This window comes from Homo sapiens, chromosome 8, assembly GCF_000001405.40.
Source record: "Homo sapiens chromosome 8, GRCh38.p14 Primary Assembly".
Classification (NCBI taxonomy): Eukaryota; Metazoa; Chordata; class Mammalia; order Primates; family Hominidae; genus Homo; species Homo sapiens.
In genome coordinates, this window is record NC_000008.11 from 74,330,535 (window position 1) to 74,543,478 (window position 212,944).

Consider the following 212,944-nt stretch of genomic DNA (forward strand, 5'->3'; position numbering starts at 1 on the left):
ATCCACTTAGGTGCTTCCTGGGACTCTATGGATCCCTTGTATCCATGGATGCAGTCATGTGGCAACCCTGGTCTGAGAAAGGTATGACTTACAAGGGGTTCAGACCTTCCAGAAATGAAGGATTAGGTTATACCACTAGGTAAGCCACTAGAACCTACTTATGTGATAGCTGATGGTGAGGAGAATGAAGTAAAGAAAAGGGAGAAGATGAGAACCATTTTTAGCCACAAGGCTAACTTCAGAAACAGGGACTGCTATTTGTCCCATTAACTTCCCTTATCAGAGCTTCCCTTCAGGAAGAAAGGCCCCCAGGAACTGCCCCCAGATACATGTGAAGACAATCTCTGCAGTGCAAGGGGAGATTGTGGTGGTCATAGATGTGCACCACTCAGATCTTCCTTCAGGAGAACTTGCTGTGAGAGAAGAGGTTGGTGAACATCCTGTAGCTGCTGCACCTTTGAATTCCAATAGCATTCATGCTGAGGCCACACTGTCTAAGCTGTTTCTAGCCAATAACCAAGCACAGTGGGATTCCAGGAACTGGGTCATTCCTTCTCAACACAGACCTCCTCTGATGGGTGAGATTTCCTGTGCTCCCCACTGACCTGGCTAAAACCTTTTAAGGGCTACACTGCAGTCTGAGCCTTTTCTACACAATTCTTCCTTCCCTGCTTTCCTTTCATGGGTTTCCCGCCTACTCCTGCTTCCTGTGGTCTTTATCCTGCATGTGTGTCTGATTCTATCCTGGAATCTGCTTCTTGGAGACCTTGAACTGTTACACACGGTGGTCTTTAAAGAACACACAGCTAACACACACATGCACACATACACACTTACATTTACAGGTGGTTCTTGGTCAGAGAGAGATGGAAAGTCTAAATCACAACTTACTAAACTGAGTTTAAAATCAGATTTCCTGGTTCTTAAAAAAGAATGGGGAAGCTTTCTATGTACTGATATGGAAAATCCCCAAGATCTATTAGATAGAAAAGAAAGCAAGATATTGAACAATGTATGTAGTATGCTATAGTTTGCTGTATTTGTACATATGTAAAAACCTGTAAAGATACAAATAAAAATCAAGGGGGTGAGAGTAGGAAAGCTTTGCTGAAGAGCAATTTGAAACTTGAAATTATAGTACTTATTAATAATTAAATTGAAATGTCAGTCTTCAGCATCTTAGCATTTTATTATTTTAGTTATTTGAAAATTCCATTCTGTATATGTAACTGAATAGAACCGCCGTTAGGCAGATGATGCAATAGCCTGTGTAAAGCAATAAATGGACTTGATAAATTTTAGGACCCTCCAAAACTTACCATCTGAAATGGGAAAAGACTGCCTGGGTAATACAGATGGTATGAGTGATTTCCGACTCACCAACTGATTGAATAATTCATAGACTGTCTCCCTGTCTGTGACAGAAGTGGACATTTAGAAACCTCCAGCTGTGTCAGCCCTGCCATATTGGTTGTTCTGAAAGTTTTGCTATTTCTAGAAAGAAGTATGCACCATCATTTCCTTCGATGTAACAGCCTATGCTAAATCATGCCTTGTTTCCACACCTCAGATCCATACTAAATGTTCCTTTAGGACTGATAACTTCATCAAAGCAAAGGTGAGAATCCTTTGGTGAGCATTTTCAAAAGATGCTTGTGTAGGTTCTGCTCTCCTCTAGCAAAATGACAGAGTGGCCCCATCTTATATATTCTGAGAGCTTTCCTAACAATCCTAATGTACTTATCTGATGGAGAATCATTATCATAGGGCGATTTCCAAAACTCCCCTGCTGACAGTCACCGAGGGGAACTTATTAAATACAGATGCTCTTTGACATACTATGGGATTGTGTCCTGATAAACCCATCATAAATTGAAAATATTGTAAGGCAAAAGTGTACTTAATACACCTAACCTACTGAATATCATAACTGAGCCTTGCCTGCTTAAAAGGTCTCAGAACACTTACATTAGCTTACAGTTGGACAAAATCATCTAACACAAAGCCTATTTTATAATAAAGTATTGAATATCTCATGTAATTTATTGAATACTGTATTGAAAGTGAAAACCAGAATGACTGTGTTGGTACTTGAAGTATGGTTTCTATTGAATGCATATTGCTTTCACACCATCATAAAGTCAAAAAAATCCTGAGTAGGGGACTGTCTGTATACACATGCCCAGGTCACCAATGCCAAGCCCACGGAATCAGATGAATTCTGATTCCGTGGGCTTGGCATTGAGGTTCAGGAATCTGTGTTTTCAGGAAATACACTGAGTGCTCTTCAGGGAAACATTGTTATAGGGTAATCCTCTCCTGTGGACTACCTTAGATTCTTTAAGCTAGTCAAATAAGTTCAAAGTTGTCTAACACTAGTGATCCCAACATGACTTTATTTTTTTTCACATGAATTAGCTCTCAAAGTGCTTTCATAGTTATAAAGAATATCCTTCTCCTTGTCAATTTAAAACCAAAATTCAAAGGTACTATATAATAGCATGTCTTCTAAGGATAAGTGTACAATGGATAGTTGACATTTACAAAACAAAACCAGCCATTATGAGGTGGCCTTGAAACCAAGACCTTAACAAAACCCTGATAACTAGGCCAAACCAGTGGGTGGACTTGTAAGTTGTCTTCTCTTGCCCAACATCTGGAGACTGAACTCAGGAGGTGCTGTCTAGGGACCACTGGTCTTGGGAAGTCTGTCTCTTTCATCCACCTAGGAGAAGTAGTGGGGCTCAGTATCTGGGATAAGTAAGCCCCAAAGAGCTCTGCTTTTAGGTGATGACACAGTAAAGTACTCCCTGCCCTAGCCCTTTGTGGTTTCCAGCCACTTTAGAATGGCTGGAACCCTTGATTGAGCTGACGAGTTTCATATGGCCCTGGACTAGCTGGACATTGTGGCAACTGGGCACATTGGCCTGTCCCTGTTTGTGAGTATCAGCATCTGGATTAGCTGGATTTCCTGTCTACCACTCCTGGGGGTTAAGAGCAATGTTGAGACAGGAGGGGTATAGGGTTGAACACACAGGAAGAGAGTATGTTCAAGTGATCCTGGGACCACCTACTTCAGATTTTTTTTCAAGATGCTCTTTATTGTTGGATGAAAAAAACCAAATTTTTCTTTTCTACTACTATAAGCGTGTGGTGACTGCTGAATCATATATATCCCAAGAACTACTCTGTCCAAGCAGTAGTGGAATTTTGCCTACAAAATACAGCTTCTGAGGTCATTTTCATACTGACTATGGTGTATATTTTGTCTCTGATTAATGTCTGAGGAGGATCATCTTCAAATGCTGTTTCAGTTTATGATTCTTCCTGTCAAAGGCCACAGGTTACTTATTCTCAAAATGTATTGTTCTTTTAGATTGTTCCATGTTAACATAATTCATTAATTAAAATATTTAAAAATGTTAGAAAAGGTCTTTTCCACTCCTTACAGCTATTTCAGTGATGTGAATATCATCTTCAAGATTTCCTTTTTTCATTTACTGAATATATATGTAGCAAGTACCTTCTAAATAGAGTGCTTTGTAATGGGTATAAGGTCGTTAACTCCCTGCCCTCAGGGAATTTACAGTCCACTGAAAGGATAGATATTAAATCAATATATCATTGCCAATTGTTGTGCTACAGAAGAAACAGTAGTGCTATAAAAAAGAATAGCAAGGGATACTTTGAGTTAGATTGCAAGATCAGGGAAGGCCTCCCCATCCATCCCTGCACCCACCTACCCATCCATCCATTCATTTGTCCATTCATCCACCATTTATTCATCTATCTGCCTGCCTGCCCATGCATCCATCCATCCAACCATCCATCTACAGTCTATTTGTCCATTCACCCACCCATCCGTCTGTCTATCCATTTATCCACTATCCACCCACCCGTTCATCCATACATCATCCATCCATCCATCCATCCACCTACCCACTCACCCATCCATCCATCACTCATCCATCCATCCACCCACCCATTCATCCATCCATCATCCACCCACCCACTCACCCATTCATCCACCCACCATCTATCCACTCATTCATCCATCCATCCATGCATCTACCATCTATTCATTCACCCATTTATCTACCCACCTTTTCATCCTTCATCCATCATCCACCCATCATCTATCCATCCACTATCCACCCATCTACACACCCATCCCTCTATGTGGTCGCCTTCCGCCCATCCACCCATCCATCCATCCATCCACCCATCCACCCATCCATTCTTCCAATAGATATTGCTCAGATGCTTCTCTAAGAAAGTGACATTTAAGCCGAGCTCTGGAGGATGAGTAGGAGACAGCCAGAAAAGTAAGTAGTTCAACTGGAGAAGAGGAAATAATTATGAAAAGAGTGTGGCACAATGAGTGTGGCACATTGAAGGGACTGAGAAGGCTCATTGAGCAAAGGAGAGGATCTTGGTGAGAGATGATGGTGGGGAGGAAGGCAGGGACCAGGGCCTGTTTGTGATCTTACTCTAAGAGTTCAGTAAGAAGCAATGACTGTTTAGTCACTCCTCCCATAGCTGAGGTTGGGCAGAGAAAGCAAAATAGGCAGAAGTGTAGTATTAGAAAATACAAAAAGGTTGTTAAATTCTAGCCCTCCCTATTGGTTCTGATACGTATCCTGAAGCAAGATGTGACCCCTCTACTATAGAACAGTGTTTATTTTTAAACTTGAGAAATCCAGGAATAACTTTTGAAAGAAAACAAAAATGTGTTCAGACCTTTCTCCCATGGTGGATTAAATTTTATTATTTTTATTTAAATTTACAATCATTGTATATGTGTACTTTGATACATAAAATATAAGATACACCTCCGTATGCTTATAGTTTATTTACAACATAAAGCTAACATAATTGAAAACAAATAATATTCAAGTTAACAACCTGAATTTAGTGTGACAGATGATGTTTTTCATTTTAAAATGTTACGGTACTACCCATGGAGCCACACTCCTAATTTCAGCCCATGCGTCCTGCTAGATGCTGTTCAGGACTCTGCTTTGTGATCTAGTAGGAAGTCTTTCTTTGTACAGTGTGCTGGCATACCATTTGGCTATTGCTCGGTGGAGATGCATCAATTATGTATTAGGTCTGCTTTTCTTCTCATTAGTCAGAAACAATTAAAGTAGAAGGACTTAGTGCCAAAGTCAGCCTAAACATAAACATAAAATCAGCCTCTGAAATCAAGTAACAGCCCATGGAGATGAAAAATCTGGAAAGAATCAGCAGACCCCTTAGGATACATGGGTGAACTCCCATGGGTACGTGGACTTCTGTTTGGAATCCTGAGTGGATTATTCCTAGAGGAAAAAAAATAAAGGTAATGATTTCTTCTCACATAGATCCATAGGGACAGGATAAATTATACCTTTTAACATCCTAAAAAGGGATCATTAGACCCCAAGGTTTGGTATGGTCAAGATCAAGTGATCATTAAGATCTGAGACTAAGGAGAGACCAACTTGAGCGAGATCACACATCTCTGTGATTCCTGCTTATGGTATCCAGGACAAGCAGAATTAGAAAAAGGCGACTGAGAGGTCTTTGCCTCCTTGGCCATGTGGCTGAAAAAGGCTTAGAGAACTAGGCTCCAAAGTCAAGTCCACAAACTGATCCATTGGTTGTGGGAAGAAAATATAAGAGCCCTGGAAAACCTGAGCCCTGTTCTCAGGCACATAAAGAACAGTTCGCAAGGAAGTTTGAGTAGAGGCCCTGTAAAACTGAGAGCTCCAAACACTTTGTATAACTTGCCAAATGCAAAGAGCAGCCAATAAAAGAAATGTACATTTCATGACATGGCAGAAAGTGGTGTAGTCTCCATTTGTAAGCGGATTAGGTTAATATATATGAAATATCAGCTTAAGCTAGTTTCACTGTTTTCACAAGTCTTCTCATCATTCAACAATGTTCATTACTTCAGGAGCAGAGGAGGTCAAATTACAAAGGGTGTAAACTTGAAACTTCCAACTTGAAAACGGATTTTAACTTTAGAAGAAATGATATGCAAGAGATCAAGGCTAATATTTGTAAGGTTCAGGTTTTGTTGAAAGGAGGAAAAAACGATTTATGGGGTTCCCCGAAATTATCAATTGGAGAATTGAATACAGGAGTTTGACTGTGAAACATAGATGAGGGAGGATGTAGGACATGATATCAGAGCATTTTGGAGAGGTCTGCAAGAGGGAGTGGGGATAGAAGTTTCCAGATTTGAGTATCTGAGGGCACAAGTGTCTCAAATGAGACTTCCTCTCTATGTCTTAGGAGAAGTTGTGTTAGCAGCCTCATCAAATATTCAGAACCAACTCAGGACAGCCACTGTAGGATAGAGGGGTTGGTTTTGGGTATTTAGGCAGAGCCTGAGATAGCCCTGTAGCGGACCCTCTAGTGCTGCACAGACACACTTCTGGGATCCAGCATTCAGTTGCTCAGTTGATGTGAGTGTTGGCAGCTGATGCCTGTGACTGAGTCCTTCTCCCAGAATTGCTCTTAGCCAAAGAGGGCCTCCTAGTGAGAGGCCATGCGAACTCGCTGGGGGCAGCCCACATCGAATAACTGATAGACTGTCGGGGAGATAAAGGTCTGGCTCCCTTGCCTCAATTGGAGCAGCTCACAAAAGCTGTCCCAGCTCCAGTTCCCTGTACACTCAGCTTCTTTGCAACTGTGTGGCAGCTCTAACTTCTCTCTGCTCAACCTGGCTCCCCTCACTTCTATGGATGTTGTATGGAGAACTCTTGCGAATAAACCTTCTGTAAGCAAATCTCAAAGTCTGTTTCCTGTGAAGCTGTAGCTACAACAAGCCTCTGTAGGTCCTCTGGGTCATGAATTGAAGTTTGGAAGAAACTGGAGATGAGTTCTCCTGGCCTAACCTAGGTAAGAGTTGCAAGCTGGTGGGCTGCCGGTGGGTTGCTGTGGTGCAGTGAGAGGTGAGGCTTTGGGTGTGCATCACAAAGGGACAGGCTGGATGGAAGACATGGCTGTATTTCACAGGATCAGTTAGAGCCAAGATTGAGTCAGCCTTAGGGAGGAGGAGTGGCCACCCACACGCTGACTGTGCTGGGAGGCTTGACCAAGAGTGACCTCAGATATGAAGCTTTCAGCAGATGCAGCAAGGCCAGAGGTCAAGTGCCAAAGATGGTGGAAAAGGCACTTAAAGGGAGGCCAGTGAGGACAAGAGGATGTTTCTTAAACCAGATGCCCCTCCCCTGAGGCAAGAGGATACCAAGCCACCCGAAAACTAGATCCGTTCTCCACCCTTCCTCCCACCACCAGAGGGACAGAGAAAGGTGACTGAATATTTACCTGAAAAAGGATTATATTATACTAGAGGTAGCCAAGTTTCCCTGAAAGGGACAAAATGAAGAGTTTTTCCACCATCAGTAGAAATGGGTCTTTAGAATTACTAATTTTGGTCCTAGAGAAATAAGATAGCTTCATTTGTACACATCTGTGATGTAATTGTGCAGAAATATGCAACTGAAAAGAGGGAAGAAAAAAACACGTCAGTGCAGAAAAGCCATATATGTGATATATATATTCATTTATTGTAAGATTATATATATATTTACATATATATATCACTTTCTTGGCACTAAGAACCAGGTCTTGTTCTAAGGCTATTATTTAAATAATTCTATAGTTTATGGACTTCTCAGTCTCAGAAAATTAGCCGAGCCTTCAGCTGATAGTGCACTTTTCAACCTGAATGTTGAAAAGGTATTTCCCCGGCAGACAGCCAGAAACATTGGAATGTGGAGCACAACTCCTGTGTATTGTCATTTTAAGACTGAACGGACAGGTTGAGCATGAACTACAATGGATCCAAAGGAAACTTGCTAGAGTGAGGTTAAATGTCCCTGCACTAAAATGCAAACAAGGCTCTTGTTCTCAGCCTTTTGATTTTTCTAACTGCTTTTTCAGAGATTTCTCTCATTTAATTCTCACAACAAGCCTAGAAGGTGGCTACTGTTATGACCTTAATTTTACAGAGGAAATGGCATCTTCAAGCACTTCCACACCTGGGCTGTGGCCAAGCGGGGCTCTACACCCACAGCCCATGCTCATCACCTCTGCAACCTGCAGCCTCCGCTATACTGTTCTGCTTCTGTGTACATTTCAAATCAAATTTGCAGAAGAGCACAAAGAATCTGAACAGTCATTTTAGCAAAGCTAAAATGTCACATGCATATGATGAACTAGGTGCATACAGACATGGAGGGAGCCAAAATCAGTCTCATTTGTTGTTTTTCTTTCTTTCTTTCTTTCTTTCCTTTTTACAACCCCAAAAAGCAGGAAGAGTCCTTCTCTTTTGGTGCATCATGTAATGCATGTTGTAATTAGTTATTTATGTATCTAAGTCCTTCATTTAGAAAACCTGTGTATACTTACGTCCCAGGAGCCGTCACCTGTGCCTTGTATCATTTTATCCTTAATTGGAGTTTCGGTGGCTTGTCATTTAGTTTCTTTCACGTCACAAAAGAGGAGTGTCTTAGGAAGAGTGGAGAGACTGAGCTCACACACAGGCAAGTAGAAAATCTTCAAGTGTTCTGGCAACACTTGGACACTCCCAACACTCCGCAGTGAAAAAGCCAATATTTGCCAAATTTCTAAGCTGTGCTTATCAGTCAAACTGTTTTTTTCACCCCCCGCTCCCCCCGCCCCCACCCTTTATCCATCTTTTCTTTCCTTAACAAGGTTACCACCAATAGCTGTTTATGGTACTAGTGGGATGCTAACAGTACACGTTTAAAATGTAGGCCAACAGATTTTGAAGCTTTTGATGACATACAGCAGATAGATTTGGAAATGCCTAAGAACTTCTCATTTTAACTTTCCTCCTGATAGAATCTATTTGTATCACTGGTTTTAGTCTTGTAGACTTGGAGGGAGTGGTGAAAGATGAACAGGCAGGGCTCAGCCACAAGGGGAGAAAAACGTCATCCACCCCCCAGAATAGCAACAGCAATAAATATGGTCATGTCGCTCTTCTGCTGAGGCTAAAACGACAGACAGGATCACATTTACGGCACCCAGCAGGCCCACTGCTATGAGGGGTGGCTCAGGGCTTTGGAAGCAACGTGTACAAAAGTTGGTGCTGATTTCAGAGCTGTGACTTAGCACAGAAAGAAACAGGGCATAGGGTCTAGACCCCAACTCAGAGCTAGAAGGGGCTTGGCACCCTCTTGGCCACAGGGGAGGACATTCTAAATCAGCTTTCAGGACAACTGGCTCAGGGCTCTTGAGAGCGGAGCTGAGAACTTCCCTGCATGTCTGCCTGAGAACTTGCTGTTGTCTGCAGCTGCCACAGCCGTGAAGGCCCAGATGTAATCAGGAAGGTAAAAAAGAGGGCTCTCATTGATCATCAGTTATTTAAAGAGGGCCCATCAGATTTCAGTGACTTCTTTGCACAGAATCAGCACCTTTGCTCTGGGAAGTCTAACAGGAAGGAATATCTCCCTTCAAAACTCATCAAGGCTTCCCTTCCAGACCAAGCCACTGGATTTTAGCCATTAAGGCTCTAGATGCCTCAACTTCATCTCTCTATTTTCATATATATTCCAATTTCATATACTAAATGTCCATATCTCTGGGGAGTTGTGTTTTTACCATCTTCTTTTGCCACTTGAAACTGGTAGGATGGGGCTTATGCATTTTCATAACTTGCATACAGCAGGAGTCTCTTAGGCTGAATAGTTTTCAAGCTAACATATGTAGCTGATTCTTCATATGTGCTTTGGAAACCAAGGCATCACCTGAATTTGACCAGTTTCCCTTTTTTCTGTTAAACTTCCCTGCTCCAAAATGATGCAGTTTCATAAAGTGAAGCTTTTCCGCTCTGCCATCTTTGTGGTTCACCGACTTTTCCAACCTGTCCCCGCAGGGAATCCCTGGAAGCAGGTTCACTTTGGCCACATCACCCCTTTCTCTCATGGAACTTTAGTAACCACAGACTCAACTCCGTGCTTTCATTTGTTTCAATTACATACTGAGGATTTAAATTGATCTTTTCTTTATGGATTGCAATATTACTTTTATTTGAAAAATATAGTACTTAAGTGAAAGCCAATGTTGTTTTACACTTTGGTGTCTCTGTAAAATTCAGCACTATATTCTATTGTCACTGTTATCTTATGCTTCTTTAGGATCTTATTAAGACAAACAAGGTAAGTGAAGTATGTTTTTATAGTACTGTAATCATTCTCATATTTGTGCTGTCACTGTCCTTGGTAACGGGTGGTTAAGAAAAAAAAAATCATACCAGTGTGTTGAAGCTGGTGCCAAAGAAACATAAATGATTATTGCTGCTCATTGTCTGCTGCTGCCCAGAACTTTAACTTGCCCTATTTATACAGTTACAAAGCAAAATCTTACTTAGAGAAACCTTTGCAACATTAGCATTTTCTTTCTTTAAAGCTTATGTCTCTGAGTTTTTATGCCGTGTTTCTCACGTAGCCAGAGACAATGCAGACATAAATTAACTTTTCTGTGTATTATTTAGTGACGAAAAGAACACAACAGCAAGGATGTTTGAAAAATAAATTCCAGTGTATTCTTAAATACTCTAATTTGAATGACAAAGCTATATTCCAAATGATCTTAAGTCTCTGGAAAGATTCCTTTAAATATGAAAAGAGAATGATAAAATAAGATGTCCAGGAAGACTACTTGAATCATTTACTGGGAAATAGCAAGAAAAAGGCACTCTCCACTGAGAGGATAGTTAAAATGTACAGAAACACATTTTAAATTAGTAAGAAAGCACTTAACTTTAGGAAATATAACTAATTAAAAGCTGCAATTTCAAACCTAAGCATTAAGTATCCTCTGTGCAGTGTGCGTTTCTAAGATTGTGTCTAAAATATCCTACAGGCTTTTATAGTTGCATTTATAAATATAACTCTTAATTATTCTTAATAAGACAAATGTTTGTGATACTATTAGTTTTATTCAAATATTGGATGACAGTGGGAAGTGCCTCCTTTTTTTCTCCTAGATTTTTCTTACTTTCATACTATAAGTGATTTTTGCAGAATATTAATATAACCATTGAGATGTTCTTTTAATGATTTTCAACAGGCTTAGCATGAAGTCAAGAAAAGAATCTGTGGAAATATGAGTAGTATTTAAGAATTTTTATTATTTGTTATTTCTTTCATCAACTGTAATTTCCAGCTAGTGGTGATTATTTCACATGTATTTTTGAAGTATAAATACCTAAAATTCATTGTAAACCATTAGAGAGAATTGCCAAAAATGAAGTTACAGAGTGCAGCCAATCTGGCAGGATACACTGGAGAACACATTATTAGCTGACATTTACCCAGAGTATTCAAAAAGTCAGTTATTTTTACCATTCTATCATTATTATCTATTATACTTCTTATGTGCCATGTGCTAAAATTGTGTTAGTTAACATGTTAAAAATCACAATGAATCCTCAAAATATCCCAATAAAGGTGGTGTAATTACTTTACCTGGATTATAGATGAGGAAGCCGTGCCCATGATCACATAGCTAGTGAGCAGTGAAGCCAGATTTGAATCCAGTTCTGGCTTTAGATTTTGAGCTCTTAACTACAACTCCATATTCTGGAGTGAAGGGTAATGCTATGTTACAGTGGAGAAATTACATGGTGAAGCCATTGCCCTCATACACTGGGAAGATTCCATGACCGAATCAATGTGTCCAAAAGCCAAGAAACTGAACTGAAGTCAGGCTGTGTTGCCAATAGGTAAAGAGAGGGCTCTAGAGTTGGTTCTGCATACAAGCTGAGGCAAGTGGTAGGCCACACCGAGGCTGTGGGAAATGATTAGAGCATACAGTGAGTTTGCAGCTAGAAGCGCTGGGTTTTAGTTCCAGCTCTACTGATTATTAGTGAGGTAGTGAACTTCACACCTCAGTGCTAATTTCTTATTTCTACTGGAAGGGTTGTTGGAAAAATCAAATGAGTACTGTTTACAAAGGCACTTTGTAAGCTTTTAGAAGGAAATTAGATATTATTAAAGCAATGTTGGGACAAATTTGTAATAAGTGTTGGTTTACTTTTAGCAGGATATTCTCTCTACTCTGTTTCTCCCAGTTTTTTTCTATGAACTCAAAACAATCTTGGGCAAAAATTTCCTAAGGTAAAATAATTAGTGACTTAAGGAATAGGTGATATTTATATGTAGGACTAGTGAAATCAAACTGATGACTGTGATTGTGCCTCATACAGTAAGGCCAGATCGTGTAGTGGTAAGAACACAATCTCTGGACCAGACTGTTGGGTTTAAGTCCCAATTTTGACATGAACAGTGTGAGTTTGGGAAAATTTTTGTTCCTCAGTATCCTCATCAGTAAAACAGGGATGAGGATTTCTCCCTGCTTTAAGGGATTTTGCAAGTGTTAAGTACAATATACATATAAAGCCCTTAAAACATTTCCTGGCACACAGAAAACACTCTAAGAAATATTAGCAACCACGTGGTGCAAATGCATCTTTGATTGGTCTATATTCATATACTTATTCTGAATATGTACACCGTTCATCACAGAAGAGATGGATGAAAGAGCATAGATAGATATGTCAAATATTTTTCACAAGAAAAGTGAATTTTCACTTAAAGTGAATTTCCTATTAAAAGAACTTAGTGCATCATTAACATTATTAGCCATTCTTTGGGAAACTAGAATATTAAACTATTATAAGTCTACAGTAACCTCAAAGCAAAGGTGTCCTGACTTAATGAGTTGCACTTGTTATTAAATATGATTATTTGTTCTGGGATGCATTGAAAGAAAACATTTTAGAGTTTCAAAATCAAGTCTGGGCTGTTCTAAGGTTGTTGAGGCTTTTGCTTAGAAGCCCTCAGAGGGTAATCTATGGTTTTTGAGGGGAAGGTGGTGGAATCTTAGCACCATGAACCTGGGGCCTCTAACTGGTGGCTTGACACCATGAGGTTTTTACCAGATCGTTTTGTGGAGGTTGTTTCAAGTTATTTATCCTTTTCTTTTAGACTCTCACTATTCTGCTCTGAAAATTTTACAGATGAGGGAAAACTAGGGATTGAGAATTGAGACGGTTCATCAATTATACACTAAATTGATAGTTTGTAAATTTTACCTGCATGAGAAAAACCTGGAGGGCTTGTTAAAACAGATTTCTAGACTCCACCCCCAGAGTTTCTGATTGAGTAGAATATGCATTTCTAAGAAGTTAGGTAATTTTGCACTTCTTGTCAGGGGCCCATACTTTTTGAAACACTGCAATAAATCAAATACAGTACAGGAGTCAAGTTGATTGGAACTCTGGTAAACTAGCCAGAACCATCACAGTTCTTTATCAAATCAATGTACTTGATGAACCATCTTTTTATCTCATTTAATGAGATAATATTTAGAATTTTATGGACACTTGAGAATATCAGCTAACAAGAATTGTTCACATTCAAAATAAAAATTCTCAAGAAAAAATTTTTAAAATAATGACACCCCTTTTTTTGTGGGGGGTACAGTGCTTCTTGGTCCCCAACGCATTGTTCCCAGCATATTGATCACAGAGCCCCTTTGACACAGTATACCTTTGTCATGGCACTGAACCTTGATCACTGAGCACCTGTCCACAGTGTGCTGTGGTTCTAGTATGGCTTGGCCACACGCAGTTTGCTTGCTTTCTTAAGCCTGTGTCTATGTGGGTGAACACCCCCTCCCCTGCCCTTTATTCTTATGTGTATCCCAATTAAAAATCTTATGTAATTCACATGGATCAGATTACTGGCATGCATCAAGGCTGAGCAGACAAAGTAGTTTCTGGGTGTTTATTAATAGTATTAACATTGCTACTGTCAGGAGAAAGTGGAGACAATTCTATTTTTTTTCTGCAGGTATAAAAGATCTTTTTTAAATGGCTGAGCATAGTGGCTCACGCCTGTAATCCTAGCACTTTGGGAGGCGGAGGCGGGTGGATCACGAGATCAGGAGTTCGAGACTAGCCTGGCCAACATGGTAAACCCCGTCTGTACTAAAAATACAAAAATTAGCCGGACCAAGTGGGACGCACCTGTAATCTCAGCTACTCAGGAGGCTGAGGCAGGAGAATTGCTTGAACCCAGGAGGCGGAGGTTGCTGTGAGCCAAGATCATGCCATTGCACTCTAGCTCTGGGCGACAGAGCAAGACTCTGTCTCAGAAAAACAACAACAACAACAACAAAAACAGATCTTTTTTAATTTTGGAAAATTTGGTATTGAACTAGCTTAATTAGGTAAATATATTCTCTGGAGAATATCACCATTTCTATTTTCTAACTTATCAAGAAAGAAAAATAGCAGGGGATTGGTTATTCTTAAAAGCCTAGAGACCTCTTGTGGCCATTCATAAAAGTACCGGAAAAAAACAGAAATCCAGAGTATTCTAATTTGTCAGGTTTCTCTAGCTTAGTTGTCATTCTTTTTTTTTTTTTTTTTAAATATAGGAATTACCTAATACCTGTCAAAATATATACGATAAGTCAGTAATAGGATTTTTACATAACAGTAACTTATATAAATGTATACGCACCTCAGCCGTAACAGTACTATAGGATAAAGTAAAACTTTATTGAAGCATAAAGCAAAAACATACAAGAAATTGCACAAAACATAAGTGTCCAGCTTGAGAAATTTTCCTAAATTGGATATATCTGTGTAGCCAGCATATCTGGTAGATTTTTTATCATAATTTTATAGGTAAGATGACTCAGGCTCAGAAGTTATATGATTCATTGTTTCATAACATCAATCAAATTCATGTGAACTTCATTCACTCAGAAATAGGCAAAATGAAGAAAGAACTTGAAATAAATATTAACATAAAAGTCAGTTTACAGAGCCATGATCTACAGTCTGGATTTATCAATAGGAAAATTTATCAAATGAAATTACTTTTACATATAGAATTTCTAGAGCAGCAGACTATTAGGCCACAATTTATTATTATTTTATTTGTTATTTGTTGTCGGTAGTGGTTACCTGCTATTTTCCTCCATTAATTAATAAGCAGTTTGGGTTCATCTTTTATGTACCAAGCACTGTTCTGGGTTCCTCCTGACACTAAAATGAATAATATTGGATCTTTGCCCTTCAGAGGCTCAGAATCTGATGCACCAGAAAGACATATAGACAGTAGTTTAATAATACAGCATTTTGACAAGGACTTTAATGGAACAGTATCCATCTGCATGGACTCATTTTCAATAAGGTGGCTGTATTTTTCTCCAAAGTCCACCTCAGGCTGGTTAAAGTTTGCAAGTCCACAACTTTCTCTCTTTGGTTTAAGGCTAGCATAGTGTAGTAGAAGCTAATACTTGACTAGTAATCAGAAAATGTGTGTCTGAGATGTAGTTCTGTCACCGGCTCCAGGATTTTGGACTAGTATTTCACTTACTAAACCTCATTTCTTTAGCTATAACTGTAGTGGAAGCTCTTCTAATTTAGGGATGGTAGCTACCTCACAGGCTATCATGAAGATCAAATGAGATTGTAAGAAAGCCATTTGCGATCTTTAGATGCAGACGTTCTACTTTATACCTTTTCTTTATAAAGTATTAATATTGAACATCAGTGCAGTCATCAGTTCATCAGTGTTTACTAGTTCATGGTTTTGCTGCTGGGAATATGTGCTAGAGAAAGTGCTCAGTGTTTGATAGTGGGCAGATTGACCTGTGCATATCCATGTTCTTCCTAAGGATAGTGAAGAGAATGAAAAAATAATAAGCATAGTGGGTGTCTCGGAAATGGAGAAGGAAGCAAAAGCTGATTAGGAAAGTAAAAGGTACCGAAAGCAAATTAGTATGCAAATTTACTCATTCACAAATTTACCCAGGGTTCTCTTTCTCCTCATCAAAACAATTTATTAAATACTAAATAAGATAGATACATTCAATGGTATAGTAGTAAATATTTAACAACCAACTTTCTGGGAAAAAGTTAAACATGATAGCATTTACCGATTTCTGTAAATAGTTCTACCATGGCCAATTTCAAGTCACTAACATGACATCACTGAACAGAGAGGAAGAGATATGCAAGTAGCACATCCTTATATACTGTTTGCCTTGTATGGATATGATAGACACAAATAAACTCAGGAGTATAGATAATAATACACATAATTAGGAAGTGATGAGTTTTAAGTATTTGCTAGTTTTATTTTTAAAATTATTTATCTATTTATTTATTTTTGAGATGGAGTCTGTCGCCCAGGCTGGAGTGCAGTGGCGTGATCTTGGCTTACTGTAAGCTGCGCCTCCCGGGTTCACACCACTCTCCTGCCTCAGCCTCCCGAGTAGCTGGGACTACAGGCACTCGCCACCACGCCTGGCTAATTTTTTAGTAGAGACAGGGTTTCACCGTGTTAGCCAGGATGGTCTTGATCTCCTGACCTCGTGATCCGCCCACCTCAGCCTCCTGAAGTGCTGGGATTACAGGCATGAGCCACCGTGCCCGGCGGAAATAATTCATTTAAATGCAACTCAGTTTGATTTAATTTTGATTAATAGCTGAGTTGAACATCCACTTTGCAAATTCCTGAAAATTTAACAATCAGCTATCATGAGCCAGTGGGGGCACCACCCTGGATATAATGGTAATTGTGTTAGTATGGTACTAGTTATGGTAAAGATTATCACCTCTTCTGGGAAGCCTATCTGTGTTAGGTGCCTTTCTCTATATTCCTACTATAACTTTCTAGATGTCACAGCAAGTACCACACTGTGTTGGGATCTCATTTCTCTGCCTTCACACTTGATTTCCCTAAGGCCAGTGACTGTGACTGACTTTGAACTCTGTATCTTCTCTATCTAGCACTTAAGGCTCAAAAAATGTATATTGAAAACAAATTTACCTGGACCTGGCTCCTGTCCTCAAGGAGCCCACAATGATCATGTCTATGATCTACAAAAACCATAGACACAGAATACACAGTGTAGTAGGAGCTCTGAATAAACATGTGAAAGGATAATAAGGTTTTTATATTACCAACAGTGGCTTTTATTGGGATGGGAAAAAAGTGATTATAGATCATTGGAAGTAGATGTAGCAGTTCTATTGTGATAAAACAAACACATTTTTCCTTATGTCATCTATTTAATGATATTCTTTTAGTGTTCACACCTTTAACAGGTAAAAGCAACACACATTCATTATAAAACAATTAGAGTATACAGAATCATAAAGAAATAAAAGCCACCTATATTTTACAAGATTGATGTATTGATGAGGATAGGTTAAGACAATAGCATCCAGAAAGCACCAAATAACAGTGCCTTACACAAGATCCTTTTTTTCCTTTTCAAGTAAAAGTTTGGAGGTTTGCAGACCCAAGTTGGTGTGGGTTCTGCTCCTCAGTGTCTTTAGAAGCTCAATTTTCCCCAAGTTCATGGCCCAGCTGTTCCTAAGGCGTGGCCCCATTCTTCATGGTCCAGGTCAGAATCCATCCTCTCTGAAGCAGGATGGAGGATGGGATGAAGAAGAGGCACAGGGCTAATTGTCTCTTTAAGAAAGATTCCCAGCACTTGCCCTGTGGCACATCCATGACTTTCCCCTTGTTAGAAGATAGTTAGGAGACCATGTTTTGCTGCAATAGAGCCTAGGAAATACAGTCTTTATTCTCAGCAGTCATGTGCTCAGCTAAAATTTCTATTACCACGGAAGAAGGGAAAAATAGGTAGGATCAACTGTCAGAATTTGTCAGAATTATTTCCTTAAATTGCAAATAGAGGAATTTCTAGGTTAGAAGTTATGCCCATTTTCACGATTCTTGAAGCATATTGATACATTTGCCTTCAGAAGTTCTGTGCATGTTTACACTCCCAATGAGATCTATGAATGCTTTGTACTAAACACCAAGTAATCAAGTCATTCAGTGTTTCTTCTATGGCTTTGCTGTGGGCAGGATGTGATGGAGAAAAGTGTTGTGTTTGAGGGACCAGGGCTTTATTGTCAGGACTTTTTCAGCTGCAGGTGACACATGGCTTATCACGAGTACTGGAATTTATTCAAATATTTAGGATGATTTAGTATTAAGGTTGGTGCAAAAGTAAGCGTGGTGTTTGCTATTGAAGGTAATGGAATAGAAAACTAGGAATCTGAAGGTGGATAATTAAAAAATGAAGTTCTGAAGAGGAATGGGAGAGGAGGATTATATGGGTAGTTGTAAAAATTTTGAGACCTACAGAGAGAGGATGAAATGTAATATAATGCCCTCCTAATGTCAGTGAAGGGGCTTTTACACATATGTTTTTATCAATGGCTACATTCCAGGCAATACCCTAGGTGCTTTATATATATCCTTTCTTGAATTCCCACAGCCATCTGGGTAGGCATATAATTTTTATGTATCCATTTTTTACACACAATGAAGTCAAAGCTCAAGAAAGCTCAAGTTAGGGTAGAGCTAGAATTTAAACCCCACTCTGTCCGATTTCAAAGTTTTCCTCTTTCCGCTCTTACTCTTAAGTGTGAACTGATAAAAACAATTTTGGCAAGGAATTCACCTTTTCTATAGCACTTGAATTAACTGAAGGATATAAAAGACATTATGAAATCTTAAAAAATTATGAAAGAATTACAGAGAGTAACAAATGAAGTACTGTAAAGGCAAGGAAGAACCTCATGAGATTTTGTCTTTTCCAGGGGCCCTTCTCTGACCTGGGTTGGCTGCCTGCCCCTCCTTTCTCATAGTACTCTGTGTTCACCCTAAGACAGTTCTCATCTTTATTGTGATTGTCTATTTCCTTGGTCGTCTCTACTGCCAGATTATATCTTGAGTGTTAGATATTAGATTTCACACATCTTTATATTACCAGGAGCCAGCACAATGTCTGGAACAGTGTAGGTGCTCAATAAATATTTGCCAGATAAATTATACAGGCATTTATTCTATGGTCATATTTATACATATTACTGAAAGAGATTTTTAAAATCAACTTACTATATGATGCCAAATTTTTAAAGACATACAATAATAACTAGACTAATATAAAATTATGATTCTGACTATGGTTATAACAGAATGTTTATAAGACAACTGAACCTGTGACTAAGACTGAGTGCCTACAACGTGACAGGGTGTTCTGAGTGTTTAACATTTTATTATTAATTTTTCACAAAAATCTTATGAGGGAAACAATAAAATTATTATTCTTACTTAGAAAATGGAAAAACCAGGATATGAACTTAGGCAGTACTGTTGTAGAATTTTTGTGTTTAACAACTAGGCTATTTTATATCGCCATTGTTTATTAGCTGTTTATGACAAAAACAGTTTTTTTGCATGACTCCATAGTGGTATTTTTTTTTCTTTTACAAAGCACAGTTTAATTATCAAAATCAAGTACTTACTGTTTATACAAGACTATTCTCTAATCTACAGCAGTTAGTCAAATTTGTGGAATTAGTCCACTAATGTCATAGTAGCATCTTCTAATGAAAGCTCATAGATCCTTTTCCTGTTGCTTTGCTTGTCGACCGGAACTTCCTTTCCAACAAAGGAACAGGCTCCAAGAGCAACCCTCAGTATCTTGGGAAATTGCTGCTTTTATACCTGAGCAACCTCCAAACCGAAGAGTAATTTGCTATCATCATTCTTCCTTACTGCCCTTCATAACCAGGGTCTCATATTTTTTATTTTTTCTTCTAAAAAAAAAAACAAACCCAAAAAACAACCGTTCAATTGCACCTCCCAGGTGCACTCCCAGGCTTGCCAGGGGCTTTCCAGTCGCAGACCCCGCGTGTTCGCAGACTCTGCCGCCGGCGAAACTACATTTCCCAGCGGGCCGCGCGCCCTCCTTCCGGCAGGTACCCCTCAAAACCCGGAAACGCCTTGCGGGGCAGTGTGGGAGGGAGAAGTCCAGGGCGGACAGGCTGGGCGCACCCGTGCTCGCGCACCCCAAGATGGCTGAGAGGCAGGAAGAGCAGAGAGGGAGCCCGCCCTTGAGGGCGGAAGGCAAGGCCGACGCGGAGGTTAAGCTCATTCTGTACCATTGGACGCATTCCTTCAGCTCTCAAAAGGTACAACAGGCCTTGGCGGCGGAGGGTGGCGCGGATCGGGCTTCAGCACTGGGACAGCTCCTTCTGAGTCCCGCCCAGGGAAGCCGGTCCACCTAGAAATCCGCCTCCAGTGTCCTGACCCCGGGCAGGCGCTCCCTCCAGGCGGGGACGCGCCCGGGTGGGGAGCGGGGAGAATCGATCGGAGATGATCCTATGTGGCTATGGCCCAGGCTCCGCCTCTCGCGAAATGCGACAAAAAAGCATCATTTTCAGTATTTGGTCTGGAGGCCTTGCCTGCTGGTCTTCGGAGAGAGGCAGAGGGAGGTGCCTTTGTGGACCCTCATAATCTGCGATCTCTTCTTTTGCTCTCTCGCATTCACTGTCTTCAGCAAGAGCTGATGTACCTACATGTCAGGTTCTTGTCTGGGGAGGACCCATAATCAGGTTTAGGACACCGAGAAAGTGGTAGTGATGAGGAGGGTGACTGTTTAATGAATACAGTCAGAATCATTTCATTACTTATTTTGTGTTCTTCTCTTAATTTGTTGAGTATTGTTCTTTCCTTACTTGTTAATTCCAGGAATAGGAATTGTTAAAACGACTGTTGAAAATGTCGGTAACACAGGGAAGCCCAGAAAGGCTGCTTAGCGGTGTCCAGGGAAGTCATTTAATTGAAAGCTTACATGTGTTGTAGTAACCAGTGTGAACTCTTCCAGGTGCGCTTGGTAATTGCTGAAAAGGCATTGAAGTGCGAGGAACATGATGTAAGTCTGCCCTTGAGTGAGCACAATGAGCCTTGGTTTATGCGTTTGAACTCAACTGGAGAAGTGCCTGTCCTTATCCACGGGGAAAACATAATTTGTGAGGCCACTCAGATCATTGATTATCTTGAACAGACTTTCCTGGATGGTAATGTTAAGGCTACTTGCGATTTCTTGGATTTACTTTCAACACAACTATGTGTTCCCTTTCTCTTTTTCTCTCTCTCCTCTCTCTCTTTCTCTTGTGTCATGATGGTGGTTTGGGATTAAAAACCTTTTCCATTTCCATAAGCACACAAATATCAAATAGGTCAATAACAAATTTTGTATAGGCTAGTGTAATGCTATTTAAAATAATTTAATGCAAAATACAAATGTTAATGTTGAAACTTAAAAAAATTCACTTGCAAAAAACTGCAAATGTGTGGTTTGTGTTGGTGATTTCTTAGTCTTAAATTCATAATATTCTAAATGTGCACTGTGACGATTTCATCTAATATACCAAATGGTTTCACCTTAAAAACAAGAGGGAAAAAAGAGCAATAAATCTTAAAGGAGAATAGAATGTTAGTATACCTGAGTTCTTTGCCCCAGTCACTTCTGAATTGTTTGAATTTTATATCTTTACTAAGGAATTATAGGGCTTAAATTTGTATAGTGCATTTAGGTAAATCATTTATTAACAGCTTGTTATGTGTCAGACATTTTATAATTTCTTCAATAATGTCTTCAAAAGTATCTGTCTGAGACAGGCATGGTAGACAAGTTATTCCCATTATGTAAATGAGGAGAAAGCAACAGGGTTGCCCAAAGTAATATAGCTATTGTATGGCAGAGTCTTTGGTCTCCAAAGCCTTCATACTACACTGACTGTCTCCCATAATCCTTGCCACTTACACATTGTCTTGCTTGTTCCTAATAATAATCCTTTGAAGTGAACTGTAGCTTCAAAGAGTTACCAAAGACTACACAGCTGATCACAATGGACATTGATGAGAGCAGAACATGGTGCTCAGAGCTTCCAGCTGAATGCTCTTCTAAAAAGGCTGTATGAGATTGTTACTTTTCATCTGCCACCAGTTATGTTGATGTTAATAGGGTAGGTGAAAGCAGAACCTAGCCCCAAACTACAGGAAGCTGACAAAGGAAATTACTAGGACAAAAAAAAGTCTCATGTACTTAGAAGGAAAATGAGTATTATTAGGCCTAGATGGTGGGCAGTGGCGAGGGGGAAGCCCAGGGAATTAGATTAGCAATGGGCTACCCCTGTTCTTAATCTAAGTGCTAGTCCCCTAGGATTGTGATTGGCGGTTTTAATTAAAGGTAGCTTTAGCGTAAACCAAAGCATTTAATGATGTACTTTCTTTTCATCTTTATTTGCTATTCCTTATAAATTTATATGCTGGGGACTGTACTGAAAATGACAACTAGTTCATTTAAGAGAATTTTTCTCAATCTTGAGCTTTTTGGAAATGGATAAGTGTGTTAATTTGTATTTCTTGGGGGATGTAATTATAATGGAACAAAACAAAATAATTGTGTTAATAAATCTATTTTAAATGATCAAAAACTTTAAAAAGGTATTCTAAATGGAAAATCCCATTTAAGTTTTTTGGTAGCATTGCCTGAACTGCTTCTACTATCATCATTCCCCTCCTCCATCCCCTCCTTACACTGTTTTTCCTCTAAGAAATTCAGTGATATAAATTATATTTACAACATAGTAATGTTACCAATTATTAGGTTTTCTTACAATTTTCCTTAGTCTTTCTCTTTTGCTTTTAGTACAGAATAGTAACAAAGCAGAAATAAGTTCTGTGTCCTGCTAAGTTGTATTTAAATAACCAAACAAAGGAAATGCTAAGTTCTTTTGATTACTTAAGAATTAGAAGAGAAGGCACTGTAGGCTGTGACAGGATGGAAATATGGAAAGTGCAGACTTTAATTCTGGTTGAACTATTATTGTAACTCAGCAATCAAGAGTCCTAGCTTTTAGTCTGATGCTGCCACTAACTTGTTGAATATCTTTCAATCAATTGGGAAGGACGAAAAAACGATTAAGGGACCCAAAACTTATGGTAGATAGGACGACAGCAAGAGAACAATAGTTTATATAAATCAAGGCTAAGTTATATAAATCGAGGTCAAGAAGAAGTTTATCTCAGAGTACTGAAATTTTAAAAACAGCGTTATCACAATTATAATTAAGATGCTTTATCTTTAAGAACTCATGGAGAATGAAAGTCAGACAAGATAGACAAACATCCTATTGTCAAAGACGGGGAAAAGTGAATTCTACCAACCCTTGCTACTAATTGTATGTTCCATTCATCAGCAGCATTGGTGTCACCTGGGAGCTTGTTAGAACTGCAGAACCTTAGAGCTCTCTGCAGACCTATCAAATTAGAATCTTTGTTTTAACAAGAGCCCCATGTGATTCGTATGTACATTAAAGTTTGAGAATACTGCTATAAATTAGTGTTTAGTTAAGTAAGCACTGGTGTAAATTACTGTCTTTAAATCTGGTGGAAATTTAGAATAGATTGTGAATAGTTATTTAAATATGTTAAAATTTTTGTGTATCTCAGTGAAAGGAACCAATTTAAGTTTTACACTGCTGGAGAATGTCCCTAACACTTCTAAAAAACTGTCTATTATGTGCCAGGCATGGTTCTAGATATAGTATATCTTGATTTAAGTAGAACATTTGCGATTACGTTACATATACCCTTGTGGAATAAAGGAGCAAATATAGCTAGAAGATTGTAACGCACATTTGCAGATGAATAAACTACCATATTAAAGAATATTACTTTATAGATTTCTCATACCAGATTACCTCTTCAACTATAGACTCTCATTTTACTTATAATTGTTTTTATACTTTATTTTAAATGTTTGAATTGTACACCACTGTAAGTACCATGAGGTTGGGAATAGTGTATCTTATGAAAAATTATCCCCAATGCCTTATACAGTGAATGTTTCTTAATAGGTGCTTAATAAATATTTTGAATGATTAAAATGAATAAATTATTGAAACAGATGTTAGCCTGTACAGGGATCCCTTGTAATGTTCTTGTAGGCTTCTTTTTTGACTTGAGCCTAACAAATCAATGATTTGAATAGACATGGAAGAAATACGATTACATTTGTGAATGACAGAAAAGGTAAATAGTCAAAGTGATGACTAGCTTATAAAATATTTCTTATGGAAATACAACAAAATGGAAAAATAAGATAAAGTTTAACAAGGCTAAATGTAAAATGGCTATGAGGAAAATAGGCATGAGACTTTTGTTTTAAAAAACCAGCTGCATTCCAAAAGAATGGGGAACCTGGTTAATAGATAGTAAGTTACCAATGTTAAAACAAATGGCTAGTGTGATTTCAGGTTCTTTGAAAACTGTAAATTTTGTTGAGAACAGGGTGAGTTGTAACCCTCTGCATTCTGAGCTGTTTGGAATAGTTGACATTTTGTCCAATTATGGATGTAACTTTGAGGAATGTTGATGAGATAGAATAAGTGGATGGATTTCATGAGGTGTGCAGTCGCCCATGGTCATGACAGGAGACTGTAAGTGTAGCCATTCCTCTAAAGAACAGAATGTAGTGAACCAGTATGTCCTTCACTGTTATTTGCTGTCCCTTGTTATCGATCCAGTGGGGATTATGCGAAAAACGATGACTTGCTGATCTAGAAACATTTTTCAACTTTTTTGTTTACATTTACATATTTCTATCCTTGTACTTTCGGGATAGTTCATTAAATAATTGGTAGTTTGGTAGCTGAGGTCACCCTTTTCAAGTCATAGCCTGAAATAGTGAATATCTGTTGGATAATGGCTGTATTTGATTTTTTTTTGGAAAGCAGTCATACAGAAGAATGGTATAGACATGAATGATGCTCCTGACTGCCAAACTAAGAGCTGGCCGAGAGCTATCTCTTCATTTATTCTTTAAGTAACCATTTATTGGGTATTAATTTGGTATAGGGTCCTGGGATACTTCAGAGATGTTTTAAAGATCCGAAATCATTAGCAGCTTGCTAGTCTTCAAAGATAATTTCTTTCTATAAGTTTGCTGATAATTCCAAATCTGTCCTTAACATATATACTTGCTATTACTGTACAGTTTTATAGACTCTTTCATGTACATGATACCTCTTTAACTCTGAGCATGTGGTGAGGAATAGTTATTTTACAGCAAGCAATTGATTAAGCTAGATAAGGTATGAGAGTAAGCAAACTAGGTAAACTGAGAAAGAATGGATGTGACAAGGTGAATGTACACACAAATGTGGATTTTTCAATCTATCTATTGTACTCATAACCTCTTTAAATAAAATTTAACTTGGCTACTAATCAAAATTATATGGAATAACTATAAAATACTAGAACATATGTATTACTACCAAATAACTCTGGTAACCTGGAATCAAGAATAATGGATTTTTGTGATTTAATGTAACAGTTCTCTGAACATCACGTTCATGTCTTATGTCTAGATATATAATTTATTCTTAGGAAATAGAATTTAGTTTGGAAATAAACTATTCTAGTATGATATTAAAATCACGTAAATCTTATTAGGATATCTAAATTTATAGATACAATGTTATTTATAAAATACATTTAAATGTTACATTTGAATTTCATCAAATGTAACATTTAAAAAAGAACGTTAATTCTGATGTCACTGTTATATTAAAAATAGTTATTTAAGGAATTACCAATTAATATTTATATTTGTGTTCATCAAGAAAAGGCTCTTGTATATAGTTGAATATAGGCCTTTTAGCACATATACTGAAATTGCAGATTAGCACAAAATGTGGAGAAAATATACCATATGGCATGGAAAAGAATATCAGTCTTTGATTATTGTGTCAGTAAAAGTTGCTTTAAAAAGTAACTTTTCTTCTCTTTGTGATTTGTCCAGTTTTAGCAGACAGGTTGGGGGTATTAAAATTCAGAGGCCCTCTTTCTATATAATATGTATCTAACAATTGGAACAAACTGTCTGATAAAGGAATTTTTGCTTCCATCATTAAAAATGTTTCTGTTAAAAGTCTTAACTGTAATACCAGTTAAAAGTAGTTAAACATTTAATGTATAGTGCATAAAATTTATTGACAATAATGCTATAAATTTGTCTCAAAATCCTGGATGCATACAGTGAACTGATATAATTTGACACCGGGTCTTTTTGTTTTTTTTCTTATCTGTATTTAGATTTGCTCTTTCTAGTTCAAGAGTTATGACAGCACTGAATTGTAATCAATCAGTTTGCTACCATATCTTTTGCCTCAGGTCATAACTTAATTGTTTAATATTATTTAGTGTGTGTGTGTGTGTGTGTGTGTGTGTGTGTTTGTGTGTGTGTATATATATATATATTTTTTTTTTTTTTTTTGAGACGGAGTCTCGCTCTGTCACCAGGCTGGAGTGCAGTGGCGCAATCTCGGCTCCCTGCAACCTCCACCTCCTGGGTTCAAGCGATTCCCCTGCCTCAGCCTCCCGAGTAGCTGGGACTATAGGCGCGCACCACCACGCCCGGCTAATTTTTTGTATTTTAGTAGAGACGGGGTTTCACCATGTTGGCCGGGATGGTCTCTCGATCTCCTGACCTCGTGATCTGCCTGCCTTGGCCTCCCAAAGTGCTGGGATTACAGGCATGAGCCACCGTGCCCAGCCTATTATTGAATTTTTTAAAAATAGCCTAGTGTGTGACTAGTTGAAGGGTACAATATTATTCAGCTGTATTATGCATATTATATACTGATGCAATCACTATACAGTCTAAGTAAAATAAACAGCAAAGGGCTAGAGTGAGGAATGAAATCTAATCTGTTTCCATTGAGCTAGTAGTAAGGGAGACTTGAAAGTTGTACAAGTAGACCTAGGGGAGTCTTTCTTGAAAACAAGGCATAATAATGCCTCCTTTATCTGCCTTTACTAGGAAAGATGGGTAACCAGAGTAGTGAATTTTGTAAAATAATGAAAACTTATGCCTTTAAGCCCCTAATTTCTTTTTATGTTTTACTCTTGGGAAAACCAAATGTAATTTAAAAAAATGGCTCAGAGCCATTGTTATTTTACTCAGCATTACAGGGACTTGAGAATGTAGAGGCCCATTTGTCTCCATTACATGGCTGCAGAATGCTTTTATTGTTTCTTTCTGATTTTATTTTTTGCTTCTTTTGGTTTCCTCTGCTGTTTATCAAATCTTTCTGCTTTATGTCTATCTGCTGGTTTATAATTTGCTGCCTAAATTTATGTGTAATATAAAACTTTTCCCCTACTCAGTTCTTCCGGCAAGTCGGATCTTGTGCCAACTTATTTGTTCTTCTAGCTTAATACCAAGCCTCATTTCCACTGTTGCAATCCCACTCCCCAATGCTGGGACCTCCTCTCATTGCCTGCTTCTTAAAACTCCCTAATTCTCTGTCCTGCCCCGCTATGCCTTATGTTGCTTTCCCACTCCTGATTGAGGTACATTACTGAGAAAAAAATTCTTGCTTTTGGTATTTTGATAAAGGTACTCTACGGAAGAACTGGAAAATAAAATAGGATGGGATTGAGAGGGAAGATCTCCTCTATAATTCAAAGGAAATTCCCAGTTTTCCTTTGAAAAACTCTTTTATCAGAAGCAGCAGATACTGTTGTGCTTCAGTGTGAGGATGGCAGCGCAGTGCCCCTGTGATACTGGAGAGGGCATGCTTGATGCGCACAAAGAAAGAGAGATGGGGAGATAACTTGGGTTCAGTGGGTATCTCATGCTCTGACAGAGTGCTTCAGGAAATGGTTAGACAGTAACGGCACACTGAGTAGAAGAAAATTATTTTCATGGATTTAAACATTTGTCCTCCTTGAAGAATTTGGGCTTGGCCTGATGGATCTTCCCCAGAAAGCAATTAGACATTGTTTTTCCTGCTCTCATTCACTTTCCTAGGAAGGAAATGGTATGCTCTTCTGGAGAGAAGCCCCAGGGCCCAGTACCAGAAAGCAGCCAGAGCCACTAGCCATTACTTGGACCTTTTGGGAAGCATTTGAAAATGTACTATTTAGGGTTATTAGCCTGAGGTTCTTGGACCCCTAAAGCATTAGTTCTTAAACTTTTTGGTCTCTATACCCCTTTGTCTTTGAGGATACCAGAGAGCATTTGTTTATGTGGATCATAGCTATCAATATTTACCATTTAGAAAGCAAAACTGAGAAAACTTAAAATATTAGCCTGGTTAAGCACAATCCCACTAGCTGTCAGAGTGATAGAGTCATGTTTCCTGTAGCCTCTGGAAACTTCTACTGTACACTTGAGAGAGAATAAGAGTGAAAAAGTAATTAACGTCTTAGTATTTCTATAAAAATATCTTTGTAGATCCCCCAAACATGTTTTAGGAAAACCCAGGGATCCTCAGACCATAGTGTGAGAACTGTTGCGCTTAGGGGTTTATGAATAGAATTCAGGAGATTTGAGATCTTGGATAGGGAATAATTGTATCTCTATTTAAAGGAATTATTTCCTTCCATTAGCAATGTAGGCACAATCCATGGCAATATCAGGAGTGCTTCTGGCTTTGATAACCAATAGAACTCACAGATATGTTCATGGTTAAGTTATTGCAGATATCTTAATATTTTGAAATTGTGATAGTTATTAGACCTGACATTTTTTAGGGACAGTTTGACAGCCAGAGATAGGAAGAGATTCTGAAGGGACATAGCCCTGACCTTTGGGTTGCATCCTTCACTTTTATTCTTTTTCGATAGTCTATGAAATGAAAATCCTTTGAAAATGTTATGATGGTATAATCAAAGAGAACATTACATTAGGAATCAGATGACTTTAGTTCTAGCTCTGCCTCTAATTAGCTGTGGGATCTTGGGAGAAATTTTCAGCCCTTGTATCTGAGTGTACATGTTAACTCCTGCAGCACTTCTCCAGCTCAAGTAATCTATATAATAATTGGAAATTTTGGAATGTATTCATTGTAATTTATTAAACACCTACTACATGTCAAACATTATACTAGGCACTGGGGATTTAACAGAGAGCAGTACATGGTCCCTGCCCTCAAGGACTCTACAGTTTGGATTTTAACTAGCAAATAAGGATGTATGTAGAACCCACTTTCCAGAGATAATTGTTAGAAATTCCTGGGGAAAGTGCACCTGCGATATTTGAGCAAAGGCCTTTCCTGTTCCATATAGATTGTCATTCACATTCACATGTGTCAGTAGGGTCACTCTTGATGTTGGTTGGCACCTAGAAAAGAGTAGCCCCTGATTATCTTTCCATAATGAGCCCTCATTCAATTAACCAAACTTTATTGAGGGCCTCAAGTGTGTGGAGAACTGTGCTAGACTCTGGATTGCAGGTTCCTTTCCCTGAAGACAGTCATGGGGAAAAAAGATGCAATGAATTACAGTGTGATAAGGGCTGTAACAGAGTGTGTGTAATGTGTTATGGATGTATAGAAGAAGGCACATGTGAGCCAGTCAGATGTTGGCAGTTGTAGGAGGTTAGGGAATGCTTCATGGAATAAATGGCATAAATAACTGGGCCTTGAGGGCTGAGTGCAGTTTGCAAGGTGAAGAAATGAGAGAATACCAATGTGATTATGGTTTGGGATCTTGTCTGGTGCATCAGGCCATTTCAAACTTTGAATGAATGTCTGAGGTGAGGAGACAGTGTTTTTTGAATATACAGATATGTTGAAAATGTTAATGATGAGTGGATAGTGTTTTTGTTTTGCTTTTGAGTGTAACAACTCATGTGTAACTTTTTCTTCAATATTTGTGTGTGTGTATTTTAGAAAGAACACCCAGGTTAATGCCTGATAAAGAAAGCATGTATTACCCACGGGTACAACATTACCGAGAGCTGCTTGACTCCTTGCCAATGGATGCCTATACACATGGCTGCATTTTACATCCTGAGTTAACTGTGGACTCCATGATCCCGGCTTATGCAACTACAAGGATTCGTAGTATGTAAACATTTTAAAGACCTGGAATTCTGTCTGACACTTTCTTTTAATTCATTTTGAGACCTAGCATGTCTCATGGTCACTAAAAGAAGATTGGGAATAGGGTTGTTGAGTTTGCTTCATGGATGTGCATGTTATGGATCGATCCATGAACCAGTCGGATTAATCTGTGCTTCACTTGCTCAATTGGACATTTATTGTCTATAGGACCTGATTTATCAGCTCTTGGCTTTGAGGGCCAATCTTGGGTAAAACTCAGAAGAGTGGATTATGGAAGAGTAAAGAATATAACATGTTCTCATGAACAGATGGACTAGGAATCTGAAAACCTGGGATCTGCCTAGGATTATGGGCAGTTGAGTTCATGTTACTGGTCCTTAATTGTTGTTTTCGTTATTTGAGGAAACTGGACTAGAGGGTGTCTAACTATTACTCTGTCTCTATGTTCAGTGATAGTAGATTTATTGGGATTGAGTTGTGACATCCAGCTTTCTGCCTTCCTCCTGTCATGAGAATAGTCAGTGCATGATCTGTGGAGCAGGAGGTGTGCTTTATAGCAGAGATAATTGGAGATAAGAAGGGAAAGGATTGTGGCAGTGGTCACACTTTGGGAATGTTGATCAGAAACACTCAAACTCAGATCTTCTAAATCCAGAAACCATGTGTTCCCCATTATGTGATACTCACCTTTATTATTCTTATTATTCTTTTTTTCCTTTTTGATACCCCTCCTTTTCCTCTCCTCTCCCTTCCCTTTTCATCTCTTCCCTTTTCTCCCTTCTCTTCCTTTTTCTCCACTGCCCTCTCTTCCTGCTTCTCTTTCCTCTTATTCCTCCTCCTCTTCATAAATACCCTTTATAGTATTTGAAACAAGAGTTTTGACTATAATTCTATGACCTATAGTTAATATTTTTTAAAAATAAGGCTTTTTCCTCCCTTCATATAGGAGTTCATTATAGAAAGCTTGAAAGGTAGAGGAAGGCGGAGCAGCAAGCCTGCACTGAGCACTGTAAAGTGCTGGGCCTTGCTCTAAGTGCTTCCCATGAAGCTTCTCATTTAGTCTTCATGGCAGATATTCTTTGTTTTTTTCTTTTCTTTTTTTTTTTGGATGGAGTCTCGCTCTGTTTCCATGCTGGCGTGCAGTGGCATCATCTCGGCTCACTGCAACCTCTGCTTCCTGAGTTCAAGTGATTCTCCTGCCTCAGCCTCCCGAGTAGCTGGGATGACAGGCATGCGCCACCACGCCCAGACAATTTTTGTATTTTTAGTAGAGACGGGGTTTCACCACGTTGGCCAAGATGGTCTCGATCTCTTGACCTCCTGATCCTCCCGCCTCGGCCTCCCAAAGTGCTGGGATTACAGGTGTGAGCCACCGCGCCCAGCCGGCAGATACTCTTATGGTTCCATTTGAAAGGTGAGGAAACTGAGGCATAGACAGGGTAAGCCCAAGGCAGAGAAGCAGGGCATGAGCCCCAGAGCTCATGCTCTTGTCATTGAGTTTCTCTGCTTCTCCTTGTTACTGGTGTAGAAGGGAGAAAATAATTTTCTGTTTCCAAAATGTTTTTATTATCAGGCCAAATTGGAAACACAGAGTCTGAGCTGAAGAAACTTGCTGAAGAAAACCCAGATTTACAAGAAGCATACATTGCAAAACAGAAACGACTTAAAGTAAGCCAATCAGCTGTCCTCAGTTGACATACACTGCACGGAGTAAATGTTCTACTTTTTGTAAAGTACCACTATTTCTAGAATATCTTCTTTTAAATATTGCAGTTCACCAGTACACATGTTACCTTTGGCTTATGTTCTCCTTTTAGAAAGAATTTTTTATTAGACTTGATATTGAAACTTGATGACAAGTGCTTAACAAGCAGATATTGAGCATGCTGGTTGCCAAAAAAGTTATGAAATGCAAAGGAAGTTCATAACATATTCTAGAATCTGTCATTTCAGGTATTCCACCACTGGAAGTCCTCGCTAGACCTACATCCCTCCATGTGTCGCCCTGACTTGCTTTGCCCCCTGAGGAGTGTGCTTTATGGTCAGCCTTTCTCCTTCTGTTGATTCCTTCCCCGGGCCCAGCAACTATTGCAAGCTTCTCTCATATTAAAAGTGTAGAAAACAGCAGCACTCCCAACCCTCCCCAACTTCCCACCTTCCTTTATCCTATCGTAGCTAAACGAGCTCCTCAGAAGAAACACCTGCACTCACAGTCACTTGACTGACTCTCCACTCGCCGTTTAACTCCTTCACTCGGACTTCTTACTCATCCCTGACCCTTCAGCTACTCTTTCAATTACGGCTGCTAGAATTCTTTTCCTGAGTTGGGCTTGGCAGATGGCTCTTCGTGTCCCTCCCATTCTTTGCCTTCTGTGGTCATCTGGCCTCATAGGAGCTGCCAGTGAGTGGTGGGTCTGCTCCTGGGTCATTTTCACAGCTGGGATATTTCCCTTCAACTTAGCTCTCTCTCTCTCTTTTTTTTTTTTTTTTTTTTGCTGAGTTTTTCTATTTCTTCTCGTTGTCTAAAATAGGCTGAACTCTGTAAGAGTTTGTATCTGCTTTACCTAGATTTATTTTTTTTAAAGGTGCAAATAATATGTTTGGTTTCTTTTTTTGGTGGTTAATTAGTCAAAGCTGCTTGATCATGACAATGTCAAGTATTTGAAGAAAATTCTTGATGAGTTGGAGAAAGTCTTGGATCAGGTTGAAACTGAATTGCAAAGAAGAAATGAAGAAACCCCAGGTAGGTTCTCATTTATATTCTTTCTCTCTTTTCAACATCAGTATTATTCATGGGAACATTCTTAGGTCTCACCAAAAACGTTCTGTAATCTGCTTTTCATTGTTGTTATTCACAGGCAGTTTTAATTATGATAGCAATAATGATATTGCACCCAGAAAAACCCAGGTGTCTAATTGTAACTCAATCTGCATCTACGTGAAGGATTTTTCTGCATAATTTAAATTATGCTTGGGAGATTTTTACCTGTTTTACAAATTTGTAATTACAGTAGTTAGTTTGGTTGAATAACTTGAGTAATTGCTTGAATATTCCCTCTAGTTTTTTCCTTAGGCAGGGAGACAGCCTCCAATCTAAAGTGTAATAAGGACCAGCACGTGGGCATCTGTAGACTGGCTGGTAAGCATGCCAGTGAACTGGCTTCAGGGTTAAGCCATAGGTGTATACACATGGGCCATTTATGCTACTCCGACTAGAGTTGAAGACTATGTTACCTGTCACAAAAGCTCTTCTGCTTTAAATGACTAAGAGCAGTAGCCACTGAGTGATGTTTCAGACTCAGCTTTATGGATTTTTCTAAAGCAGAACTGTTTTTATAAACCAGAAGGAAGTTTCTTTTAACTAGCTTGGAGGCTCCCAACCCCTTAGTGTCCTTTACAAAGTGATAAGCTCAAGTGGCTGCAATCTTACATAGGGACCTGGATGGCTGACAGACGTCAAGCAAGTCTCCTTTGGCCTAGGATACGTTTGCATGGACTTTTTTTTTAAAGCATGAAATTATTCTCTGAGTGTGGCTGTCAAGAAAATAAATATATAATGTCCTTCATCTTTTGCTATACTCACACTCACCCTTAAGGGTGAGACCACTGATACCAGCTGGAGTCTGTCTGTAGAGTGCTTGCCTCTAATTCTCTATGTCCCTTTCTCTAATTAGAAGAGGGCCAGCAACCTTGGCTCTGCGGTGAATCCTTCACCCTGGCAGACGTCTCACTCGCTGTCACATTGCATCGACTGAAGTTCCTGGGGTTTGCAAGGAGAAACTGGGGAAACGGAAAGCGACCAAACTTGGAAACCTATTACGAGCGTGTCTTGAAGAGAAAAACATTTAACAAGGTTTTAGGACATGTCAACAATATATTAATCTCTGCAGTGCTGCCAACAGCATTCCGGGTGGCCAAGAAAAGGGCCCCAAAAGTTCTTGGCACGACCCTTGTGGTTGGTTTGCTTGCAGGAGTGGGATATTTTGCTTTTATGCTTTTCAGAAAGAGGCTTGGCAGCATGATATTAGCATTTAGACCCAGACCAAATTATTTCTAGGTTTGTTGGGATCTTGTCGTGGCAGCTCATCCAAGCATTTAGCTAGACCCTGTGATTGCCCGTGGCTCTCTGAGTCTGTCTTATTGAGTAGTTAGCAGTATTTTTTCCTAAAATTCAGAAGTCATCTTTGTTACACAACACAGGGGTTCAGGTAGCAATAGGACACAAAATTGCTTTATTCTACAACTGCCAGCTCCAGGCAGAAATAGGAAGGCAAAGAGATAAGAGAAGGAAAAATGAGAGAATGAAGTCTGTATAGGGTAGAGCAATAGAAAGTAAGCTTCGGGTGCCTCCAACGTTCATGGCTGCCTGTCTCATTGGTAAACCTCACATTTAGTTACTTGTGGCTACTGCCCACACATACACTTCTGTAATTGAGAACTCTTAGGAGAGGACTAGGGAATCACTGGGGATAGTGGGCTGGAGAGAACCCCAGGCTTTATATGTATACTTTGACCTCAGTGTTAATTTTAAATGCTTATGAATCACACACATTGCTTTAGTAAGATTAAGTGCTTATATACTAGAAATTTGATGCTCATTGGAACACATCTGCCTAGCATTTCTGTAAAAGTCTTAAGTGATATTAAGATGATTCCTTACCATTTCAGATGGTCCGCAATTTGAATTACCAAGTGGTAATGGTTCCTTACTGTTTTAGATGGTGCCTGTGAGATACCATTCCTCTGGATGGTCATGTCCAGTCAGTGGGAGGTAGAAAGGGTGGCATCTGTAGCCCTCTTCATACACATAAGTGGCATTTAGGTGAATGTCCCAGCTAATCACTAGCATGTCTAGGTATTGGCTGGGTAGTGGGTATTTTGATGATCTGGGAGCACCAAATATGTTCATTCTTCGTTTGGGGAGGCTGGTCTGTAAACACAAAAATTGTTGTCCAGATCTTTCATCTGTTTATGATCATCAACAAAGACTTGTTAGAAAGGTCTAGTCTTAGCACTTGGCAGTTAATCTAGGGAAGATGAATTAAATGGGTAGATAGTGATGCATACCTGTATTCACTGATGTATGTTTAAGGGATTTGGGGGGGATACCTCAGTTCATGTGGAAGGGACAGTCTCGGTGTGTCCCATGAATAACCTTGGAACTGCAACAAATGGTTTGTGCTCAGAAAAAGTCTTTCATGGTGACAGGAAGACAGTTTCCCTGGAGCTGGCCATGAAGGCCTTAGAAGCCATTTCTGGTGTCTGGTGGGTAGCAGGCATAGAGATGATGTGCCGAGGTCCCAGTGAACAACAGTAGCCAAAGAATGTACTAACTTTATCATTAATAGGAAAGTCATACCTAGGAAACAATGACTTTTTGATGGCAAAATGATTTTTTAATTCTATTTTGATGCTGTAATTCCATTTCATGACCTAGTTGTATTAGAAAACCTTGATGAACTATATGTTCCCGATTTACAAAAAAATTAATAAAACCTCCAGAGTAAACTCAGTCAAACAATAATTGAGTAGCAGCTTTTATAACATTTAAAATTTGCACATGAGTGTGTTGTCATATGGAGTGTCTGAATCTGTTGCTGGGACATACCAATCCATGTATTCATTAGAGCCATAGAAGTTATTATTCATTAGTTCATAGTGTTTGAGTTCTTTATGTCACTCTGTTAGAAACAAGAACTGAGTCGTGAAGAAATAAGAATTGGATTTTTATAAAAACCTCTGAAGGATATTTACCTATGAAAAAGTTGTTAAGAATAAAAATTAGAAGTCCATGGTTAACTTTTCCTTCAATTTATATTATTCCTGAATCATAGGGAATCTTTCTAGAATGTGTTTATAATTTCCTTGTACAGTTTCTTTGGAAATACGTTAAAGATAGTGGCAATTTCATATATTTCATGGATACTTGAGTTTGTGCTTTTAAGGTGTTTGTTTAGGGATACAATGACCACTAGATGTCGCTGTTTATCCAGTAGACTAAGATTGAGTGTTCTTTTTGTTCAGCAACTCTTCTAAAATGTTTCAAGCAAAGATAGTAATGACCTCAGTTTCTGAAATAAGGGCATCTTCATCAGATTATTCTTCTGTTTTAAAAAAAAGCTTGAGGCAAATGTGAGTGATTTCCAGTGCTTTGAAAGGGATTACAGTATCACACAATGTCAAGCTAGAGTTAAACACAGTATTAGCTAAATAGGCACTTATGTGTATTTTCTTTTTCATGATTATCGGTGACTGGTCAGTGTACTCATCAATTTCCAAAATTTGTATAAATATCACAATTAGAAAAATGCCTGAGGTACTAAAGTTATGTTGGCTTTTTGTGTCTTAACACACATAAATACTATTGTTATTGCAGCAGATGCCTTTTGAATCCATTTTCCATAATTGCGGATAGTCATAAATTGCTTGCTCAATTTTTAGTAATTATTGCTGTTGACACCAGCGTTGTAGATTTTTGGTGTTGTTGAATGCAGTAGAGAGACCAAGACACTATTCTGTAAGATCAATAAAAGTAATTGGAAAATAAATATGAACCCTAAAACAAAGTACTCACTTTGTAATCTTTTTTGGAAAACAGATATATTTTTTTCATTTAAAATCAAAGCATCATGTGGTAGTTAAAAGGGTAAAATAAGCAGAGGTTAGGTATTCAAGATACTTAGCTATAGGATGCCATATTTTCGTTATAACAAAATTGCTGACTCTTGCTTCATTTAAATATGCACGGTTAAAATGAATAGCGGCCTAAAGAATAACACTGATCTCTCAAAAAAAAAAAAAAAGAATAACATTGATGCTGCTCATTAATATAGCTCTGTTGCAGCCAGCCACCTACCATGGGAGAGCATGAAAATGATGAACACTGAGTACTTATCTTTGCAAAATAGTTTTCTTACATGTTTACTGGGTTTCAAGTATTACTCATATTTATGTATATTTTTGACATAGCTAATTCTCTTTTATTGAGTATGGATTATTCATATTGAAATTACCTTCTACATTTCTAGCTTAGTAAGCTTAGCCATTCTAATCAAGTAGAAATTGAGTACTTTCATTTTGCACTGAACAAAGCAAATTAAATGCAAGTCTAATTGGCATTGTTTTCCTTGAATTTACAAACAAGAACAAAGGGCAACAATACTGAATACTTATGGAAAGTCACCTGAATATCTAACTTCGTAGTCTGCTCAGAAAAAAAAAACAGTATGGTAAAGACATGAAGGTGAAATTAATGCAATAAATAAATCAGTATTCAGATATAACCATCATATTGTTTATGCCAACTATTGGCCCATTTACTTGATCTCTGCTTACCCATATCAGAATGTCTTGATTTTATAATACTCCAGAACAGTTGTTTTACTAGGTAGGGTAGTAGATTCCAAACAAAGTGAGGAAGTGTAATTTCTAGTGTGAGGATAGTAGTTTTAATTATGTATTACATTATGAAAATGAAGAGAAGGAGTGAAAGAACTCAGTTTATGGATTAGACAGTGGATGGATGACAGCAGTATCCTTTATTGCTTGCACCTAAGTTGGGGCCTGACTGTGTTAGGAGGGAGGAGAGATTGGCATTGGTGAGAAGGCAGTGGGGTAGAGCAGCTCTGTAGCACTTGAGACAAAACATGCCTGTGGTGGGCCTTGATATACTCTTTGATTCAAGTAGGGTGGTGTATCTATTTCATTCACATTACCTTGTCATAAAACTCCTTTGGGAAAGTTAACAAGTTTTTGTCTTCAGTCTTTTACTTTATTACTTATGCATTGATTCCTTAATTACAAAGTGCTGTCATTGAAATCCCTTAGTAGGAGAGCCAATAGTATAGCTTAGTGAAACATAATGAAAGGGTCAAGTTTCCATGCCAAAAACAGTATTCATATCCATATATGTAAATTAATTTTTAACAAAGTAAAATTTCAGGCGTATGACCAGCATGTATAAGTACAGCTTTTGGTATCTTCAGATTAAACTACCTTTTGAATTTAAGAATCTAATACTCAACAAAATTACTTGCAAACATTGCCAAATACATGTCATAAAAATATAATGAAGACAGGTTTTCAGAGAGCCTACATTTATTAAGTTCAGTGCTCAAAAGAAAATGAAGGTTTGCATTACAAAAATGATATGAACTATAAATAATTAGCACTAAAAGCAGAAGTGGTTACATTGTAAAAATTCTTATTGCTCTGCTCATTCCCTTGCAACATGATGTTACAAACTTTCCCATCAAGAAATAGCATCTGCAGAGCAAGACTACATGAGTCCTATCAGAGGGCAATTTACTAGAGATATTGGACATCAAGCAGTGCTGAAAATCACTGGAGGTTCCTTTCAGGTAGAGGAGGGCCTCATTAACACTTTGTTAATCCCCTAGTCAGGAGTAAGGACCATGGCCTGGAGTAAGGCTTACCAGCATTTTTCAATCTTGGCCCTATTGATATTGTAAACCAGATAATTCTTTGTTGTGTGGAGCTATCCTGTGTGTTGTAGGATGTTTACCAGCTTCCTTGGCCTCTACCTCCTAAATGCCTGTAGTGCTCCCCACCCCAATTGTGACAAATCAAAATGTCTTTGGATATTGCCAAATGTCACCAGGGGAGAAAAATCATCTCCATTTGAAGACCACTGCTCTGCACCCATCCTAAAAAAGCCTGAAACCAAGTCATGACAAGATCTGCAAGGGAGACGTATTCTGGAGGTTGATTTCTGCCAAGTCAGAGGTGCTTGGGAAACATCTTGGGCTTCTATGTGCCCTCCATAACAAAGCACAGGACAAAACGTACACAGTTTAAAGGTGACTAGCCAGTAACTGCACTGCCTACTAGAACAAGAATCAACATGCTTCAGAGAGAATATAACAAAATCCAGAGTCTCCATAAGGTATCACTAACAATGTCCAGGACACAGTAGAAAATTACTAGACAAGCAAAGTTATAGGACTGTTGTTGAAAAAAAGTAATAAATAGATATGACCTAAATGTTGGATTTAGCAAATACTTTAAAGCAGCTAACAGGCAATATATGTTTATAGAATTAAAAGAAAATGTCTGATTGAATTGACAGAAAATCATGGGAGAGAAATTAAAACCATTAAAAGAAACCAAATGGAAATTTTAGAAAATTACATAAGTGAAAAATTCATTGGATGGGCTTCACAGCAGATGGAAGATGGCAAAAGGAAGATAAAGAAACACAGCCTCAGGAACATGTGGAAAATATCAACTGGTCTAATATGTGTGTTACGGGAGTTCTAAAAAGAGAACAAAGAATGGGGCAGGAAATTGTGTGTGTGTGTGTGTGCATATATATATATATATTTAAATAATGCCATATTTTCCCAAATTTGATGAAAAAACATTTACTTACTCGTCCAAGAAAATCACTGAACTCAGTGAAAGATAAATACCAAGAAAGCCTCACGTAGGCATATCATTGTCAGACCGCTGAAAACAAAAAAATCTTGAAAGCAGTTAGAAGGGGAAAAAAAAGATATACACAAGAGAATGATGATAAGAATGTGTGCTGACTTACCAGAAATAGTGGAATGCAGACAACAATGAAAATGTCTTTAAAGTGCTGATGGGGTGGGAAGGGGTGGTGAGGGAATCCTGCCAATTCAAAATTTTATATCCAGAGAAAATACCCCTTAAAAACTTGGGTTTTAAAGACACTTTATTTCATATAAATTGAAGCCAAGAGAAGTTGGATCCAGCAGGCCCCTGCAAAACCAAAAACTGCTAAAGGCCATTTTCAGACTGATGGAGAATGATACAAAATGGAAACCAAATCCACAGAGAGGGGAAAGAAAAGTAGTGCCAGGAATGGCAAATAATGGGTACATATAAAGACTTTCATTGCCTCATAATTTCCTTAAAAGGTTACTGTTTAGAACAAGAATAATAGCATTATTATGTAAAATGTAAATTTCTGGGCTCTATAATATATGTGGAAGTAAATATATGAAAAACACAAAGGTTGGAGGAAGTGGATGAATGGAATTACACTATTGTAAAGCTATTAGGTTAGTGATATGTAAAGAATGAAGTGTGAGGACAGATGTGCCAAATGAAAAGTATCAAGTGGGAAGTGTGAAGAAGGAAGTAGTGTCAAGGGTGAAGTAGTGCAATTTTGACACTAAATAAACTCTGATAAGAACACGTTGTTAGCTCTGGAGGAACACTAAAATTTAAAAAATCCCTAAGAAACAAATAGAAATAAAATACCAATGAAAGAAGCAACAAAACAAATAAACAGAAGGGACAAATGGAAAACATAGCAAGGTGGTAGACTTAAACACACCAAAGCAATAATTGCATGATATGTAAATGTAAATAGCATTGAATGTAAAATGTTCCAATTGAAGGTCAGAGATCAGATAAGAATGCAAGACACAAGTATGCGCTATTTATGAGATGTACTTTAAACATGCATAAACTGAACATAAAAGTATGGAAAGCGATATACCAGGTATACATCAAGAAAGGTGGTATGGCCATATTAATTTCAGAAAAAGTGGAGTTTAAGACAGAGTTTTACAAGAGACAAAGAGGGACATTTATGAATCACAAAAGAATTTATTAGGAAGACATAATCATAAATACATATTCATCTAAGAGCTTCAAAATGTATGTGGCAAAATCTGACAGAACCAATGGAAAATGTTAGTTGGAGATTTTGTCACTATTCTCTCAGTAATGAATAGATAAAATAGACAGAAATTCAATTGGGATATAGAAGATCTGAGCACACTGTCAGCCAACTTGATCTCATTCACATTTACTAGACATACTCAAAAACTGTGGAATAAACATTCTTTTCATGTGCATATGGAATGCTCATCAAAGTAGACATATTCTAGGCCATAAAACAAATCTCACTAAATATTCAGATTTTTATGTTGCAGAGTATATTCTGTGGCCATTGTGGAATTAAGTGAAAAATCAACAACTAAAATATTTTAAACATTTTCAAATATTTGGAAATTAAATAGCACATTTGTAACCCATGGCTGAAAGAAGAAATCATAAGGGAATAAGAAAATATGGCCGGGCGCGGTGGCTCACGCCTGTAATCCCAGCACTTTGGGAGGCCGAGGCGGGCGGATCACGAGGTCAGGAGATCGAGACCATTCTGGCTAACACGGTGAAACCCCGTCTCTACTAAAAATACAAAAAATTAGCCGGGCGTGGTAGCGGGCGCCTGTAGTCCCAGCTACTTGGGAGGCTGAGGCAGGAGAATGGCGTGAACCCGGGAGGCGGAGCTTGCAGTGAGCCGAGATCGCGCCACTGCACTCCAGCCTGGGCGACAGAGCGAGACTCCGTCTCAAAAAAAAAAAAAGAAAATATTTTGAGTTGAATAATAAAAATACACTTCAGAATTTGTGAGATACAGCAAAGGCAGTGCTTAGAGGGAAATTTATAGTTTGTTAAAAATTTTTTATTTTTTTTTATTATTATACTGTAAGTTCTAGGGTACATGTGCACAATGTGCAGGTTTGTGACATATGTATACATGTGCCATGTTGGTGTGCTGCACCCATTAACTCGTCATTTACATTAGGTATATCTCCTAATGCTACCCCTCCCCCCCCACCCCATGACAGTCCCTTGTGTGTGATGTTCCCCTTCCTGTGTCCAAGTGTTCTTATTGTTCAATTCCCACCTATGAGTGAGAACATGTGGTGTTTGGTTTTTTGTCCTTGCGATAGTTTGCTGAGAATGATGGTTTCCAGCTTCATCCATGTCCCTACAAAGGACATGAACTCATCATTTTTTATGGCTGCATAGTATTCCATGATGTATATATGCCACATTTTCTTAATCCAGTCTATCATTGATGGACATTTGGGTTGGTTCCAAGTCTTTGGTATTGTGAATAGTGCCGCAATAAACATATGTGTGCATGTGTCTTTATAGCAGCATGATTTATAATCCTTTGGGTATATACCCGGTAATGGGATGGCTGGGTCAAATGCTATTTCTAGTTCTAGATCCTTGAGGAATCACCACACTGTCTTCCACAATGGTTGAACCAGTTTGCAGTCCCACCAACAGTGTAAAAGTGTTCCTATGTCTCCACATCCTCTCCAGCACCTGTTGTTTCCTGACTTTTTAATGATCGCCATTCTAACTGGTGTGAGATGGTATCTCATTGTGGTTTTGATTTGCATTTCTCTAATGGCCAGTGATGATGAGCATTTTTTCATGTATCTGTTGGATGCATAAAAGTCTTCTTTTGAGAAGTGTCTGTTCATATCCTTCGCCCACTTTTTGATGGGGTTTGATTTTTTCTTGTAAATTTGTTTGAGTTCTTTGTAGATTCTGGATATTAGCCCTTTGTCAGATGAGTAGATTGCAAAAATTTTCTCCCTTTCTATAGGTTGCCTGTTCACTCTGATGGTAGTTTCTTTTGCTGTGCAGAAGCTCTTTAGCTTAATTAGATTCCATTTGTCAATTTTGGCTTTGGTTGCCATTGCTTTTGGTGTTTTAGACATGAAGTCCTTGCCCATGCCTATGTCCTGAATGGTATTGCCTAGGTTTTCTTCTAGGGTTTTTATGGTTTTAGGTCTAACATTTAAGTCTTTAATCCATCTTGAATTAATTTTTGTATAAGATGTAAGGAAGGGATCCAGTTTCAGCTTTCTACATATGGCTAGCCAGTTTTCCCAGCACCATTTGTTAAATAGGGAATCATTTCTTGTTTTTGTCAGGTTTGTCAAAGATCAGATGGTTGTAGATGTATGGTACTATTTCTGAGGGCTCTGTTCTGTTCCATTGGTCTGTATGTCTTTTGGTACCAGTACCATGCTGTTTTGGTTACTGTAGCCTTGTAGTATAGTTTGAAGTCAGGTAGCATGATGCCTCCAGCTTTGTTCTTTTGGCTTAGGATTGACTTGGCAATGCAGGCTCTTTTTTGGTTCCATATGAACTTTAAAGTAGTTTTTTCCAATTCTGTGAAGAAAGTCATTGGTAACTTGATGGGGATGGCATTGAATCTATAAATTACCTTGGGCAGTGTGGCCATTTTCACGATATTGATTCTTCCTATCGATGAGCATGGAATGTTCTTCCATTTGTTTGTGTCCTCTTTTATTTCGTTGAGCACTGGTTTGTAGTTCTCCTTGAAGAGGTCCTTCACATCCCTTGTAAATTGGATTCCTAGGTATTTTATTCTCTTTGAAGCAATTGTGAATGGGAGTTCACTCATGATTTGGCTCTCTGTTCGTCTGTTATTAGTGTATAAGAATGCTTGTGATTTTTGCACATTGATTTTATATCCTCAGACTTTACTGAAGTTGCTTATCAGCTTAAGGAGATTTTGGGCTGAGATGATGGGGTTTTCTAAATATATAATCATGTCATCTGCAAACAGGGACAATTTGACTTCCTCTTTTCCTAATTGAATATCTTTGTTTCTTTCTCCTGCCTGATTGCCCTGGCCAGAACTTCCAACACTATGTCGAATAGGAGTGGTGAGAGAGGGCATCCCTGTCTTGTGCCAGTTTTCAAAGGGAATGCTTCCAGTTTTTGTCCATTCAGTATGATATTGGCTGTGGGTTTGTCATAAATGGCTCTTATTATTTTGAGATGCGTCCCATCAATACCTAATTTATTGAGAGTTTTTAGCATGAAGGGTTGTTGAATTTTGTCAAAGGCCTTTTCTGCATCTACTGAGATAACCATGTGGTTTTTGTCTTTGTTTCTGTTTATATACTGGATTATGTTTATTGATTGGCGTACGTTGAACCAGCCTCGCATCCCAGGGATGAAGACCACTTGATCATGGTGGATAAGCTTTTTGATGTGCTGCTGAATTCGGTTTGCCAGTATTGTATTGAGGATTTTTACATTGATGTTTATCAGGGATATTGGTCTAACATTCTCTTTTTTTGTTGTGTCTCTGCCAGCCTTTGGTATCAGGATGATGCTGGCCTCATAAAATGAGTTTGGGAGGATTCCCTTGTTTTCTATTGATTGGAATAGTTTCAGAAGGAATGGTACCAGCTCTTCCTTGTACCTCCGGTAGAATGGGAAATTTATAGCTTTAAATGCCTGTTTTGCAAGAGAAGGAAAGCTTAAAATTTTTCATGTAAGTTTCCACTTAAAGAGCTACAGAAAGAGGAGCAAATTAAACCCAAAACAAGTTTCAACCCAAAATAAGTAGAAGGAAAAAAAAATCAATGCAGCAACCTATGATACAGAAACAAAAATTAACGAAACTCAAAATTCATCCTTGGAAAGACTAACAAAATTGATAAACCCCAAAAGGATAAATCAAGAAATACATAGAGAAATATAAATTACCAATATCACATAACACAAATAGAAGGGATGTCACTACATATCCCGCAGAGTTTAATAAGAAAATTAAAAATATTAGGAACAAATGTTGCTAACTTAGCAACTAGATGAAATTGACAAATTTCTTGAAAAATACAACTTCTCAAAAGTGACCCAATAAGAAATGGGAATTTGGAATAGCCATATATCCACTAAACAAATTGAATTTGTAATAAAAAATAACCATTCTACAAAGAAGATTCAAGGCCTAAATGGTTTTATTAGTAAATTCTATCATGTATGAAGTGAGAAATAATGCCAACTGTACATAAGCTTTTTTAAAACATAGATAAGGGAGTGCTTAACAAAATTATCTTATGAGACCAGTATAACCCTGATACCAGTATCTGAGTTAAATAAGAAAAATATTGGGCCAGGTGTGGAGGCTTATGCCTGTAATCCCAGATCTTGGGAGGTCAAGGTGGGTGGATCACTTGAGGTTAGGAGTTGGAGACCAGCCTGGCCAACATGGTGAAACTCTGTCTCTACTAAAAATACAAAAATTAGCCAGGCATGGTGGTGTGCACCTGTAATCCGAGCTACTTGGGAAACTGAGGCAAGAGAATCTCTTGAACCTGGGAGGCAGAGGTTGCAGTGAGCCGAGATCGCGCCACTGCACTCCAGCCTGGGCCATGGAGCGAGACTCTGTCTCAAAAAAAAAAAGAGATCAACTATTCCTCGTGACTGTAGATTCAAAACTCCTCAATAAAGTGTAGGCAAATGAAATTCATTAATATATTTCAAAAGTATACGTCATACATTATAGCCAGTAGAGTTCATATAATGGTTGCAAACTTGGCTTAATGTTTGAAAATTACACAGTGTTATTAACCACATTAACCAAATAAAGATGAAACATCATATAACCATCTCAGTAAATGCAGAAAAAGATTTGATAAAATTCAGCACATATTCAAGGTAAAGACATTCAGGATACTAGAAATAGAAGGAAACTTCCTCACCCTGATGAAGACATCCATGAAAAATCCAAAGTTAGTATCATGCTTAATGGTGAAAGACTGAAGTTTTTCCTTTTTATAGATCAGGAATAAGGCAAAGGTATTTACTGTCATCACTTCTACTTGTTATCCCATGGAGTAATAGCCAGTGCAATAAGGCAACTAAAAGAAATAAAAGGTATAAAATTTTAAAGGAATAAGAAAAATTGTTTCTATTTGTAATTGATATGATTTTTCCTAAGGAATCTTCTAAAAAACACTTAGAAATATTAAATGAAGTTAGCAAGTTCTCAGAATGCAAGATCACCATATAAAACTCAATTGTTGTATTTGCACTAACAACATGCAATTGAAGAATGAAGTGAAAAATTCCTTTTGTAGTACACCAAAAAAGGTAAAACACTAAACACTTAGAATTTAACCGATGTATAATACAGCCACATTGAAATCTTCAAATAATTGATAAAAGAAATTGAAGAAGACTGAAATAAATAGATATACCATATGCATGGTTTGGAAAATTTAATATTGTTAAGAAGTCCATTCTCCGCAAATGTATCTGTAGATTGAATGAAGTGCCAATCACCATTACAGCAGTCCCATCTTCTTTTAAAAATAAATTGACAACTTTAATCTAAAATTTATGTGAAAATGCGAAGGACATAGTAATAGATAGCTAAAACTATTTTGAGACACACTGGAGTTAGAGGGATCTTTTTTTTTTTTTTTTTTTGAGATGGAGTCTCACTCTGTTGCCCAGGCTGGAGTGCAGTGGCGCGATCTTGGCTGACTGCAAGCTCTGCCTCCCGGGTTCACGCCATTCTCCTGCCTCAGCCTCCTGAGTAGCTGGGACTACGGGCGCCCGCCACCAAGCCCGGCTAATTTTTTGTATTTTTTAGTAGAGACAGGGTTTCACTGTGTTAGCTAGGGTGGTCTCGATCTCCTGACCTTGTGATCTGCCCGCCTTGGCCTCCCAAAGTGCTGGGATTACAGGCGTGAGCCACCGCACCCAGCCAGAGGGACTTTCATTATCTTATTTTAAGACTTACAATAGGCTGGCTCTGAGTGCGGTGGTGTTTACAACTAATTGATCACAACCAGTTACAGATTTTTTTGTTTGTTTCTTCTCCACTTCCACTGCTTCACTTGACTAGCTTTAAAAAAAAAGGAAGACAAGAAATCTATAGTATTCAACTTAGTATGGTATTGGCAGAAAGGTTGACATACAGATCAATGGCACAGAATAGAGAATCCAGAATAGACCTTGCATGCATGGTCAACTTTTTTTCTTTTTAAAGCATGGGGGTCGATTCTGTTTTATTGGGAAAAGAAAGTCTTTTCAAAAAATGACACTTGAATAAGTAGATATCCACATTAAAAACATATACCTCAATATTAATATTAAATTGTACAGAAAATTACTTTGATATCTGTCATGGACCTAAACAGAAAAACTAAAACTATAAAAGTTCTAGAAGAAAATAAAGAAAACATTTATTTTGGGACTGGAAAAGATTACTAGAAAGGACACAGAAAAGTATTCACCATAAAAAATGATAAATTAGATGTTATCAAAGTTATAACTGCCTGTTTTCTTAAAGACATTAAGAAAATGAAAAGCCAAACCACAGAATCGATGAGAATATTCACAATATATATACCTGACAAAGGATGTATAGTCGAAATATATAAAGTATACCTCCAATTCAATAATAACACAACAAACAACTCAATAAAAATGGGCAAAAGCTTGAATAGATGCTTCACAAAGAGGATATGTGAATAGTCAGTAAGAATACACAAAAATGCTCAACATTGTTATTCATCAAATCTCATGTAACAATTGGATTCAGTTGGAAATCAAATATGCCAATCATTATACTAACATAGAAACTATTAATATACAGTCTAAGCCAAATCCAAATTAAAACCGCAATGAGATACTACTTTATATCTACTAGACTGGGTAAAATTTAAAAGGCTGACAATACTATTTGTTGACAAGGATATAGAGTAACTGGAACTTTTATAATTTACTTAAAGAAGATAAATTCACATCTGCTTTGGAAAACAGTGTGGCAGTTTCTTGTAAATTAAAAATTCAGTTAATATATGACCTAACAATCCCACTCTTAGGTATTTATCCCAAAGAAATCACAACCAATATCCACATGTTTGTGCAGGCTTTCACTTCACTGTTTATAGCTGCTTTATTACTAATGGCCAATAATTGGAAACTATCCAAAGGTACATTGTGGATGAATGAACAAACTGTTCTATTCATACAGTGGAATACAATTCATAGATAAAAAGAGAACAAACCATTAATATGTACACTAATATAGATGAATTTCAAAAAACATGCTATGTGAGGAGGTAATGGGCTCACACATCTTACTTAAACCCACGGATGGCCATCAGTGGCCCAGAGCCCTGAACTTGTCCTATGTCTGACATGAGTGAGAGTCCCCCAAAATCAGTGTATCAGTGCCATTTTGGCAAACTAATCTCATGTGATTATGTGAAAGAAAAACTGTGCTGGTCGGTGAGAGTGATTTGCCTACCAGGCCACTCTCCTGGAATTTGACCTGACTGTGGGACTCAAAGACACTCTCCTAGGAGCACATTTTAGTGTTCCTCAGGGCATCTGGTGACCCCACATGTAGGTTAGATGGAGAGCATCCAAAATGGGAGAAGTGGGGCCAGAGTCCATGCAACTCCTGGTCTGAGCTCAGCGTTCTTTACCTAGATGACATTGCTGGCCCCAGCCAGTCCCACACACAAGAGGTGGATTGAGAAAATATTGGGAAACACTCTAAAGTGGTGGCCTCCCTGGGGTGTGGAACCCACACTTCTTGCTTGAGTCTAAGGGCAGTACTGGGAGGGGAATGTTTGATTGGTTTAGTGGGCTACTCTTGATTGACCAGGGTTGACAGTAGAAGATACTGCCATCAAACTAGCATCAATGTCCTCAACTTAGTATCACTGCCAAAGGATTCTGAGCTAGCAGAGGCCAGGTGGCAGCACATAACTAACAGAGGAAAGGTGTACATAATTACCAAAATGGGGAGGATTCAGGCAAGTATACAAATGGGAGCCCTTGGCACATACATAGCTATCCTATTTCTCTTTCCACCTGGGGGCCTCACTCACACATATGTATATATTCCAATATGCACATTTCATACTGAACAACCACACAACCCACTTCCTCTGTGAGTTTACAGGAGTACATACTAGCAGCATGATCTACCCTTGACAGGAAAGACTTAGGGAAGAGTTGCTTATAGGTTCTAGAAGTGGGCTTAGGGCTAATTGAGCAGGGAATTTCATAGTCCCTGGTCCTTGGAGTATTGTTTTGAAGTGGTGGTGTGAGCCCTGGGAGGGCATGTCCTCTTGGCCCTATGGACTCTTACAGGGAGGGTTTTTGTTGGAGGCTGGAGCAATCTTCCATTAAATGTGGGTCATAGAGAGATCCAAGGCAAGGGTCATGTTTGTCCGACTTTCAGGGTCCGACTCAGGCTTTTTGAGGGCAGTTCCAACTTTCAAATATGAGGGTTCCATATGAATTTGGAACCCTCATATGAATTTCCTGGTATGTGGAGTAAGAGCCACTGTGTAGGAAGGGCCAAGTAGAGGCCAATGATGTTGTAAAAGTGTCCCGCAACGCTGCAAATCAAAATGGCAAACTAGAAACCATCTTACATCCTCAGAGGAGTTTCAGAGATGAGTGTTGGCATCAAAGACTTAAAGGATACAGGGGTAGTGGTTCCCTGTTCACATCACCTGTTTAGACCTTCTAAAACCCAATGGTTCATGGTGGATGATTGTATTATTAAAATAAATTTTACCAAGTAGGACCCCTACTTGTAGCTGCTGTGGTATCTTTATTGAGACATATGAAGACTTCTGGCATTTGAAATGCAGCTATTAACTTGCAATTCCCATATGTAAAAATGATAGAAAGCAGTGTCTCTTATGTGGGAAAGACAAAAGCATGCCTTTCCTGTCTTGCTCCAGGGCTATGTTAATGTTCTTGCTCTGCATCTTAACATAGCAGGGATCTGGATCGGTTCAACATTCTGTTGAATGTCAAGCTGGTCCTCTTTTGTGGTGACAGGTTAATTGGACTTGGATAGAGGTTAGTAGGAAGTACTCTACTTGCCCAAGAATGACACGTATCAGAGGAGCAAAACATCCTAAATAGGAGCAGAGACCTGCCTCAATAGTAAAGATTTTAGGGGTCAAGTGATCTATATGCATGCAGGGACCTCACCCCCAACATAAAAGGCCAGTTGTGCTTTAAACCCTCTACTCCTAAGAAAGAGGCACAGCACTTGGCTGGCCAGTTTTGGATTTTGATAGCAGAATATACTGCACTTGGGATACTGCTCTGATTCATTTGTGGATTGACCGCAGTTTTGAGTGGGGTCAGAGCAAGAGGTGGATCTGTAGCAGGATCAGGCTGTGGTATAAATGGCCTTGCTTCGTGGGCTGTGTGAAGCCAGCTGATGATGCTTGTGAGGTGAAAATATTTTTCTTCTTTTACAAAGAAGTTTTAGTCATCAGAAACAAAAGCCCACAAGTACACTAGCAATTAGGATGAATATTGTGTGAGATTCACGGTATAAAAATATTGCATTGAAATGATTAGTGACTAGTCTTTCATCTAATATTCTTAGTTTGCAGATGAGTAATCTGAGATATAGGAAAAGTAACTTGTCCCCAAACCGGCTTTTCTAATTGATGGATGATTCTAGAACTCAAGTCTCCTAAATCCTTGATAACACTGTGAGGCAAAATTTGCCTAGAATTATTTTTAAAAATTTATGCTTGCACATTTAAAGACATAGGTTACCCTACAGAGTCTTTTTTTTTTTTCACCAAAGGGGCATGTTCAGTGTATTTCTCCACTTTAAAATTCCTTTATATATGCAAAATAAATTTAGAGAGAGATTTAAAAGCAATTCTAAGGATAAAACATTTAGAATTCTTTGAAAAATAAAATAATCATTCCGTGAGTTTTTTTTGGTAGTTCAGGCATGTAAGTTTAAAGACTTAGGACACCATTTAAAAGACAAAAATTTTTCTTTAACCATCTTCAAGTTTAAGTCTGTGGAACGGACAATATTGCAGTTAAGGCCCAGGTGTATAATTTTGTCTAATCAACATAAAATACACACCATGATTTTTCTCTGGGACTCTTCCACCAGCTCACCCCAGTGCTTAAAAATGCTCATGCCTTTTATTTCAGTGGAGTTAAATTCAATCTCTTCCCTATTGATAGTCTTAAATAAAGTATTCCTAATCCTGTTTAACTCTGTCCAGTGCAATTTTCTTTGACAAGTGACAGAAAGCACATCAGTGATTGCCTGGGGATTGGAGTAGGTGAGGGAGAAAGGGATTACCAAGGGGGATGAAGAAATGTGGGGGTGAGGGATGTTATTTGAGTGTGTGTGTGTGTCTGTGTGTGTGGTGATGATAAATGAGTGTATTCATAGTCAAAATTTATCAAATTGTTTATTTATATCAATAATACCTCAACAAAGCTGTTTATATTATCTGACCCAATAATTTGAGTTTTAAGACTATTTTATTAAAGTAATTACATACATGTACAGAGATACATGAATAAAGATGTTCATGGTAGCAGAGTTCGTAACAAAAAAACTGGAAACAATCTTGTTTATCAGTAAGAAAATTATTAAACTAGTTATGGTACAACCATAATGTTATGCAGCTATTAAGAGTGAGTAGAAAGATCACCAAAAGCAAACTGAAGATTCATAGATATGTATATTATTATGTGTGATTTTATTTATGTAAAAAAAAGTAAGTAGGGCTGGGTATGGTGGCTCATGCCTGTAATCCCAGCACTTTGAGAGGCCGACGTGGGCACATCACTTGGGGCCAGGAGTTCGAGACCAGCCTGGCCAACATGTCAAAACCCTGTCTCTACTAAAAATACAAAAATTAGTTGGACGTGGTGGCAGGTGCCTGTAATCCCAGCTACTCGGGAGGCTGAGGCAGGAGAATCGCTTGAACCCGGGAGGCAGAGGTTGCAGTGAGCTGAGATCATGCCACTGCACTCCAGCCTGGGTGACAGAGCGAAACTCCATCTCAAATTAAAAAAAAAAAAAAAAAAGTAAGTACATGTGAAAAAATTTAACACTGAAACTCCTGATAGTGGCTGATTCTGGAGAGGCGATTGGAATTCTGCAGGGATATGTGTGAGAGAGGTCTTAAACTTTTTACTTTGTATTCCATGTTTTATATCAGTAGTTGGCTTATCTTTGGGAGGTCAATCCTCTGCTTTCGCCTTCATTTCCTTTAATATTGGCCACTATGCTGGGGTACATTACCAAACTTTTTTTTTTCCTACTATTTTATAGTTTTCAAAATAGTGGGTTGGTTCCCTAGTATCCTTCAAAGATGACTAATGAGGGTTTTCTTGGTACTATTATGATTTACACTTACTTCACATATTTCAATCTGTTGCCTTTATTATTTTATGGATGCGCAAATTGTCCTATCTTTGGCCACTTTAAGCTATTCAAATTGGCTCCTGAGTTCTTTTCTTGTGCTCATGATATAATTTGATAGCTTCCTTGATTTCTGGTATGTTAAGGTACTTCATGCTCGTGTTTTACATTTTTTGCCCCAGACTTGGAATCAGCTATTTTTCTAAAGAGTCCTAATTCCTGTTAGTGGGAAATTATAGGAAGTTTCCTCATTGCTAGTGGTTTTTTTTTTTTTCTAGATCTTTTCAGTGGCTAGAACTTGGTATGTTCTAAATATTTACAAGCATGAAGTCATAATAGGATTCTATTCTCTAGCTAACTTATTAGATAACATGGGTATTAAAAAAGAATATAGATTATAGTTTACTGATTTTGCCTAATAAAAAATATTGAGTAACGTGCTTGGAATTAATCCCTGAATTTATCATCCTTTTTTTCATTGGCAAATACTACTTTTAAATTCTCTTTATCTGTGTTAAATGATTATACTGAATACATGACTTAGATCTTAAAATAGTATCTAGAAAAATAATTAATGAAAAACAAATGGAAGGCTGGAGCTTTTGTTCTCATCTATAATCTGGATGAGATTGTAACAATTTTTTTTCTGTATAGAATTTCACTTTTTTTTCCCTGAGTATGTATCAGCTTGGAATTTTGAACTATTCAGGTGGATAATTTTTGGATTACTAATTTTGTCTATCTTTTATTTCAGTTACTGTCTGGAATCCTTTCCTGTCAGGAGTTCTAAGCTTCTTACTCTTATTTGTTAAATTAAAATTTTAGAATTCATGGCATTTGAATACAATTTAAGCTAAAAACCAAACACAACAAACTTCTTTCTCAATTTGCTTACAAATCCATCAGCTTATAAAATGTTTGTAAAACTTTCTAACACATTTTATAGACCTGGATTAAGTCTGGGTCTTTTCAAGGTATAACACTCAAGTTAACCAAAGTCCCATGAAACATGACATTTTGTTTCCCTGGGTGTTTGCATACAAACTTATTTAAACACATCCAAATTCAGATCGACCTTTCAGTACCTTAGTTAGCCCTTCCAAAATTGGGTTGGGGGAAATCTTAATTCAAATTAGCTTGCTTTGCAAAATTTCACCTGTTTGCAGGTTTCTGATGGCTTTCAGCCCAGCATTTAACTCAGTTCAGGTTTATTTAAAAACCAGATGGTATTGGCTTTAAATTGACCTGGACTTGTTCCAAATGCATTCCACTGAAATTGTATCCCAGGTTAGTTAAAAGCTCATCTCTAGAAATCCCATTTCTTCTCTTGAGAGAGAAGGACCTGGCTGCATTTTGAGTAGTAGAACTGATTTCAAAAGTTTTAGATTTAATAATCTGTTTTTCAGTTTCTACAAATATTTCCATCCTTAATTTAAAAATGTGTTTCTCTAGCAAAAGAGAATCCAACACTATATATAAGCCTTGACAGAAATCTCATTTCCAAATCTTTCTTTTCATCTTCCTCCAGTCAGAGGCTTAATCACTTCTTTATCTACATCCTCTGACATTAATGAGCCATACCTCTTTTCCATACTCTCTCCATACAGTTGGAAGAAGTTATTTTTCTCTTAGTTTGCCAGTTTATCAGGTTTGGTTTTTAGCTGCACCTATTGCCGATTCACTTCTTCCATGAAGCCTTCCAATCAAAATCTATGAAATGCCAGAAAGGAAACACATACACTCACAAATATAACAGATATTTTTTCCAACCTGTGAATCAACCCTGCATCTTGGTGGTTGTAGGTATCTAAGAAGTAAGATCGTTTAAGTCTCATGTTGTTACATAACACGCATGAATTCAACCCTTAACTCCAAGGTGCAGATTTCCTGCCTCTGAAATGATGAGAATAATGATTTTATTATTTACTTCACAGGAACTTCTTATTTGGAATACAATCAGCTGAATTCAGACAATGCACTGATAACTGCTTGCTTTTTAAAACATTCTGATGTTTATTTTAAAAACAATTTGTTGAATTTAGTCCATTAATATATAATGTAAGTTAACACTTTCTTCCCCGAGAAGATTGTGTGTGTTCACGCCTCTTGTAGCTCCTGGTAATTCACTTCAATGGGGGAAATAAAAACTGGCAGTAACAAACTGTATTATACAATTTTTAAAAATTCTTCTCAGGCAATCTCTTTTTCAACCACTGTTTTGGTTCCAGAGCCCATGCATGAACAATTTTTATATTTTTCCAAAGTAAAAATTGTTTTCTTCAGGTCTTTTCTTTCCACTAGGAAGTCATGTTTTCCCTATGAATGGAACTTAAACCCCAATTGTTCAACTCTAAATTTAAAACCCACAAAATTTGGCCTAAAGTAAACAAAACACATTCAGTCTCTTGTTTCTAATTGCTCGAAATTCTATCCAGGTTTTCCAAAAGTTGATTGAGTCTTACCAACATTTTCTGTGAACCACACATGGATTTCAAGTTTACAGAGAAACCCCAAACCTCTAGAAATAAACCCCACATCAAGAAGATTTCATTTGGTTTCAGGTTTCACTACAAAAATTCAATATAACTTCATTAAAAAAGCACTAAGTAACACTGTAAGAAGTTGATCTCTGTCGCCAACGAAATGCCATGCTTATGTATCATTGTGTAGCTGCACCGACTTACATCTTTATGTCTTGAGTAAAATCCACTCTATATTTTGCAGTTACTACAACTATGCCCATTTTATTTATAGCTGAAGTCGCAATACTGACTTTACATGTTGAAATTACACTAAAAAGTATACTAAGGAACAATATCCATATGGGTATGGATCTATTCCAAACCACAGTTGAATGCTTTGCTAGCAAAGCAAATAATATGGATGCTAAATAGCTAAACACTAATCTATTAACTTCTACTAAAATACTAGAATCACAGAACTGGAAAGGGACTTTAAGGAATTTTTTAAAGATCATGGTACATCTTCTGCGGTAGGAATTAGATATTACCAAACCCAAGTCGCTTATTTTATGGATAAAGAGATAGGTGGTATATAGATCTTTTTATTATTATTATTATAGTTTAAGTTCTGGGATACATGTGCAGAATGTGCAGGTTTGTTACATAGGTATACAAGTGCCATGGTGGTTTGCTGCACCCATCAACCCATCATGTACATTAGGTATTTCTCCTAATGCTATCCGTCCCCTAACCGCCCCCACCACCAACAGGCCCCGGTGTGTGATGTTCCCCTCCCTGTGTCCATGTGTTCTCATTGTTCAACCCCCACTTATGAGTGAGAACATACAGTGTTTGGTTTTCTGCTCCTGTGTTAGTTTGCTGAGAATGATGGTTTCCAGCTTCATCCATGTCCCTGCAAAGAACACGAACTCATCCTTTTTTGTGGTTACATAGTATTCCATGGTGTATATGTGCCACATTTTCTTTATCCAATCTATCATTGATGGACATTTGGACTGGTTCCAAGTCTTTGCTATTGTGAACAGTGCTGCAATAAACATACGTGTGCATGTGTCTTTATAGTAGAATGATATATAATCTATATAATCCTTTGGGTATATACCTAGTAATGGGATTGCTGGGTCAAATGGTATTTCTGGTTGTAGATCCTTAAGGAATCCCCACACTGTCTTCCACAGTGGTTGAACTAATTTAAACTCCCACCAACAGTATAAAAGCATTCCTGTTTCTCCACATTCTCTTCAGCATCTGTTGTTTCCTGACTTTTTAATGATCACCATTCTAATTGGTGTGAGATGGTATCTCATTGTGGTTTTGATTTGCATTTCTCTAATGAACAGTGATGATGAGCTTTTTTTCATATGTTTATTGGCCGCATAAATGCCTTCTTTTGAGATCTGTCTGTTTCATATCCTTCACCCACTTTTTGATGGGGTTGTTTGTGTTTTTCTTGTAAATTTGTTTAAGTTTCTTATAGATTCTGGATATTATCCCTTTGTCAAATGGATAGACTGCAAATATTTTCTCCCATTCTGTAGGTTTCCTGTTCAGTCTGATGATAGTTTCTTTTGCTGTGCAGAAGCTCTTTAGTTTAATTAGATCCCATTTGTCAATTTTGGCTTTTGTTGCCATTGCTTTTGGTGCTTTCGTCATAAGTTTTTGCCCATGCCTATGTCCTGAATGGTATTGCCTAGGTTTTCCTCTAGGGTTTTTGTGATTTTAGGTCTTATGTTTAAGTCCTTAATCTATCTTGTATTAATTTTTGTATAAGGTGTAAGGATGGGGTCCAGTTTCAGCTTTCTGCATATGGCTAGCCTGTTTTCCCAACACCATTTATTAAATAGGGAATCCTTTCCTCATTGCTTTTGTCAGGTTTGTCAAAAATCAGATGGTTGTAGATGTGTGGCGTTATTCCTGAGGCTTTTGTTCTGTTCCATTGCTCTATATCTCTGTTTTGGTACCAGTACCATGCGATTTTTGTTACTGTAGCCTTGTAATATAGCTGGAAGTCAGGTAGCGTGATGCCTCTAGGTTTGTTGCTTTTGCTTGTGATTGTCTTGGCTATACAGGCTCTTTTTTGGTTCCATATGAAATTTAAAGTAGTTTTCTCTAATTCTGTGAAGAAAGTCGATGGTAGCTTGATGGGAATAGCATTGAATCTATAAACTCCTTTGGGCAGTATGGCCATTTTCACAATATTGATTCTTCGTATCCATGAGCATGGAATATTTTTCCACTGTTTGTGTCCTCTCTTATTTCCCTGAGCAGTGGTTTGTAGTTCTCCTTGAAGAGGTCCTTCACATCCCTTGTAAGTTGTATTCCTAGGTATTTTATTCTCTTTGAAGCAATTGTGAATGGGAGTTCACTCATGATTTGGCTGTTTGTCTATTATTAGTGTATAGGAATGCTTGTGATTTTTGCTCATTGATTTTATATCCTGAGACTTTGGTGAAGTTGCTTATCAGCTAAAGGAGATTTTAGGCTGAGACGATGGGATTTTCTAAATATACAATCATGTCATCTGCAAACAGAGGCAATTCTACTTTCTCTCTCCCTATTTGAATACCGTTTATTTCTTTCTCTTGCCTAATTGGCCTGGCCAGAACTTCCAACACTATGTTGAATAGGAGTGGTGAGAGAGGGCATCCTTGTCTTGTGCCGGTTTTCAAAGGGACTGCTTCCAGCTTTTGCCCATTCAGTGTGATATTGGCCATGGGTTTGTCATAAATAGCTCTTATTACTTTGAGATAGGTTCCATCAATGCCTAGTTTATTGAGTGTTTTTAGCATGAAGCGGTGTTGAATTTTATCGAAGGCCTTTTCTGCATCTATTGAGATAATTATGTGGTTTTTGTCATTGGTTCTGTTTATGTGATGGATCATGTTTATTGATTTGCATTTGTTGAATCAGCCTTGCATCCCAGGGATGAAACCGACTTGATCATGGTGGATAAGCTTTCTGATGTACTGCTGGATTTGGTTTGCCAGTATTTTATTGAGGATTTTTGTATCAATGTTCATCAGGGATATTAGCCCGAAATTTTCTTTTTTCGTTGTGTCTCTGCCAGGTTTTGGTATCAGGATGATGCTGGCCTCATAAAATTAGTTAGGGAGGAGTCCCTCTTTTTTGATTGTTTGGAGTAGTTTCAGAAGGAATGGTACCAGCTCCTCTTTTTACCCCTGGTAGAATTCAGCTTTGAATCCATCTGGTTCTGGGCTTTTTTTGTTTGGTAGGCTATTAATTACTGCCTCAGTTTCAGAACCTGTTATTGGTCTTTTCAGGGATTTGACTTCTTCCTTGTGTAGTCTTGGGAGGGTGTATGTGTCAAGGAATTTATCCATTTCTTCTATGTTTTTTAGTTTATTTGCATAGTATAGTATTCTCTGATGGTAGTTTGTATTTCTGTGGGATCAGTGGTGATATCCTCTTTATCATTTTTTATTGTGTGTATTTGATTCTTCTCTCTTTTCTTGTTTATTAGTCTGGCTAGCAGTCTATCTATTTTGTTAATCTTTTCAAAAAACCAGCTCCTGGATTCATTGATTCTTTGAAGGGTTTTTCGTGTCTCTCTCTCTCTCATTCAGTTCTGCTCTGATCTTAGTTATTTCTTGTCTTCTGCTAGCTTTTGAATTTGTTTGCTCTTGCTTCTCTAGTTGTTTTAATTGTGATGTTAGGATGTTGATTTTAGATCTTTCCCACTATCTAATGTGGGCGTTTAGTGCTATACATTTCCTTCTAAACACTGCTTTAGCTGTGTCCCAGAAATTCTGGTACGCTGTGTTTTTGTTCTCAGTGGTTTAAAAGAACTTATTTATTTCTGTCTTAATTTTGTTATTTACCCAATAGTCCATTCAGGAGAAGGTTGTTCAGTTTCCATGCAGTTGTGTGGTTTTGAGTGAGTTTCTTAATCCTGAGTTCCAGTTTGATTGCACTGTGGTCTGAGAGGCTGTTTGTTATGACTTCTGTCTTTTGCCTTTGCTGAGGAGTGTTTTACTTCCAATTATGTGGTCGATTTTATAATAAGGGCTATGTGATGCTGAGAAGAATGTATATTCTGTTGATTTGAGGTGGAGAGTTCTGTTGATGTCTGTTAGGTCCACTTGGTCCAAGTTGAGTTCAAGTCCTGACTATACTTGTTATTTTTCTGTCTTGTTGATCTGTCTAATATCGACAGTGAGGTGTTAAAGTCTCTCATTATTATTGTGTGGGAGTCTTAAGTCTCTTTGTAGGTCTGTAAGAAATTGCTTTATGAATCTGGGTGCTCCTGTATTGGGTGCATATATATTTAGCATATTTAGCTCTTCTTGTTGCATTGATCCCTTTACCATTATGTAATGCCCTTCTTTGTCTTTTTTGATCTTTGTTGGTTTAAAGTCTGTTCTATCAGAGATTAGGATTGCAACCCCTGCTGTTTTTTGCTTTCCATTTGCTTGGTAAATATTCCTCCATCCCTCTATTTTGAGCCTATTTGTGTCTTTTCTCGTGAGATGGGTCTCCTGAATACAGCACACTGATGGGTCTTGACTCTTTATCTAATGTGCCAGTCTGTGTCTTTAATTGAGGCATTTAGCCCATTTACATTTAAGGATAATATTGTTATGTGTGAATTTCATCCTGTCATGATGCCAGCTGGTTATTTTGCACATTAATTGATACAGTTTCTTCATAGTATTGTTGGTCTTTACATTTTGGTATATTTTTGCAGTGGCTGGTACTGGTTTTTCCTTTCCATATTTAGTACTTTCTTCAGGAGCTCTTGTAAGGCAGGCCTAGTGGTGTCAAAATCCCTAAGCATTTGCTTTTTTGTAAAGGATTTTATTTCTCCTTTGCTTATGAAGCTTAATTAGGCTGGATATGAAATTCTGGGGTGAAAATTCTTTTCTTTAGGAGTGTTGAATATTGGCCCCCACTCTCTCCTGGCTTGTAGTGTTTCTGCAGAGACATCTGCTGTTAGTCTGATGGACTTCCCTTTGTAGGTAACCTGTCCTTTCTCTCTGGCTGCCCTTAATGTTTCTCCTTCATTTCAACCTTGGTGAATCTGATGATTATGTGTCTTGGAGTTGCCCTTCTCAAGGAGTATCTTTGTGGTGTTCTCTGTATTTCCTGAATTTGAATGTTGGCCTGCCTTGCTAGGTTGGGGAAGTTCTCCTGGATAATATCCTGAAGTGTGTTTTCCAACTTGGTTCAATTCTCCCCGTCACTTTCAGGTACACCAATCAATTGTAGGTTTCATCTTTTCACATAGTCCCATATTTCTTGTAGTCTTTGTTCATTCCTTTTTATTCTTTTTTCTCTAATCTTGTCTTCAAGCTTTATTTCATTAAGTTGATCTTCAATCTCTGATATGTTCAATCTCCGATGTCTTTTCTTCCGCTAGATCAATACTTGCGTACGCTTCACGAAGTTCTCCTGCTGTGTTTTTCAGCTCCATCATGTCATTTATGTTCTTCTCTAAACTGGCTATTCTAGTTAGCAATTCCTCTAACCTTTTTTGAAGGTTCTTAGCCTCCTTGCATTGGGTTAGAACATGCTCCTTTAGCTCAGAGGAGTTTGTTATTACCTACCTTCTGAAGCCTACTTCTGTCAATTCATCAAACTCATCCTCCATCCAGTTTTGTTCCCTTGCTGGCAAGGAGTTGTGATCCTTTGGAGGAGTAGAGGCATTCTGGTTTTTGGAATTTTTAGCCTTTTTGCGCTGGTTTTTCTTCATCTTCATGGATTTATTTACCTTTGGTCTTTGATGCTGGTGGCCTTCGTATGGGGTTTTTGTGTGGATGTCCTTTTTGTTGATGTTGATGCTATTCCTTTCTGTTAGTTTTTCTTCTAACAGTCAGGACTGTCTGCTGCAGGTCTGCTGGAGTTTGCTGGAAGCCCACTCCACACCCTGTTTCCCTGGGTATCACCAGCAGAGGCTGCAGAACAGCAAAGATTGCTCCCTATTCCTTTTTGTAGAAGCTTCGTCCCAGAGGGGCACCCGCCAGATGCCAGCCAGAGCTCTCTCCAGTATGAGATGTCTGTTGACCCTTGCTGGGAGGTGTCTGCCAGTCAGAAGGCATGGGGATCAGGGACCTGCTTAAGGAGGCAGTCTGTCTCTTAGTAGAGCTTGAGCGCTGTCCTAGGAGATCCGCTGCTCTCTTCAGAGCCAGCAGGCAGGAATGTTTAAGTCTGTGAGACTGCGCCCACAGCTGTCCCTACTCCCAGGTGCTCTGTCCCAGGGAGATGGGAGTTTTATCTATAAGCCCGTTACTGGGGCTGCTGCCTTTCTTTCAGAGATGCCCTGCCCAGAGAGGAGGAATCTAGAGAGGCAGTGTGGCTACAGCAGCTTTGCCGAACTGCAGTGGGCTCTGCCCAGTTTGAACTTCCTGGTGGCTTTGTTTACACTATGAGGGGAAAACTGCCTACTCAAGCCTCAGTAATGGCGGACACCCCTCGCCCCACCAAGCTGGTTTCAGGTTGACTTTAGACTGCTGTGCTGGCAGGAAAAATTTCAAGCCAATGAATCTTAGCTTGCTGGGCTCCATGGGGGTGGGATCTGCTGAGCCAGACCACTTAGCTTCCTGACTTCAGCCCGCTTTACAGGGTAGTGAACGGTTCGGTCTCGCTGGCATTCCAGGCGCTAGTGGGGTATGAAAAAAAAAACTCCTACAGCTAGCTTGGTGTCTGCCCAAACGGCCACCCAGTTTTGTGCTTGAAACCCAGGACCCTGGTGGTGTAGGCATCTGAGGGATTCTCTTCATCTGCGGGTTGCAAAGACCATGGGAAAAGCATAGTATCTGGGCCAGAATGCATCGTTCCTCATGGCACAGTCCCTCACAGCTTCCCTTGGCTAGGGGAGGGAGTTCCTTGACCCCTTCTGCTTCTGGGTGAGGTGATGCCCCACCCTGCTTCTGCTTGCCCTCTGTGGGCTGCACCCACTGTCTAACCTTTCCCAATGAGATGACCTGGGTACCTCAGTTGGAAATGCAGAAATCACCCACCTTCTGCGTTGATCTCACTGGGAGCTGCAGACTGGAGATGTTACTATTCGGCCATCTTGCCAGCCACCCCCACATCTTTTCTTACTGACAGAGTAGAATATCAATCAGTTATGGTCAAAGTTAATATTACTGGTTAATTTTGGCATCACTTGTGATATGGACTTAAGAATATTAGGACATAGCAAAATATATAAAGGTACATCTGTTACATTCACATATTTATTATTGACTTCAGATATAAGAATATGCAATTTTTTTTTGAGGCAGAATTTCGCTCTTGTTGCCCAGGCTGGAGTGCAATGGCCCGATCTTGGCTCACCACAACCTCTGCCTCCCGGGTTCAAGTGATTCTCCTGCCTCAGCCTCCCAAGTAGCTGGGATTACAGGCATGCACCACCATGCCCAGCAAATTTTTGTATTTTTAGTAGAGATGGGGTTCCTCCATGTTGGTCAGGCTGGTCTCGAACTCCCGACCTCAGGTGATCTGCCTTCCTCGGCCTCCCAAAGTGCTGGGATTACAGGTGTGAGCCATCATGCCCAGCCAGTTATTTTTATTTAATAATACATATTGATTTCAGATACAGGGCGCAATAAAATCAGATCCAGTTATTTAGTTTATTTGATTTATCTCCTACCACTGTGTAACCTTACTCTAACAATAAAGTGAGGATTTAGATTAAATGATCATGGAAGTACTTCCCAGTTTTATCAATGTGATATTTAAAATATTCCATATCATCAAACACATCTTAGTTTGGGATTTTAGCAAGAACTATAACAATTTTTGATGTCAATAATTTCAAAAAACAAAGAAAACGAGAGAAGAATATAAAACCTAAATGGACAATTTGTATGGCCCATATAGCAGTGGTTAAGGCCTATGCTGATCTCAGTGGAAAATGTTTTCCTGATTACTGTTGTTGCATGCTTTTATCTGTGGTGTAATATCATCTACATTTTAGCTTGTAGTATTTACTTTTACCACATATTATATACTAGTGAGAAGTAGTAACCCGTTAACATTCATGTTCCCCATTTGATAGAACAGAGCAGTTCCTGGAAATGGATGTGGAGCCATGAACTACATTTTCCAGCATCCTTTGGAAGTAGGCATGGTCTTGTGATGAGTTCTTGCCAACCCAATGAGAGCAGAGTGATTTATGCCATAGAGAGGGCAACACAAATCTCAGTTTTCCCCAAACACTTTTTACTTTCACTAGAATAGATACAGATGTCAAGGCTTAGGGAATGGCAGAGCCAAAGGACAGAAGGAGCCGTGTATGGAAGAAACCTGCTGCAGATGAAGAACACCCATACTGAGTTTACATTAGCCAGAAAAATCTACAGGGTCAAGACATGGACTTTTGGCAGTTTGTTACAGAAGCTAGCGCTATACAGAATCCTAGTAAAATATACACTTTACTAATATAGATTGCATTTTATGCTAATATTTTGTGTGAGTTATCAATACCTAAAATATTAAGTGAACTTTACATTTACAAGGAACAGGTTTCATATATTCATCAGTGTCTGGAAATTGCATCATATGGGGTAATATTCTTAATAACAATGAGAATTTATTATAGCACATACTTTTCATTTTCCTGGTTAAGTTTATCTAATTTAAATAGTTATTTTTTTCTGGTAAAGAGATTGACAAAAACACAAAAAGAACCTGGCAATTTCTGATATGGACAAAAAAATGAGAAAAAACTATTTTTCAGTTTCCTCTTTTCACCTCCTAATTACTGGCTTTAAAATTGTCTCACTGTTTTCCTCTTCTTTTGCTGGGTGAGCTCAGTAAGTTTAGGATAAGGAATGATGGTATAAGATATGAATGAAAGCCCTCAGAGAAGTTTAGATGGAAAAACTTGGCCCCAAATTTTTGTTTAATGTGCATAAACTGTGTGAGGTATCCTGGATCAAAATGTTCTGAACAGCCTAGAAAAATGATAATGACTATTTTGGGTCTTTTTATTGTGACCAAGGAAAGAAAACAAAGGGGCAGAAATTTAAAAAGAAACTTCTGTGGACTAGGACTATCCAGGTGTTTCTTGTCGACCTGGGAGAATAACAAAATATATTGTATGTTTAATTAAAAAACTAAACTCCTGCCAGCAAAAAGTAGATCATTGAATACTGCTATAACTAATTATGAAAAAAACTATTGTAAACCTTTAAGTTTTGCAATACTCAAGTGTAATTAAATGAGGGCAAATACCTTTCAGTATGACACATGTATCTATGAATACTTTTAAGAGCTAAATAACTCTAGCTTCTGAGAGATAACTAGAACCCTGAAGGTGGTAGACACTGTTTGGATAATTTTTGAGACTTCTATTTTCCCCTGTTTTATACCCTTTTTTCCCCTCATTCTTACATAATTCTGCTTATATAACTCCATTCTTATATGACTTTCTATGGAAAAATGTGTTAGTCCACTTTCACACTGTTGATAAAGACATACCCGAGACTGGACAATTTACAAAAAAAAGAGGTTTAATGGACTTAAAGTTCCACATGGCTGGGGAGGCTTCACAATTTGGTGGAAGGCAGGGAGGAGCAAGTCACGTCCTACGTGGATGGCTGGAGGCAAAGAGAGAGAGCTTGTGCAGGGAAACTCCCCTTTTTAAAACCATCAGATCTTATGAGACTTATTCACTATCATGAGAACAGTAGGAGAAAGACCCACCCCCATGATTCAATTACCTCCCACTGGGTCCCTCCCATGACACGTGGAAATTGTGGGAGTTAAATTCAAGATGAGATTTGGGTGGGGGCACAGCCAAACCATATCACAAACTCTGGTAAAATTCTCAGGTGAGTGTTTGCCTCAAGATAGGAGAGGTAATCAATCACTTTGGGTAGAACCTTCTAGTGGTTGTCACTCCAGTCATTTGATGGGTCCCTGAAGGAGACACATATTCACATCTCTGTGCTTTTCACTTGGTATCCTCTCTCTAGAATACCTTCCTCTTCTTCCTAGCTTTAATGGTCACTTTTTAGCTTCCCCAAGCAGAGTTAGTCATTTTTTTTAAAGCACTTGATTTGTACCTTGGCTCTACACACCCATTCACACTATATATGTCAATATTGACCAGAGGACTGAACACAAAGGCGTGATGAGGTGGTGACTCAGAGAGGGTGCTGCGTTAAGTATGTGGAGTTAAGCTAAGCTGGGGATTAGGAATGATACTGCTGGTGACAGAAGGAGTCAGGAGCCAAGAAACAGGGACCTGGAAATGGCAGCCCAAAGAAGACTCATACCTGGAGAGGGCCATCATGGGAACCAGGTCATGTCAGGAAGTAAAATTGTGAAACCCAAAGTGGAGCAAATACCTGAAGTTGCATCAATTGCAAATTAAATGCATGCCAGAGGCCCAGAAATTGCTGCTTTAACTGGACTTTTTATCTTGTTTCATCCCTTTGGAGTGTCTTCTGATCTTCTTTGCTGGCCTGTAAACTTCTCATGGGCATTTTCTATATTTTATTCACTTGAATCCACAGTGCTTATTTCAGTTTCTGATGCCCAAACAATGAATGTTAAATGAATGAACAAATTGTGGAAGATATTGTTCACCTTATTTTATAGAAGATAAACCTGGGCTTTGATCAGAATTTTTAAGCATGTTAGTGAGTATGGACACCACTTCAATAACATATTTCAAATGTGGTGCAATTTAGTGTCTACCAATCTTACTTTTAAGTTCAGGGACCTGGTCCTGTCCAAGTACTGTATCTGACTTACATGTAAAGGTTCCAGTATGTGTCAGAGGTGGATATTAAACACCTGGATATTAAACAGTCTGGGTATTAAACACCCAGAATACAGGAATCTTAATTTCATGTCCTTTCTCTTCTTGAAGAACAATAGTAAATTGGATGAAGAGAAATAATCAATCCCTTTGTATAAAAGACAACTTCATTGTGTAGCTGTCCTAAGCTAAGTTGCTGTGAGTATGCATGCAATACAGTATGTTGAGGTTAAACATAGGGTCACACAATCCTGCTTTCATATGAGTGACACTAGCGCATTGCCATTTAGTAATTTCCTGTTGCCCTAATGTATGTGGGCGTGTCTGCAATGCTGTGGAAAACTCTAACATGGGAGTGGATTTAATTGCATCTTCAGTCAAATCTAAATAAAGCCAACTATTAAAACACCTGTATCTGTATCTCTAGTCATTTGGTTTTAGGCTTAATGGAAGTTTATTAGAATCCCACGGCTACTCACATTTATTTTAACCTCTAATAGATGTACCATGTTGTTTTAGACTTTACAGTAAGATGGAAAAATGGGTTAAAAGAACTAAAACATAAAGTCAAGATGTAAGGCAGGGTTTACAAGCTAGTGGTAACAACATATTAACGTACGGTGAAGTTAAAAAGGAAAACAGAGTAAGAGTAAATGTCAGAGTGTCTCACATGTGTAGTAAGGAGAAGTATTACTGGACAGAAACATTTTTTCCCATATATATGTACACAAATTCCTTACTGTGTATCACAATCAAAAGAGTTTGAGAACCACTGCTTTAAGGAGTTCTACAATAGAAACACTGGAATTTACATTATAATTTTTTGGGAACTGGAAACACCTCCTCCCTTATACAGTTGGTTTTGAAATGTCTAAAAAAGATATTTTTTAACATCAGAAAAATGTTTTTAAAAACCCGTGAAATTTATTGGTTTCCACAATTCCAATGTCATATTATTTTATAAAAATAAAAAGCTTTTATTTTTATTTATTTATTTTTTTTACAGTTCTTCCTTCCTTTTATTTTATTATTATTATTATTATACTTTAAGTTTTAGGGTACATGTGCACAATATGCAGGTTAGTTACATACGTATACATGTGCCATGCTGGTGTGCTGCACCCATTAACTCGTCATTTACATTAGGTATATCTCCTAATGCTATCCTTCCCCCATCCCCCCACCCCACAACAGTCCCCAGAGTGTGATGTTCCCCTTCCTGTGTCCATGTGTTCTCATTGTTCAATTCCCACCTATGAGTGAGAACATGTGGTGTTTGGTTTTTTGTCCTTGCGATAGTTTACTGAGAATGATGATTTCCAGTTTCATCCATGTCCCTACAAAGGACATGAACTCATCGTTTTTTCTGGCTGCATAGTATTCCATGGTGTATATGTGCCACATTTTCTTAATCCAGTCTATCATTGTTGGACATTTGGGTTGGTTCCAAGTCTTTGCTATTGTGAATAGTGCCGCAATAAACATATGTGTGCATGTGTCTTTATAGCAGCATGATTTCTAGTCCTTTGCATATATACCCAGTAATGGGATGGCTGGGTCAAATTGTATTTCCAGTTCTAGATCCCTGAGGAATCGCCACACTGACTTCCACAATGGTTGAACCAGTTTACAGTCCCACCAACAGTGTAAAAGTGTTCCTGTTTCTCCACATCCTCTCTAGCACCTGATGTTTCCTGACTTTTTAATGATTGCCATTCTAACTGGTGTGAGATGGTATCTCATTGTGGTTTTGATTTGCATTTCTCTGATGGCCAGTGATGGTGAGCATTTTTTCATGTATCTGTTGGATGCATAAAAGTCTTCTCTTGAGAAGTGTCTGTTCATGTCCTTTGCCCGCTTTTTGATGGGTTTTTTTTTTTTTTTCTTGTAAATTTGTTTGAATTCATTGTAGATTCTGGATATTAGCCCTTTGTCAGATGAGTAGGTTGCAAAAATTTTCTCCCATTTTGTAGGTTGCCTGTTCACTCTGATGGTAGTTTCTTTTGCTGTGCAGAAGCTCTTTAGTTTAATTAGATTCCATTTGTCAATTTTGGCTTTTGTTGCCGTTGCTTTTGGTGTTTTAGTCGTGAAGTCCTTGCCCATGCCTATGTCCTGAATGGTAATGCCTAGGTTTTCTTCTAGGGTTTTTATGGTTTTAGGTCTAACATTTAAGTCTTTAATCCATCTTGAATTAATTTTTGTATAAGGTGAAGGAAGGGATCCAGTTTCAGCTTTCTACATATGGCTAGCCAGTTTTCCCAGCACCATTTATTAAATAGGGAATCCTTTCCCCATTGCTTGTTTTTCTCAGGTTTGTGAAAGATCAGATAGTTGTAGATATGCGGCATTATTTCTGAGGGCTCTGTTCTGTTCCATTGATCTATATCTCTGTTTTGGTACCAGTACCATGCTGTTTTGGTTACTGTAGCCTTGTAGTATAGTTTGAGATCAGGTAGTGTGATGCCTCCAGCTTTGTTCTTTTGGCTTAGGATTGACTTGGCGATGCGGGCTCTTTTTTGGTTCCATATGAACTTTAAAGTAGTTTTTTCCAATTCTGTGAAGAAAGTCATTGGTAGCTTGATGGGGATGGCATTGAATCTATAAATTACCTTGGACAGTATGGCCATTTTCACGATATTGATTCTTCCTACCCATGAGCATGGAATGTTCTTCCATTTGTTTGTATCCTCTTTTATTTCATTGAGTAGTGGTTTGTAGTTCTCCTTGAAGAGGTCCTTCACGTCCCTTGTAAGCTGGATTCCTAGGTATTTTATTCTCTTTGAAGCAATTGTGAATGGGAGTTCACTCATGATTTGGCTCTCTGTTTGTCTGTTATTGGTGTATAAGAATGCTTGTGATTTTTGTACATGTTCATGTACCATTATGTAATGGCCTTCTTTGTCTCTTTTGATCTTTGTTGGTTTAAAGTCTGTTTTATCTGAGACTAGGATTGCAACCCCTGCCTTTGTTTTGTTTTCGTTTGCTTGGTAGATCTTCCTCCATCCTTTTATTTTGAGTCTATGTGTGTCTCTGCATGTGAGATGGGTTTCCTGAATACGGCACACTTGTATCCTGAGACTTTGCTGAAGTTGCTTCTCAGCTTAAGGAGATTTTGGGCTGAAGACGATGGGGTTTTCTAGATATACAATCATGTCATCTGCAAACAGGGACAATTTGACTTCCTCTTTTCCTAATTGAATACCCTTTATTTCCTTTTCTTGCCTAATTGCCCTGGCCAGAACTTCCAACACTATGTTGAATAGGAGTGGTGAGAGAGGGCATCCCTGTCTTGTGCCCATTTTCAAAGGGAGTGCTTCCAGTTTTTGCCCATTCAGTATGATATTGGCTGTGGGTTTGTCATAGATAGCTCTTGTTATTTTGAGATGCGTCCCATCAATACCTAATTTATTGAGAGTTTTTAGCATGAAGAGTTGTTGAATTTTGTCAAAGGCCTTTTCTGCATCTATTGAGATAATCATGTGGTTTTTGTCTTTGGTTCTGTTTATATGCTGGATTGCATTTATTGATTTGCGTATATTGAACCAGCCTTGCATCGCAGGGATGAAGCCCACTTGATCATGGTGGATAAGCTTTTTGATGTGCTGCTGGATTTGGTTTGCCAGTATTTTATTGAGGATTTTTGCATCAATGTTCATCAAGGATATTGATCTAAAATTCTCTTTTTTGGTTGTGTCTCTGCCCGGCTTTGGTGTCAGGATGATACTGGCCTCATAAAATGAGTTAGGGAGGATTTCCTCTTTTTCTATTGATTGGAATAGTTTCAGAAGGAATGGTACCAGTTCCTCCTTGTACCTCTGGTTGAATTCGGCTGTCAATCCATCTGGTCCTGGACTCTTTTTGGTTGGTAAGCTATTGATTATTCCCACAATTTCAGATCCTGTTATTGGTCTATTCAGAGATTCAACTTCTTCCTGGTTTAGTCTTGGGAGGGCGTATGTGTCAAGGGATTTATCCATTTCTTCTAGATTTTCTAGTTTATTTGCATAGAGGTGTTTGTAGTATTCTCTGATTGTAGTTTGTATTTCTGTGGGATCGGTGGTGATATCCCCTTTATCATTTTTTATTGTGTCTATTTGATTCTTCTCTCTTTTCTCCTTTATTAGTCTTGTTAGCGGTCTATCAATTTTGTTGATCCTTTCAAAAAACCAGCTTCTGGATTCATTAATTTTTTGAAGGGTTTTTTGTGTCTCTATTTCCTTCAGTTCTGCTCTGATTTTAGTTATTTCTTGCCTTCTGCTAGCTTTTGAATGTGTTTGCTCTTGCTTTTCTAGTTCTTTTAATTGTGATGTTAGGGTGTCAATTTTGGATCTTTCCTTCTTTCTCTTATGGGCATTTAGTGCTATAAATTTCCCTCTACACACTGCTTTGAATGCGTCCCAGAGATTCTGGTATGTTGTGTCTTTGTTCTCGTTGGTTTCAAAGAACATCTTTATTTCTGCCTTCATTTCGTTATGTACCCAGTAGTCATTCAGGAGCAGGTTGTTCAGTTTCCATGTAGTTGAGCGGTTTTGAGTGAGTTTCTTAATCCTGAGTTCTAGTTTGATTGCACTGTCGTCTGAGAGACAGTTTGTTATAATTTCTGTTCTTTTACATTTGCTGAGGAGAGCTTTACTTCCAAGTATGTGGTCAATTTTGGAATAGGTGTGGTGTGGTGCTGAAAAAAATGTATATTCTGTTGATTTGGGGTGGAGAGTTCTGTAGATGTCTATTAGGTCCGCTTGGTGCAGAGCTGAGTTCAATTCCTGGGTATCCTTGTTGACTTGCTGTCTCGTTGATCTGTCTAATGTTGACCGTGGGGTGTTAAAGTCTCCTATGATTATTGTGTGGGAGTCTAAGTCTCTTTGTATGTCACTCAGGACTTGCTTTATGAATCTGGGTGCTCCTGTGTTGGGTACATATATATTTAGGATAGTTAGCTCTTCTTGTTGAATTGATCCCTTTACCGTTATGTAATGGCCTTCTTTGTCTCTTTCGATCTTTGTTGGATTAAAGTCTGTTTTATCTGAGACTAGGATTGCAACCCCTGCCTTTTTTTTTGTTTTCCGTTTGCTTGGTAGATCTTCCTCCATCCTTTTATTTTGAGTCTATGTGTGTCTCTGCACGTGAGATGGGTTTCCTGAATACAGCACACTGATGGGTCTTGACTCTTTATCCAGTTTGCCAGTCTGTGTCTTTTAATTGGAGCATTTAGTCCATTTACATTTAAAGCTAATACTGTTATGTGTGAATTTGATCCTGTCATTGTGATGTTAGCTGGTTATTTTGCTTGTTAGTTGATGCAGTTTCTTCCTAGCCTTGATGGTCTTTACAATTTGGCATGATTTTGCAGTGGCTGGTACCAGTTGTTCCTTTCCATGTTTAGTGCTTCCTTCAGGAGCTCTTTTAGGGCAGGCCTGGTGGTGACAAAATCTCTCAGCATTTGCTTGTCTGTAAAGGATTTTATTTCTCCTTCACTTATGAAGCTTAGTTTGGCTGGATATGAAATTCTGGGTTGAAAATTCTTTTCTTTAAGAATGTTGAATATTGGCCCCCACTCTCTTCTGGCTTATAGGGTTTCTGCCGAGAGATCCGCTGTTAGTCTGATGGGCTTCCCTTTGTGGGTAACCTGACCTTTCTCTCTTGCTGCCCTTAACATTTTTTCCTTCATTTCAACTTTGGTGAATCTGACAATTATGTGTCTTGGGGTTGCTCTTCTCGAGGAGTATCTTTGTGGCGTTCTCTGTATTTCCTGAATCTGAATGTTGGCCTGCCTTGCTAGATTGGGGAAGTTCTCCTGGATAATATCCTGCAGAGTGTTTTCCAACTTGGTTCCATTCTCCCCGTCACTTTCGGGTACACCAATCAGACGTAGATTTGGTCTTTTCACATAGTCCCATATTTCTTGGAGGCTTTGTTCGTTTCTTTTCATTCTTTTTTCTCTAAACTTCCCTTCTCACTTCATTTCATTCATTTCATCTTCCATCACTGATACCCGTTCTTCCAGTTGATCGCATTAGCTCCTGAGGCTTCTGCATTCTTCACGTAGTTCTCGAGCCTTGGCTTTCAGCTCCGTCAGCTCCTTTAAGCACTTCTCTGTATTGGTTATTCTAGTTATACATTCGTCTCTATTTTTTTCAAAGTTTTTAATTTCTTTGCCTTTGGTTTGAATTTCCTCCTGTAGCTCGGAGTAGTTTGATCGTCTGAAGCCTTCTTCTCTCAACTCGTCAAAGTCATTCTCCGTCCAGCTTTGTTCCATTGCTGGTGAGGAAATGCGTTCCTTTGGAGGAGGAGAGGCGCTCTGCTTTTTAGAGTTTCCAGTTTTTCTGCTCCGTTTTTTTCCCCATCTTTGTGGTTTTATCTACTTTTGGTCTTTGATGATGGTGATGTACAGATGGGTTTTTGGTGTGGATGTCCTTTCTGTTTGTTAGTTTTCCTTCTAACAGACAGGACCCTGAGCTGCAGGTCTGTTGGAGTTTGCTAGAGGTCCAGTCCAGACCCTGTTTGCCTGGGTATCAGCAGCGGTGTCTGCAGAACAGCGGATTTTCTTGAACCGCGAATGCTGCTGTCTGATCGTTCCTCTGTAAGTTTTGTCTCAGAGGAGTACCCGGCCGTGTGGTGTCAGTCTGCCCCTACTAGGGGTGCCTCCCAGTTAGGCTGCTCAGGGGTCAGGGGTCAGGGACCCACTTGAGGAGGCAGTCTGCCCGTTCTCAGATCTCCAGCTGCGTGCTGGGAGAACCACTGCTCTCTTCAAAGCTGTCAGACAGGGACATTTAAGTCTGCAGAGGTTACTGCTGCCTTTTTGTTTGTCTGTGCCCTGCCCCCAGAGGTGGAGCCTACAGAGGCAGGCAGGCCTCCTTGAGCTGTGGTGGGCTCCACCCAATTGGAGCTTCCCGGCTGCTTTGTTTACCTAAGCAAGCCTGGGCAATGGCGGGCGCCCCTCCCCCAGCCTCGCTGCCACCTTGCAGTTTGATCTCAGACAGCAGTGCTAGCAATCAGCGAGACTCCGTGGGCGTAGGACCCTCCGAGCCAGTTGCGGGATATAATCTCCTGGTGCACCGTTTTTTAAGCCCTTCGGAAAAGCGCAGTGTTAGGGTGTGAGTGACCCGATTTTCCAGGTGCCGTCTGTCACCCCTTTCTTTGACTAGGAAAGGGAACTCCCTGACCCCTTGCGCTTCCTGAGTGAGGCAATGCCTCGCCCTGCTTCGGCTCGCGCATGGTGCGCTGCACCCACTGTCCTGCGCCCACTTCTGGCACTCCCTAGTGAGATGAACCTGGTACCTGAGATGGAAATGCAGAAATCACCCGTCTTCTGTGTCGCTCATGCTGGGAGCTATAGACTGGAGCTATTCCTATTCGGCCATCTTGGCTCCTTCCCCAAAGCTTTTAATTTTTTGCACTAAAAGCAAAAAATACTTTTACTTTAAATATAAACAAATGACTTTTTTGCATATACAAAAAATCTTAAAGTTAACCTGTAAAATTTCCAATTTAGTAGAAGTTACTCCTTCATAAAATTATTTGTCAAGATATATCTGAACAGATATATAATTGATTATTCTTATTCTTTTGTTGTTGTTGTTGTTGTTGAGTTGTTCTAAGTAAAGACAATTCAAGTTTCAATGTATGATGTTTTTCAAAAGTTAATGAGAAAAAAGTTAATGGATATGTAGGAATTTATAGCACCTGGATAGAAATAGTTCTATAATATAAAAATGGACATTTTCATTACAAACACATACACGATAATAGTGCCCAAACAATCTGATGTTAAAATAAGCTAATTTTATATCTCGCAGTGATGGGAGAGTCATTCTCTGGGTGTATTTGGCCTATTAAAAACATTTAAATATTTCATTTAGTTTGACTACACTGGGTTTTTAAAAATGATATAGATGCTTTATCTTAATTGTTTAAGGTTTATTAGTATTGGAGTCTCCATCCTACCAATTTCATTACAGTATTGACTGCATTTTATTGTTTTATTTGAATAAAATCTAAAAGGAGGAAATAGAAGAAGAGGGGATTGCAAACAGATTTAAAAGTTTAATTATTAATTTTTTTTCTATCCTGTCAGAGAAAAGCACAGGGCATGTTTACATGTTTTATTTGGGTGAATATCTCAGTTTACCCGTTCTACATAGGAGATGACTAGAATTGCAAATGAACCCAGATGGTGGAATTTTCTTTTCTAAACAAGCTGGCCAAATATTTATAAGTTTTACACACTTAACGTTTTAGCTTTTGCTGGTGAAGCATATCTACTAAATTTCACCAGAAGTTCCAGTAAAAGTATATGGATTATGGTCAGCAGCATTTGGGTAAGACATTTGGGCAGATTTCTGACCTTGCCGGGTCTCTGTAGTGTATGTGTTAGTAACTTTTACAGATCACTTGATAGAACAGTGAGGATGAACTGTAATCATTAGAAGCGTACTGCCTGTCTACCTATGTTTAAATGTGAACCTTGATGGAGCTGCTTTTTTGTTAAGACTCAACTGAGATTTAAAAACTCAATACTCAAACTAAGTTGGTGTTATGTATAAAGCTTTGACAGTCTATATCTGCAAAGTTTTGTCTTTTATTCTCTTTGTTGAGCAAAATGTGTGAATAACCAGTCTTTAAATATGAGCCTGTAAAAAAGAAAGATCATAGGATAGTATTTTGAGTTTATCCAGTACAAATAATTGAGAATGTTAGAAATCTCTATGATAATAAAAAGATCACGAGACAAATTAATTCGTGATTAATAAAAATAATGATAATGGCTATTTCTTGAGTATTTACAATGTACCAGGAATATGTTAAGTGATACCTGCATACTCTCATTTGATTGCTAAGTGAGAATTATTTACTTTGTGCATTAACTTAAAAAAAATCCTGTCTTAGGCTTATTAATCACATCACTGTAATAATAGTATTAGGTTGGTGCAAAAGTAATTGCAGTTTTGACTATTACTTTTAAATGGCAAAACCACAATTACTTTTTCACCAACCTATAGTAGCTAGTATTTAGTAATATCATTAATAGTAATAGTAATATCATTTTCTAGATGATTACTATGTGCCGGGCCATTTATATGAATTAACAGAATCAATCATGGCAAAACTCTTCAAGATGTATATTATATAAATATATTTAATATAAGTTATTAAGTTATTCTCATTTTAAGAAGTGAATATACTGAGATGTAGAAAAGCTGAGTCACTCACCTAAGGTCACATGGCTACTCGGTGTGGAGTGAAGACTCCAGAAGCAAGTCTGTCTGGCCTCAGAGATTGCATTCTTAACCACTATTCTGTAATACCTCTCAAAGCTCTGTTCCTTACAAGTCCATGCTTATTGATATTGTCAGCTGATCTTTAGGGAGACCGTTCTCTTTCCTCCATGACTTTTGAACCTATGTCAGTGTTATCTCTCCTTCCCATCTGCTTCTCTCACCATTTGAGGATATTCTTGAGACACTGAGGGTGCAGAGTAAGTAATCTCTTAGTGTCCATGGGGGATTGTTTCCAAGACCCTCCCTCAACCGCTGATACCATAATTCAAAGATGCTCATGTCTTATATAAAACGGTGTAGTATTTGCTTAAAATCCATGCATATCCTCCTGTATACTTCAAATTCCTTCTAGATTACTTATAATACCTAATACAATGTAAATTATATTATGTATATTTGTTAGTCTGTTCTCATGCTGCTAATAAAGATATACCTAAGACTGGATAATTTATAAAGAAAAAGAGGTTTAATGGACTCACAGTTCCAAATCGCTGAGGAGGCCTCACAGTCATGGCAGAAGAGAAAGGAAGAGCAAAAGGACGTCATACATGGTGGCAGGTAAGAGAGCTTGTGCAGGGAGAACTCCCATTTATAAAACCATCAGATATTGTGAGAGTTATCACTACCACAATATGGGGGAACCACCCCCATGATTCAATTATTTCCACCTGGCCTGGCCCTTGACACGTGAGGATTGTTACAATTCAAGGTGAGATTTGGGTGGGGACACAGTCAAACCATATCATTATGTAAATAGTTATTATACTGTATTGTTTAGGGAATAATGACAAGAAAAAAGTCTTTACGTGTTCAGTGTAGACAAAATTCATTTTCCAAACATTTTTTATCTGAAGGTGGTTGCATCAATGGGTGAAGGACCCACAGATTGGGAAGGCCAACTGTGTTTGTTAAACTGAAGCAAACTAAAGTTTACTGTTGTCCGTGCTGGGCTAAGGACCCTCTTTCATGCTTTGCTAGTGTCATCTTCATATCTTCGTTTTTGTACTTACTGAAAATTTGCTATTTAATGTATGTGGACTTAATTTTTCTTGAATTTAAAAATAATATTTTGAGTGAATAGATAGTCCTATTATTTTCAAAATTGTTAAACCCATCTTGAATAGCAGAGTTGAAGCATCACAGTAACTCCTGACATTGAGCAAGGGGAGATATTGAGGAACTAAAACATGAGTGAACATTTACAGGGCAAAAATCTGTCCAAAGGAGTAGAATTTCAATATTTCAGCATTGGAGGCCAGTCATTAATATGACATCGAGACCATGAAGGGGAGATGTTGGGGTACGGAATGGTGTGTTCTGGCAGAGAATAGATATCCGATGAGACATTCTGAATTGTGAAAGTTTCCACATGGGAGATTTTCCAAGGAGTCAAAAATATATTAGAATCAATAAATGTCAGTAGCTTGCTTAGGCTTTTAAACCATTTTAATGTAGGAATATAAAGGCCTTGGCATAAACAAAAGCTAACTGTTCAGCCAGATCCACATGACTTGGATCATCTAAGATACTCACCTGACCTTGTCTTAGTTTAAATCCTGTTTTTAATCACTGCTGAGTTGTAATTCTTAGATGCTGAAAGGCAGATGAGGTAAAAATGTGTGGTACACATGTCTTTTCAACAGCATGGCCATATGTTGAGAATATTTGTGGTTCAAATTAAAGTTTAAGACACTCCGTGCCATTTAATGAATTCTAGGCTAGCAATGATAAATAAACATTGACTCAGCAACACTGTTTGTTTTATGTGCTTGAGACTTTACTTTGGACTGAGCCCTATAAACACACATGCACTTCTAACAGGACCGGCATTAACATAATACTCTGTGATACCAAGAAAATCTGGTCTGAAACATCAGCTCTGCCTGGATGAACAGCTCCATTTACTTATTACAAGAAACCATGGAAAATTGCATTTACAGCAGCAGTCTTATTTAATAACCTTCTATACTGGGTACAATTTTAAGGTCACTTAAGAAATCCTGCAATTATTATTGCTTAATTTGAGACCAACTGATGGGGGATATCATGTTGTCTCTCTCCCACTTATTTTTCTACTTGGTGACATTTATAAATGGTGAAGTTTGCATAGTATTAATAATTCAGCACCACTTCATTCTTTACATCTACCATGGATTTCCATAGTGGATTGCGGCTTTTGACAAATAATTGTTCAGGCTGGTACTAGGGAAGTCCCAGAAATTAACTTAACATGAGACAATTCATCTTCCAAAGCTAGAGGAGGGCTTCCATAGAATACCTGTTGGTAGCTGAGTGCAGTTAACTCACAAGGGAAGGTTTACTTAGAATGGCTGTTAATCAGGCCCACCAAGAGTTTCTTAGGTGCTTATTCTTAGAATCACCAGAATATAATTTTGTCTGCTGACATAATTCTTCATTGGAGTTGGCATACTTGAAAAAAATTCTATAATCAATCACCCTTATGTTATGTAATTTTTAGGCTTCAATTAACAGGAAGTACAAAAGAAAACTACATGTATTCCATTAATCAGAAAAATTGTGATCTGGGTGCGGTGGCTCACCTCTGTGATCCCAGAGACTTGGGAGGCTCAGACAGGAGGACTTCTTGAGACCAGGAGTTCGAGACCAGCCTGGACAATTTAATGAGAACCCTATTGTGATGGTTAATATTAAGCGTCAACTTGATTGAATCGAAGTATTGTTTCTGGCTATGTCTGTGAGAGTGTTGCCAGAGGAAATTAACATTTGAGTCCGTTTACTGAGAGAGACAGGCCCACCCTCAATCTGCGTGGGTACCATCTAACTGGCTACCAGTGTGGCTAGAAAAAACAGGTGGAAAAAGATGGAATGAACTGACTTGCTGAGTCTTCTGGCCTCCACCTTTCTCCCGTGCTGGATGCTTCCTGCCCTTGAACATCAGACTCCAAGTTTTGGGACTCAGACTGAGTCACTACTGGCATCCTTGATCCTCAGCTTGCTGACAGCCTATCGTGAGACTTCACCTTGTGATCGTGTGAGTCAGTTCTCCTTACTAAACTTCCATTCATTCATATATCTATATATTCTATTAGTTCTGTCCCTCTAGAAAACCCTGACTAATATACCTGTCTTTATAAATGAATTAATGAATGAAAGAAATTGTGGTTCTTAGGGAGCAGTATTAGTTTTGAGGACAAGTCCTCTGGCAATACCTTGACAATTGCAGGCCGCATTCCTGGTCAGAACTTCTGCCCCTACTCTCTGTTCCTTTTTTTCTGCTGGCAAACTGACTTAGACAACAGGAAAAGAAACTAGATATTTACTTCTTCTTTTAATTTTTTTTTCAAGGAAAAACTCCCTTAAAACACCAAATTGCAAGTCTAAAATTTTCTATTTCTTTCCTCAACTTTTCAGAATCAAATGAACTTCCCTAAATGAAAATACTTGTAGCCCAAATTACATTTTCACTCAAGACACATCCTGATAGGTATCCTTTAAGTTTTACAATTCTTTTACATTCCTGAGCAACCAAAATCTGTCAGGCAAAAATTTCACACTCGAGGCCTGTATGTTCCAAAATAAGAAAAGAGGAAGAGTGAAAGTATATCTGTTTTATTGTCTTCTCTGAGGACGGGCTTTAAAAAAAATTCTTCCCTGCATCTATTTTTGTATTTCTATGGTGGTTTGAATGCATTCTCCATTGGAGATTGTCAAGTTCTCCCAGGGTATCTCCAAGTGGAGGTGGCTTGAAATGGTCTGAATGTTTGTGTTGCTCTAAAATTCATCTATTGAAAACTAATCCCCAGTGTGATGGCATTAGGAAGTGGGGCCTTTGGAAGGTGATTAGGTCAAAAGGACGAAGCCCTCATGAATGGGATTAGCGTCCTTATAAAAGAGGCTTCAGAGAGCTGCCTTTCCCTTTCCAACTAGTCTTTCAGGACTTAATGAAAAGGCACCATCCATGAGCCAGGAAACACATCCTCACCAGATACTGGATTTGTCAGTACCTTGATCTTGGAGTTGTCAGCCTCCAGAACTATGAGAAATAAATTTCTGTTGTTTATAAGCGACTCAGTCTATGGTATTTTTGTAGCAGCCCAAATGGACCTAAGACATGGGTGAAAGAGTAGAATGTGGCACCATACTCTGAATTATCTGCCCGAGCCCCTGTATTGAATTCTCGACTTATTGGTTAATGATGTTTCTAAGATGAAGGCCATCCTGGACCCCCAATCCTTGAATCCTTCTAATGTGGCAGTGAGTATTCCCCACTGGAATCCTGAGGAAGACATAGCCCAGGCTCTAAACAAAGGTATCCTTTATTATTGGCTGGAAATTCGGTCACCATTCCCTTTCTAGGGTGAACTGGAGTGGGTCTTTGTAGAGCTTCAAAGGCTGTTTCTTGCAATGTAGTCCCAGACTACCTTCACCAGAGTCATTTGGGGTACGTGTAAAAATAAAGATTTATGGCCCCCATTCTTCAAAAATATAAGTTTATAAAAGTGCTCTATACGTGATTCTGATGTGCAATCAGAATGTCAAAACTTTTATAGAAGCCCCAAACTGGAAGCAGATATGATTAGTTAGTTTCGTTTAATGTTCTCTTTCCCTTTGGCCTATGATTAGATGTACCTAATATATTGACAGTATTGAAACTGACCCAATTGTCCCATAAAGCTGATGTTTATGGTTTCTTTTGAATAAACATAGAAATCAGTTTTTCTGATCTTGAAACTTGAGAAAGTTACATTTTTTCTTATCTGAGTTCCTTCCTTTTTTTCTGAGACAGAGTCTTACTCTGTCGCCCAGACTGGAGTGCAGTGGTGCGATCTTGGCTCACTGCAACCTCTGCCTCCCAGGCTCAAGCGATTCTCCTGCCCCAGCCTCCGGAGTAGCTGGGATTACAGGCATGCACCATTACTGCCCTGCTAATTTTTGTATTTTTAGTAGAGATGGGGTTTCACCATGTTGGCCAGCCTGGTGTTGAACTCCTGACTTCAAATGATCCACCTGCTTCAGCCTCCCAATGTTCTGCAATTATAGGCGTGAGCCACCGCACCTGACCCTCAGTTCCTTTCTCAGGAAATCATTCATGAGGCCTCCCAGAGAGTATCAAGGAATTGAAACTTACCAGGTTATTGCATCTGGACAATGAGATGCCAGATCCCCACCTATCATGATTGCCTAAGCAACCACTTGCTTCCTGTTGATCACCTCCTCTTCCTTACCCTTCCCTAGTTCCTGTTTTCCTGCATGTAGTTACATTTCCTCCCTGCTATATAGACCCCAAATTTTAGTTGGTCAGAAAGATGGACTTGAGACTGATCTCCCATCTCCTTGGCTGTGGCACCCAATTAAAGCCTTCTTCCCTGGTAATACTCATTGTCTCAGTGATTGGCTTTCTGCACAGTGAGCAGCAGGACCTAGACTGAACCCCTGGTGTTTCAGTAACAGTATCCCCAGTTCTGTATAAGTGCATGCTTATCACTAAAGATAATGGAGAGAGATGTAAGAGAGAATTGTCAAGAGAATATGACATATGACCTAAGTTCCACCTGTCTCTTGAATCAGTTAAATGAAGTCACCATGGGACATTCTGATGCCAATTCTGGTGCCAACTCATCCACCAAGACGTGAAGTCTGCTGAAAATTACAGCATTCACGGGGAGAAGAAAAATAGCAAGAGGAAATCTTAAATTGATTGAATTTATCTGCATTTCCAACCAGAAACTATTGGGAATTGGCGATGTTACATTTTTTACCATTAGCAGTAATGGAGGCTTCATAACTAAATTAGAGTCAGTTACTGAGAAAACATAAGAGTCTATCAACATGAAATATTAGACAAGACATAATTAAAAATAGTTATTTACAGTTCAGTATTAGAGTTTTCATGTAGAAATTTCTTCCCAGCATTACTTGGGATATTTAAAATGGGCTTTTTCTTTGAATATTGAGAAAACTCAATGGAGAAATGAGGAAAATGGGAGAAAAGTATAGTAGTTCTTTGTATGAGTTAAAGCTTAACAACATCATAGTTACTGGTTCCAAGGAGTCCACTGACATCAAGTCAAAAGTAAGAGCAGGAGATGTGGAGACAAATCTTAAGGTGGACAAGTCTGGGAACCTGAACAGAAGCATGTGAAAAGAAGCAGCTCAGTGGTCAGGATCTGCTCAGTTGTTCTGGCTTATTTTGGCTGTTGCCATGTTGAAGTGTGTTCTTATGGCCCTGTATTGGTAATGAGGACTTGTGTTTGCAATTAAATAAATGTTAATATGTTTTTACACATAGCATATGATATGGTTTGGCTGTGTCCCACCCAAATCTCATCTCAAATTGTAATCCCCATGTGTCAAGGGAGGGACCTGTAATCCCCAGGTGTTGAGGGAGGGAGGTGATTGGATCATGGGGGAGGTTTCCCTCTTGCTGTTCTCATGATAGTGAGTTCTTATGAGATCTGATGGTTTTAGAAATGTTTGGAAGTTCCTCCTTCACTCTCTCTTTCCTGCCGCCTTGTGAAGAAAGTACTTGCTGCTTCTTTTCCTTCTGCTATGTTTGTAAGTTTCCTGAGGCCTCCCCAGCCATGCCGAACTGTGAGTCAATTAAACCTCTTTCCTTTATAAATTGCCCAGTCTCAGGTAGTACCTTTATAGCAGTGTGAAAACAGACTAATACAGCATACTTTATTACAACTCCTATGAGTGGTATCCTTAGAAATATCACTCGTTTTGTTTTGGAAGCAAAATAAGTCCTCAAATGGACAATTTTGACTCTTGATTCTGTGTAATGCTATTAACTTTGCTAGGCAATCTGAATGTTATGTTATGAGAATACTATCCAATAGTGTTTGCTGAAATTTTCAGTGTTTGAATGTTTGCTACAGTCTACAGTTACATGTAAATACTACTAAACTAGTATTTACTATTTATTAAGCAAATATATATATATATATATATACACACAACAATAAATAAAGAGTATGAGGATGTTGGAAATATTTTAAGAAAATATGGCTGGATGCAGTGGCTCATGCTTGCAATCCCAGTACTTTGGGAGTCCAAGGTGGGAAGATCGCTTGAACCCAGGAGTTTGAAACCAGCCTGGGTAACATAGTGAGATCGTGTCTCTACCAAAAAAAAAAAAAATTGCTAAGCATAGTGGCTTATGCCTGTAGTCCTAGCTACTTGGGACACTGAGGTAGGAGGATCACTTGAGCCTGGGAGGTCGAGGCTGTGGTGAGCTGTGATTGCACCACTGCCCTCCAGTCTGAGCAATGGAGCAAGACCTTGTCTCAAAAAAAAAATAATAATAACTTATGAGATTATAACTTATGAGAATTAACTTTGCAAATTCTTGAGAATTCCTGGGAATACCACTTTTTCATTCCTGTGTCCCAAACATAAATATCTGTCAGAAATTTGGAAACATTAAGGGTAGTATTTTATTTTGAAAATGTCTTTAAAAATTTGAGATAAAAGTTGGGACATTTTCTTAGCGATGTCATTCAAGATTCCTACAGATGAAGCCCTATAAAACAAGTTCACAATCCTAATTATATAATAAAACAATAAACTATATGAGAGTCAGACTCATTGGATGAGTTAAAAATCAGATTATAGTTAGACAAAGAGAAAATGATTAATGGAAAATTTATTTGAAGAATTTTGTGTATGTAACACAAAGATACATAGAGATGAGAAATATTAAAGAGATATGAAAGATGTGATAAGGAAGTCCAACATATAAAAGTCAAGCTGAAGTTCCAGAAAGAGCAAAGAGAGGATGAGAGATAGACAATATTTGAAAAGATAATGCCTTGGAACTTCCAGAAATGGCTAAAGACACAAATTCTCAGATTTAGGAAGCGCAGCAAGTGTCAATCAAAGAATATGATTTTAGAAGCATCAAAAGAAAAAATCATGTTACTTAAAAGGAAAATTACAGTTAAACTGCCAGCAGATTTGTCAACAAAAAGAAATAGAAGTTAGTAGAATAATAGACGCAAAGTATTAAGAGAACATTACTGTCAATCTAGAATTTAATAATAAAGGCAAAACAAAATTTTACTAACACAAATACTAACAAAAACTGAGGGCAAAGAAACAACAAGGTGAATAACAAGATGAAATAAACACTTAAACATTTTATGTAACATGCCAGAGGGTGATTTAAAGATTTCTGAAGCCTCGGCTGGGTGCGGTGGCTCACGCCTGTAATCCCAGCACTTTGGGAGGCTGAAGCGGGTGGATCACAAGGTGAGGAGATTGAGACCATACTGGCTAACATGGTGAAACCCCGTCTCTACTAAAAATACAAAAAAAAAAAAAATTTAGCTGGGCGTGGTGGCACGTGCCTGTAGTCCCAGCTACTTGGGAGGCTGAGGCAGGAGAATCCCTTGAACCCGGGAGGCAGAGGTTGCAGTGAGCTGAGATCGCTCCACTGCACTCCAGCCTGGCGATAAAGCGAGACTCTGTCTCAAAAAAAAAAAAAAAAAAAAAAAGATTTCTGAAGCCTCTGTATACATTAACCACAGATGTTTACAATTCAAGTGTGTATGCTAAAAGTAATGGAGAGGGGTTCTGTTTCAGGATAAGATGAAGTAAGCATGCTTCCCCTGTTTCTTCTACTTAATGCAGCTATAAAATCTGGACAGAATGCACAGAGCAGCTATTTGAGGACTTTGAAAAGTAGAGTAGCAGGCAGATTCAGGAAGAAGGCAAGAACTGGAAATACCACTGAAGTGGTAGTGAATTTACCATTCCCCCTTCCGGGTCCAGTATTTCCCTCAGGCTGGATCCAACACAGCCCAGCCCCAAAGTGGATATCAGTGGGGATGTGGGGAGAGGGAGAATGAGCACCAGGAGAAGTCCTAGTTATGGATTAGTCCTAGTTATGTATATGTATTTTTCTACTGAGAATTAGAAAGGAATATTTTAAACAGTCAGAGACTGTGAAAATCACCCATTTCCCCCACTCTGTTTTCTCATGCCCCATCTCTCCAGCATTCCTGTAGAGATTTTGGCAGCAGCAGAAACAAGGGCCTGTAGGAGCCTAAATCTCTGAGGGAGGCGATCTTCCTTTTTGATTAGAGAAGGAGTGGTCCTAAGTGGGTGGAATAAACTCCTAAGCTTTTTTTTTTTTTTTTCCTCATTGTGTCCTCTCACCATTTGGCCCCAAAGTGGTTGCAACCATAGGAAGTACATAACAGAGCAGGGTCAATAATGCCCCCAGAGGATGGAAAGCACAGAGGTCTGGAAAAGGGAAGCACTAGAGAACAGGAAAGTACTGGAGCAATTTCAGAGAGGGAGAACTTTGAGAAAGTGACTCTTCAAGTTGTTTATGAATTCCTGAGCTCACCCTTGAGTTGTGCAAGCCTGGATCTTTAAAAAAGCATATGTAGACTTTGAGATTCAAACTATCGGCTAGATTACTACCAAATTCCGACACTAGTCAATGGCAAATGTGTACACCAGGCAGATCAGAATAGTACTGGTTTGTAAATGCTGTAGAAATGGAAATGACATTAGAACCACAACCCCCAGAAAGTGGATTGACTTTAATCTGATCAATTGAATGCCCAAATAAAAACAATCAATACTATCTGTTGGACTTGATCAATATCCAGAGTCCCTTAACATAATATTCAAAATGTCTTCAATGTAATCCAAATTACTTGGCATATGAAGCATCAAGAAATCACATGGGAAAATACAATCGACAGATGCCTATGTTGGGATAATAAAGATGTTGGAGTTATGTGACAAGGGCTTTCAAGCAACTATTATAACACTACTCGAATAAGAGCAAGCATTCTTGAAATGTATGGAAAGATAGAAAGTATTGGTGAACTAATACAAGAGATGAAGAACAACCAAATGGAAATTTAATAAGTAATTTCATCTGAATAACTGGAATAAAAAAACCCACCCCAAGGTCATTGGCTGAGCTCCATAGCAGAATGGAAATGACAGAGGAAAGAGTCACTGAACTTGAAGATAAATCAATAGAAATTATCCAATTTGAACAAGAGAGAAAAACGTTAAAAGAAGAAGGAAAATTAAAAAGAAAAAAAAAAAGAACAGAGCCTCAGGTACTTGTAGGACAATACCAAAAGGTCTAACACTGATGTCATCAGAGTCTCAGAATGAGGATAAAGAATGCAAAACTGAGTGAAGATTTCAAAAACTTAATGATTGAAAACCTCCCAAATTTAGTGAAACACAAAGCCTATAGCTTCAAGAAACTCCATGAACCCCAAGCAAGATAAACACAAAAGAATACATGTCCAGACACATAATAATCAAACTGCTTGAAAACTAAAGACGAAAAAAATTATTCAAAGCAAACAGAGAAAAAAAGGTGTTACCTGTAGGGAAAATAACTCCAGTGATGGTTGATTCTAATTCAACACCAGGGAGGGCAGAAAGGAGTGGTACACTTCTAGATTGCTCAATGAAAAGAACTCTCAATCCAAAATTTATGTCTAGCAAAGATATCCTTCCAGAGTGAAAGAGTAATAAAAAGAGTCTCAGATGAAGCAAAGCTGCTTTAAAAGAATTGCTTTAAGAGAGTTAGTTAGAAGAGAAATGATACCAGAAGAAAACTTGATATATTAGGAATTATAGAACAGCAATAATGTATATACCTGGGTAAACATAATAGATGATGAGTTCTTCTAAGTAACTTTGAAAATTGAAAGCAGAAATTTTAACATCATTTTAAAACAATTTATTTCAAAATAATAGAAGAAAAGCATGAAACTGGCAGATTGGAGGCATCGTTAGCATGCCTCCCCCACTTGGAAAGAAAATATTAATAGTGTGTAGAGATTCACCCTGAACTTTTTCCAAGAAGCAACACAGTAGCTTAACAGGACAACTGAAAGAAACCACAGACCCTTTGAAATATGTGGTGGGCTGCCACCTACATTGTGAGCCAGGCAGAAAACTGTAAGTCCACAGAGTGTGAGTGGGGGATAAACTGCCTCTGGGATACACACACCTACTGGGCAACCTGGCAGTCCAGGCCTCAGGAAAAAGCCTTATCCCTGCCCAGAGCTGGGGCTGATTTAGTGAGTGATGGGAAGCATATGAGAGGGAGAAACATAGGGGTGTGCTCTGCATGCACTCCCAGTCTCCAGTGGGGATAGAGGGAAGCCATTCCTGACCTTACTTCACAGTGGACCTCACAGAAGTCTGCCAGCTAACTCAGGTGGCAGTCACTGGTTGAGAGAAACCCCTAACTGTGAGAGAGGTTCTGGCCAAGGGGGACTGTGAGAGAGGTTCTGGCCAAGTAGGGATTTCAACCCTACTTGAGATTCTCAATATAATCTCTAGTGGGGATGATCCCCCTTTGCCAGAACCAAGGGGTCATGGACTAGGAGGGTCATGGCTGGAAAGCAGTGGTTTCTGTCTCTGCAGGGAGGCTTATGGCCCTGGTGCAGTTTTCAGATCTGAGCTCAGACTACCTAGAACCTAACTAGCTGCTGCTAGCGGAGCACTGTGAGCAGAGGCAGCTATGCTCTTCCCTGGATCATTACCCCAGTGGCCAGAGAACTGCCCTCTGATCCCCACTGGGACTACTTATTGTGCCATATGTGGGAAGCCAGAGTGTGGACTTGCCCGACCCAGCCCCAACCTGGCTTTGCCCCTCCACCTGCCCTGGTAGCTTAACACAAAGGACAGAAACTTTTGGGAGCTCTGTGGCTCTGCTCATTGCCTGAGACGCCATTGAGCCTCCCCTGGGTAACATGAGGCATGCACAAATCTCTGCCACCTCTTGGCTGGAGGCCAATAAACACAGTCCATTACAACATCTGCAAGCAGAATAACACAGTGCCCAGGAAAGAGAAAACTTTCGCTGAAGCTGAACCTCAGCTATCATCATTGCCTGCAGCACCCGGGCTAACCAGGAGGTCCTGAGTCTGTTCTGTCCACATGACTAGTTCGTTACTACTACAACTGGCATTTCAGAAAGCCAGTGCACTAAGGCTATTTATAACCAAGGAACCTCACAGAGTCTACATCAGTCTCCTGCCACCCCCATCAGAGCTGGTTCTGGTACGCATTGCTGGGAGACTTGAGGACAGGTCACATCATTGGGTCACTTGAAGACATTCCTTAGCACCAGCCTGGAGTGTGGCAGTCCCACTGGGCAGCTAGACCCACAGGAGTAGAAGCATTCACAGTATTCTCACCTTCAGGGACTCCTGCTCCTAGGGGGAAGGGGAGTGCACTGCATCAAAGGAGCACCCTGTGGAACAAAAGAATTCAGACAGCAGAACTTGAATCCCAGCACTTTCCACTTATGAAAAGTTTTTTTTTTTGTTTTTTTGTTTTTTGTTTTTTTTTTTTTTAACAGAGGCATAGTGCACTGCTGGGCTTGGGAAGGAAAGTCGGCAGCTCTACCCCAATAGTCAGGTAGCCCTGGTGCTCGTGAAGTTTCTTGGAGAAGGGTACTTCTTCTCCCCCTCATTCACCACTCAGACACAGCTGGGGTTTCTCCCATGGGAGCTTGGAGTGGGTGCACTTGTAAACCAATATATTAACAGTGTAAAGAAGAAAATCCACATAACCAAAAGAATTGATGCAGAAAAGAAATTGACAAAATGTTGATTTATTCATGATAAAAACTCTCAGCTTACATAGAAGAAAATTTCCTCGACTTGATAAACAGAATCTATAAAAACTTTAGAGCCAATATCACAATTGACAGTGAAAGACTGAATGATTTACCCCTCAGATTAGGAATAAGTCAACAAATGCTATTCAACATTATACTATACTTCCCAACTAGTGTAATATGGCAAGAAAAGAATTAAAAGATATATAGATTGGATAGAGAAAAAATAAAAGTGTCCCAATTCATAGATGCTATGATTGTTAGTGTAGAAAATCCCAAACTCTTGACCTCAGGTGATCCACCCGCCTAGGCCTTCTTCCAAAGTACTGGGATTACAGGCGTGAGCCAATGCGCCCAGCCAACATGGTGAAACCCCGTCTGTACTAAAAATACAAAAATTAGCTGGGTGTGGTGGCACACACCTGTAAGCCCAACTACTCGGGAGGCCAAGGCAGGAGAATTGCTTCAACCCAGGAGGCGGAGGTTGCAGTGAGCTGAGATTGTGCCATTGCACTCCAGCCTGAGCAACAAGAGTGAAACTCCATCTCAAAAAAAAAAAAAAAAAAAAAAGGAAAAGAAAAAGAAAATCCCAAGATGAATATAAACAAATATTGTAAATTAACAAGTGAGTTTATCAAGGTCAAAGAATGTAAGATAAACACATGAATATCTATCCTACTTTTATATGCTAGGAATAAACAATTGCAAAGAAAAAATTTGAAAACTACCAATTCAATAGCTTTGAAATACATAGGCATAAATCTAGCAAAACAAGTACTGGGATCTATATATTGAAAATGACAAATTGCTGATGAAAGAAATCTAAGAAGGCCTAGATAAGTGGAGAGACAAATTGTTTTCATGGATTGGGAATCTCAACATTTCAAAGATTTCAATTCTTCCAAACTGATTTGTACATTTAATGCCATTCCAATCAAAATCCCGGCAGATGTTTTTGTAGATATAGATAAGCTTGTTCTAAAATTTGCATGGAAAAGCAAAAGAACTACAATAGCCAAAACAATTGGCTAAAGAGAAGACCAAGTTGGGGAAATTATGCTACCCAGTTTTAAGACTTACCACAAAGCTACAGTATTCAAGTTGATGTGGCATTGGTGAAGGGATAAGCATATGGGTCAATTGAACAAAACAGAGAGTCTAGGAAATAAACTCACAGAAATATGGCCAATTGATTTTTAACAAAGAAGCAAAGGCAATTTAGCAGAGATATTATAATGTTTTTGGCAAGTAGTATAGGAACAATTGAATATCAATATTAAAAACCTCAACCTAAATCTAATGCTTTGAAAAATTAACTCAAATTACTTCACATATATAGATGAACAACAAGTAACTATAAAAGTTTTACAAGAGGACAAGGGACTGTTGTGCCCTGGATTAGGCAAAGAAATCTTAGGCATGACACTAAAAGCATGGTGCATAAAAGGAAATCTTGATAGAATGGACTTCATCTAAAATAAAACTTTTGCTCTCTGTTAAGAGCTCTGCATTAAGTGTTAAGACAAGGAAAAGACAAAATACAGACTGGTAGAAAATATTGGCAAATCTCATATTCAGCAAAGGTCATGTATTTAAAACATATAAACAACTATCAAATGCAACAATTATAACAAACTATTCAATTAAAAAAATAGACAAAAGACTTTAACAGACATTTCATCAAAGAGGATATACAGATAGCAAATAACCACTTCATAGTTATTTAGCATCATTAATTGTTAAAGAAATTCAAATTAGAAGCATGGTAAAATAACAGCAAAACGTTTATTGGAATGGTTAAATTAAACATACTGGCAATACCAAGTGCGGGAGAATGCAGATCAAGTGAAAGTCTCATACATCGCTCCTGGGAAAGCAAGATGGTGTAGTCACTCTGAAACATTCTTCGGCAGTTTCTTATAGTTAAACCTGCACTTACCATATAACTCAAAAATTCCACTTCTAGGTGTCTACTGTAGAGAAACAAAAACTTGTGTTCACACAAAACGCTTATATAAATGTTTATGGTGGTTTTCTTCATAATTGCCTCCAAGTAGAAACCATCCAAATGTCTTCCAACAAGTGAATGATAAACTGTGGGGTATTCATATAATGTAATAGTTCTGAACAATGAAAAAGAATGTCCTATTGATACATGCAACAACTTGGAGGAAGCTCAAAGGCATTCAGAGTAAGAGAGGCCAGTCTCAACAGGTTACATTCCATTTATATTACATTCTTGGAAAGAAAAAACTGTAGCAATGGAGAACATATTCGGGTTTGGGGATTTGCCTATTTTAAAATTGGGATGCTTGCTTTTCTTGTCATTGAGTTGTAAGAGTTTATGTATTCTGGACACTAGACCCAAGAGAGCTATTATTTGAAAATATTTTCCTACACCCTGTAGGTTGCCTTTTCTTGATAATGTCTTTTAATAGAAAACATTTTTAAATTTAATGACATTATATTTATTTTTTCTTTTCTTGCTCATGCTTTTGGTGTCATATCCAAGAATCTATTGCCAAATCCAAGGTTATTAAGAATTATCTCTGTTTTCTTCTAGGGGTTCTCTGGTTTCAGCTTTTATACTTAGGGCATTGATCTATTTTCAGCTAATTTTTATATATGGTGTGATGTAGCCAGTCCACCTTCATTCTTTTGCATGTGGATATCCAGTTTCTCAGCACCATTTGTTGAAGAGACCATTTTCCCCATTGAAATGGTTTTGGGACTCTTGATGACAAAAAATTGGCCATACATATATGGATTTATTTCTGAGCTCTCAATTCTATTCCATTGGTCTCTATGTTTGTCCTTATGACAATACCACACTGTTTTAATTACTGTAGTTTTGCAGTAGGTTTTGAGATTCGGAAATATGAGGCCTCCAACTTTGTTCTTTTTCTGGATTGTTTTGGCTGTTTGGGATCCCATGCAATTCCATATAAATTTGAAGACTGGCTTTTTTATTTCTGCAAGAAAAGGCTATTGGAATTTTGGTGGGAACTTCATTTTTTAAATTATAGTGGAGTGTCATAAAAAATGGAAGTGGTCAGTCTTTTATGCTCAGGCCCTGGTTGAGTATCAACATAATAAAGTAGGAAAAGCCTGGCATTTGTAATTTATAGACCCAGGTTCATGTTTCTGGATCAGTTGCTTAATTTTCAGGGCCTTACTTTCTACACTTAGGAAATGAAGGTATCAAAGAGAACTCTAAGCTTCCTTTAACTCTTATATATTATAATTGTAGGTTAGCATAGAATAAAGCCAAGTAAAATGTTGGTGAGAAATTTCAGAGGATAAAGGATTCTAATGGTTCACTGTCCTATAACAACACAAACAGTAACAACAGCAGCAGTAACAACACCTGCAGCTACCGTCTCTTGAATGTGTCAGATGCTGTGCGGAGTGCTTTGCATTACCTACTTCATTTCTTCCTTAATGTGACTCTCTGAAGTAGTTATTATTATCACCATTATACAGATAAAGACAACGAACATCAGTTTGTCTTTTGTGTTCAAGGTTATGTGGGTAGTAGATAGTAGAAATGGGACCAAAGTGTGTTCATTGTAAATTACACTGTGGTATACTGATTCCTGTATTTTTTTTTTAATGTTTCAGCAATCTAGTGGTTAATGCTTTTTATTTTATTTTAAGTTCTGGGGTACATGTGCCATGGTGGGGCCTGGTTATTACTTGGATGGGAGCCTGAGTCTTTTTTATTATAAGTATTTTTCTTTTCCATCCTGAAACTCTTCTCTTTCCTCATCTTTATTGCTTTCACTTATATCATAGCTCTGGGATAATCAGAAGAGATAGATGATACATAGATAGATAGATAGATAGATGATAGATAGATAGATAGACAGATATTGCTATTGTGGACTTAAAAGGATTGCTTTTCTATTGGGTGAAGCAACTCCAATTGCTCTTCTCATGGGGACAGAAACATTGACCAAGCTTCTGATCTGTGCAGAGGCAAGGAGGCAGTAATAAACCTTGCCCTAAAATGTAGTTTTACTCCCCAGGTTAAATAGTTAAAAACATTGGAAATAACTTAAAGCTCCAGGTTGTCAACACTCAAAGTAACAAAACATTTCTTTTTGTAGGTTCTTTTTTTTTTCCCTATAGGGTTTATTACATGTGCTTTTTTTCTGAACTGAAATTAAGCAAACTGGAAGGAAAATAAAAAGGAAACAATCAGAGAACTTAGTATTGGCTCCCACACAAGTATTTGGGATGAAGAGTACTTGTCACTATTGTCATGAGTAACAAGAATGTCATATTTCCCCATTTCTAAAAACAAAAGCCTACAACCTGAAGAGCTAAGATTCTTGCCTGGGAGTGAGTGGGTGAAAGTGATGGTAACCATATTGAACAAATTTCACTTACAGCAAGCTGCACAGTTCAACCTTAGCCTTCAGGACTGTAATTTGTAAGAGGGCGCTGTGTGAAATCCAGTGAGTGGTGTCATTCCTCAAGGGGAAATTATGTTGTCTCTTAGCTCTCTGCTGGTACATTACAGCAGGGCGGTTGGTCCTACCTTTGCCAGTAGGTCTGGCTGTGAGATACGACAACTGATACGCAGTTTGGCAACTGGTAAAAGCTGTTTGCTTTTTACCAGACAAGACACTGTTATTTTATTTTCATTAAACATGGCTTTTTTGGATACATATGACTCATGTGACATTAGATCACAGCATTTTTGTTTTTATTATTAATATATTGCCTTAGAACTACATTGCTAAACCTGGTCTTTGTATCTGCGAAGTTCTAACATCTTGCCACAGCTTAGTTAGCTTTGAGAGGGAAAGGGTAGAATCCATTTAAGGAGACAGGTTAAAAAATGATATATTTAAGCATATAGGCAATGGTAGCACATGATTACCAAAACATAATTAGCCTTTTCTTTCTTGCTTTTTCATTTTCTTTCTTTCCTTCTTCATTTTCTTCTTTCTTTCTTTTCTTTCTTTCTTTTTTCTCTTTCTTCTTTCTTTCTCTCTCTTCTTTCTTTCCCTTCCTTCCTCCCTCCCTCCCTCCTTTCTTTCTTTCTTTTTCTTTTCTTTTCTTTTTTCTTTTCTTTCTTTCTTTCTTTCTTTCTTTCTTTCTTTCTTTCTTTCTTTCTTTCTTTCTTTCTTTCTTCCCTTCCTTCCTTCCTTCCTTCCTTCCTTCCTTCCTTCCTTCCTTCTGTCTCTCTCTCTCTCTTCGTTTTCTTCCTTTTCTTTCCCTCTCTCCCTTCCTTCCCTCCTCTCTTTCCTTCCTTCCTCCCTCCCTCCCTCCTTTCTCCTTCCTTCCTTCCTTCCTTCCTTCCTTCCTTCCTTCCTTCTTTCTTTCTCTCTCAAACAGCTCTGAGCTTAATTCAAATAGATGCAAAATCTTTTCTGTGTCAGGGTCTTTGAACCGTTTTGATGAAGCACTTTCCCCCAAGGTCTTTATATGATTGACTCATTCACCTTCGAGACATTGAAGAAAAGAGGCCTTCCTGACTATCTGGGCATGATTTTGCAAAACCCCTTTATTCTTTATTTCATTTTAAAAGAAATTGGCACTGTTTCTCTTCTAGGTACCTACTATGTTTTTAAAAGTTTACTTTTTATTTCCCATTTTCTTCTCACTTCTCACTTCCTGGGATCACCAGACTTGCAAGTGTCACAAAAGACAGGGACTAGAGTTGTTTTATTCAGGCATATGTGTCTAGAAATGTAGACATGTATATATATAATGAGATTTGTCATCACTAATGATAACATCATCAGTTCATCTAACAAATATTTTTTGAACACCCAATCTATGTAAAATAGTATCTATTTTATATATACTATAATATATATGCTATTATATGTAATAAACATTATATATACTATATATATTATAAAATAGAGAATTGATTTGTCATTGCCAATGATAACATCATCAATTCATCTATCAAATATTTTTTGAACACCCAATCTGTGTAAAATAGTATGTCTTATATATACTGTTGTATATATAACAAATAGTATATATGTATACTATATATAATATGATATGTATACTATATATAATAGTATATGTGATATTATACTATATATAATATGATATGTGATATGTATACTATATATAATAGTATATATACTATTTATTATAGTATAATAAATTATAAATTAAATAATACAAGATAAATAGTATATATGTATACTGTATATTATACATATATATAATAGTATATATACTATTTATTGTATATATAAAAGTATATATAAGATATATGCTGTTTTACACAGATTGGGTGTTCAAAAAATATGTGATAGATGAACTGATGATGTTGTCATTAGTGATGACAGATCTAATTCTCAATTTTTCCAATCCTTCCCATTTTCATAAACCTAATACAAGCTAAATAATTTTTACTGTCTATGCTTATTGGTATTATCATGGATGCAAACGTGGGGTATCCTCAGTAAAACAGATTTACTATTATTGTCTAGAGCAGTATGCTTATCCGTGGTTAAGTTCTTCTTCCTTCTGGGGTAAAGTGATGAGAGCCGGATGGACCACAAATGGGATTTCTTGCATCACAAGAGAGGAACCCCCAAATTATGAGTTTGGGAGCTTATGCACACACTGCCCCCTCCCCTCCTGAGAGAGGAATAGAAACTTAATTACTCTGTTGTAGAAAAAACCTTCTTGGGAAGAGAAGGGGAAGTTCCCTGGGTACTCATCGTTTGAAATATTAACCTAATCTCCAAAGAGAAGATAAACCCCTCTGGGCTGCAACCCTGGAATGTTTTCTTGGTTCCAGGTTTTATCTCCTTTTGAAATGTAAATACAACTGTTCCTAAGTATTTGTGGGGGATTGGTTCCAGGACTTCTGGTGGATACCAAAATCTTTAGATGCTCAAGTCCTTTATATATTATAGTGTTATATTAGCATCTAACCTATGTATATGCTCCTGTATACTTTAAGTCATTTCTAGTTTATTTATAATACCTAATACAATATAAATGATATATAAATAATTGTTATACTGTATTGTTTAGGGAATAATGACAAGAAAAAGAGTCCATACATGTTCAGTGCACACAGTTTTTCCCCAAATATTGTCAATCCACGCTGATTGAATCCACGGATGTAGAACCCATGGATATGAAGGGCTGATTGTATATACCTCCGTGGACACAAATCACTTTCCTGAGTTTGCTCATGATCCATTCTGTCTTCATTTAGCCTCCAAGATTTGTCCTTTAATGTAAATTCCAGTAAAATTTACTCAGAAACCCCAAACCATGCAGAAACATGACAATATTGACTTCTAGACAAGTAGTTGCAGACATCTAATACTGCTTCTGCTCTTCACTATGGTGATTATTCACACTGCCCCTTCAGATCTTGTTATGTAATATTTTGTAAAGGGGTACATACATTGCTACAGCACGTGTTTATTTTAAAAATATTTTGACAACTGTATTGCAATATAACTAGTTTCTTTGTAACCAAATGTGTTTCATTTTGTGAATTTAAAAGAATATTCTGAGAGGGTGTTCATAGGCTTTGCCAGACTGTCAGTGGTATCCATGATGCAAAAATAGATAACAACCTCTGGTCTAAGTATTAGAAATTATGTCTGTGGATTATATTGATCAACATCTATTTCACACATCCAAGACTCTACCTGCCACTAACAAATACAGTGTTTGCAGGTTATTATAGATTTCTGAATTAGCACTTAAAATCTTTAAACTTCCCTCTTATATTGTTTTATACTCCTAAGAATTCTTCATCCCATAAGATGAGAGTCAGCATCTACTGACTTCTTGGATCCTTCTCCTTTTGAGGGGTCAACTGCATTCTACTCACAGCAGCTGCAGTATCTTCATCAGCAGGTCAAATAGGCACTACAGGCACACACATTTGGTTTGGGTCCTTAAGAGGAATTCTATGCTTTGTGGATGACCTTGGCAATGCTGCAGATGAACCTCCTGAAAACAAATTGAACAACACATTGCTTGATCTATACCCTTGTTTGCCCTTGGGCTCTGGCCTCTGAATGGTGCTGTTGATGAGTACCATTTTCAATGTCTCACATAATATTATTCCTTTGTTACTTGGTCTAGAAAGTACTTATGATTAACCTTAGCCTTGTTTAAATTGGAATATGAAGACAAATGATGGTTCATTTAGCTGGGGTGGGATTTAACCAGAAGTATTCTGTAGCCACATGTCATAACTCACCAAATACATTTTTTAAAACCAGACATTAAAAGGTTAACTGTGGTTGTATGGGACAAAGTGGAAGGAGACAGAAAGTGGTACTTGATGGATGGCAGGAATAAAGCAATTACCCTTATCTGATGAAAAGACTGGGAGGAAGCGGGGCAAACTGTAGCAGTTGGAATATCAGAAACTGCAATATCAGAAACTAAAGTGCAGTTTCTTTGAATCAGAAAAGAAAGTTGAGTATTTTGGATTTTGATTAAAAGTGGAGATCCATTTGAGCCTTTGAGTGAAGAGTGACATAAGAGAACCTCTACTATGTGGAAGATACAAACTTATCATTGGTCAAGTGTTAGCTAACAATTCCTATCTCTAGGATGATGGTGAAGCCTGTAGGTAGAATGTTTCTATGTTTAGAGGATTGCTTCTACCTTGGTATATATATCCTCCTTTTATTTCCTCTTCTTTAATTATCTCAATTATATGTCTTTCTGAGAAGTGACTTCAGACCTTAACCCATTTCCTCCATTTCCAGTGCTGCAGTCTGATTTGCATCCTGCACTGTTCTTCCTCATTGGCGACTTTTTACTCTAAAATTTGATATGTTAATTATTGAAATCCTAGGCTCTGCAGTTGTTCCTAGTTCTGCTAGCTTAGATATACATGAATATTGCATATAGGCATGCATGCATGTGCACACACACATAACTTAGTTTACTGACTATACATATTTTTTAAACTTTCAGATTTTGAAATAATATTAGATTTACATAAAAGTGCAAACATAGTGCAAATGGTTTCCATATACCTTTTAACTGGCTTCTCCTAATGTTAACATTTTATGTAACTATGATACATTTATCAAAATGGAGAAATTATCATTCATACAATATAGTACTGGTAACTAAAGTGCAGACTAATCTTTTACCAGTTTTTCTACTAATCAAACAAGAAGGTTGAGTATTTTGGATTTTATTTGATTAAAAGTGGACATTCATTTGAATCTTTGAATAAAGAGCTTCTGTTTTAGGATCCAGTCCGGGATACAACATTGCATTTAGAACAACTGTGTTTTCAATGCTCTTGCTATCAATATTTGCAATTCTGTGTATTATAGTTATAGCTAGAAATGTAACATTCTTGTAGAACTGTTCCACGTTACTTTTCTTGAATACTGATTGCTTTATTTCTGGAAGAAGTTTCAGGAATGGGAGTGTAGTTGTAAAATGATAATGTCTCTTAGATTGAATGCTGGCTAGAAGAGCCTTTTTCTAATACTTAGATATCTTTCTTTCTATTACATCTATGACATTGTTTTTCTCTTTTTGAACAGACATCTTCTTGATTTCTTGCCATAAAATGCTGTCATGTTCTCAGGCCTTTGTTTTTATTGTTAACTTTTTCATGTTGGTTACATAGGAAATACATACAAAATAACTGCCCCATTATTTTAAGTCTTTTCTGTGTTGCCCTTACTCACTCCACCCAGAAATGATAGAACTCTATCCTGATGGCACTTGGCTTACTTTGAGCTTAGACCTATGTGGTAGATTGTTATAACCATGGCCTCTTATAAATCACCCTTCTTTGCATCCGTACCTGTGTGTGGCCTCTTCTTACATGGACTGTGGACTTGGTCATGTGATGTGGTTTGGCCAATGGGACTCAGCAAATGTGCTGCAAACAGAGGCCAGAAAAATGCTTGTACAAAAGGCTTTTTCCTCCTGGAATGCTGTTGCCTTGTGAAGAAGCCTGTATTGGCCTGATCAAGATATGTGATCCAGCTGACAGCCAGAATCAACTTCCAGATGGGTGAACGAGGCCGTGTGATGCCAGTGCGTCCTATGTGAGTTACATCTCATGGTAGCCATATATGTGATCCCAGGTGAAACCAGCATAGAAAATGCTCAGCTGAGCTCAACCCGGCCCAATTTCCTGACCCATAGAATTGTGATAAAATAAAATCTGCTTTTTATTAAGCTGCCAATTTTTGGGATAGTTTGTTATACAACAACTGATAACTGGTAGAACCTATAAAAGCTTATGACACATGACTCAATGGTGGATACATGAGTCTCAGAAGTATTAGTTTTCCTTGGGCAATCATTTCTTTTGTTATAAAAATGCTTTATTCATTCCAGTTCTATCCTAAAACAGACAATCTTTGATACTCTTTCCAGCCCAATTTATCAATGATTTATTGTCTTTGTACCCTGAGAGGCTTTTTTTGAAGTATAGGTTATTACTGAAAAATTAAATAAACAAACACATTTGCTAAGAAATGAGATAAAAATGTAGACTGTTACTCAGGCAGTCTGTACTCAATTTTTCTGTTCAGTGCTCATCAAGAAGAAAATAGTAAGAAACTGGGTGGAACATGGGTAAACAGATATGTACTTTTCTCTCCACAATCCTTTTGTAAGGTAACTTGAATTTTGTGCCTTGTGCATATATTACCTTTTGCATATATTACCTATTAATTTTTAAAAATAATTTTAAAATTTAGTTCACATTATAAAATAATTTTAAAAGCTCTATCCTTGACAATATCCAAGAATATTTTTAAGAAATGTTTTTAAGAATGTTTTCCTGAAATTTTAGCTGCCTTCTAAATCCCCAGAGACAACAGTACCTAAAGATCAAATCAATATTTGTCATTGTTTCAGTTGTATGGTCTTTCAGTTTTCCTAAAGAATGGTCACCCAGAAGTTGGGAGCAGTGGCTCACACTTGTAATACCAGAACTTCAGGAAGCCGACATAGGAGGATTACTTGAGGCCAGGAGCTCAAGACCAGCCTGGGCCACATAGTGAGACCCCATTGCTAACAACAACAACAACAACAACAACAATAACAACAACAACAACAAAAGTACAGTCACCTAGGAAGAAAAATGAAAAAATCATCATGATCTTTGAAGAGATGTTGCCCTAAAACAACAGTGAAATACAATGGTGGTGTCCCCGACCATCACAGGAGAACCAGAGTAACCCTTAAATGTGTAGGTGGAAAGGGTGTCCACATTTTACATGAAATGTCATCTCAGAAGTTTTTCTTGATTGTTTTGTTTTTTTTTTTTTCTTTTGAGACGGAGTCTTGCTCTGTTGCCCAGGCAGAGCAGTGTCATGATCTCGGCCCCCTGCAACCTCTGCCTCCCAGATTCAAGTGATTCTTCTGCCTCAGCCTCCTGAGTAGCTGGGACTACGGGCGTATGCCACCACACCCGGCTAATTTTTTTTTTTTTTTTTTTTTTTTTTTTAGTAGAGACAGGGTTTCACCATGTTGGCCAGGCTGGGTTTGAACTCCTGACCTCAAGTAATCCACCCACCTCGGCCTCCCAAAGTGCTGAGATTACAGACATGAGCCACCCATGCCTGGCCCAGAGGTTTGTTTTGTTAAGAAAGCTACAAATAAATAAAAGTCTAACATTAGGTATATCTCCTAATGCTATCCCTCCCCGCCTCCCCCGACCCCACAACAGGCCCCGGTGTGTGATGTTCCCCTTCCTGTGTCCAAGTGTTCTCGTTGTTCAATTCCCACCTATGAGTGAGAACATGCGGTGTTTGGTTTTTTGTCCTTGCGATAGTTTGCTGAGAATGATGGTTTCCAGCTTCATCCATGTCCCTACAAAAGACATGAACTCATCATTTTTTATGGCTGCATAGTATTCCATGGTGTATATGTGCCACATTTTCTTAATCCAGTCTATCATTGTTGGACATTTGGGTTGGTTCCAAGTCTTTGCTATTGTGAATAGTGCTGCAATAAGCATACATGTGCATGTGTCTTTATGGCAGCATGATTTATAATCCTTTGGGTATATACCCAGTAATGGGATGGCTGGATCAAATGGTATTTCTAGTTCTAGATCCCTGAGGAATAGAACTTAAAGTATAATAAAAAATATATATATAATAAAAAAGTCTAAGAGACAAATGGCTAATTATAGTGATTTATTCTTCTACAAACAAGAATGAAAAATTCACCCTTCAAAATAGTATATGTAATATTATTAATTTGTTAAGGCTGCTATAACAAAATACTACAGACAGGGAAGGTTAAACAGCAGATATTTGTTTGCTCATAGGTCTGGAGGTGGGAAGTCTGAAATCAATGTGTCAACAGGGTTGATTTCTTCAAAGAGTCCCTCTCCTTGGTTTGTGATGGCCATCTTCAGATGTCTTCACATGGTCTTCCTTCTGCAAGTGTCTGTGTCCTAATCTTCTCTTCTTATAAGGACACCAGTCATATTGGGTTAGGACCCACCCATAAGGCCTCGTTTAACTTAATTACCCTTTAACGGCCCTATTTACAAATACAGTCATACTTTGAAGTACTGGGGGTGTGGATTCCAACACATGAGTTTTGAGGGGATGCAATTCAGCCCATAGCATGTGGTAATGTAGAATGTATGTACAGTCAATAAAGGAAAGAATATAATATTTTTAATTATATTTAGAAAAAATATAACTTTATGTATCAAGGAACATGATAAGCAAAGTAAAAAGAAAAATAACAAACTAGGAAAACATATTTCCATTGCACATCACGGACAGTGTTACCTGTTCTAATATACAGTGTCCCAAAACAGGGAAGAGCAACCACATAGAAAGATGTGGTTGAGAGAAATGAACATAGTTCGGAGAAAAAGAAAAGCATATGACTTATAGCCATATAAAAAGATGCACAACTTCATTGATTGTAAGAGAAATGCAAATTAAATACAACGAATACCATTTCTCAACTATTAGATGGGTAAATGGTTCAAGTGTGACAATGTACTTAGTTGGAGAAGCTGAAGGGCATTTTTATACATTGTTGATGTGATTGCAAAATGGTTTTACAAAACACCATATGCATTTATTCTTTGACAAAACAACTCCACTTCTAGAAATTTATTCCACTGGCAAAATTACAGAAAGGTGTGTGGACATGGCTTTCATTGGATATCTACTGGAGTAGCATAAGACTAGAACCAACTCCAAATTCCCAGAGTAAGAAGCTAGTTGAATAAACTATGATACTCCACACAATATGGTTCTATGCAGTTGTTAAAGGAATGAGGAATATCTTTATGATATATTGCCCACTGGAATAAAGCAATGTAGAGTAAAGTGTATACAGTATTTATTATTTACTGGAGAAAGGTAGGGTGCACATATATACAAGGGAAGAATAAGCTGTAAAATAAAAATCAGCTACTACATAAAAAGGGAGAGAGAAAGTAGGGTAAAGAGAATAGGCACAGAAGTGAATTTGCCTTGTAAACTTGACTTCTGAGCTGCATAAATATTTTACGTAATTACAAAACAAAAAATAAAAAAGCAATTTTTACAAATCTTGTGTGTTCAGTTAGGAGCACACCTTCACAGAGAGGAACTCTTCCCAATGGCTTTAAGGCACAATTGTTGTTGTTTTTAAAAATATCTTAAATAAATTTTTATTTTTATAGATTTAGGGGGTACAAGTGCAGGATTGTTACATGGATAAATTGTGTGGTAGTGAAATCTGGGGCTTTTAGAAGACACAGTAATTTGACTCTCCATCCCTAGTGCACAAAAAAGAATTAAACAATTTCCAGTATTCAGGATCCAAATGAAGTTCATACAGTGATTGTTTGAAATAACTTTTAAGTCTCTTATAATCCATATTTCCACATTTCTTTCTTTCTTTTTTTAATTTATACATTTTTCTGCTTATTGAAGAAAACTAGTTATCCTGTAGTTTTTCCTACAGTCTGAATTTTGCTGTTGCATCACCATAATATAGAAATAAAAATGATGTATGATATTTATGAGCTAATTGGAAATGTGAACATAGACTGGTTATTTAATGATATTAAGAAATTATTGTTTATTTTGTCAGGTGAGACTATACTGTGGTCTTATTAAAATGAGATATATACTGAAGAATTTATGGATTAAATGTAAATGATGCTATGTCTGGTTTGCTTTAAAATAACACGGAGGAGGGTTTAGTCTGGATTGGCTTATATGGACTTAAGTAATGAATATTATGGGCATTCATTATACTAGTTTGACTAATGTGAACATGTTCAAAATTCTTTCTTATTTATTTATTTATTTATTTATTTTTTGAGACAGAGTCTCGCTCTGTCACCCAGGCTGGAGCACAGTGGCTGGATCTCCGCTCACTGCAAGCTCCGCCTCCCGGGTTCACGCCATTCTCCTGCCTCAGCCTCCCAAGTAGCTGGGACTACAGGCGCCCGCCACTGCACCCGGCTAATTTTTTGTATTTTTAGTAGAGACAGGGTTTCACCATGTTAGCCAGGATGGTCTCGATCTCCTGACCTCGTGATCTGCCTGCGTCGGCCTCCCAAAGTGCTGGAATTACAGGTGTGAGCCACTGCACCCGGCCTCAAAATTCTTTATAATAAAAATGGTAAAATAAGCGTGCTAGTTCTAGAGTTTATCCACCTGGATTTGAATTTTGTACCACCACTTAGTAAATACGTGATTGTGGGAAAATAATTTCACCTTTCTGTTTTATAATCAGAAAAGTGGGGCTCATAGTATTATTACCTCATAGGATTCTTGAGGCAGTTAAATGAAATGTTTTGTGTGAAGTATTTGGAGCACATTTTGTCACACGGTAAGCAACAATAAATTTTAGTCATTGTCATGCCTATTATTATTTTCTCTAAACTTTAATATATGAATACTGGAAGATAGAGGGTCTCTCTCTCCCTCTGAGATCATGAGCTACGAGAATAAGTTGGAACTATTGGTGGCCATTTTTCCTTTGGAGGGTGCATAACTCACAGGAAAGCAGGGACCCTGGTGGGCATTTCTGTTGCAATATCCCTTAGGGCCTTGGATTCAGCCATTCCTCAAGGTATTTTACCCTTGGATTTCTCACTTGCTGAGTCAATAATCTTTAAGCTAGTTTGAGATGTATTTCTAGCACTAGCAAGTAAATTTTTTTTTTCTGGTCATTCACTCATTCTAACATACAATAGTGCTGTTACCCTTTACCTAAAGCACATTTATGCTTATAATATTTGTCACTTAAACTCTGTATAAGCTTCCCAGTATTTAGTAAATAAAACCCAACTTCCTCAGTTTGGTATTTGGTTTTGGCGTAGTCCAAATCTTCTTCTCTAGAGTAACGTTCCACTCTGCCTGTATCCCTATCATCCCATCTTCTGGATGGGCTGGAGGGTGTGTTCCTTGACCAGGTTCTTGACTGAGCTGCTCCTGTGCTTCCATGAATGGCTGCATCTCATCTGGACTGGGATTCCATCAGCGCCTTCCCTGGCCATTTAATAGATGGACTCGCCATCCTTCAAGGCCTTGTGCAAATGTCAACTTTCTAAAAATTCGCTTTATTGGAGCTGGAAGGGACTATCCTACTTTCTCTAGCCCTTTGTTTTGCTCCTTCTATAGCACTTGTCACTGATATGTTGGTATCAATATTATTGTTAATTTAAAAACTGTGATATTAAATTTTTTATGAGATCATTGGTTCTTTTGTACTTGGAATAAAATCTTATTACTATTATGTATAAAGCCTCACATGATCTGGCTCCTTCCAGCTTTTCTGACATCATATCTTATGATTGTCCCCTAGTCCAATAGGCTTCAGCCACATAGGCAATTATATTCTTCAGTAAACTCAGCTTTCCTTGCCACTAATCAGCTGTCCCATTTGTCTGCAAGGCTCTGCTTCCAGATCCTTCCGTGGTTGGTGCCTGCTCATTATTTAGGCTCTAGTGCTAAGGTCTTTTCTCAGAGGAGCCTTTCCTGATCATCCTATCTAAATTAGCCCTTACCTCCCCTCTAGAATCTCTATCCCATTATCTTATACTATTTTCTTTATAAAACTTACAACTGTATTAAATTGCCGTATTTACTGGTTTACTCCTTGAATGTCTGTTTCTGCCCCCTTCCCTTCCTAACTCCACAACATTAAAAGTTCCACGAGGGCAGGGATCATTTGGTCTTGTTTAATACTACATTTCCATGACCTGGAATAAGGATTAGCACATGGTCAATGTTTCATAAATATTTGTTAGATGAACATTTTCTAACCTGTTTACTAGATTATCTGTACTACAAAGGCACAGGAGCTCATTATCAAGTATCTTACTTTTTGCATAGTCTATGCACACAGTAAATATTTGATGAATGAACAATTTCATCCTATTATGTTGAACCATAGGGAATTGTCTTTTTTTTAATGTCAAAATGATTAAATATTGGGAATTGCCTATGGTTCAACCTGGTATCTTCAACTGTTTTTTCAAAGAATTAAACTTGCCTAGAGAGAGTTCTGGCATTTCCTTTGGCTATCGGGAGGTGATCTCTAGGTGCCTGGAAGGGATGTGCCACATCCCGAAGAGAGTAGAGGCACTAGCCCAGACCTTCAGGAGGGTATGGTAAAGGTCAGCCACACAGGATGTATGTGATCAACCCCAATAAAAACTTTGGATACTGAAGGCCTGGTGAGCTTCCTGGATTGGCAATACTCTGTGTGTACTGTCAGACATTGACACTGGAGAACTGTGCAGTCTGTGGCTCCATGGGGAAGGAAGGGATGACTAGTAGTTCTGCATTTGGAAACTTCCCAGATTCTTCCTCCTATGCATTTCTTCCTTAGGCTGGTACTAATTTGTACCTTTGCCTACAGTAAACATGGCAGTGAATCTTATAGCTTTCACTGAGTCATTCTAGCAAATTATTAAACCTGAGGATGGTCTGAATTTGTAGCCAGTTGGTATGAAGTGATGGTGGCCCTGGGAACCCACTGGGGTTCCCACTCTGAAGTGACAGCAGTCTTCTGGGGACTGTTCCCTCAGACTGTGCAGTTCATGTAAGTTCTTGCATGTTTAAATAGTTATTTACTCAAGAATAAAGACCGTGATCATTTCATTATTCCTCAGTGTCTGTGACAGTGTCAGCCAGTTAAACTCTAGACACTTTCTTCCTGCATTTGTCAATACAAATGCTGATTGGAGTAGGCCACTGAACTGTTCTCATGAAGTAATTAGACCATCAGTATATACTGAAGATTTAAAATGAAGGTACTGAATTGAACATAATCAAGTGCCAGATCTACTATACAGAAAATTCTGTGCTAGGACCTGTTATTCCCAGAGTGAGATGAGTATCAAAGAAGATGGGAATTGGAATGGCTCTAGGAACAGACAAAGTATGGCATGAGTTCTCATTCTACTTAGTCTTTATCAGACATGAACTTTTTGAGCCAACTCTGCTCATGGATAGAGTCAGGCCTTATACCATGCCCCTTCCTTCAGCCGTCCCAAGAGTAATCATAATTTCACAAATTGCTCTTTTTATCCCTAGTTCTGTAAGGAATTACCATCATCTCATGATAGTCCTTCAGGTGGTAGTTGAGTTAGCAAGTGATGTTTAAGTAACTTTACATAGAAGTTTAAGGAGACTTTATACAAAAAAAGTGCTCATCTTCCAACAGAATTGGGTTTAAACATAGATATTCCAAATTCTTATCTTCTCTATAATGCCTCCAAATTTTCATTATGGTTGTTTTTTCTTTGGCAGAGAATGACTTTTTTGTCTGTTTTTACATTTTAGCTCAACCATTTGTAACTGATCCTAAAATTAAATGCTTTAAAAATATATTGAATGGCAGCCACATGTTTTGCATGATATTATTTCTATTCTACTAACATGAAAGTAATTTGAATAGATATTACTTGTAAATAAAATAAATCGGCAAACCACTTATTGGAAATGACTTCTTAGAAATCTTCTCTTTCAAAGCATTAGGTTATAACATGGAATCTAAGATACTGAGAGATAGTAAGTAATGAAAAGACAATCTTTAGTCCTGAGGAGCTTACACCTTAAAGCAGGAGATAGGAGTGGTATAAAATATTGTAAATATGAATCCTGATAAAGGTAGACTAACCCTCAAGAGCCATACCTGCTATTTTCAGAGAGCTAGAGAAACATCCTATTGGAAAACACACTAGTATGCGCATTTAGTGGCAATTCAGTGTCAACATGCAGAATAATGAAGCAGTTGAAATCATTTCAAGGAGGCTCTGTGCCTGTCTTTGCTTCTTACTTCATCCCATTCAAATAAGAAGAAGCTTGAATAATAAAGAGGATAATTTGCATGGTTGTAAAAATCCCTGAAACACACCTGAATTTTAAATCATACAACTAAAGCAGGTTGTATTAAAGCAGAAGGATTCTGAGTTTTTAGAAACACCAGCAAATTAATCAGCTTTCAGATCAAAGAGTAAGAATCTTTAATGGCATGTAAACATTGAATTTGGTTGTCAATGATTTCCATATTGAATCTCACAAAGAGATGTTTAGAAGCAGTTCTACTTTCCTTCCTCCAAATATCATAAATCAACTCTTTGATTTCTCTTTACTTTTTCTTCAGTTGGTTAGTCTAGAATATAAAAAAGTTTATTGTAGTCAGCAAATATTTTTAGACCTTGAGAGGTGCTAGTGGGTTATGAGACCAATGGGAGAAAGTACTCCAACTTGTAGCTCAATATTAGCACATAAATGTTAATGAGTACAAATCATTCCAAGCATGTCAAGAATAAGAAATATTTGGAAATATTTTGAAAATGCATCCTGTTGTGCTGATTCCAGGGTGAAAACACTTTAAGCTGTTAATAAAAAGCAGGCAACATACTCTCTTCATCTGACCCATGCCATGGCATAGATTGCTCATGGGAGACTAATTTTGGGGTTGCCTGTTTGCTCCCAATTATTGCTTTCTGGAAATTGGACTTAAGACTCAGAGGTAGACTCCCAATGGCTTTGTCTTTAATACATGGCTCTGTCCACACAGCCAATTGAGTTAAAAGAATATATTCGACCCAAGCTGGACCAATGCTGTATCCTAGGAGTTATAGAATTGGAAAAGAGTGATCAGAAAACTGAGGATATCTGGGGCTGAGTTTTGCAAATGGTAGAGCTCTTGGAGGAAGGCCAATATAAACTTTTGATGCAGAAATCCTTGAAACTTTTCCTTCCTAAACCATCCCTTCCTTTTTTTTTTTTTTTTTTCTGAGACGGAGTCTCACTCTGTTGCCCAAGCTAGAGTGCAGTGGTGTGATCTCGGCTCACTGCAACCTCCACCTCCCTGGTTCAAGTGATTCCCCTGCCTCAGCCTCCCGAGTAGCTGGGATTACAGGTGTGCGCCACCACAGCTGGCTAATTTTTGTATTTTTAGTAGAGATGGGTTTCATCATGTTGGCCAGACTGGTCTTGAACTCCTGACCTCAGGCAATCTCCCTGCCTCAGCCTCCCAAAGTGCTGGGATTATAGGCGTGAGCCACTGCGCCCGGCCACCATCTCTTCCTTTAATTCCAAGAGATACTCACAATCCTTTCAATAATTGTCTTTTTCCCGGCCCTTTACCCCCCATAAGCCAGAGATAATCAGTTTCTGTTTCCTGCACTAAAAAACCCTAAAGGTTAAATAGTGACTAAATTAGGACTCAAAAATTTTTCAAAAAGTAAAGGATTACCCGGATATCCCTCACAATGCAGCAGAAGATGAATATGCCTAGGCTTGGAGTAACTGGTACTACAGCAGAAGGAGAAGTCATTTTCTGCTATTCACCAGTTCAAAATACAAGGTAGATATGGCTGGAAAGACAGACTTATAGGACACTTAACACAATAATGGCTACAAACACAGAGGTGAACAACTGAACAGTGTAAGAAGTCATGGAATAACATCCAAATTATACGTTCATGCCTCGAGTTTCAAATTAATTTTAAAATTCAAGTTATTATTCATACTTTTATTGCTACAAATCCTGTGAAGTCCTTTGAGTTGAATTTTATAGCTGTCTGAGATCTTAGAGATTACCTGGTTTAACTCTCCCATTATACAGATGAGGCAAGTAAGGCCCCTAAAATTTAAGTGACTTGCTTGTTGAAGATCTACAGTTACCAGTCGCAGTAAAGCTAGGAATCTAGTACTTTTAATTACTTAATCTTGAATTACATGCTTTTCACACTATCAAATTATATTAGTTTTAATTAGGACTCACATTGTGCTTTATTTTAAATTCATATTAATTTATTATTTATTTTTACACTTTTAAGAGCATTTAAAGTGAAATAAATCCTTACAGGTATACTTGAGACCCCTACATGCTCCTTCTCAATTTTATTCACATCTCTCTTTCCCATGCTGAGTTTTCCTTTTTATTAGTTCTGGTATGTTTTCATTCATATATCTATAAAATGGCAAAATATATAGTATCTTTTTTATGTTTAAAATGTATGTAAATCATAGTATAAGTCAACATTATATTTTAGAGATTAAATCATATTATACGTCAACATTATATTTTAGAGATTAAATCATATTATAAGTCAACATTATATTTTAGAGATTTAAGCACATGGTACGTGTAACTCTTGTTCATTCATTTTCATTATATGAATATACTCGAATATATCTAATCCCCTGCTAATGGACATATAGACTGTCTCCAGGCTTTCACTTTTAACACAGTGCTGCAATAAACATTCTTGCACATGTGCACTTGTCCACATGTATGAGAATTTCACTGTGGTATGTAGGAATAGAAGGGCTGAGTAGGCCGGGCATGGTGGCTCACGCCTGTAATCCCAGCACTTTGGGAGGCCAAAGTGGGAGGATCACAAGGTCAAGAGATTGAGACCATTCTGGCCAACATGGTGAAACCCCGTCTCTACTAAAAAATACAAAAATTAGTTGGGCATGGTGGCGCGCGCCTGTAGTCTCAGCTGCTCGGGAGGCTGAGGCAGGAGAATTGCTTGAACCTGGGAGGTGGAGGTTACAGTGAGCCAATATCACACCACCGCACTCCAGCCTGACGACAGAGCGAAACTCCATCTCAAAAAACAAAAAACAACAACAAAAAAAGAAGGGCTGAGTAATGAGTACGTGCACTTCCAACCTAACTAGACTTTGTCAAAGTAGTTGTACCAAATTATGCTTCCATTCAGCTGTGTATGAGAATTTGACTTGTCCAAGTTAGACCTGTCAGACTTTAAAATGTTTGCCAATCTAATCTAACGTGTGTGAAATGATATTTCACTGTGGTTTTATTTAATAGTTCTCTGAATACTAATGAGGTTGAGCGTCTTTTTATATGTATATTGGACGTAAGGCTTTCCTGATGTGTATGTAAATTGTCTGCTTAAATTCATTGCCCATTTATCTATTGAATTATTTTATTATTACTTTTTAGAGATGGGATCTCTGTCACCTTGGTTGGAGTGCAGTGGCATGATCATAGTTTGCTGCAGTCTTGACCTCCTGGGCTCCAGCAATCCTTCCACCTCAGCCTCCCAAGTGGCTGAGACTACAGGTGCATACCATCACACCTGGCTAATTATTGTTATTTTTGTAGAGATGGAGATCTTGCTATGTTGCCCAGGCTAGTCTTGAATTCCTGGCCTCAAGTAATGCTCTTGCCTCAGCTTCCCAAAGTGTTAAGATTACAGGCATGAGCCACTGGGTGCAGTCTGAATTAGTTTTTTATTCGTATTGGTTTATAAGTATTCATATATAATCTGGATAGTATATACGTTCTTTAAACATGTGGCTTGTTTTTGCCTTTTGATTATGACATACGTGTGTGTATGTGTATGTGTATATATATGTGTGTGTGTGTGTGTGTGTATATAACTTTTTTGTTTGGAAGTCTTAAATTTTAATGTAGTCAAATGTATTCATCTTTTTATTTGTGGTTCTCACTTTTTGTGATTTAAAATATCTTTCTGCACCAAAATGTTTAACATTTTATTTTCTACTAGTAAGTCTTTAATCTACATATATATACATGTTATATATATATGTGTGTGTGTATATACACATATTACATATATATGCATTGCTTTCTTGCCTATCTGTAGAGGTAAAGAAGGATATAAATTCATTTCTTTTTACCTGTGGAAGACCAATTAATTTAGCAGTATTTTATAATTCATCTTTTCCCTACTTATTTTCAATGGTATCTCTGTCATCTGCCAAATTTTCGTATGTGTGTAGGTCTATTTTTGGGCTCTCTACTCTGTTCCATTAGTTCATTTTCTATCTTGAGCCAATACTACAATAACATAATTACTATATTTTATAATAGGTCTTCATATCTGGTAGGGAAAATCATTGCAACATTGTATTTCTTTAAACTTGTCTTGGGTTCCTGGGCCAATAGGTGTTTTTTTTTGTTTGTTTGTTTTTTTTAATTTCTAATATTGTTTTCATTAATGCCATCTCATTTTTTGCTATCTTATATTTTGCTGAGAATTTATCTTTTATTAATTATGAAAAATTCTACCCATTATGTTTCAAATTGTGCCTTTCCCCCATTCTTTCCATTATCACTCTCTTTAAACCATAAATTAAATTTTGCATTAAAACTGTTGTAATAAAGACTTTAAAAAATTTAGTAAATCTTATTTGGTTATTTAACAAGCTCTCTAATGCTTTTTAGTAAATTTTGTATTCTTTTATATTTTCAATTTTTTTGTAAGTGACACTATTTTTATATATCTTGTAAGTGACATTATTTATTTTTGTAAGTGATATTTATTTTTATATATCTACTTTGGAGTATCTAGTCAATAGCTATAGCATTTGGCATTATTGGAAAATTTAATATTGTTATTAATTATACCTAGTGACTCTTCTTCATTAATTTAAAATTTTGATTGTAAACTCCTTTTCACTGAACCTTTCCCATGGGAATTCTTCAGAGCCAGACTGAGAACATTTTCCACTAGAGAAATTTTGCATTTGCTTCTTGTAGGCACTGCAGAGTTAGCATGAGTTTGGAGCCATTTTTACATTGGTCACTAAGTCTGGAGGATTCCTTAGCCGCACATGAATAGTGTAAATTTAAACCTCAGTCCTCATTGAGACAGGGGTATGGTCATAAATTTTAATAGAAGCTCTTTTAACCTCCAGCCCAAACATACACAAAAAGAGACAAGTCATCCTGTTGTATTCCTTGCCAGTGTACATACTTTCACCTGCTCACATTTTCTCTGAAGGTATATCTCTTCCACCGTGAGTTCCTGATTTGCACTAAGGATATCAGTCCTAATTCCTCATTTTCTAAGTGTATGTTTCTTGTGCTTGTTTAAGTAATCCAACCTATCTCTCGTATTATTGAGTCAGCATATACCCAGAGCTATTTCTGCTGAATTATTGTTACTTTAGAAGTCTTTTTTTTTTTTTCGTAATGAGTTAGGGTTTGCATGTAAAACTATGTTTGTTACATTTGTAGATATTTTGTAGTGGGAGTTAATCATGCCTGCTACATTGCTGGAGCAAAATTCAACACTAAACTTTAGTATATGAATTAGAGTTCAATAAAATTTTGACCTAAAACAGCATCTCTGTCTCTAGGAAATTAACTATTTCCTAAAATATTTAAAGTGCCTACTAAGACTTATTTTTTATAAGCAGCAGAGACAGTTGCTCTATTTATAAATATATATTGCAAACTCACGTAACTAACAATTGTTGTTGAATTAAATCTTTCAAAAGCATAAATATTTCCCTTCTAATGAAATAGTAGGTTTTAATATGCTCTTTAAGAAGATGCTTCAAAACACTTGCATATTAACGTCTGCCCTTTAGAAACTATAATTAGCTAGTCTTTAAAGTATCAGTAATCTGCAAGTATTCTAATAGTACTTTTCTAACTTCAAATTTACATTTTATGAGAGTCTCAACTCAACCAGTTTGTATTTTCTGAAAAGTCCAAGATTTGTGCTCAGTAGGTAGGGTGCTTGATTTAAGGAGCCCTTAGATTTGTAGTGATTTAAAAACAACGAAAGACTTGGGCCACTTTCCTTCAGGACATTGTGCCTTTTGTTTATGACTACTTTACTATGTAAGTAGCAGATTTATGATAACACAGTTTTATGACTCATGGGTCCCCCATGAGTTTCATTTAAAAAGGGTGTACCATGGACATCAAATGGATGAAGAACATATAGATTTAGCAGCTAATAAGCAAGCTGATTCAGTTTTGGGTTCCTTTTGTCCTAACCTTTGACTGAGGGGAACATAAAATAAAAAGACTGAGTGAAGACTTAGTGAATAAAAAGGCTATTTGAATTTTTATGGCCATGTGTTTATGTGTTGAAGTAATTTGAAAAGATTAATGAGATAGGGCTTACTATGTAAAACAAAATTGGCATAAACTTTGTAAGAGTTCTTACTCTAAATGTTTCCCATTGAATTAGCAAAGTCCTCAAAACTTCCACATTTTGTTATTCTAACTCCAAGTTGAAATGATCCGTAATATTACAGTTTTTAGTATTTATAACTTAAAATTTAATCTAAGAATTGGCATTAAATTATAATCTAATATAGTATCTCTATCGGTAGGAAATTATCAGTTTTCTTCCTAAAGTATTTAAGACTGGCTCTGAACATTTTATTCCTTACCATGGAAAGTAACAATCTTTCATTTGTACCACTTTCGTTCATAGACTTCACTGCTGTTTAGAGACATACCCATATCCACCTCTCCCCATGCCACACATCTTGATTTATCAGACTGAAATATGAAGTGGTAAAAGTATACTTCTCTATTAAATTTTCTTAGTCTATTATTTCTGTTCAATTTTCTTCATGCTCGTGGCCAGGGCTTTCTTGCTACCATTTAAAACTTTCTTCACAGATTGTAAAAACTGTTAAGCTAAGTTAAATGCGTGTTTTCATAATACTGTGTAGTCACATTTCAAGAGAACACCTGATGATGACCATACTAATTCAAATAACTGAATCTGTGAATGTGGTATTTCAGATACATTGGAGACAATACGGGGAAATACTTTGGCCTTTTCAGGCCTAAGTTCTTCCTTATAGCAACCCATGTTTACTTCCAGGCTTCCCAGAGGATCCGGTACCTTCTGCCCTACTTCTATAAGGACTCTCCTGAAAAGCTTATTGTCATGCAAAGCTTAGTGTTTAGCTATTCTGTCACTTCCTCAACTCAGTAGCCTGATATTGAACTTCCGACACTTTTTTTGTTCATTGTGTTTTAAGTTTGGGTTGCCACTCCATTCCTGAGGCCACAATTTTATTAAGGTCCCAAATCTTTTACTAACTGATTTCTGAAATTAAACATAATTTGATTTATAAGCCTCCAATATGTCTACACAATTTCAAGATGTGGAAATTCAGTTTAAAAACAAACTCTTGGAGATTATTATTCATTTAGAGAAGAAATTGAAAAAGACTTCCTTGAAACAGTGTGTTCTCTACTGATTATGACTGAAGTCTTTAAGTTTGGGAAAAGAACAGCTGTCAGCACAGGAGAGCAAATGTAAAGACTGAATATATAAAGAAAGGGCCCAATGCTACTGGAGAGGCAGTAGCAAAGGAAGGTTGCATACAAACACATGGAGTCAAAGGTTCAAAATGCTTGGACATTTCCAGAATGTCTAAGCACAAATGGAACAAGTGTTGTAGGGAGTTCCAAATAACAGGCAGTCATAAAAATTCTAGGATTTCATTCATTCATTCATTCTTAATGCATTCATTATTACAGCAAATGGAGCACCACCTTTTAGCTGGACATTCTGCTAGACTCTAAAATGAATGGCAGCCTTGCTCTTAAAGGGATTAGAAACTAGTTGGGCAATGGGAGTTTAAAAATTTGGAAGAAGTAGTTGATGCATTTATAGAAAAACTGGGTTATTCCCTATGTGGACTGAAGGATGAGGAAGAAACATGGTAGTGTGGTAAGAAGGAAGTGCCCAGTGAGCCTGGAGTACTGGTATACCAGTGAAGAACAAGCCCAGAACCATAAGTGCATTTTGTTGGGAAGGCAGGGAGCCTGATCTGGATCCCAAATGCTGGTTTAGGCCAATGGCAGACTGTAAAGAGCCTTTCTGTTAGTCCAGTACAAACAAGCTTCATATGGTAAAATTTGCAAATTTAAGGAACTGTCATTTCTTGAAATTAGTTCCTTTCCAGTTTCTTTAAAAGATGATGGTGATAGGCAGTTAAAAAAAACTTTGACAAATTTAAAAGTTGACCATTCTATCTGGATCGTTTATTTATTTTAAAATTAGTTGGTCTATAAAATCCAAACATAAGCCCAGGCGTGGTGGAGCACAGCTGTAATCGCAGCTACTGAGGACTACTTCCTGCAGTCCCTCAGAAGCTGAGGTTGGAGGATTGCTTGAGCTCTGGAGTTGGAGGGCAGCATGAACAACTTAGCGAGACTTCCTCTCTAAAAAACACAAAATCCAGACTTCTAAGATTGATGGTCATGATCCAGAACCCGCTGATCCAGCACCCCAGCTATGGGACTGGTTCAAGACCGTGAGTGACCACACCTGCAGGCTGGGAGGCTTCCTTAGTCATTCTTTTTTCCACATTCTGGATCCTCATTCCTCACCATTCTGTCACTCATGTTTGCTCTTGAAATCTCCCCAATCTGTCTATCCACATTTAAATATGTCCCAATTTCAGCCCTCTGCACAGTTTCTCTCCAGCTGTTTTTCTTTCCTGGCCTTGCATTCACACTTGTTTCCTTCCTTGGGTTCAGTCACAAGTTTCCTTTATTCTTTCTGTCTGTCTATCTATCTATCTATCTATCTATCTATCTATCTATCTATCTATCATCTATCATCTATTATAGTATTGTATTTTATATAATGTAATAGGGTAAAGCAGTTTAGATAGAAAAAAATTACCTATTGCAAATGGTCCCTAAAGTTGAATAAGATGAAAACAGCCAACTGTCCATGGTGACTGGTGAGTGTGGTGAGAATGGTGGCAGGCAAATGCACACACACACACACACGCGCGCACACACACACACACACACACACACACACACACACACTTCCCTTTTCCCTGCTGCTGACACATGGCTATTTTTACCCAGAAGAGAAGATACGTTAAACATAGACTATGTGGCATTCGGCATATTTCAGTCTTTGCATAAAATTGCCAGAAAATTTCTTGAGATTAGGGATGAAGTCTACATGAAAACTCTGGGTTGTCAGTACTCATTGAACCCCTGCTTTGAATTCTAGGGTAGTAAAAGTTCAGAAGTAGTTATTAGTGAACCAATACCAACAGCTGTGGTCAGTTAATGGGGTAAGAATTAAACAGAAGAATTAGAAAATTATGATTATGCAACTAAGTAACTTCAGACTTGAATTTTGGTCACATTTGTTTCAATTAAAGATCTGTAAAATTTCCAGTTCTACATAATGTGAGAAAAGTCAGCCAAAATTGAAGGGAAAAAAGAACATGAAACAAAACATATGTTGGGTTATGGTTTTGCACCAGATATTTTTGAAATTAAAAGTGGTAAACAGTTTATTCTAAATGAATTGGATTTCTCCCTTAAGATTCAAAGTAGGCAAATACTTAAATCAGACTACAAATTAGATTAGTGCTAAGGACTGGATGACTTTGGGAACATCCTTAAAGGCTAAATATATATTCCATTACCTCTATTTTAAAACAGCATCTATTATGCTCACTGATTTATCAGAAAGCATAATTTGCTATTTTTAGTCAAAGAAAAATAAATCTATTAGTTTGATTCTGGGGTTCAGGATTTTCCAGAGAACTGAGATACTTTGGCAAATTTGTCTTTGGTGTCATAACAAATAGTTCTTTGTTTTCCTTTGTATATTTTGAGGGTGTCAAGTTCAACGTCCTAGTCGACAAGCAAGTCTTTTCATTAAGCAGCAATGAATCATAGAATCATGGAGTTGGAAGGACATCTAAAAGTAATCTAATGCTACCCCTTGCTTCCAGGAAAGATATCTGTATCATGCTTCATTCTGTTTCTAAAATCTGAAGAAGAAAATAGAATAATTTAGAATATATGGACTGAATTCTTACCATGAGGTTAACTGTAGAAACTATTGCATCTTTTATAACCTTCTAAACTGGATTGAGATCCATAAATAAATTTAGATAAGGTTGTTTGCTTTGCTTCTTTCGCAGATTGTCTTTTCTACTGGATAGAGAGCTATCAGTAAAAAGAGGAGAAGCTGTTTATTTTGCTTCTTTTGCAAATTGTGTAATTCTATTTAAACTTAACATATTTAGCCTGGTATTTTTTAGCAGTTCATTCTACAACATTCTAGTATTGTGATACCCAAAGACATCCTAAAAAATATATTATCACTGCTGTGATTGAATAGTACACATCTTTATGTATATGCAATCAGTTTTCCTTTAGATCATTTCTAGTTTCTTTTGGTACACACATGCTGATTTGTATACCACTTAAAAAAAGACTAGAAAAACTTTATCATTCCAGACAATAGAAAGTTGCCTTTTTATATTTACTTGTTCTAGATTGATTGAAAAAAGTTGTCCTAGCAAAAGATATCATTTGATATAACTCCTGGAAATCTGTTATACAAATAAATTAAAATATAGTCACTGCAGATTATAGTTTGAGAAGACATCAAATCAGACGCAATCATGAATCAAAGATGGTATTGAGCTATCAGGTTATTGTCAACATGGCTTCTCAACATTTGGAGCAGAGGGATGAAGTGAAGCAGAGGTGTTAGGAAAGATTTTTAAAGGGATTTTCAACCAGTTACCCTTTACAAGAAATATGCTAGTCTTTAGATTCAATAAAACTTCACATTTCAAATAAATCTGCCCAACAAAATAGCAAACATACCCTTGTCTCAGCTAATTAAAATAAAAACCTTTTGCCTTTTCTACTTCGGGGAGCTGGGTTGCTATCAGAAGACTGTGATCCAAGTTGTGGATTAAGGGAGATTATTGCACCACCAATATTCTGGAGTCTTTTAAGAAAGTAATTCCTTTTTCCTTCATACTTCATCATGTAAATAGCATGGAAAAAGCCCTCATCAGAATTTCTGAGGGCGGTGGGACTAGTGGAGACATAATAAAGCAACAGAAAAAATCCTTTTCTTTCTCTATTATGATGCACGTTTTGCCTGCTCAGAAAGTCTAGAGATCTGGAATTTGTAATGTAGGAATGCTGACCTGTCTGTGATGGGTGCTGGAGACCAGGCCAGGGAGCATGAAGCATCCCTTGCTCAGACCATGAAGCACCCCTTGAGAGAAACTACAAAGAGGAAATTTCTCTAAAAAACAGTTTATCTTGTAATACAAAGCCTCTGAAATTGAGTATCTGTTTTACAGATCAAAGGGAAATTTGGCATTTTTCAAGTCATAATTTTGGAATAGTTTTTAAAAATTACTTTTAGTTGAAAAATGAAGATGAAAGCTAGTGTTTATTGATCAATTACTAGGTGCCACGTTTACATAAATAAAATGTGGTAAATTCATACAATGAAATATTGTTCAGTCACAAAAATGAATTAAGTACTGATACATGTTACAACAAGATGAAATTTGAGGGCATTATGCTAAGTGAAAGAAGTCAGACATAAAAGACCGTGTAACACATGATTTCATTTATATGACATGCGCAGAATAGGCAAATTCATAGAGACAGAAAGTAGATTATTGATTGCAAGGGGCTGGGGGAGGAGAGAGTGGGGAGTGACTATTATGGGTACTGATTTTTTTGGGGAAATTATAGAAATGTTCTGGAGTTAGTGGTGATGGTAGCGCAAACTTGTGAACATACTAAAAACCACTAAATTGTACATTTAATCAAATATAATCTTTCCACAAGGGCCTTCTTTCACCTTCCTAAATAAAAGATTAATTAGAATGAAAAAACACTCTATTTTATAGGTGAATTCAGGTATAAATTAATAGCTGAAATATAAGTTAGAAAGAGGTAATTACCATGAGAATGAAACACACCAAAATTCTATAATGCTCTTTTTACCCTGTGTCTTCCAATTAATGTCGTTAATTCAATCAATAATTTTTTTCCAGATGCCGCTATGTCTTTCTCATTAACAAAATTATTTCATGAAATTGCTGTGAAGTTGGTAATTATTAAAGCTGGGAAATAGAAAATGGGGTCCATTTTTCCATTTTTTCTACTGTATATCTGGGTGAAAATTTCTGTAGTACAGTTTGAGTGTCCTTAATCCGGAAAACTGAAATCTGAAGTGCTTCAGAATCGGAAACTTTTTGAGTGCCGATGTGACGCCACAAGTGGAAAATATCATACCTTACCTCGTGATGGCTTGCAGTCAAAACATAGGCACACAACACACAGTTTCTTTAGTGTCCCCAAGAGAAAAAAGACCCTCTCAGCCCCCTTTATTTGTGATATATCTTTTCCACACACACTCAGATTCCCCCAAGCACACCCACAAAGGGTAATAAAATGGGCACTTTCAGGACAGAAGCACAAGTGGCAAGTTCCCTACGATGCCCCACATGGGGCCAAGACCTACATCACTGGTAGCTGAGTTAGTGACTCCTTAGCTTTCTGGTGGTTCAATGAATGCAAACTCTGTTTCATGCTAGAAATTCTTAACAATATTATATAAAATGACCTTTAGGCTATGTTTATAAAGTGTATATGAAGCAGAAATGAATTTCATGCTTAGACTTGGGTCCCATCCCCAAGGTATTTCATCGTGTATATGCAAATATTCCTAAATAAAAACAATTCTGAAATCTGAAACAGTTCTGGTACTGTGTTTTGGATAAGGGATATTCAACCTGCAGCAAATTAAAGAAATTACCTGGTGGAGGAAAACATTAATTTTTAAAATCAGTTGATTTATTTTCTTTTTTGAATTTTTATAAGGGAGGTGAAATTAACTTTAGTGCAATGTGCAGATAGAACCATTCCTTCACCTTAGAAATTTCTCAATCATTACCTTCCACAGGCAAGTACTATTCTGATTTCTGTCATATGGATTTGTTTTTCATGTTTATGAATTTCACTAAACAGATATATAGTATGTCTTTTTATGTCTTTTCATTTGCTCCACGTAATATTTTTAAGGTTTGCTCATGTTGTTGTGTGTTTTAGTAGTTCATTCCTTTTTATTGCTGAAGAGTTTTGTTATATGAATATGCCACAATTTGCTATCTGGTCTCCTGTTGACAGACATTTGGACATTAGTTTTGGTAGTTTTGAAAGAAAGCTGTGATGCATGTTCTTTTTTTGGACATGTATTTTCATTTCTCTTTGATATTTACAATGAAACTAACAATAATTTTGTAAAGTGTTTTACCAGTGTACACTCTCCCTAGTAGTGAATGAGTGTTCTAGTTGCTCCATGTCCTCACTAACATTTTATTGTTGTTCGTTTTACTGTTGTTAGCCAATCTAGTGGATGTAAAATGTTATCTAATTGTGGTTTTACTTGGCCTTTCCCTGATGACTTTCCTTGATTTTGAGAACCTTTTCATGTGCTTATTGGCCTTTTGAATGTCACATACAATGTGGTCTTTCATGTCCTGACTTATTTTAAGAATTACGTAGTCTGTTAGTTGATTGTAGGAGTTTTTTGGTCAGATATATGCATTACAAGTATTTTCTCTCAATGTGTGGGGCTTTTCATATATTTAATTATGGCTTTTGATTATTAGACATTTTAATTTTATGAAGTCCAAATTAGCAATTAAAAAGTGTTCAGTGCTAATTTGCTTACTGTGTTACTGTATTGTTTTCCTCTAGAAGTTTTATAGTTTTTATTTTTACATTTAGGCAACTTCAAGTAAGTTTTGTGTATGGTGTGAAGGAGGCTCCAAGGTTTAATTTTTTCTATGTATTTATCTGGGTCTTCCAGTATCTTTTATTAAAAAACCTTTCCTCCCCAGTGAATAATCTTAACATTTTTGTCAAAAATCTATTGACTATATATGTTTGAATCTGTTTCTGGGTTGTGTTCTATTTTATTGATCTATTTGCTTATATTTATGATCCTAATTCACCGTGTTGATTACTATAGCTGAAAAGTAACTCTAAAAATCAAAGTTGAATCAACTTTGTTATTCTTTTTCATGATTGTTTTGACATACAAGCTCTTCTGTGTTTAAATATAATTCTCATTGTCAGTTTATATTTGAAAACCTCTTTAGATTTTGATAGGAGTTACATTGAATTTATAGATCAATTTGGGAAGAACTATCTTAACAATACTGACTCTTCAAATTCATGAACATGGTATATATCTTCATTTATTTAGGTCTTAGATTTTTCTAAACAGTGTTTTGTAGTTTTTAGTTCAGAGAATTTGCATATCTTTGTTAAATTTATTCCCAAGTATTTTATGTTTTTTATGTTATTAAATTTTGTTATAAATGTAATTGCTCACAAATTTTATTTTTCAATATGGCACAGTATTGGTAAGTGTATCCTGCAACTTTACTAAGCTCATATATTAATTATAGTCACTGTTTTTGTATTTTTATGTGCAGAATCATGTCATCTGTGAATAAGGGCAGTTTTTGGCCTATTTTAATTAGTTTGACTTTTTTTGTTTTCTTTCCTTATTGCTTTGTTAAAATTTCAAGTAGAATGTTGTAAAATTTCTTTAAGTTTCTGGTTTGCCAAGAGTTTAATTTTAAATAATAAATGAGTGTTAAATGGTTTTGTCTGCATCTTTTAGGTGATCATATGGTTTTCTGCTTTATTCTGTGAGTAAATGAATGAAAACAATTTTAGAAATTTCTACTTTTCAGATGTAGAAATAAAAAATGATACATTCCCATTAAAATACTACTTTAGCTGGATCCAGAAAATGGATATGTTGTGTTTTATCATTATTCAGTTTGAAATATTTCCTTTGGTTTTTTTTTCATGGTTTATTTATATGTGTCTTGTTCAATTTCCACATATTCGGTTTAAATATATATTTTATTATTGACTTCCCATTTAATTCCACTGTTGTTAGATAACGTGTTCTGTAAGATTTTAATCTTTGGGCATTTATTAAGATGTATTACATTTATTACCTAAGATATAGTCCATCTTTGTGAGCATCTGATAAGCACTCAAAAATAATGTGTATATTTTGGAGATGTAGTTTTAATGTTCTATAAATGTTAGATAAAGATCATTTATAGTATTGTTGAAGTGGTTTATATATCTACTGATTTTTTTTCTAGGTGATCTATCAATTACTGAAGGAGATGTATTAAAATATTCAATTCTGAATGTGATCTTTTTTGTCCCTTGAGGTCTGTTAATTTTTGTTTTATGGATTTGAATGACTGTATATTAGATGTATTAAATGCATATTAGACACATACACATTTCTCTGGTAGTATTTTGAAGTCTACTTTTTTATATTGATGTAACCACTTCAGTTTCCTTGGCTTAGCATTTGCCTGGAATATTCTTTCCATCTTTTTATGTTTTACTTATGTGATTTTATCTGTAAAGTATATATCTTGTAGTTGTACTTTTTAGATATTTGATTTGGCAATCTCTTTTAATTGCAGCTTTTAGTTTATTTACATTAATATAATTACTGATATGTTTGGATTTATGTCCACCGTTTCCTATTGTTTATTTGAATAATGTATTTTTTTTCCTTTTTATGTTCTCTTTTTCTTTGGGGATAATCAAATTATTTTAGCATTCTATTTAATTATTAAATTTATTTTAATTATAACTATTTAAAAATATCTATCTATCAAATTTGCATTACTTTTTTACTGTTTTCTTTAGAGATTACCAATGCCTCTTTGCTGATTGGAGTTAATATTTTACTGACTTCATTTAAAATGTAAGACATTTTTAATGATATAGCTCTATCTACATCCATCCTTTTTGTCATACATTTTATATCTACATCTGTTACACACAAATCTTAAATGTTGTAAGTTTATGCAAATCAACAAATTTTGCTTTAAGGAAATTAAGAGGCTGGGCATGGTAGCTCATGCCTGTAATCCTAGCACTTTAGGGGGCTGAGGCGGGTGGATCACTTGAGGCCAGGAGTTTGAGACCAACCTAGCCAACATGGTGAAACCCTGTCTCTACTAAACATACAAAAATTAGCCGGGCATGGTGATGCATGCCTGTAATCCCAGCTACTCAGGAGGCTGAGGCAGGAGAATCGCTTGAACCCAGGTGGTGGAGGTGGCAGTGAGCCAAGATCGTGCCCTTGCACTCTAGCCTAGGCGACAGAGTGAGACCCTGTCTCAGAAAAAAAAAAAAAAAAGGAAATGAAAGGAGTTAAGAGAAGAACAAAGGTTATTTTATTTAAGTACATTTTTACCATTAAAAAAATTTTTTTATAGACCTGAGTTTCCATTTGGTTTCATATCCTTTTAACTTAAATAACTTTCTTTGTGTTTGTAAAAAATTTAGATGTATTGGCATGAAGCCTTCTGTTTTTTGTTTATCTTAACATATCCTTAGTTCACATTCTTTTTTGATGGATGCTTTCACTGGTATAGAATTCTATGTTGACAGCCTTTTCTTTCAGTAATGGAAAAAGATAGATTTTTTTTTTTCTTCTGGCCTCCATTGTTCTGGATAATACAGCAGTCATTCCTACTGATGTAACCATAAGTGCATGTGTCTTTTTTCTTCTGACTTTTTAAAAGATTACCTTTGTGCTTTTGTTTTATAGCAGTTGACATAAATGTGCCTTGGTATGCTGCTCTTTATTTTCTTAATTTAATTTAATTTAATTTAATTTAATTTAATTTAATTTTTGAGACGGAGTCTTGCTCTGTCGCCCAGGCTGGAGTGCAGTGGCGCGATCTCGGCTCACTGCAAGCTCTGCCTCCCGGGTTCACGCCATTCTCCTGCCACAGCCTCCCAAGTAGCTGGGACTACAGGCGCCCGCCACCACACCCGGCTAATTTTTTGTATTTTTTAGTACAGATGGGGTTTCACTGTGTTAGCCAGGGTGGTCTTGATCTCCTGACCTTGTGATCTGCCCACCTCGGCCTCCCAAAGTGCTGGGATTACAGGCATGAGCCACTTCGCCCAGCTGCTGTTCTTTATTTTTATACTGCTTGAAAGTCTATGAACTTTGTTCTTTAAGCCAATATTTTGCGCTACATTTGTGACTATTTTGGCCATTATTTCCTCAAGTATTGTTTTTTTGGTCCATGTTTCTCTTTCTTCAATGCATGGATTTCTAATTACACATAAATTGGGCCATTTGATATTTTCCCATGGACTACTGAGACTCTTCATTTTATTTTATTACCATTACTCTTTGTTGCTCAGATTGAGTTACTCCTTTTGACTGTCTTCAAGTTCACTGATCTACTTTTCTGTTACCTTCAATCTTCTGTTAAGCCCAAGAAATGAATATACATATTTTTTTCACATATGCTTTTTAGCTCTAGAATTTCAATTTGGCTCTTCATTTTAGTTTTCATATGTTCTGATAGTCCTCATCTGTCCATTTATTATATTCATTATAATTATCTTTTTATTTATGTTTTTGCACATATTTATAATTGTTGTGTCTGTTAATTCTACCATTTGAATCATCTTGGGATTTGTTTCTACTGATTGTTTTTTCTTTTGACCTTAAGTCACAGTTTTATTCTTCTTTACATATCTTGTAATTTTTTATTGTGTTCTTGGCATTATTTATGATATGTTATAGAGGCTTTGGATTCTGTTATTTTCCTTGAAAGAGTGCTTTTTTTTTGTTCTAGTAAGCATTTGAATTGTGGATTGATCATGTTAGGTTAGTGGAGGCTTGGGTTTACACTTTGTTAGGGCATATTTGCTTTGGTTTTGTTGTTAGTCGTGCTAAATCACTTAGTCCTGGAACAGACTATGCATAAACAGTGGGTTCTGGAGTTCTGGAGTTTCAGTGGAAAGTCTAAGGTGTTTCTATCCTCTGTAACTTAGTGCAACTTATCATTCAAACTTTGTTTTACCTTTAGTGAGCAGCAGCTATAACGTAGTGTTAATTTCAGGGGCAAACATGGGAGATTTGAAAAACTTAATTGTTTACACATGTAAATGGAAACACAGTTCTATTGGATATTTTATTGGGAAATCTTAAAAAAGAATATTTTTAAATAGAAATTGATCATTATCAATAAAATGGGGACATTAATTATATTCACTCAGGCTATGAGAAATTAAAAGACAATACATACCTAAGCACTTATAGAATCTAGCATATTGGAAGAGTCTGATGTATATTTGCTATCATCTATCCACTCACTCATTCAATTGCCAAAGATTTTTAAATTACTGATTATGTGCCAGGTGCTGTGCTACTCACTAGAGATGCAAATATTTGGTTTCTTAAAGGTGGTAGTTAAAGATATATTTGTAAAAGCCTTTGCATTGAAACTTTTATACATTTGTATTAACTTTTTTATATGTAAGTGAGATCTGGTATTTATTCTCTCTTAGCAAGCCAAATTGAAATCAGGAGATGTTTTAGTTCCAGGTTTGCTGCTATTTCCTCATATGAATTAGGGCAAGCCAATTCTTCTCTTTATCTCTCAGTTACCCATCTATAGAATGAAAGTATTCCACTAGGTTAATGGAGCCTGATTTGTTTTTAAAACTTGAAGAAGCCCCGTGCCCAGTAACAACTTTACCCCTGCAGCTCAACTAAGATGTTAACTGAGAAGTTATATCAAAAAGGTAGTAGTCATCCCTCTGTGAATAGTCTCTCTACTTTATTATCTACTATTCTGAAGAAAACACACACACACACACACACACACACACACACACACGTATTCTAAAGACCCAAGGAAAAATTCATTTTAGAGCCAAACCTGGGAATCAAGATACTATTAAGTATTGTATGTAAATAGAATTATTGCAGCTCATCAGCTAATTCTGTTTTTGTTTTGTTATTTAACAAATGTCTAGTGAGTTTTGGGTCTGTGGTTAAACTTTTTTATAAGGGTTGGATGAGGAAAAATGTTCACCAAACTATAAACTACAGAAATGAGTCTGAACACTTTCTAAATGTGCTTATGTGGGAGGAGTTCAGATAAGTGAAAGAAGAAGTAAGATTGGGGTGAGTGGCTCAGAAATGGAAGTATACTTTTTGGATCAGAAATATGCATAACTTGGGTTTGGCTTCCATTGGATATGGGAGACAAGGGCCAGGTTAAGGGGAAGAAGCCCAATGTGTGGATTTAAAGCCAGAGACAAGCTAATTTTAGATTACAGACATTAGAGATGGAAAAGATCCACAGGATTATATTACCAAACCCATTCCCCTGCCAGTTCAGAATACATTTGTACAGAAAGCAGATCGCATATGAAACTGACCTCAACCAATGGTTGAAAGATGGGGGACAGGCTACTGTGTGCTGCTAGATACATTCACAAGGATGGTGTTCTTCCAAATAAACTCAAGGGTAACAGGGGATTTTCTTAGGGATCATAAATAAGAAAAATGGATTTACATTTCTGCTCAGTCATTGCTCTGGGCCCTAAAATAATATAATGCCAAATAATACTACAAATGCCAAATACAATGTAATAACATAATGCCAAATAATTATAATGCCAAATATAATGATACAAATAAAAATTAGTTCAAGGGGTACTACTTAGATCAAATTAAATTCTTTTGCCTCTTTAAAAGAAGCTGGGATAGACATATTTGAAACCAAGAGAAAAATGTTTTGAAAACACATTCATCTTCTTTAGATAGTATGGTTGCAGTGTTTTGTTCTTAAGATTCCTTGTCTACGGGATTGGGGCTGTTGATGAATATTAGAGAGTTTGTGCCCCAATCTCCAAGAGAGTGGTTCCACAATGCCAGTCTGTTGACTAATACAAATCCACATAGGAGAAGAATAAAGACAATATGAGTGTTTCATAGTGAAACTTTTATTAAAATTAAAAGATTCATCATAATTCTGAGATGAAGATCTTCATTTGCTTTTAGAATATCCTTCTTTAAAAAAATAGTATTGGTACACATATTTGTAATCACTTTTCTTTGCAAAATGAAAGTTGATAAATAACCCTATAGAAATCCCTGCATTTAAACAACGAGTCTATAGCATTCAAATTCAAGGTACAATTTCTTCAGAACAGTCTGAGGGCATTTTAAAAACAAAAGGGAATGTACATCAAAACTAAACCTTTATCAGTTGTGAGATAATCCATTATTTTAGGTGTAACCAAGAAAGAAAACACAGATGAATTATTTGTGCCATCAATGGTAAGATGTATCCTGATATCAGAATTGTTAATATGTGAAAGGATATGACCCAAAGAATCTACAAAATGTACTATATAATTAGCATAAAGAATTTTCATTCATTTAACACATAATTATTAGAAATATTCTTACTGAGTATTTGTTCATTAACACAATGCATTTGAGTTCAGGCTTTGAAGAGTTTCTGAGTGATAACATTAGATCATGTCCTCCATTTTTCATTTTTTTTCTCCTCAGTGTAACATTTCTCAAAATTTGGAAGTCTTCCAAGTTACAGTTTTTAGATATTTCTTGCTTGACAACTATATGTTTGGGTGTGCCAAGTGCTTGACTATGCAAACCATTCTATATCCTCAAACAGTCATAGCTCAGTGGATGCATAGCAGACTAAATAATCACCATAATATATAGGATGTGCTTCTATAAGGCAGGGAGTGGCACTGTGAGCTGCTAGACACATTCCTAAGGATGCTGTTCTTTTTGATAAGTTAAAGAGTAACAGAATATTTAGTGATTATAAATGAGAAAGATGAATTTTAGTTTTTGCTCATCCTAAATATCTATCCAAGTCTTTCTCAAAGAGAACTGCTGAACTTACTCTGTCATATTTATGTAGAAAATAATGCAATTTCATCCCTACGATCAATTATTAAACTCCTCTCATTAGTATTTAACTATACCTCAGTGACAATTTTTTGTTCATGCTCAAATTCCCTAGTTAGTACAATTGCAATTTTTAGTATTGCAAAATACAGGCACACTAACTAACCTGAAGTTCATCATAGTTCTGTCACTGGGGGAGATTAGGTGGGGCTGGACTTATAAAGAGGCAATGTTGGAATTTTTTGTAAAAAACAGTCTGTCTTGTATCTGAAAAGCTTTACTCTAGAAAAGTCTATTATATAGAGGTTTTATTAAGTTAGCCCAATTTCTTTACCAGAAACATAGAACAACTACTTATCAATTTTTATGTTTTCCTACTGCTTAGTATCCATGGTGCACCTATAGGAAAACAGTGTGGTTCAGAGTAAATAAAATGAAGATCAGGATTGAGAAAATCAGATCATGACCCCTTAATAGAAAAATTCGTTTTGGCTTCATTCATGTCTAAATATCTCCATTTAATGGTGCTGATACTTCATCAGAGATAGTAGGGAAACGCTGAAAATGTTCTGTGGAAATGCTAGTAGATATGGACAGGAGACAGAGTTTTAGCTGTTTCTTGAAGACAGTTATAATAGGTAGTATATGTGCTCTCAGTGGTGCATGTTGACACTGAAAAACAACTGATAGGAAACCCACTATGCAATTATAAAATACTCATGATACTGAAATAGCAGTCTTTTTTGTGCCACAGGTTCACGGTAGGAAAGAATTTTAATATGCTTAAGATGGGGGTTTGACCTAACATTCTGATGTGTGATGAAGTTGAAAATATGTAACTTGGGATAAGAAAATGATCTGTAAGGAGAGGAGAAGGAAATTTGTGGCTTTTTTCCATTTGAAAATAATTATGGTTTCCTTTAGCCAACTCCAGGAGATTTAATAACTTTTTGTATTGGAGAAGGGTGGCCCATGCCATATGGCTACCCCTTACTTCTGTGTTCAAACTACAAAAAGCACAGTTTGGAAGCCCAGCAAAATTTATTCATTGTAAATTCATTCTGTAATTCTTTTTATGTCTAAAAATTATATTCAAGACCCCTTTTTGGCTCTTGAATTGCCTTTAAAAAAATTAACTGGCAAGTGTTTGAGGAGGCTGAGGGAATAATTTCTAAGTGAGTGACAGAAAACTGTACCCTTTCCGCAGATCATTTCAAAATAACCTTTGATGAGTCCACAATCCATTTTAATTACCTGTGCAAATATCCCATTTCTAATCTTGTGAGCAATGAATGCCCTTGTAACTCTGTGTAATTGCTTGGAATATTGCTACTTAGATATAGAATCCTTTATGAGGGACACTTATTCAACAACAAAATTAAGGGCCAGAGTATTTTGAATTTTGAACTAAAATTCAGCCATGCAACCTTGGATACTTCCAGTTTCCCTTTAAAATTATTTCCTCCTGTTTCTATGGAGAGAAGGAAAAAATGATTTCAGAATGTTATCAGATTGTTTCAAACTATTTATCACATTAAACAATTTGTTCAGGCGGAATAAACATTGATTTCAACAGATGTAAAGGAAGTAGTTATAATATTCTGCTTGTTCAACATGTTAAACATCTATTTTTTTAAACGAAGAACATTTAAAGAATTTCATAGAGATTTTTATTTTGTCCCTTTTTCCAAAGAAGACTTAGAGAAAATTTCAGCTACTTGGCAATTGACAAAAATGTTTAGAGAATGACCACAATCACCCAGATTCACTTTGAGTAGTGTTTAAGCTACAAGACACTATGACTCAGTGATCAGAGGCAAATCTCTTAAACTGTTAGTCTCTTCATATTTATTTTTCCAAACATGTAATTATGATTACCATGATATTATCAGTAAAGTCCATCATAGTCCTTGGAAGTAGTGTACTACTTATATGACTTATGATAATTCTTTCTTCAAATGATAACATCCATTTGTAGTTTTTAAGAATAACTGTTCACCGTCCCTAAATGAGTTGCTATCATTACCCCTAAAACATAGAGTTGAAGTCATCCCTACAGTTTTGAGGGGATATAATAAATACAATATTGACATGGTGTGCTCCTATTCTTAAAGAATTTTATTAACTCATTGCAAACTTTATTGAGATGGTGAATTCAAATGAATACCTATACTTTAGCAGTTTAATCCCCAATGAAGATTATTTTATAACATGGAAATATTAAATATTAATATATATAAATTAATATAACAAGGAAATATTAATTTTCTTTAAGCTATGAGTAAATGACCATGACCAGATTGTCCCAAGACACCACTCATTCTAAGTTTGTGAGGTCATTATAAAGGACACATGTGAAATGAAGACAATGTTTACAGTTGTTGGCCCATGGCCCACTTACATGGATACACTTCTTCAGTAGTGTAGAATGAATGTCCTGGTTTGATCTGCCCATGCTGGGTTAAACAGGGTCCAAATGAGGAAGCAGTGCAAGGTCCATCCACAACTCAAGAATGGTTTTGTATAGCAAATGGAAAGAAGAAGATACTTTGATGAATTGTGTTTGTTTCTTCTTGAGTTTAGTGGGATATTGGAGCATTTCAAGACTAGTTCTCAAGTTGTAAGGATCCATTTCCACAGGGATGATATACCAGGTTAAATAGTGTCACCTCAAAATTCTTATCTACCTGGACCCTGTGAATTTAACCTTATTTGGAGATAGAGTCTTTGCAGATGAATCAATTGTAGTGAGGTCATATTGGATTAGAGCGGCCCCCAGTCCAATATGACTTGTGTCCTTATAAGAAGAGAGAAATTGAGGCACACACACCAGGTGGGGATTTGAGAGGCAGCCACAGAAGATAGAAAAGAGGCCAGCAGCACGCTCTTCACTGAGCCTCCAGACACCCTGCTGATATTTCAATTTCAGATTTTTGGCCTCCAGACTATGGGAGAAAAAATTTTGGTGGTTTTAACTCACCCTGTTTCTGGTAATTAGTTTGCGCAGCCCTTGGAAACTATACAGGTGATAACTGGGTCTGATAGTGAATTGGTTCACTAATGGGGCAAGAAAATATTCATAAAAATGGAGGGGTACAATCAGACCCTGGTGTGCTGTGCCAACACTTGGTGGGTGGAAGCCCAAAAGAGGTAAGAAAACAAAAGCAGAGAAGTACCAGAAATAACTCAAACAAGCTCTACTTTTCAAAAAAAGAGAGCTTCATCAGTGTCATATATAATGGAAATAATGAGGAGAATGAGACCTAGAGAAAGGGAGCTGGCAGGATATAGATTATCAGACACTTTTGAGAAAACATTTTAAAAGAGCAGCATCTCTCAATCTTGAGTGTGCATAAGAATGACACACAGACCTTTTTAAAAATGCAAGTCCCAGAGCGACCTCTGTGGATAGTAATTCTATAGATCTAGTGTTTTGTCTGGGATTCTGCATTTTGACAGGCACTCCAGGTGATTCTGAGGCAGAAGCTTCTGGCACTTCAATTTGTGAAACGCTAATGCAATGGTGAAGTCAGGGTGAATCAGGGTTTGTGGAACCAGAAACTAATACTATTTAGGGACTTTAAGCAAAAGAATAGGAATAAAATGAATATTTATTGAGTGAGAAAAGGAATAACAAATTATACATTGAAAAGTACAATTGTCTTCCACTTTAAAGACATTTTGAAGTTTCTGCCAATTTTATTTCTTTTGGTTAACAGGTTTGGCTTCCACTGGGATACTTCTTTAGAATATATTTGATGTTTTATATGAATAATTCTGAAAATGTACAAAATTAATTTGAAATTAAGGCATGCGCAGGAGCTATTCAAATGTACTTAAAATTACAACCACATTATATTCAGCAACATAATTCTGAATAAATTACTCTTATGCCACCACTGGATTACTTCCTAATGCAATATGTGCAGGAGCTTTGTCACTGGAATACTTGTTTCTTCAGGCAATTTATCTGTGTTGGTGGCAATCTGTGGGCAGCATTGAGTACAACATCTAGTCTTTAATAAGGATAAAGTGCATCAGATATCCTGAGATACTATCCAATAATTTGGGATGCATAAAACATGTTAATTCAAGCAGACATATTAGTATTCATTGCACTGCTATAGATGTGTGCCCCACGAATGGGGATTCTGATTAATTTCATTCATTATGATCTCCATTAAAAGGAAGAAATACATAATGTTCCTTAAATTGTATGTGTCATGTTGATCAAGCATTTGTTGATAAAGGAGAAATTTATTTTGACTAAGCATCAATGAGAAGGGAATGTTCCATTTGTAACTTTCTACTGATTAGTTTCTGGCTCTGAACCTTCCAAATCTTGATTCTCCTCCATTTCAACACAATTCTGGTGTCAGTTGCTCTATTACAATACAACTTCTGACCCTGCAACTTCATGTCATGTCGCCAATTTTACTAAAACATATGTCTATGTGAACACATTGCCAGGGCCACTTCCAGGGCCTCAGCTAGTAGACTCCTTTATGGGAGGGCCCCTGAAGCTTAAGCTTCCTTAGCTTAATGGAAAATCTAATACTGAACAGCAGGAACAGAAACTGGCCTGCAGGGAGTAAAGGAGGGCCCAGTGGATAGGCAATGAAGTTCCTGCAGGGGCCTGAGGAGTTAATCCAGGAAGAAATGAGCTATGGAATGGTGGTTATGAAGAGTGGTAGGGTCCTAAGAAAAGGTTCTATTTGTGGAGTTGACCTGTTATGTTTGGGGACATGAATATACAGAGAAAGAGAGAGAGAATGAGAGAGAGGAGGAGAAGGAAGATAAACAGGTGGAGGAGAAAGAGGAGAAGAGAAGACAAAAAGGAAGAGAATTAGAATAGCAGTGTTAAAATGTTCAGTCACAGACCCTGGGCTTTTTGCTTTCTCTTCCCACTTTCTTGGAGTTGGTCTACATTCCTGAAGGCTTTGTCCTTGTATTGGGAGAGGGTATTCTCTATCCTCTTGGGCTTTCCCTACAGAACATCTTCTGCCAGCACTTGGATGTCAGTCTGCATCTGAGGCCACTGCCAATGCTTTGTCCCACTTTGGCCTTTGGGCGTTGCACCCTTACCCTCTTCATTTTTCTGCTCTTAGCCATAAATCTGTCCCACATTTCTCTTGTAAAAACCTCTGAGACAGCAAGGAAAGGATTAGAGGATAGGCACAGGAGCATGCTGAGTTAAAAATGGGGTACATAATAAGCTTAAGCAGATTATCCTAATATAGATACTTTCCCGGGAAAGCAGAACATTAATGCTCTGCTCTCTAAAGCCTATTAAATAAACATACATATTATTTAATGACCCTGATTTTTGCCATTGTAAGTTTTAACACATAAATTCTTTATCAAAATTAATCATGAAAGACTGCATTGTAAATAGATTTTCTTTGGCTATTGAGGAGCTAGGTCTTTTAAGAGATTTTGGAACCTGTTGCCTAAAAATAACAACACAATTCAAAGTGCCCACATTTGGCTGTGTTCATATGCTGCCAAAAAAATTCGGAAGAAAAGTGAAAAGTTCACCCATTCATTTGGATATTTCCAAGTATCCAGATGTTTGGCATCATCCAGACTAAATGTTAGGTGACTAATTGATTGGGTTGCTCATGTTCCACATGTTTGGCATTGTATGGATAGATTCTGATTATGCTCTCAGACAGGGAAGTACAATGTGTTTTACATGCTCACATGGGACCCCAAAGCTAATGGTGTCAAATGAATTTTTCCTGTTTGACCCCCATGGGTCAAACTCAGTTCAGTTTCACTTGTATTTTTCATTCCTACAAAAATGCAGGTGCAGCTATTTTATTGCCATTAAATCTCATAAAGCACTGAAAGATTTGAATGAGAAAAACAATTCTGTTCCAGCAGAAAGCATTTCATCCTAAGGAATAAAATTTTCCTCTCTTTATTCCAGCAAATGAACAATAAAAAGTATATGAAATCATAGTATCACTGAGTCTTAGAATAAACATCAAAACTTGAATAATTTTTTTAAAAAGATGGAACTAAGAGATGGAATTTTATAAAAACAAACTTTCAGTTAGATGGTATCTAAACAAACTTTATTATTTTAACACATAAAGATTTAAAAGAGTTAAGAATATGGCTAGGTGATTTTAACTATATATAGTGACTCCTTGAGTTCTGTTTGCCTAGAGTTAATTTTTTGTCAAGTACTTCCTGGCTGGGCTGGGCTACTTATTTTTTATTGATTGTGTGTTCTAAGTGGAGCTATAATAGAAAACTAAGAAAATAGATCAATTTAGGGACCAGAGAGCTACCACAGAAGAGCTATTCGCATTAATTTAAGAGACTTGGGCCTGTGAGCATTTCCTTCAATACATCTAATGACTTAATTCAACAAATATTGTCTGAGCTGTTTTCATTTGAAGAGCCTATTTTCCTTAGTGCCTTGGGACATGTAGAGTTGAACAGGGTAAAAATCGTTCATTCCAGCTGATGGTAAGTTAGAGACTATTGGGCAGAAGCAAGCAATTTTATAAAAATACACTGTAGGGAAGAAATGGTACCTACCAAATAGACATTAATGATCAACTGTCAATACTTCAAGACATTGAGACCTGTAGGAGTTACTAACATATTCTTTAGAAAAATGAATAGAAATTAGGAATAATTTAAGGAACTTAATCCTTCTTGCTTCTGTTTGACACAGAAACCACTAAGAAGAGGGTAAAACAAAAATTGGGAATGAGAATCCTAGAATTTTTTTTATACTTGAATGATTTCAAAAGATATGCCAGCATTTAAACAAGCCTTTAAGAATCTAGTAGATTAGAAAGCATTTGAGTGATGAAGTGACAAGGACGTAAGTTGAAATCAATACAAATACAAAACCTGATGAATTGTTTCATTCAGAAGAGATCAAATTATTAAAAGATCAAGTGCAAAGGGAAAAGTTTATAGATATTAATGTGTTCTGATAAACTAAGAACCAGACAGTACATGAAAGCTTAGCTTTAGGGTGGATGACATTGCAAGTGATATGTAATTAAGGCAATAAGTTACGGCAAATGAGTAAATAACATTTCTAAGATTGATCCTCAGTTGTGGGCTGAAACAAATTGATGTAGCACAGTAAGCATGACTTCAAGAATATTTTAGGATAGGTGTGGTGGCTTATGCCTATAATCCCAGCACTTTGGGAGGCCATGGTAGAAGGATTGCTTGAGCCTAGGAATTTGAGACCAGCCTTAGGAACATAGGGAGACCCCATATGTATTAAAAAAATAAAAAAATAAATTAGCGGGATGTGGTATTGTGCACTTGTGGTCCCAGCTACTCAGAAGGGTGATATATGAGGATTGCTGCTTGAGCCCGGGAGTTCTAGGCTGCGGTGAGCTATGATTACACCACTGCACTCCAGCTTGGGTGACAGAGCGAGACCCTGTCTCAAAAAAAAAAACAAAAATAGTATTTTAACAGAGGTGCTACACAATATGCTGGAATGTGTCCAAAGTGGATCAAAGGATTCTTGCTGCAGGAAAGTGCATTCTGCTATGGAAAGTTTTAATAAAGCAGAGGTTGTTCCTCTGCTTTATTAAACTGTCTAATAAGCACACATCTAATTTAATAGAAATAAGTGTAAGACATATGTAGCTTTGGAGAGAAACTGTCTAATTTAATAGAAATAAGTAAGACATAGGTAGAGAAACTAAACATATGTAGAAATTGGAATATCAACCTTAAAATGGTTACTACCACAATTACAAGAAAGCAATTCAGTAATTGTAATAGTAATCAAAACTTCTGTGTATTGTAGTCATTTATGCAAATAGAGTTGGCTGTATATAAGCACAAATCAATACAAATGACTACATGATGGCGGGATTTATTTAGTAGAGGCCAAATTACTGAAATATCTAGCATAAAGGGAAAAAATCCATAAATACGTATGTACCTGCTATATCAAGAGAAATGCTATGAAACAACTAAAGGAAATGTGGAGGAAATATTTAGTTCTAATATGTTTAACAATACCATCCCAAGAGAGAATAAATGAAGGTGCTGCTGGTGCCTGAGTGGGATTTTAAAGGACAAATCTGGGTTTCCAGAAGGAAAGAGAAAAGACATGGAGACTTTTATCAACAAAACAGGTTTGGGTGAGGCATGCTAGAACCCCAAAGTGTGGAATGATTAGTCAAAGTAGAAAAAACTGGCACTCATAGTTGGCAGACAGTCCAAAATACAGTGCCAATAGGGGAGTGTCAAATTCCGGGTTAATTTAAGCTACTTCAATTCATGGTGACTTGATAAGTTGTAGCATTATAGCAGAGGGATCCAGGCTGCAGTAAAATTCAAAGTCAGTGGGGAACAGGGTCATATTTTAGTGGTTTGCTTGGTTTTCTGTAAGACCCTAAGCAACAGCAATTGAAATAAGAACAATGTGCAACCCTAAGGGAGGAGCAATTGGAAGGGGCTAGGAAGGCTGGCTGGCAAAAGCCCAATGAAGCAAGTTTGTTTTCAAGGAATAGTGTGGAAACTGAAAAACATATGGTTGTCCCTGCGTCCATCTAGACACCCTGAATGCTGGTTTTATAACAGCATACTACATTTTGTGCACACTTCCAGATGGAGCCCCTAATATGCTGTCTTGGCAGGATGCCTTTGAGTTGGGCCTGGATGTGATTGTATATGCTAAGAGTATTGCTAGAGATAAGAATAACTCCGTCAGACAAAGACTGAGGGGGAATGGACAGTCATGCCATATTTAGGGAAAGGGATATTAATTTCATATTCAAACCTAAATACCTGCCTACTGTCATCTTAAATTGTAAGTATCTTCCAAGATACTTACAATTTAAGATATCACCTTTTAAATTTAATTGTAAATAAGTATCTTAAATTTAAAACATCTAAACTTAAGCTGTCGGCCAGGCATGGTGGCTCATGCCTGTAATCCTAGCACTTTGGGAGGCCAAGGCGGGTAGATTGCTTGAGCTCAGGAGTTCGAGACCAGCCTGGGCAACATGGTGAAAGCCCACCTCTACTAAAATACAACAAGTTAGCTGGGCGTGGTAGCGTGCTCCTGTAGTCCCAGTTACTTGGGAGGCTGAGGCAGGAGAATTGCTTAAACCCGGGAGACGGAGGTTGCAGTGAGCTGAGATAGCACCACTTGCACTCCAGCCTGGGTGACAGAGCGAGACTCCTCTCCAAAAATAAATAAATAAAAATAAAAAAAAATAAACCTAAGCCGTGCTATTCTGCCTGAAACTAGTTCCTCCCTATCTTTATTTCAGGTAGGCGCACCCACTTGCTCAAGCCAGAAGTTTAGGAGTCATTCTTGATACACCTGCTTCCCTTACCCCTTTCATGCAATCTCTCGCCAAGCCTTATAAATTTTACCTACAAAGTACTGCTGGTCTCCCTTCCCTTCCACCTCCACTGCCCCACAGAGTTCAAGCCACCAAGTTCTCTGGACTAGATGATAGCCTGATAGGTTCTCCACTTCTCCTTCTCATCTTTCCCCAACACAGTCTCCATCGAGCAGCTTGATCATTTAAAATTGTAAGTCTGGTCAAATTACTCATCTGCTTAAAATAACCTCAAGCCTCCAATTGCTCTTAGCATAGCATTAAAATTCCCCACTATGGCTTCTGATGCTCTGCTGTTCTGCAAGATCTGGCCCTGGCTCCCTCTCCAAACTGCTTGTCAGTCACTCTTCCCTGCTTCAGGCACACTGATAATTTTCAGTTCTTTAATCACACCAAGTTTTTTTTTTTTTTTAATCAATTTAGGGCCACTTAATCTGGAATTTTTCATCATACTTCTAGGCCAAAAGAGAGACCTAGCAGTGTTATTTATTAAATAGTTATGAGCAGAGAACTTGGTATTTATTTGTCCTAACAACTTATTAGCTATTTTTAAAAAACACATAAATTGAAGAACATTTTAATTTCATTCTTAACTAATCACATTTATTAATATGATGTCTGCATCCCTTGCTTATAGCGCAGACTCTCAAACTTTGGAATCAGATTGGATACTGCCATACTCATTTTCTGTTCCACATTGTTTCTTTTCAGAGGGACGTGCTTTTTATCAGAGCAAAATATGCTTAAATCATGCTTAAAATATGCTTTGCAAAGATATGACTTCATAAAAAAATGTAGTGTGATCTAGCTCACCTTGTATCCAAAGGATATTGAGTATCTCTGGATTTCTCTCTGAAAAATTTAAGACATCTCAAAGCACCCCAGGGAGTTCACTGCAGGGCCCCAGGGTTCCTTGGAACACAGTTTGGGAACCATAGCTTTGGAGGGTTTTAGGGAAACGTGATCTGATTTGAGTTAGATTTTAACAGATTTACTTTGGCTTTGTGGAGAAAAAAACTGAAGAGGACGAAGGTAGATGTGTGAAGATCAGTTAACAGGCTACCACAGTAATTGAGAGCCAATGGTGAGAGCTAATGGTGGCCTAGACTGGAGTGGTAATAGTTGGGCAATGAGAAGGAGTGCTGCATAGATATGTTGAAGATAGAGCTTGCAAGATTCGCTGATAGATTGGATTACAGTTGTGGAGGACAGATCAAGGATAACTCTGAATTTATTGGTTTGATAACTGGAAGGATAGACTAACAATTTTAATAGGGGTAGGGGAAAAATAGGAACAGTTTTTACATGTTAAATTTGAAGGCGCTGATTAGATATCCAAGTAAAAACGTTAAATAGGAAGCCAGGGTCTGGTGTGCAGGTGAGAGTTCTGATCTAGAGATACGTACATTTGTGAATCATCACTATGTATTTGCAGGCAGGAGACTGAGTGACATCTCCAAGGGAGTTGGCTATAGAGAGGAGATATTCAAGACAAATGACAGCAGATTTATGCACTGCTGGGAGAGACTCAGATAGAGGGGAATAGATGCTGCTGCTGAAAGGGAAGAATTACTCAATAAGGAATCACGGACTCTAATCCATAGCCCTAGTTAAGGGCTGGCATTAGGAACACAGACAGCTTATACATAGGAATAGGGAAAAGAGTAGAGGATATGGGGATTAATGAAGGTAGGTATTTATATATGAAGATTATCAAAGTTCTCTTTTTATTGTTTCTGTCTTCTCAGTGAAATAGAAGCAAAGCCATCAGCTGAGAGGGACAGCAGTAGAGAAGGAGTTGGAAGTTTGAGGAGAAAGGAGAAGGGATAGAATAGCTGTCTTAGAGAGTGGAAGATCAAATGGAATAGGTTAATCATATCATTGGCGAGCATCATTGCTTACTGGAGCTTAGTGATCATGAGTCATGAATTAAAGTGAGAACACTTAGCATGGTTAAATGGTTTCTGAGCCAGGTTCAGCTTCCCTGGTTCAAGTGTGGAACAGATAAGCAGCTAGATTTAACCACTGTGACATAAGTTCAAAGTGTGATGAAGAAAGAGAGGGCAAGGGGTTTGAGGGCTTATTTGAGAGAGAGAGTATAATGATTGATCCTAGATTTTAAGTGGGTAAGTTCAGTGAAGATATGAGAGGCAAGAGTCAATGAACAGGCAGTGCAATCAGTAGGGCCTGGAGGGTTCCAAGGATGGTTACAATAAAGCTGCTAGGTTCACTGCAGCACAGAGAGTAGGTTCTTGGAATTGAGATTATACAGAGGTTGTAATTATTGGAAATTACAAGGTGGAGGTACCTATGGAGTGAATAGCCAAAGCAGGGTGTTAAACAAGATAGTGGGAGGAGGGGAGGTCAAGGAACTGTAGAACCCGGGGGCTGGACTGATCATTTACATTCACCAGTATTTGCTTTTATGATCTCTGGCATTCTGAGTTGTTCTTAGGCCCTATACACACACATACCGTAAAATAATTTTTCTATGTTTTCTTCTGTTACTTTGAGAGTTTCATTTTTTTATATTTAATTATTTCATCTCTTGGACAATTTTCTTAGAACATGATTTGAGATATTGATATAACCTGATTTTTTTTTTCAGATGCATACCTAGTTGTCTTAAAATCATCTGTTGAATAGTTTATCTTTTTACCACTGGTTTGTGATAATGTTTTGTCATAAATTAAAATTACATAATTATTTGGGCCTACCTGTGGACTTACTGTTCTATTTTTTTTTGGTCTGTTATTTACATACAAGCACCATACTCTTTAAATTACGGTGGTGTTTTAATATGTTTCAGTATTTGTTGGGCTAATTCATCTTCATTACTCTTCTTTTTCAGTGGTTTCTCACCTATATGTATATTTTTCCATATACTTTGGAATCTGCTTATCTATAAAAAACTATTAGTATTTTTAATTGTTGTATTTCATATATACATTAAGTAAAAATAATAAAAACATCTTTGTGATTTGGAGACTTTCTCTTCAAGACCTGTCCATCTGTGCCCCTTAAAGGTGCATTATTCCATTGATTTAATAAATTTCTTGCTACATTTATTATTTACATATATATGTAAATGACCCCATACACACACACACACACACACACACACACACACACACACACACACACATGAATGTGTATATATACACACACACATATATAGGTTGCTAATTGCTAATGGGGTCTTTTATCCCATTATATCTTTTAATTTGTTGACTTTTGTGTATGTGAAAACCACTGATTCCTATATAACTTTTTACCCTGCTAATTTACTCAATTCTCTTATTGTTTGTAATAGTTTTCTAGTTGATGCTCTTATATTCCAAGATATGCAATAATATCATCTGCAAAGAGTGAAAATTTACTGTCTTCTTTCCTAATTTTTATCTTCAAATTTTGTTCTTATATTCAGTTGCCTTGGCTGCTAACTCCAGTACGATGTTAAATCATAGTAGGCATAGTGATCATTTTTCTTCTCCTGTTGTCTTTAGTGGGAATTCCTCAGTTATGCATAATGCTGACTTTGGGCAAAGAATATTTTCTTATCTATACTTACATTATTAATTATTAAAAATTAGGAATGATTTTGAATTTTGTCTTTTTAGCATCCAGGGAGATGATTATATGATTTTTTTCTCCTCAGATATATGCATATGATGAATTATAATAGGTGAATTACATTAATAATCCTGAATTATTCTTACATTATTGGAGTAAACCCAATTTGGTCTTAGTGGATCATTTTTTCTAATGTTCTGTTTTAAATGTACTGCTAAAATAACACATAGGTATTTTTATTATACATACAAGGAAGATTGGTCTGTAGTTTTTTTTCCTCTAATGTCTTCTGAATTTTGACATCAGTGTTAACATATTTGTTTAATAAAAATTAGGATTTTTTTCCTTTTTAATGCTCTGAAACAGTATATATGCAATTAGAGATATTTATCTTTACAAATTTTAAATGTAAAAATTTGTTAAAAGTATTCTGAGGCGGGCGCAGTGGCTCACGCCTGTAATCCCAGCACTTTGGGAGGCCGAGGAGGGCGGATCACGAGGTCAGGAGATGGAGACCATCTTGGCTAACACGATGAAACCCCGTCTCTACTAAAAATACAAAAAATTAGCCGGGCGCGGTGGCGGGCGCCTGTAGTCCCAGCTACTCGGGAGGCTGAGGCAGGAGAATGGCGTGAACCCCGGGGAGCGGAGCTTGCAGTGAGCCGAGATCGCGCCACTGCACTCCAGCCTGGGCTACAGAGTGAGACTCCGTCTCAAAAAAAAAAAAAAAGTATTCTGAAGCCTGGGTGCAGTGGCTCATGCTTGTAATCCCAGCACTTTGGGAGGCTGAGGTGGGCGGATCACCTGAGGTCGGGAGTTTGAGACCAGCCTGACCAACATGGAGAAACCCCGTCTCTACTAAAATACAAAATTAGCTGGGCGTGCTGGTGCATGCCTGTAATCCCAGCTACTCGGGAGGCTGAGGCAGGAGAATTGCTTGAACCTGGGAGGTGGAGGTTGCAGTGAGCCAAGATCGCACCATTGCACTCCAGCCTGGGCAACAAGAGCAAAACTCCATCTCAAAAAAATAAAAATAAAAATAAAAATAGAAAAATAGTATTCTGAAACCATTTGAGCCTGGAGGTTTATTTGGGAGTTGGGGGACTTAGCTTTTATCTTCATTTCTTATATTGATATTACTCTGTTTAGGTTTTTTTTTCCTTCAGTTTTTGTAGCTAATGCTTTCTTAGAAAATTATTCGTTTCGTCCAAGTTTTCAAATTTATTTGCTTGGTGTTAAGTAAAGTGATTTATTATGAATCTTTTAAAATTTCCTCTGTTTCCTCTCTCCTTTGCCTGCTTTTATTTTATTTATTATACTCTAAGTTTTAGGATACATGTGCACAACGTGCAGGTTGGTTACATATGTATACATGTGCCATGTTGGTGTGCTGCACCCATTAACTTTTCATTTAACATTAGGTATATCTCCTAATGCTCTCCCTCCCCTCTACCCCCACCCCACAACAGGCCCCGGTGTGTGATGTTCCCCTTCCTGTGTCCATGTGTTCTCATTGTTCAATTCCCACCTATCAGTGAGAACATGTGGTGTCTGGTTTTTTGTCCTTGCGATAGTTTGCTGAGAATGATGGTTTCCAGCTTCATCCATGTCCCTACAAAGGACATGAACTCATCATTTTTTATGGCTGCATAGTATTTCATGGTGTATATGTGCCACATTCTCTTAATCCAGTCTATCATTGTTGGACATTTGGGTTGGTTCCAAGTCTTTGCTATTGTGAATAGTGCCGCAATAAACATAGGTATGCATGTGTCTTTATAGCAGCATGATTTATAATCCTTTGCGTATATACCCAGTAATGGGATGGCTGGGTCAAATGGTATTTCTAGTTCTAGATCCCTGAGGAATCGCCACACTGACTTCCACAATGGTTGAACTAGTTTACAGTCCCACCAACAGTGTAAAAGTGTTCCTGTTTCTCCACATCCTCTCCAGCACCTGTTTCCTGACTTTTTAATGATCGCCATTCTAACTGGTGTGAGATGGTATCTCATTGTGGGTTTGATTTGCATTTCTCTTATGGCCAGTGATGATGAGCATTTTTTCATGTGTCTTTTGGCTGCATAAATGTCTTCTTTTGAGAGGTGTCTGTTCATATCCTTCACCCACTTTTTGATGGGGTTGTTTTTTTCTTGTAAATTTGTTTGAGTTCATTGTAGATTCTGGATATTAGCCCTTTGTCAGATGAGTAGATTGCAAAAATTTTCTCCCATTTTGTAGGTTGCCTGTTCACTCTGATGGTAGTTTCTTTTGCTGTGCAGAAGCTCTTTAGTTTAATTAGATTCCATTTGTCAGTTTTGGCTTTTGTTGCCATTGCTTTTGGTGTTTGCCCGCTTTTAAAATAATTTTATTTAAAGTATTTTCACTTCATCTTTTTTCCCTGATTAGTTTTGCTAGTGGTTTATTTTACTTAAAAGATTATTTATTTAATTTTTACAATTTTTCTGTTTTCTAAATCAGAGTAAATTTTCCTTTTTTTTTTAAAAAAAATAATTCCTTCCTTTTGTTTTCTATTGGTTTATTTTGATATTCTTTTTCTCAATTTCTGAGTCATATTTTAAATATTTAAATGATTTTTCATTGACTTTTTAAAAAGTATACAGTCTTATGAGTTTTAACATGTATCTACATATACTGGTGAGACCATTACCAAAATCAGGATGACATTTAATTTTCATTACCCTGTTGTAATCCATCCTTTCTCCATCCCCATCCCCAGATAACCACTGATATACTGCTTGTCACTGTCGGTCAGTTTACACTTTCTAGAATTCTATGTCATTGTAATCGTGCAGTCTGTACTCTTTTTCATCTGGCTTCTTTTACTTGGCATATTGATTTTGAGATACATTATTGTTGTTCATATCAATTGTTTGTTCCTTAATATTGCTGAGTAGTACACAGTTATATAGCTATACCAGAGGTTATAGAGGTTGTCCATTCACTTAATTAAATTAATTAATTAATTGTTTTAAACTTTTATTTTAGGTTCAGGAATACATGTGCAGGTTTGTTATATAGGTAAACTCATGTCATGAGGGTTTGTTGTACAGATTATTTTGTCACCAGGTACTAAGCCTAGTACCCAATATTTTTTCTGATCCTCTCCCTCCTCTCACACTCCACTCTCCGATAGTCCTCAGTGTCTGTTGTTCCCTTTTGTGTCCATGTGTTCTCATCATTTAGCTCCCACTTATAAGTAAGACTATGTTGTATTTGGTTTTGTTTCTGCATTAGTTTGCTGAGGATAATGGCTTCCAACTACCTCTATGTCCCTGCAAAGGACATGATCTTGTTCCTTTTTATGACTGCATAGTATTCCATAGTGTACATGTACCACATTTTCTTTATCCAATCTACCTTTGATGGACATTTAGGTTGATTCCATGTCTTTGCTATTGTGAATAGTGCTGCAATGAACATAGGGATGCATGTGTCTTTATGATAGAATAATTTATATTTCTTTGGGTATGTTCCCAGTAATGGGATTGCTGGGTTAAATGATAGTTCTATTTTTAGCTTTTTGAGCAATTGCCACACTGCTTTCCACAATGGTTAAACTAATTTACACTCCCACCAACAGTGTATAAGTGTTCCCTTTTCTCTGCAACCTCACCAGCATCTGTTTTTTTTTGACTTTTTAATAATAGCCATTCTGACTGGTGTGAGATGGTATCTCATTGTGGCTTTGATTTGCATTTCTCTAATGATCAGTGATATCGATATTGAGCTTTCTTTTCTTTTCTTTTCTTTTCTTTTCTTTTCTTTTCTTTTCTTTTCTTTTCTTTTTTGAGAGACATGGTGTCGCTCTGTTGCCCAGGCTGCAGGGCAGTGTTGTGATCTCTTGATTGTAACTTCTGCCTCCCAAACTCAAGCAGTCTTCCCTCCTCAGCCTCCCAAGTGGCTGGGACTATAGGTTCGTGCCACCGCACCTAGCTAATTTTTGTATTTTTTTTGTAGAGATGGGGTTTCACCATGTTGCCCAGGCTGACACTGAACTCATGGACTCAAGAAATCTGCTAGCCTTGGGCTCCCAAAATGTTGGGATTACAGGCATGAGCCACTGTGCCCAGCCGAGCTTTTTTTCCTATGCTTGTTGGCTGCATGTATTTTTTTTTTTTTTGAAAAGTGCCTGTTTATGTTCTTTGCCCACTTTTTAATGAAGTTATTTGTTTTTTTAATCTAAATTTGTGTAAGTTCTTGATAGATGGTGAATATTAGACCTTTGTCCGATGCATAGTTTGCAAATACTTTCTCCAATTCTGTAGGTGGTCTGTTTACTCTGTTGATAGTTCCTTTTGCTGTGCAGAAGCTCTTTAGTTTAATTAGATACCATTTGTCAATTTTTGCTTTTGTTGCAAATGTTTTTGATGTCTTCATTATGAAATCTCTGTCCATTCCTGTGTCCAGAATGGTATTGCCTAGGTTGTCTTCCAGGATTTTTACAGTTTTGGGATTTGCATTTAAGCCTTTAACCCATCTTGAATTGATTTTTGTATATGGTGTATGGAAAGGGTTCAGTTTCAATCTTCTGCATGTGGTTAGCCAGTTATTCCAGCATTATTTATTGAATAGGGAGTCCTTTCCTCATTGCTTGCTTTTTTTCAGCTTTGTTACAGATCAGATGGTTATAGGTGTATAAGGCTGTAGCCTTATTTCTGGGCTCTCTATTGTGTTCCATTGGCCTCTGTGTCTGTTTTTGTACCACTGCCATGCTGTCTTGGTTACTGTAGTCCTGTAGTACAGTTTGAAGTCAGGTAACATGATGCCTCCTGCTTTGTTCTTTTATTTAGGATAGCCTTGGCTATTCAGGCCCTTTTTTGGTTCTCTATGAATTTTAGAATAGTTTTTTTCCTGGTTCTGTGAAGAGTGTCATTGGTAGTTTGATAGGAATAGCATTGAATATGTAAATTGTTTAGGGCAGCATAACCATTTTAATAATATTGATTGTTCCTATCCATGCACATGGAATATTTTTCCATTTATTTGTTTCACCTCTGTTTCCTTGAGTTTGTAGTTCTCATTGTAGAGATCTTTCACCTCCCTGGTTAGCTGTATTCCTAGATATTTTATTCTCTTTGTGGCAATTGTGAATGAGATTGCATTCCCGATTTGGCTTTCAGTTTGTTCTTAGCTAGGAATGCTAGTGATTTTTGTACATTGATTTTGTAATCTGAGACTTTGCTGAAGTTTTTTATCAGCTTTAGGAGCTTTTGGTCTGAGACTGTGGGGTTTTCTAGATATAGAATCATGTCATCTGGAAACAAGGGTAGCTTGACTTCCTACCTTCATATTTGGATGCCCTTTATTTCTTTCTCTTGTCTGATTGTTCTGGCCAGGACTTCCAACACCATGTTGAATAGGAGTGGTGAGAGAGGGCATCTTTGTCTTGTGCTGATTTTTCAGGGGAATGCTTCCAGGTTTTGCCCATTCAGTATGATGTTGGCTGTGGGTTTGTCATATATGGTTCTTATTATTTTGAGGTATGTCCTTTCAATACCTAGTTTATTGAGAGTTTTTAACATGAAGGGATACTGAATTTTATTGAAAGCCTTTTCTGCATCTTTTGAGATAATCATGTGGTTTTTGTTGTTAGTTCTGTTTATATGATGAATCACATTAATTGATTTGTGTATGTTGCACCAACCTTGCATCCCAGGAATAAAGCCTACTTGATCATGGTGGATTAGCTTTTTGATGTGTTGCTGAATTCAGTTTGCTAGTATTATGTTGAGGATTTTTGCATCAATGTTCATCAAGGATTTTGGCCTTCAGTTTTCTTTTTTGGTTGTGTTTCCGCCAGGCTTTTGTAGCAGAATGATGATGGCCTTATAGAATGAGTTGGGGAGGGATCCCTTCTCAATTTTTTGGAATGGTTTCAGTAGAAATGGTACCAGCTCTTTTGTACATCTGGTAAAATTCAGCTGTGAATCCATCTGGTCCTGGGCTTTTTTTGGTTGGTAGGCTATTTATTACTGATTCAATTTTGGCGCTCATTGTTGGTCTGTTCAGTCTTCCTGGTTCAGTATTGGGACAGTTTATGTGTCCAGGAGTTTATCCATTTCCTCTAGATTTTGTAGTTTGTGTGCATAGAGGTGTTCATAATATTCTCTAATAGTTATTTGTATATCTGTGGGGTCAGTGGTATTATCTCCTTTGTCATTTCTAATTGTGTTTATTTTGATCTTCTTGCTTTTCTTTTTTATTAATATAGCTAGCAGTCTATCTATCTTATTATTATTTTTTTTCAAAAACCAACTCCTGGCTTTGTTGATCTTTTGAATGGATTTTTTTGTGTCTCAGTGTCCTTTGGTTAAGCTCTGATTTTGCTTATTCCTTGTCTCTGCTAGCTTTGGGGTTGGTTTGCTCTTGCTTCTCTGGTTCTTTTAGTTGTGATATTAGGTTGTTAACTTGAGATCTTTCTAACTTTTTGATATAGGCATTTAGTGCCATAAATTTTCCTTTTAACACTTCCTTAGCTGTGTCACAGAGATTTTGGTATATTGTATCTTTGTTCTCATTAGTTTCAAATAACTTCTTGATTCCTGCCTTAATCTCATTATTTATCTAAAAGTCTTTTAGGAACAGGTTTTTAAATTTCCATGTAATTGTATGGTTTTGAGCTACTTTTTTAGTCTTGAATGTTATTTTTATTGCCCTGTGGTCTGAAAGAGTTGTTGGTATGATCTTGCTTCTTTTGCATTTGCTGAGGATTGTTTTTTGTCTGATTGTGTGGTTGATTTTGGTATGTACCATGTGGCAATGAGAAGAATGTATATTCTGTTGTTTTTGGGTGAAGAGTTCTGTAGATGTCTATTAGATCCATTTGGTCCAGTGTTAAGTTCAGGTCCTGAATATCTTTGTTAATTTTCTGACTCAATGATCTGTCTAATACTGTCAATGGGGTGTTGAATTCTCTCATTATTATTGTGTGGGAGTCTAAGTCTCTTTGAAGATCTCTAAGAACTTCCTTCATGAATTTGGGTGCTTCTGTGTTGGGTGCATATATATTTAAGATGGTTAGGTCTTCTTGCTGAATTGAACCCTTCACCACTTGTAATACCCTTCTTTGTCTTTTTTGATATTTGTTGATTTAAAGTCTGTTTTGTCTGAAATTAGGATTGCAACCCCTTTATTATTTTTCTGTTTTCCTCTTGGTTGGCAGATTTTTCTCCATCCCTTTATTTTGAGCCTATGTGTGTCATTGCATGTGAAATGGGTCTCTTGAAGACAACATACGATTGGGTATTTCTTCTTTATCCAGCTTGCCACTCTGTGCCTTTTAATCAGGATATTTATGCCATTTACATTCAAGGTTAGTATTGATATGTGTGGATTTGATCCTGTTATTGTGTCATTAGCTGATTATTATGTCATCTTGTTTGTGTGGTTGCTTTATAGTGTCAATGGTCTGTGTATTCATGTGTTTTTGCAGTGGCCAATAATGGTCTTTCCTATTCATATTTAGCACTTCTTTCAGGCGCTCTTGTAAGGCAGGTCTGGTGGTAACAAATTCCTTCAGAATTTGCTCATCTGAAAAAGATTTTAGTTCTCCTTTGCTTATGAAGCTTAGTCTGGCAGGATATGAAAGCTGTGGTTGGAATTTCTTTGCTTTAAGAATGTTGAATATAGGCCCCCAATCTTTTCTGGCTTGTAGGGTTTCTGCTGAGAGGTCTACTGTTAGCCTGATAGGCTTCCCTTTGTATACGACCTGTCCTTTCTCTCTTGCTGCCTTTAACATTTTTTCTTTCATTTTGAGCTTGGAGAGTCTGATGATTATATGTCTTCATGATGGCCTTCTTGTGAAGTATTTTGTGAGGGTTCTCTGAATTTTCTGAACTTGAATATTTGCCATTCTAGCTATGTTGGGGAAGTTCTCATGGATAATATCCTGAAATATGTCTTTCAAATTGCATCCATTCTCCTCATCTCTTTCAGGGATACAAATGAGTCATAAATTTGGTCTCTTTACATAATCCTGTATTTCTCAGAGGTTCTGTTTGTCCCTTTGCATTCTGTTCTCTTTATTTTTGTCTGACTGCCTTATTTCAGAAAGCCGGTGTTCAGTCTCTGAGATTGTTTCCTTATCTTGGTCTATCATTCTGTTAATACTTGTGATTGCATTATGAAGTTCTTGAAGTGTGTTTTTCAGCTCTATCAAGTCAGTTACATTCTTTTCTCTACTGGCTATTTTGTCTGTCAGCTCCTGTATCACTTTATTAGGATTCTTAGCTCCCTTAGATTGGGTTTCAACGTTTTCTTGAACCTCAGTGATCTTCATCCCCAACCAGATTCCATATTTTTGATTCCATTGTTATTGTTTCAGCCATCTCAGCCTGGTTAAGTACCTTTGCTGGAATACTAGTGCAGTTGCTTGGAGGAAAGAAGGCACTCTGGTTTTTTGAGTTGTCAGAGTTCTTGTGCTGGTTCTTTCTCATCTTTGTGGGCTAATATTCCTTCAATCTTTGAAGTTGCTGTCCTTTGGATGGTTTTTTTTTTTAATTCTATTTGATGACCTTGGGGGTTTGTGGTATAAAGTGAACTCAGTCAACTGGCTTTGTTATTGGAAGATTTTAGGGGGCCAAGGCTCAGCTCAGGACTCCTAGGCTGTATTCTCTAACCCTGGGGTACTGATATCAAGACTGGCTTTGTTCTCTGGCTCCTTAAGGTTAGAAACCTGCTGTGTTGGAGGGGCCCAGGTACTCCCAGACTGCTGGTCACAACACTCTAATGGGTGGTGCCAGCCAAAGCACTTCAAAGGGCAGTGGCAGTGGAATCTGTCTTCATTCACATATACCAGCAACAGTGGCAAGGGCAGTGCAGTGCACTGCACACTCATCAGCTGGGGCAAGGTGCTAGTATGTGCTGGGGTACTGGCTTTCATGTGGATGTTCACAGTAGTCGCATTAGCAGCATGGTTGGGGTGGTGCTGTCCCCTTCACCAGCTACTGGGTGTCCGTTCTTGCTGATGGTGGTGTTAGGATAGAGGCAGGGCACTAGTGGGAGCAGGACAGTGTGTATCCTATGCGCACATTCGAGTCAGTGGCAGTGACTGTTCAGAGCCAGGACGGCTTTACTGTTCTTTTTGCCTAGTTTTGTGCTGGCAGCAGTGTTAGCACAGGCACAGGGTGCTGGTGGGGTGGTGGGGGTGGGGAGCAGCTAGTAGGGGTGGGGCTGGTAGGTTCCCTGCCTGCCAACAGACAACAATGGCAGTGTGGCAAGGGGAGAGGGGCAGAGTGCCCTCACACTGGCAGCAGTGACATGGTCAGGTGCACGTGCACACATGTGTTGGTGGGGAAGGAAAAGTAAGGTCCACTGGTGCACAGCTGTGCCGGCCAAGGGATGTTGGGGGTGGCCGTGGTTGAGTGTATGCAGGCAAAGTGGCAGGTGGGAGGCTGCAGTACAGGGAGGGCGTGGGTAGGCTGGTGTGTGTCTATGGGGGCTTCTCTGCTGGTACACTCTACCAGTCAGGTGTGGTCAGCCAGCACAGGAGCTATGATGTGGGCCCCCAGGAGCTACCTGGAGGCTGCACCGCAAGCAGGCATGGCCAAGCTGGGGCCCCAGGAGATGCCAGCAGACTGAGGGGTGCTCAGGTCAGACTGGCCCCATCTTGCAGGTAGTACCATCCTGCAGAGTTCAGATCTAACTTTTCCCCTAAGACTAAAAGTCTCCTAGGCACAAGTCCAGCCTAGGGGAATGGGTGTCCCTGGCTGTGCTCCACTGTAGCCACTCCCACACCAGACCCTCTGGGCTCCGCACCAGCTGGAGTTCTGCCCCTACCACTTGTCTAAGCAGTTCTCCCTGACAACTCAAGTGTGTGTGGTGGCTAAGGGGTCTCCTCCTGCCAGGATGCCGGAGGACTATGGTGAGAGCGGTTGCTCTTGCCAGTTCAACTCACCTCTTCCCCAGGAGTCACTGTGGACCAGGAACAAATTCCAGTGCATGGTAGCCTTGTACAGGGTTCCCAGCTTCCTCCCCTTTCAACTCAGCATCTGTGTCTTCCCTCCATTCACCCTCAATGCTTTCCCTGTGAAGATCTGCTGGGAGTGCACCAGTCTTTCTGATGTCGTGGTCCCTTAGTGGAAGATACTCCTCCTGATTGAGTTTAGTCAGCCATCTTGGTGACATAAGTTAAATGCCGAAATTTTTTTCTAAGCAATGTTTTAGCTGCACTTTACAGACCTTATAATAGTGTTGTTATTATTATTACTTTCTTGAAATTTTGCTTACTGGTTTAAAATTTCCAGGTAGAAGACCTTTCTGTTATTTGGTTTTGTATTTAATTTCTACTTTTATTGCCTTCAAAAGGATATTCTGTATTTTTAAGGCAGATAGTTCAATAAATATTAATCAAGTCTACTTTATAATTATATTATTTAGATATTTTATGTCCTTACCTATTTTTCCCACTTAGCTTTCATGGACTGAGAAGTGGAAATTAAAATCTCCTAATTATAAAAGTGTTTCTATTTATCTTTATTTCCTATAATTTCTTTTTTATGAATGTTGCTTCTATGTTAAATGATATTTTTACCTGCAATTTTTAAAAGATTAAATGAAATCTGTATTAAATGTAATCTTTTTTGCTGAATAGCAAATTACCTGAAATGTTAGTGGCTTAAAGCAATCACTATTTATTTAGTTCTTCTGTGGGTCAGTTGGCCAATTCTTTTTGTCTGGACCAGCTCAGCTAATCCTGCTAGGTTCTCGCCTATGTGTGTAGCCAGCTGGTAGGTTGAGTTGGCAGCTGAAGCTTCTAGGATAACTGGACCCTGTCAGGGTGTCAGGGTTGCTAGGCCAAAAATCCTTCATTATGCAGCAGGCTAGCCTGGGGTTTTTATATGGCAGGCACTAGGTTCTAAGAACAGCAAGAGCAGAGGCTGTAGGGTTTTTTGAGGCCTAGGCTTGGAACTCACAATGTCACTTCTATTGCTCTCTATTGGCTAGAGGAATTAGCTAGGCTATTCCCAGTTCCCATGGTGATCCCTGAGTGAGTGAAGAAATGGACTCTCTTTTTTTTTTTTTTTTTTTTGAGATGGAGTCTCGCTCTGTTGCCCAGGCTGGAGTGCAGTGGCGCAATCTTGGCTCACTGCAACCTCTGCCTCCCAGGTTCAAGCGATTCTCCTGCTTTAGCCTCCCGAGTAGCTGGGATTATAGGCGCATGCCACCACACCCAGCTAATTTTTTGTATTTTTGGTAGAGATGGAGTTTCACCATGTGAGCCAGGATGGTCTCGATCTCCTGACCTCAAGATCACCCGCCTCGGCCTCCCAAAGTGCTGAGATTACAAGTGTGAGCCACTGCGCCCGGCCGGCTCTGTATCTTGATGGATGGAACTGCACTGCAAAGTACTGGGCTATTTTTGCAGTCAGACACATTAACTGTACTGTCACTCTAGGAGTTGGGTTGTGGAATAAAGAGGTTACTTCCAGGATGACTATTCAGAAGTTCAGGAAATGGATACTAAAGGTCTGAACTAGAATATTGGTTGCACAGGCAGAGAAACGTTAAGCATCATTTGCTTTTGGCAAGTGAGAGGAAATGAGGAACTGAAGACTCCTTAGTCTATGATTTCTTGTTTGGATGATGTGTGAATGGTATTGTCATTGTCAGTCATAAAAGGAAGTTGTTGCCTTACAGAAGCTCCTAGCTTCCTTACTGTCTTCCTCTATCTATGTGTTGGTCAAATTTGAAATCACAAAATTGAGTCACATTTCTAGAGGTCAACTTTTAATGTCAAGTATGAAAAATAATCTTGTCCTAGATAATTACACTGTGTCTTTTGAGCTTTCTTCTGTTTCTTATTAAACCTATTCCAATTCTTCACTTTGGAATAGAAGATTTGGGCAATAGGGTGGAAGTTGGCAGAACAGACCTGTTCTCCTATATTTGTTTTAAGCCATTCAGGTAATGGAATTCATCTTGGATCCAGTAGAACTTCCTGGGAATCTAAGACTGTATCCTGATTGCAATAAAGCATTGTTGGGGGTCTTAGTTTGTTTTGGGAAAAAACTAGTAGTTGATATTTATAGAGTACTTACAATGTATCCTGAGTACTTTATGTATTTTAAATGATTTAATCCTTATAATTTTATAATAATCCATTTAGGGAGCTAATATTACCATTTTCATTTAACAGTTGAAGAAACTGTGACACTGAGAGGTTACCAAGCTAGTGGACATTGAAATCAGAATGCCTGGGATTGGGTTTTAGCTCTGTCACAGACTAGCTGCCTTTGGGGCACCCAGTGCATTTGGACGCTAGTAAAAATAATTAGAAGTAATGGTTCTCAGAACAGTGCCTTCAGCCAGGGCAGGGCTAAGCCAGGTCAGTTCTACTACCTTCTAGGATGGCACTTGGAATAGCTGCAGTAATGGCATCTACAAAATTTGGTTACTAGTATATAGACAATATATCATTCCTGACATTGTAGTCCTAAAGTCTGTTCTTTGACTATGTTGGCCTTATCTTGTGAAGTCCATGCCTTATTGTAGAGATTTTTCTTCCTATAACTAAAAATAAGACAGGGATTATTTGCCTACATCAGTGTAATAAAGTTCTACCTTCTTCTATCTCACTTCTTTGAATTGCTGCTCTCCAGACAAACCTTCATTTTGGGCAATAACAACTCCCTTTCTAATAAGTTGTTCACCCCTGTGGCTTTGTTTTGGTCTGACTGGAGCTAGGCCAGTTCAGATTTGCTCATTACTCTGGAGGCTAAAACCAAAAATTGGCTCCTCAGTGTATTATTAACTAAAATAAGCTTCTCTTCTCTTGAATAATTTTCCTATTAATAATAAAAAACACCAGTGCACAATAAGGAGAAGGGGGCTAAAAAGCTTGAAAACTGCTGGGAAAATACCCAATTTTTTGTTTGTTATGGTTGATGATGGAAATGGATTACATAACTTACCATCATTTATTTTAAACAGGCTAGACAAAGGAATAAAACAATGGGGATATAGACATGGGAGTTGGTCTTTAGCAGGGGAGGAGTCTAAAAGAGAAATCTGGTGTAATGGAGATAGACTTTTTGTGGTATGAGGTGGAATGGGGATAAAGGAGCAGTACGGTGGTGAAGGGGGAAGGACTTTCTGTTAGACTTCCCACATGCTTCTCAAACCAAACTGAAGGGTTTTTTTTTGGGGGGGGGGGGTCATCTTTCTTCCAGGATCAAGTAGCTTAATTTGACACTATTTGCCTCATTTACATTCTTATGTTATTCTCAGCAGCAGCATCAAACCTATGGAGTTCACGATTCCTTCAGGCAAAAGTGGCAGCTCCCATGTGATAAGGAATATAGTTCCTCAGTATTTGGCCTCCATGAATATATCAGCAAATTATCCCTATGCAAGGATCCAATATGGCTTTCCAGGGGCCTATCACCTCTACTTCCTCTTCTGATCTTGAGGAATTACTAGGAATTTGTTTCATTTACTTAGTTTTCACATTGTATTCCAGATTTTCTGTCTATAGATGGGCAGGGCATCAACTACTTGTGTGAGAAGATGTGTTATGTGGCATGGTTAAAAAACAAAACAAAAATGGTTAAAAAATGAAAAAAAATGAAACAAAAAATGTTTAGATGATTGGGCATTCCTTTAATATGGACACATCCAAAAGTATCACCTGGACTGCTTGTTTCTTTCCTCCTTTAGAAGTTGTTCATTTGGAAGCAACGTTTCCAGGTTTCTTTCTCCACGACACATGCATATGACAGCCTCTCTTTCCTTATTGTAAGTGAGAAAGGCACACTTACTGGATAAATAGAAATATTTGAGCCTGTGATTCTGGGTAGAAACAACTTTTAACAGAACTTTGGTGTGAAATGATGTGATTTTCATTACAATTAGTTTCTCCTTTCTACACTCTCTGTGACACTAAGTACCTGATGCTCTTGTGCTCTTTCCTCTGTTTTAACAAATGCTCATAGAGGCAGTACAGTGTAGGAGTTACAGACATGGGCTCTGGAGTCAGACTTCCTGGACTTGAATTCTGCTTGTGCCATTTGCTGGCTGTGTAACTTGAATAAGTTACTTAACTGCTGCAAGCCCTGGCAGCTTAATCTTAAAATGAAAGTAAACTCTGTTCTACTTTATGAGGTTGTTTCTGATCACAATAAATGAATGAGACCATAGAGCTAGTGCTCTTCTGGACACACAGTTAGAGTTCTATGTGTAAGTAATTATTATTGGGCATTAATTAGATCAATAAGACACTGAGCTAAGGCCTTGAGGAATAGAAAGAGTTATAACATTCCATCAAATGCTCAGAGTTTATATTCTTACAGAGGAATAAGATAAACACACAATAACAGTAGGCAGCATATAATGAGGGTAGACATTTGAACCATAGTTTTTCAGAATAAGGCTTTACACAGACTATTAGGTTGGTGCAAAAGTAATTGTGTTTCTTGTGGCAAGAACCGCTATTACTTTTGCACCAACCAAATAGAATTAGAGCTGTGTATTAAAGCATGGGTAGCTTTTGGATAGGAAGTCATTCATTTTTCCTCCTTATTAAAGGGTACTCTCAAGATAAAGTATTGGATAAGCCATCTGTGCATTGGCACGCATTTCAAAGAAGTCATCTTTTATAGGGTTATATACATTTAAAGCAGTGTCTTTAGTTATGTGTAAAGAAACTCCATACTCTCAGAGGCACTACTAAGCAGTGAGTGGAGATTATTTTTGGCCAGAAGGATCTTTCCAGAACTCTTGAAATGGTATTATATATTGGTTATATATTTTATCTACCTACAGGAGTCATGCTTAACTCCAGTTATATTGGAATAGCTTCTACTTAGGAGAAGTTGGAGGGCTAACTCTTGCCTTTTGTTGAACCAGGATTTTCTTGAAATGCAGTGATTTCTCCTTCTGCTAAAGGCTGTGTGTCCCAGGGCCACCTTACGGGATAGTTGGCCAAAGACTTCTTTCCTTCCAAGTGGTCACGGATTTCGACAGGATGAAGTGACTTAGGAACTAATATAGTGAGGAGTACATGACTTTGCTCAGAAAAGTGCAAAAATATCTATGTTGTTCCTTCTTTATTGGAGGCAAGAGAAAATTGAATTCAATCTACAATTGTACACAATAATATTGGTTTAATGAATAAATGTTCATTTAAAATACTAATTAAAATTATTATTTGATCTGGAAATTTTGTATAGAAGTTGCTTACAAAAACTAGAAGATTCTAAAAAGTGAAGTTATATTATAAAATTATACCATAAGCTGAACATTAATTGAACATTCCAATTAACAATTTCCTTCTATACGTCATACATTCAGATTGAATTTTTGATTCCAGGACATATTAGCAGGTTATATTTGCATCAGTGAGCTTAGACATATAAAGTTGCTCTTTAAATGACTGAGCTTTTATTCATTCATTCAGGACCAGATATTATAGCAGACATTGCATTTGTAACAGCATTCCATTATGTATTCATTCTTTGTTCTAAGGATATCGGAAAATAATGACAACTAAACATCACAGAACACATTGCTGATTCTGCAATAGTTTTATGATATATAGCTATGAAAGAAGGAGAAGATTTCTGCCTAACTTGGATAAGCAAAGTTGATCATAAAATTAGCCTCAATCATCAAATGGATGAATATGCTTTTCCCATTTCAGAAAAACCATAGTGTTATGAGATACCTGATCCTAGATCCACATTACTGCTCCTGGGAACTGGCAAAAATGGGCTTGCTAAAAAGACAACACACAGAGGAACATCAGTAGATGTCTGGTTCTGCTGCATTCTGCTTGTTATTTCTGTGAGGCAAATCTTATTTTTCTGGATATGCCCACTGAGTTTCCTAAAAGTCCATAAACCTAGTCATCTTGATTCCTTCTGTTTTATCCCCTATACAGTAAGTCAAAAAATCTCTGGTCTATGTTCTCTCATTACCACCGGCCAAGTTCAAGCCCTCATCATTTCTTAGTTAGACTGTGGTAACCATTGCCCAAAGTCTCTTTTCAGCCATTCTCAGATTTTCCAAGTTTATCCTTTACCATTTCAAACCCACACATTCACATGCAAAACTACCCTACTACTTAAAAATCACAAATGGTGCTCTGTCACCTGCAGAATAAAGTTACACTAGTTAATATGTAATTTTTTTTATAATTCCTTTCCTTTGGGTTCCACAGCTTAAAATATTACCCATATCCCTCTTACTTTCTGTGTTTCAGTTATTAAAAACTGACAACAATTCCCATGATACGATTATGAAATCAAAAAGTTATTCCAAATCCAAAGATTTATAGGTAAAATTCTGTTTGTCCTTCAGAAAGCAGTGCAGCAATCTAAGTCAAGTAATTGTTGACCTAGGTTCTATACCAAGAACTGTGACAGATACAAATGAAATAGAGTGACCATTAGTCCTGGCTTTCCAGGGACACCCCTTGATTATGTCTGATATCTAAAAGTCACTATTAATACCTTCTTTTTACTCTCAGTTTGGGTGATAGATTAGGTGGTCCCTCGGCATATGAGGCACAATTCTTGCTGTCATACAGCATTTAAACATATATACAAAAAATGGTTAGAGAGCAATACAAGATCCGATATAATCAAGCACTTAATTTTTTGACAGAGCCCAAAGTGTTATGTTATTATTCGGGAGAGAGTTGAAGTCATTAAGAAAGGCTTTAAATGGGAAGAACCTGAAGGCTGGAGAGACAGAGAGAGGCTTGGTCTTCCAAGTGAGGGAGAAAGATGAAAAAAAAAATCACAGAAGCAGGAATATACATGGCAATTTTGTGCCCCACTGAGGAAACCACCTTGAATCAACTGGGGAAAATGGTTTGTTGGGTGAGGTTTGGCCATTTGATGGGGGATTAGGGGGAGTGTGGACTCTGCTGGACCATAGGAACTGTTGTGGTGTCCAGAGCCCAAGAATGAGGAAACATGGCAACAGTGATGATTTGGAAAACTGACCCAAAAGTGGTGAGTGGGAGATGGTCACTTGTCCTGTGTGGGAAAGAAAATCTGTGGTACTGAACTCAGGGGCAGCAATTCTCTCTTTATTTACATAGCCTCCTTGAGAGAATTCCACTGAAGGGGAAATCCATGTTAGCAAGACTTAGGCTTGGCTCCCACCATTCCATGGGGGCATAGTTACACACATAGGCTGATAGGATTCTTGTCATAGGACGGAATGAACAGAAAATCATTACCTACAGGAAAATGTTTGGTATCAGATGACATGTCTCTTCTCTGGGCCAAGAAACCTATAGAGTTACTATTATTCGTTTTTTATTTTTTATGGCAGGAAAAATATAAATGAAAATACAGTGATGTTTTTCTTATGTTCTAATGCCATGTTTCATGATGCAGCCACAGGCGGTCACTCTATTTTGCTGCCTTTGCTGCACTTTGCACACTTATCACATGCTGAGGCAAGGTTTCCTTCACATGTCTAGCTCTCCTTCTGGACAGCAAATTCTGTGTGGTCAGAATCTTATTTTATCTTCAGTGCTTTGCATAATGCACTTCACGAATAAATTAGTGAATAACCAGCTGACGCTGGAATTTCTGCTTTTGATGATTTTGTTTTCACACAAAGAGGTTGAAAGATTCTCAAAAATCCAGAAAAGAGAACGTACTGTTCTTCTTGAGGCTGAAGCACTGTTGGGAGTTATGAAGCACAGTGGCTTCACTGAGTAGTGAAGGTTGTTGTGGTTTCATTTATGGATCTGACAATACACAAAATTATTACCTGAAGTCTCCTTTCTCAGCTAAGAAGGCCCCATGATATTCCCTGTTTGGATATTAACATATTTTATTGTTCTGCCCTCGGCAGTTTCTCCTATGACTTAAATCAAGTCAATAAATACTAAAGTATAGGTACAGAATCTGTCCTTCATTGCACTTTCTTGATGTTTTTCATTGTGAATTATGTCAGTAAGGCTTCAAACAGCCATACTAGAAACATGAATAGGCTTTGGAGTCAGGTAGACCTCGTTTAAATTATTCTATCTCACTTACTAACAAGCTATGTAACCATTCACAAGTTACTTCTCCTCTCCAAGCCTCCATTTCCATCTGTAAGTTGGGAATAATAATAGAACATACCTCATAGAGTCATGATTATTAAATGAGATTTGCATTTAAAAGACCATGGCACAGTGCCTGGCACATGGTAAACCCTTGATTAATGTTAGCTTTATTAATATTATATGTGAAAATAGGCTGTTCCCAGAAAACGAAATAGGTCAGTTGTCTTAGAATTAGCAGTTTGATACATTGCAGTGGAAATGAAGGAAACCATTTCAACAAAAACATACCTTAAGGAAGATGAATGCAAGCCCCAAAGTGAGGGAAATAGGAAAACTAAGATATATTATTATTTTTCTAAAACATTAATTCATAGCCATTCTTCTTTCCATCCTGGCTTCCAATATTGCATAGAGGAGGGATATACTGCCTCTTAAAAGGGAATTAAAACTTCTTTGTCCAAGCTGGCAAATGTGGGCAAATCCTCTTGTATCTGATGATGGCTAGATGAACATAGCAGGTGTCTGGCTTAATATAATTGAGAAAAGCGGGAAATATGAATATTCAATACTCACTGAAAATGATGGGCTTGGCAGGGGTAGACCTAAATGGCTGAAGCCAAATGTGAAGTTCATGTGTTCCATTGGTCCTTTTTACTTCTCTGGCAGGACTGGAAAGTAATGTAGATATGAACAATTTTCTAGGAAATTCAAAAGGTAGAGAGGTACAGTAGGTCATTTAGGCCAAGAGATCTATTTTATATTTGCCTCTTTAACTTAATCTTAGGATCTAAGAATCAGCTCTGGATTGAGCTTTGAGGTCCACTGAGAGGAAAGGCATCCATCCTGCCATCAGCTGAAGGATATGGACCATAAATTGGGAAGTGTTGTTGAAAGACATGCTTGCCTAGGACATTTCTAAGAAGTTACATCTTGATCCAAACACTGGGGTCTTGGATAAAAATGGAGATTTGTGTGCCAGACCTAAATTCAACAGACTTGTTCATATGCCATTCCACACTCATGCCATTCTCTTCTCAGCCCTTTACAGAGAGAATACTTTTCTGCAATGTACTGCTTTTGCTAGAGCTTTTTCAATATGTACCTCTATTTCTTGTACATTCTAGTGATTCTACTAATAAAATATTAGAGGAACAAGCATTAAAGTCTAATTATTAAAGTTAAAAATTATTAAACTAGCACATTCATTCATTCCTCTACTTTGATCCACAGGCATTTTGAGTAGTTAACAATCAGAATATATTTTATCTTTTTCTACGGAAGTTATTGGTAAAGAATATTTGCTTTTAACTTGTAAGGCATTTCCAAAATATCACTGTTGGATTTTGTCAAGCTCTTGAGGGATGAAATTCCTAGGAGTACTTCTTCCTTTCCCCCACAACAGGAGTTTGGGAAGTGTCCTGTACCCTCATCAATTTTTAGTGTAACTTTCTAATCATACTTGGACATAAGAATGACATTTCTTGGACTCTAAAGAAACAAATATGGCTGTGGTTTCTAATGGTGATTGTTATGGATAGAGTGAGTTAGTTGCTACTGACCTAAGTATACTCTTTGCATACACATTGAGACTTATTTTGGTTAATATGTTCTTACAAACTATATAATTAAATGCTGAAGACTATGATTTATTGAATGCAATTACCCAATTAATGTATTTGCTTTCTATTTTTAGCTTCTCATATGCAGCATACTGGTGGAAGAACAGCTCACCTGGTGCCAAAGACAACAGTGGACTTGGCAGAGCTTGCTGCCTTGACAGTGTATCAATAGCAGAGCTGATCTGGCACCTGCCAGTTGGGTTTATTTCAGCAAACCCACTTTAAAAATTTTATTAGCAAATAATGAATAAATAGGTTTGGAGCCTTTCTCCCCTTCTTGCTATCTTATTTTGTATAATCAGGATTGTGTGGAAAATTTTCCTGCCCTTCTGATCTTGCATTAGTGTTTTCAAAGTAATCAATCAATAAATCCTCACAATGGACTCAAGCTGAACTAGGATTACAGGCCAAACTTAGAGTGTTATGGACGTATTTTGAAAAGTTAAGTAGGAAGCCAACAAACTTAAGCATAAAAATCTTGCTTATGAGGACTTACTTAATATATGATTAGTTCAAACTGAAGCAACTTGGCCATGGAAAAATGGTGGCACATGTGTAACTCAAGGACTATTAACCTGATGAATTGTTTTTGAATGGAGTTGTACATATACTCAGTGTCCTGAATATATGTATTGTCCTGGTACATAGAAGCAATCAAGTAGAGTGCATACAGCCACAGAGGCTTAGGGTCTTTATAAGGCCACATCAGGACAGGCATCTTGTTTGATAACAAAATAATGCCCCAGCTTGAGGCAGAGTTAGAGGTCACACACCTTGTTTATTGTAAAAAACCAAAAACAAAAAACCAAAAACAAGCACACATTGTTTATTATGTGCAGCTGACAGGAAAGAAATATCTCTTCCCATGTAAGAAGCATTTCAGATGCCAATACTCTATTACTAGACTCATGATATTAGAAACCACAATGTTACAGTGGTGAGAGAGACCACTATTTCTAAATCAATCTTCATTCATTAAAGCTGTATAGTTTTGGTAGGGATAGAATTGAGATAGGGATGCTATAAAAAAGCAGATTATAATCCAGAATCTTCTTACATTCTCTGATAACAATCATGTTAGGACACCAAACAAAGGATCTTTCGATTGATTAATTTGACAGTGGGAAATATGTATGTTAACAATCATGTTAGGACACCAAATGAAGTATCTTTTGATTGCTTAATTTGACAGTGGGAAATATGTAAATAACCATTGTTTGTATGCATCCTTTATCTCATTCAATTATTGTTGTCATTGTGTATTATTAATACCTGCCAATTCTAGGTATTAATATTAGCTCCATTTTGTAGATTGAGACATGAGGCTTAGGAAGATTAGATGACTTGGGGCAAGTCACCAAGCTACTGCTAGGTGGTGGTGCTGAATTTGAACTTTTTTCACTGAGCTGGTATGCTGTTTTCACTATACAACTCTACCTCTCTTCGTAATTACTATTGTCTGACAGCCCCATAAAAGTTTGTAAAAAAAATTACACCATTGTTGATAAATAGGCACATGCCTTGAATTGGTCCTGCTAATGTTCTCCGTGTAGAAACCTCATATTCATTTAGAGCTCCCCAGGTATCCTAGTATATCAAGATGGTTCTGGAAAGGGAATATAGCTCATCATCTAAGCTTCTCTGTTATTATTTCAATCACCATGCTTTCTGGATTCTTGAGACCATTTTCAACACTCCCCAAAGCATTTTTCTTTATACATACTAGTCCTAACCAGGGCATTTTAGATAAATGACCTAGTATACATGTCCATTTGATCAGCTCTGTAACGTTTTCTAAAATTCCTTCTACTTAGTATGCATTTTCTCATCAGCTCCTCTAACAGGGCCATCTATCATTTACTTCACTTATTCAAGAGGCCCTCTTAGGGAGAACAAATATTTTGCTGCAAGAAGATTTCTCTATCTCCTTACCAATGCAGGGAGCCATATGTTATATTGTAAGTGGAAAGAAAAGTTAGATTGTATCCAATCCATTTTGCTTCTCAAAAGGCTACTGCATCAAATTAAAAAAAATATGTGTTTTATTCTATTTTCTCTTTCTCCTTTCTCCCAATCCTCTTTTCTTTCATTTGCTCACTTGTGCAATCTCTTTCTCTGATCCAGAAGAAGATCCATGGTGGCTTAAAATGGTTCACAAAATATAGCAAAGTGACATAATTAGAAATGAGTGAGGAATAAAAGAATATTAATCATAGAAAGAAAAATACTCTGAATTTAATACTTCAGAGAAGAAGGCTAGGATCAAGTAACTTGCTTGATAAACAGTAAATATACAAACAATACTAGCTATGATTTCATCATGATTATTTTTAGATGAATACAGAATATTGATATTGAAAAGGTCTCTCAGAAAGTTTATCGTCAAAATACATATGCACTTTCATCATTATACATATCGTATTGTGTTTATTCTCTAACTTCTCCTTACTAACTGTAAGCTGTGGTTGGGTAGGACTTTGACTGACTTAGGAGTGCAGCAGATAGTGCTGATGTTCTATCCATATCTCAGGGGACTTACTACTTCAGGGTACACCAGCAGATCTCAGTCTCTTTGCCTAAGAACTTTCTTTAAGCTATGGAAAGCCACTTTGCTCATGCAGGAAAATTAACACCATTCATATCCTCCAGAATCCCTTAACCAAAAAGAATTAGTTGGTGTATAAATATCTCAACTCCCTCACTCCTCGGGCAATATAACTCTATGATGCATGTTTCCCAGAGCCTCCCTATGGAACTAAATCCCAATCATCCACCATGGTAGCTGGCTTACTTTTATTGTCTGCCTTCTCTTTTCATTTTCCCACTTCTCAACCAAATAAACCACTAGAACATGGACCTTTGTTTTAGGATCTGCTTTTGGGGGAACCCAAATTAAGATAATAATTATATCCCCAGAGCCTACTTCAGGATCTAACACAAATTGATTAATTGATTGATATAATTGAAGACAAGTATATGCTTTCAATTATAAATTTATATTTGTTGCTATCCCCTACAATTTTTTGTTTGTAATTTTTTTACTTGTTATGTATTTAGGGGTCAAGGTGCAGTTGTATTACATGGATATATTGCACAGTGATGAAATCTGGGCTTTTAGTGTACCCATCACTTCAATAGTGTATATTGTACCCAATAGGCAGTATGCCATTCCTCACCCCCCTCCCACCCTCCTACATTTTGGAGTCTCGAATGTCTATTATTCCATTCCATATGTCTATGCGTATCCATTGTTTAGCTCTCACTTACAAATGAGAATATGTGGTTTTTGACTTTCTGTTTCTCAGTCATTTTACTAACGATAATGGCCTCCAGCTCCATCCATGTTGCTGCAAAACACATGCTTTCATTCTTATCATTAAAAAGATTTTGTAATGCAAAGAATTAGTGTATTGAATCCGAAGGTAAATTTCAAATTTTAACTTCTCAGGGAGAAGAGAACTAACATGATGGTCAGTCTGGAGGCTCAAGTGAGGAAGTAGCCACACTCCAGACTCTGAAGCAGAACGTGCTCCACGTTCATTCCACTTGCTGGCTTCACAGTGATCAAGGAGTCAAGAAGGACCAGCATCTTGTAGCCCTTCTCCATCACTGGGTTAAAGAGAGAGGAATGAAAACCATTTTTCCCCCAGAAGTTTGGGTTTCTTTTCAGCATTCTAATTACCTTATTCATTTTTTGGAAAGACACATAATATGGAATGCTTCCATCAATCACGCACTCTGCAGTCCTAATCAGGGTTTTTGCTTCCTCCTCCCCCGAAGAGCTGTGGTAAATAGATCAACAGTGTGGAAAATTTTAGTTTCCCGTCACCTCTCCCTGTATCTTAGAGCTTAGAGCAAACCTCAGCAACCCGCTGCCTGGTTCCTTGCTCTGGTGCTGCATATAGCTGTTTTAGGTTCTCAGTGATACCAGATTCACCAAAATACAGTTTTCTGGCTTATTTTAAAAATAATCAGAAGATTTAGTAACTCTGATCCTACAACCCTGTGTGGCAATAGTTGGCTGGAACTGCATCACTACTGTCCTGCTGAGATGGGACTCTTAATTTGCATTTGCCAAACCTGCCTGCTTCTCTTATTTCTGTCAGCTGCTTGTCATTTGAGTTTGAGATCCCTGGTAACTCCTTAGAGCTATCTTGTTCTGTTGTGTGTCCTTTGTGCTGGAGGCAACTGGAGGAAAGTCTGGCAGCTCCTCCCTACTGCCTTCCCTCTCTAATGAAGATCACTCTCTGTTGTTATACCTTATCTAGACTCATAGAGGCCCATGCCCATACTTAGACAGAGCTTCTTTGTAAAAAGGAAGGAACTGTAGGAGTCAGCTAAAAGTTAGACTGGGTGACATGGATATGAGACCTTCAGAAGACAGGACACACTCTTTATAGAATGACACTGCAGTTTGAATGCCACTCCCATGCTGGCCTGTGTGGAACACAAAACACTCTTTCAGAACTGACAAGCTCTCTGCTATCTTGCTTCATAAAAGCACCAGGGCCAGGCCAATTACATCTTTTGAAGGCAAAGCCAGCTGTCTCTAAGTCCCCCCAGGGCACGACTTCTTAGCCAAACCACAGGGTCAATGAATTTTTTGGAGCTGCCTTCTAAATACCTCGTTCTCTCTTTATTTTAATGAATCAAGTTTACCTTCTATATTATAATTTTCTGATACTCTGAAATATTATTTTAGCTCCCTCTTCGACTTAGTGCAAAACCATGCCCTTCTACAATCTAGAAACCCAAGTTTTCACCAGTGTTACTGGCCCATTTGGTTCAAAGAATGGAGTAGACCCTGAATAGCTGAATTTTGCGAGACTCTAGCAGCATTTCTCATGACCTTTTTTGAGAAAAAGTGCAAAAACAACTGGATGATGGGATGGTGAAACCCACTAGTATTAATGGAATACCTGCTCTGAAAATGAGCTGATAAATTTATGTTAACTAGGAGAGATGTTTTAACAGCTAATTCCTTAGCACTGTCATATTCATTATCTGTTTTTACAATATTACTGTGGCATGTTTCATATATCATGTTTATTTTTTTAATTAGTACGTTGTATAGCATAAGAATGGATTGTTTACAAAATTTGCAGATGAGATGAAATTGGCAATGTATTATATATAGGCAATGCCAGAATGAGGATCCTGACAAATTTTTTCTTTGCTTTTTTTTTGAGATGGAGTCTCACTCTGTCACCCAGGTTGGAGTACAGTGGCACCATCTTGGCTCACTGCAACCTCCGCCTCCTGGGTTCAAGCGATTCTCCTGCTTCAGCCTCCTGAGTAGCTGGGATTACAGGTGCGCCACCACGCCTGGCTACTTTTTTGATTTTTAGTAGAGATGGGGTTTCACCATGTTGATCAGGCTGGTCTCGAACTCCTGACCTCATGATTTGCCCACCTCGGCCTCCCAAAGTGCTGGGATTACAGGCGTGAGCCACTGCACCCAATGATCCTGACAGATCTTGAGAGGATGGAATGATGGGGTGAAACTATTTGAATTGCACTTAAGAGGAATGTCTGTACTCTTCTATATTCACACAGAAGGAAAAACAGGCGTGTTCAAAAATCACCATTGCACAATTCTAGTGGGAGAAGATGTGGCTTCTTAGCCACACACATGAAAAAGTTTATAGTTACCTGAAGACACAACGTGAGTCAACAGTATGATGTGATTTCCTAGAGCAATGAAATATTGAACAAATTAATGGAAAGATTTTTTTTTTGTCCAGAAAAAGACTAATGATAGTCTCTTTTTACTAACCTAGTTAAGACCAGACACAATCTGATGCTCACTTCTGATACCATGGGTTAAGTAAGACATTGATGGACTGGAGTGTTTAGAAGACAGGAACTAGGTGAGGGAAGCTTACAAACTCTGACTAGTCTGTAGATGGAAAAACTAAAGCCAGACATAATTATTGTTTTGAAACTTTTGGAGGGTTGCCATGTAGAAGGCAGAAGAGATGTATTGTGCATTACCCTTGGAGGGTTGAAGTGTGATCAATGATAAAATGTTAGAAAAGGAGACTGATATTCATGTTTATATAAAGACAGATTTTATAGTTAGACTGGGTGACATGGATTTATGATTATATAAAGAAATACTTTCTATTTATACTGGGTGACATGAATATTTAATTTTATATCCTAAAAATTAGACTTGTCCAAAACTGTATTGGCTGCCTCCGGAGGGATTTTCATTATTGCTTGTGAGATATTAAAGCAGTGCATAGATATGTAGATATACAAGTCATAGATTTCACTAAATGATCTCCAGGCATCCTTTAACATTCTGAAGATTTAGAGTCCCATGAGCATAAGCACTAAATGATCTTCACTTGGTTTAATTTCAAAATAAGATCCAACTTCTAAATCATAATTTTCACTGAAATATACTCAATCAAACCATTCGTTTCTGTACTTGCTGTCATATTATGATATAAAGCTATTTACTCACCTTCAATCTTAGTGTTTGGCACATAATGGAATCTGCATTTGTATTTCTTAGAAGAATGAAAATTTTTGAATTACAGAAATTATTTGGTTCTAGTACTCAGATTTTGATATAAATTATGAATGCACATATTTATGGGCCAGAGCAAGCAAATCTACAAGTGTTATTGTTTTGCACAAGAAAAAAATGAAAATAGGATGCATTATAAATATCTAAAAATGGGATATTGTTGTACCAGTAGTGTATTCATCCCTCATGCCCTGGGTGACGTTGTATACTTTTGCCAAATAGAGAAATAAAGCTCTGGAAACTTTTGTGTAATTATAAACAAAAGCAGAATGAGTTCTCTGGCCCAGAACAAATACAAATTAATGATTTACAGTATGAAATGTATGACTTTTGTTGCTAAAGATGGTGGTGAGTACAAAACTTTCAGCTTGCCACAGTTACATTTATCATGGCAAAATCAGAAAGAAAAGATACCATTTCTGAGAAAACTTTGAAACTTGGCACAAAGTTAATGTCAACTTTTATGCTTGGGGAGAAAGCAGGTGAGTGATTGGTAAAATCCCTTTATCAAATGACACAGTTATAGATTGCATAATATCTATGGCATACAATCTGGAAAAATCATGTGTGGGCCAGCAGAGGCAGTTGCATGGTTGTGCTAGTGTGTAGAATATGAATCATTCCTGAATATATGAGGGAGAAGTGCCTGACCACTTTATGTCTGTTCATCGCTAAATGCTTCTGTCATTCTCCAGGTTTTCTAAGTTAATGAACATTTTGTGACCCATGTTACAGCTTGGACAGGTGTGGAGAGAGATCAGCAGTAATGGGGCATCCACTACATCAGGGGAGGGGTTGATAAGACGAGTATGTTCTACCTCAATATTTATCCACTTTATTTTCAGAGAATTGTTGGTGATCAACAATATACCTCTTTTTTAATTCATTTTTGAAAGAAATAGTGAAAATCAAGATTATGATCAAATCATGGCTGAGTGTATAGCTTTTTTAGTGTTTGGTGCCAAAAATGCAACATGAATATACATCTCTGCTTTTTTTTTTTTTTTTTTTTACACTGAAGTGTGCTGGCTTTTGAGGATAAAGGTGCTCACATTATTATTTTTTTAAAGTGAAGGAAAATTTTTCTTTATGGCTAATTCCAGTAAAGACTATTTCCATGATTTCAAATGCTTTCTACAAGTGGCACATCTTAATGATATTTAGAAGATATTGAGCCTATCACTTCAATTTCAAATATTTCTCAATATTAAAAGAACCAGAAGATGGTTTAATTACCATGAGTTTGAAGTTTCCCAACACCTGACAATTATCGTTACTCAGAAGAGACAGGTTGATTACATATTTTAGGGATATTTAAAAACCAGACATAAATGTTGTTCCATACCTGAAAGAAATAATTCCTTATTTCTTCAGAAAGAAGAAATAAATGCAAAAATAAAATAAAGGAATGGAGTAGAAATCCAGAAATCCAAGATGCTGTATCTTTTGTTGACACATTTCAGGTTTCAGATATGATTCATTAGCTTAGTGTTTGATAGAGCGATGGCAGTAGTTGTATAAGTTAGGAAAGTTTCTTGCTGTAAGTAACAACAAAAATAAACCAGTGATACCATATCAAATGTATGAAGTCTTATATTTCGCACATAGTGAGCTGTGTAGACAAATGTCAATTCTGGCACTCTTTAAGGAGATCCATGATACAGTCTCTGTACTTTCTTGCACCCTTTCTTCATGGTCACAAGATGAGTGCAACAGCTCCAGTCATCATACCTGCGTTCCAACAACAAAAGAATAAAGAAGACTCACGTCTTAATCAAAAGAGCAAAAGCTTTTGCAAGAACCCCAAAGAAGACTTCCACTGTTAATTCATTGTTATATGACTGACTACTCTTGGCTGAGAGTAGCTAGGCAAGCTCTTTTTGGAAGAGGGCAGGAGAAACATTCAAATATTATCTCTTAGTCTTTCATATCGGGCTAGCCAGTTTCTCTATAGAAGAATCTTTCCATCTTCTATCTGGGTGGTGTAAGCCTGGCTGCCAACATGGTGTTCTCAGACTGAGTTGGAAAAGGAGACAGTGGAATTATTTAGTTTGAATGGGTATCTCACTTTCACCTTTCTCTATAGTTCAGCTAGAGATGAATTGTTACCATGGAAATATTTCTTCAGATATCATAGAAGTCAATATCACAGCCAGAACCAGAAAATATACTTTTATAAAACATCCTTCTTTCTTTTATTCATTTATTTAGACAAACAACAAAAATTATCTATATTTATCATGCCTAACATGTTGTTTTGAAATATGTATACGTTGTGGAAAGGACAAATTGAGCTAATTAATATGTATACATTACATTACACACTTTTTTTTTGGTGAGGAGATTTAAAATCTACTCTCTTCACACTTTTCTAGGATACAATATATTAACTATAGTTACCATGATTTACAATAGATCGCTTGAACTTATTCCTCCTGTCTAACTGAAACTTTGACCAACATGTCCCTGGTCCCTAGTAACCATCATTCTGCTCCCTACTTCTGAGTTGAACTTTTTCAGAGTCCACAGATAGGTGAGACATTGCAGTATTTGTCTTTCTGTGCCTGTTTTTTTTCACCTGAACATAATGTCCTCCAGGATCACATGTTGTCATAAATGACAATGCGTGAAGGATTTCCTTCCTTTGGCTGAACAGTTAGTATTCCATTGTGTATACATACACATCAGAAAATATGGTTTTTGAAACGCAAATCACATTGCCCCAGAAATGCAGGTTTAGAAATGGTGAGTTAAGCACTCCAGTCCACAAAGCTATCCTATTGAATCCCTGTGGTAAAGTACCCCTGGTGTTTTATATTCCTCATGGCTGTTCCAAATCCCTAACATTCGCCCTCTTAAGTTTTGTTCCTACATATCTTTCTCTCAGCTTCTTTTTCATTTCCCTGTATTAAGATTGTCTGATATGAAGACTTCTCTTTCCTTTCTTTACTTTTTCCAAAGTCCAACTTCATCCTCTTCATGAATTTTGTCACCTCAGATATTTTTCATTTTTGCTCCCTAAGTCATTTTGATTCTTCTTCCACAATGTTTCATGGATGAATTTCTTTCTTTTCTTTATTATTGTCAACATACTACTTCACGAATTTTTGCTGTAACTTCCAACAGATCTAGGCTCATAATAAGACTTTTGGAGAATCAAAGCACTGAAAAGATTATATACTCTTTCCTGGCTATATTTTAAAGTAGAAAACAAAACAATAAAATAAGTATATATTGTCTAACATGATGAAAACTTTAAATCCTTTTTTAAAGACAACATCTTCCGAGACAGAATTTGGGAGGGATGTCTGTACTCTCTTCAAGTTGTTTCTGAGCTCTGCAACAGGAGAGATAGGGGAGAAAAAATAGGGATGGATTCTTGGGGTATGCTACGTAGTTGCTTTAAGTGATGAGGCAAAAGGGACTTTTGCTTTTCATTATAAGCTCTTAGTGTTTTTTTTAAAACTATGCATTCCATGTATTACATTAATCACAGTATTAGTTTGAATTCACACACACAGACACACACACACACGACCCCAACCCCCCACACCAATTTCTGACCCTGACATTTTCTCTCCCTAGTTTACACAGTTGCTAATTATTATTATTTTTGAAAGTGATAAATAGTATATAGTACAGAAGAGCTTCTAGTTAAAAAACATTACTTTGGGTCCTTTCTCTGTCCTGCTCCCCACTGGGAATCACTTTTGTTTCTGTTTTTAGGTTTTCTGAAGGAATATTTATCATATATATGTATATTAATTTTAGACATTGTCTATTGATTTGCTGCAATGATATATGAAGATTTAACTCTAATACTATCATCAGTTTTTACTTATTTTTGTTTTTTTGCTTTATGTATTCATTTCCTGCTTTTTGTCTTATAAAATATCATAAATATCATTATTTTACAAAATTTTAGAATATGTTATTCTTTCTAGATTTGGGTATGATGACATTTCTCTCATTTATGTTTGATAGTTTTCCCTCTTGGTGGTTCATTTGCTCTTGTGGTTTGATCTTTGTTTTCATTGTGAGCTTAACATGTGTGGGGATTTTCTTCTCTGAGAATCTTGAATGTCCTGGGCTTTGGAAGAATCTTTACAGGGTGGTTTTTGCGTTCACCTGGGTTCTTAACCAGCTCTAAACAAGACTTCTTAAAAATTCAAATTTAGCATTTCTAGCCCCATTTGATTGATATAAATTTGGACTCATCATCCAAGCACAGCACTACCGTGGGTTTCTAGCTTCTTGCCAATAACTCTTTTTCTACGGAGAGCATTGGCAGATGACAAGCTGCTATACTGCTTCCTGCTTAGAAAGGAGTGTTTGGAGGACTCAGTGATTATTTCTCCTTGGTGATAGGACATATTTATGAGGCTTCCAGCTTGACAAAGAATTTATTTCAAAATATACAGCGCTGATGCCTTACATCCTATGCCCACAGAATCATTAAAATCCCCAACATGAGACTGTACTGTTAACATCTATGCCCTATACTTGTTTATACCCCAGTTGTTTTAAGCCCTTTCTTACCATTCTAACAATGAAACGTATCTTCATTTCTGGTTCCTGTAGATTTCTCTTTCTCTATTTTCTTATTTTTGAGAATTGCTCTGATTTTACAACAAAATCTGATGTATCCTACCAAGTAATTTTACATCTTTGGAGTAAGAAGGTATTTTTGCTCATAAACTGCTAGTTTGACTGAAAGTCCCAATTGAATTTTTCCTTAATTTTTTATTTTTATGAAAGTTATTCATACTCATAGTTTTACAAAAAAAAAATCAAAATAATAGACAAGGCTGATAATAAATTATGGGGACTAGAAAATAAATGGACTCCTGGACAAACTCCCTTGGGCCTGATGACCCACCCAGTGATTGTTTCCCCAGTTCCCAAATGTATAATTAGGATTGATATGCTTGCAATTGGCACAAATCCCATATTGGGTGTTGGTCTGAAAGTTAAGGTCTATCATAGTGTGAAAAATAAAGAGGAAGTCTCAGAAGCTACCCTCCATGACAACCAAGATAGTAAATCAATAACTATCACATCCCAGGGTGAGGGATAGAAAAGATTAGGGACATTTTAAGGATCTGAAGCAGGAGCTGGAAAATTATGGACCATGGACAAAGTTGGTGCATGGCCAGTTTTTACACAGCCTGCAAGCTAAGAATGGTTTTTACATTTTTAAAGGTTGTTAAAAAAAAATAAAAATATGCCACAAAGACTGTATGTGATCTGCAAAGCCTAAAATTTTTACCATCTGGCTCTTTATAGAAAAAGTCTGTTGTCCCTTTATCTAAAGGATGCAGGGATGTTGGTCCCAGTACATTGATTTAATTCACCTGTTTGGGCCCTGCAGAAACTGAATGAATCCCGCCGGTGACTGCAGACTACGATAAGCTCAACCACATTAAAGTCCTGATCCCAGTCTTCAAACCAGATATGTAAGTTATTTTTGATAAAGTGGGTTAATATAACATCAGAAATGCATGCTATTTTATTTTTTAAATAACAATTTGAAAACAGTTTGTAGTCACATAGAAGGTACAATAATATACACTTATACTTTTGCCTCAGGGCTTCTTCTGTCCTCTGCCATAATATAGTCTAAACATATTTGCATCTTGGCATCCTGCAGATCATCATATCCATTCATTATATCAATGATTTTATGTTGATTAGTGAGATAAGCCAAAGGCAGACACACTGGAAACCTTGAGAAGACACATGAGCTCTAGAAGGTGGGAGCTAAATATTGTAAAGTTTCAGAGACCATCCATATCTGTAAAATGTTTACATATTTGTGACAATGAGCATGCCAAGATATCTCTTCAAAGATAAAGACAAATTAGTGCACTTTGCACCTCCTGTCACAAAGGAGGCACAAACTCTGGTGGGCCAGAGGACAAAGCAAACTGCATGAGTAGGCAGCACAGACATCACTCACTACGGTTACACCAATGCTCCTTCTTCAGCTTGCAACTATGGCTGTATGGGAAGACCCGTGTGACCAGCTAAAGCTGTCTTTTAAAGAGTTAAAAGCCTGAGCTTAATTTTCAGCTGGGCTGGCTTGGTATATGGAGATGAGCTAAAATAGATGGCAATTGCACTGAAGCCTCAATCAGGGGTAGTCTTGAAAAACAGTGGCAAGGAAAAATTCTCCTGACGGGTGGTGTACCTGGTAGACAACTTTGTGGGTAAAGAGAAATGGCAGGAGATTAGAATATAGATAGACCTCTAATTAGGGGTCTGGAAGAAAAAAAAGAAGGGGAAGATAGGGCCAAGGAGGTCTGGAGTCAAGAAACAGGGATTAATATCCAGGAGTGAACACAAAGTGTGGCAATCTTTGTACATGTTATATCCGCTAGAGAGAACATCCTTCTTCAAAGAGACAGTAGACAACGAAGTAGACAAAATCATCTGGCCAGCCTCTGTCATTTGCCACCCTAGTGCTGGCATGATGGGCAAAGGAAAGTGACTGAGACAGCGGCAACACATAACAGCCTGCACTCCCTTTCACCATGGCTGATGTAGCACCATCACTGCCAGCAACAGAGACTGTCACCAAGTCTCCCTTATGGAGGCTTTTCTTCGGGATACCTACTGGCCACAGTTGACAAGTTCACAACTGAATGGATGGAGCCTTTCATCCTGGAAGGGTCAGCGGTTTGTTCACACAGGAATGGATGCACATTCAAGTGTGGAGTTGTTTTCTGCCGGCCAGGTCTCAGCCAGCATTATTAGCCAAAGGCTTACAGAGAGCTTGATTCACCAGTACAGGATCCCACATAACACTGCATTGGACCGGGGGCCTACTTTAGAGAAAAGCAAGTGCAGGAGTGGACTCATGACCATGAGACTCGATGGTCACATCCCATACACACCACCCAGAAGTTGTCAGCATAATAGAGATTTGGAACGACTTGTTGGGAGCACAGCCAGAACACCAGCTTGGAGTCAACTACATGAGGATGACTCAGGACGCTGGATACATATTTATATGTGTAGAAAGGACTTTTATTTGAGTGCATAACTCTGGTCAATGTTCCTTTCCTTTTCTGGTTTTGGGTAAGGTTAGGGATTAACTTAATAGCATACCTTATAGAAAAGTACAGAGTTTTGCCAAAAACAACTGCAAGTGTAACAGTTACAGCCTATAAATCAGTCCATTCATTGGAAATCCATTTTTTATTTTGTTTTGCTTTATAAAAAGAAAGATTGGACAAGGATCCAGCCCTGTGCAATATAGCTGTGAACAACATAGTTATTTTATCAATCGTTTGCTCTTGTGGACTCAGTGGTATGTCCTTGTAGAATTGGAAGTGTGTCTGTGGGTTCCTGGTTTCCTAGGCTTCCGTTGCCCCCCTGGCCTTTGGAGAGTTTCCAGATGACATATTCTTGACTCGTGTTAATGGCCTAAATTTGTCTACTGTGCAATTTACTAGCTGGATTAAAAGTAATAAAGGTTTTTTTTTGTCGTTAAGAATTTAAGTTAAAGTTTTGTTTGGAAATAATACATCAACTTTTCTTCTAACACTGTTAAGTCTGAGTTGAGAATAACTTATTTAGCCAAATTCCCTCTAAAGATGTAAGCTCTTCATTCACTAATTTTATTACTTTTGATTGAACTCAAAGTTCTGTCAAAAATTTCCTCTCTGTAAAATACATTTCCTTACCCAACTTTCACATTGGGAAAATAATTTTTCCTACATGTAACTCCTCTTTAAAATGCTTCTTTGTCATTTCAAATTGAAATCTCAGTTTTGCCATGGGAAGAGAGTTTTCCAAAATTCCTCTCTCCCAACAGGACTATATGCTCTATTCATTTTTTTTGATATTCATATACAAATTGTTCCCATACTCTAGTGGTTGTCTGAGCATAGTAGAATTGAAAAATAAATTAGTGTAGTTATCCAGAACATTTACATTTAATGTTGTGACAAAAGCCAGAGATTTTGGCCTGAACAGCCACAGCGATTTTCTAAACTGATCAAATCCAGTGGAAGGTTGCTCAATTTTTCATATCTTAGAGGCAAAAAAATCTAATATAAAAATTAAGATGTTAAAAGAGAGGCATAACTGAGGTTTTAATTGGTCAAAAAGTAGAGTGTACCCAGAGCTAGGTGCAGCCACCTTCAGATCCTGAACTAGCCCTCCTGAGTCCTTTATTCCTTTTCTGCAGGCCCTGGGGGATCACCCTGCTTTCTTCTCTTGGCATTTGCCACACCCTGTCTTATTCAACCCTGTATTGAAGTTGTTTCTCTTCAAATCTTTACTGATAGTTTCTCTAGCTTCCTTCTTTTCTTAATTCTGCTGAAGAGACTAATATGAATCTTCCAATCTTTAGTGTAACATTGATAATTAGCTGTGTGGCCTTACATGAGATACTTGACCTTTCTGTAGCTCGGTTTCTTCATAGTCAGTTAAATGAAGAGAATGATGACTACTTCATAGCATTGTTCTGGAAATGAAATGAGATGCACTGCATATCACTTTTAAAAGGCATTTAGTAAGTAGTTGTCCTCAACTTTTCCCTCTCATTTTGTTTCTATATGTACAATTTGAAAGATGCAGAATTATTTTTTAAGTTGTTAAATAATATCATTTTGTGTCGGTGTGAGAACTGCTGGTTTAAAAAACGTTTTCATATGTCTCACCTTATTTGCTGCTGCCACACTAATTTGAGTTAGGTAAGATAATTATTTACTATTCTTCTTTCAGATAAGGAAATTAAATCTCAGGGAGATAAAGAGAAGCAAGTGTCTAGATTCATAATGCCTTCAACAGCACAGTAGAAATGGGAGGGAGGTAGTGACACATTTCCTGTGTTGTGGTGTTTAGTGGAGACACCTCCTCCCTGGGTTGTGGTGTTTAGTGGAGACACCTCCTCCCTGGGTTGTGGTACTGAAAACTAAAGGGTAAATTCTGCAAATGTCTCCAAGTGTTGTAGATCAAAGCCAGGGAAAGCAATCAGAAGCCAGATTGCATTCTAATGGCTGGGGAGACTTAGGCAACAAAACTCGATGAAGAAACCACAGCCTGGAAGAATTCTTTAGAAAGAGCCTAGGTCCCAAGTGGGTACCTTGTGTGGATTCAGAAATGAACTAACAATTTTGAATGAAAAGGACCATTAAAATGTTTCTACCAGGACTAACTACTTTCTTTTGTCAAATTAGCTCAGGTTAATTATAGAGTAGACACTGCCTGAATCTGTATTTTTCTAATTAACATCAAAATCCACTAGAAAGACACGAACATTTAATGTTGTATAATGTATATGCATATGTGGAAACACTATTGGATTTTATGAACTGATGAATATATAGGATTACCTTATTCCATGCCATTCCTTTAACAGATATTTCTTGTGTACCTGGGATGTACCAGGTATACTTCTTGGTATAGGAACTATACCAGCAAAAATTGTCATGGAGCTTATAATAGAAGAGGTGTTTATAGCTTAGTAATATAAAAAATCATACAAGATCTGTAATTTTTTTTACATTAAGAGAAATAAAAAATAAAAAGAAAAAACTATGAATATAATTGGTTTCATCATAATTTCCTTGCATCTGAAGTCATCAGAGTGGTATTATCTACATTGTTAATTATTTTTTCTAAAATTTTAGTAGCAGATAGAAGAAAATTCCTTTTATTTATTTATTTAGTAGTATTTGTATCAAGTGTATATGTTTTAATGTTTCAAGTATATATGACAATTTCTTCTCCACTAATTTTAGCTTGCTTATATTGCTAAGAGCACATGCTAATATAATGCTAATCTATACTAATTTTGAATTATATAAGCAAATACTTTTTGCATGCCACAGAACACTTTTTTCTTTGCTTTCACTGGAGGTATCCACATAGGTTTTATAAACCAAAAATAAAATTCTAAGCCCCCCAACTAACTGAATGGACCCCTCTTCTCAGCCAAGGGCATTCCAAAGTTAATCTGAAAGACTAGTTCAGGCCATGATGGGAAGTGAGGTTGGACATACATACCTCATTATACTCTCCTCCCTTTGGAATTCAGGCACAACTGACCAGCATTAACATTAAAACGGGACATTAAGACTGACAAAGCAGGCTCTTTGTAGCAATAAGATACCAATATGATGAATAGCAGGCCCAAAGAAACAGAAATATTTTACCCAAAAATCTATTTATCTGACATATTTTCAAATGGCCCTGCAAATCTGTCTCTTGTGGGAAAAATCTACATTCTGTAGAGAATCCCTTTTCCTTTCCAGGTCTTTTCCTGACACAGGAGAGAATTAACAAAGAGTCTGGTACCTTTTTAAGTTAAGAAACATTACAATCTATTCTCTCTGAAGCCAGCTACCTGGAGGCTTCATCTGTATGATAAGAACCTTGGTCTCCACAATCCCTTATGTTAACCCATACTTCCCTTCTATTGATTCCAGGTTTTTAGATAAACTCTTTCAACCAATTGCCAATCAGGAAATCTTTGAACCCACCTATGACCTGGAACCAATGTATATCTGAAGTGTATTGGTTGATGTCTTATGTTTCTCTAAAATGTATAAAACTGAGATGAGAAGTCTTCTTCCGATCGAATGTTTTTCTCGATCAAAGGGCTTGTGGTCTCACGGGCTTCAAGGAATGAAGCCGTGGACCGCAGCAGCGAGTGTTACAGCTCAATTAGAGAAACGCACGGACCCAAAGTGTGCGCCGGCAAGATTTATTAAAGCAAAAGTGAAAGTAAAGTGGAACCCAAAGTAAAGCTTCCACACCGTGGAAGGGGACCGGTAAGGGTTGCCGTTTCTGGCTTGGGTGAGTTATGCTTATATCCCCTTATGACCTCTTCCCGTTTCCTTTTTCTGTCCTATAGACTTAGCTTATTTTCTATCCACTTGTGGGTTGGCAGGCCTGATTGGTTAAAAACATCAGGCGGCAGCTAGAGCTTAAACTCCCTATATGATTGGTTGAAGTTTCAATCCCTTAGCTTGCAGCTATGACTCATTTTGGCTTAGGGGAAAAGTCTCCTCAGGGAAGTCCCTATTGACCCAGGAAGTCCAGCCAACCTAGCCCCTTAGTCCCTCAAATCCAGGCTGTAGCCCAACCACCTGGGCCATACATTCTCAGGACCTCCTGAGGCTGTGTCACAGGCATGTTCTTTTTTTTTTTTTTTTTTCCGGGAGTCTTGCTCTGTTGCCCATGCTGCAGTGCAGTGGCATAATCTCAGCTCACTGCACCCCTGCCTCCTGAGTTCAAGTGATTCTCCTGCCTCAGCCTCCTGAGTAGCTGGAACCACAGGCACATGCCACCACACCCAGCTAATTTTTCTGTTTTTAGTAGATACGGGATTTCACCATGTTGGCCAGACTGGTCTCAAACTCCTGACCTCAGGTGATCCACCCACCTCGGCTTCCCAAAGTGCTGGGATTACAGGCATGAGTCACCGTGCCTGGCCACAGGCATGTTCTTAACCTTGGCAAATGAAACTTTTAAGTTGATTGAGATTTGTCTAAGATACTTTTTGGTTTACAGTTTCTTAATATTTTTTATAGTAATGTTATGAGGTAGGAAATACTTATTCATTATCAATTTATTACAGAAAATATGTCATTGGTTCATTTTCTGGTTTAAGGTAACCCAGCTAAAAACTGGTGAGATTGCTATTTAAACTCCGTTTTTTCTAATTCCAGAGTATATGCTCTTTTAAATTTCACGTAATTTCATTTATTCTACAATAACTTAGTGCCATTTGCAAATTCTATTGTTTCCTTTTTCTTCTATTTCAATAAAAATAGTCCTGCTTGTTTGGGCTTAGAAACCAATACCACCAAATGTGGTTTTTCAACATGCTGAGCTGAGGAAGCCACAAGGTCTGTCAGATCCCTGCCCCCAACCATGATTCCCACCCCCAACCATATCTTCCATAGAAGGTGAATTCTTTTATCTACCTAAGATCCAGACTTACCAAGGAGAACAACTGTTTTTTCTTTCCCTCCCTGCTATTTCATAATCTATTGCAGAGATGAAGACCAAGATGTGACCACACTGGAACAGATCTTTTTTCAAGATAGTGACTCTCTCCAAGGATCATTTAATTTTTTAATTTTAATTTTTTTTTTCTTGAGACCAAGTCTCACTCTGTTGCCCAGGCTGGAGTGCAGTGGCGTGATCTTGGCTTACTGCAACCTCTGCCTCCCAGGCTCAAACGATTCTCCTGCCTTGGCTTCCTGAGTAGCTGGGACTACCGGTATGCACCACCATGCCCAGCTAATTTTTGTATTTTTAGTAGAGACGGGGTTTCACCATGTTAGCCAACTGGTCTTGAACTGCTGACCTCGGGTGATCTGTCCACCTCGGCCTCCCAAAGTGCTGGGATTACAGGTGTGAGCCACTGCATCTGGCTGTCCAAAGATCATTTATATCCAAAAACAATTTACAAGTTAATTTTTGTTTCCTATCCAGTCATTCTCCCTAGTAATCATTATGGCCTCTCAATATAATTCCTCTTCTTCTTCCTCCCATAACCTGTTTCAACAGGATCCAAGTCCCTATTCTCCCTGTAATCTCATATGACATGTAAGCTTCTATACCTATTTGGGAAGTTGAGTCTTCATTCTGAAGGCTCCCATGAATACATGTTAAATAAATTTGTCTGCGTTTTCTTCTGTTAGTCAATCTGCCCCAAGTCAGTGGTTTTTCAGTGAACCTTTAGGGAGCCAAGAACCTTGGCCCTCATATACTTTGCTAGAGTATGGTATAACTGATGCAATCATACCAAATCTCTGGATCTGTAATTTTAATTTATTACTAAAGACATCTACATGAATGCAGGGAAATTCATTCATTCAATCAATAATTCAATGAATATTTATTAAGGTCCTATTATTTACTAGACACTGTTTTATATCTGAAAATTTGAGAAATAAAATATAAAACTTGCTGGCTTTTAATTTCTCCAGGAGAGAATACTCTGATCAAAACCATTTGCTCAATTGAATCTGCATACGTGATTTCCAAATTTTCTATTTTTTATTACATTAAATTAGTTGGAAATGAAAAATTTAAATTATTACAAATATATAGAATTATCCAATACAAAAAAATAGTCATTCTGTAGCAGGACGAGCCACAGACAAGAACCCCTCAGACACCAGCTTGTAGAAGGAAAGGGTTTTATTCAGCTGGGAGCATCGGCAGATTCACGTCTCCAAAAACCGAGCTCCCCAAGTGAGCAATTCCTGTCCCTTTTAAGGGCTTACAACTCTAAGGGGGTCTGCGTGAAAGGGTCATGATCAATTGAGCAAGCAGGGGGTATGTGACTGGGGGCTGCATGCACCAGTGATCAGAACGGAACAGAACAGGACAGGGATTTTCACGATACTTTTCTATACAATGTCTGAAATCTATAGATAACACAAGCAATTAGGTCAGGGGTTGATTTTTAACTACCAGGCCCAGAGCGCGATGCTGGGCTATCTGCCTGTGGATTCCATTTCTGCCTTTTAGTTTTTACTACTTCTTTCTTTGGAGGCAGAAATTGGACATAAGACAATGTGAGGAGTGGTCTCCTCCCTTAATTCAAAAGAATGAATAATTAAGTAATTTCATGTAAAGGGCATTTAAAAAAACAGTATTATTTTTTAATTACTCACATTTTATTTGTAATTAAAATTAATATGCTAGAAGATTTGAGACTTATTTTTTAAATTAGGTTAAACATTTCCTTGCAAGTATGTTTGACTGAATCATTAATGTTCTTAGCAAGCCTTGTAACCACTTAATGAGTTCATTTTGCCTGCTGCCCAATAGAGCCAATTTATCAAGACAAGGGAATTGCAATAGAGAAAGAGCTTAATTCACCCAAAGTTGGCTGAACGGGAGACTGGAGTTTTATTATTACTCATATCAACCTCCCCCAAAATTTAGAGGTTAGAGTTTTTCCATGATAGTTTTGTGGGGAGGGGAATGGCTGGGGAATGGGTGCTGCTGATTGTATGGGGATGCAATCATACAGGTGTGGAAAATGGTCCTCATGTAGGCAGAGTTCAGTTTTGGGTTGGACCACAGGACCAGTTGTCAGGTCTGGGTGGAGCCATTGGGCATTAGAAATGCAAAAACCTGAAAAGACATCTCAAAAGACCAATCTTAGGTTCTACAATAGTGATGTTATTTGCAGGAGTAATTGGGGAAGTTGCAAATCTTGTGAACTCTGAAACAATGACTGGTAATTGTTTACATCTACACCTTAGCTGAATTCAGGCTCCTCTCAGCCTCCTAACCTAGTGGTCTTTCATTAGCTTTACGAAAGTGAGTTAGTTTTGGGAAGGCCTATTATCATTTAAACTATAAACTAAATTTCTCCCCAGGTTAACTTGGCCTAAGCCTAGGAGGGGGAAGTTTAGAGGGTAAAGGCAAGATGGGGGTTGGTTAGATCAGATCTCTTTCACAGTCATCATTTTCTCACTGTTATAATTTTTACAAAAGCAGTGTATTAGTTCATTCTCACACTGCTGTAAAGAACTACCTGAAACTGGGTAATTTATAAATAGGTTTAATTGACTCACAGTTCCACAGGCTGTACAGGAAGCATGGCTGGAAGACCTCAGGAAACTTACAATCATGGCAGGAGGCGAAGGGGAAGCAAGCATATCTTACCATGGTGGAGCAGGAGAAGAGAGAGAGCAAAGGGGAAAATGCTACACCCTTTCAAACAACCAGATCTCATGAGAACTCCATCACAAGAACACCAAGTGGGGAGTCCACCTCCATGATTCAGTCACCTCCCTCCAGTCCCCTCCCCTGATACATGAGGATTACAATTTGACATGAGATTGGTGTGGGGACACAGAGCAAAACCTTATCAGGTGGTTTCAGTCTTTATTTTTTTTTTTAATATAAAATAAACTCCAATTAGCTTCAGGTCAAACTTTTAAAAAATCAGAATTAGTTCATACTACATCTGTGTATACAAATCTCTGTGCACAAGTGAATTTTTAATTACTTTTTCTTTCTTTAAGAATTAAAGAGTATGTATATGGAATCAATGGAATCAATTGCTGGTAACTTCACTTTGCCTGAATTAAAGACCCAGGGAGATTTAATCTACGTGTCTTGTAGCCTGTAATTTTCTCTGCCTTTGTCCTATTCAAAACAAGCCTGGTTGAGGGGGAGCAGAATAGAAGCAGTGAAGAAACTCACATTCCAGAATGCATGCTTCATTATTGGAATCTTTGAGCATAATAAATATCTTTATGTCTGGATGAAGACATTATTTAAGATATGTTCTGATGGATTGAGAGGAAGGAATTTCCCAGTTTTAGGTGCATGGGGATATGTGAAACCGAACTTTATCAAATTTAGACTTGGTAAGAGTCTCTGGATGACAATAAAAAGAAATATGTAGTTTATTTCCTATAGGCTTTGAGCAATTTAGAATTAGAAGAGACTTTGGAGAACACATAGACTATTTAGATAAGAAAAGAACAGAAGTCCAGAGAGGTATAATGGCTTGTTCAAGGTCACTCCATTGGTTGGTAGTGAAGCCTGGAGCCAACTCCAGATTCCCTGATGCCCTCTCACAATCTCTTTCCATTACTGGGCTTCCTTGTGGGGTAATTCAAACCATTAATGACTTTCAAATACATGGCTTTCTTTTCTTTTGAATTAAAAGATTATAAGTTAACCTTCTTTAGATCAGTAATCCAGAGCATGAAATAGTATTTGCCCTCAATTCCTCAAAATATAAACTAAGACCCCAAAAGGAAACAAAACTAGACTCTGAGTATCTCAAATATTTATTATAAAATCCCCGTATGGAAGTCATGCATTTCTTTTTCTCTATGGAGAGACCCTCAGATTCTCATTCAGATTATCTGTTTTTCTTTTTATATACAATTCTTAAAAAGCTAGTTAGAAGTGATCATCTAGAAGAGATGATCAATGTCCAGCATGCAATGATACTAGTTCAATTTATAGCTACCTACTGGCATCAGTCAGTCTAGAGTCCTAATAGCAAGTGACTTCAGGAAATTACTTGGGGTGTGTGGGGTTAGAGGGGTTGAGATGTGACTGCTGTGTCATTCCAGTGCTTCTCTTGGCCTGATAATTTAAAAAGCGCTTGCATTCCTCAGATAAAAGTTTCTTTTCTTTCTCAAAGCAATAATAATAGTAAGACCTGACAGTTGATGGCCAAATGGTAAAGAATATTAAATAATGTTGTATGTAAACATGTATGAACTATGCCATTTATAATATTGAATTTAATTCATGTCAAAGAAAAAAGTATGCACAGTATACATTCTGTTTAATAAGTTGGGAAAGTATAATACATTTTATAATGGTGTCTTTCAAAATTGAATATTAGTCTTGAAAATTATAAACCTTAACTTTTTGAAGAATATGTTTATATTGAGTACTTCAGTCCTCAGGAATGCTAGATTGTTTGGTTGTTTAGATAAGTAATGATAGCACTACACATTTAAAAAAGTTACTTTATATGCAACAAATGGTTTAATTACAAATCTAGTGTTTTTCTGCAAGTTGAGTGAGGTGAAGCATTGGAAGGTATTGGTAAGAAATAGTCAATATGGGTGAAATGGCAGTGAGTTCAATTGTTTGTGATGTATGTCCAATTTTTGTATATAATATATACAATATATGTATATATACTTTAAAAAGCGTAAACATATACTTTAAAAAGTCATCTGCAGTCCTAGAAGATGGATGGCAAATATTAATATTTCAGTTCTCTGTGTCTTTTTCAAGGGATTGTTAATGAGCCATTTTGCATGTTACATTCAGGAAGATTTTGAGGTTGTATCTGAATTTGGTGGAGAAAGAAGTGTTTTGAATGATTAGCCATGTTTGAAATAGGCAAAGAAAAGGGAAATGGCACTTGTGCCATTTTTTTTTCAATCCCTGACTTAGATCTATCATGGACTATTTCCTTTTATCATCACTTTAATTTTTATGTTACTGCAAGCAACCAGTGTTTCTGTGTGCCTGAAATCTAATGGAATTCAGTATTAGTTCTATGCTGTGGTGGGAAGGACAGGTGGATTGGATTTGAATCTCAGTTCTCCTAAAGACTAGCATTAGCTTGAGCAATTTTCATGAGTCTTAGTTTAACATCTATAAAATAGGCATAATAATACCTGTATTCTATGGATTTGTGAGAATTGAATGGAAAATTATTAGTAAAACCCCAGCACTATATCTGAAGTTATTTACTTACTTGCCTTCTTTCCCAGCCAGTGCTGGTATGTATTTGGGAACATAATGATATTTTGATACTGATTTTAAGTAGACAGATAAATCTGTTACACAATATTTGTACATTCTAAAGAATAATATACATGAGGCTTAAATATGAGCTCGATTCCTCACTTGCATAAATGTATAAAACTGAGAAACGTCTATTTTACCTGAATGCAACTCTTCCGTGATTTGGTATAATTGATGTGCAAAGATATTTTACATGCTCATTCATACATTGTAACATTTTGAGAGATAAAAGTACAGCGACACAGTCTAAACTAATTAAAAGAAGATTAAGCATAGAATATGTAATATCAACATATAATTGATTTATTTAAGCAATTCTGTTTACTATAAAGTTTAGTCAAGCCTTTGCACTGCAGATCTTTGTTCCAAACATACATTGCTTTTTCTCTTGTTTGCCATACAAATGAGTTTTATTTTCAGAACTGCAGCCTGTCCAAGCACACCCTCTGCTGGTTTATGTCTTTGGTTCAACAACACGTAGGTCCTAACAAATTACCTAACAAGGAGGACCATTCACTTTTAGAGTAAAAGCAGGTAACCTTAGAAGGCAAGCATACAGACAAGCACACACAGATTCTATTTCAGATGCCTGCCTTCTAGTCACTTATCGTAGAGAGAGGATTTATTTCTTTGAATTTGTTGTTTTAGAATTGCATACAACTTCTTAAGGCTTACAGCTAGAATTTATTCATTTCATTCATACATTTCACACTACATGCATGGAAATTACACCATATTTAGGCGTAGCTTGAGAAAAGGAAGAAAGACACAATATCTCTGACTTCTGGGAGAATATGTTCTGCCTAGAGTGCCAAACAGTAAATAAGTGAGTGTAATTTCAAATATATACAAGCAATCTGCAGAAAAGAACACTGTATTGGGGCAGCACCTGTGTGTGAGTGGCATAGGTCTTAACAATAGTTTCAAGGAGGACCTCTCTAAAGGATTGATATTGGCACTGAGACTTGAGTGTTGAGAAACAGTTAGGCAAGCTAAAATCCAGGCACATGAGACAGCAAGGAAAGCATCTTGCAATGGAATAGATCTTGAGATGGTTAATGAAGAAAAAAAAAGAAGCCAGACCATTTTGAATGTGGGAGAAGGCTGATATTAAGCAGAAGTGATAGACAGGAGTCTGATGCTCTATAAGACCTGGAGGTCACTGTGAAGATTTTTTTTTCAAGTGCATTGGGAAGCCATTTGAAGGTTTAAGCAGGAGAGCAATGCCACTTAATTTATATTAAAAAAATGTGACCCTGGCTGTTCTATGGAAATGGATTTTAGAAGAGCAAGGGTGGGAACAGGAAGCAGAAAACCCAGCTATCACTGTGATTCAGGCTGAAGGTTATGTGTTAAAAAAAAGAAAAGCTGTAATAAAGATACCTTTTTTTTTTTTTTCTTTTGGCAGTCTGGTGAAGCCTGTAAAACTCTTTCAGAGTACCATTTTAAAATGCATAACATAAAATAAATAAAATGTCAAATAATCCAATTGCATTGAAATGTAGTTATCAAAATATTAAAAAACAAATTTGGAAATATTAGTATATGCACTCCTTTAGTCACACGTTAAATAACAATAATTAATAGTGTGTATGATAACCACTGTTATTTCAAAGCCATGATAAAGACAAGAATCATTATAACAGTGCTGAAATCGTAATTTTATTAAGAATATCTGTGAATTCTGTTGATGATGAAGTCAAAGGCATTTCATCTATTTTGCCAACTTTTATATTGGAAGGAAATATTAAAATTTCAGTGAAAAACTACCAAACATAAAGATACAATTTTTTGTACCTTCAAGTTTATTGATTCCTTGCTTTAGTGGTAGAGGTGACAGAACTGGCTTATGAATTGACTTTGGGGAATAAAGAGGCAAGAAAAAGAAAGGACCTAGGGATAGATGATAGCATAATTCAGGTGTGTAAATCTGTGTTGAAATGACCAAAATAATATCAACTGTGCCTAGGCCTAGGGCAGATACTTTTATTTATGCAGATATGCAAGTTTGTGGTGATTCATTTCTTGAACTGAACACAGGGTGAAGAGGATCCTCTGTCTGCTTCACAATCACCTGGACCTCACACACTGTTACCAATGCAACAGTGGGGGTGGGGTGCCTGTACCCCAGACACCAGTGCCATGACTGTTCGAGAATCCAGAGCCATAGTCTGTCCACATGTGCCTGTGCTTCAGACCTTGACTTCCAAGTTTACTGTATTGATGCCACTCATCAGTCACTGGTACCACAGACATTGCAAACAAGTCCACAAAACAGACCCAGTGCCAAGAGGGATTCCCTCAGCCACAACTTCCCCAGTGGGAGAAAAATAGATTGAGAGGATCTTTGCAGCCATCACCACCAAAGGCCCCAGCAACCCTCATTGTCACTGCAGATATCCACAGTATTGGATACTGAGGATCCCTGCAATATTCACCAACACTGACCTAAGATGACAGAGCTGCACAGACACAACACAGCTGGCACCCTCACTGATGCCAGAACTGCTGCATCCTATCCATGCCGTCCCCCAGAGAGGAAGGTCTTTCATAGTGAAACTAGCTCATAAAGTCTGCACAAGGTGACTGCTCCGTCAAACACATGGATATCAACATAAAGCTAGGAGAAACATAAAACCAAAGAAACACAGCACTATGAAAAGAATATCATAATCTCCCAGTGCCTGACCCAAAGAAAAAAAGAGCTATAAACTGCCTGACAAAGAATTTAAAATAATTGTTTTAAGGAAGTTCAATAAACATTAATAAAGTACACACAAACAATTTGAAAAAATCAAGAAAACAACAAATGACCAAAATGAGAAATTTAAGAGAGATATAAATAATATTTAAAAATCAAACAAATTATGAAGCTGAAAAATACAATGAATACAATGAGAAATTAAATAGCATCAACAGCAGAATTGAGCAAGCAGAAGAAAAAATCTGCAAACTTGAAGATAGGTTATTTGAAAATATACACTCAGAAGAGAAAAATGAAAAAATAATGAAAAGGAATGAAGAAAGCTTATAGTATTTGTGGGACAGCATCAAAAGAGTAAATATTTGAGTTATAGGAATTAAAAAAGAAGAGAAAGACAAAGAGACAGAAAACTTACTTAAAGAAATAATAGAAGAAAACTTTCTAAATCTGGAGACATATATAAATATCTAGCGACAGGAAGGTCATGTCTTTAGGCAGATTCAATCCAAACAAGACTACATTGAAACATATAATCAGACCATTAAAAATCACAATCAAAGAGAGAATCCTGAAAGCACCAAGAGAAAAGAAGCAAATCACATATAATAGAATTCCAATAATGCTAGCAGTGGATTTCTCAACAGAAGCCTTACAGGCTAGGAGAGAATGGGATCATATGTTCAAAGGAAAACATGTCATTGAAGGAAAAAACCTGCCAACTAGGAATATTGGACCTGGCAAAGCTGTTCCACAGAAATAAAGAAGAGATAAAGACTTTTCAGATAAACAAGCTGAGAGAGTTAATCACTATCAACTCTGTCTTACAAAAAATGATAAATTATTCAATTTGAAAGAAAAGAATACTAATTAGTAGTACAAAGCCATGAAAGTATAAAATTCACTGGTAAAACTAAATACACAATCAAATTCAGAATACTGTAATAGTGAAATGATGGTGTGCAAATAACTTATATCTTTAGTATGGAGGTTAAAGACAAGAGTACTAAAAATAATAGCTATAATAATTTGCTAAGGTGTATACAATATAAAAAGATTCAAATTGTGACATCAAAAACATAAAATGTGGGTAAAGGGGTCAAATAAAAGTGTAGAGTTATTTTATACAATGAAAGTTAGGTCATCATCAGCTTAAAATAGGTTGTTATAACTATAAAGTGTTTCATGTAAGACTCATGGTCACCACAAAGCAAAAATCTGTAGATATATAAAAGATAAAAAGTAAGGAATCAAACCATACCACTAGTGGTAATTATCTAATCACAATGGATGACAGTGAGAGAGGAAGAAAGGAACAAAGGATTTAAACATAAACCAGAAAACAATTAACAAAGTTGCAGTATTAAGTTCTTACCTATCAATAATTACCTTGACTGTAAATAGATGAAATCCTCTAATTAAAAGACTTAAGTAGCTGAATGGATTAAAAAAAACAAGACCCAACTATGTGCTGCCTACAGGAGACTCACTTCACCTTTAAGGACATACATTGATTGAAACTAAAAGGGTGGAAAAAGATATTCTATGTGTTATATAGAGTTTATGGGAGGCCACTGTTTGAACTGAGCTCATACTCTAGGCCTCAGTAGACCACATCAAACTCAAATGGAGTCATTCATTCTAGGCACCATGTAATCAAACAGAAATCTGAAATGGGCCATTTTCCCCAAGCCTTGCCACCACAGGCTGCAGTGCTTTGAGGTTCTAAATAAACTTGACAGGCAGTCCTAGGCCACAAGGACTTCAACTCCTAGGCAAATTCTTTTTTTTTTATTTTTATTTTTATTTTTATTTTTTATCGTACTTTAAGTTTTAGGGTACATGTGCACAATATGCAGGTTTGTTACATATGTATACATGTGCCATGTCGGTATGCTGCACCCATTAACTCTTCATTTAACATTAGGTATATCTCCTAATGCTATCCCATCCCTCTCCCCCCACCCCACAACAGGCCCCGGTGTGTGATGTTCCCCTTCCTGTGTCCATGTGTTCTCATTGTTCAATTCCCACCTATGAGTGAGAACATGCGGTGTTTGGTTTTTTGTCCTTGCGATAGTTTGCTGAGAATGATGGTTTGCAGCTTCATCCATGTCCCTACAAAGGACATGAACTCATCATTTTTTATGGCTGCATGGTATTCCATGGTGTATATGTGCCACATTTTCTTAATCCAGTCTATCATTGTTGGACATTTGGGTTGGTTCCAAGTCTTTGCTATTGTGAATAGTGCCGCAATAAACATACATGTGCATGTGTCTTTATGGCAGCATGTTTTATAATCCTTTGGGTATATACCCAGTAATGGGATGGCTGGGTCAAATGGTATTTCTAGTTCTAGATCCCTGAGGAATCGCCACACTGACTTCCACAATGTTTGAACTAGTTTACAGTCCCACCAACAGTGTAAAAGTGTTCCTGTTTCTCCACATCCTCTTCAGCACCTGTTGTTTCCTGACTTTTTAATGATTGCCATTCTAACTGGTGTGAGATGGTATCTCATTGTGGTTTTGATTTGCATTTCTCTAATGGCCAGTGATGATGAGCATTTTTTCATGTGTCTTTTGGCTGCATAAATGTCTTCTTTTGAGAAGTGTGTGTTCATATCCTTTGCCCACTTGTTGATGGGGTTGTTTGTTTTTTTCTTGTAAATTTGTTTGAGTTCTTTGTAGATTCTGGATATTAGCCCTTTGTCAGATGAGTAGATTGCAAAAATTTTCTCCCATTCTGTAGGTTGCCTGTTCACTCTGATGGTAGTTTCTTTTGCTGTGCAGAAGCTCGTTAGTTTAATTAGATCTCATTTGTGAATTTTGGCTTCTGTTGCCATTGCTTTTGGTGTTTTAGACATGAAGTCCTTGCCCATGCCTATGTCCTGAATGGTATTGCCTAGGAATGAGGGCCTTACAACTCTGCCTGTTGCCATATCCTAGTGTGGCTGAGCTGATATCCAAGTTGTAAGACAAAGTCCCCTTTACTCTTCCCTCTCCTTTCCTCATACAGAAGGAAGAAGTCTCTTTATAGCTACTAGCTGCACTTCCTGGGGTTGGGAGAAGGATGGCACAAGCACTACCTTAGGTACCCTGGCTGATGTCTCACTAGGTGGTGTGATCACAAGTCCATTGGGTCTTGCCTAGAAGGCAAATTCTAAGGCTGTGCTGGATTCAGAGCCAATGGACTTGTGATCACACCACCTAGTGAGACATCAGCCAGGGTGCCTAAGGTAGTGCTTGTGCCATCCTTCTCCCAACCCCAGGAAGTGCAGCTCACAGGTCCAGAAGAGACTTCTTCCTTCTGCATGAGGAAAGGAGAGGGAAGAGTAAAGGGGACTTTGTCTTACAACTTGGATATCAGCTCAGCCACACTAGGATGTGGCAACAGGCAGAGTTGTAAGGCCCTCATTCCAGCCTCTAGCTCCTAGACAACATTTCTAAACACACCACCGGCCACAAGGGAACTTACTGCCTTGAAGGGAAGAACCTGTCCTGGCAGGATTCATCACCTGCAGACTAAAAAGCCTTTGGGTCTCAGTAATCAGCAGCAGTAGCAGGTAGTACATGCCATCGGCCATGGGTGAGATTCTGAGACATACTGGCTTCAGGTCTGACCCAGCACATTCACAGCTGTGGTGGCTAGGAGGAGTTATTCCTTCTACTTGAGAAAAGCCAAGGGAAGAGTAAAGGTAATTTGTCTTGCAGCTTAGGTATCAGCTCAACCACAATGGGGTAGAGCACCAAATGGGCTCCCAGAGTGCTTGATTTTAAGCCTTGGCTGTTGCATTTCTTGACCTTCCTTGGGCTAGAGGGGAGCCCACTGCCCTGAAGAGAGAGTGCCAGGCCTGGCAACATTCACTATAAGCTGACCGAAGAGTCCTTGGGCCTTAAGATAACGTTGGTGGTAGCCTGGCAGTACTCCCTTTGGGCCTGTGGTGTTGGCCATGGGGAGAGACTCCTCTGCCTGTGGGAGTGGGAGTGAAGAGTGGGAAGGACTTTATATTGTGGTTTTGTGACAGTTCAGCTGCAGTAGAATAGGACACCAGGTAGACTTCTAAAATTCCAACTCCAGGTCCTGGCTCCTGGGGAGCATCTCTAGACCTGCCAAGGGCTAGGAGAACTCGCTGCCCTGAAGGAAAGGATACAAGCCTGGCTGGCTTCACCACCTGCTGACGGTAGATCCCTAGAACCTTGAGCAAACATAGGCAGTAGCCAGGCAGTGGTTACCACAGGCCTTAGGTGAGGCCCACTGCTGTGCTGACTTCTGACGTCAGGTTTGACCTGGCACAGTCTCATTGAGACTTCTGTCATCCCTCTCCCAGCTCCAGGCAGCTCAACACACACACACACAGGCGCACACACACACACACACACACACACACACACACACACACAGAGACAGCCTTCATTTATTTGGGAAAAAGTAATGGAAGAGAACAAGAGTCTCTGCCTAGTAATCCAAAGACTTCTTTCAAATCTTACCTAAGACCCCCAAGGCAGTACCTCTATGAGTCTGCAAGAACCACAGCATTAATGGGCTTGGAGTGGCCTCTTATTGAGATAAAAAACTTAGACCACAGCACCCAAGTCCTTTGGAACACCTAGAAAGCCTTCACAAGATGGATGGATATAAGTAAACTCAGACTGCAAAGACTACAATAAATATAAATACTTAACTATTTAATGCCCAGACACCAACGAACATCTACAAGCATCTAGACCATCCAGGAAAACAGGACCTCACCAAATGAACTAAAGAAGGCACCAGGGAGACACAGAGATATGTGACATCTCAGGAGATAATTCAAAATAGTTCTTTTAAGAAAACTCAAAGAAATTCAAGATAACACAGAAAAGGAATTAAGAATTCTATTAGACAAATTTAATAAGGAGATTGATATAATTAAAAAGAATCAAGCAGAAATTCTGGAGTTGAAAAATATAATTCACATACTGAAGAATGCATGAAAGTCTCTTAATAGCAGAATTGATCAAGCAGAAGAAAGAATTAGTGAGCTTGAAAGCTACTTGAAAATACACAGTCAAAGAAGATAAAAGAAAAAAAAAGTATGAAACTTGTCTAAAATATGTAGAAAAACACCTCAAAAGAGCAAATCTAAGAGTTAATGGCCTTAAAATGAAGTGCATGTGCGTGAGAGAGATAGAGATAAAAAATTTATTCAATGGAGTAAAAACAGAGAACTTCCCCCACTGGAGAAAGATATTAGTATTCAAATACAAGAAGGTTATAGAACACAAAGCAGATTTAACCCAAAGAAGACTAATTCAAGGCACTTAGTAATCAATCTCCCAAAGGTCAAGGATAAAAGCAGCAAGAGAAAAGAAACAACATACAATGGAGTTCCAATATGTCTTGTAGCAGACTTTTCAGTGGAAACTTTATAGACCAGGAGAGTGGCATGAAATATTTAAAATGCTGATGGAAAAAAATCACTTTTATCCAAGAATGTTATATCTGGGAAGAATATCCTTGAAACATGAAGGAGAGATAAAGACCTTTCCAGACAAACAAAAGCTAAGGGATTTCATCAATGCCAGGCATTTCCTACAAGAAATGGTAAATGGAGTTCTTCAATCTGAAAGAAAATGACATTAATGTGCAATGAGAAATCATCTGAAGCTACAAAATTTATTGGTAATAGTAAGCACACAGAAAAACAAAATATCATTAACACTGTAATTGTGGTGTGTATACTTCTCATATCTTAAGTAGAAAGAGTAAAAGATAAACTGATAAAAAATAATAACTACAACAACTTTTCAAGACAGACAGTACAATAAAATAGAAACAGAAACAACAAAAAGTCACAGAATTGTAAAAAACTACTTTAAAGTTCATATGGAACCAAAAAAGAGGCCACATTGCCAAGGCAATCCTAAGCAAAAAGAACAAAGCTGGAGGCATCATGCTACCTGACTTCAAACTATACTACAAGGCTACAGTAACCAAAACAGCATGGTACTGGTACCAAAACAGACATATAGATCAATGGAACAGAACGGAGCCCTCAGAAATAATACCACATGTCTACAACCATCTGATCTTTGACAAACCTGACAAAAACAAGAAATGGCGAAAGGATTCCGTGTTTAATAAATGGTGCTGGGAAAACTGGCTAGCCATATGTAGAAAGCTGAAGCTGGATCCCTTCCTTATACCTTATACAAAAATTAATTCAAGATGGATTAAAGACTTACATGTTAGACCTAAAACCATAAAAACCCTAGAAGAAAACCTAGGCATTACCATTCAGGACATAGGCATGGGCAAGGACTTCATGTCTAAAACACCAAAAGCAATGGCAACAAAAACCAGAATTGACAAATGGGATCTAATTAAACTAAAGAGCTTCTGCACAGCAAAAGAAACTACCATTAGAGTGAACAGGCAACCTACAGAATAGGAGAAAATTTTTGCAATCTACTCATCTGACCAAGGGCTAATATCCAGAATCTACAAAGAACTCAAACAAATTTACAAGAAAAAAACAAACAATCCCATCAACAAGTGGGTGAAGGATATGAACACACACTTCTCAAAAGAAGACATTTATGCAGCCAAAGACACATGAAAAAATGCTCATCATCACTGGCCATCAGAGGAATGCAAATCAAAACCACAATGAGATACCATCTCACACCAGTTAGAATGGCAATCATTAAAAAGTCAGGAAACAACAGGTGCTGGAGAGGATGTGGAGAAACAGGAACACTTTTACACTGTTGGTGGGACTGTAAACTAGTTCAACCATTGTGGAAGTCAGAGTGGTGATTCCTCAGGGATCTAGAACTAGAAATAGCATTTGACCCAGCCATCCCATTACTGGGTATATACCCAAAGGATTATAAATCATGCTGCTATAAAGACACATGCACACGTATGTTTATTGAGGCACTACTCACAATAGCAAAGACTTGGAACCAACCCAAATGTCCAACAATGATAGACTGGATTAAGAAAATGTGGCACATATATACCATGGAATACTATGCAGCCATAAAAAATGATGAGTTCATGTCTTTGTAGGGACATGGATGAAGCTGCAAACCATCATTCTCAGCAAACTATTGCAAGGACAAAAAACCAAACACTGCATGTTCTCAGTGGTGGGAATTGAACAATGAGAACACATGGACACAGGAAGGGGAACATCACACACCAGGGCCTGTTGTGGGGTAGGGGGAGGGGGGTGGGATAGCATTAGGAGATATACCTAATGTAAATGATGAGTTAATGGGTGCAGCACACCAACATGGCACATGTATACATATGTAAGAAACCTGCGCATTGTACACATGTACCCTAGAACTTAAAGTATAATAAAAAAAATAGAAAAAAAGAGTGGAGAGATGAATTTAAAGTGTAGAGTTTCTACTAGTTTTCTTTTGCTTGCTTGTTTATTTATAAAATAAGTGTTCAGTTTTCATCCGCTTAAAATAATGAGTTATAAGATACTATTTGCAAGCCTTGTGGTAACCATAACCTCAAGTCAAAAAACATATAATGGATACAGACAAAATAAAAAACAAGAAATTACAACATACCATCAGAGAAAATCACCCTCACTGAAAGAAAGGTAGGAAGGAAAAGAAGAAGGAAGAGAAGATGACAAAATAACCAGAAAACAAATAACAAAATGGTAGGAGTAAGTCTCTATTTATTAATAATAACATTGAATGTAAATCGGCTAACTCTCCAATCAAAAGACTAAGAGTGACTGAATGGATAATAAACAACACCAATGATTTATTGCCTACTAGTAACACATTTCACCTGTATACACGTAGACTGAAAATAAAGGGATGGAAGAAGGTATTCCTTGCAAATGGAAACCAAAAACAGCAGAAGCAGCTACACTTAGACAAAATAGATTTTGAGACAAAACTATAAGAAAAGACAAAGAAGGTCATTATATAATGATAAAGAGGTCAATTTAGCAAGAGGATATAATAATTATAAATATATATGCACTGGAGGATCCAGATATATGAAGCACATATTATAAGAGCTAAAGGAAGAGATAGACCCCCTTGACAAAATAATATGGGGAGACTTCAACATTCCACTTTCAGCCTTGGACAGATCATCCAGACAGAAAACCAGCAAAGAAACATCAGACTTAACCTGCACTATAGACCAAATGTACCTGATAGATATTTACAGAACATGTCATCCAATGGCTGTAGAATATACATTCTTCTCTTCCAGTACATGGATCATTCTCAAAGATGGACTGTATGTTAGACCATAAAACAAGTCTTAAAACATTCAAAAAATTGACCACAATGTAATAAAACTATAGAACAATAACAAGAAGAATTTTGGAAACTATACAAACATGTGGAAATTAAATAATATTCTCCTGAATGACAAGTGGGTCAATAAGGATATTAACAAAGAAATTGAAAAATTTCTTGAAACAATAATGGAAACACAGTATACCAAAAGCTACGGGACACAGTGATAGCAGTACTAAGAGGAAAGTTTATACCTATAAGTACCTATATCAAAACACTAGAAAAACTTCAAATAAACAACCTAATGATGCATCTTAAAGAACTAGAAAAGCAAAGCCAAACCAAACCCAAAATTAGTAGAAGAAAAGAAATAATAAAGAACAGAGCAGAAATAAATGAAATTGAAATGACAAAAACAATGCAAAAGATCAATGAAACAAAAAACTGGTTTTTTGAAAAGAGAAACAAAATTGACAAAACTTTAGCTAGAGTAAGTAGGAAAAAAAGAGAAAAACCAAATAAATAAAATCAGAGATGAAAAACGAGACATTACAACTGATATAGCAGAAATTCAAAGAATCATTACAGGCCACTATGAGCAACTATATGCCAATACATTGGAAAACCTAGAAAAAAATGAGTAAATTTCTAGATACATACAACCTACCAATATTTAATCATGAAGAAATAAAAATCCCGAACAGATTAATGAAAAATAACAATATAAAAGCTGTAATAAAATGTCTCCAAGCAAAGAAGAGTGTGGGACCCAATGGCTTCACTGCTGAATTCTACCAAACATTTAAAGGTGAGCTAATACCAGTACTACTCAGACTATCCTAAAAATAGTGGAAGAGGGAATACTTCTAAACTCTTTCTACAAAGCCAGTATTACCCTGATACCAAAACCAGACAAAGACATATCAATAAAAGAAAACTACAGGCCAGTATCCGTGATGAACATTGATGTAAAAATCCTCAAAAAAAATACTAGGAAACCAAATTCAACAACACATTAAAAAGTTTATTTATCATGACCAAGTAGGATTTATCCCAAGGATGCAAGGATGGTTCAACATATGCAAATCAATCAATGTAATACATCATATCAACAGAATGAAGGACAAAAACCATAAGATCATTTCAATTGATGTTGAAATACCATTTGATACAATTCAATCTCTCTCATTAATTAAACCCCCATTTTGCTAGCAAAACTGGGTATAGAAGGAATATATGCCAGCATAATAAAAGCCATATATGACAGACCCACAGCTACTATCATACTGAATAGGGAAAAACTGAGCACCTTTCCTTTAAGATCTGGAGCATGACAAGGATATGAACTTTTCACTGTTATTCAACATAGTACTGGAAGTAGTAGCTAGAGCAAGCAGACAACAAAAAGGAATAAAGAGCACCCAAGTTAGAAAAGAAGTCAAATCGTCCCTGTTTGCAGATGATATGATCTTATATTTGGAGAAACCTAAAGACACTACTCAGAAACTATTAGAATTGATCAACAAATTTAGTAAAGTTGCAGGATATAAAATATCAGTAGCATTTCCATATGCCAACAGTGAACAATCTGAAAAAGAAATTTAAAAAGTAATCCCATTCACAATAGCCACAAATAAAATTAAATACCTAGGAATTAACTCAAGCAAAGAAGTGAAAGGTCTCTATAATGAAAACACTGAAACACTGATGAAAAAAATTGAAGAGGACACCAAAAAATTAAAAGATATTCCATATTCATGGATTACAAAAAGCAATATTGTTAAAATGTCCATAGTACCCAATCTGCAGATTCGATGCAATACCTATCAAAATACCAATTACACTCTTTATAGAAGTGGAAAAAAAAATCTTAAAATTTATGTGGAGCCAGAAAAGACCCAGGATAGCCAATGGTACCCTGAGCAAAAAGTATAAAAGTAGAGGAATCACATCACCTGATTTTAAGTTATATAATACTACAGAGTAATAGTAGTCAAACCAGCATGGTACTGGCATAAAAGCAGACACAAGACCAATAGAAAAGATTAGAGAACTCAGAGATAAAACCATACGTCTAAAGTGAACTTATTTTCAACAAAGGTGCCAAGAACATACATTGGGGAAAGAATGGTCTGTTCAATGAGAACACTTGGACACAGGGTGGGGAACATCACACTTGGGGGCCTGTTGTGGGGTTGGGGGCAGGGGGAGGGACAGCATTAGGAGAAATACCTAATGTAAATGACGAGTTAATGGGTGCAGCAAACCAACATGGCACACGTATACCTATGTTACAAACCTGCATGTTGTGCACATGTACCCTAGAACTTAAAGTATAATAAATTAAAAAAAAGAATGGTCTGTTCAATAAATGGTGCTGAGAAAACTGGATATCCATATGTAGAAGAATAAAACTAGACCCTCATCTTGACATATACAAAATCCATTCTGATTTGACTTTTGTATATGTCAATAATCAAATCAAGAATGGATTAAAGACTTTTATGTATGTCCAGAGACATACACAAATCAGAATGGATCAAATACTTAAATCTAAGACCTCTATCTATGAAACTACTAAAGGAAATTGGGGAAATGCTCCAGGACACTGGACTTGGCAAAGATTTCTTGAGAATTATCCCACAAGCATAGTCAAGTAAAGCAAAAATGGACAAATGCAATCACATCATGTTTAAAAGCTTCTGCACAGCAAAGTAAACAATCAACAATGTGAAGAGACACCACACAGAATGGGAGAAAATAGTTACAAGCTACCCATCTTACAAAGGATTAATAACAAGAATATATAAGGAGCTCTAAAAACTTTATATGAAAAATATGAAAAATGGGCAAAAAATCTGAATAGACATTTCTCAAGAGAAGACATACAAAAGGCAAACAGGCATATGAAAATATATTCAGCATCACTGATCGTCAGAGAAATGCAAATAAAATTACAAAGAGATATTATCTTACTCCAGATAAAATGGCTTTTATGCAGAAGACAGGCAATAACAAATGCTGGCAAGGATTTGGAGAAAAGGAAAGCCTTGTACACTGTTGGTTGAAATGTAAATTGGCACAACCACTATGGAGAAAAGTTTTGAGTTTCCTCAAAAAACCAAAAATGGAGCTACCATATGATCCAGCAATCCCACTGCTAGGTACATACCCAAAAGAAATTAGTTTATCAAAGAGATATATGCACTCCCATGTTTATGGCAGCACTATTCACAATAGCCAAGATTTGGAAGCAACCTAAGTATCCATCAGTGAACAAATGGATTAAAAAAATGTGGTACATATGCACAATGGATTTCTATTAAGCCATAAAAAAGAATAAGATCCTGTCATTTGCAACAACATGGATGAAACTGGAGGTCATTATGTTAAGTGAAATGAGCTCTGCATCGAAAGGGAAACTTCACATATTCTCACTTATTTGTGGGAGCTAACAATTAAAACAATTGAACTAATGGATATAGAGAGTAGAATGATGCCTATTAAGAGCTGGGAAGGGTAGTGGGAGGTTGTGGGGAATATGGAGCTGGTTAATGGGTACAAAAAGTTGTTAGAAAGAATGAATAAGATCTAGTATTTGATAGCACAACAGGGTGACTATAGTCAATAATAATTTAACTGCACATTTAAAAATAACTATAAGAGTATAATTGGATTGTTTGTAACAGAAAGGATAAACATTTGAGGTGATGGACACCTCATTTACCCTGATGTGATTATTGTGCATTGTATATCTGTATCAAAATATCTCACATACCCTACAAATGTTTATACCCACTGTTTACCCACAAAAATTAAAAATTAAAAAAAAATTTTAAAGTTTTTCTTAATTTTTAATTTCAATAGGTTTTCAGGGAACAGGTGGTGTTTGGTTATATGAATAAGTTCTTTAGTGGGGATTTCTAAGATTTTTTGGGGCACCCATCACCAGAGCAGTGTACATTGTACCCAATGTGTAGTCTTTTATCCCTCACCCCGCTCCTACCCTTTCCCCCGAGTCCCCAAAGTCCACTGTATCATTCTTATGCATTTGTGTTCTCATAGCTTAGCTCCCACTTATGATGAGAACAATGATGTTTGGTTTTCCATTCCTGAGTTACTTCACTTAGAATAATGGTCTCCAATTCCACGCAAGTTGCTTTGAATGCCTTTATCTTGTTCCCTTTTATGGCTGAATAGTACTCTATGGTATATACACATATATAAAAACATTTTCTTTATCCACTCATTGACTGATGGGTATTTGGGCTGGTTCCGTATTTTTGCAATTGTGAATTGTGCTGCTATAAACATGTGTGTGCAGGTATCTTTTTTGTATAATGACTTCTTTTTCCTCTGTGTAGATACCCAGGAGTGGGATTGCTGGATCAAATGGTAGATCTGCTTCTAGTTCTTTAAGGAATCTCCACGCTTTTTCCCACAGTTGTTGTACTAGTTTACATTTTCACCAACAATGTAATAGTGTTCCCTTTTCACCACATCTATGCCCACATCTATTATTTATTGCTCTTTTGATTATGGCCATTCTTGCAGAAGTGAGGTGGTATCACATTGTGGTTTTGATTTGCATTTCCCTGATCATTAGTGATGTTGAGTATTTTTTATGTTTGTTGGCCATTTGTATATCTTCTTTTGAGAATTGTCTATTCATATCCTTAGCCCACGTTTTGATGTTTTTTTCTTTTTGCTAATTTATTTGAGTTCGAAGACAAATAAAAATGGAAACACAACGTACCAAAACTTAGTGATGCAGCAAAAGTGGTTATAAGAAAAAGTTGATAGCAATAAACTACATAAAAATGTTTTCAAATAATTAACCTAATTTTACACCTCAAGGAACTTGAAAAAGATAAATGAAACCCAGTGAGTATGAGGAAGGAAATAATAAAGATCAGAGCAGAAATAAATGAAATAGAGACTGAAAAAGCAATAGAAAGTATCAACAAAACTAAGAGGTGGTTTCTCGAAGAAACAAACAAAGTTGACACACTTTTAGTTAGACTAAGAAAAAAAGAGAGAAGACTCAAATAAATAAGATCATATATGAAAGAGGAGACATAACAACTGATAACATAGATATACAAAGGATCATAAGAGACTACTTTGAAAAATTATACACCAACAAATTGGATAACCTAGAAGAAATGGATACATTTGTAGCCACATAAAACATAATAAGACTAAATCATGAAGAAATAGACAATCTGATCAGACACATAATGAGTAGGGATATTGAATCAGTAAGAAAAAGTCTGTTGTCAAAGAAAATCTCAGGACTTGATGACTTTCCTGATGAATGCTACCAAATACTTAAATAAGAACTAATACCAATCTTGTACAAACTCTTGAAAAAAGAGGCTTTCAGATTTTTTCTTTTTGTTTAGTATTGCTTTGGCTATACAGGCTCTTTTTTGGTTTCATAAGAATTTTAGTATTTTTTTCTAGTTCTGTGAAGGATGATGATGGTATTTTGATGGAAATTACATTGAATCTGTAGATTGCTTTGGGAAGTATGGTCACTTTCACAATATTGATTCTACCCATCCGTGAGCATGGGATGTGTTTCCATTTGTTTGTGTTATCTATGATTTCTTTCAGCAGTGTTTTGTAGTTTTCTTTACAGAGATCTTTCACCTCCTTGTTTAAGTAGGTTTCTAAATATTTTTTTTTTTTGCAGCTGTTGTAAAATGCATTGAGTTCTTTATTTGATTCTCAGGTTGGTTGTTGTTGGTGTATAGCAGTGCTACTGATTTGTGTACATTGATTTTGTATCCTGAGACTTTACTGAATTCGTTTATCAGATCCAGGAGCTTTTTGGATGAGACTTTTGAGTTGTCTAGGTATATAATCATATCATCAGTCAACAGTGACAGTTTGACATCCTGTTTTCAAATTTGGATGCCCTTTATTTCTTTTTCTTGTCTGATTGCTCTGGCCAGGACTTCTAGTACTATGTTGACTAGAAGTTGTAATGGTGGGCATCCTTCAAGTGGATAAGGAAAATGTGGTATATTACACCATGAAATACTACTTAGCCATTAAAAGGAACAAAGTACTGTGTTTTGCCTCAATATGGGTGGAGCTGCAAGCCATTATTCTAAGGGAAGTAACATGGAATGGAAAACCAAATATTATATGTTTACATTCATAAGTAGGAGGTAAGCTATGAAAATGCAAAGGCGTAAGAATAATATAATGGACTCTGGGGACTCAGGGGGTAGGAGGGATAAGGGATAAAAGACTGCATCTTGGGTACAGTGTACACTGCTCAGGTGACAGGTGCAGCAAAATCTCATAAATTACCACTAGGGAACTTATCCATGTAAACTAAAATCACCTGTACCCCCAAAATTATTGAAATAAAATAAATAAAACAATCCCATTTACATTTCCTACAAAAATTAAAATATTTAGGAGTAAATTTAACCAAGGAAGTGAAAGATCTCTGATCTCTGTTCGGAAAACTATAAAACATTGATGAAAGAAATTGAAGAAGATACAAACAAATGGAAAGATACCTTGTGTTCATGAATTGGAAGAATTACTATTGCTAAAATGTCCATACTACCCAAAGTGATCTACAGCTTCAGTGCAATCTCTATCAAAATTCCAATGTCATTTTTCACGGAAATAGAAAAAATAATTTTAAAATTTGTATGGAACCACAAAAGACTTCAAATAGCCAAAAAATATCTTGAGCAAAAAGAATAAAGCCAGAGACATCAAAGTACCTGATTTCAAAATTGCTACAATGCTATAGTAATCAAAACAGCACGTCACCAGCATAAAAACAGACCCATGGATGAGTGTAACACAATAGAGAGCCTAGAAATAAATCCACACATCTATAATCAATTGATTTTCAACAAAGCTGTCAAGAATACAGGATGGAGAAGGTATAGCCTCTTCAATAAATGGTGTTCTGAAAACTGGATATCCACAGGAGAAAGACCAAAATGAGATCCTTATCTCACATCATGTACAACAATCAACTAAAATTGGATTAAAGACAGAAACATAAAACCTCAGACTGTAAAACTACTAGAAGAAGACATGGGGTAAAAGCTCATGACACTGGTATGGATAGTGATTTTTTATTTTTTTTTTGGATATGACTCTCAAGGCACAGGCAACAAAAACGGAAATAGATAAATGGGATTACATGTAACTAAAAAGGTTCTGCACAGTTAAGGAAACAACACAGTGAAGAGACAACCCATGGAATGGGAAAATATATCTGCACACCATCCATCTGATAAGGGATTAATATCCAAAATATATAAGGAATAAAACAACTCAACAAAACAAATAACCCAACTAAAAAATGAGCAAAGATCTCAAATAGACATTTCTCCAAAAAAGACTTACAAAGGAGAAAGGTATATAATAAAATGCTTAACATCAGTAATCACGAGAGAAATGCAAATTAAAACCATAATGAGATATCACCTCATACATGTCAGAAGGGCTATTATCAAAAAGACAAAATATAAATGTTGGTGAGGATGTGGAGACAAAGAAACCCTTGTATACTGTTGATGGGAATGTAAATCAGTACAGCCATTATGGAAAAAGGTATGGAGGTTCTTCAAAAACTTAAAATAGAACTAACATATGATCCAACAATTTTACTTTATATATATATATATAAAAACTGGCATGTTGAAGAGATATCGGCATCCCATGTTCATTGCAGCATAAATCATTAAAACCAAAATATAGAATCAACCTAAGTGTCCATCAACAGATGAATGGATAAAGAACATGTGATAAATATGCACAGTGGAATACTATTCAGTGTTAAAAAAGAAGGTAATCCTGCCATTTGCAACAACTTGGATGAACCTGGAGGGCATTTTGTTAACGAAAATAAGCCACGCACAGAAAGACAAATACCACATGATCTTACTTACTTGGGGGAATCTATTAAAGTTGAAATCATAGAAACAGAGTAGAATGGTGGTTAACAGGGGTTGATGGTTTGAGGAATTGGGGAGATGTTGGTCAAAGGACAAGAAAATTTAGTTAAACAGAAGGAATAGGTTTAAAAAGTATATTGTACAACATGGTGACTGTATTTAAAAATAATACACTTGCAAATCACTGTGAGTAGATTTTGTGTTATTACCATTAATATACCATTTAAGTGTTATTACCAAAAAAGTATGTAAGGGAATGCATATGTAGTTTGATTTAGCCACTGTAAAACATATACATATATCAAGACATCATGATGTATACCATAAATATATATAACTTACTGGTCAATTGAAAAATAAAACAAAACTAAACCCCAAGTTACTTTTTTTTTCTGTAGGTAAAGAAACTAAAGAATGTCACTAGAAAACCAAATAGATCTGCTGTGGTTCAATACAACTAGAAGGGGCTGGCTGTGGTGGCTCACACCTGTAGTCCCAGCACTTTGGGAGGCCTTGGCAGGAGGATTGCTTGAGGCCAGGAGTTTGACACCAACCTGGGAAGCCTAGTGAGACCCCTTCTCTACAAAAAAATTTTTAAAAAATGAGCCAGGCATGGTGGTGCATGCCTATAGTCCCAGGTGGTCAGGAGGGTGAGGTGGGCAAATCTCTTCAGCCTAGGAGTAGGAGTTCGAGATTACAGTGAGCTATGATGGCACCACTGCACTCCAGTCTGAGCAACAAGCAAGGCTATGTCTTTATTGAGTTTTCTTTTTACTTTTTCTTTTTTGTAGAGACAGGGTGTCATTATGTTGCCCAGGCTGGTTTTGAACTCCTGGGCTCAAGCTATCCTCCCATCTTGGCCTCCCAAAGTACTGGGATTACAGGCATGAGCCATTGCACCTGGCCCCTGTTTATATTTAAAAAAAAAAAAAAAGACCTGAAAGACAGAGTCAATTTTCTTGGAAAATGAATGACTGTTTCTACAATAGTAGAGATTGTTCTTTTGGAGATTATGCTTGCAAGGTGATACAGTTTGACTGTGTCCCCACCCAAGTCTCATCTTGAATTGTAGCTCCCATAATTCCCACATGTTGTGGGAGGGACCTGGTGGGATATAATTGAATCGTGGGGGGCAGTTTCCCCCATACTGTTCTCGTGGTAGTGAATAAGTCTCACAAGATGGTTTTATAAGGGGAAACCCCTTTGACTCTCATTCTCTCTTGCTGCTGCCGTGTAAGAAGTGCCTCTTGTCTTCTGCCATGATTGTGAGGCCTCCCCAACCACGTGGAACTGTGAGTCTATTAAACCTCTTTTTCTTTATAAATTACCCAGTCTTGGTTATGTCTTTATCAGCAGCGTGAAAACAGTCTAACACACCAGGTTAATGACTGGCAGAAGTTTTAAGCTAAATCTTTGCTCTCTAAATTAATTGTGAATTGGAATTTCACATAGGTTGAAGGTTTTGGAGCTAATATAATTAGAAAATATTAATATTTGAAATGAAATCAGTATTCATGCAGTCTCTATTTTAAAAATAATTCATGCTGCCTTTGTGGCCTTTGTTGGATGAAAATTTATTGCAGCAGGAATTGCATATGCCAGCAGTCTCCAAACCACTTGGGACTAGTTTCATGGAAGACAGTTTTTCCACAGATGGTGGAGATGATTTTGAGATGAAACTGTTCCACCTCAGATCATCAGGCATCAGATTCTTCTAAGGAGCACACAACCTAGATCCCTTGCATGCGCAGTTCACAATAGGGTTTTCGCTTCTGTGAGAATCTAATGCTGATGCTGATCTGTCAGAAGGCAGAGCTGAGGTAGCAATGCTTGCTTGCCTGCCACTCACCTCCTGCTGTGCAGCTGGTTCCTAACAGGCCAGGAACCGGTACCAGTCTGTGGCCCCGGGGTTGGGGACCCCTAACATATGCTGAGCCAAAATCAATATACCTTTACTGTCTTCAGAGCCCAGTGAGTTCAAAATGTGTAAACTTGGGACTACAATGAAATATCCATATGGTAAGCAGTTACTAAAGGCAAGGCTAAATAAACCTTTTCTTGAGTCAGATCTTGAATTTCTACTTTGAAATCAAGATTTGCATCTTATTTCACAGAGACATTGTAGACAAATAAAATATTGTAAAAAGAACAAGATCACTCATTTTTCTGTCCTTTTAGCCATTTGAAGATAAGGCTTTATAGGTTTTCCCTTCTCCATATAAAATTTTATACTCTGGCCAATTTGTGAATACATAATATTACTTATTCATTGTGTTTTTTTAGACTAATGAGAATTTCATTAAAAAGTTGATAATTCTATGAACTGTACTTTTTCAATGAAATGTTTTTTTCCTTTTGTTTTTCTGTTATACTGACTGTAAGCACAAAACAAAATACCAACCTGTCAAGCATTGTGCTTACAGTGATGGATACTAAAAATGAGGTTTTATTTTTAGAGATTAAAAAATTCAGCAGATTGATGAGCACTTTATGTGTATGTGAGAATATGTTGTCTTCCATGTGTGTAAATTTGAATGTAATTCCCAGGATCCCAATGCTTCTAGTCCAGTCTAATTCTCTGTGCTTCTTTCCTCTTCTAAAACTTAACCACTGTGTTTATTCCCTTAAAGTGTTATAACATAGTAATTAAAAGTATAGGTCTTATTATTATCATATTTAAAAATACACCTGGGTTTGAATTTCAGCCCTATCACTTAACAATTCAAGAATGTTAGGTAGGTTATTAATTTCTGTAATCCTCAGTTTTCTTAGCTATAAAATGAAGACTACACTTACATCTTAGAGTTTTGGTGAGGAGTAAATGAGATAATACGTATAACAGGAATTGAGTGCTTGGCACTTAGCAAGCATTCAACAAATGTTAGCTGATATTAAGCTCCTGTTCTCAATTAGATAACAGGTAATTGTAGTGAGTATGCCCAATGCTAATATGTTAGGGGAAACGTATATTATGGTTCCTGAAGAAAGTCCTGAAGTCCTGAGTTTTGGTTTATTCTCATCAGGTAATAATTATAACTTGATGTTGTATAGCATGTTACTGTCAATTGTTCTATTACACATATTCTCTCATTTGATCTTATTTAAAGCATATATGCTCCCTTGGCATTGAAAGTAAAGTCATAGGTTGAGGAGGAACATTTCAGTACTTGGTTATTTACCTCATTTTTCTAAGTAATCAGAAAAAGTAAAGGAAGTTTCCAAGAGAAATAGACTCCACACAATAGTTATAGGAAAAAAGAAGATTGCATTCCATATGAGGAACTGCTCTCTAGCCAAATGAATTTGTAGGGAGGGCTTCACCTGAGATGAGGTATTGGGAACAATGCAGGAAGAAAGAAGGAAGAAAGTGCATAATACAAACGCTAAGAGTGGGGCAATACATATTGCATATGAAAAAAACTGTGGAAAGGATTGAGAACAGCTGACATACTTTGAAAGAATACTGTGGTGCAGGCGAAGGCAGGAAACTGTACCTCATCCAGAAATTCAATGGCTACTTGAGATGGCTTAGCTAAAAGAATTGAGGATTTAGTTGAGTAAAATATTGGCAAATTTCAGGTGTGAAGGTAAATGTGAGCATTAGAGGGACTAGGTCCAAATCTTTTCTTGTTGTCTAGAATACTGCTTGGACAGTAGAGGCAGCATATACTTTTTGTGAATGAAAAATATTCATTCAACAAATATTTATTGAGCACCTCAAGTTTTATAATACTTTGGCTCTAGAAAGCAGCTAAGGAAATGTACATATGTAGAATTAAATATATTGGGAAATTTTGCAGGGGAGGCAGCATTCTGTAATTTCCCAGATTTGGAGCTAGAGAGGTACGACAGAAAAAGGTTCAAAAAGCGGAAGTAAAATAGTTTCTGTCTATCTGCCCAAACCTCTTGAAGGGAAGATAGCTGCAGGGCAACATGTAAATGGGAAAAAAAGATTTATTACATTAGTCAAGGATGAAGGTCTAAGTTTAAAAGGGTGGCAGTACGATATAGGAAAAGAAACAACGTGAAAGTAACTCCAAATGGCAGCAGGAGAAGTGGAAAAACGGAAAAGATTTGTGTGGAGGAGAAAGCATGTATGAGAACATGTCAGGCTGACCCCTACTCTATAAAAGGGCTGGTAAAGAGCTCCAGGTGAAAGTTACCTGGTCCTGGCTGTTTGTCTAAAGGCAAAAAAAAAAACCAACCAACCAACCAAACAAACAAACAAAAAATCCAGAGAAGTACCTAATTTCACTCTCCCTTCAAAATGAGGACTGTGTATAAAAAAAGACTGTGTATGTGAAAGCCTAAACCTAGAAAACATGATCTTTGTCCTTATGAAATTTGCAGATGTAGAATAAAATTGGAAGAAAATAAGGGGAAGTTTGGTGACAGAAATTAAATGAAAAGAAAACAAATGGGCCAGAATAGAACTAGTTTATAAGAACCTTTGCAATTGAATGTGGATTAGTGTGTCATGGTTACTGAATTTAATGTTCAGTGATGATTGCTATATATCTGCATTCTTTGATTTTTCCCAGGGATTTTCTTTTTTTTTTTACTTAAGTATTTTTATTATGTTAAGGAAATATCCATCTTCCTATTTTTTTGTACACTTTATTATTTTTTTCTTCAACTTTTATTTTTTATTGTATATTTGTTTTATTTTGTTTTGAGTCAAAATACAGAGCAATTTCAAATATGTAAAAAAAGAGCTAAACTTTAAAATATTTGTCAGCAATATCAACTAAATTGAAATTTGTATTTCGAATTAATTTATTTTAAGTTCAGAGTACATGTGCCAGATGTGCAGGTTTGTTACACAGGTGAACGTGTGCCATAGTGGTTTGCTGCACAGATCATCCCATCACCTAGGTATGAAGCCCAGCATCCATTAGCTATTCTTTCTGATGCTCTATCTCCCCCACCACCTCCACCCCCAACAGGCCTCAGTGCTCAGTGTGTGTTGTTCCCTATCATGTGTCCATGTGTTCTCATCGTTCAGCTCCCACTTATAAGTGAAAACATGTGGTGTCTGGTTTTCTGTTTGTGTTAGTTTGCTGAGGATAATGGCTTTTAGCTCCATCCATGTCCCTGCAAAGGACATGATCCCATTCCTTTCTATGGTGCATAATATTCCAAGGTGTTCATGTATCACATTTTCTTTATCTAGTCTACCATTTATGGGCATTTAAGTTGATTCCATGTCTTTGGTATTGTGAATAGTGATGCAATGAACATACATGTGCATGTATTTTTATAATAGTATGATTTATATTCCTTTGGATATATACCTAGTAGTGGGATTGCTGGGTCAAATGGTATTTCTACCTCTAGGTCTTTGACAAATTGCCACACTGTTCCACAATAGTTGAACTAATTTACACTCCCACCAATGGTGTAAAAGCATTCCCATTTCTCCACAAACTCACCAGCATCTGTTGTTCTTAACTTTTTAGTAATAGCCATCCTGACTGGTGTGAGATAGCATCTCATTGTGGTTTTAATTTGCATTTCTCTAATGATCTGTGATGTTGAGCTTTTTTTCATATGTTTGTTGGCTGCATGTATGTTTTCTTTTGAGAAGTGTCTGTTCATGTCCTTTGTCCACTTTTTAATGGGGTTGTTTGTTTTTATCTTGTAAATTTAAGTTCCTTGTAGACTCTGGATATTAGTCCTATGTCAGGTGGATAGACTGCAAAAATTTTCTCCCACTTGGTAGGCTGTCTGTTCACTCTGATGATAGCTTCTTTTGCTGTGCAGAAGATCTTTAGTTTAATTAGATCCCATTTGTCAAGTTTTGCTTTTGTTGCAATTGCTTTTGGAGTTTTTGTCATGAAATCTTTGCCCATGCTTATGTCCTGAATGATATTCCCTAGATTTTGTTCTAGGGTTTTTATAGTTTTGGGTTTTATATTTAAGTTTTTAATCTATCGAGTTAATTTTTATATATGGTGTAAGGAAGGGGTCCAGTTTCAATTTTCTGTATATGGCTAGCCAGTTTTCCCAGCACCATTTATTAAATAGGGAATCCTTTCCCCATTGTTTTTGTCAGGTTTGTCAAAGATCACATAGTAGTAGGTGTGTGGTCTTACTTCTGAGTTCTCTATTCTGTTAGTAAATTTTGCACATTGATTTTATATCCTGAGACTTTGCCGAAGTTGCTTATCAGCTTAAGAAGCTTTTGGGCTGAGATGATGGGGTTTTCTAGATATAGGGTTATGTCACCTGCAAACAAAGATAATTTGACTTCCTCTTTTCCTATTTGAATACGCTTTATTTCTCTGCCTGATTGCCCTGGCCAGAACTTCCAATGCTATGTTGAATAGGCATGGTGAGAGAGGGCATCCTTGTCTTGTGCCTGTTTTCAAGGGGGATGCTTCCAGCTTTTGCCCATTCAGTATGATATTGGCTGTGGGGTTTTCATATGTGGCTCTTATTATTTTGAGGTATATTCCTTCAAAACCTGGTTTATTGAGAGTTTTTTAACATGAAGGGATGCTGAATTTTATCAAAGGCCTTTTCTGCATTCATTGAGATAATCATGTGTTTTTTTGTTTTTAATTATGTTTATGTTATGAATTACATTTATTGATTTGCATATGTTGAACCAAACTTGCATTCCAGGGATGAAGCCTACTTGATCGTGGTGGATAAACTTTTTGATGTGCTGCTAAATTTGGTTTGCCAGCATTTTTTTGAGGACTTTTGCATTGAGTTCATCAAGGATATTGGCCTGAAGTTTTCTTTTTTTATTGTATCTCTGCCAGGTTTTGGTATTAGGATGATGTTGGCCTCATAGAATGAGTTAGGGAGGAGTCCCTCCTTTTCAATTTTTGGGAATAGTTTCAGTAGAAATGGTACCAGATCTTCTTGTACCTCTGGTAGAATTCAGCTGTGAATCCATCTGGTCCTAGGCTTTTTCTGGTTGGTAGGCTATTACTGCCTCAATTTGAAAACTCATTATTCGTCTATTCAGGGATTCAATTTCTTTCTGTTTCAGTCTTTGGAGAGTGTATGTGACCAGGAATGTATCCATTTCTTCTAGATTTTCTGGTTTATGTGCATAGAGGTGTTTATAGTATTCTCTGATGGTTGCTTGTATTTCTGTGGAGTCAGTGGTTGTATCCCCCTTATAATTTCTGAGTGTGTTTATTTGATTCTTCTCTCTTTTATTAGTTTAGCTAGTGGTCTATCTATTTTATTATTTTTTTTCAAAACATCAACTCCTGGATTCATTGATTTTTTGAAGGGTGTTTTTTGTGTCTGTATCTGTCTTCTTCTAGTTTTGGGGATTTGTTTGCTCTTGGCTCTCTAGTTCTTTTAGTTGAGATGTGAGGTTGTTAACTTGAGATCTTTCTAGCTTTTTGATACGGACATTTAGTGGTATAAATTTCCATCTTAAAACTGCTTTGGCTGCATCCCACAGATTCTGGTACACTATGTCTTTGTTCTCATTAGTTTCAAAGAACTTCTTGATTTCTGCCTTAATTTCATTATTTACTTAGGAGTCATTCAGGAGCATGTTGTTCAGTTTCCATGTAGTTGTGTGGTTCTGAGTGAATTTCTTAATCTTGAGTTCTAATTTGATTGCACTGTGGTCTGAGAAACTCTTACGATTTCAGTTCTTTTACATTTGCTGAGAAATGTTTTACTTCTGATTATGTGATCAATTCTAGAGTAAGTGCCATATGGCAATGAGAAGAATATATATTCTGTTGTTTTGGGGTTGAGAATTCTGCCCTTCTTTGTTTTTATTGATCTTTGTTTGTTTAAAGTCTGTTTTTTTCAGAAACTAGGATCACAACCCTGCTTTTTTTCTGTTTGCCATTTGCTTGGTAGATTTTTCTCCTTTCCTTTATTTTGAGCCTATGTTTGTCTTTGCATGAGAGATGGGTCTCTTAAATATAGCATACTGATGGGTCTTGGTTGTTCATCCAGCTTGCCATTCTGTGTTTTTTAAATGGAGCATTTAGCTCATTTACATTTAAGGTTAGTATTATTATATGTGAATTTGATCCTGTTATCATGATGCTAGCTGGTTATTTTGCAGACTTGTTCATGGGGTTGCTTCATAGTGTCACTGGTCTGTGTACTTCAGTGTGTTTTTGTAGTGACTGGTAATGGATTTTCCCTTCCATATTTAGTGCTTCCTTCAGGAACTCTTGCAGTGCAGGCCTTGTGGTGATAAATTCACTCAGCATTTGCTTGTCTGGAACAGGATCTTATTTCTCTTTCATTCAGGAAGCTTAGTTTGGCTGGATATGAAATTCTGGGTTGGAAATTATTTTCTTTAAGAATGTTAAATATTGGCCCCCAATCTCTTTTGGCTTGTAGAGTTTCTGCTGACAGGGCCACTGTTAGTTTGATGAGCTTTCTTGGTGGGTGACCTGGCCTTTGTCTCTGGCTACCCTTAACATTTTTTCTTTCATTTTGACCTTGGCAAATCTGGTGATTATGTGTCTTGGGGTTGATCTTCTTGTGGAGTATCTTACTGGGATTTCTCTATATTTCCTGAATTTGAATGTTGGCCTGTTTTGCTAGGTTGAGGAAGTTCTGCTGGATAATATCCTGAAGTAAGTTTTCCAACTTGGTTCCATTCTTCCCATCTCTTTCAGGTACCCCAATCAGTCATAGCTTCAGTCTCTTTACATAATCCCATCTTTCTTGGAGGTTTTGTTCATTCTTGTATTAGTCCATTTTCACAGTGCTATAAAGAAATATCCGAGACTGTGTAGTTTATAAAGGAAAAAGGTTTAATTGACTCACAGTTCCACATGGCTGGAGAGACCTTAGGAAACTTACAATCAGAGTGCAAGGGGAAGCAAGCACCTTCTTTACAAGGTGGCAGGAAAGTGTGAGAGAGCAAGGGAAGGGAGAACAGTCCCTTATAAAGCCATCAGATCTCATTAGAACTCACTCATTATCATGAGAACAGCATAAGGGAAACTGCCCTCATGATTCAATCACCTTCCACCAGGTTTCTCCCAGAAAACATGGGGATTACAATTTGAGATGAGATTTGGGTGGGAACACAGAGCCAAACCATATCATTTTGCCCATGGCCCCTCCAAATCTCATGTCTTTCTTACATTTCAAAACATAATCATGCCTTCCCAACAGTAACATTACCCCAAAGTCTTAACTCATTCTGGAATTAACCCAAAAGTCCAAGTGCAAAGTCTCATCTGAGAGACAACAAGCCCTTTCTGCCGATAAGTCTGTAAAATCAAAAAGCAAGTTAGTTCCTTACAAGATACAATGGGTGTACAGACATTGGATAAATGTTCCCATTCCAAATGGGAGAAATTGTCCAAAACAAAGGGGCTGCAGGCCCCACGTTAAGTCCAAAATCCAGCAGGGCAGTTATTACATCTTGAATCTCCAAAATGATCTCCTTTGATTCCATGTTTCAAATATGGGGCACACTGATGCAAGGGGTGGGCTTTCACAGCCTTGGGCAGCTCCTTTGTGGGCTTTCATTGAGTGCCCTGTAGCTTTTTTGGTACACAGTGCAAGCTGTTGATGAAACTACTGTTCTGGGGTCTGGAGGATGGTGGCCCTCTTCTCACAGTTCCACTAGGCAGTGTCCCAGTGGGGACTCTGTGTGGGGGCTCCAACCTCACATTTCTCTTCCATGTTGCTCCAGCAGAGGTTCTCCATGAGGGTTCTGTCCCTGCAGCAGACTTCTGCCTGGACATCCAGGCATTTCTGTACATCTTCTGAAATCTAGGTGGAGGTTCCCAAACCTCAATTTTTGACTTCTGTGCACCTGCAGGCCGAGCACCACCTATAAGCTGCCAAGGCTTGGGGCTTGCACCCTCTGAAACAGTGGCCTGAGCTATATACTTTGGCTGCTGTTAGCCATGCCTAGGACATAGGGTGCCATGTCCCAAGGCTGCACAGAGCAGCAGGGGCCCTGGGCCTGGCCCAAGAAACCATTTTTTAAATGATGGTTAACAGACCTGTACTTTAACTATATTTAATATGTTCAAAAAATTTAAAAAATACAAAATAATTGGGAAATTTAGCAAAACACTGAAAAGCACTAAAAGAGCTAATGAAAATTCCAAAATGAAAAATATTCAGTGACTAAAATTAAGACTTCATGGGATGGGCATAACAACACATTAGAGAGAGTTGAAGAGGGAATTAGACTGTCAGAAGATAGATCGGAAGAAAATAGTTAGGCTGAAGTAGAGACAGAAAAAAGGGTGGAAAATTTAAAAAACAGCATTAGAGGTAAAAGGGCTATTGAGAAAAGTTTTTACATATATAGAATGGGAGTTGTAGAAATTAAAGTGTGAGAAAAAATGGGACAGATACAATAGTTGAAGAGGTAGTGAGTGAGGATTTTCCAAGACTTATCAAAGACACCCAGCTACAGACTTAAGAAGTGCTAGAAAGCTATATCAGAATAGTTAAACAAACAAACTACACTTAGGCACTGCATACTCAAATGTTTAAAAGTATAAAATAAAGAAAATCTTAAAAGTATTCATAGAAAAAGACAGAAGGACTTCAAAGGAGCAATAATAGACTGAGAGTTGGCTTCAACAACTCTCAACAAACAAAATGGAAACCAGAGGACAATGGCATACCTTCAAAGCACTGAAAGAAAATAACTGTGAAAATAGAATTCTACATCCAGCAAAAATATTCTTCAAACAGGTGAAATAAAGGTATTTCCAAATGAAGCTAAGAGAATTTCTTAACAATATACCTAGGCTAAATAAAACACTTAGGTGTATTTTTCAGACCGAAGGGAAATAGTCTCAGATGAAAGCTCAGAGATACTGAAAAGAAAGAAGAGCAATGGAAAAGGTAGATATGTGGGTAAGTCTGAGTGAATATTGGCTATATAAAGATATAATAGGCCAGACACAGTGGCTCACATCTGTAATCCCAGCACTTTGGGAGGCCAAGGCAGGTGGATCACAAGGTCAGGAGATTGAGAGCATCCTGGCTAACACAATGAAAACTCATCTCTACAAAAAACCCCAAAAATTAGTTGGATGTGGTGGTACATGCCTGTAGTCCCAGCTACTAGGGAGGCTGAGGCAGGAGAATCACCTGAACCCAGGAGGCGGAGGTTGCAGTGAGCTGAGATCTGCACTCCAGCCTGGGTGACAGAGTAAGACTGTCTCAAAAAAAAAAAAAAAAAAAAGACATAATAATGTCTGTGGTCCTTAAAATACATATTGAATTGAAAGGAACAATAGTAGCAAACAATTTAGGAAGGGAGTGAAGAATAATGTAAAGTGATGAAACTACTAATTTGTTTCAGGCATCTCTGCAGTGCTACCAATAGAACTTTCTTTCATGATAAAAATATTATATTCTATGTATGTGGTATCCAACATGCTGACACAAGTCACATGTGGCTATTGAACAATTTAAATTTGACTAATGCAACTGAATAATTGAATTTCTAATTTTCTTTAAGTTTTATTAATTTAAATTTAAATTGCCACACATGGCTAACGACTATTGTATTTGACTCGACAGCTCTAGAGTAACCACATACACATAAAATAATAGTAAAGTAACTACTAGGCTAGTGGAAAATGTTATCTCAAAATAATAAAATATAAAACAAAAACAATATAATCAAATATTGTATATAAAAATAATAACACATAAGGTAAGATACAAAGGAACCTAGAATAAGAGGGACAAATAAAAACAAATAATAGGATTCCATATGTAAAATAAAATATACCAGTAATTACATTAAGTGAACAAATTAGAAATAAAGATTGTCAGCCTAGATTTAAAAACTCTATGTTGCTTTTAAGAGGCAAACCATTAAACATAAGAACATAGCAAAGTCTAAAAGTAAAAGGGTAGAAAAACATTCACCATATAAAGACTAAAAAGCTAGCAGAGCTAAATTGATGCTAGACAAGATGTTAAGCTAAAATATTATTTGAGAAAAGAAAAGCATTTTATAATGATAAAATGTTTACTCCACTAGAAAGATATAGCAGTTCTAAATTTGAATGCATGTAATAACATAGACTCAAAATATACACAAAAGCTGACAGAACTAAAAAGAGAAATAGATAAATTCTCAAGCATAGAAGCTGATTTAACACCTCTCTTTCATTAAGTGATAAAACAGAAAAGTGGCAAGATTGGAAAATTTA

General features: G+C 37.4%; 1 protein-coding gene across 8 annotated transcripts, besides 1 other annotated feature; it reads left to right on the forward strand.

Moving 5' to 3' along the window:
• On the forward strand, positions 19,869-158,338 carry GDAP1 (ganglioside induced differentiation associated protein 1). 8 transcript variants are annotated; one of them, NM_001362931.2, is made up of 6 exons: positions 19,869-20,044; positions 20,740-20,932; positions 29,603-29,776; positions 31,350-31,444; positions 32,405-32,519; positions 158,144-158,338. In NM_001362931.2, the coding sequence occupies exons 1-6, from the start codon at positions 19,928-19,930 to the stop codon at positions 158,239-158,241; spliced, it is 792 nt and encodes a 263-aa protein (NP_001349860.1). In that variant the 5' UTR covers positions 19,869-19,927; the 3' UTR covers positions 158,242-158,338. The 8 variants fall into 8 exon arrangements, with proteins under 8 accessions (NP_001349860.1, NP_061845.2, NP_001349858.1 ...); NM_018972.4 differs by lacking the exon at positions 158,144-158,338 and adding an exon at positions 33,451-36,342; NM_001362929.2 differs by lacking the exon at positions 158,144-158,338 and adding an exon at positions 33,451-36,342 and having other exon boundaries at positions 20,740-20,787.
• Positions 19,882-20,111: an enhancer, noted in NCBI's record as "active region_27542". NCBI's record gives its function as "activates an Ori minimal core promoter by ATAC-STARR-seq in GM12878 lymphoblastoid cells {active_cell/tissue: GM12878}" and the evidence as "EXISTENCE:reporter gene assay evidence [ECO:0000049][PMID:35858748]".

Bases quoted from the DNA above. Each gene is read 5' to 3' on its own strand.
- GDAP1 (NM_018972.4), top strand. From the start codon at position 19,928: ATGGCTGAGAGGCAGGAAGAGCAGAGAGGGAGCCCGCCCTTGAGGGCG. The intron at 29,777-31,349 runs GTATGTAAACAT...TTTTATTATCAG, and splicing joins TGCAACTACAAGGATTCGTA to GCCAAATTGGAAACACAGAG. The intron at 32,520-33,450 runs GTAGGTTCTCAT...TTCTCTAATTAG, and splicing joins AAGAAATGAAGAAACCCCAG to AAGAGGGCCAGCAACCTTGG.